A 288,358-nucleotide genomic window follows, 5' to 3' on the forward strand; every position below is an offset into this window, starting at 1 on the left:
GCTATCAAACTGAAAACTTTCAGTTTCCAGTCAGTGTCTCCTTTCTTGAGTAAAATAAAGTTTCCTGATTCTTCAGAACTTATGTGGATCTCATGTGTCTGCATCTCTTAGGTTTACACTTTAAAATCCTAGACCATCTTTTAGGTTTACACTTTAAAATTACTTCCTCTTTCTTCCCAATGGGATTCAGTTTTGTTCCTTGCATGAATGTCTCTATGAATTCAGATTTTCCATGTAGCGGAGTCTGACTTTTAATGTCTATCTTGCCACAAGAAAAAGGAACATTTTCCTCCTTTTTGTAACAAAGAGATATAAGACAATGTTCCTATTTAGGAAATGTAATGATACTATATTCTAGTTTTATTTTCAAGGTAAATGTATAATACATTTGGTTACTATGGAAAATTTTTCATCGGGAACATTTCTTGTCCAAGAGGAGAAGACGAGCCATTCATTACTTGGAAGAGGAAACAATATCAAGGAATACTGGGTATAAATCATGGAGGAATGAGTTTAAAAATCACTGCACAGAAATTTCCAGTAGTCATTATCTTACTGTATGAACATTTCTAGACTAATAGGACGACTGTCATTTTTCATTACTGTAAATGACTGAAATCAGAAGCTGCTCTGAGTCAAGAGATGTGCTATCAAATTTAACAAATTTAATTATTAAAGATTGCCACTATGTTCTTTATGAATCTGTACCTTAAGACAAAAGTTGACATTTATGCAGTATCCCTCTCACTAAAGTTTAGTTGTATGCACCACACCTCTGTTTCTGAGCTATTTAATTAGACTCTCCTTATGAACAGTTGGACTGTTCATAAGTCTGAACAATTAGACTTCCCCTTTTGAAAGAGAAAGAGAAAGAGAAAATTCTAGTATCATTTCTGTTTCCCTAACTATCTAAATTAGTTCACCTTATGCAAAAAATCAGAGAGCCTTGAGGCATGGCTGGATCCTATGAAATATTCTTATTACTCCTTCCTTTTCAGCCTAAGAAAGTAGTTTGCTTTGAAGAATATTTTCCCTCCATGCCTTAACATTAATAAGCTAAAATATATCTGAAGAGACTTAAAGTGAAACACTATAGAATGGAATTGGAAAAGAAGGGAAGATTATTGTGGTTCACTGGGTTTCAGAAGAGAATATAAGTAACAAGGAATTTGAATAAAGTAACTTTTCTTTCAGTGTTAAGGAAAGAAATGGAAGACCAAAGAACTAGGAGAGGAAAGGAGAAATTGTGAAGACAAGACTGAGGACTGTGAAAAGTGGTGATCTGCTGAGGGATGTTTAAGGAGTGGAGAGAAAAACAGTTATTTAATAAAATAATTTAATTTAATTTTTTAGTATAGTCATTTTTCTTTTTCAATAAGACTCTCACCATAGAATTTTATAAGTGGCAAGCACGCATACTAATGCAAATTTAATTTACATTTAAAGTACTTTATTATATTTATTCCTTAAACCTTCTTTTTTTGGTCTATAAAAAAACAGTGTCCCATGGCTGACATATCTAAAAGGTCTTTAAAAAAAGGAATTTATTACATATTTCAAATAACCACATTTCCTGATAGTTCAATGTCACTTCTACACTTCTATAATGATTTCTTTACTCTCTGCACTTAACACAAACATACAAGGAAGATTCAGATAGTTTTAAGGGAACACCATGCAGAAAGAATTCTGGTTTTCCTAGATCTACTATGCTTTCCACAACAAGAATAAATAACTGTTTTAATGCTAAGACTTCTATTTTATCTACCAGACACATCTCTGAACAAAAATGTGAGATATTTTAATTTTTCTTGGCTGTAGTAGCACCAGATATATCCCTGTCTGATATCTTACTATCCACTTTAAGAAAGTGGCCTTGAAGTTTTAAAAATACAAGCTCATATTTATGGTGATATGAGTTTTTATGTAAGCATACTTATTGAAAATATTATGATCAAATTTACCACATACAGCTCATTTTCATGCACAAAATAAGTAGTGAGCTTGTCTTTCTCAATTTACATTTTTCTTTTCTTAGTTCAGGGCAACTGACTAAAATGAGATTAAAATTTCATATAGTGTGTATTTCATGCAACAGAAGCCTGTTCAATATTCATTATTAACTCTGATAGCAAAGGTTGTCATACCACAATATTTGTCTTGTACTAGGGTTTAAAGCCTTCAGCCGTGTATCTATTGTTGGCATATTTTTAATAATTTCTGCTTAAACTAAACAAAATTGTTTCTGCTTTTTGATGCAAGGGTGTATGAAGCCATTGTGACCACTACAATGTTCAGTCATTTGAAAGTAACATACCTGCTACTGAAAATTTTCCTATGAAATTGTAATTCCTATTGCAAGGATTAATGCCATTAATTGACACATAAGTTTCACATGACACATTTTACATTTCTGAAAGTAAAGCTTAAAAGTGAAAGATTAAATACTTAAAGCTATACAATATTTTCAAATGTTTATCATACCAACTTGAAGCAAGAAGTATCTTCCTAGTGCTACTGGAGAATTTCACACAATTGAAAAGAAAAAGAATAACATAGACATAAAGACTCTATTATATGACTTCACAATTTACATCCTACTGAGTAAATCTCAGGAAATTAATATACAAGTCACCTTTTCTTCCCCTTTTTGTTGACATTTTTTAGATGTCTCATAGGTCATATGAAGGACCATCCATTATTCTTGGCATTTATCAGCCATTTGTGGCAGAAGGAGAAAATAATATTTTCATAAAAAGCTTTGCAATGGCCTAGTAATGTATTAGTGAGAAGCTGTTATGTAATATAACCATGCATTGGTGCCTCAATGGAAATATTTGCCACCTATCAAAACCAACTCCAAAAATTTAAATTATTGGGAAAAAAAAGGAGATATGTGTATAAAATAAAAGAAATCTTCATCTGATAAAAGATATGATGAAACAAAGAAAACAGAAGAGAAAAATATAAAACCTTAATAAAAATGGCTAGAAGAAAAATTGAGAAAATACTTCCTCAAACTTATTAAGACATAAATTTGAATTTCTCAGATGCAGAAGAATGACAAAGAATTTACCATGTGCATAGATGATCATGACATAAAAGAACATGCAAGAATTGTAAAAAAAGTCTACCTTTGTAGAAAATTGAACTATTTCAGTAGTTTCTTATGGAGGAGTTATGGAAATTGGCTACTTTGAATTTTTCCTTTACCACCAGAATAGACCTAGTGCTAATCAATAAAGTAAAATACTCAGATTTCCAGGAGCAAATGGTTTTCATCCCAAAGTGTTAAAGGAAGCCAGATACAAAGTTGTTAAATAATAAGACTGGCTTTAATTTACCTTTGGGAATTACATATGAAGAGTAATACATGAGTTAATAAGATTTAGGGACATATGAATATCTGCATACAGTTAGGAGTGAGTTTTACATAACTGTAACTGTTGGAAATTGTGGCAACGAATAAAATTATTAGCTTAAAAATATCAGGAAAAGTCAATGTCTTTTATTTTAAAGGAAGTCACACTGGAAAAATAAATTAGAAATCTTTGAAAGACTTGCTTTAACAGAGTGCACCTTGATTTCCAAAACCTTTTAAGATGATGTTGCAAATCTTTTTATAGAAACTAAGCCATCATGGGATGAATGCAAGATCACAACAGGGATAAAAAGGAAAATGTGTGAAAGATTATTACATTTGAAACTAACAAAAAATTATGCTTTACTGTAAAACTAAATCCTGAATTGAATGTTCTAATAACTTGATAAAAAGGTAAAATTAAAGGTCAATAGATATAATCCTGTGTCAAAAATTAAATTAATTTAAACAAATTGTAAACATTTATAAATTATCTATATAATCTTTAAAAATAAATCTGCAATATCATCATCATAAAATGCAGCCATGTGAAAGGTAAATATCTCACAACTTTCTAATAAAATAAAGGAAAAAATAGTAAACATACGGATGGCACTGAACCTCCAGGACATAAATTTTAAATACGGTATATAGTTCAGGAACCATGATATAATAAAATTGCCTTTAAAAAAGCAGTAACAAGTTGACAAAGAACTGTAGCTACAGAGTAAGTACAGTAAAATGAAAATAAAATAAGTCTCTTTAAGCAGAAAAAAGATGCCATGGATGAAAGATAGTGAGTTATGCAAAATAATGAGTAAAGTAAAATGAAAATATTTGAGAAAACAAGGAAAGAGAACTCATTCTTACTTTGTTATAACACAGGAATTCTTTCTTTTTGACAATACAAAAATTTTTGTTGCCTACTCAAGTTTTCAGGTAGTGAGAGAAGCTAGGCAGGAGTAGGTGACAAAATAACCCCATAAACTTTTTTTCTGAAGCTCCTGTTGGTGGTCACTACTCAAAGATAAAATTACAGAGTTAATGGATCTTTCATCAGAAATAGCACAGCCATTTCTATGTTCTTACAGGCAGGTTTTCTTGTTCTTTGTGAAATATTCAAAATAACTCAAAGTCTGTCATGATGTGTTCCCAACTAATTTCCATTAGGCAGCGTATGCTTTTCTCTCTGATACAGCAGAAAGCCCTTCATTTGATTCTTCCTTATACACTGGACACACCATAGAGGAATTTTTGCTATTACTTTATTTTACCAATAGTATCAGCTGCAGAAGTCCCTTGATGTTTGGCCTAAACTCTTTGTTCAACACAGGCCTGGGTTACCTAATGAAATTCTAGATATCTTTCTGCTGTCATACTAGGGCAATCCTGAGATATTTTAGCATCACTATTATGTTTATCTTATACAGCCATGGGATTCATCAGACTCTTCAAAGGCAGTTTCAGGAAGGCTGAGCTTTGTATTTGTTTTTGTAATTTATCCTTTAAATGTGTCTTGGTGTAATGGTACCAGGCATCAGATGAAGGCATCTGTCAGGCTCTGAAGGACTCTGCCTGTGGTCAGACAGCCTCTCTTTTATGTTTGCCTGTTTGATGAATATCTTTGACTTGCAATATAATACCATCAAAAATAAAATAAAAAGAGAGAGAGAAGAAAAAACCACCAATTTTGTGTTCTTTAATGTTCTGAATTAAACTAATTTTCTATATTTTAAAACCAATGCCAATAAAGCCTGCATGAGTGAGGCAGGCAGCTAGAGGTAGGTAACACAGGTAGTTAGGCTATAGAAAACACAACAAAAATGAAAAATAATCCCTGCAGCTGCTTAATTCTTTGACTACTACAGGTCACAGGCTGCCATTATAGACAAGTGCCAGCATAAATTTTGATAAAAAGAAATTAATAATTTCCATTTTGATTTTTTTTTAACCTGCTAACCAGGTTTTATAATTCAAACAATTTTTCCTTGTTTAAGAGATTTACTAGTTTCCTGATCCTAGTAGTGTAGGTTAGGTGATGCAAGAAAGCATACTCACTACAATGCACTCCTATCTTCTAGATTGGATAAAGTCAAGGAAATTTTTTCCCATTGCTTCAAAGATACCATCTTTATCTTCAGAAATTTAGCCACAATTTTATTTCCTTGGTCCTTTAAAATTCTGAAAATTCCTTTAGATTCATAGTAGGACTTCTTGTTGTTAAGCTGCCATTTTTTTGCTGTCCTTCTCCATTTAAGAAATTGTCTGGCTACCAAATACTGTATGAACTTTAAACTTCCTATCTATGGTGAAACTGTAGGGGGAGGAGGGAGGGGCTATGCAATTTTTTTAAGAATAGATTTATAAAATATGTATTAATTATAAATGAACTTCCTCTGATGAAGTGTAGGTCTGTGGCACTGTGTTAAAATTACTTAGAACTTCTATTAGTAAATTTCCTGGAAGTTAAATATCTGGGTTTACCTTCATCAATTTGCCCTAAGGAATTTAAAGAGATAAAGCATGAATATAACTGTACAGCGTGTAAATATAAGCTCATGTACCTAAAACTGCTCAAGATCAGGAATCTAAGCTAGTCGAAGCAGGGTACATAACCAATCAACATATAAGTGATTAAAACTACCTAAATTAGATGAGAGCAAATTCTGAAAATAGGAAGATCCAGGACTACATTTCACTGATGATTATTTTGCCTCATATCTTTTTAATGTTAAAGGATCATAAACTGCAAAATGTAATATATGAAACATTTTATGCAGAGCTAAACCCCAGAAATTCTGTATGATGTATGTCCAGATTAATAGATTAGAAAGTCATATTCCTTCTCACTGGTGCTCATGCTGTCTCTGGCTCCATGAACCTCTCATTCTTTGCTGCCTAATGGCACATTTGCAGCAATGTGGAGATTGTGTTCTGCGAGTTCCCCTCATCATAGCTGGGGCACCAGCTGCAAGGCTGATGAGCATAGCAAATGTAAAAGTTAAGCATGAGGCTACAGAGAGAGTGTAGCATCATGAATTCACAAAGTAACACTTTTTACAGACCTTGAGCTAAAGGATATTGTGGATCAAGATACCAACGTGATTTATTCCTGCACTTTTTTCCCGGTAAAAGTAATATGCTGTTGTAAAAAGAGGACAAGAGAACTATGTGGATGTTATTAGAAAAGCTGCTATAATATTTAGAATCTTCATTTACGTTTACAATTTTCAAGGAATGGCATCAGCTTTGGGTACCTCCTATTGCCAAACTCCTTCTTCTAAAACTTAATTTTCAAAGATGCAGAGTCCTCTCAGGATAATTTGGGACCTTGTCAAAATGTGATAAAATGATCTGATATAGGAGTAATGTAGGATTTATGTCCTTTAGAGTTTATTAATCAATTTTCAAGTTAACTTCTAAACACTTTTGTTAAAAGGTAATTCCATAAATTTAGTCTTCTCTGACTTAAAAATATTTTTTTTTATTTTCTGTCTACATTTTTTTTTCTTAACTCCTCTAAATGTATTTTTTTCCTGCCCATTCTGACTCTGTAAATAATTATTTCCTCTTTGTTAGCTGCCAATTTTTCCTGACTTCTCTTTGCAGCTAGTGGTTGTAGTTCTTAATTTCACATTTCACTGTGCTTTACAAGAATCCCTTGTAGAGTCTGAATGCCCTTGTTCAACTCTTCATAGTTTCATTGAACACAATTACCAGAGGAAAATTAACATTAACAGCTGGTCTTTTACATATATGAAGTCTTTCTGGCAGGGAAATTAGGCAATGTGTTGTGCAACATGAGTATATGAAGTTATAGTAGGAAGGATGGTACGAAGTAAAAACAAAGCCTTTATGACTGAACAATTAGCAATTCTTTTCTTTTTTGTAGGTCAATATTGCTAATAATTCATTCTCATAAAAATAATTTCACAATGCTTATAATAGGACAAAAGGAAAATTTTAAAGGATGGATGGCTGTAATATAGCAATTTTCAAGACAATGAAAGCAGGACTTCTTGGTTTTGTATGTGTACACATATAGAAAAATAGAGGAATTTGAAGGAAAAGTACTGAGAGAGAAGTACTGAGGAGAAGAAATCTATGAGGTCCAGCTGAAAGGAGAGAGCCATAGGAGATATTGCAACCCATGATAATAAGAATTAGTAAGAAAAATTAAGTTCCCAGAGATTAGGTAGAATGCTACAATAAGAAGAAAATTGGGAAAAGAACGAAAACACGAAATAGTAGCATTTATTAAAAGGAAGAAACTTATCATTTGAATGGGACAGAAAGCTGGAATTGAGAGTAGGATGAAACATGGGTAAAAAAAAGGAGAAAAATACGCATAAAAGAGTAAGCAGTAAGAAAGCACAGATGTCATTTCTTCACAGGTCTGGCATTTTCATATAGTGATTCAAAACTGAATCTTGCACAATAAAGTATTAAATAATTCAATATCTCTGTTTATTAAATAAAACCTCTCCTCCTATAAGAGAATGTTTTTGATTCTATGAACCTTGTTATATTATCTTGTTTATGATCTGAAATACAGTGATCAGGGCTCAAGCCCGTTGTATTTCTTTTGGAAAGCTATATTAACAGGTCAGACAGGTTTGGCCAGGTATTGGCAGAGCAAAAGTTCCATGAATTAATATGATGTAGAATATATGGCTGCTTTTGACAATCTCCTTTTCATCAATTTGGATAATAAATAATTACCCATTGTTTGACTGTATATTACTCAATAGAAATGTTGAGACCATGGGAAAAGTGAGTTATGTGTCAAAGGTTCATTGCACCCAAAGTTATACTCAGCTGAACACAAAAATAATTTCTTGCTTGAATATTTCCGAGCATCTCTTGCAAAAAAGAATTTTGACACTTCAACCCTCATCCAAAATAGGTTAAGATAAATGTTAAAGAGAAGTACATTCTCAGCAAAGTTTCTGCATTTAAGCTGTCCACCATAGAAAGCCTGATATCAGTTATTCAAAATTCGTGCTTATTGGTGCACTCATGTCTAAAGTATTTGTCTCTCTAAGGAGTTTGAAATTATTTAATGGAAATTCTAGTACATGCATTTTTTACACTTCAGGAGTCTCTATTCAAATTTGACTTTTGCAGAATTTTCAACCTATCTGTCATGCATCCCTCTGATATCTTCTTCAACATAGTTTAGTGTATCTTCTCAGAAATCCTGTGCATTTTAAGTATACAGTATGATCCATGTTTCACAGAATGAGGGAATGGATTTAAAAAACAGAACACATGATTCTCCCAAATTACACATGAGAACTGGGAAAACGATTCAATCTCAGTCAATCTGAAATGTCTACCCAGACAGTAGAGTGCAGCTGGATCTCACTCTAAGAAAAATTCAGAACAAATCTGGAATCTGGAAGTAGATCAAAGAAATATGAATTACTTCAAAATCCTATAACAGAAATTTATTTTATACCTCAGGTTAGCATTTTGGACACTAAAATATATGTGATTCAAGAAAACTCTTCAAACACATGTGACTCAAGATAGCTGTTTTGCCTGAAGAGGTATATTTCTTTCCACTGAAAATTAATTTTCTTATTGATCATATTAAACAGCATATAAGAATCACTTGTAGTTCATGATATTCTACTTAAATCACATAGGTCTCTATGTAGACTTCTTTTTCTTTTTGAGGGAAAGAACTTCATTTGTTGTTTCCAATAAAAGATGATCAAAAACCTTAAAACTGAATTTTTAATGATGTTATTTGTCATCCCATTATATTCTTGATAGTCTGACTCAAGGAAAGGATAAATAGCAGATAATAATATTTATCAGAATCTTAAGATTGTTGCCCTTTGGATCTACTCAAGTGAAACTGTATGGGCAAGTTTAAAATATGCAAGCTGAACCCCTAATTGTGTTATCATATTCACTTAAAAGAATCACCTCTGCAACACATAAAAACAGGCATGTTTATTTTTGCACAGTGACATTTTCAATATTCAAATTTCTTAGAAACAATTTGTGTCAAACAAAGGTTAAGAGTTTAACATTGTGCTCTATTGTCTCCACTTGCATTCTATACATACATGTCCAAGATATAACAGAACCATGGTAAAAGCATAACATTCAGTAAACTGCTCTGCAAATATTGCAAAACTTAGGACAGCTTAATTGAATGTATTTACAGCCATATTTTTACATTTTCTTAATGTATTTGTCGTCTTACATTCCAAAACATTGTACACTTATTTTGCTCTGTACTCCTTTTCCATACTAAGTGAACTCATAAGTCAACATCCCAACATATTTCTTCAATTCTGATTTCGTTTTTGACTAAAGCTTCAAAACTTCTGACTGGATCCATTTGATGCAAAAAATCCTATAATACATCTGCAAACAGTTGCATGCTCATATGACAGCACTGGAAAGTTTATATTTGTGATATGCTGTTAACCACACCATTCCTGCTTTAACAATGCTCCTCTTGCATTAAAGACTCAGACATCATTTTCCAGTCTCTTCCTCAAAGCAAGCAGCCATAATCTGATACAAGCTCTTTTGGTATGCAAGGTGAAGACAGAAGCATTTTAGTTAAAGAATGAGCCATCCATTAGCATAAGTCTGCTGACACTTTGTGTTTACTAGACCATTCTAGAAAAATTAGTTTTTATTTCCCCAGTTAATGATGACCTGCAATCTGTTATATCTGTGCATAACTGTTATTTCTATGTCATTTTATTAGCAGCTCTTCCTCTAATTCTAATTTTACAAATAATAATAATGTATGACAATATAAATTATTAAATGTACACTGAAATTAAAAAGGACTTGGAACTTATCTGTTTGGGGTTTTTTTGTTTTTGTTTTTGTTTTTTTTTTTTTTTGTTCGGTTTTTTTTTTTTTTTTTTTTTGTTGCTTTTTAGGAGGGAAGAGGGGAATGATAGCAGTCAAGCAAGTAAAGTTTATTCTTTAAATTCTTTGAACCAAAATCTTGGTTTCATTTCCTTTATAAATTTTTTAAGAACTCTGACTCAGTTTCCTGAAGTCAACTAAACATAACCAAAGATATGTTAAGTACGTGACACAGAAAATGCGTTTATAACAGTTTGTGCATTTTTTAACCTCATTCTAACAGAATCCTGACATGTATTTTTCTGCAAGGTTCCAGACACATAAACATATGTTTCATAAAAATGTCTCATATAAAATATAGCCACAATTTTGAAAAATGGAATAAAAATATAAGCATCTGATTTTAAAGAGCAAAGAATATGGTCTGTGATTTTAGAAGGTGCTAAACATTCACAGTTTATAATGAAATGAACAATTAATCCAGTGTTTTGAACTTTGTGCAGAACTGCACAAAACTATGAACTCCCATTAAAAAAAAAATCACCTACATTAGCTGTACAATGGGTGTTATTTCAAAAGTTGATTTTGATCACATAAAATATATCTCTTTATTGTGTATATACGTAGAGCTGTCAAAGAATATGTAGTATGGTGTATACTACTTGTGAGATAAATGATAACATGGATAAATCTATAAGCAAGTCAAGTGGATTTATAATTACAGATAGGTCATAATATTGGCATTTTTCTACACTTCATTGTTGGTATTTCTACTAATTTAGGTACCTAAATCTGGTTATTCTCATTGGCACCTTTATAGATCAAAAAGGAAAACAGTGTATTTCAAGGAGGTGATTTTTCTGTATGCCTACATTTGGCTGAGATGACCCATCTGATGGGAGATGTCTGCTTTCCTCCAGTTTTTCTCTTCCCACACAAGGGCCTGGAATAATGATGTCCATTGATTACAGCAATTCTGGTTTTATACAATCCTATTTCATGTTCTGAAAGTTTGTGAAGTTTAATTATATAGATATGTCTTGTAGGTTACTGTATTAAATTGCTCCCCTATCCCTCAAATATAGGATATCTAAAAGTTTAGGTAAACAGGAGCTGCAGCTGCAATTTTTGTAACACTTTTTCTCCTTCTAGGTTAACAAAGAGATGTCTTTTTCTACCTTTGCCTGTAATCTGAAAGCTCCAAATTATCCACTTTCTGAATATCATAAGTGTTTGATTTCAGAACAGGGAAATTGTTTTTTGTTCAATGCATATTTGAGCCTTGGAGTTATATTCTAAATTAAATTCCTGTCATATTTATTGGAAATAAATATTTGTGGGGCCAGTTCTTTCTATGCAATTCTCAAAGGGTAGAGATGCATCTTATCCAGCTTAAGTAATTCTGCCTGAACTAGTCATTTTAAGCACTTTTGCAATCAATGGAGAGAAACACATTTTTAAAGTGTGATTTATTTCACCTATTAATGTGATGAATCATGTCCTGGAAATAGTGATTTTTCTACTCTGCCTATAAGAAAATCCTTTGTATGTATAATTTTGATGCGGACATTTGTGCAGTAGAACCCTCTTTATTACAACATGAATATTTATCCATTCAGCCTGCTGCAGCAAGTCTTCTTTCTCTTTCACCATTGAAATGTAACAAATGGCCATTTAAAATTAACTGATATCCTCGAAAAATATACAGATATACAAACAAGAAAAAACCTAAGCCAAATAGTCTGTGTTCACACTATGTCTCTATGTGAGATTTTCCACAATGTGACTGAAATGTGCCCCCCAAACCTTCACAAAATTGCACTCAGAAACATTTTACTGTTAAATAGAAGAAAAACCCCAAAAAGTGTACCTTAGGTAATAGCAACCAATGCTGGTGATTTTTTTTCAATAACTGCTGAGCAAGGGTGATTTACTCCTGACTTGGTTACAGAGCATATTTTTGACTGAAGTGATGCAAAAAAAGATAATTTTCCATATAAAGAGGATCTCTACAGGTTAGCATTTCCCTTACTTGCCAGCATTATAAGTATTGATGGATATCACACCTATTCTCACTCTTTGTATCATTCATTGGGCAACTGAGGGTAATATTTTCAAGCTTAAGCAACCTGAAGTAAAATATTTTTAAATTCAGGCTGTCCCATCATACAGGTGGGTTGTTAGATAATAACTTCAAATAACTAGTGGCACTGGGTGCATATGCATACACATATATATATATATATGGGATAATGGATTCTATTTGCCTACAAAAAGGTATCTAATATCATCTGGGATACTTTAGAGCCCATTCAAACTCCTGTTACCACTCCATAACTTCATTTGTGTCATATGTGCCAGCCCAGTGTGGATGACTTAGATAATTTTGGGCATCTCACGTGGTATCAGGTACTTATGTGGGGGTGACTAAACTGAATGCTCATCTATTTAATGGAAACCTCTCACCTTTGAAACATCATTTCTTCCTGGAGGCCATCAAAGGCAGCCCTCTTACAACACTTTTGTTGGGGACATTAGAAAGAGTTCACTAAAGATGCCACCAGACTTAACACACAGCCTAGGCCACCTGAGCAAAGAAGACTGAACATGAACCTGGTTCACAGAGCTAATTCTGAGCAGTACTAGACTTCTGCAAGAGCGGATTTATTATCATCATTGTTTTAATTTTTGTCCATATTTTAATCATCATGGGAAATCTGGGAAAGTATGGAGTGATAGACGTGTAAGCAGCTTGCACCTCAGCTTTGAATACTTTTGCAACTCTTAGCAGGTGATGAATTTGGCATCTTCGAAGCTGTCTTGTTCCCTGTCACCACAATTCTTACCTGTGCTAGCAATTTTCTTTATGGTTTAATGTCTGACAGCTGTAGTCCTGCATGTGGAAATCAAGCTTATGCTGATATAATGATTTTCAGTGGTTTCTCTGTCCCAGAGTGTACCCAGTCCCCATGAACTATGAAGCAGAACTATAATGAGGGAATTTGCAATGAATTGCAAGGTTATGCCAATTTGAGCAGCTTTACACTGGATTTAGAATAATGCTGAAGAATAATCTGTTTTTAAAGAAATATATCTAGAGTTAATTTAACATATTGAGATTCTGAGCTGGAAGTAAGCCTGCATCGCCTAGTGTATGCTCATTTATTTGATACAGTAAATGCAAAAATTCCAATAATTTGATATTTTAGAATTTAAATGATGGAATCTATTACTGCTATTTGAAAGAAGTTACAAGAGCTTTTATGAAGTCTTTGTGGAAATGCCTTCTCTATTTATTCCTCATGAAATAACTACTGTAAATTCATAGATAACGTAAGTCATAGGTCACATTTCTTTCCTCAGCTCATTGTGGGCAAAATAATAAGGAAAGTTTTCCAGAATGCAAATTCTCTTGTGGAAAAAGTGTATTTCATTCCTAATCACAATTTACAGCTTTTCTGGTTTTTGCTCATGGACATCAAGTCTGAGCCATTAAAACTTGCATATAACTTGCATAGCTCAAATTTCTTTTGTGATTTACTTTTATTGAAATAATTGAAAATGTTTAAGACATAATCATATTTATGGGAATTTATATGGACCTTCTAAACATACTGAAAATATCTGAATAATACATAGAGATAAGATTATAGATATAACAAATATATATTTCTAGATATATTTTAAGTTCTTTTAAAATAATGGTCAATTGATAGCAGGTTTCTTTACAAGAAAATGGTATCCAAGGAAATGATGCTTTGTCTATGCTAAAATCGTTCCCTTACATCAATTAATGTTAGCTTAACAGAGTAAAATTATGAGGCAGGCAACACCCTGAAAGCATCCTAATATTGTCCTAATAATTGGACAAGTTTGATATGAATAAAAATTCTGTTCTCTATGTAAAATGATGTTTTAAAATTTACTTCGGATTTTTAAACAATATCAGTATTTTGATTGCAAGAACATGTATTAAAATAATTATTGAACAATTGTAACTAAAGCCAATGAAATAATATTCATAGCTTATTTGTGACTTTGATAACAATGTAGAACTTTCCTATAAAATTGGATGTTGTGTCAATACTAAAGAGCTCCATTAAAGAATAGGTATTAATTGACATGTTCAGATAAGTTAGATATACAAGGGTTCCAACTTATTAGGAAATATCTACATTTCAAGGAATTTATTCATCGATTTCAGTAAAATTAATGTTTGTTGCAGCTCTGATTTCCCTGTGATTTTCGTACTTTGAAATCAAAGAAATCATGTGAGAGAAAATAAATCATGGTAGATGAACTAGTTCACCTGTTTTTTGAAAAGACAGCGGCTTTCTTAATAAGTAAACTTAACATTGTTTAGCACAATTTAGTGCATCAGAAGTGGTTTTAACTCTTATACATAAGAAAGTATAAGATGGTTTTAATGAACCTCAGAAATCAAGACTACAATTACATAGTACTTGGATTGAAAGACATTTTCTTTAAGGAAAAGGTAAAACTATTATTATTTTTTGTGAAAGCAACCATAATAGTAAAGAAGAAAGATTTAAATTTTTTCATAAATTCTCTTTAGAAGAAACTTGTAACACTTGTATAAATATGAAAGCCAATTTTGATTCTTATTGTGGCTAGATTTTACATAATCAAAATAAAACAAATACAAATTTTATTGTTTCAAAATAAGAGAAGTGAAATAGACTTAAAAAAAATTCACATTGGAATCATTTTGGCAAATTAAAACCAAATTGAAAAAGTAGAAAAGGAAACTGAGAATCAAAAATGAAATGAGAATAAATGGAAGAAAATAATGATCAAGGCACTTTAAACAAATTTGGCACAGAATGAAATTAACAGGAATAATTCAACTTTGAAGATCGGTGTACAGGTAGAGCAATAATATTTCTATTATATATTAATATAATGAAATCAAAAGAAAGTTCTGGGAATAGAATTAAAATTCAATTTCTACATTCTATAGCTATCTCTGTAGGAGTTCTGAATGCCAATATATCTATATTAAATTACAATTATAATTTTAGAATCTTCTTCATTTGGTCTCCAAAACTTGTGCTTATGTGAAGCAAAATCTTTAGAGAGGTAACATTTCTATTCAACAGCTTGTTGTAGTTGGAGAAAAATTCATATGTTTTTCTGTGAAAGACTAATTGCAACTCAAAAGGCAACTGGCTGTGGAAAATTAATGTTGAAGTGTTTTCAGCTGATTCCAAATTAGGACAGAGAAATATTTAAAAGATTTAAATCCATATACTTAGGCTTCAGAATTGCAATTCAACTTACGTCAGTAAACAAGGACCTCCATGCATACTGATGCAGTTAGAAGGAAAGACACACCTTCAAATCAAATGTCTCAAAAGGAAGTTCTACATATTTTTTCATCTCAAATGATTGCAGAGGTTTCCCCTAAGAAAATTCATTTTAGTGTAACCAGAATTCCTTCTCAAAATTGCTAGTGACAGAGGATTGTGAAGTTTTGGCTTTTGCGCCTTAGATTGTTTCCTATAGGATCAGCAAGGCTTTAGAGAAGTATATTTGGTGCCCGTTCCCAGGAGCTGTGCATCCCTGAATAGCAGAATTTCATATTCCAGTAGTGTCCTTAGGTTCTAACTGATTCAGCTGAGCAGACAGAAAGCATCAGCACCAAATCTACTGCCAAATCAAAAGCTCAAACTATCATTACTGGCAGAAATTATCAACCCTAAAGGGAAGCACAGATGACAATAGTATATTTACCACATGAAATTTATTAGATCAAATTGCCTAATTTTCCTTATTACATTTGCATTTATTCTGATTTCCTGACTTGCAGTTATTCTCAGTCGCAAGTGGAAAGTAATAAATTTGCAGCTCTAAGTAGGCAAAATTGTGTATGTACAAGCATCAGAAAGAAATAAAATGTAGGAATTTTCTCTCTTTTGAAATGTTAGAAGAGTCTCTATAGACTGTTCTTGTCATGGTTCATCCATTAACGTGATGCAGCGAAATAAGGGGATCAATTTTCCAGCTTGTCATGAGCTTCCAACATGCAGTAGATGCATTAAACAATGAGGTTAGAGCCCACATGCTTAAATTGAATATGAGATTGAAAAAGAATTAGGTAACTGTTTCTTTGACTCCCATATTTGCAACAAAGCCCCAGTGCAGGCACAGGACTGCTTTATATTATTTGGTTAAACACACAGGCTTCCCTCAAGACTAATTTATAAGATGCATTAATACAGGTAAGGAGGTACAACCTGAAGTTACAAAAAAGTCTACTTTTAGTTTTGTGTTTCTTCCTGCTTTAGAGTCACAGCTGAGTCACTATGAATATCCAGACCATTTGACCTCTTCCTTTCAGTAAAGCCAAACTGCTCATTTAAATAAGAACACCATAACCCATTTGAAGACAAGACTTGAACAGCAAAAAAAATTATATTACTACCCACTTTTCTCTTTTAAAAAACACAATTTAAAATTGATTAAATAAACTTTCATGTTTCTGCAGTTCTCTTGCAGTCATGAAAACTGTTCTCATATTCCTTTCCACTCTTTGTGTAGGTTTCCCATGATTATCCAGTTCTCCAGGACACACTCATGAGAACAATACCTGAACTTACTACTCTACATTCACATGTTTACGCCTACAATACTCTGGGGCTTTTTCCTTGTTCACTGACTGTGAACAGTGTTATGATTTTATAGGGCATAAATACTTAATCTTTGTCACTTCCAAAGTTCTTCAAGTTTGTGATCAACAGTGTATTCACTGTGTAGATCCTTGTTCTTGTGAAGTTATCATTCTCTTTGTCTCGTAGAAAAATAATCATTTCACAGTCAGTAAAATCCTAAGCAGGGCTGACAAAGTCACGGTTGTTTGATGACTACAACACAGGCACCAGCCCTTCCAATATTTAAGGATGCCATCTGCAGAAAAACAGACACAAATTAAGTGAATAGGAAAAAAACATGCAAAAGATTGCCAAACAGGAGCAAGCCATGCAAAGATTGTCAAAGCGCTGAGTCAAAATTATTTTAAAATGGTCAAAGCTAATGGGAGTATAATTTGCTGAAAATAAACAAAACCCACATTATGCTACTATTGTAATTTAAAATTGCTTACTCACACCTGACATCTTTCATTTGAAAGATGTGAGAACAGGAAGCAGGAATTAATTTTAGAGTTGTCATCAATTTTGTGAACAATTGATATGCAAGGGGGTTCTGTATTCTGTAGACTGTGGCTGATGCTTCCACTCTAGTCCTTGAGGCAAGGTGAAAGCTATGAATATACAGAAATGGTTCCAGTATTCCTAAACAGGTTCATGTGTCTTTTAATTCTAAATATTTTTGACAATTTTAAACAGTTTTCAAGACAACACAAGGATTAAAACCTTTAGGGGACTGAATCTCACTGAAACTATCACAGTAGAGTTAGTTTATATGTATGCAACCACAATCTGTAATTGGTGCAACTGTATAAATCACAACATTGTTTACATGTCTTCAAACTACCTGTCCAATCATGTTTATCAATGGTTTTTAATGTGAACTGGTGGTTTTGCAAAAAGAAAATATTCCCAAATTAATTTAGTATCTCCTACAAAACATCACAAAAATGCTCTTCCGAGTAATTCATAGTAGATTAAAAAATATGGCCTTCTGTACTAACTTTAAAGCATTTGTGTCTACATGCAAGCTTGTCAACAGAAGTTCCCCCTTATAGTCATAAAAAGAAGTGGGCATTGTTGAGTATAATATATCTCACCTATTTTAAATGCTTATTTTAAGATCATGATTCTGAAGTATGAACCTTTCTGCACTAGGTTTAAAGAAATCTTGGCTAATGGCTAATTCATACATATAAGTGTGTATATGCATGTGTGTTTGCACATGTGTATATATAAAATAAACTTTACAATTACCTGTGTCCACTCATTAGTTTGAGGGTCATATGCTTCCATAGTGTTCAGGTATGATTGACCATCGTAGCCACCTACTGCATATAATTTGTCACCAAGGAGACAAACACCAACAGCATCTCGAGGCATACTCAGTGGAGCCACCATTGTCCATGTATCAGTTTTTGGGTCATACCTGAGCAAAGAAAAATGAGACTGGGTATGTGCAGAGAAGACAAGCATCAATTCATGTTGATATTCACTTGCATATAGTTCTTTTTTTCCTGGGGGGAAAAAACCAAACCTTTAGTATCCTATCCAAAAGAATTCTTCCTAACATCAAAAAGAAAAAATACAAATTGATTGTGTTGCCAATTCAACCCTGTAGCTGCTGATAAGAAACTTTTGCTTAGAACCTTCTAGAATAAAGTAAGGTATTTGCAGGATAGGGTGTCATAAAGAGATCTGATATATAAAGATATATGACAATAAAGATATGAGCAATATCTGAATGGATGGTTATAGCATTTTATTTATCTGTTATGTATACATTTAAAGTGGGGTATTTCCCATAGCACATCTAAAAGATTAGAAATATTATTTCTAAAATTAAATTCCATTATATTTCAATTTATGAAATTCTACTGTACAAGAGTAAAAATCTCCTTATGTATTCTAATGCTTAACTGCATTACAGTTAGTGTTTCCTCCTGATATTTGCTCAAGTAGATTAAGTAATACTATTTCTTAGACATAATCACAACTGAATTTTTAAAACTGAAGGTAAAAATCCTTTTGTATAATGACAGTAATTTAAAAATTAAATATTTAACCTAGGTTTCCATTTAGATAGTCCTTAACACAGTAAAATTGTTTAATTTCTGAAGTCATTCCATTGTAACTCTTTTGGACATGCAAAAATGAGAAATTATTATTATCATATGAATTATCTTTTGATAGTTTTTTACCAAGGATGTCTGGAGTATTAGGTTACACTGGATATCTTATTTTTAAATGTCAAATATTGCTAAAACAGAATAGTGCATCACACTATAACAGAATTAATTTAATCTGTCCTTAAGCAAGTTTACTATGTAATAGAATCATGGGATCAGTGGAGAAAAGAAGAAGTTTCAGTCTACAAATCCTCTAAAAAGCCTGACTTTATTAGTTTGCTTAAATGTAGTAAGTCATATTATCAATAAGCACCTTGGAGGGATACTGTCTGAAGTCCTACATATCTGAACAAAGAAATATTTTATAAATATATATTATATATATATTAACACAAGCACTGAAACAGCAATGCTAGTGTTTTGCTTGTAATAGCCTTTTGGTTCATAAATCTAACTTTTAAATTGGACAATAATAGAATTGTTTGTGACCTTGTTCATATTGTTCTTGAGACGTAAATACATTTTAAGAAAACAATCTACTTGTGTGCTAGCTGCCAATCCTGGCATTTGGGAGACTTCTCAGAAAATAAAATCTCAAATATCTAGATATATGATAAATGTCTTTCCTAACTTTAGAGGAAAATACTGCAAAATATTGCTTGAATGTGTGGAAGGGAACTGACCATGTAACAAGCCCAAAAAAAAAAAAAAAAAAAAGTTTTTTTTTCAAAGACTGTGTGGGTTTTTCAACAACAGCATCATATGCCTCTAGCTGAAACAGTTTCCCATCCAGTGAAATGCACCAGTGTGCATTGTATCTTCACCTACCTAAAGGTAATAAATGTTTAATAGGCTCCTCCATACACTCCTCTTAAATTACAAGGGCCAAGGTGAGGAGGTGCAAAAGTTAAAGCTGGAAAACAATAAAACTGACATCATCATTTGACCTTTTCTTTTTCCTTCTTCTTCCCATAAACAGGTATGCAAGGCTAAAATGAATCCTTATAACTCAATTCTGTCAATGAAATAGAACTGCACAGGAACTTGTCAGTTTTGCAACTGCCAGGAAAACACCTGAGATTTCTTACATCCTTTTTGCTGCTAAAAAGCAACTCTATATGTCATCTTTATAATAACTAGCTATGCCCCAGGCTGAACAGGGTTATGATAAAAGCTCCTAAACGTGGGAAGAAATCAATTTTGAAATCAAGATGAGACAAGGGGGAAAAAAACTATAGGTCAAATGGCTATGTTTTTAGCATCTGTCAAGTTTTCAGTAACATGTGAGGAAGAAAACCTGCTTTATGAAACCTGCCAAAATATCTTGAAAATTTTATAATTCTTATGAAATAGTTGTTCTGCCTTTAAAAAGGAACAGAAGATTGCACTTTGCCAACTTGTGAAGATGAATGAAATGTAACTATTATTTCAGAATGCTTGAATCTAGACAAAATCCATTCTAAATGAATCAACCTTACAAGGAAGTAAACTGCAATACCTAACTACTATTGAGCAGTACTTAAGCAGTAGCATTAAGAAAACACGTATCTGCTGCCTCCACTATATTTGCACAACTTCAAAAATAAATTTTAAAATATTATGTTTGGTTTGACAGTCTTCCAGGAATAAATTGGTACTGGAATAAAGCACATTCTACCAGTATGCATCAGAAAGACAAAATGACTGATGCAGACTCATTCCTGAAGAAGAACAGAGTTAAAAACCAGGCCGTCAATATTTACAGAAAGAAAAACTTTCAGAGAGATATAAAATTACTCGGATAATAGATCTCCTCATCACTTACTATTCTTTGTTTTCTTAAGATATTGAAAAGCTTTTATTTTTTGGAAGTGATGCATTATTTTGGAATAAAAAAACAGACACACTAAATAACATTCCAGCCATCTTATAACCTAACTAATCACTGTGAGGGCCATGAGAGTTTTTTCACATTTCAGTGGAGTCCACCAGTTAACTCACATCCACTCCATGTAAGTTTATAATCTTTCAAATTTTGGTTTGTTAGTCTCAACTTTTAGACTCAAAGTGAACTATTGATGAACTACATCATCCACTCTTTTTGCTATCAGTGGAAAAAATATCTAGATGAAGGATACCATATATTTTCACTCTAACACTAGTACATAAAACAGCATAAAGAAAGGTCTAGCTGATCTTTGCAGTCTCTCTTGAGAAAGAAAAATGTGATAGAGTATGGTTTGTCATCAACACCAGAAGGATTTTCTTCTCAGAGAATGAAAAATGAAATAAAAGCTCCCTTCTGAGTACCAATAAGCAGAAGTAGTTGAAAATATATCATTAAGACTGCCACTAGTAGTCTTAATAAAAATTTATTTAATTGAAAATTCTTGGTATTGCTCCTTATAAATAGGGGTCCACAAGCATCGTCCCTGTAAGTACAGGCATCAGGGGATTTCCCTGATTAAATGTCCCTCTGTTGCAGATGAGAAGAATTTGGCAATGATGTTTGCTTACATATGGTAGACATAGCAATGGGTCTAAGATTGAGCATAATCATATGGATAACATAAGGAGTTTTAACTTATAATTTTTTCAATTAAATATTGAATACCAAACTGGATTTACCAGAAGAAATAACTGACATTTAATCAAGCCCTTCTGAAAAGAAATAACAAGGTAAATTATCCCAGCTTATATGTTACTCAAGCATACCTACTTTAACTTTTGCAATCTGTGCACTTTTGGAGTGAATATTTTCCCTATTCTATTTTATAGCATTCAGAAACAGGAAAAAAAAATCAAACATTCATGAAAAATTTGAAGAATACCTTTAAACTGAGTGCTTTAATCACTTCATCTGTGCTGCACTGCTCTGCTAGATATACTTGGATTAGTAGAAAATCTACTTGCAAAATTCAAGGTATTGTAAGTGTATGAGGCTTACATCACCACATTAGAAAGTGGAAATTTTGATAAAGGAAGGAATCCATTGTTATGTGAATATCCACCACTTAAACAGTTTTTTATTTCTTATTTGCTTAGCTATGTTTTTGGAGTTAGAAAATATTCTAAATATAATTCAATTTTGTGTTATAAAATTATTTTAAGGGAAAAAATTAACTCTACAATTTTTAGTTTGTGACCCTTCAATGCGTCATATAGTGTCCTAAAGTTACTTAAATGGGATGTGAAAAGAATGGATTTTTGTGTTTGTGGTAATATATAATAGTATAGTAAATAAAAAGGGATTACAATAAGATTCAAAGAGATTGTCTTTCACACACCTTTATAGAATTTTTCAAGTAAGAACGAACTAGACATTTCTAGGGTTAAGAACTGTTTAAACTTGCCATAACTAAGCTAAGAAAATAATGCTACCAGATATTATTTTGTATTTAAAAAATGCATGTACAATTTGGTACCTTTCCACATAGTCCAGCAGCCGAGAGCAGTGATTAGAAGCCGGAGCATCGTGACCTCCAACTGCATAAAGAAAGCCATCACAGGTAGCCACTCCTACGCCTCCTCTTCTCTTGCACATAGGAGCACACATATTCCATTTATTTGTGTGAGGATCATAATATTCCATTGAACTCAAACATGAACTTCCATCCCGACCTCCAACCGAATATAACCTAAGAAAGTCCATGCAAATAAAAATGTTGACAAACAAGAGCTCAGAATTGCAGAATAAATAAAAACAATGAGTAACTGTTTTTTTATCTGACATCAGAAAATAGAAAAAAATAAAATACATTAGGTTTGAAACCATGTGAATCTCATATAGTGGCAAAACCACAGATGTTTTCAATATTATTACCAAACTCATGTGCTACTTAGTATTTTGTCCACCTGAAGAGAAAGGAAGATATTTCTTTCTGCTAATGAATATTTTATTTCTTTCTTTACTGCATATTCAGTCAAGAGCACCACAAATGACATGCAGGTTTTTCTCTGTAGGTTTAAAAATCATGTAAGCAGGGGAGAATATATTTTCATGGGGGCACTGGCATTGCGCCAGCGTCAAACCCTGACACTGCCTAAGCTCACCATCTATGAGATGGAAGTGGAAGTGCAAACTTATATCTGTTAATCCAGACAAGGAAGAAATATGCAGCCCATTTATTATAGTTTCTCTGTGGTTTTGCTCTGCATCAAAATATTAAGAAGCACAAAAAATATAGAAAACAAGATCTAATATTAAACAAGTTCCACATAAAGATCTATCAATGGGAACACATTTTCAGCATGAGTTTTACACTTAGAATATAGTAGAGATCAAATATGAAATGTGTTGCAGAGAGGACTATCACATTATGTTTTAAACATGGATTTTAAAAAAATTACTACCTCAGTTTCAAGGCTCTTGCTTATGCTGAAGAAAATTCTTACCCACACGAAAAGCAACATGTCTATTTTGCAAGACAATGATAACCCCCAACACGGTGTCTTGTTTTTCTTCATCAGAATGTTTTATGAGGGTAGAGTTAGGTTGTAAAGTCATGGACAACTTCTGAAGAGTATTTTAAACTTGAAATTATAAAAAATGTGGTTTAACAAAAATGATGTTGTGTTGGTAAGCATCTGCAGGCAAGAAACTTGTTTCGTTGCTCTTTATAATGGGTCCCAGGAGGAAATAGTTCTGATTGTTCTTTCCACCTAATACCATGCTGTATTCATTCCACATGAACCTTTTTGCAGTCTGTTGCCTTTTATATAGTGCCTGGAGATTAACTAATAGAAACACAGGCTATTTTAAAGTCCAACCACTAAGCAATTTTGGATGTGAGAGCTGTCTCTGTAAAGCAATTACTCGTTTGGAAGCTTTTACTGTCCTAAGCACTCCATGAATTCAGAGCCATTTAAATGTGCATTTACCATTACATTTCATTGCTATGGATGCTGATGAATAAGGAAGTGCTGTACAACCACTAAATATGTCACTGAAGCCTGAGAACATTTTGGTAGTGCCTGACAGACATACCTGTGCTCTGACTAAAGCACCCAGGAGAATCCATACTCCTCTGTGAGAGATACTAAAGCAAATATACTTTTTTTTTTTCCTTTGGATTCAGAACTAACATATTTAACTTTATCTATGAGTATCAGATATGTACAGATGAACTCAACATTAAAGCATCCAATTCTGTTAATCTGTGGATGTCTACAGTGTCCAACTTGCTGTTACACTCAGAGTAGTCATCTGAGCCTAAAGAACAGCACGGAAAATATTTAAACATGTGAGCAAAAGCATTTACATTAATATAAATGTAAATATAAACATTTACATATAGGAGTCTGCAAGGATCTTATCTTTATTTTCAAAGATGGTGACTTGGTTCAGCTACCCATAGACAATGATGAAACATTTTTTGTGACATTTAAGTTATGCTGACATTCTGTCCAGGCTGAGAGATATGGAAAATAGTACAGTACAAAACCCAGCAGAAAAAATCATGACTGCTGGCACCCTGGAGCCAGTAGACAACTACACGTCAATAAGTGAATTGATCCCCAAAAATATAAACCATGATTAAGATTTCTGAGATTGTTGGATATTTGGAAACATAAATACTGAACACCATTTAAAAAAAACAAAGAACCAACACTTCTGCAGACTTGAGTGCAAATAATCTTGTGTAACCCTAGTCAAAATCTCCACCAATTTGGTATTTTTTCTGGCATGAAAAGTTCCTATTTATTCCATCATCTTTCAACTGAAATAAATCAATAAGCTGATATTTGCACACTGAAAGTAAAATATTCTCTCTCATTCCTCTATTCCAATTGTCAGCTAATAATATATAGCTGAAGGCATTCTTGAGTTTCTGGCAAAAAGACAGCAAATGCTGTTCATAAGTAACTGATAAAAGTGATTGGGACCACCTAGTCTGTTGCTAAAATGCTCTCAGCTATTCAGAGCAAAATTCATTTTCAAAATCATATTTTGGAATTAACATTTTAGAGTCTGATTATGTTTCTATTTTTTTTCTCTAAGGAATATTTTTTTTTTTTAATTTTACAAGAGTAAATAAAAATAGTTCAGTCAAGAAAAAGTAGTAACTGTTTAAAGCTCTGGTTGTGGCTGAGCTTGAACAATTCAGTCAGAAATCGCTTCCAGTCTTCAACCAATTTCCAAATCTGTATTCACAAAGGCACAAAATGATTGGGGAACAGCTCTGCAACAAGCATGGAATATTCAGGATACTGAATCAGGAATCTGAGACTTTTGAAACCCTTATAATTAAAGCTATTTAGTAGTCTTACTTCCCCTTTTAGAGCTTAGGGTATTATTTTATTAGATGACTTTAAAATTAAACAATTTTTTCAGCTTTTTCCAGCTTGTCAAAAATTTGTAATATAATTTCTATAGGGAAAAATATCATGTATTTCTCTGAATTAACTGAATTACTCTTCATGGTATATCCCATCAAAACTAGAATTACTATAAAAATAATAATCATATATCCCTCCTTAGAGAGCAAGACCAGCAAGGAAAAGAAAGCATCCAGTACTGATCATTTTTATCTCCACAGTGAAAGTTCTGCCTGTGGAGATATTATAAATTTCTATTCCTAAATAGTCTACATTTCAGCTGATTCAGACACTGTGCATAGATATGAAATTAGGCCAAGCTCAGCCTCTTCTGTCTTTTCAGGGTTTTTTCACTTCTTTTACTAAGATGGAGAGAGATTCCTGAACATTTGTATATATATAACCATACGTATAATTGGCTAGAAAAATGAAGTAGAGGTTTCAAAGTAAGGAAACATTAGGAGAAATCCTGACCAACTGGATCAAAAGCATTTATCTCAGTTCTGTCACTACAAACCTTTGATAACTACTCAGAAAAGACAGTTTTAAATTCAGTTTGACAAGCCAACATCAAAAGACCAGATTGCCTTTGATGTGAGGTGGGTATGGCTTGTGAAACCAGTTGAATCATGCCCTTTCTGCATTTCTTAATGAGGTTTTCCCTTTTAACATTCTTTCGCTCTGAATATCAAAGACCTTATCCAGCCTTTTGCTTAGACCCTTTTGTACCCTTTTCTGGCCTTTCAGTGTGTCTGAAAGAGCAGCAGAGAATTACTCTGGCACAAAAGATGTCTCCTTTGTAGGACTGAGGGTCACAAATAATTTACATCAGTGCTGGACTACTGTATTGCTGAATCAGTCCATACCTGGCCTAGAGAGAGATATTTATCCATGCTGCCTTGATTAAGCCAATGTAGCTCACTGGCAAAAGTTGAGAATACAATAATTTTGTGAATGGAAAGCATTAATGAAGTCTTATTTCTGTGTGTAAATTTGGAAGGTTATTTCATGCATTTGTAATGCAGTAGGGAAGTAAATCAAAAATAGAATTTCATCCCCCAAAAATGGAAAAACCTATAGTTATAGAGTAAGTTCCTGGAATTGAACTCCTACTTAGTAGTAGTAGTAGCAGTAACTACTAATAAGTTAGATGAGGGCCCTCAGAACTTGTTCTAAGGGTTGGTGTTTCTGCCATGAAAGGGGATTTGGAACTCGATGATCTTTGAGTTCCCTTCCAACCCAAGGCCTTCTATGATTCTGTGACATAAAATATTGAGACAAAAACACCCCTTGCATGGATAATATTGTTATGAAAAAGTTTGACTTCCTACACTGGAAATTTTAGTTTCTTAATAGAAAGAACTTGTTTCAAGCAATTTTAACTGTAATCAGAATTATATGGGCTACATTCTTTATACAAGACCATGGACTCAATGTAGATTCCACCAGTTAAAGAACGTTCTTGACTTTATTAGGCTATAAAGTAGGTATGGCTTTTAAAATTTTTAAATTTTAAAATTTTAAATTAATCATTTACTTTTTAAATTAATCATTTACTATGGCATGTGCACGAGGATTTTTATTTACTCTATTATCAAGACACATAGTAAACCTGTCATTAAATAAGAATTTTTAATGAATCCATAGAATTACTTTGCTCTAGACTGAGATAATATTTATGATACTAATTTTCTTTGTGAATTTAATTTTAGATCATAGAGTTGTTTCTTTTTTTTGTCTCAGTCTCCATTTATTTAATGATTTTGACTATAATATTTTAACATATCTACACTTTTTTGTAGTTTCCACAGTTGAGGAAGAATAATTTCAATATGTGTCTCATTTTTCCCATAGTGGGATACAGAATAAAAAGAGTTTGATTTAAACCAGAAGTTAACAAACATCATATTTATAATACAGCAGCAGCATAAAAACTGTCATAAAAGAACATGAAATAACCTCTCAGGATTCAAATTAAGTTATAAAACTATTTATAGGCCAAAGTACATTTAGAGGAAAACGTAGTAAGAACAGAGAAAAAATTTTCAACCAAAAAGATTCTAAGGCTGGTAACTGGTGAGCTAGTCTTTGAAGTATGTTTGTTATTCTTCCCATTCCAAAAGAGTTTCACGAAGTTCATTAATTATAGCTAATAATTTCCCAAGGCAAATTTGAGATACTGTCTGGTCAGGTAGATGATGTAGATGAAAGCAGACATGTGACAGCATGAATTTTTTTGGCAATAAAAAGCACTGCTGTAATTTAGCAGCATGCAAAATATCTGCATCACACTTAATATACTCATTTGCTTGTAGTTAGTGACAATATTGTGGGCAGAAAGCACGCACTTTCAAACATTTTCTTTTCTCCTTACATGACAATAACTATGTATGCCAATCAAGGTATTTTTCTTAGTGTTAATGGATTAGTTAAAGAATAGAAAAGAATGACCAATAAGGCATAAGAGCAAAGAAAACCTCAAGCAACAAAAGCTATGAGAAAAAAATTGGCACTGATGGGAAAGGTAGTAGTTTTGGTCATACTTTCTTGTCTTGTTAGTTTGGCATGAAATTCTGAATTGTTACTTCAGTCTTAAAAGCACAATGAAAGCATATTCATACTTAAATACTTTATTTAGTAATTTTGAGCAGTTCCCTAGTGTTTGCTGAAGTATGAAAATTATCCATGCATTGCAATTTTATGGCTGACTTGCAAAAAAGCCTTAGGTCATTTAGCTTGTGATCTTCACAATGAACAAACCCTTCTCTGTTCAACAAACTCAACCAATAATGCAAGATTTATCTGAAGCTAGTCTACGGAGTCAAAAGAAATTTCATCTTACCCAAATATTAGTTATTAAGAAGTTAATCAAGTTTCAAATTGGAAAAATAGGAAGTTAAGAGTGGAGATGGCTTTGCATTCTATTCTGCTGAGTACAGTAGGTATTTGTCAGCTGTTGTAATGCCTGTTGCCCATAAAGGTGTTTAGTTGAGCATTAAATTAATATTTAGATTTCTTTAATTTCAGTCAGATGTGTATATTTAAATATCCTTCCAGATGACACACATGTGGAAATAAGGAAGTATGTGAATACACATTATAACACACAGGAATAACATATGTACACAGGTCTGTGTGTGTAGTCTAAGTTGAAGCCTACATCTGGTGTGGGAGGATCTCTAGACTGCTCCAACTGCACTGCACAAGGGCTTCCTTCCTGTCCCAGCACACAGGCACCAAGAACCATGTGAGACAGGTTCGGATTCTCATACTCCATCTCCTGCTACAGATAATAATGAAAAGCTAAACTTTAGTCATAATAAACAATATATGATGTTAACACTTTTTGCAGTCTTGACCACAAGAAAGAAAACAGTCATTGCTCACCGGTTTTAAAAAAAAATCTGTGCTTAACTGGGGAAGCTGCACATTTGAAAAATAGGCAGTGGATTTTCCTAGGCATTACCCACACTGCTTCCTACTGTCTAGACTGGCACATATATTAGATTTAAAAGCTTATATTAGATGGAGTGACACCACTGCCTTTTTCTACCATGTATTAGGACTAAGTTAACTCGCTATGTCTGTCTGGCCTGAAGTACCCACGCATGTGTGGGGGGATAGAATGGAAGAAAATAAAGATAGTGCAGAAGGTAATCTCGCCCCTGAAGAGTTGCAGCTGCACTAATTATCAAAGATTAGGAACAGGCCTGGTCTTAACAGGCCACAGCTGTGTCTAACAAGGATGAGTGATATAAAAGAGTGCATTAGGTGAGTGAGGAGAGAGCTGGAGTTTTTTGGCTGTAATACGGAGAAGAAGGATTCAGTGCTGTGAGGAGCCATCTATGAGAAATCACCAACAAGGTATGGAACTTTTGCAATAGCTGTGTCCAAGTTAATTCATACCACACTAGATCATATGCATATTTATGTAGAATTCATAATTCATTACAAAACTTACAGGACAAAAAAAAAAGGAATTATGTAGTAGAGAAAAATGGTTTCTTATTATAAAACCTGAATGACAGACCTAATCACAAGTTACAGTCATTCCACCTGTACAATAGTCAACAGCCAGCTAGTCTGAAAATTTTGCTGTGCAGGTAAGGGTTGAAGAGTGGGGCATCTGAAAGATGTAGTCGAGCAGTAAACAGTCAAAATAGAAATGTGGTCCAAGCATCTAGGACCCTGGCCATAGTATAGCCAGAGAAAATAGGCTCATCAAGTTCCCACTCTGCAAATAAGCAATGTTGTGTCTCCTACCAATGACTTAGTTTCTAAAGGGGAAAGTGTCCTAGCTGCATATGCATCTGCCTTGGACTGTAGAAAAAATAGTGGCTTTACATTAAACATGCGTGATTTCAGTAAAGCTTCATGATTTCTCTTTTCTCTTATAAGAGTGATATAAATTTACTTAGTTTGTATCTTTTTAAGCCTAGCCTAGACCCATAGAAAGAAAAGTAGACCTGTGCAGAGTCTCTCTCTTTACAGGCTGGATGTGAAATAGCAAGTTAAATCTTGTTTGAGAAAGAGAGACTATAATGCACTTTAAATTAAATGGTAGAGTCACTCAGCTGCATGAGATCCCCATGTAGAAAATATGAATTTGTGTGCAAAAGCACAAAAGATCAGACCAGGGCACTGAATTAGTAATAAGCCTTAATGATTCTGCTAAGAGAAAATGCCACAGATAGTTTATTATATGATGCATGAAAGCCAAAGGAGCAGAACTCCTGGAGGAGGCCATAATCAGCCATACAATCAAGTTTTGTAGGTGGTTATATGAATGTAATACGTTCCTAATTCTCTCATGCCCAACACTGAACTACTATTAAGGACTTTGTGGAATTATTAACCTTCGTCTCTCCTAGGTCAGTTCAAAGCAATTATAGTCTTGGTGAGTGACTACCTATAAGATTATTTTGAGAACCTTTCTTGTGCTCACACTAATTTGGTTTGAATTTTGCTACTTTTCTTTAAAATTAAGGTTCATCAGGCTAAACTTTCTGATAGTTAGTTACTTTGTAATAGTGCATAATAATTTTAAGGGACATGTTAAACTAAACTGCTGCTATTTACAGCAGACATAATATTGATCTAAATAACACAAGTTTCTTTCCAGTTGTTCTCATTAAATGGCCTGAACACAAAACATTCCACTGTGCATAAGCCAACATCTCTATTAGGCAGCTTTGTTTCCCTTTCAAAATGAAACAGAATAGCTGGGAAAGCACTGCCAAACCAATAATCTAATTTATGACAATCTAGTACTAAATTAATCCAATTATTGCAAAAGGGGTGGAACTGAATGAATGTAACTGAATATAAACAGATAAATAACTATTAAAAAAATCCCAAAGCTACATAGTTATTAAAGTCTCTCTACCTAACTAGTAAAATTGAAAATGCAACACATTAATTTTCATGAATGTAAAGGGAAAAATAATAAATATGTATATACAAATCCATTTTTTAAAAATAAATATTAGTATATTCTATCGGTATTTAAGCAGAATTAATAGGATGTAGAATCTGATATAAATTCTATCTGTTGCAGTTAAATAAGAGACAAAATTTGACATTACCAATTGATAATAAATAATTACTTAAAGGACACAACCAGAAAAGTGTTGTTTTTTTTTCATGTTGGACTGTATTTCAACAATAATATGAAAAAAAATCAGTGTCTCAGGCAAAAGGGGAAAAAGGACTTTTTTCCAACATAATTGATTGAGAGAGATGAGCCTTGCCAAATAACTCCAATTTTAAACCTGTTGGATTTGATTAAGAGGATCTATGCTTAGGGGTTTTTTCCTGTAAAAGAAAATATCTCTGGGTCAGCTTATGTGTCTTGCCTGTAGTCTTGGCATTTCATTTTCCTGCTGAAGATGACCACCGGTCACAGGCACAGTGGCCTATGGAGGACACCATGCTGGAGTAGGAGGTTATCTCCCCAAGGACTGCAGCCCGTGGAGAGCCCATGATGGAGCAAGGGAAATGTGTGAGGAAGGAGGGCAGAGAGAAGGGTCTGAGAATTATGGTCTGACCACAACCCCCATTTCCATCCCCCTGCACCAGTCAGGGGTGGGGCTATAATGCGATACAAGACAAACTGAGCCTGGGAAAGGGGGGAAGAAAAGTGGCAATTTAAAATTTGGGGTTGCTTCTCATGAGCCAGAATCTATTTTTATTACTAATGAATTGCATTAATTTTCCCCAAGTCAAGCCTATTTTGCCTGTGACACCAAATGGTAAGCAGTCAGATGGATACGGATGGGGAATAATATTTTCTTGCAGCATTTCTCCCTGCTCTTTTACTTTCCTTCAGAGACAACAAACACCTACAAAACTTTACTTTTCCTCAAATAAAAGTAAAATATTATTTAAAAGAATACTTGCACAGTTGTATTTCTAAAAGTTAAGATTAAACAATTCCTTGCTATTTGTCTTCTATCATATACCAATGGTATTCTGTGGTATTTAATAAGAACCACAGCAGCAGGGGGAGAGATCAAGTTCACTATAGAACATATTTGAGTATGTGGCAATCAATAAAGGACAGGACTCCTTTTCCTTGACGCCACAAGATGTTAGCATGAGTTTGAGCTTCTTGCCAGTGTGTGTCAAAGTCATGATTTTTGGCACTGCTGTGATGTTCTACCATTCAAAGTCAGTCTGTGGATGCTATCAACAGCTGAGCATTTTATGCTTTTGCAACATAGATTTACTGATATTCATTAAAGGGATCAAGACTAAAGGGCCAGACTTTCATGGCAGAAAGGTACAGTTACTTCAAAAAATATTGGTAATTTTGAATATACCAGTAGAAACTAAGGAATATTTTTGTAATGCAATCTTTGTGGACATATAATAGGGCAATATAGAAAAACTTCAGTTATGGTAGTGACACAAAAATGTTTAGAATAACACTAATCTGTATGATACAGAGAATGTTTTTGAGGAGTATGTATTCCTGATGAAAGTGTGTAAACTAAATTTCATTTTCACTTAGCACTACACCATTAGCATTAAATATGTATTGAAATTAAAGTAGTGGAAAGCTTTAGTGTTCTTAGGGAATGAGCAGTTCATGTATTAGAATTTCTAATAGAAGGATAATAAATAGCTATGTTATTAGCTATAAATTTGGAAGCATTTACATTTTAAGTTAATGAAAGGATTAGTATTTGTTGGCTTGAAGGTGTTGACTGGATTTTTGTTCTTCTTGAGTTTAAGATCAAGAATTTAAGAAAACCTTGAAATAGTTAAGTGATAATTTCAAAAAGTTTCTGGCAAATATATACCTTTTCACACTTTTTGTTCCTTGGTGCTTCTAACTCATACTGAAGAGTAGTTCTTTTGCTTCAGCACTATCTGCTGACAACCGTAGAATGCTGATCTTATATAGAATAAGTTGCACACTACTTACACACCACTGATGTGAGCCCCGAAGAAGATTCAAATAAGTAATCCCAACTTTTGATTCACTATCTGCATATAAAAAGCACCATTCTCTACCAGTTTTTTTTCAAAATGTAGATTTCCATCCCACATTTAGTATTTTAACAGCCATATCTATTGCTGATCTGAGGAAGTTCATGCACTCTTCCAATATCTGCAACAGGGTTGTTAACAGTAACGAGGCAGAAGGGAGGATGCTGTTTCCATATCAGAAGGAATTACTGACCATATTTTATCCTAGGAAATTCTACAGTCATGGCAAGTCCTACAACACCTATATTTAGCAAAATATGGTTAAAACTGATAAAGACGTCAAGTTAAAAATAATTTTTATATATAGTAAGGATAACACACTCCACTTTTGTGTTACTGTTTGACAATGGGAAACAAGTGAAGATGTAGGAGATGGAGTCTCCAAAGCCTCAGCAAACATTGTTAGTGGTGCCTGGAACTTATTGTTGACTTGGGAAAGCAAAAATATCACTGAAAAGAAAAATTCTCAGATTCCAGTCTTTGGTGTTAGATAAAACCACATAACATTACCCTTTTTATGAACCAATAAACAGGTGTTTAGAACCTGATGAGAGGTTTGTGGACACCATCTTATTGTCCCCATATTACTTTTATTTCATCTCTATTTTCCCAGCTGAATTGCAGCTATTTTGTGCATGTTTCTTTGCCAGCTGTATCAGTTTTGCTGCTTTTCTTTTGTATGGCATGCATTCTTGATAGTCATGGTACGCATTACATAGCCTTTGCAATTTCACTTGGACTGCCTTTGATATGGATGACCAGAATTCCACACACTAACACAACATATTTCCAATATTCATAAAACTTTATGCATTCTTCAGTAGCATTTCCTTTTATTTTCCCGATTTCTTCTTCTGTTCTTTTTCTGTATAACAACATACAAAGCTTTTTTCACCTCTTCTTTTACTTCTTAACATTAATTTTATTCAAACACAAGGCTTGTTAATTCACACATAAACTACTAAATATACTATTTGTGTTGCTTCTTAAGATCATCCAAATTAGCGTGGCCAACATGAATTTGGCCATTTGGCCATCATGTATTCATGCGGCCAACGTGAACCATATGATATGATTCCCTTTGGTGCCACTTGGTTTAGTAATGTAACTAGCTTGCTCCTGCTGTTATGCTCTTTTAACCCAGGACAGATCTGTAAAGAATTCTAGGGATTACTGTGACATCCTAGTTATTGAATAGAGTCCTTTTCTTCTTCAAATCCCTGTACTACTCGCCTTTCATTTCATCTTACGTATTTCTTTCATATGTAGCGCCAGATAAATTGCTCTGTTGAAATTCTGGTAAATAAATTTGTCATGTGTCTTTCTTTTATCTCAAAAAACACCTTTATCTTTTATTAGTTGTTCTAGCTCTCCTTACAACTAAGACATTTAAGAAAATGAATATTGCTTGTGTTCCTCACTGAAGGATAGTAACTGTTATATCCTATTACTCTGGGAAATGTGGAGGTAACAACCAGGTGACCTTTGTGTGGGGAGGGGAAGATATTCCATTAAGCCCTCCTGGGTGAAATAGCGCTGCAACTTCTAAATGTAATAAGGCAACATGAGTATAGAAAAGAGCCCTGGCAAATGGACTAAGTTTAAAATTTAAAAAATCCCAAATTTCAGATAGTTATCTCTAAATTTCTGAGAAATTCAGTAGGATTGTATTGCTTCAATAATTAAATGTTTTTCAAATTAGTTTATGATGTACATGTTGACACAATCCTTTTCCTATTTTAGGAAAGATGTTGATATAAGAATTTCAGTTTAAATTTAAAAATGTATTTCAGTGAAAAAGCATTCATTTCTGTGCATCCTGTTTTGCTGAATTTAGATAGTATTGCTTTCAATTTGTTTGAGCAGCAAAATAATTGATAATTTACTTGCATGTTCTACACAAGTGAGCTTCTGAAACACTTCAATACATCAGGAACTAATAAGAGGTTACTTACAGATCAATCTCCTCACTCAGAGCCTGATGAGATCAGAATATGAAAGCTTGAAGTTTTTTATTTATTTCCATCATAAGCCAATTCATTTTTCTGCTTAAGATTAATTTAAATGGAAAACAAATTCAGCCAACTATAGAGCGATGGAAAATCACAAATGGAATGGTTTCTCACATAAGAACACAATATTTTGTGTTTTAATGTGAGAACACAAGAACTGGCTATACTTTTTCAAGTCTTTTAAGAAACTCACATTTGAAATATTTAGCATCCAGTATCCATTTTATGTAAAGTGCCCAAAGCAGTGTGAGAGATACACATGCAGAATAGTTTGTAGCACTCTCACTTCAACAGGCATCTAATGCATTTCATTTATTTCCTATTTAGTTCACTGCTGAAGAAAGAAATCATAATGAATAACCAAAAATAATTCCTCAGAACTTCCATATTAAAATGGAAAAACTTTTTTCCTTTGCTGAATGTTAAACCCAACATTGTGTTTCTCAATGAGATATCCATTTCCACTATCCTGAGGAATGCAGCACATGTCAGTTGTATGGAAAGGCAATGTAGCAAGAATAGCACTGGGAATTTGAAAGGTTCTTAAATAGGTTTTCAAGTTGCAGTTCTTGGCATATTGGATATTTTTTAAAAATGAGTACTCAGATAAAAAGAATAAAAATCAATGGCACATTTCTACTTGTTGCAGGGAGACTACTACTTTTCAGTTTTCGCTGGTATCCATCCTACCTTGTTTGGACACAAATAACATCTTTTTTTATTTAAAAGTGTTTGATATAAGTCATGAGAAATTCAATTGAGTATCTTTTAACTGGGAAACATTAAATATATGGTCAGCAGTGCAAGAGAAACAAAGCTGGAATATATTTGCATAATCATATGCTGCTCTTCATGACTTTAGATCAAGTTTTCCAGGGTTTTTTCTCTAGATGTTGCTTCTGCTAGTCTGCTGCATGCCTTGTGAACCACCGAAACCAGTTTCTTTCAGAGTAAGAGGGCTATTAAAGCAGCTTTCACCATTTGATCTTCTTTGGAACAATTCAATGCCACCGCAACTTAATAAGGGAAAGCAATGACAATTAAGCTTCATTGGTTTTCAAAAGAAGTGTTTCAATTGTGCAAGTACACCCTACTCACTTGCCATTTAATGCTGCTACTCCAACAGTGCTTCTGGCAATTGACATACTTGCCACAAATGTCCACTGCTGACTTTGAGGGTCCCACCTCTCCACTGTGTTCAAATAACTCCAACCATCATGTCCTCCCACCGCATAAATAGGCCCTTCAAGCACTGTAACTCCTAAAATGAAGGAGAAAGTGAGAGAAGATAAAAATGTGTTTCCTCTGTCAGTAGTAAAAAATAAAAAAGTTTTCCAAAACACAACCAACAAATGAACTTTTATATTCAAAATGAAAATGGAAATACCAATTTGAGATTTGATTAATTAAGAATCAACAGACGGGAATAAAATTAATGCCACTCCACATGGCTCTATGAAAAACAGGTCTTGTCAAACAAATTTCATTTCATTTCTTGAGAGGAGTGTTTGCTTCAGAGAATAACCTGTCAATGATATGATCCTCTTAGCTTTCTCTATTCCCTTTGGTTTCTCATAACATTCTGAACATGAATTAGCTCTTTAGAATAGCAGTAAAGCACACAATAAAGTACGGACTAGATACCTGGTAGATCTCTCACTATTGTCAACCTAAGGGGGATTTCACTGAATGGAATTGCTTCTAGAGGAGTTGAAGTCTGTTTTTTGCACCATTTTTGTCAATCCCATAGAAGAAAATGAACAATTCTTCAGTAGCAGGAAGATTGATGGACTGGTACAGAATCAAAAAAGGCATTTGAAGGCTTGAGCAAGTAATTAGACTGAGAAATTTAAGCTGCTTCCTCAGTTTCATTCTATCAAAAAAGAAAACTAAATAGCCACACACCTTCACAGAAAAATAATGTTGGATATATTATAATAATTTATCGAACATATGAGTATTCTTTTATCTACTGAAAAAAAATTGTAATGTGTGAAAATTGAAGTTGAACATATTTCAATAAGAAACAATTTTTTAACTGTGAACAGTTTGAATCACCCAGTCAAAGGAATTGATGAATTCTCTATCTCACGGTCTCTTCAGTTAAGCTTAGAAGGCTCTAGAAAATAAGTTATAGCTAAGCACCATTTGTTACAAGACAGTGAACTCAGTAATTCCATTCTATGAATCCATGATCCCAAATGAATGTTGCTCTGAAAAATCTCAGGCTAAATCCAGTCCTGCTTCTAAGGCAATGTCTTTTTTATCCTCACTCCATTTCACACAATTTGAACTCATCAAAAAAAGTCAGAAAACAAGAAATCATTAAAGCTGCAGAGAATGGCTTTGTTTTTTTCTTGCAGGAAAGTCTGTCTTTAATTTTCAACCATGTGAAGTCTCCACTTTCTATGTAGGAATGTTTTGTCTTATTTCAGAAAGTTAATTCATTAAAAGCTTATTTTACTTTAAAACTATATTTATCAATGTGAATATGTTTCATGTCAGTGTTCACAGAAAATGTTTCTGCACTTTGGATGTTGATTTTTGTTTGTCAATATTTTTTAACTTAAAAAAGAAAATAATTTAAAAACGCCTACCAACCCTTAGAAAAGTGTTCCTCCAAATGAAAGCTAAACCTTTTCTTTTTCTATAGAACTCATTCTCCAATTGTTTTCATTGCCTTGCCTAGAAATTCTTTCTTTTCAATTACGTGTTCCAGTTATAATTTCTCCAGAATATTAAAGTGGATATTAATCTGAAGTAATGATTCATATAGCTCACTATTTAATCTCAGAACATAACCAGTATGTGGGAAGATGTGACAGCGGTCACATAAAAATTATGGGATTATATGCTAAAATATGTAGTTTGGATGTGATTTTTATTTACTCTAGTATCTAATATTTTAAATATTTTTAAATCCTGAACAATGAGGTTTACATTTTAAAAATATATTTACTATGGCTTGCTATAAAAAACATGGTTCCCCTTAGCTTTTTCATCTATATACTCTTCATTAAATGCAAAGTTAAATAGAAAATCAAGTTATTTTTGGGATAAAAAATGAATCATATTCAAAGGAAGTTCAGAGGGGTAAACGTTTTTATACACATACATGTACACATAATTGGTGTCTAGACAAAAACACAAACCCTCTCACTTTCACACATAAGCAGTGTTATATTATTATGAAGTGAATTTCACAAGGAATCTATGATGCACATAAAAATCACATCTCTTCAGTTTTGAAATTTCCAGCTTTTATTTCCTGAGCTAACTTATTTGCACTTTCACTACGATAGAAAGTGTTTTCCTCAATTACTCTTTTTATCTCATTCAGTATTTAATTATTTTATTTCAAGTCCTTCGTATTTGAGCTTTATTCTCATCTATTTCCTGCTGTAAATTAAGCCATTACAATTATTTAATTCACTTTTTGTAGGAAATTTGATTTCCTCTTAATCAAAATACCATTCTTCCTGCATTTTCATGGAGCTTTATTTTTTTTAATGACAATGAAAATAGATAAGTTCATTGCATTAATGCAATGTTACTTTCTCTCTGCATTTCTTTTGCAAAGAGAGAAAAGTAACATTGAGTAACTGCACTTTATACAGAAAATAGTCTTCAATGGCTTCTCTGTTCTTCTCATCATGACTTTTCTGAGTTTATACAATGCAGATAAAACCCTGTGAGATGCACAGATCCTACTGATTTTTTACCCATTGCAGAAACCAATATACCTCCCTCAGTAGTTTCTGGTGCCCTTTTGTGGAAGCTGCTGCACAAACTGTTGCATCTGCTGGGTTGCATCTCTGTTACCTGTGTTTATACCAACCTATCTATGAAACCCCACATTTGATTCTTATATTTTCTAAGAAGCCAGGCTGGCAGTGTTCTAAACTACACAGAAGTATTTACTTTCCCCATTAGGCAGTGCTTGAATCAAATGTTTCAAAATATTCTAATGAGTAGTAATGATAATGTAATCATCTTGCCCAAGTAAGTATATAAATACATATTTTATATTAGAGGGACTGTGTCTTATATGAAAAATTCAATATTCAAGCATTGAATTCAAGCATTTGGATTCATTCTAAGCTTAGATGCCAGAATGTCTGTGATTTTTATATCACACATATGGACTAAAAGGTATTCCCAAAGGTATTCCTTGTAGCCTCCTTATGCAGGATGGATTGCAGTGCACCTCTTCTCTGACTGAAATTACTGAACACTCCATGATAACAGCTAATGGCAGCACCACAATCAAAATCTTAAGGGACACATTCCCCAAGATCACAAAGCAAAATATTTTCCAGTAAAACTGATGAAGCAAGACTATTCTCTTTTCTGAATGTTCCAGGTCATTTGGTTTAATAGAAGAAAAAAAATTCATAGTAAGTAGTCTGTGTTGAAATGTCAGGGTTCCAATACTATTACCACACTGTAGAATTCCTCCTCCTTAAAGAGCAAAGGTACTGAACTCTATATGACTTTTATTTTTTTTTAATGGTGCAGCCAATTTCTTCTTGGTCTCTTGAGATAAGATTTTTCATCTTTTTGTAGTCAAGATACTGAACAGTGTGTTAGAAGATCAAGAGTTCATTTCAACTTCATGAGACAGGTTTTCATGTTCATTGTATAACCTAGTATACTGATGTCAGAGTACATAATTTTGTTTTCTGTCATCTCTGTCCGCAAAATAATATACATCCACCTATATTTACACTCAGAATGTAGATATTGAAAAATATCTACAGGAATGGGATTTTCCTGTTTATAAATGAGAAAATAACTATTTCCAGCTGACACTTGAACTCTTATTTGTCATTAAGCAAATTGCACAGAAGAATAATGCTGTTGGCTCTTTCAGGAGACTTTGCTAAGAGAAGAGAAAGGACAGAATGCCCTCATACATTTTCCTCCTGTATGTCGTCTTCAACAATTTGGCAAAACCAATTTAAGCCACAAGAAAAGAAAAAATCCTCTTGGATTTAATTTTTCACATGATACTAGTGCTTTGTTGTTTTCTGACAAAAGTAATAAAACATTCAGAAAGGGAGTATTTTACTGTAAGAGAATTACATTAAATAACAAAAGTTATTTATCTGAACAAAGAAACTGAAAATTGGAAGAATCAAATCTTACTTTTTTAATTTGTAGAAAATAATAATTCTGGCACTGAGGGAGTAATTTGTTCTACCCATCTTTTGATGGATTACTTTCATTTAACTGACACAATAGTTTGGCTTTCCTAGTTCTCATAGAGTTGCAGAGCTGAACCATCTATGAATATTCATTTTAAGAAAGGAAGCAACTTATTTTCTTAAGAGCAGATATGTTTTCAGCAATATCTTGAGTAGTTAAGTGCTGTAAGTACAGTGCAGAGAAACCTTAATGTTTTCCTGAACAAAAAAGTACCTGGAAAATAATTCTCCTAAGTATTTTGACCTAGGAATTTATAAAAGCAAACAGTATTCTTTCTAAACTAAATGAGATCTAAAAAATTAATTGTCTAGTTTGCAATGGCAGGCATTTTCCTTTTGATTGCCTTCACAAAGCTATGCAGCACAAAACCCTATTATGCCTAATTAGGTGCTCAATCTGTACAGTTCCAATAGTTCCAATTATTTATACTTGAAGACTGGAATGGGATTTTAAATTGCTTTTCTGTAATGTTGCAAAATAAAGGAGCACTGCCTATAATACTTTTAATTCTGCAGTTCCTTATCTGCCTGATGGACCTAATTTTACAGAAAAAATTTTAAAAATTTTATTTTTTAAAATTAAATACTTATAAATATAGTTTCATACTGATATTTGGTTACAAAATGTCAAAGAAAAATTTTCTGTGGTCCTAGCTTTACTGTGGTCTCTGCATTTGGATATTTGCAGAGATGTTACATTTTAACTGGTAAGGATATACTTGTATCCAACAACTTCAAATAAGGACATTACCTTTCAAGAAGATAACAGACATAAAATATACCATGACATTGAAGGTGAGAAGACAAATCAGTAGTTTGCTATCCAAGTATGAAGTTTGATTAAATAACATCCGGACTTTATTCTACCCTCTTTAGGCTCTGCATTTATTTTATGTCCAGGTAGGAGTGCATTTTTTAACAAACTCCTTTCTCACCCATACCCACAAAAGCATATTTATACAATTTTGTATTAATTGTAATTAATATTGCTGCCTTTTCTTACTCTATTTTTTCTCTTTAAGTCTTAAACCACATTTCTTCCATAGCAGTGGTATCAAAGAAAGTAAAGTCTAATTTGATTTAAAATGTACATCATAAATTAAATGATGAATAAATTCTTGTAATTAGTTCTCAAAGCCATAATATTAACTGACTGAGAAACACAAATACTGTTCTTTGGATGCTGCATATAGGACTGCCATAGGCTAATCTTGGAATTTACTGTGTCATTAATTGGAGAATTGGACCTGACCTACCTTCCTTAGAGAATATTCAGTGACTCAATGTTGAAAATACCTATTCCTATGTAAATTCAAAGTATCAAGGATGGTTTAAAGAATTATAGCAATATCACTGCCCTCTTGGGCCAGAAGATATTACGTTAACTTGCTAATATAATGCAAATTTATAGAAGCAAAGATCTGCCTGTCGACCCTCTGTTTACATTCAGTTTTGTAGATAAGACACTAGGTTCTCAATTCTGCTACACTATTATCCTGAGAACATGACTCAGAAATTATTATGAGTGCTGCTGTTATGATTTGCAACTCTTTAGTGAATTGGGTCATGATCTACTACTTAGTATAGGTACAAAGTACAAAGAAAAGGTACTTAATAACTAAGGGAAAAAATCCCTCTGATGTTCCCCATGATAAGGAGAAAAATCCAAAGCAAAAATATGATATACATGCAAACCAATATTCAAGATTAAATACTTTAAATTGTTCAGCCCTTATTGCAACTCACAGTGAAAGCAGTCATTTTTCCTGAGATTTCACATGGAAAAAATAATAATCTTTTAACTACATGGAGGCATGTAGTACCAGTCAATGTTGCCTAAAATAAAGATTCTCAAACTAATTGCTTAACAGCTGCTTCTGGGGTATAGAAAACATCTGTATCAGAAGATTGCTGTGCTCTGGTAAGCCAGTCTGTTGTGGAACTCTTCCACTCGATGCTTAGTTGGCAATACGTTTTGGTGTTTTTGTTTGTTGTGTTTTCTGGGTTGTGGGGTTTTCTGTGCAAAGAAATCACCCCATAAAGATGGAGAACACACATCTTAACTATAGCATTGCTTTTATGAGGTGCTGATGTACCCAGAAAGATTTACCATTGTGGAAAAATAAGATATTTACAATAGGATCTTGAGTTGAACTTTTATGGGACATGAATCTTTCCCAGCTGACCCCAGCTTTGCCATATCAAAATGATATGATTGATATGATATGATATGATATGGCATCAAAATGATATCAAAATGATACTGTATGGCATCATGCTCTGGAAATCTGGATTGTCACTGCCCAGCTCAGTGGAATTTGGTCAGTATCATATATATGATAGCATGAAGTGCTGTAATATTTTCAGTTGTCTGCATGCTCTAAGAAACTACTATCTGGAAAAGTTTCCTTTATCCAGCTGTTTGGCACTGTAACAAACATTATGCAAAAATATGATTATATAATTCAATAATTCTTTTATTTATAAATATTTGCTCCGCAATATTGGGAAATTAATTAGTCATAAGTAATTACAGTTTTATCATATTAATAGGGTATGACCTAATCTGTTGGTTTCAATGCTAATTCAATTCTCTTCATTTGACTGACATTTCTTTCTTCCTGCCTTTTGTCTCTGGTCTACAGGTTCACATATGCCCTGACATCCAGAATGGAACCTCAGATTCTCATGCATCTGTCTCTGCACCTCCGCACTTTTTAATCTCCACAATATTTTTTTTTTACATACAGAAAACATACAAAAAAAAAAATCTGTATTCATAATGTTGTAAAATTAAAAAAAAATTCCAAACCTAGAAAAAATAACTACTTTTTTTTGTTATGTGTTAATAAAAAATGTAAATTTGCCATTTTTGGCTCTTTAGTAGCCCAGGAATGGTGAAACATAAAAAGAAGAGCTATCATGCAAGATAGCAGAGAAAGAAAAACAAAGATCCCTTTTATCTTCAACATTTTTATAGTTTATTTTACAGCTACCATGAATGGGTGTGTTAAGGCTTTTATTTATATTCCTAGTCTATTTTAATGGTATCTACTCTTCGAGAATGCTTTCTGACACACTGTAACTCCACAGACAAACATGTTTTTATTGGGGCTTAAGCACTTTCTAAAATAACACCATTGCTTAACTTCCATAGCAAAAGGTTTTAAAATGGTGGATGAAAGTTCAGCTCTCACTGACTTCAAAACTATCTTTCAAACTAGGTCTAAAAAAAGGTATCATTCATCATTAAATTTTCAGTGTTGAGTAAGTAATAATCTATCTTATATTATGGTTCTTGAAAGAGGTAAAACTCATATAGTTAATAATTTTGGTACTTTGCTGGGTATCTGATCTACTCTGCTCATGAATCTTACAGCCCACATTTTCCTGGTGGAACTGTTTTAAAAATCTGTTAGTAGCACTGATTCTTCAAAGGTTTTGTTTCCTATCAAAATATTTGACATAAAATAAATTAGAGGTGATTACTTTCCATATTCATCTCATAAAATGCATCGTTAATAGATATAATTTTATTGCAATGACCTGATCATTGTAAATTTATTGTATCAAATATGTGTTACCTATGTGTTTCTCCTTCACTTGTTTCAGTGCAATTCAATACTCATTTTGCTATTATGAATCTATTAAGTTTTCTAGTATCTGATACTTTTTCTGATATTGCACTGCAGGCTTATTTTAAGAAATTATTGAAATTTTACAAATTTATTGTCAGAAATTATTTACTTCACCAAGGGAGAACAATGGGATTAAATAAATCTGCTTTATGTCAATATTTATATAGAGAATTGTGATACAGAATACTATTTTTTTCAACTTACTGCTTTATGAAGGAATAATTTCACGAGAAATTACTAACCTGGAAGCAGTTCCATTGATGCTACATTGTTACTGCTTGCCCTTTAAGACATTATGTACTTCATCACTATCCTAGCTTTATTTAAATAAAAGTGTTCATAAAAATTTACTGTATTTTTTTGTTTAGTTTTTTATCTTCAATAGTTTCTCAAGAATCAATATTTTTCACATGTCTCAAATCATACACACATACAGGCATAAATACCCAATAAAACACCATTGGCTTTCTTTTTTGCATTACCAGATTCTCAGTTTCCAGTCTACTCAATAGTATTTTTTGTACCTTGAGAAGCAGGAACTGTTCCCAAGCCACAAATAATTTTATTCTAAACATGCTATATTTCTTATTCCCATGGAAATCAGATTATGCCATCACAATTGCTCTACTCCATTGTACAATATACCTGCTTAGGCTGCTGAATCCTACACAAATTCTTAGACCTCTAAAACTACAGTTGTATTTACGCTCTGAGCTTTCAAACAATGCAAAATTATTTCATAAACAATAATTCCTTTTGACAATACAAACATTACTTCTAAAGAATTTCACTAATTTTGAATCAATGAAGTATTCAACACTTGAATACTTTTAAAAGTAGATAAAATATTTTCTAAATTATCATTTAGTGATTTAAAAATCATACAGCCTGATAATAAGTAATTTATATGTCTATTTTTTAATATTTTTACATTATTTTTATTACCTATATATATACATGTATTTTTGACTGCTGAGATATACTATGTAGTAAGAATACTGATAATTCAGTTTCTCCCCAGTCTTTCCCTCTATTAGTATTTCTCATTACTCCTTGAAAGTTCCACAGCATCCCTGTATTTTTCCCAAGTAATTTTTTTCCCTTCCCTCTGACTCATGAGCTGGACTCTAGAGCAGAAAGCATGAAAGTTGAGAATCAGGCTGGGTCTCAGAAGCACAGTGGGTGCTCCCTCTTAGTGAAATATAGAAATTTGCCTTCATGCAAACCCACAGTGCAATCTGATATTTGTCAGCACCATCTCAGATATTCTGAGAGTCTTTATCTTGTTGCTCCCTAACTATATGTATTCTCTTTCCACTTCTGAATTTTGAACTTAGTCTTTTAGATATTCATTCCTGCACAAACCAGTTTCATGACAACCACATTATAAGCAAGTATTCACTCAAATTTTAGGCATAAACCTCAGGTCCTTTAAAATGCATTTACATTACATATTTAGTTTTTTCAGAACAATAGGTTGAATCCTAACCCACTGTATAAAGTGAGAATTGGAAATTCTTTAGGTCTTCCGTGACCATTCACTCTGGGTAGAGTGAATTCTATCCACCCTAGGCCTATATCCTGTGTAAATAAATCTAAGGCTTTCTCATCAGATATTAATATTTTTATAGCATTTTCACTCAGAAAATGCAGCTGGCAAGACTCTCTCTTCCAAGAGGGGAGGAGGAAAAATATATGTAACTTGCCTGCACTCTAAGCTGCACAGGATTTTAAGAGGTAATACCACGTCCTGTCAGCCTCCTTCTATGCTGATCATCTTGCAAATAGGTGTTTGACTATGGGTAGTGAGATCAGTATATTTTCAAACCAAAACCTAAAACAGAAGCTTAGACACACTTTATATAGTTCATCAAAAGGACAGTTTTGAACACTTACCAGAAAAGACTGCTGTTCTCCTCTAGTTATACTGGAAGACTAATTTTCTCACTATGGCACTTAAATTGTATCTTTTGTAAAGATAAGTCAAATACCAGTTTTTTCTAGCTTTTTTTTTTTTTTTAATCACAGTTTCACTGGATTTGATAACTAAAATCTTAATTAGTCTATCATTGGTTCATTGGTTCTATATTTCCCTTCTCTCCCCTCTTCCACATAGACTATTAAGTTCAGTATGGAATTTGAAAAAGTGGAGACAGTGTTGCTTCATAAAACTGCTGAATTAATAAACCAGAATCTGTTTTACATTTTTTCACATCTTTGTCCTTTCTTCCTTTGTTCTTTCTTCCTTTCCTACACAGATTTTGATTTGGTCTTCCTGTTTGTCAGGTTTCACCTTTCCCATATTTCATGTTCGCCTTTGACACACCTTTCTGGTATCTTTTTGCTCTTTCATACTCCATTCCGTTTTATGGACTACTCAACAGGGATATTAGAATCACTATTACTTTAAATAATAGTTTTGGATCCCACAGTCTGCCCTTTCTTTTTTGTACTTTAGCGCCACTTATTTCAAACACTGCCATTAAAAGAGCTTTCACTCATCTTCAATTGGCGGCTTTAAAACGGCCTAACATATGACCTCCTACACTATGGACTTACACTCCTACTACAGGGCCTGTCAACTTTTATTTCCTCCTTTCTACATGTATCAACTTCTATACATATGCTTCTTCTGAACATTATATGAATACAGGATAAAGTGAATTGTATTACCTGGTTGTGGCCTTAGTTACAATGGGGTTCATCTGACAATTTTTTTCCTGTATCAACAAAAATACATCCATGTAAAGGATGGGGGCTTATTTCTATCCTGTACACAAAACCCAATTCAAACTGCTCTAGCATTATTACTACATGGATATAACATAACATGGTTTAGAAAAAAAATAATAAAAAAAATTACTTCAGATTTACTTTCATTACAAAAGGCTAAAATAAAAATAAAATAAAATAAAAGTTATTAAAATAACTTTATAAGTTATTACAAAAAATTAAAAAAAAAACCTAATTAAATTCTATTACCTAAGCTTCTTAGGTAATAATATGATTAGTACATAATTCCAGATAAAGAACACCTTTCTAATGCCTCCCAAACAACTGCATTTAATCATCCCAACTTAGACTTCTTTTCTCATTTTACATGTTTTTTGCAAAAAGCCTGAATTACTTCAATATAAAAATTCAAAAATTATTTTATATTAAGAAAAAAAACTCCTCAAATGGTCAAATGCCTAGTTTGATTTTTTTTTCTAGTATTGAAAGCCTACTAGTTTTTCTCCAGTCATAATATCAACATTCCTCAACTTAAACTACAATTTTTTAATTCTGTTGAGCAAAATCATCTGTAAAATTATAGTTCAGAATTATTTTTTTAACTGATTACCAAGTGTTTTCAATCATAGGTTTACCTCTTTTGTCACTGAGACAAATATTTTCTCTATTCAGCATACCCTACTGTTTTATTATTACTTTCCTGTAGTTACAGCTGAAGCCATTGCATTTTTACTGCCCGGTGGACCAGCACTGATTCTGTGAAATTCTCGAACACTGGCAGAGAAGACATGATGTATTTTTGCATTTAAATAGTGTATTTTCTCATGTATTTTCTAATTTACAATTAAATTTAAACTTAGGAAACAGTTTTAAATCAGTGAGAGATTCAGTGTCATGGTGCTATCTGATATAGATTCCCATTTTCTATTGTAAAACTTGTTTGACAGCAAGAGTGCATATGGACATTGCAAGTGTCCAATGACATGAGCGAAGGGCAGGAAGGCATGGTCCTTGTGTGAGGTATTGATAGAATAGTACAACACAGGACTTGCTGACTGCAGCTCAGGGGAATGGACAGGATAACATTGTGTGTTTCAGGAGTCAACACAGGCAGGCAGGCAGACAGAATAACCACAAAACCACTGCTGAAATGAAAAGAGTAAATTTGTTTCCTATTTATTACCTTCCTAACCAGACCATGCCAAAGCAACACCCAGGCAGAGACACACAGGCAGGAGGAACACAATCCCAGCAGGTGGCTGGGCTGCTGCTTGCACCCATTTATCAAGCACCCACTCATGCACAGTTTACCAATGTGCCGGGATCTCCTCTGGGCTTTTTATGACCTCTGTCCCAAAACAGGGAGCTCAAACACGTCCATAAGCCTCCCCAAACACCTATGCTATTTCTAAACAGAAATTTTACTTCTCAAAACAGAGATAAACAGCAGTAGGCATAACATATATATGAGGCTCCCACACTGTTGTTCTCCAGGCCTAGGCATTCCAGGCTGAAAGGTCACTTGAGCAAATATGCCATCTTCCTTGTCATTCTCCCGCTTTTAACACTTTCATCCCCACACGTGTCTGTGGGAGTCTGAGATGTCAATGGGTCAAACATTTGCCCATTTGTAGAGGTGCTAGGGTGCTTTGCTTGACCAGGGTTTGCACCCTATAATGTGCACCCTCCCAAGGGTGAGAAGATGAAATTTTGAGTGGGTGATGGTGAAGCCTCTGGTCCGCATAAATCAGAGGGGGTGACCAGCCACCACTGGAGGCCAACGAGAAGCAGACCTTGTGGAGGCAGGATAGTTCTTTTATCATGCTGCAAACCTAGTTATTGTTACTGGTAGGAATGCTACTAGAGCTTAAAAGTACTGAGTTTTCTATTAAAAGTTGCATAACAAAAAAGAAAAAAGTGATATGTTTAAAAATATTTTTTTCTTACCTAAGCCATGCCTATGCGTTGACATAGGTGGTAACACAGTCCAAGCCTTGGTCTTTGGATTGTAACATTCAACAGTGTTTAATGTCTTTAAACCATCCCGGCCTCCAATGACAAACAGCTTGTCATCGATGACAGCAACACCAAACTGAAGCCTCCTGCCATTCATTACTCCAGCCTGAATCCATATGTTTGTTCTGAGATCATACTTTTCAATAGTTGTAGCTCCTGATGAGACATAAAAGCAGAACTACAAATACCAAAATTATAGATGCATTTTAATTAATGCTTAAGAGAATAGTCTAATGATTAATCTGAAATGTAAGCAATGCTTTATTTTAACATACACATAAGAGTGCTTCACTTTCAAAATTTAAATATCCTACAGAAAAAAAATTCAACATAATTATGAAGCATTACTCTTTGGAACTAACCCTTTGGATTATAATAAAATGTTATAATTCCATGGAAAATAATTCTGTCAGGATTCATTCATTATGTGGAACCAACAAGCAATGAACCAAGTTCAAATAAACATCATGAAAGCAATAGGTTTGTTAAGTGGACTAAAAAAGACATAAATTAAATTTCTATATATGTGTAGCAGAGGAACAATAATGTAGGATACAAATGTATGTATTAAATTCCCTTCCAGTTTTATTAAGCCACAAGACATATTATTCAAATTTTGCATTCAGTTTAGAGAGAGATCTTTTTATCCTATTTTAAAATAAACAGGTGTAAATTCATTAATACTTAGGTTTGAAAGAACAAAATATACAGTTTATTTGATGCAGTTTCTTGGAGGTGGTGCAAGGCATATTATAATGATACATATTCATAAAGTTATAATGTTTTATATGTTGAATCTATTTGTGTTAAAAGCTAGACCTGTAGCACATGAATTCTGTAAAGCTATTTACTTCAATGGAAAAAAGTACAGTTTTAAAGTTTTCTCATTCTGATTTCAGAAAATCGCACTTGTATAACAGCCTGAATTATACTCAGCTACATATTTTCTAATATTGACTAAGTTTGGGTTGCCACAATATTTTATTATAGTACATACTGAGAACTTAACCCAGAAGTTCCTGGAATGCTTAAATTCTGTATATCCTATAAGGTGCCTTGCTAATTTCTAATGATGATGAGGATGATAGAATAATATAATACTAACAATAAAAATGGGAATGAGAATAATGACAAAAATCATCCACACAAAGTGAAATAGGTGTCATTCCTATAAAATCATTACTCTCAGGAACATGAATATAATATATTCTAGACTACAATTCAGGCAAGAAAAGAAGACCTCTTAAATAACAGTAATTATTTTGATGGCAATTACTCTGCAATAGTAACACCCAAAATAGAAAAATCTTTAAACAGAAAGATGGTGGAACAACTGAAAGGTATCATCAGCAGAGATTTTAGGATATCTTTAATTGCAGATTTTTGAGAATTTCTTTTTTATAATATTTAGACTGTGCTTCATTCCCATACATATGGTCAAATATTCACACAGCTTAGACACTAAAAGAGAATAAAGTTCTGCCTTTCCTAGGAAGGAAACTGTGTATTTCTGAAAAAGGAATAGGTTCCTTTTCTTTAGCTCAATTGTTTTGATCTTGAAAGTAAAAAGATTTTCTGCACCTAGGAGAGGAGGCCAAGTCTTGATACCAATAGGATTTTACTAGACAAATTAGTTTAGCTATTTAAGAGTCAAGTCCTCTGCTTTATATATTCATATTGAAATATTGACTTTCATCTATCATGTATTTTATGTCTTGAATATATTTGCATATAATACTCTAGAATGAAAGTACTATTGCAATGCCAAATGTTGACATCACAAATTTGCTCTGCAACAGAATAAAAGCAGGAGCTCTAAAGTATCCAGGGTGCATCAAACACAGCACAAACAAAGCCATTGCTTTATCTTGACAATACCTTTGAGTTACGTTTGCTAAAATCTCCTGTCACTAAGTGGTCTACAAAATATCCATTTTCCCATTTTTTAGGAATCTTAATTCAAAAGGACAGCAATGTCATTCTTAGATTCTCTCACAGCCTTTTCTGCTAATTCTATATTGACAAAAATTTAACTTATGATAAGGCTACTGGAGCTAAGAAATTCATAAACATTAGGGTTTTGGGGAAATTCCTTGGAAATCTGTTTTAACAGTAACTGATTGCATTTTGTGACTTTGCATAGTAGTTCTGTCTTTGTCAGAAGTCTAAGTGGATCATAGAATTGTCAAATTGCAGAATCATTTAGGTTGGAAAAGACTTTTAAAATAATTCACCCTTTAACCCAGCACTGTCAAATCCTCTACTAAACCCCAAGTGCCACATCAACATTTCTTTTAAATACCTCCAGGAATGGGGAATCCATCACTTCCCCGGGCAATTCCAATAACACTTGATAACACTTTCAGTGAAGCAACTTTTCCTCATATCCAATTCTCTGGTGCATTTTGAAACCATTTCCTAATGTCCTATCACTTGTTACTTGGGATAAGAGACTGACACCCACCTTGCTACAACCTCCTTTCAGGATGTTGTAGAGAGTGATAAGCCTTCTTTTTTTTTTTCCCAGGCTAAAGCACCTCACCTCCCTCAAGCACTCCTCACAAGACTTATACCCATACCCCTCACCAGTTCCACTGCCCTTCTCTGGACACACTCTGGGAGCTCAATGTCCTTCTTGCAGTGAGGGACCCAAAACTGGACACAGGATCTGAGGTGAGGCCTCAGCAGTGCTGAGCACAGTGAATTTATAATCAATAGTTACATTGCAGGATGATGAGCCACTCTTTGCTCCCAGATGTGGAAGGAATACAGAGTACCCCTCATGGAACTACCAGAGAGAGGGACAGAACCCTACCTCCACTCACTTTCATCACTTCTAAGGTGAGATCATTATCTAGGTTGTTAAACCATCATGCTGTGGTGCAGTGGAAGAACAGGCACTCACTCGTGTGCTGGCTCCAGTGACTAGCAAAAATTGGTAGCATCACATTGGTAGCTAAGAAAGTCTTCTCCTCTCTATCATAGCTAGTGGATGGCAGTCAACAGAGCCAGGCCATAACAGAAGCAACTTCCAAACTGTGCAAACTCAAAGAAAGGAGCTGTGTTGGTTAATACTGCCAGCCTCAGTCTGTACAGGCTGTGAAAGGATGTCTTAGCAATGTCAGAAATCTGTAGACAAGGACTTTTGTCTAATCCCCATGAAGAAACCAGAGTAATTCTGATTACATGTTTCAGAAAATCAGAAAATCCAATTTCCCATGAACATGAAGATGGTAGGAAGCAATTGGGAAGTGACTGGTATATATATTTATGGAAATTGGATATACAGGCTAATGTGAAGATATGAATAAAATAAATAAAGGAAAAATTCATTATTCATTTTGAGCTGAAGCATATCTGCTGATTATGCAGAGATAGACACATTTTCCAACAAAACAAAACAGATGGAATACCACAGAATAAATAATAAACACATAGATCCAAATAAAAATACAAACTATATTAAAAAGTACATGAAATTATATTTTACAATTTATTCTATTATTGTTTCCTTTACTGATGTATCACTAATGCTTTTTGAGTGGTCTAATGGTAAAGAGGAAATAAATTATTTACTAGACTGTCTTTAAGATAGTGCATATGAAATTGTAAAGATGAAAGAAAAACAAATACACAGAATATTGAAGATTTTATAATAAAAGTACTGCACACCCAGACAATTCCTCTATACACACATAAACTCCTATTTTTCAGATGGACAGAGCTCTAGAACTGACTAATTTCAGGATGTAGCACTGAAGAGAGAGTATATGAAAAAGACATAGTGAAGTGAAGAAGAATTAATTTAATAGCCATTTGCATGATAAAGAAAATTGTGTAGTAAATTAAAAAACTATTCCATAACTGTGGCAGCACAAATAATTTCTGGTAAGAGCATAACAATGTTTCTTGGTGTTCTGGGCACATTTCAACTTTTTTTTTTTTTTTTGCCTAACTTAAATTCTACTTAGGATCCAGCTGGGCATTGGATGAAATTAGTTCTGTGTATTGTGCATATGGGCATTATAAACCCTGATTAATCAAGGTCTATGAAGTAATGAGAGTCCTACAGAGAAAGACAACTTCAGAAATGAAATGCCGTAGATGATCGGGTTAATTTTGCATTAATGTCCAACTGCTGCTGACAATTCCTCTGTGTATGCAGCAGGGATGAAGACAATACTACCACTCCATGTTTCTGATGAAACATTATGGTACTAGCTCTCACAATTTCACCTTTATTTACAGAGCAGTACACCATTTCACTAAATACAAATTTCTATTTCTTTGGTTTTGTAGCCATTTTTAGGCACATGAATGTGTGAAATTGTTTTGGTGAAACCTTTCAAATGATCCTCTAATTATCTTCTCTTAAACTTTATCTATTTCTAAAATTAAGCATATATTAGTTCCTTGCTAATGACTTATAAATCAAGATTTTTGTAGAAACCTTACTGACATTTTCACTTTTTTTTTCATTGTTGATGACTGAAGACTAATAGTACAGCAAGGTCAATGAGTGAAAAAGAATATTTGGATAGCAATATTATTTGCAACTCAGTATTTTAAGTCAAACAAAGAAATACCTAGAAACCTGTCCTTCAAAGATATTTTTAAGCATTTTTGAACAAGCTGACATTGGCTACATGAAGTAATGAAGATTGTCTGAGACTATGATTGTAACATATTTATTTTTGGCTAGGTATAAATGCAGGTCTTTTCATATAAGCAAAGTGAAAATTTCTTCAGAAGCAGATGAAAATGCCAAACATATTCCCCTTGCTCAACTATCTTTGTATTCGGTGTAAACATTTCCACGTAAAATACCTTTTTTTTCTCCCCTTATTGGTAGAATGATTCAGTATTTAAACCCCTGAAGAAGGGTAGGAGTTCTGCATTTATCATCAGAAAAATTCTACTTCTTTTTTTTTCTCTGTTAGACTTTCTGCTGATTTTGCTATTACTAAAGCTGTTGCTGACATGTACTCTGATCATTTTGTTCAAGATTTAGAGATGCTGCTGTGAGTAGGCGCAAAATGATGACCTTGATCTAGTGATCTGCAACATTAAATTTTGAGCTGAAAAGATGGTGACTCAAGTGGAACAAACGTGACCCAAGGAGGTTACTGATGCAGATATCAAGGAGATTATTTTGGTAAAGAAACAGCTACACAGAAAATGGTAGCATAGGGTACCAGTTCATTACTCTATAATAACACTGCTATATATTCCTTTAAGCACTCCAAAAATGTATAACACATACACAAAAAGAATTTCACCTTTTTTTTTTTTTTTTATGAAAACATGTATTAAAATGTCAGAAGTATTTTCCATATAGTGATATTAAATAAAAATCAGCGAACCTCTGGGAATTTTTAATTATTCTATATAAGCTGAATTCTCTAAAACCAATACAAGTTTTTCCCACAAATCTTTATATTTCTGAAAGTATCAGAACTGAGAGCTTTTCAACAGTGATTTTAGGCAATGTTTTTGATGTTATGCACTTTGTTTTACAATATAGTGTTATGTGCTATTACATAAAATATTCATGGTTTATTTCATATTTTTATGTAGTGTAAAACTTACAAAATCTCCTTTTATTAATTATTTATGCCATGCAGTATGATAATCTACCTTTGCTCAGCAACAGATTCAAGCCTCTTCTTTTAAAACAGTTCTGTTCTCAATGAAAATTGTGCAAATAGTGTGTTAACAATAATAACAGAAGTTCCACATGTGGACAAATGCAAATTCTAGGGGAACTACATATTCTGCAGGAGGGGTGTGCACCCACTGGAGCTCTCACCAGTGGGGAGCAGGTGATGGTGACCAACACAAGCTGTGTGTCTGTGTTTGTGTGTCTATGTACATGTGGGTCTCTGACTAGAACCTTCAGGGATTTGGTCACGAAGAACATAAAGTAATTTAAAGATGTAAATTCATACTTTGCAAGTGTCTAGTATTGCAGTTTATCTACTGCATGATTGATACTGATTCTAAGCACATGGTTCATCTGATTGGGAGTTCATTACTTACCATACTAAATCAGTAATCCTCTTTGATCATTTGGTTAAATAATGTGAGCTGAGCAGTTTGGTGCTCAACAGTACCAGTTTCTCATAACCCCCAACCCTCTTTCATTACTTTTCATTATAGATGTAGAGATGCTCATCCACAGTGCTTGGCCCTTAGCTCAGCTCATGGGAGACTCTGTTTTGCAATACTTTCCTCCAAGGTAAACCCACTGCATAGGGTGCTATTCCTAATCTTTACAGGCGTTACCCAGCTAATGCTGATTGGATTCTATATGGCGCCATCTGCAGTTTAAAAAGATAATTGTGTTTATATGGTTTTCCAGTTCAGAATATTAAAAATAAGGTGAAAGCTCTGCTGAAGCTTACTTGGATGTTCTTGTGCTTCACAATAGAGGCTTCTAGAGCATTTCCTAGAATTCAGCAAGGCGATTTGTGAGGTGGCTGAAGGTGCAAGATAGAGCTGGAGGACTACACTGGGAGATGTCTGCATTTTTCAAGCCTTACCCACACTGGCTGTTGAGGGTTCCAGATCTGAACTATTTATAGAGCAAGACTCAGAACTTGTGATGGTTTATTCTAAAGCCAATACCAGTAGAGACAACTATTAATGAAACTTCGGTGATCAGAGTACAGAAATGGGCTACTGTATAGAAAAAGATAAGGTTTCTGATAGTATAGAAGTTCTCTAAGTTATCTATCTGCCAGGCATGTGTCTTCTCTAGCTCACGCACAGAGGTGGGGTTTTTCATGTGTTTTTTTGGGATTGTTTTGATTGCTTGTTTTTGGGTTTTTTTGTTTGTTTTTTGTTTTTTGTTTTGTTTTGTTTTTTTTTTTCAAGTGATAAGGTATCTGCACTGGAAATGCCAGACAATAGAGTAAGTTGCAGGGAAGTAATTAAGAGGAACAGAGGGTTGTTCTTGGGATAATAATCCCTCTTATGAACCCTCAATGCACAACCCCCTTATGCTGTCTGCAACAGTTGTGAGTTCCAGGGCAACAGATTGACAAGGTAAGAAGTTTGTGGGTTTATAAAATGTATCTTGTGTGTAATAACTTTTGGTCTTCTCTGACATTTGAAGCCATGAAGGCTTCAGAAAAAGTCACTTCAGGATTTTCTTTTTGTTTCAAACTATAAATGAATCAGCAGTTTCAGAAGATAATTACACTGAAAAAAAAGCCAGAAATTTAGTGATATAAGTAAGTATTGGAAAAGTACCAGATGGTTTTAAAATATGGATGGGGTTTTTTTGTTTTTTTTTCTTTTGTTTTGTATTCTGAAATGCTCTGCAAATCAGAGTACTTAAACTGCTAATTAGCCTATGAGACTGAATGTTTTGGAACATATTGAAAATCATAGGAGTGAAAAGAAGGAAGTAATCATGCTAATACTTATAAGAACTGGACGAGAAGAGAATTTTAGTGTGATTTATACATTTAATTATCTCATTAGTGATTAGCCAGTGTATTTTACATTCCTCTGGTGAAGTAATTAGCCAGGTTCTACTTTTACTCTACAATTACTTTAACATGTTGCAGAGTCATAGAACTCAGTGAGGCTGGAAGGGACCTCTGGAGGTCATCTCTTCTCTAGGCTGAGCAGTCCCAAATCTCTCAGCCTTTCTTCACAGGAGAGAGGCTCCAGTCCTTTCATCACCTGTCTGAGATGCTCTTAAAGGACTGAGCAGTGTTTCCAGTGAGATCTGACCAGAGTGGGGAGGATGTAAGCGATTTGATGAATGAAAAGAGAAGGGATAGAGGGCGATTTAAACCTCAAATGGTGGTATTTTACGCATCTTTTTTTCCGATAACTACCTAGGAAAAGACTGTTTCCTTATTCTTGACATAGCGCCAGTTCTCAAAGAGATGCAGAGCATTGTCTTAGTAGTGAGGCATGTAAAGTGACCTCTCATGGTACCACCTGCTGGGGGGAAATTCTCTGGGAACATCTCACACCTCTGCAGTGAGTATTGAGGCACATCTTTCTCTCGGTGCCTTAAAGAGAAACCAAAAGCAAGTGAAAACAGGGAAAAAAAATCCCCTCATAACTTCTTTCATAGCAGCATATGCTTTAAAATTCCCATGCAAGGGCTCCCACAGAGCAGACAGTGGATGGAGAGGGTGGCTGCTCTCTACAGCTTCCTCTGCTCCCTAGATCTGTTCCCAGGGATCAAATCTGCAAGTGCGATTTTGCTGTTTCCAAATATCCGAACAATCGTTAGGCAGACGTTTGGGGCATAATGATCCCAGGCACTTTTCTGCCAAGCTGCTCTCCAGCTGGGTGGCTCTCAAATTACACTGGTTCCAGGGGTTGTTCCTATCAGAAACGGACACAGGACTTTGTGCTTCCCCGCATTGAACTTCATGAGGTTACTTCCTGCTGTTTCATTAATTATGGTTTCTCTCTCCAGAATGTTTTGTTGTTAGCTAAATATAAGATAGATAGATAGATAGATAGATAGATAGATGGATGGATGGATGGATGGATGGATGGATAGATAGATAGATAGATAGATAGATAGATAGATAGATAGATGGATGGATGGATGGATGGATGGATGGATAGATAGATAGATAGATAGATAGATAGATAGATAGATAGATAGATAGATAGATAGATAGATAGATATTTCTTGAAACAGTTCATTTTGTTCTCTGTTTATTATTGTGTGAATCAAACTAAAAATCAGACTCTCTTTTAGTTTATCAAGAATATATTCAATAATGAACTCTTGGGCTATATTAAAAAGTATGAATTTCCGCAAAAGATAAACCAATTCTCCCAAAATCCATTGTCTGGTTTTCTCTTTTAAAAAGTAGTGTATTTTTCTTTTCTCCACAGCTAAATTACATCTTTTCTGTTTAAGGAACATACAAGGAAAGGTGAGTTTCAGTGCATATTTGCAATGCAGGCACCGAAAATTTTACTTAGTCATTCTGCATAGCCTGCCTGCCACTTACTCTGGTATTCTAATTTTCTCATGAAAACCCACCACGATGACATTACTATGCTATCTTGATTTCTCCAACAAGAGTATACTTCTCTGTGTTGTTGTTTCTGTTTATATATTCCATTATCATTTTCCTGTTGAGTCTTCCAGAAAGCACGAAAAAGGAAAACAAGTCATTGGTACAATGCTGACCTAAAGCTAATGGAATGTTACTTGTTTATTAGTGCATTTTAGATTTAAGGTAAATTGCTTTCCATTTCCAATGTCTTCCATATCTAACTAGAGAATGTCTAGGAAAACACTGGATTATGCCAACAGACATTTTTATATTTAAAAAAAAAAACCTTTAAATGGGTCAATATTTTGAAAAAATGAATTCCAGAAACTATAAGAAAGAATAGTGAAATATACAACATGGAACTGAGCAAACACAAAATCATAAATTCATTTTGGTTGGAAAAGATTGCCAACCCTTAACCCAGCACTGCTGAGTGAACCATAAAACCTTGTCCCTCTGTGCTGCATCTGCATAGCTTTCTATTACCTCCAGGGATGGAGACTCAACTATTTCACAGGGCAGCCTTTTCCAATGCTTGACAGTTCTTTCACCAGAAAAATTTTTCCTAATATCCAGTCAAAGCCTCTGCGGGTGAAATTTGGTGTAATTACCTCTTGTTGTATTGCTTATTACTAGGGAAATGACACCGACTCCCACCTTGCACAAACTCCTTTCAGGTAGTGGTACAGAGTGATAATATCTCTCCAGAGCATCCTTTCTGCAGCCTAAACAACCCCAGTACCCTTGGCTGCTCCTTCACACTTATCTCAGCAAAATTATTTACTTCTGATGCTTGAAACGCTGCAATTGTTTGCCTGACATAGAACTGCTACTTAAATAGAGCAGACAGGACTTCAGAGAAAAACTGTAGGTGTCTAAATAAAAAGTGGTGTACTGACAGCCGCTTGGAATGTCAGAGGTACAATTTATTTTGGCTTATTGTCCTTCTGAGGTATTTTAAGGCTATGAATACATTCTTTAAGATTCTTTAAGTTAACAAATGTCCTCATGGAAAGCACTGGTGAAAACAAATTAGCACCAAAGGCAGAAGAAACTCGTACAGGGGAGTGGTAATGACATATATGTGATATTATCAATAAAAAGAGTAGGATTACAAGAAGGACCATGAAGTTATCGCTTCTCAGTTCTTTTGTGAACATCTGTTTATGTACTCGGTAACAACAGCACGTTTGTTTATGTTCCTGCTTGACAGGGGCTGCTCCTGGAGTCAGACCAGGGCTGATATATGCACATACATAAGTATACTTACAAAGTATGCATATTTATATTAAAGGTTTCAAAAAGCACATCAGGGAGAAATATTCACTAATAAACACTTTGGACTTTTCTTTCTTTCAAAGGAAAATAGTCTTCATAAGTAGATTTTGCTGTTTGCGTATTATACAAATACAGGACTTTAGGCACCCACATTCTGAAAATTAAGCACAGTTACTGTACGTTGCATATTTAGAATGAAAATGCAAGTAAGATGAAGATAAGGTGTTTACCCAAGATAGTTTTTTGCATCAAATGGATAGATAATGAATGCTGTCAAACGTTTTATGTATGTGAAGACAAAGTGGTTTGTCACAATTTTTACAACTTGCAAAATGCCTTATAACAATCTTGATAAATTTAATTTACTTATTTTTTATGTTGTTTTTTTAAATTTTTAATTCTATTTTTTAACAAATTCCTACTGAACTGAAGAGGAAGAAGGCAGATTCAAGTCACAGACAACTCAGACACATATCTCAAGAAGTTGGAAGAACTAACTAAGAGGAAAAACATGATCTTTCCCTATTTTTGCCCCTTTTTTACTGTATTTACAATAGGTTTTTGAATATTTCTTTCAGCATTTAAAAAAACATGCCTATATGAGAATGAAAAAATATAAATTTAAAATAAAGTTTAAATGAAATCTGTTTTGAGAAATGTTCATGCTAGAAAAAAAATTAAACAAAACATAAAGAAAAATCAAAACTAAACAAGTCTAGAAAAACAAAAACATCTCCAAAATTCACTAGAACAAGAGTAACTTCGTATAGTTATGCTAGATGGCATTCCTGTGAAATAATTATATATATATTTGTCATAAACCACATTTGATAAACTGTAATTGTGAAGCAAAGAGGATTATTGCAATGATGTAAAATACATTAAAGAAAAGGAAAAATATGCAACATGGGTGTATAAGGAAGAATGACTGGAGGCCTCAATTTCATGTTTTAAAGGGTTAATTTTTTTAATATATCTGTGGCAATAGAAGAGATCTTTCTAAAAGGTATCTATACAACAATAAAAGAACTTTTATTATTGCTTGATACAGCTTAATGATGAACATTACCTGTTTACCACCAGGGTACTTTTGGCAGCAGGTTTTATGTCTAGTTATAAGATTAATGAAAAAAAATATATAATATCAGTGCTTCAGTAAATTGACTATTCCATCACTTTTCAAAATGACCTACTACATTTTTATGGAAGAGTTCCTTGCTCATCCAACTTTGCATTACTTTTTCCTTTGAATTTATTTAAAGACTGGATTCAGTAAACAAATAACTAATCTAAGACTTTGAGGAACTAGTCTAGGGCTATTCCAAAAATAATATATACCAGTGTTTTGGATAGTAGTTACTGTAACACCTTTATTTACTTTTCCTACAAGTTCTCCTTTTCCCCTATTATTCTAACTGCTACCTAGAGTGAGACAGGTTAAAACACCTCAGGAGGAATTAATCAGCATTCTGACATCATTACAACACTGTTTGATTACTGACATGAATCTCCACTTGCTGCATATTTTACTGCTCATAATCCATAGCACCATCTAACATAGACCATATACATCATGTTCTACCACTTGGCTTCTGCTCTATATTTGGGTTTCCAGGATGGCTGCAGGAAGTCAGAGCTTAATCATTCCTAAAAATTGCTGTATGTCCACTTCTTGCAATTACTCATTTTTTTCAGTCAATCATCCTCCTCTATTTGTGGACTTCTGTATAATATTACATGATTAAATATGGCTAATCCAATTTAGAGAAGTCAGTGTGATGATATTAATGGGTAAAGTGAATGGAACATTGTCAGCAGCACATACCCACAATCTATTAATGCATCCCATTCCATTAATGCAGACATACTGAGAAAGTGTGTTTCTTATATGTGCCCTTAAATTAAATTAATAAGTAAGAAAAGGTGTGTGGAAAAAGAGATTTAAATTCTTTTAGTTTGTCTAGGAAATTAAAATTACAAATCCATCTAACTTTGATACTTTCCTCTCTATCCATTTAGTACTATGCTGCATTAATTTCTCACATCAGGCAAAATTCCAGTTGCTGTTTGCTGGAGTTTAATTATCACTTCATTTTTATGGAAAGGAAGATAATTATAGAAGAGACTTCAAAACAAACTTAGCATGCTAGGCTACATTTTATGTGATGAGCCATATAACCTTCAAATGCTTTCATAATATTTGCACTTAGCCACTATTTTATATGCTAGTTAATAAATTACTAATTTGTCTAGCTCATCTAATTATTTGCAACGGTTTCACATTTGGTAGCAAACATCAGGAAGTATTAAAAATTCATCATTGTGAATTTCAACCATCCATATCAGTCTTTCAGTGAAGAAAGTTGTGGGAGAAAAAAACAATTGCTAATTCCTTAGGAGAGATAATATAGTATCAGCATCATCTCCCAGCCCAGGCTCACTTTATGAACTCAGTGACTCTTCAAAGCAGGCAAAGAGCACTCAGGTCTCCTGAATGGACCTGTGGAAACAAGATTCATTGGGCATAAAAGCTAGTCAAGAACACAGCAGGATCACAAGAGGGATGAGCTGAACAGATGCAAGCTGAGACAGCACAGCTGCAGAGCCTGGGTTGCTGGGAATACATTTTGCATCAGCTGTAACACAGGCTCCTGCTATGCAGCTGCTCCTCTGCCATACCAGCCCATCCTCAAAGCAGTTTTTATCTGCTGTAAATGTGTAAAAGTCCTGCTAGTTTTCAGTCAGAGATTGCAGCAACAGAGGGCTGAACTCTGCTGCTGTGCGTTTTCTCCTGCTGCTACAGAAATGAACTGCTTCTGCCTGACCTGAATCTGCAAAATAGGCTGTGTCTTGATGTGGTAATGGTTGTTTGCCTCATGCTGTCATCCTAAATATTTCTGCATTTTTATTGAAAAACAGATATTAATAGAAAATGAGAACAAATACAGCTGCACCCAAATTGGATTTATTACTGGGTCATTTCCTACCTGAATCCTTGTGTTTATTGTAATTTGTCATAAGTAAGAGGAAATTTGTATTTTATCATCCAAAGACAATGTTCCCTGTGCATCCCTGACTAACATTTAGCTACACAATTGTTTATAACTGCTAAAAGGACAAAAATAATCTGCAGCTACTTTAAGAATACATATATTAATATGTATTGGTTCCTTCATCAACAATTTCTTATTGTCATAGAATCATTGAACAGTTTGGGATTGAAGGGACCTGCAAACACAAAAGAGCATCTAGTTCCAACCCTTGAGCCACGATATGGATACTTTTCACTGGACCGCATTGCTCAAAGCCTTATCTAGCCTGGCCTTGAACACTTCCAGGCATGGGGCAATTTCTCTGGGCAACATGCACCAGTATCTCGCCACCACCCTCAGTAACCAATTACTTCTTAATGTCTGATCTGAACCTACAATCTCAGTTTAAAGTCATTACCCCTTGTGCTATGACTACACACCCTTGTAAAGCTGTCACCAGCTCTCTTGTTGGCTCCTTTAGGTATTGGAAGGTGGGTTATTATAAGGTCTCCCTGGAGCCCTTTTTTCTCTGTGCTGAAGAGTCCCAGGTCTCTCAGCCTGCCTTCACAGGAGAGGTGCTCCAGCGCTCTGATCAACTTTGTGGCCCTGCTCTAGACTCACTCCAGATGGGGTCATTATGGGATCCCAGAAATAGATTCAATACTCCATGGGGGGCCTCAAGAAAGTGGGGTTGAAGGGCAGAATCACAGTCACCGAGTTGCAGAATAAGCTGAGTTGGAAGGCACCCACAAGGACCATTCAGTCCAACTCCTGGCCCTGCGACACCCCCAAGAGTCACACCATATGCCTGAGAGCATTTTCCAAACACTTTTTGAACTCAGACAGACTTTGTGATGTAACCACCTCCCTAGGGAGGCTCTTCCAGTGCCCAATCACCCTTTGGGTGAAGAATATTTTTCTGATATCTGATCTAAAACTCCCCTGGCACAGCTTCATTCCAAAAGCATGAAGCTGCCTCAACTTGCTTGTCATATTTCTCTTGATGCCACCCATTTATTTTCACACAGGCACAGACGTCATACATCCTAATCACTGGTACAACTTTATGGGAAAAACACATGCAATTTTGCAAACAATATTGTCACAGCTATTTAGTGAAACAACTTCAATAACAGGACCTAGAAAAAGAGTTGTGAAATACTAAGCATAAAATTTTATACCATACATTTTTAAAGTACAGTTTATTTTATATTAGAACTAGTGTTTCTGGAGGTATTGTCTTCAGTCTAAATATGGACGTGAAAATTTAAATGCTGTGGAATTGTTAGTGAATATCACAAAAAAAAATTATAAAGACTTTTTGAGTATATAAAGTTTTAATATAGCTAGCTTTTGGTTCAAATATTTTGTTCCACTCCATTCAAGAAATCAGTGGATTAAATTTACCAGAAATGAAAGCACAACCTATCATCATAACTCTTAATCCAAATAAATAACAACAAAATGCTTTAATAAATTTTTCACTTCTTCCTACTTCTTAGAAAAATAGGGGTAATTTTACCTTTCTTTATCTGTTGACAAACTAGCAATCTAGTTCAAGATAGTTATCTTTTTTCTCTAGAAGACTTACAAATTTCTGCATTGAAGACCCATAAATCATCATTACTATCCCAGACAATTACTTAGGCATCGAATACACTGCATATCAAACTGCCTTTTATCAAAGGTTAAAAAAACTGAGAGAGTTATTTGACTTACAAAGGAAAAACAAATTATAGAAATCTATAACTAAGGCATATTACTACCATTCTACTTTTTTTTTGTTAAATTTCTTTCTGAAAATTATAATAATTTTGAACAAAGAATGAACTCAAAACTCAGTTTCTTTCTCTAAATGTATCATGCTTTTCCTTTAATATCAGTAGTAACAAAATCTTGGCAATATTTCTTGACTGATTTAGACATTCCCCACCAATCTTGGAATAGAAAGTTATGTCACCATTTTCTGACAAAGAAAATATGAATTATAAATCATAAAAAACAAACACCCAATAATACCTTTGTTGTTATCCATTCCTCCAACAGCATAAAGTGTTCCAACTGTAGATTTTCTGGGCTTAGTTCTTGGACTTTGCATGAGAGTTCTTCTTTCTGGTAAAAGATGATATTTCATGGCTTCCAGAATAAGCTTCTGACATTCTAGGTCATCCTTAAAAAGTGCATGATTTTCCAGGTCAGCCAATATCTGTGAATGAAAATAAGTGAATAAAACATCCTAGAAATTCCTAGAAAAGCAATAATATGCAATGAGAAACAAACACAAATGGATGTCACAAGTCTATTTCTTCATTTGAGAACACACAGTTTTGCAGGGTTTTTTTTTTTCTTGGAACACAGAAAATTAAATAGTTGATTTTTAAAGGATTTTAAGGCTAGTGTTTCACCAGCCCTTAAGACTACAGTCTTACCAATCTTTTACTGAAGGCTTTGAAAAAAACTAAATATTGTAGTTGACTTATTTTTAATGGTTTCCAGCACAACACGAAAGAACCCAGAAGGCATCTCTTTGCAGGAGCATCCTTTATTTTTAAAACCAAACAAAAACAATGTTCCCACCTGAAAACCAACAATGCTCGGTTCATATAGGTAAAAGAATATTCTATTGTGATTCCAAAGAAGGAGGCTGCAAGTTGTAAATGTTGTGTTTGATTCACTTGCCTATATGCATGTATCTACCAGCTTTTGAGATGTTGTAAATGACCATGTAAGTTTTCAAGATCCCATAGAATTATGCAATCTGGGTTAACCTCACAACTGACCTAGCTCTGAGCAGGAGTTGGACTGAGCTCTCCTGAGGCCTGCTCCCACCTGAATGATTCTCCGATTCTGTGATCTCACTGATGTCAAGCCAGAAGAGTGCAAAGCTGTCCTGGGGTGACGTTATGATGCTTGTATCCCCATTCATCTGTTCTGTGCCTTTAAGACCGGCTCTGAAGAGTGAAAGTTTTGTTTGGGTTTCTCTTATCAGGGACACAGAGACAGGCAGTACATAGGGCTGTTTTCGCTTTTTGCTTTTCGCTTTTGGCTTTTCTGCTTTGCTTGCTGTCTGCTCTCGCTTTTGCTTTTGCTTCTGCTTATTAGCTAGTTTAGCTAAACAAATTCCTTCCTGGACTGTTTCTCCTCTCCTGTTTCTGTGACCATCTGAACCTGCTCCGGACTGGGACCTGGGAACATCGAAAGTTTGCACCGTTTGGCTGCAGCAGCTGCCCAGCGCCGGAGGGACTGAGAACAGAGCAACCACCCTGTGAAAGAGACTTTCTGCTTTTGTCATCTTCCTCAGAGCAGTGTCATCTGGTATTGTTCATTTTGTGTGCTGGGTGTGCTGTGCCTGTTAAATAAACAGGTTCTTTCCACCTATCTCCAAGGAATTTTTTCCCCGAACCGGTTGGGGGGAGGGGCCGTGTGGGTTTGCTTTCTGGAGGGGCCCTCCTTTGCAGGTTCTCTACCAAATTTGCCCTAAACCAGCACAAAAGCTCATGCAGATTTTGTGCCATATCTGCCGGACCCATATGGGTACATCAGACAACCTAAGACATCCCAATTAGTGCAGGATTTAATTGCATATAACGGCATATCTGTACAGTGCAGTAAATTCCTAGATATCATAGAACATTATCTGGGAGACCAAATAATAGTCAGAGAAGCATCTAAAGGCTAGCAAGCAGAAGAATCTCATTCCAGGAGCGTAAGGATGTCATCCTACAGACATATAGATGCAATCATATGCAAATTGTTTTGCAGTTGCCTAAATAGAGGAAGCTAGATTCCTTTTAAGAGCTCTCAGCTATTTCATCTGGACTTCAATGGCTGCAGAAGAAGCTTGAATGTCCTTTGTCAATCTGTCAGATTTTGGCAGTTAACACATTTTCTGTGACATCTGAAATATTAACAGCTGGCACACGTAGACAGCTGTTGTCTGCTTCTGATTTTAGGCATTAGTCATGAAATGAATTGATGGTTGAAAGAAAGGCAATAGATAGATGTTACAGACCCCAGTATCAACACAGGCTAGGGGATGAACAGCCCCAGAGCAGCCCTGCAGAGAAGGGCTTGGGGGTGCTGGTGGGTGAGAGGCTGGACATGACCCAGCCATGGGCACTCCCAGCCCAGAGAGCCAAACGTGTCCTGGGCTGCATCCAGAGCAGTGTGGGCAGCAGGGACAGGGAGGGGATTCTGCCCCTCTGCTCTGCTCTGATCCCACCTGCAGGGCTGCATCAGCTCTGGGGTCCCAGCACAGGACCTGTTGAAGTAAGTCCAGAGGAGAGCCACCAAGATGTTTAGAGGAATGGAACAGCTCTCCCACGAGGAAAGACTGAGAGAATTGGGATTGTTCAGCCTGGAAAAGTCTTTGGAGTGACTTAATTGCAGCCTTCCAGTACCGGAAGTGAATTTACAGGAATGATGAAGAAAGACTCTTTACAAGAGCATGCAGTGACAGGACTAGGGGGAATGGTTTCAAATTAGAAGGGTAGCTTTAAATTAGACATAAGGAGAATTTTTTTTCTCTGAGGGTGGTGAGGCACTGGAACTGGTTGTCCAGAGAAATTGCGGATGCCACACCCCTGGAGGTGTAAAAATTCAGGAGTTGGGAGGGAGTGGCTTGTGTCCCCTAACTCAGGGGATGCCTCTTAGGGTCCCCACAGAGGCGTTCAAGGCCAGGCTGAATGGGGCTTTGAGCCACCTGATCTAGTGGAAGGTGCACCTGCCCTTGGTAGGGAGGCTGGAACAAGATGATCTGCAAGGGTCCTGACAACACAAACCACTCTATGATTCTATGACAAAGGTTTTTGTGTATTTGTGTGTGCCTGTTCTGGTTATTATTCAATTAATATTACTAAATAAGAATATTAAAAGTATGTTTATAAACAGGCGTGATAGGCATATTTCATAACACTAGGTTATTTTTTATCTCATAATTTAAAGACTTTTGGTATATTCTTTTGTGATTTTTCTTTTCCTTTACAGTGTTCAGCACACTGCTCAGTAGACTAGAAAATCAAAGATCGGAAGACAAATCATGTCCAGATTTTAGGTAGGATGACTGCAAAATGATTTAACACACGTTTAGGACTACAGAACCAAACCGAGTACCCTGTCAACATTAACTAAATAGAATACAGGCACAAGAGAGCTAAGAAATCAAATTACCAGTTTTCTCTGAACAAATTTGAGGTAATATTAAGTTACATAGACTTTCTAATGCTTAATGGAATTAATGAAATTGATGACAGAGGTTTTAATGGCAAGCCTATTATATCTGTCAGGATCAAAGTCCAACAATAATATCAGTGATTTCTTTTTAGACCATTACTCCTTTACCCAGAAATGCTTAGGCTCTTAAAACAAATATTTATCTTTAAAATAGCTTAACTGAGTTGCCAGGTGTTTCAAATGAAGAAGAAATAATCTGTGAACACTGTTCTGTCCCAAAATTCTGAGACTCAATTCTGAGACTTAATTCACCAACCACAAATAAAAGCTGAATCTCTTTTTCTTTCAGGTTAGAAATTCACCTTAAAAATGAATAGAAAATGGAAAAAAACAACAGAAAAAAATTCAAACAAAAATTTAAAATTGGACAGAAACATTTGTTCATGTCCCTTAAAAATAAATTAATCATTCCTTCTATTAAATTTTTTAAAACATGGGCTAAGTTGTGATAAACACTGTATTTCTGAATCTCCTAAAGACTAGAAGTTATGAATAAAAAAAAATTAAATTGAAGCTACTATTTAGAAATCAGAAGTTATATAAAGCTGTTTCGTGTTGTCTAAATTTCAGTAATCTGTGTCAAAGTTTTTCTACTCCATAATTATCTTTCCTGATTATGTCACAACAATCAATATATTTTTATTAAATCAGGATGCACTTGATCGGGAAATTCAGTTAATAAGGATGTTTCCCTGGAAACCATATTATGTTCAGCTTGCTATTCCATGTCTATGACATAATTCATTAAGAGAGAATTGTATCTAATACTAACTGAATATTGCTGGGCTTTGTAATGTGGAAATTCCCAGAGCTGTAGCTTCTCAAAAGACTACAGTATCAGTGCCAGCATAGTTAACTTTACCATTGCTAGAACGTCTCAGACTAGCAATATCCTGAGAATTTTTTGTCACTTTGTGTCATCATGTTTCTCATTTTTTTCCAATTAAAACCTCCAAAAAGTCCTTCCTTAGACATACTTCCAAAGACTTCCAGCTCCATGCCGCAGAGAGCAGGCGTGTTTCAACTCAGTGAAGCACACTCAGTTTGAGATCTGGAGTGTAAAGCATTCAAGAACTGCCAAAAGGAAAATGTCTAATGAGAAAAAAGGAGTAGTTGGGTACTGGTTCAGTGAGCGACTGTGGGTGCACCACAGGACTGCACCGATTGCTGCCTGCCTTGCTCTTACCCTCAGCTGCCTCCTTCCTTCCTTCCTTCCTTCCTTCCTTGGTGAGTAGCTCTGCATTTGTTGCTTCCTGGCAGATCTCCCCCAGCCTCTCTGTTATCCCAGTGATTTCCAGCTATGATTGTGGGAATCTGAATACTTTATTTGAATGACCTTAAGCAAAGTCGCACAAATTCTACATAATCGATCATCTGAGAGATGGAACTGGTCCCTTTCTACCCTGTGTCATCTAAGATGAAATTCAGCCACCACTAGGGAAACAGTTTCCACCTACCTGGAAAGAAAAAGACCACTTTTTTCCTTTACTCCACTCTTGGGAGAGACTATAAGGCATTGGAAGAAGCAAAGAGCTGCCTCACCAAAGATTCTGTAGTGACTTTATACTTCTGAAGAGGCAGAGAACACCCCCTGGTTATTGAGATAAAACTTTCTATCTTGTGAAAAGTGCAAGGCGTGACAATATTCACTCAATCAGGATGACCTAACCTCAGATTCCACCTTGATAGGTGCCTCAGACACAGTAATTGACCAAAAGGGGAGATGATGAAAACACCATCAGATTCCTACCACTAAAATGAAAAACCATGGCTATTTCCTCCAGGACAGATATCAGGGCTATAAAAGTGAACAAATTGAGAAAGTACTCCTTGCGTACCAAAATTAAATACTCAGCACATGCAAAAGTTTTAATCTGTAATCCAAGAGATTGATATTTCTAAAAGAGGGACAGCATCCTTCAAAATTATGCTTTATGTGGTCTTTATCTGCCCATGAGTGTTTATTATGATTTAGAATCTTGAATAGTCCTTAAAAACATATAATTATTCTGTACACCACAGATTAGGATTAAATTTCATACCCAAACATATTAATTTTTTCACAGGCAGAAAGCAACTTCCAGTTGTCTAAAAATTATCCCAGTATCTAGATGCATTTTCTCTCTGAAAAACCCTAAAGAGTTCTGTGCCCTTAGAAACTTACATACCAATGTCACACAGAACAGAGGATTAGAATTATCTTAACAGTATTAATAATTATAACAGAAGAACAAAAAGTTAAAAGTCCTCTAAATGCATTGTGAATAAATGAAATGTGGATTTTCATGGCATATTTCATTTTAAAAAAGGCCACAAGCCTCTTCCTTGATCCAAAATATATCCCAAGTCACTTGACAACCTTGAGTCAGAGAATCACATTACCATATGAAACAAAATCCTGAAGAATTAATGACCTAAAGTTTGCATTTTGAATGTTTTTCAAGAGAGAAGTTAGATTAGCCATCATTGTCCTTTTATGAGTCTTCTTCCACGTACAGATTTGTTACAGCTGGTTATTGTTGATGATCACAGTAATGCTGCTGCTAGGAAAGAATAGAATTCTGAAGTGTAAGGTCATGATTGTTCTTTGTACAGATTAAAATGAAAAGCAAATAAAGGTTTTATATGAGTTTCTGGAACGAATAAAAATGCTGCTTTGAAACTTTCTACAGAAATAGTTGTCAGTATACTTTCAAAGTCTTACCATGCTCAAGCTGCTCAAGATGTTAGGAAATGCTGTGTTTCTATGGACAAAACTCCAATTCGAAGAATTTTTATCTGTCTAAAGCTGCTAGAGGTCATGATTCCTACTTTAAAATATTACCATATGAATACAAGCATTTCTATTGATTAATGTGGTGAAAGGAATAAATTTGCTGACATTTTGTGTTTTCTGACTATAAGATAGTTGAAGGAAATGGCTGTAATGTTATTACAACTGCAAATTTCAATTTAATTAATTGCCATTCTGATTAAAGTTTTATATAAACGTACCCATTTTAAGAAAAATCAGGCTATTTATGTTTCACTGCAAACATGAAAGAAAAAAATAGTCCCCCAAGAAGTGTTACTTCTTTTTTTACATAAGGAATAAACTCTTAGCTAATTCAATTGGATAGCACTTTTTTTGGTATAAAGACTATTGTTTAATGTATTGGAACTTCTTCATTAAAAACCTTTGAATTTATGGGATAGGCATAATAATGACCTAAGCAATTACAGTTGAAAATTTCAGTTGAAAATTTACAGCATGTTTTCTTACCAATTTGATGGTCTTGCCTGGCATGAGGTTATGAAAATTAATCACAGGTACTGGGGAATAGAATTAAAGTATGGTTTGCTTCTTTCAATATCAGATTAATTCTTGCTGTTTCAATATTAACTAAATATTCTGCCTAACATTTATTATTGAAAAGAACAGATTTTAATAAGAGATCATTATGACTGTCTTGACAATGCAAGGTATTAATTTACATGTTTACACTAGAAATGTAAGTGATGGCCAGTAGTAATATTATTAAATATTCAGAAAATTAAAGTAAAAAAAAGTAAAGAAAAGTAAAATCAGCAAGATATTTCAGTCATCAATAATACTTTCAAAAGGAAAAATATACAATAAATCTTATTTTTATACTTACTAAATTAGGTATTCATGAAAAAAATCCTAAGGAAACAGGAGTGAGAAGAGCAGCACATTTGCACCATTTATGTGAGAAAATATTTGGGACTATTTATTAAGCATTAACATTGTTACAATGTTTAAGAATTATACTCAGAGAACAAGAATAAATTTAAAACCTTTAAAAGTTCAGATTAAAATTTTTAATTGCCATCATAAAAATCATCAAAAATTATGGGAAAATTGAGACAGTTCTGTACACAAAAAAAGCCCTTTGCTTTTCATAACAGAAAGTACAACGTCAAAAATTGCATAATTGTGAATTTACTGCAAAGATACATATCACTTTTTCTTTTAAATTACTAATCTTGAAAGTAAAATGCACTGCAGTCATAGAATTTTCTGCGAATTTTTGCATTCTGATGTATTATCAATAATGTCATTTATTATACAGATCCTCATTTGCAATTAGATTTTATATAAAGAAAATGAAAACATTTAAACCATCCCTCAGGCTGCCCTTTAGGTTTTAAACAATGAAAAAACTATAAAATTTGTTAACATTTTTGGGGACTTCTAAACATAGAGAACACAAGGTCTCAAACTGATCCTGTATGTACCTGAAGTTTCAACTCCATTACTATATTCCATTTGATAAATAGGAACCTTTGCAATATTAATAAACAACCTTTTTGTTTTGCTAGAAATTGAATGTATGGAGCTAAATCCAACATAAACATCTGCTTTACTCACTTGACTTGTAATCAGGAGCCCTATACTGAAATTTTTTAAAAGCTTATTTCTAATTTTTCATTTGAGGTTTTGCTAGCTTTTAAAACAGTAATTTCAATATTTAGTCTTAGAAAAAAAATAATGAAAAATATCTGCTATTAATAATACCTCAAATTTATCACATCTCATTTTGTTTTCTACCATCTTTTCTCAGCTCATTGAACATTCTGGATCTCTTTTAAATTCTGTTTTTTCTTATTCATGTTTAATTAATGATTTCAGTAAAGTTTTTTTAGCTCAGAGATTTCCAGGCATTTTTCTGAAGTACAACAAATATTCAGTATATGAAATTCAATATTTGTCTTGCTTATGGACTGAATTATTCATGATGTGTTAGTCAAGCCAGCTGCTCAACCGACTCAGGAAGAAAGACTATACTAAATCCCTGAGATTTCTGTATTCTTAGAAAAAGATTATTTTCTTCTCAGCAATAAGATGCAGCAGACTAAGGATCTTTGGACCAATTCTTCCTAGAAACATGTGGCTAATCATTTCTTTACAAATAATCTACATCAGGATTTACTGCTTAGACACCACAGACTTTCATTAGTCTCAATGCATGTCTGTGATCTCTGCATGCATGCAGGTGATAATATATTGCATAGAGATCAGTCACATAGCAGTAATAATGATTAGTCTCAGACTGGAATTTTGGAAAAAAGATTCAATTGTGTTTTCTCTTTGAAATTCAAATTCTGACATCTACTAAGCTTGCATTTTTGATGACCATAGTCACTGGCTGAGGAAATGTGTTCAGTATTTATTTGATTTACAATTCTTTTTCCCCAACACATTAAATATTATTTCATATTCAGAAGAAATTTTAAACTGGCTTTCTACCCTTCAGTTATAACCAAGTCCTCCCTATTCCTCCCCCACATCAGGGTACAAAATCCAAACCAAAAAATTGAATATAGCATAGTTGAAGTTTGTTTTCCTTAACTTACCATTAGATTACCCTAAGGAATTTACTAGAGAAACAATCAGCCATGTGCACACACATTCCCTGAGGCTGTACATTTGATACAGAAATAAAGAAATTTACTTTTTCCCCCATTCCTCTCAAATCAACTATGTAATGGAATTGGAACATTCACTGGTAGCATCTGTGGCAAGTAATTAAACTGTGGCATTGAAATCACTTTCACAACATTAATTCTTCTCCAAAGCTTATGGTTTAGCAATCTCATGTATTAAAATCTTCAGCATTGTTATCTATAGGTAAACCCATGTTAACTTTTATGACACTGTTAAAATTTTAACTTCATTTATAAATATGCCCACACTTTTTTGGCACAAGTACTGACCTTTGTTGAACTCCTTGTACAACCAGGTCTGTCTTTGAAACTGGTATTAATTTGACCAATTGACTTATCTACTAGATGTATTATTGATTCAAATGTTATTCAGTTTAGGAAAAGAGAAATTGTTTTAAACCCTCCCACCCCAGCTTCTGCCTCCAGTGACATTTTTTAATGACAATTTTATCAACCTATTTCTTTTACAGAGAGGCTGAAATAAGGAGAGCAAAATCTAAGATGCAAGCTTACTACACAATTCTACTGATGCCCAGTTCTACACTTTACTTCATCATTGTATGCTTATTCTCCAGAAAGTTAAGAAAAATATCTTTATTTCAAGATAAATTGCTTCTTAAAGTAAATATTAAGTTTCTAGATAAAGTTAGGTAAGATTAATGTCTTGTAGAGCACCTTGCAGGTTTTCTTCTCTGCTCCTTGAGGAAAAAATTAAGTTCATAATTCTGAAAGTTATGTATATTTTGCCATATTATTAAAATACTACATGAGAAATAAGAAAATGTCAAATTGCATTCAAAAGGTCAAATTTCATTCAAAAGAAAGTGAAACAAAATTAATAAAACCCCAATCAGATTTAAAATAAGAGACAGTATAAAAAACACCCCAACACTAGAAGCAACAAAAAGGTTGGCCTTTGGCAAAATGCTGGCTGGTCTCATTTTGTTTGAAGACAGATGTCTTTAGTTGAAGTTCTTTTGAATTGAATTTTTTTTTTCCTTCTAAAAGTGATAAATACGAGATTAGGTAAAAACATGACAGATGCTAACAAATGGAATATTAAACATTATTCAGTCAATAACAACTAACAGCCCATATTTGAAAATTACTGGCATTTTATTTTTTTACTGTAGTTACCTCTTAACTGCAGTAAGCTGTAGTCTACCAGAATTGATGTAATATTTATAAAATTCTATTATGAGAATAAGTACAAAGAAATGGAACATAAAAGAAGCATTTTTTTTTCCATAAATGATGTTCTCCTGATTAAAATATGATCTTTAATATTAGAAGTAGGCAAAAACGATAAGAAAACATCACAGACAGGGGATTGTATTTAATCACCTTTTCCAGACAGTACATTTAATTTTTAAATGTTACAAATGTTGAATAGGAAGAATTCTTTTAAGATATTCACAATCTCTGAAATGTTGATGACTCAACTAAAAAAAACAGAAAAGGAAATGTGTACTATATTGTGCTTGTCTATTATGCTGAATCAATCTAAAGAATAAGAAAGAAAGCAGAAAAGAACACTACACTACAAAAAATAGGGACTTAACATTATGGAAAGTAAGTCCAATCCATTTCTTAGCCCTCCCTTTTTCCTTCCTTCTTTATTTAAGAGTGACAGATTTCAATGACATCAACAGCAATAATGGTATTTGCTTCTAAAACTACCTGTTAACACTTGCTGAAAGCAGTGACTGATCTTTGTCCTAATCACATTCAATAAGTTATATTTGCATGATCTCTGGAGACATGGTTTATGGAACATCAACAATGAGCAATTCATGAGCCTTGCATAGCACTTCCACTCCCCTGTCCACTTTGGGAAGGGGAGGGCAGAGTGGCATCCAGCCAGGAGCAACCCACGACAATATGATTGTCAATCTGACAGTCAGTAAGAGAGAAAAATATATAAACCTGCCAAAAAATGACTACAGATCATATGACCTTGTAAAAACATAAGCAACAGGCAAAACATGTCTGCTCAAAATGGAAGACATCATTTTATGTGAATGTAACTGTAGTATGAATGCAACTCATTTAAGAATGGTGCTATTTCAAAGGTCAAGGAAAGATATCCTCTTATTTGTATGACCAGAGCTTCTAATTGATTATTTAATATAGTCTAATTTATTCATAAATATGTGTTTTCACATGGACACAGTCTATACATTCTAGTGGGGATATGTATGAAACATACTTTAGAAAATTATTTTTCTAAATATTTCACAACACAGAATAGATTTAAGTGGCACAAGTTTGTATTTTATGACTATTTGAAAATGTGATTTAATTAGTGGAAATCCAGTCTTCCATTGAATAAATTTACCCCAAAATATTTAGCAGTGAACCATAAGCTCAGTATATAATGAGAAACTGAATAAAAAGTCAGGTAAGTTGCCTGTGCGTGATATAGAGAAATAGTATTAAAGAATTACGTTGTCACGTTCTTTTATTTGAACAGCACATTGTGACAGCTTCAAAGCATTTACTGAAACTTTACTGATATTTACCGGTATTTAATAAACTTTACTGATAATAAAATGCATTTGGAAATTAAGGTCACACAAAACTGTGTTCAGCAGTTATCATTTTCACTATTTACAAATGCTAACATGTCATTTATCTACACAAAAAAAAAATCCCAGCCATATTGACAAGAATTTTGGACCATTTTAGAACTATCTAAAAGGAAAAAAAAAATCCTTTGGACTGTATCTTGCACACTGCAATGAAGTATCATCTTTATTCAGGTAAAGTATCAGCTGACAAGCTACGTCCACTGCCCAAGAAGCTGCTATGAAAAAGTAAAAAGCTAGCTTTACTGTATGATCTATATAAGAAAAGTAAAAACACAACAGTTTATCTTGTGTATACTGGCTACACTCAATTAATGTCATTATACAGGCAACTGAAATTTCAAGCCCAAATTTTTATTGCATTGATAACTTAAGAGAGGAATATGGAGATCATCCTAGAAGCTTGTCAGAAATTCATTTGTTGAGGGCTGGGAACTTATTAATTCTTAAGGTAATTAATTTATCTTTGTTTGCTTGATATTAACAGAAATATTTCTTTAAAAATATTGCTTGGCTTAATTGGCTTAAGCCACTTGCACAAAACTAAGCATTTAGCACAAGTTGAGATGCCACAGGGCGTCTTAAGAATACACACAGAGCCAGTAAATATAGTTGTGGATTGTTTCTAGAAAAATTGCTTGGAGCCAGGCAGCATAATAAACCATGGGACTTCTCAAATCAGCACACAGGTTTGCTCCTTTGTGTTGGGAAGTGCACCAGATCTTCATTGCCTATAGTGAGAGGTTAGTAATCTAGCTGATGTGGAGAAGCCTGCACACACAGGTGAACAAGAAACTCACTCATACCTTCAGACTTTTCAGATCCAAGTTATAATCTCCTGGTATGCAATTATTTAGAAATGACTGAAAGAATTTACAAAATGTTGCAGAGGCTGACAAAGTTTACAGACACCCTTAGGATTTACCCCCAACCAGTACGTAGGAACCAACCTTAAAACCTAGAACTCAGGTGTGAGTTCTTATCAGCTACACTTGTTTAGTGACACTGGAGACAGAGAACTGAGGAAGCTTCTCATTTCACACTATCAGTCACTCTGCTCTCAAAGACAAATTTAAAGATTGACTGACATAGAATGATACCCTCAATTTTTGCTAAGCAAAGGAACCTTCAATTGTTTTCTCTAGCTCAATACATGTTGAAAAGGTCAAAACTTAAAGAACCTGACAACTGCTTGGTTAATTGGGTTTTTTTAGTAGCACAAAGAAATACTTCTTTGCCAAATGCCAGCTGAATTGTGGAAGGAATTTACAAGTTTACATAATCATGTCAGTTATCTAAGCTAAGATTTAAAGGGTTTCTACTGAATTATTACATGCAAATTCTTATGCACTTTTAAGATAATGTACAGTCAGATGTAATGTGTGATTCTAAGGGGATTTTAGAGGCTCAGTGCTTCTTACAGTTTACCTACAACATCTCTGTAGAAATAAGAGAGCTCATGTGGATCTGTTCACTTTCTCTCCAGTGGCTTACACGGTATTTAAGTACTTCATTTTATAAGGACTGCATTGTTTCTGCTCCTGGGCAAGAAATCTAATTTAGATACATATAACAGATTCACTGGATCTGAGCCACAGTGTATTTAATACCCAAAGACTATGCATTATCCTACTGATGTGATTTGCAACCCTCTGAAAATGATTTTATTAAAAGTGTTATAGAGGAAAATACAGTAATATTTCTGCTTTATGCTATTTTTTAACTTTCCTAGTTAAACCAGTGATCTACTGTTACAAGCAGATGCAAATAACAGCCTTAAACCCAGTATACCTGTGGAATACTAATTAGCTTTAACTTAAGCATTTCTATAAGGAAATATTTGTACTCTTTTCATCATGCACATCCTCACTCTACAAACACTAAACATCCTCATCTTTACTGTCATGCTATTCTAGATACTCAGTATTATGTTAACTTCTCTTGCTTGCAAATTTCTTCAGCAGCCCAGGTATAATTAGCAACTTCTCACACTCTTAAAAAACACCATAAAAATAATGTTTTGCCCAACAGAAGCTGCACACATTCTTGGCTCATGCTGCAGCATCAACATGAACAGATACATTACACTGTGTACTGACAAAATGCAGAAACCAGGTTTTTGTCTCAGTAAATGAGGTTACATCATTAGTAATCAAAACAGACAGAGGCTCAACTATGCTGCTGCATTGCATTGAATGTTTCACGGTACAGCTTGAGTCAGGGAACAGGTGATTCAAACATAGAATAAATTATTGTCTTTTGGGAAAGATAGAGAGAAAGAAAAGGAGATTTTAGTGTCATAGATATAATCTCTTCTGTGCTATTTGCCTTCATGGTCAGAAGTTAATATTTCAGCTTCACTGGCAGACGAGGTTAGACTTTTGTCTACGCACAATTAGTGAGGATTTAGATGAACTGTTTTGCTCCCTGAGGGGTGGGAATGGCAATCACTATATCACATGTCATCAGAGAACTAGGTAAGAACACCTTCAACTGTTCTAATCATACTTTATTGTATACATCTTTCCACAACATAGGTTTTCACTTCTAAGAAAAGGGTTCCTAACTACATTCTACTATAAAAGAATTAAATAAATTCCTATGTATATTTGCATATCCATGCATATGTGTGTGTGTAGTCAACATTCATGCACTAATAGATGCTGTGTGGCACCAGAAAGCAGCTTGGCAGAACAAGAGCCAGCACTGTGCCCTTGCCTCAGAAGGCAGGTGATATCTGGAGGTGCATTACACAAAGTATTGTCAGTAAGTCAAGGAGAATGATTCTTCCCCAAGAGTGAGCACTGGAGAGGCCAAATCAGGAGAGCTGTGTCCAATGCTAGACTCCTCAGTACAAGAGAGACATGAACATACTGCAGAGAATACAATGAAGGCTCACAAAGATGATGAAGGCACTGGAGCACCTCTCTTATAAAGGAATGTTGAGAGGGCTGGGTCAGCTTATCCCAGAAAAGAGGAGCCTTTGAGAAATCTTATTAGTGTAAGGTTCATAAATACCTGGAGAGAAGGTGCATAAAGGAGAGATGCAGACTTTTTTCAGTGGTGCCTGGAGGATGAGAGTCAATGGGCACAAACTGAAACACAGGAGGCTTCCTCTGAACATCAGGAAACACTTTAGTACTGCTAGGGTGACTGAGCACTGGCAGAATCCTTGGAGTTATTTAAAACTGTTTAGACAGAGTGCTGTGCAAATGGCTCTAGGTTATCTCTGCTTGAGCAGAAGTTTTGGAACAGAGGTTATTCAGAGGTTCTTTCCAACCTCAGGCATTCTGTCTTTTGATTCTGTGATTGTGTATATGTTTATCACATGATGTAAAAAAATACACACACACCCCCCTTTAAATACATTATCTGTAGTGTTTCTGTATTGTTTTACATGTGCTAATTTTGTTAGGGTTTTTTAACATTAATGGGTTTTATTTAAAATGCATTCAAAAATTGAAAATTGAGGACAACAGTGGCACCATTCAGGCAAAAAAGTAGTTTCTTATACTGTTTTGAAGAACTGAAAAAAGTCCCCTTAAATACAGTTTTTGCTTGTTTCTTAATTGGCTTGTTAAGTTGCTCTGTGTAAAAAATGCTATCAAAATTCACAGGAAAAATATTTTATAACCTTGAATTAACAATTCAAAAAATGATCTAAAATACTTCAGCATTAATAAGGTATAAGGATGCCACCACATTTTTACTCTCCCCAAATCCCTTAAGAATAAAAATGAGCATAAATTCTGTTTTCTGTACAGATGAACATTAAATATCTGGAACACCCATTGAAAAGTGTTCTTATTATATTATCTATAAGATTGCCTATTACGTATATTATTACCTATTATAATGTGAAATAAGTTCTTATGTTGGCCAAGCCACCAGTCTTTCTGTTTTGACTTGAAGGAAGAGATAAGAACCATTTTAGTTTCGAAGATGGTTCCAAGAAAATCAAAGAAGCAAAAAAGTTTCTATGGCAACATTGCAGGTTCTATTATTTAATTTTCTGCTTCATGATAGTTTCCTTTCAACAAGTTAACACTGGCTTGCCTTCTCCTAAATTTATCTACTGGATTATGAATTACAATGTTTAACATTGTACTGCTTAAGTCTGACTACATTGCCAATACAGTTACTGCAACTTGAGAGTGAAATGAGGTATCATGGAAACTCAGACTATAAATTTAAACCTTCATTTTAAGTGGATCTCAGTACAATCTTTCCAGTCTGTCAATAACTTCTGTAGTCTTTGACTTCCTCTTTTTAAAGTGAACTTAAAAGTAAGGAATGAAAGTAGTTGTTGTTTTTTTTCCCAAAGGTCCAATGATGAGCTGCTAATTTTGACCTGGCTTCTTTCCAGAGAAATCTTCAGGTAATTTTCAGTGCAATGAAAATGACAGAGGGTGTTATTTGATACATATTTAAGTATAAACCAAAACAGAGGGAAAAAAATCCCAAAACTTTTGGTAATAAAAAAAGTAAAATTTCACTTTCAGTTCCAAATAATTTTTTGTTGAAATTCTGTTATGTCTTAATTCTAATTTTGAAAAAGACCTTACTCTTTTAGCATTACAGTTGATATATTTATGATGCAGTTCTCAATTACAGAGCAGCACCAGTGTATAAGACTCAATTTCTAGATTAAATTGAACAGAAAGTTCAAGAGAATTGCCAGTATTTTACTTTAAAATATTTATTTCTAAATTTCTTAATAAAGAGTTTTTAAACCTTTTTCTTTTCATGTACCCAGCTCCCTAGTCACCTACCTCCTTGCTACATAAATGCAGCTCAGCAATAGCCAAAACGTGTTACCAGCACTGTGTGAGAGACTGAAATAGTTGGTGGCTTAAACATTGCTAAAATCATTGGAGAACTTTTGCCTACTATAGAAAACTGCAAAGATCCAGTTGTTCATCTGTGGCTATCAAAACCCACATCTCCCTAAATATGCCTACTAACTGGAATTTGGACTGTGAGGGGAACTTGAGATGAGATAAAGGGGGCACCCCAGAAGTGATGCTGGAAGAAAGATTGGAATGCTGATGGCTCAAACAATCAGGGACAAGCTGCTGATGTGCAAAGTTACCTCCCAGGTGCAGTGGGAGAGCACACCTGACACCTCAGGCTACAGCTGGTGTTGAACCAGGTAAGGACAGAGGCAAATCCTGGGAGGCCACTGCTGCCTCTTTGTCCTTACTCAAGTGACTCAGCTGTGATAACTCCCCTTTGGGGAAGTACTGGCGCATTCACGTGCAGCCTGAAGGTATCAATCTCTGCTGATGGGCCATAATGGGTCTTAAGGGACTCAAATTCATTGCATTACCTCATCCAGCTGAAATTCCCCACTCCAAGAGAGGTACCTGGGCTTTCCTACCTGAACTGAATATAAACCAAATAGCTTTCCTGTGCTGTGGATTTCATTGGGATTTCCTCCATCACCAAATGGTGATCAAATCTGAAGTTGTCACTTTGACTAAGATGGTGACCATCACTTCAACAGACAGCAAAAATTGCCCCAAAGAAGTCTTACCTTGAGGCCTGTGGGTGGTAAGGTCTTTCTCATCTTATGCCTTCCTTCTCTTTCTTAAACATTTTCTTAAGTGATATTTTTATGCTTTTATATTGCAACTAGTTATATACCTGTTTTTCTGTGCAATCAAATTGTTCTACAATAAAGCCTACATGTGTGTGTTTAAAAACAACAGTTATTCAGAGTTGTTTCACTCCCCAAGGGATCTATTAACAGGATGGGTTACTCTCACCTTCTGTTTCATCAATAAGTGTAAAATACAGCACATTATCAGCTGTCATGAAGAAAGTTCACTCCAGCCAGGCCCAGTACACTAACTGAAAGGAGAACTGAGTGTATGGAATTATGGAAAAGAATTGCTACTTAGTTCTCTGTGAAAAGGAAAAAAAAAAAGGAACTGAAGCATGGAGATCCAAATGACTGCCAGTGGTCAACTAGGTAACTAGGCTGCAGGCTGCTCACTCACTCAAATCAGGGCTTCTGCCAACACTGGATTTAGTGATCTGGTCTAGCTAATTCAGGAAAACCTTCAATGAAGAAGGTCACTTGGCCTTTAAAAAACTGCTGCATTTGTTCACTGCATTCCAAGTGATTCCTCCCCAAGCCAATGTCCAACCTGAACTGTCCATGCTACAAGTTAGTTTGTCTCTTACACTTTGTGATGTGCTCAGGAATGTGGTTCCATGATCTTACCTTCAGGTCTTAAGCTGCTATTAGCTCATTGCTTAGCATCCTTTTCACTCGTTTGAACAAGCCCACTTCTGCTTCTTCTTTCTAGACATACCATCTTGGTAGCCCACCCCTGAATCTTCTCCAATTTGTTCCTATGCCTTTCAAATCATGGGGTACAACATTGGAAACAATTGTGTAGGTGCAGCCTCAGCAGCACCAGGTGTTATGGGAAAAATAACCTCATATTGCCTGGTGACAGAATTTTTTGTGTTGTAAAACAATACTGAGTTTTCTTAATTCATACTGTTGACTCATCTCCTCAGCCTTGTATCTGTATAAATCCCATGTGTTTGGGGTTTTTTATTGTTGGTTTGTTTGTTCTGTTTTGTTGGTTTTTCTGAGAATATTTATTATTCTACCTGTTTTTTCTTAGCATGTTTGAAAATCTGCAGTTACTCCTCTTCAGTTTCACAACTCTGCCCTTCTTGTGAATGTATTGGTCCAATCCTCAAGTTTATTGAGATCACCCTGTGTAAAAGGTTGTCACTAATTTTTTCTGATTCTGAACAGCTTTGTTTTTAAACACACAGTGTGTTCAGAAATTGCAGATTATAAACTGAGAGAGTTTTCACAAGCACACAATAACAATGATGTTCTTGTTGTTATTATGGTCATGGTTACATAATTTTAAAAATACCTGAGGTGGAAGGAGTGGTAATCTGATATAAGCAAGCAGCATACTTAGGTCATTGCATCGCCTCTGCATATCATATTTCACCCACATCATTAAGGCATGGAAAATGGTCTCTTCATCAGGAACATTCACATCATCACTGGCAAGAAGTTTATGGAGTTCTTCAGCAGGTAAAAGTAAAAATTCTTGATTTCTTATAACTTCCATTATATTCTCCTGAGAAAAGAAAAATATTTCAGATTCAGTAATACTGCAAGAAAATTAAAACCATGTTAAAGCTAATAAACCAAAGGATTAGTCAATATCTGCCATACCCAGATATGGGTAATGCTTTACCATAACCTCGCAGCTCATGAGAAAAACAAAACAAATTATTAGAGTTCAACAGCTGTAGTTGCAATTCATATATAAATATATTTCAAAAACAAGATGAGGATTATATGATAATATCATAATTAAAATTGTCAGAATTAGTAAAAGCTATTGTTTGAAATTTTTATAAACTCATTGAGTTTGTATTGTAAGTCTTTACATACTCATAGTATGAGTATGTAATATATATTGTAAGTCTTTACATACTCATACTACATTCTCCAGGATATTTTCACTGTCTTTCTTTCACTATTTCTTAAATAACTTGTCAGTCATGTAGTTGTATTATGAATATCTAGATTTCTGTCTACACATATGACAAGGCTGAGGGGACCATCAACATAATGAATTAAAGATTATTTTTTGACATTGTTCAGAACAGATTTTTAATATCTAGTTATCATGCAAATAAATAGTTTACAGCAATTAAGATCTCACAGTATTGAGAACTATTGTACTGTTGCAGTTTAGGAACTGTACTCCCCAGTTCAGTGCCCCCACTGAGACTCTCCAAACCACTGACACTCTTTTGCTCTCCTGCTCTTCTGCTCACCCTTCCACACTGCAGTGGGCTGGAGAGGAAAATTGGAGGCACAACAGGTAAAGCTCACTGGTTGAGATAGGAACAGTTTGCAGGAAACAGCAATGAGGTAAGGAAACAAGGAGTAACAGGAACCATACTAATGACAGATACAAGAAAGGAAACGATTCCCACAGAGCCACAGCCCTCACACCCACTCCCCCCATCCCCAAGAGACAGCACCAGATGGATCCCTCTGTCGCATTTACTTGAGCAGAAAGAACCCCTTCCCCTTGGAAGAGACCTTTCTCCCCCCTTCCATCAACGACATCAGGTTTTACAGACTAACCTCTGTGTCCTAGTTATGCCTCACTCCTGGCTACTTAAAAAAAAAATTGGACAGAATCAGGACAAATAAAAATAGGAATAACTAAAAACCTTTTTAAAAAACCCTATAAACTATATAAAAAACTAAAAACAAACAAAAAACAACAAACAAACCCCCAAAAAAGCATTGCATTTAGTTGTCTGAATCCTAAGGACTGAATTAAACCCTTCTTGAACTACCTACTCTACATCAACAGGACACAGTAGAATCATAATTCTACAGATATTTTTTCTCAAAATATTTCTTTTAGGGTGTTTTATCTCTATGGAGAAATTGTAAGTGTGTTTTCATATTCTCAATTTATAGACAGAAAGAAACTGAGGTAATTGAAGACTGGAGGTGCAAAAAAAAAAAAAAAAACGAAACTAAATTTTTATGTAAACTGAAAATGTAAAAAGCAGCATTGGGAACATTAAGTTGCAACATCCAATTTATGAAAAATAATAATGAATTTTGTTATGCTGTTTTGGATAGAATTTTTAGGATGAGAAGTGGGAAAGAATGACAAAGCATCAGTCAAGGAGGACTTAAATGTATGAACATCAAAACTGAGTGAAATGGATTATTCCACTGTTACACACTCTAAATTCAGTTTTTAGCATATCAAAATCCAACCAATGTTGCCTGTAATTGCTTGATTGTGTCTCAACCAGGGGAAAGACTGACTGGTCATCAAAACTGAAATAGAAGACATTATGACAAATACAAGAAAATAATGTGCAAGACTTAAAACAATAGAAGTATACTCTGACTCTAGTATGTCACATGCTGTCCTTCCCTGACTTATTCAATAGAAGGAAAGTCTTATTTAATTCTCCAAATTCATACTTTTTGAAATGTACTGTTTAAACATATTTATTAAAAATTAACTGCATATTATTTTATATATGACAGTAGAAATTAATATTGCAGACATAGACATGACAAAATCATGAGATAGAAGTTTCTTGAAATTTGTAATGTAATTACAGATAAAATACATAAGCACAGATAGAATAAATTTGACAAAGTTGAAAATGATGTTTATTATTATAACTGTGAATGGTTTGATATGTACAACTTAACTCAATGTGTTGCTTTTTAACTCAACATATATAGGATGCTGACACAACAGAAAATGAAAGATGTATTTGTGGTCATGACCTATACTAACCATGCTGTTATGCTACCTTAACATAATTGATAATTGGATCAAAATATGACTCAATTATTTTTAAAATTGCTACATTAAATGTCAATAGGTCCCTAAAAATGTAGATTTTTCTGGAATGAGGTTTTAAACCATTACCTAGTGATAAAGTTTAAATTGTGTGTCTAGAACATTTTAGAATGGCTTGGAAATGTAAGGGAACTAGTTTGCAGGGAGGCACTTAACCACAAGCTGGCTTAATTGATTTTAATTAAAAAGTCATAAAACTCACAAGATTTCATTGCACTTCTCAATAAAATGATTTATAAGACAAAGTTTAATTAAGCCTGGTTCAACTGAAAATAAATCTCATTATAAAAAAAAAAAGAAATAACTCTACCTCTTAATGGGAACCAACATCAAACTTTGCAATAGCATATTAATCCAAAGACCTAATACTATAGAGGTGAATTATGATGGTGGAACACATTTCATGAACCCACAGAACTTAATTTATTAAGAATAACATTCCAAGCAGGAGTTTTAACTTCAGAACAATAATTTTAGATTTGATAAGGGTTTCTTTTGGTCATCTTAAATTGTATTTTTTCTGCATACATGCTTAAAGAGAACTTATTCCAGCCTCTGTACTGATTGCAGAATCAAACAAAGTTTTCAGACAAAACATACAAGCTCAAATCGCTTTTTCTAAATATCTGGACTTACATGAATTTCATTCTACGTGGGCATGAGTATATCAGAAAATAAAAATATAGATTATGTTTTATATCTATAATACACCATATATATTATAAATATACCATATGTATTCTTATATATAATATAAATGTAATATATATAATTCTGATTTATATATAGAATCCAGGTTTTTGATCTTCTGAGGTAAAAACTCCCTCCAATTTATTAGCATTTCCTGAACCAACTAATGAATTTTAAATCTTCCTAGATAATGTTTTAACTCCTTCAGGTTAATTTCATCTGGAGCAGCAAAGCATATTTCAATGGCTAGCTGTTCTACCACAATAATTTCTCATATGCTAATTGTGAAAAAATATCCATCTTTTTTTTTTTTTTTTTTACTATGACTAGTCTTTTTTGCACTTTAGGAAATAGCCTTCAACAGAAATATGTGATATCTTTTCAGGATACATTAAATAAATTTTAAATTCTCCTGAGATTAGGATGCAAGATAGGAATTGAGGTACACAGTTATGCAATCACAGATTCAATACAGCTGGAAAAGACTTAAGATCATCCAGTTCAGTCATTAATGTAACACTGGCATCTTTGCCACTAAACTATGTCCCAGGTACTGAATCTAGATGTTTTTTGAATACTTCCAGGGATAGTGATTCCACACTATGATCACCCTTTCAGTGAAGAAATTTCTCCTAATATCCAATGGCATTGTTCCTTGGCACAAGTGGAGGCCATTTCCTCTCATCCTGCTCTGGTGAAGTGCTTTCAGGAATGCCTAGGGCCTCATGAGAAGGTAAACCTTTATTATGGGAACAGGGTACTGAACCTTTAAGCATGCCAAAGATTATGTGACAGAGTTGGATGAGCGTCCAGGACCTGTAATTTTTGACTCTAATACTTTCAGAGGCTTTGTGGATCGGTCTTCACCATCTCATAAGTCTTATAAGATGCACTGGATCTGCTCTGCATGCATCATTCACGTAGCCTTTCCATGTTTTAATTAAGTGGAGTAGTAGATTGCTATTTTTAATTCAGAAAATCTAACTTAGAGTAGAAAGTATGACAGTCTCTGAACCCACCTGGACAAAGCTGTGTCACTTGATTGCTCTTCCACTTTCTAAAAATGACCATGCAGTAAGCACTGCTGTGGGGCTATAGCATTTCAATGGCAGAGCTGCTTCACTTTTAAACCTTTTTAGCAGTACACAAGGTTAGCCTTAAATAAGCATGAAATATTAGAACAGCCGGGCCATGTAAACAAAACATATTGATGTTTAATGGTGATAGGCAAGCGCCCAAGTATCTAGCAGATTGTGCATCATAGGAACATTAAGGCGCTAATAAAATTAAACTATTACCAAATGGAATTTAACACCATATATCTTTATAATGATGACACCAACACAATTAAATTAGATTTTTTTTTAATCTTAACTTGTAATGATTATTATTCCACATGTAATCAAATTATCTTGCAAAAGCTACTTTTCATTGATGGTTATGTCATTGATTTCACTAATCAGCATGTATCAGTTATAATTAAGAACCTGAAAAATGTTAAATCATTTCATTTGTTGACAAAGAATGTCATATTCTGAGAGCGCTATTCAGAACCTGCTGCATCAGAGTTACCAAGTAAAATGCTTAGCTGGTGTTTTGGGTTTGGATGTAGGGGTGTTATTTAAAATGCTTTATATTTTTGTGATGTGGATGCTGTGGCCTTAACAATTAAAAAATTAAAATCACATAAACTCATGCCAAAAAAAAAAAATCCATATACTAGGCTTTCATTTATTTCATACCAAATGTCTATAATATTTTAAGCTCATACTACTTTCAGTTTAGAACTTAAGTTTTCATGAGAATATTTAAATAAATGAATAAATAGTGCATCTGATTTTAATATTAAATCATACTGGCAGTATACCTTCTGAAGTGATAAGACATGAAAGAAAATTTTGATTTTGGTCAATTCCCAAATTATTTCAGTCTGGAATTATTGCTGCTGTGCTACACTGAATTCTCTTGTTCTTATGCCACATTTTCTGTATCACGTGTGTTTCATATAAGACTACACCTCCTTTACAATATTGTGTAACTTCTTCCCTAAGGTGAATGGACTTTTCAGTCCATTATGAACTCCCATTAGACAAAGGACCAGAACTTAGTATGTTTATGGTCTGGCTCTCTAGCCAAATCCCAGATTCCATCTGGAAACCTGAACCTGGGATCCTGAATCTCTAACCAAATCTCGGACTTCATCTGAGAGTGAGCTCCATCTGAGCTATGTAATCCAAAGAGCTATGTTTCTTCCAGCACCAGATGCCAGCCTGGTATCACCACTACAAAAGGGGTATTAAGGCTGAGTTTGTTCAAAGGACAGTGGAAAGATATCTGATGTATCTGTGTAACCTCCTCCTTCAACTCTGCCAGTGGGAAGAGAGATAACCAAGTGCTGCATTTGGGGAGAGGAGACAGCAAGTTAAGGATAGAAGAGACTGTGACTATGGGTGCAATCTCATACAGCATACTGAAATCTTAGTATGAGACTTCTAGATAACTAAGTTAGACTTTCACAATCTAAAAAATTTCTTTTTTACTTGCATCTTTTGATTTAATTAAAAAATTAATAATAGTAGAGTTTAGGGTATGAGGCTGCAGAATTAGCCATATTATAGTCTAATTCATTGTGAATATGAGATGGCATTCTGGGATTTCACACTCTAAGGATAGCTCACAATCAGTTGCTCATAGACATTACCTGATATGCTGGTTTATTATGATAAACTGTCTGAAACTTTCAAGCTATGTCAGAATGATTAACATTTTTTTCCTGTATTAGTGAAGGATATTGTCTCACACCATGCATATATTCTTTTTCACATCCAAGAAGATTCAAGAAGCCTAAACCTGTACACAAAACAGGCACAATTTGCTAGATGGATGAGGACATGTACACATCTTGCTCCCCCTGAACTAAAAAATCTTCCAACACTATCCTGGAAGGTCCTGCATCCTACAAATCCTGGAACTTCTTGGGATTAGGTATTTATGTATGCATGACATTTTCTTCTTACCATGGCATCTAGGAAAACCAACACTCTAGCAGCCTGTAAATCTATAAATCTATTCATTATTAATTACTTCATCCTTTCTTTCTTTCTTTCCTTCTTTCTCTTTCTTTCTTTCTTTCTTTCTTTCTTTCTTTCTTTCTTTCTTTCTTTCTTTCTTTCTTTCTTTCTTTCTTTCTTTCTTTCTTTCTTTCTTTCTTTCTTTCTTTCTTTCTTTCTTTCTTTCTTTCTTTCTTTCTTTCTTTCTTTCTTTCTTTCTTTCTTTCTTTCTTTCTTTCTTTCTTTCTTTCTTTTTCGGGGGTCTTTATAATTGCTTGTTTACCTTTCCAAAATAAAGTTAATAGAATGAGAGAGCACAGCTTGGGGACCGAAAATACCTAAAAATATACTGATAGCAAGAGGCAGATCCATCAGGTCAATGCACTGCTCTGAGGTTGGTGCAAGCAGAAAAACCTAGAGGTTGTAGCCCCCAGGTGATGGGATGATCTACTCAACACTTTTTTTAATTGACATCTGATGAGTCTACTAACACCTTTGGCCCAGTGCCAGGGATTTGACATCAAGTGAAACCTGTTGGGATGAGTGCTGTGACTGGAGTGCCCTGTTGGATGGTTCCAGGCTCTGCAGGAGTGAAAGGCAGAGCAGAAGAGACAGAGTCGTGACACTGTGTGCAACAGAAGGGTTAGAATGTATGGAGCTCACGGCTGGCCATAGCACAGTTGAAAGCCTCTAGGGGAGAATCAAGGGGAAAACAGATACTTCAGATGTCACCACAGGAGTTTATTACAGACCTCCTAGCCAGGATGATGATGCTGATGGATTTTCCTTTGAGAACTTAAGGGACATTTCCAAGTCAACTACCCTAGACTTCAACTTGCCACAACTAACTGGGTGCATCACACAGCTGGTATAACCCAGGCAAGAAGGTTCCTAAAATGCCTGGATGAGAACTTTATGGAACCGGTCCTAGGGAAGCTTACTTGAAAAGATGTCATCTTTGACATCAGACTGATGACCTGTTTCTAGTAGGGGTCCACACAGCTCCATCTTAGGCCATGTGCTCTTCCACTTCTTCAGAAATTACTTGGACACTGGACTGGGAGGGACATTAAGCAAGGTCACAGATGATACAAAACTGGGAGGAGCTCTTGACTCCCTCAAAGGCAGAGAAGCCCTGCAGAGAGACTTTGACAAGTCAGAGGACTGGGCAATCACCAATTGCATGAAGTTCAACAAGAGGAAGTGCCTGTTTCTCGGATGGGGTAACTCTGGATGTACAGACAGACAGACAGGGGAATTAGAAGCTGCAGAGCAGTGACATGGAAAGGACCTGGGGCTCCTGGTCAATGGCAAGTTGAATGTCAGCAGTGCCCTGACAGCCAGGAGGGCAAACCCTGGGGTGCATCAGGCACAGCATTGCCAGCCAGGCAAGGGAGGGGATTGTCCCTCTCTGCTCTGCACTGGGGTGGCCTCACCTCAAGTGCTGATGACAGTTTTGGGCATCACAATATAAGATACTGTAAGCTGTTAGAGAGCATCCAGAGGAGGATAATAATGATGGTGACTGGGGGAAAGGCTGTATGAGGACTGGCTGAGGTCACTTGGTCTGTTCAGCCTGGAGAAGACTGAGAGGAGACATCATTGCAGTTACAACTTCCCCATGAATGGAAGAGGAGGGGCTAGCACTGATGTGGTGCCGGTGACAGGACCTGAAGGAACAGCCAGAAATTGCATTGGGGAGGTTTAGGTTGGAGAGTAGGAAAAGATCCTCCACCTAGATGGTGTTTAGGCAGTGGAACAGGCTCCCCAGGGTAATGGTGAAAACACTAAACCTGACAGAGTTCAAGAAGCTCTTAGGTACATGTTGTGACTCTTGGGAACTGTCCTATGCAGTTGTACTAAATGATCCCTGAGATCCCCTTTCAACTTAACATATTCTATGATTCTGTTCTCTGACTTGAATTGGCCCAGATTGATTTATTTGTCATCAGAAAGGTTCACAGCACAATTTCAAGAAAATAGCAGAAGAGATCAGTACTGTGAATCATCCAGAGACACTTGGGATTTAAAAGGCTGCAAGTAGCAAAAATACAGAATCACAGCGCAAATTGTCACAATGATGCAGTATTGTATAGTCTGGGTACATACTGGTATACTGACTCTGGTGATTGTCTGGTTTTGCTGTTACTTGTCTAAGATTTACCCCTAGCACTTCCCAAGTATGGAAAATACGAGCTGTTTAAATTGTGCTGTTTCCACAGCAGGAATGCAACCCTTCTCACGTAGATAACAGAATGACAATTTTCTGGGTTTAAGTTATAACACTTCAGGAAAGTAGTCACCATGACAATCTCAGTTTCTTACTTTCCTAGCACAACATTTAGTTCTTTCCTACTGTACTGCTTTTGGCTGTGATGGAGCTCATTTTCTTAGCTGATGCAGTGCTGCTTTTTGCACTCAGTATGAGAATAATGTTGATAACGTTGATTTATGGTAATGTTGATTTATGTAAAAGGTGAGCATATTTATGTCCTAATAGAGCCCCTGTCTTGTTTATACTGATTACAGACACAGAAGAGGAAAACAAGGAAAATGGAGGGTAACAAGTCTAACAGGAAACTCACAGAAATTAAATCTGATTAAAATAAAACTGGAAATTGAAAAAAAAATATTCCTTGCTGCTAAAGCATTCAGCTCTGGAACAGATTTCCGGAGGATAGGATGGGAACATGACTGTTAAAACCAGTGTAATAACGTGGGGTACAGTTTACAAAAGGGAAGGTTGGAAAGTCACCCTGTCCAACCTCTCTGGTCAAGCAGGGTTATCCTAGAGCATATTTCACAGGATTTTGTCCATATGTTTCTTAAATATCTCCAATGAGAGAGACTACACGAGCTCTCTGGACAACCTCCTCGAATGTGTGGTCACCTGCACAGTAAGGAAGTTCTTTCTCATATTTAGGGAACTTTTTGCTAATCAATTTCTGTCCATTGCCTCTTGTTCTATTGTTTGACACCATATCATTGACTCTCCCTTATCATATTTATATACATTGATGAGGTTCCTTTTTCAGCTGTCTCTTCCCCAAAGCTGAATAGGCCCAACTCCTCAACCTTTCCTTATAACAGAGATGTTCATCATCTTCAGAGCCCTCTGCTGGACTTGCTCCTGGAGCTCCAGGTGTCTCTTGTAATGAGAAGCCCAGACTGGAAGCAGCACTCCAGTTGTGGCTTCACCAGGGCTGAGTAGAGGAGAAGCGTCTCTTCCCTTGACCTGCCCACAAGGCTCTTCCTAATGCATCCCAGGATTCTGTTGGCCCTCTTGGCCACAAGAGCTCACTGCCAGCTCATGGACAGCTTGTTGTCCATCAGGACCCCCAAGTCCTCTTCATGTCCTGAGAGTTGCTTTCCAGCAGGTCAGTCCCCAGCCTGTACTGGTGCACAGAGTTATTACTATACAGGTGCAGGACCCTGTTTTGCCCTTGATGAATTTCAGACAGTTCCTCTCTCCAGCCTGTCCAGGTGCTTCTGAAGGGCTGCACAGCTCTCTAGAGTGTCAGCAATTCCTTTCAGCTTTGTGTTAAAACAGTTTCTCAAAGCAGGAAGCTGCCTTGGAACCCCTTTCAGTTTTTGTTTCGACCCAGTTATCCTTCTGTTGAGCCTAATAACATCTGATTCACTGAAAATTTCTTCCTATCATCTCAAACATCAACTCAAACACAGGTGGAGATGGATAATTTGCCACTTTCACAGTAACTTTCAGAAGCAATCATTCTGAACATTAAAATGCATGTCTGATACCCCATTTGAACTTGTCTGTCTTCTACTCATACATACTGGTTCTTATTATGAATTTCTCCGTCTGATTTATGAGCCCATTAGCACCAAAACTTAAAAGCCACAAAATAATCTCTTGGGTCTTTAATAACTCAAAGGGGCTGAGTGGTTATGGCCTTGCTTTTACAATTCATTCACAGTCTGTAACTGTTGTAATGTTCAGGAGTGAAAACAGGATACTTAATCATTAGCACTATTCTTTGTGGTAGCACCTAAAAATATACTTGTAATCTCATAATCATCCATTGACCTATTCTGGCCCTACTTAGCCTTGAAATGTGATGGAATACAGCACAAAGCAAGGGTGAAGGGATATGCAAGATCATGTCCATAAAAAAAGCCTCAACTTTAATTAAAGATTAATAAATACAGTAATTAAGATAGTATTTCAAAAGGTAATTGGAATATCAGTCAGGACTGGAGTGATTTTTTTTTGTATTCCTGTTCTTCAGACTTGAATTAAAAACAGGTAGACATTAAAATCAAAATACATTCATGGGTAATTGCAAGATCATACAGAAAAAATGCTTTTCTCTGTGACTCTCCACACCATAAAGGCTTGCAACAATACTGTTTCTTTTACCTTCACTATGCATCTCAAAGCTTATGTATTTTGTGTCATGTCATGTAAATGGTTTCTGGAGAATGTTTCAGTTAAAGTTTTGTTTGAGGAGTGAAATATTTACAAATGGTAGTTTATGTTAGTATTTCCTATACGGTAGTCATTTTAACTGAAACCAAATATTTAAAATATCATATCAGAGACACATGAAAATGTTAACATTTTTAATAATTTATAGTGAATCACTGTATTGAAAATGTATATACCAGCCAAGAGCATTCTAGGAAACAAAAAAAAAAAAAACACTGCAGGGAAAAATAAAGTTAAGGAAAGGCCTGAGTTATGTGCCTGAATCATTCCCTGATATGCTTTCTTTTCTGATGTTGAACTCTGATTCACCTTTCAACCGATCCAGCATAAATTGAAGATTTCCTGAGAATTTTAGAATGGAAAAAGAGAATATATTTCAAATTAAACAAACATCAGGACACAAACATGATTCTGGGAAACAACCACTGAAAGGGTACTGGGAGGGGACTTTCAGCTGAAAGGGGACTTCCAAAGATTTTCGAACTATAAGCAATTTTTAAGAAACTCATATGGTAATCATTTTCTGACAGCACTTACAACCTTCAAGCACATTATTAAATCCAGGATAACGCTCAAGAATCAGTATCATGATACAAATTCAATTAAGATGGGCCCTCTTTTAGATGACTGAAATTTTTGTACTCCACAATGTTTCACAAAATAGAATGATTCACATGAAGATGTCTGACCATTAACAATGAAATTTCCACACTCATTCCAACAAAATGATGGTATATAATGTAAAACAAGCACTGGATTTAAGTGATTGTCAAGATAAAAGGCTGCTGAAAACTTGTCGCATAAGGTTGTTTAATAAAACACTTTAAAAAAACTATTAAATGAATGCTGAAAATATATTAATCTACTGTGTAAATCTCAAAAGACAAATTTCAGACTGAAATTAAATTGTAACACATTTGTCACCCTGCACATAATATTGATTATACTGACAGTTATTCTTGTTTTATTGCTGCTTTGAAAATTACAAATTTGGAGGGAACAGATATTACATTTCACTCTTTCCAGGAGTGTAAGTTAACATCAAATAATCTCATGCTGTCAACTAACTGCAATGCACATTAATTTCTTAGTGTAAGTTCTTTATTTGTAAAGGGAAGGAGACAAAGAGAACTTTATAGCTGTGGTTTGTTGTTGATTTTTAGGAGTTTTTTTCATTAGCCTGTGTTCAAGTTCATAGAAATAAAGAATCATTAAGGTTTGAAAATTCTGTAAAATTATTGAATCTAATCCAGCACCACTAAAACAAATCCCCAAGAGTCATATTCATGCACCTTTTGAACACTTCCAGGCTTGATGATTCCATCACTTACCTGGGTAGCTTATTTCAATGTTTGAGCACTCTTTCAGTGAAGAATGTTTTCCTAATATTTGATGTAAACCTCCCGTTGTGCAACTTGAGGCCACTTTCTCTTGTCCAGGCACTTGTTGCTTTGGAAAGAGATGAACGCCCTCCTCACAGCAACCTCTTTTCAGGTGAGCTGTAGAGTGTGATAAGGTATCCCTGAGCCTCCTTTATTCCAGGAACCCCGCATCTCTGACACTACTCATAAGATTTGTGCTCCAGACCCTTTACCAGCTCCTTCCCTGGACATGCCTCAGGTCCTCAGTGTCCTTCTTGTGGTGAGGGACCCAAAAGTGAGCATGGCATTTAAAGTAGGGCCTCACCAAGTACAGGGGGGCAATCCCTGCCCTGGTCCTGCTGGCCACACTGTTGCTGATACAAGCCAGGATGCCACTGGCTTTCTCAGCCACCTGGGCAGGTACTGGACAATGTTCAGCTGGCTGTTGACCAGCAGGCCCAGGCTCTCTTCTGCTGAGCAGCTTTCCAACCACTCTTCCTCAAGCCAGTAGTGCTGAATGAGATTGTTTTGAATCAAGTGCAGGACCCAGCACAAATAGATACACATTTTTTTTTCTGTAAATAAACAGAAACTATTACATGATTTTTACATTTGAAATTATGCTACCTTAGACAGCAGAATAGAAATGGAAACATTTTTTAAAATGAAGAATTTGAAATGACATGAGGATTTGTTAAATTTGTAGTAATGGATCTTCTGATTCTCTTATGCTTTAGAAGCTACCCATTATATTTAAAATTGTATTTATTCAGATAAACCTATTGATAGCTGATTAAGTCTTGCACAGAATTTAGGTTTCTAGGTGATACACAGTGTTTAAATGCTCATGGGACACAAAAAGGGCTGTATGGGCTTAGAACAAGAGATACATTTGTGACCAGTGACCAAATGTAATTTAGAAAATTATTAGAAGGAGATTAAATGGTGAATATCCTATCTTCTCCATGTATCACAGATTTTGAAATCACAGGTAGTGATTTCCTGTATGAGATGCTTAGAAGGTCTTTGGGATGATTTCTTCAATTTAAGCACATGCCCATAAAAGGCACATATTCATTTTTTGTTGTTGTTTTACTTTTAAACCTGTGGCTCAAATAGAATTGATGAAATCTCCATTCTTGACTTGAGGGAAATAATATCCCATTCTCTCTTTCAAGGTCACTTCTGTCTTAAGTGTCTCTTAAAGTCTCTCCAGTAAAGTTTTTTCTTAGTAAGAAAGATACTGCAAAGCAAACACAACCTTATTTCAGCTAACTTTGAATTTTACTGAAAACTTGGAAGTGTTGATAAACTCTGGAAGTTCTTGCCTCTTCTCAATTTTAGTTAAAAATAAAACCAGACAGCAGGAGATACTATTCTGCAGTTCTGCTTCATTGTACAGCAACATTCTGAAGGAAAACAAATCAAAGTATCTGTATTTTCACACATACACACTTTCTCCAGCAGGTACTGGACAAAACTCTTTAATAAGAAGTACTGAATTATGTAATGCATTTCCAAAATATATTTTGGATTTCTCTTCTTAAAAGGAAGAGGTTTTTACCAAGCATACAATACATAAGGAAGTTGCAGTACATCTCAGCGTGTCCTGATGCATATAACAGATTAAGAATGTTAAAACTTAAGAACATATGTTTAGAACATATGTTATTCAAATGAATTTTAGCTACCAAAATGTTAAAAAAAAGAAAAAGGTGGATTTTAATTCAAGAATTTATTCTACAGAATTCATTAATCTATGCTGATATATATAACATTTGCAATGAGAAAAACACAAGTGTTTAAAAACCAGATTGTGAAATCCTTTTTGCGGATGTACATTGTGATAACTTTAATGAGGAAACCAAAGCAACACACTTCTAAGGTTCACTGCAAATAGCTAAACTACCAGATCTACTTCTGAATAAATTCTTAAGTTAATATATTTTTTAAATTGTTATCAAATCCTAATTAACATACAGTTTATTTTTTCCCTTAGGAATTTCCCAACTCTAGCTCAGATTTTGTCTAAACCTATGCCAAGCTGTTAACAACCATCATACTCTGAACTTCGTATAGGTTTTACAGCTGAACTAAAATGGTTTAAGAGAAAGTTTGGATGACTCTAAAATATGGATCCTCAGAAGAGTAGCAGAGAAGTTTAGCAATACTTTTCGTTCTTGCTCTGTGTGCCAGTACATGGCTCATGTCTTCAGAATCAAAACAATCAGTATGTTCAGTCTCATGAAAAGCACAAGACTGATGGAAAATTGATTGGGTTTGGATACAATCTTGTCACAGGTCCAATTCCAAGTAGAAGGAGATATTTCATAACAGCTAGTGATTTCCACAGTTTTGACAGTTTTTCCTTATGTGAAGTGATAGCATGTACAAGTTGGTATTTTCTAAATATGTAGCATAATTTCTGTGTGAAACACTAATTATTAACTCCATAGTAAGCCCATTGCAGGATACAATCAATTTTACAGTTACACTCCTAGGCTAATAGTTTTTTGCTTTTTGAGCCACAGATATAGCTTTTAGTTCTCTGGCCACAGATTTTTCTGCAGAATGTGCTTAGTTTATAATGTCGTCTGTCTGGAGGTTATTATTTAGTAATAATTTACAAGAATTACCACATTTCTTTTAAATTATCTTGATTTCAATTACATAAGTAGCATGTCCATAATTACGGGTATTATCGATTAAACTGTGTTTTTCATAATTGGAACTTGGTCAGCAATCCCCCAAATATATAAATACACATAGAAATGCACGTGCATATGGGTATGTGCATGTATAAACATACACTTATATAAGATTCCACCACAGGCTCTTGAATCTGATCTGAATCATAGCTCTAATCTCATGAAATTTCTACTGAAAATTGTACACAAATAAGTACATCTGAGTGTTATGTGAATTGCCACAAATAAGTACATCTGAGTGTTAAGTGAAAATTACATTTTCCCTTGATTGCACAGCAGTGAAATATAGGAAATTCAGACTTAAATGCATCAGGTTGACTGATGAAACAGGATGCTCATAGTCTTGTTGAGTCTAGCCTGGAATATTTCCAAGCACAGAGATTCCACAGCCTCTCAGAGAAAACGGCTACAATAAGTATTGCTCTCCCTTTGAAGACGTGTTTTTCTCTTGGAAACTGCAACTTAGGACTGGTACCCAATGTCCCCTCATTGTGCACCTTCAAGAAAAGAATGATTTTATACCATAACCCCTGATAGGGTGCTGAAAAGACCATCTCTCTTAGCTTTCTTCATGAATGCCCTCTCAGCTTCTCTTCATATATTGTGTGCTTCCTGTTTCAGCTTCACAGCCAGTTCAATTTGCTCATCAATTGAAATGCCACCAGCTGAAAATGCATTCCATTTTGGCACCATGAGTAGAGGGGAGTAATGATTTCTTTCAGTCCTCTGGCTAATGCAACTGAGTATATGCTTGGTCTTCATACAGATGCAGCAGACACAAAATATTCTCAGCAGAGAATATTTCAATAATTTCAGTGGAGAGTCCACACATTAAAAACTGATAATGTTGTCTTTAGCTGCATGTCATTCAGATGGTATGTAGACTGTGTGTTGCTCTCCATTCAGTAAACCCAAGACTTGTATAATAACTTTTTAAAAATAAAATCTTAGAGAAAAATTGTTCATGTAAGAATAGACCAAGATAAATCCAAGACATTCTGGTGTGTTTTACATGTGAAGCAAGAACACTGATTAACCTTTAGGAGCCAGAAAATACAAATCATCCTAGATGAAAGCACAAAAAGAACAAACTTCCCCCACCCCTGCAAACAACAGCAAAGCCAATAAACAACATAAGGCATCTGAGATATAATAAAACAGCTTTGACTCAACTTGAATTAATCCATAGAGAACTATAATATTACTACATGCCAACTAAGAGGCCTTCTAAATATGTGGGGAGATGAGGTATCATCACCTTCTCAACACATACTGGCAGTTTAACAAAATGAAAAGGATATATGTCTAAGAAACAGCTTTTAACTTTTAACTAAAGTCTTAAAAACCTAGTTCAATGAATAATACAGAAGAAGGAAATTAGATTACACTACCTTTAGGAAAGTCTTTAATGCAACACAAGTGAAACGATTAATTCTCATTAACCTTTGTATTTTGAAGAAAAGCAATTTCCTTTCCTGCCTGGCTGTGATAGCAGCATCCTCAGGCTTTACTGTATTTTGTTTAACCCTACTGCAAACAGCAGCTACACTGGCTAGATATAAACCTGCTGAAAGGGTTTGAAGGGAGGGATGTTTCTTTAGTTAATGTTACTGGTGCACAGCACTTCACCTTCTAAAAATTATATTACTGTTAAGCACAAAACACTGCTCTTACAACAATAAAAAAATCTGACAGATCTAGACCTATTTAAGACTTTGCACTAGGCCATACTGATCTACCAGCACCACTGTCAAAATTTGGTTTTGTGACACTGCGGATTTAAACAAACACATTTTGCCAATTTACATTTCTTTCTTTTTATTTTATTTAACTAGAATAAACAGAAATCACAATTTAATTCCTTAATTGCAATAGGAAGTGATACATAAAAAACCCAGATGTAGCTTAGTTTTACAAAAGGAAAAGCTTCTCTGCAATTCTCTGCAATCATCAGTACCCAAGAACAGCAGTATTTATGCCAAAGGGTACAATGTGCCTGTCAAACTTTGTATTTAGAAAGATCAATTTAAATCATAAGAATTTTAAAATAACTTCTCAGAATTGACAGGACCTCAAAATGATATTATGAAAATAGGTGAAAAATATTGCTATTTTTAATATCATGTTTTTTCAGTAGGATCTATTTCATAAATCACATCAGATTAATTTCTTGAGCAGCCTTGTCTAGGCAACTCATTGCTAGCAGGGAAGACTATAGAATTCTAACACAGATGTAAAGAAATAAAACATGAAAGACATTGATGGAAATGTGCTGATGAGAGAAGGTTCAGACAGATAAGTTGAGTTTCATAGACATTTTCATAATTAATTTATCAAGATATACTAGACTAATTCACTAATTGCTGAGCTAAAATAAAAATACTGATAAAAAGAAATGTTGTGACCTTCCAAAGAGTAGTTTTAAAATTAATAATTTAATTTAGATTTAGTCACAGAATAAGGTAGTAGAACTTAAGAGTCCTTATTTGTTATTGACTCTGATGATGATAAAGTATTCCAGTGGACACAAAAGCCTAAGCTTTGCTCCAAGACCACAGTTTCCATAAATAATTAGGTAAATGAAAAAAAAATTGAACAGCATTCCAGTATTCCTTTATTTGCAAAGAACCACCTTTAATCTTGCACAGAATACTACACATATCTGATTACATTAACATTTCATTTGGTGCCAATTTAGAAATTAAAATTAAACACTGGGCAATGTAAAAATAAAATGTTTTGCTAGTGCCATCACATTAAAGCAGCACCACCTAGAACAGATCACAGTCTAAAAGATGAGAAAGAAAATTATGAAACACTAGGAAATAAGTTCTTGTTCACATTTATCTATGAAATCTACATTAACATGAACTAGTGAACAGTGTTTTGTCTCTTGCACTCAGTAGCTAAATAAACCTGTATGTCTCCTTCTTAAATGTTTCCCAACCTAGGCACCTCTAATCTCAGCAGGCTAGAAACCTGTCAGATAAAGCTTGCATAATTATAAAGCACATAACATTTGTCATAATGAAAAAAAGAAGATATAGGCTAAATAAAAACAAATGTTAGCCAATGTCTAGAATAAAACAAATCTGAAAGATGTGCAATTATTTTATATATCCCAATAACAAGAGTGTATTGCATAAAGATATATAAGGGACATATAATGGAAATTAAATGGAAATGAAAAGGATATTTTTTATTCTAAGCTTAATCAATGAAGAAAATGTATTATAAATGACAATGTTTATATCTCACTTTTCTTAAATCAATCCATGATAGTTTTCCTATTATGAAAGGAAACCTGCTCCCTAATAAAACAAATAAATGGGCTGAATAAATATTAAATCACTATAGCAAATAAGAAATCACTGCTGACTCAACGAATGAAAATGGAGTAACTATCCTGGTTTATGTGGAACTGTACACACCACTAGAATTTAATGTCTTTGTTTGAAAGGATGACCTTTTCCACTGAAATCTGAAAGCAACAAAAGTAATTTAAATACTTTGGCAGCTTCTTAAGTATCTGGTCTCTGGAGCACAATTCAGGAGCTTTTCTTTGATGTTAAGGACATTTCTACATTTACAAAATTATCTAAACAGTGAAATTTGAACATTGTAGCAATGGGGCTACATCTGGCTGGTGACTGGTTACATATCCCTGATCTGGATGCAGGAGTTTAATGAACTATGAGGAAGGAACAAGTAGTTCTCACTCGTCTCCTTAAATGAGGATGTGGAAAACACATTTTATAGAATCATTATAAAGAATTGTTTCATATTTGATCTTTAAGTAGCTACTGTTACTGTGAGATTGAAAACAGAGGATATTTAAACATCCTTTGGAGAACCTTCTATTTCTCCACTGATGACAGAAGAGGCCTGGAAATCAAGCTTAGACCAGACAACCAAGATTAACATGACCAAATCATGCAAGCTAACTCTGGCTTCTCATTTACATTCTGAATTTTAAAAGGTGAATAATAAGTGGGCACTGGTGTAAGTATGAATTCATGGATGAACTAATATTTTTTTAATTGGGACAAGGCCATTCATTACTGACAATTATCTTTGCAAAGAAAACTGAAAATTAGATGTGGGTTGCATGCATTTTTTATTGTCATGTCATTTATTTAAGCATATTAGAAGTATCAGGAAATTTTGGTGGTCTAATGTTATCTCATTTTCTACAGTGCTTTTCAGCTCCAGATACAAGAGTCTAAGGACATTAACAGAAGCAAAACACAAAAAAAAAGAATCATCATTGTTTCTATTAGTTTAATAATAAGCCAAATTTACCATCTGAATTCTGTAAAAGGATTGAAGTTTTGTTTAAGTGATGCTGCATATTGTACACATTTAACCTGTCTGTACCTTCAGATGGAAAGACAAATTCCCAAGTGTGCAAGAAAAAAAGGAAATTTAAGGTATTCTTAGAGCAAATCCCCTGGATGCATTGTCTTTTTTAAATTCTCCTTAGAAAAATTTTATTGTAAACAAATCTTGTTATTCTTTCTTAAATGGAAAGGAAAATCTTCTGTATTTTCACTGGGATACAATGGTAGCAGATAGAAGTATTGCATGTCATGTAAACTACTAATCATCTGAATTTAAACTTGGGTAGTTGTTAATGTGTAACATGTAAGTAGCTCATTTCTCCAGTATCAGAAATACTGACATTTTACTTATATAAATCAATCCTTCATTCCCTGGATAGCCAGCATCCCTATGGGAATTTACATGAATTCACATATTTCTGTTCAGTTTTTTTAAATTCCATATATTAAATTATTTTTCAAACGAAGATATTTAGTCTATTTAAGTTTATTTAAGACTACATGAGTTATGTGTGCATGTCATACCCACATGACCCTTGACAATGAAGGTTTCAAAAGAATAGTTAGATATTAGGGTAGGCTCCAGAATCACTGGAGCACTGAGGTTAAATTCCTTGCATCTTTCCCCTAGTGGGCGCACTGCAACCAACTGTGACTCTTGTTTACTGAACTATAATGTATTTCTGTGCTGCAACAAATTCTGTATATCTCCTGCAAGAAGTCTCTTCTCTGTGGTGACCAAGGAGAGGACCCAGGGAGTGGTCTGAAGCTGTGTCAGGAGAGGTTCAGGCTGTATTTCAGGAAAAGGTTCTTCCCCCAGAGGGTGGCTGGGCATTGGAACAGCTCCCCAGGGAAGGGGTCGCAGCACCGGCCTGAAGAATTCAAGAGAGTCTTTGGACAGTGCTCTCAGGGACATGGTGTAACTCTTGGGAATGTGCTTTGAAGTCATAGGAGTTGGACTTAATGATTCTTGTGAGTCCCCTCTGACTCAGAATATTCTGGGATGCCCTGAAAAAAATCCACTGCCTCTAAGCTTTAGCTTCCTCCCGAGCTAAGGAATTTCCTATCTTCTCTGTGGATTCCTTGCTTAGCAAAATTTCTATAATGACATTATAAACTTCTAAAATGTTCTCCTTGCTAAGCAACCTGTTAAAGAGAACTTGGCCTTTGTCCCACACAGTTCCCCTTCACTCAGTTTTCAGAATTCACGACAACAAAATGGCAGCCTGCTCCTCTGTTGTACCTTTTTAGCAGGAAAGATCAAGCACTAACAACCAGATCAGCATGACACAGATATTTAGAATTAAAGGCAGGAAAATTAGTTAGGTCATTTATCTAGGGGGTTTTTGTATATCAAATATATTCTGCGTATGCAGTCCACCAATTACTCTGTGACTAAGAATAACTTCTGCTTTATCTCAATTTTATTCAAACATATTCAATCCTGAGATGAAAATACCTAGAGATGGAGAATTCAATGCTTTTCTCTGCATTTATCCCAGTTCGTTCCAGTGTTTAAGCAATCTTGTTGATGGAAAAGTACTTTATTTCCAATTAATCTAAACTGAATTGGCTCTTCCTAAGATTTCTCACATAGATTAAAGAGCTCTTTACTTCTCACTAGTTTCTCCCTGTGGAGATACACTGTCATCAAGAACCGTGTCTTCTTTTCTTTTTAATAAGCTAAAACAGCCTGAGCATTCTAAGATATTTATTGCAAGACATTTTCTCTTGTCCTGTAATCCTATATGTCTCCCCACTTCACACTCTCCAAATGTCAAGTGCTATTTAAAAATGGTAATATGAGAATTATACAATATATTACAAAATCCACCACTGCATCCAGAGATTAGCTTTCGGTTTTTTAAAGACATAAAGACATATATGTGCATGTATTATTAGCATATATTTTGAAGTTTTACCAAGTTTTACCTTGATTTTTATTGTGGTAAATTTCCCTTCAAGAACTTCAGTTTTCATTGAGCAGATCCTGCTCTGGTCTACATGTGGACAACTAGTGTAATTATTATAAGCAAATTCATGTTTCTGTTAATTTTCATGTCATTTATACAATTAGTGGTAGATACACTCACTATCTCACTGTAATTATACTGTTATTTTCTTGATTTAGCAATTAAAATCTAATTTTTTTCCTTGCATTTTTTTAAAAAGAAATAATTAAAATATGTTCTTGGCACTTTATACTGTATGTCTCTATTTTCTGATTTCTAGTTTTTCTGCACTGATTTTTTTCATCATTTATAGGTTCTTAGCTAATTTTTAATTTTTTTTTATGAGTTTGTGTTTGAGGAAATTATTTATTTGATTAGAATCCTCTGTGCAAGCATTTCGCCTCTCTATGGGAATGTAAAATCTCAGTAGTTCTATACCTAATTTTATATTATATCTTTGATTTTAAAGATCTTGATCTCCTCACCATCTTGGTTTTAAGAACTGTTTAGCCAAGTTGACTATTAAATTATAATATTTTTTTACTTTTGCAATCAAGACCGTTAAGTGCTACTCATTTTTTGTTTATCCTTTTTATGTAAAGTCATCACATGAATCAATTTTATCTTTCAGAACAAATGTTTCAATGATGCTCTCATAGCATGAGGTCATGAATTTGCTTTGGCTTAGTAATTATTTGGTAAAGAAACCTGGCAAATACTATCTCTGGAAATGACTGGCTCCTACTTTTATCAGCAATATTTACCTACTACATTTTTTACATCTCCAAATCTTCCATAATGACAATCCCTTGTAAAATCTCTCACTTCTACAACTTGAAAGACAACAGAATTTATTTAAAAGTCTAGTTCTACAGGTCTCTAACAGACACTTTTCACTATTTTATTATTCTTACATTTTTAATTTATCAGAATTTATTTGATAATTGCTAATTCTTATTATTTACCTACCTACCACTCCATTTACCATTACTACTTTTCACTTTCTTCCTTTAATGAATGAGCCATATGGTATCATACGTGTGGAAGAAATTCACAATAATCAGCTTGTTGCTATCTGAATAAAATCCAGTTTCACACATTAAATAAAGACTTCTTCAGTTACCTGTTCTGTCTTAACCTGAGTACATAAATAATTACATATCACTAAGATATTTCTTGTCCCTTACAGTTTCCTGTGCTCTAGCATTCCCCTCTTGGTCCTTCTTATTTAGAGTATAATTTCAAATTCAGACCCTTCATTTTTTTTTTTTCCTAGGGTATGTAACAAACTCACTTGTGGGCACATTAAAAATAATGTTAAAGTAACCAGACTAGGCAATTCTTCATGGCTGGTATTTCTCATGAGTGCCCTGACAATCCTTTTATCTTTGACAGATTTTAGACTGTTCAATTTATTGGAACTGGGTTTTATTTGGGTTTGGGTTTTTTTAATATACTCTCCTTTTTATGCTAGAGGACACCCACATTATAGACAAGCAAAAAACCTCAGAGATTCTCTGAGAATTAATATCAACTTAAGTAATATATATAGCTACTATTAAGATAAATAAAGCATATATTAATAAAATGGTAACTGAAATATTCTTAGTACTGAAAATTGTAAAATTAGCCTCTAGAGGCATATTTTTTAGAGTTTGTTTAGATTTTACATGATCCACCAGGGGGAGTTCTAAGAATGAAATAAAAATATTGACAGCAAACATGAACTCTTGGAAAAAAAGAATTTAAATACCCAATTGCCATGACTTACAATTTCAGTTGAGCATTAAATTTTCAGTCAAGCCTATGACAAGTAATGAGAGTTCAGTAACTATGAATTCATATTGAAGTTGAAAATTCTAGTGTTCCAAGACAATGACTTAGGGGAGAATGAAACACAACTACTTCATATTAAGTCTAATCTTCAGTGGCTTGAGTATTTTTGAGTAATTATTGAAGTAAATTATATTTAACCTTGAGTCAACTGTCAGTCTTTTATTATGGGAACTTCAGCCATACAGAATATCCTTTTAAGTTCTGTTTTTTAACAACATCAGTGTTAAGTGATAGATTTTCCAACTTTTTCATCCCATAGTAATGCCCCAAGAAATATTCACAAAATTCTCTACACCCTGCTCTTAATAATGTTTCCTTATGGAGGACACTCAGATTATGACATATTATTATATGCTCAACCCTGTAAAATACACTGGTAAACAGGTTAACACCAGGTATGATATTAATATGGCAATATTATGAACAAATAATTCCAGGGGTTGCAAGTAAAGAAACAATATAAGGAGAGTCATGAAGGTTTGTGCAATACCCTTAAAAATAGTTGAAACAATCTTAATAGGGTGATTCTAGAAGTTTATGTGTTTGCCAGCTGATATAAACAGACATTAGCTTTAATGACTCTAATGAAATTATGTCTGTTTAAATTACATTATTTTTTGCTACTCAAAATACTTTTTAAAGTGCTAGATGTGATAATGATCTCAAAATCAAGTAAGGCTTTTTCCTTCTAAGAACCAACTGATTCATCTTCTTTTGAAGCATGTTTTAATTTTTGAAGTAATCCAGAAGCAGTCATCTTCAGACAGGCTTTTGGAACTGCAATTCCAAAAGATTAGAAGTTATTTAAAGGAATCACTCAAACAAAGAGGTTTTTTTCTTCTTCTCATCTTTCTTCTCTCCTTTAATTTCTGAGCCATTCATCTTATTCTTTAGAACAGTTGCTCTTTGCTGCTAGGCTGCAAGTACACTGGATGTCACAAAAGTGGGGTTACATACAAGGGGGATCATAAAGTAGTAAAAGAAGCCTGATCATGAAAAAATAAAAAGAATCTCCAGATTCCAAATCCTCATGGGAGTAAGGATTAGCTATAATTGTTAATTGAAAAAAGTCTTCTCTACCTAGGGGAATGCTGAATTGATAGAAGCTTCCCATTCCCTAGAAAATATAAACACTTGCAACAATAATTACTGCTATCATTCCATGTCAGCATTGGTTGCATTTTCAGAATATTTGGGAAACATTTTTATGATTTTTGCAATTATTCTGAAAGCAACATTGATAACACAGGGATGTTTTTGTTATTGCTAAGAAGTGCTTACACAGTATCAAGGTCTTCATAATTAAAATTACATTACATTGAACCTGACAACCATAATTATATATAATATAGCTTATGTGTTATATATGTACATAAATACATATTTACATAATATATATACATACTTATGAATAAACAGCATACCTGAACAGTGAAGCTAACATATATTGTTATAATTTCTCAATATTTACTGCCTTTCCAGCTTAATTTCTAAGGTTTTCATTATGTATTCTCAGTGTGGAACAGAATTACTACTGACAAGTATTGAGGGTATGTCTACTTTAGGTGGAACTCATCATGGATGGAAAGAGAGTAAAGCATGGAAATCAAAGAGGAGGGAAGGAGGCAGGAAAGAAGGAAGGAAAGCAAGCAGCAAGCAGAAAGGACATGAAGGCAGGAAAGCAGGAAGAGAAAGAGGGAGGAGAAGAAAGGGACATAGGGGAGGTGGAAGGAGGAGGGAGAGAGTGGAAGGAACAGAGCAAGTAAGGAAGGAGAGGAGAAGGATGCAGGGAAAGTGAAAGAAAATAATGATATTATGAAAGACAGGGAGAGGCAAAAAAGGAAATTATGTAATTCATTATGTACAGCTATATTTCCAGGCCTAGTTCCCTGCATTTTACATGTTGGTCATATAAAAATCACAACTTACTGCTGCTGCATAGTTTTGTTATTTCTTTTTCAGAACAGGTTGTGAGAAAAAAAACAGATCCAATGTGGCTGATGAGCTTTTCCATAAAGATTTTCATAGAAAACTTTTTATTATTTTTAGATAAAAGTAGATACATATTTGGTTTGAATATTTTATTTATATATATAGGTTTCTTTTGTAGCTATCATGTATTACAATCTCTTTAAAACATCTAAGTCTAAATGAGTTACAAAAATGTAATAGTTTTTAAGTTCTATGTTTCCATTAAGAAAAAAAATGTACTTCTGATGAGAATGTTTTCTAATCAATATGAGATGATCTGTTATTTCTCGGTGCCAAGAAAAAAATTCACCATGAACAGTTGTCAAAGAGGAGGGGGCAGGGAGAAAGAGCACCAGACAGCGTGATGCTGCAAAGTTCTATTTAATAATTGAACCAAAGCAGTGGGTAAGCTGTGTCAGGAAAAACTTCACACTCCCACACACACTGCCCACACACAGCTCCAGCTGCCAAAGCTGGCCCTAAATGTGAGCTGACACCGTGGAGCCTGGGGAAATGCAGTAATTTCTGCAGCTCAGCGTCCCCTCCCCTGCCCTTCTGGTCCCAGCCCCTGTTACTGACAGATGTCACACAGGCCACAAATCAAATCAGTCCATGATGATATGATGTAACTTTCTGGCAGCATCAGGTTTTGCTTTTCTCTTGCTTGCTGACCCACAGCCTGTACCAAGGCTTATCATACTCTGTCTCTGTTAGAGTGAGTTGTATTGTCATTGTGTTGTCAGCTATGGCTCATTGTATCCAGTCACCCAGGTCTTTATTAAGGCAAGGTTGTGATGTTTCCACAACAAAAAAAAAAACTTTCTGAAAGTTTGCAATACCACAAGAATTTTTCTGAATGTGAATAAAATGAAATATTTTATGGAACAGCATATAAAAGGTCTCAGGATGGAGTAACATGCTAATGAAATGGAAAGACCAAAGTCTTGTCTATCAATAAGATTTTTTTTTTCTTTAAATATCAATGGTGTTAAGTGAGAACGTACACTCTTTTGTTCCTCTGCCTCCAGTCTAGGAAGAAACACTTGCGGGTGATATTATTTTCTCAATATCTCTGTATGAAGATTTTCTAACATCTGTCATTATTGTATTGAAGGGATCCTGTACATTGACAGAACACTGTAAAGCCTTATTTTCTTATCCTGCTCCAGAAAAGACCAGTTTTAACCTGTATTCTGAAGTGCTATCTTTTTTTTCCCCCAGTACTGGAAGTATCAAAAAACATAACATTCCTTGAGATTTCATTGATTTTATTTTTGTATGACTGCAAATTCTTTCTTAGTCAACAGAGAAATGAGAGGTCTGCCCTGCATTGTACTGAACACAGTATTGCCAGATAAGATCAGACGGAATATTTTCAAGACATTTTAACAATATAAGCTACTGATGATTTCAGAAAGCAGAGCAATGAACAGGGAAAAGAATCTTGGTGATGGAGTTTCTACAGAGTAAAATTTCTACTGGTCATACACTGTCTGTTTGCTTCAACCATAGTCCAAGGACTAAGATTCTCTATTCTATCACGTCTCATTCCTGTATCTTTCCTTCTTTTGCTTTTCCCACCAGAGTTCCCCATACTAGTATCAGTTCAATCACCCTGTCCAATGTTAGCTCTTTTTCACCTCCCTCCAGCTGCATATTCCAGTTAGACTGTATTCTTAGTTGTCTGAGAATACCATGGAGAGCAATAGTGAGGCTTCTTTCTACCTTAAAGGACCACTTCTCAATGCTAAACTCTTGGGAATAGCAGAGAGAAAATGCACTCAAAGCTTATGTCATGCTTTCTTGGTACCCCTGAACTGGAAATTCAATACATACTATATTTTCAGAAAATTTAGACATCAACTAATTTTCTACACACACAGTCTAAGAACTCATGTAGGGCTTTTATTTACCCATCCTTGAACAGTTTCATGAAAACAAAGAAAGAATGCTTATCCCTAGTACAGAGGCACATCCTTTAACTTTACCAAACGCAGGCAAAAATGCCAGGTATTTGATTCTACACTGCTGTGCAGACTCAAAGGTTTGAATTTACAGCTGCAAAATTCAGCTACCTTCTCATCTTCTTTTTTCCATGAATGGCAAGAAAATCCTTCAATATTCACTGTCTTTGGAGTGCTCTTTTAGCTTGATGTTTGCAGTTCTGTACATACAGGAACAAATTCATGCTGATTTTAGGCATTCACCAAAGCTTGTTAGGTTAAGTCTGCTTGCCCTGAGATATCTCTAAGAGCAGTAGTTTATTGCTGCCTACAGCTCAGTCAGATAAAGCAGGATTTATAATTGATATATTCTTCACTGGAGAGATTGAGATGTAGATCAGCTGACCTCACAGACAATTACTATAAGAAGAAGAAGAGACCTATCGGAGTACCCTTAGTATGCAAATATATGCCTAAAGCATAGAAGGTATTTGTTCAATGGGATATTAGCACTGCTGCTGAATGTACACTTTTCTGGAACTAGAATAAACTTGAAAAACAAATTAAAGCTATAGGAACAGTTGATACATGTGTATAATGTAAAAACATTATTTAGCTGAGAACACTGCTTTTCAGAGCAGCCCTCTCTAGGAATAATATAGAATTCTGCCATACTAACCTTTTTAATATAGCCAAATTGAAGTTCCTGGTGATTGTGAAGCCATCAAATTGTGATTAAAGCACTATAGACTATTTCCTTAACTATTTTCCTGTAGATTTCACAGTATTTTTCTACCAGCAGTTGTCTTTTCTATTTTCTATTCATGATCTTGCTGTCCATATGCTAGTTCTTGAAACACTCTTACCTTCCTCTTCTCCAACTGTGTCTTGATGGAGTGGTACTGTAACGTGCTATGTCACAGCTGTACTCAGGAGAACTTAAAATGAAAGCAGCACACTGAGCTAAGTGCTGATTACTGCTTTCAAACAAGAATCTTAAAAATACTGAAAGTGTGAAAGGCGATCTATAAAGTACAATTTCTCCTCAAAAAATAAAAGAAAAAAGAAATTGGGAGTAGGAGTCATATAATAGCAATAATAGCTTATATTTAAAAAAAAGCTACTGAAATATTTTAAGAAAGTCATCAAGAGAAATAGAAGATCAAATTTCGTGGTTCAATTTAAAGTGGCAAGGATTCTGTCACTCTTGCTTGTGTTTTCACTGCTGCATTTGGCAATTGTTCATTTTTGTGCATCACTAGTATGGCTTTAAAGGGGCAAAATAGAGAAAATTCTGGACCTCAAAAAATATCAGTCAGGCATAAGTGATACTGGATTGTAAGTTCCAAAATGTTTTTCATTTCTTATTTCTGGTAATATTATTTATTTTAATTATTCTTGCGGCTTTGGAGTATTTTCAACTTAATTTTTCTTGTCCAAGGGATGCTAGAGAGAGGAAGGATATTATAAAAACCAACCTTTAAAAAAAGTATCAGAATAACAAAAAATCAGAATTTACCTAGTCAAGTGAAGGGACATGTTTTCTTTAAAATTAGCATTCTATGTAGACCAAGGAAGCATTTTAAATAGAGATATAATTAAAGCTTTTACTCCAAGCTAGTACTCTGAGCATAAGAAACAGAAAATTGGAGAATGTTTTAAAATATCAGTGTGTTATTGTTAACTTGTTGCTAACATGCTACCAATAGCTTACTGCTAATCAAATTCAATTAAATGCTAGCTCCAGGAAACCCATCTGTTGCACATTGCTTGAAAAGTAAAATTAAAAAAAAAAAATCTGAACTTTGGTTTCATGTCATCCCTGGATACATAGCTCAGATCTACCACTAAAAACATACAGGAAATATATTTATTAGACTTACAGAATAATTTTGCTTCAAAGTGACCTCATGTATTCACAGTCCCTGTTCAGTACATGTCTTACCTAGGTCATGTTACTTAGCAACATTTTCAGTCATGTCTTGAATACCTACCAGAACAGATCCCAAAAATTCCAGTGATTGTTACTTTCCTAGCACTTAATCACTCCCAATGTTCTAAAATGATAATCTTAATATCCAATTAAGATTTTCTATATCCTAATTTATGTCTGTTCCCTATTAATCTGCACCCTCAACAACAGTCTGGACCCTTGTCAGCATCTCCCCAGTGGTGTAGATGCAGAGGGCAGTAAGGTCTCCCTCAGTACATCAAGTTCATCAAACCCAGCATCCTCAGACTTCCAGCATCCAACCAGCACAGTGATCTCCCCTGGACTAACTCCATTATATCCATGTCTCTCTTGTACTGAGGAATGCAAAAGGAGACACAACACTTTGTGTTTGGTCTCATGGGTGCCAAATAGGAAGGATCACCTTCTTCAGCTTTCTCACTCTCACTGATACACCCCAGGATGCTGATGGCCTTCTTGCAAAAGGGTACATTGCTGGTTTACTCTAAACTTGGTGTACTTTTCTGCAGGGCTGTTTCCTACACAGTTGCTCCCCAGCCTGTAGCAGCGCATGGGGTTATTTGTCCCTAGATTGCAGGACTTTGCACTTCCCTTTGCTGAACTGCAGGACCAGGCCTTTTAAATACCTTTATTGGTGGTCTGGATGAGGAAATCAAGTGAATCCTGAGTAAGTTTGCAGCAAACAAAATGTTGGGCAGGAGTGTCATCTGCTGAAGGGTAGAAAAGCTCTGTAGAGGGATTGGAAAGGCTGGATTGTTGGGCCAAGGCCAGTGGTGTGAGGCTCAACATGTCAAAGTGCAGGTGTTGCACTCGAGTCACAACAACCCCATGCAACCCTGCAGGCTTGGGGATGAGTGGCCATAACACAAAAAAAGCCAGTGAAGGGTCTGGAACACAAATCCTCTTAGGGTGACTGACTGGGGTTACTGGGGTGGTTTAGCCTGGTGAAAAGAAGGTTCAGGAAAGACTTTATTGTTCTCTGCAACTACTTGAATGGAGGTTGTGTTGAAGTGAGGTTTGGCATCTTCTTCCAGGCAGCTAGAGACAGGAGAAGTGGAGGGAAACTGCTTCAAGTTGCATGAAGGGAGGCTCAGCATACCAGGAAAAATTTCTTCACTGAAAGAGTGCTGAAGCATTGGAACAAGTTCTCCAATAAACTGGTGAAATCACTGTCCCTGGAGATATTAAAAAAATAAGTAGAAGTGGCACTTTGAGATGGTTTAGGGGGTATGGTGTTATTTATTCAAAGGCAGGAGTTCATCTTGGAGGTCATTTTCAACCTTAATGATTCTGTGACTTTAGCCTATTGCTTCAGCATGCCCTCTAAATAGCAGCCTTGTTCTCAAACATATCAATCACCTCCTCCTGCCAGTTTGATGACATCTGCAAACCTGCTGAGAGAGAACTCCATCCTATCAGCTAACAATTACTGAAGTTGCTAGACAGTGCTGGACCCCAAAATTATCCTTGAGGAACTTCACTATTTGCTGGTCACCAGCTGGACTTTTTACTACATACCACAGATCTCTGGGCCTCTCTGTCCAGTCAGCTTTCCATCCATCCATCTCATTGTCTGTTTATCCATATGTCACCAATGTGGTGGTGAAGAGGTCAAAATGGTCAAAACAAAGCACAGCTTGAAGTTAAAAAAAACTGTTATCTGATCAGTATCTATTGAGCAGCATGTGGTCAGCTATGTTAAACAGTAGAAAGAAACCTCACGACCCTGTACATATATGATGTTAATCAGCCAGGGCAGGGTTCAGGCAGGACAGGGTTAGTTGTTGCAGCAGCCAAGAGGAGGGGTAGCAAGGACCTATAGGTTATTCTATATCACCTCATACCATTTTCCGGGGACTTGGGAAACACTCCCTTCCAGGACAGCTAGTGTGGTAGATGAAGCAGTTGAGTATTCCTGCGGGAGAAAGCCATGGTGAACATGTGAATTATTTGCCTCATCCTTGTACACTTTGTAATTTGTACACTATTGTTGCTGCTAGTGTTCCTTTTCCTGTCTCATTGCTGTATCCCATAAATTGTTCTTATCTCAAGCTATGATCTTTACCTTTTGTGCCTCCAGTTCTCCTCTCCAGTCCTGCTGCAGGGGGAGGGGGTGAGAGAAGGGGGAGGGAGTGAGCAGTGCATGGTTTGGAGTGATTTAGTGGGAACACTAAATTGAGGAACACTACTCCTTCCCAAGACTCTAAAGAACTATTATTTTTTAAAATTACAATACTAGAGAGTTTTCTTGCCTCATTTGTTATCTGACTTCAGTTAAAGCTATACTAAAACTAACGCTGAAATAAACTCTGATGTCTGAATGTACAATGATAACTCATTAATGACTCTTCTGACCATTTATCAATATATCAATAATATTTTTCTTAATTTGAATATGGAAAAACATTACAATATTTCAATATGCTTCAGGATAAAATGTTGTAAATAGAAAAGTTTTACATATCACTCCTCCCTCACTCCAGCCCAACAGGTTTTTTTCACCTGTTGTGAAATTTTGTAACCTAGATAATAAACATGACTAATAAAATGATCGCTGAAGCTCTTCGACATAAAAGATCATTAAAAATTTGCATAAGGTATTCACTTCAACTAAATGAAATGGCTTCTCCATCTGCAGTAGAATCAGAATTCTCAGTAAATTAAAGAGCCCATATAGAGTCAGCACATGTCACTGAGATACGTGCTCCTAATTAAGACTGAATAATGTTTGTTGTGCTGGGACTAATGACCCTTGCAGTGCAAAGCACAGAACTGCATCTCTGAGAAGCTAAACCTCTCACCACTTCAAAGGCACTTGCAAGCCTTCTGCATCTCCCAGGCTTGGAACTGTAACATATGTTAGGGTTGTTTATATTGCTAACAGTATGAGTGGGCTACAGACACATCAATCACTTTATTAATCATGTTCTTCTGGTCAAGGAATTTTTACTTATGGCCATTCTTCAGCTCAGTACATCAAAATAATTTGAAGATTTTACAAGTTTATGCTTAGCAATTAATTTTGAAATATGGTGAAATAAAAATAGGGAAGAAACTCTATCATTTCAACTCTCAAACTGCAATTTCAAGAAGCAAAATGATCACAGAGGTTTAAGTGACATTTCCTAAGAGATGAAGCACTGAGAGATTAAATAGCTATATCTATGAGGTATTTCAATTTTCAGTTTGAAGCAATCAGGTTTAAGTAAAATGGCATGATAATGAGATGAAGAATCTGGTACTGTATCTTGTAAGGTAACACTCTCAGTTTCTAAACATTACCTGTACATTGTAACCCAAGCAGAACCATGGCCTTTACTAGGAGAAAGAAAGCATTTGTATTCAAAACCTTACCCAGTATGAGTACTTTTTAAAATAATTTTCCAAGCTTTAAAACCAAACTGCAATTATCTTTTTAGGGAAAAATATGACATACTTTTCCTCTTTCAATATTTACCAATGCACCAAAGTAGTTGTTGTAAGAAGGGCACATGGCACATTAAAGCCACAGTGTTTATTAATCTAGCATGGTCTATTACAAACCTTCACCAATAAACAAGCAATGATTCAAATAAGAGCATATTTGAAAACATTTTCTACTCTAAAAATAATTGCATCACAATGACATGGCCACCACAATTTCAAATTACACTTCACTCTGTTTTCTAGAGACAGATAAGTCCATACAGTATGACTGAAATTTCTGACAATTAGGACAAGCTGATAAATTGAAGACTTTAGAGGTTCACTTCCCTATATATGAAGCCCCTTATAACTAGACTAAAGAACTGTCACTAAAAATGCTTGCTTGAAAAAATCATTTGCTTCAGCTCATTAATATGTTTAATTTTGCTGCTTTTATGGTTTTTTTTTAAAGACATCACACATGCATTTCATTCTACAATCATCTAACTTAACTCTGGCAATAAACTAGGAATTTAAACTTATCAGACATATGGTTCTGCAGATTGAAAGCTTTCAGAAACTGACAAGCTAGTAACAACCCAGATTGCAATTAAGAAGTTCAGAAGCCTTAAATCAAGAGACTTGGGTATTTGTGCTGCCATTTAAATTAGCAGATCCATTAAAAAATAATTTAAAAATATAAAATATCACACCATAAAACACTGGTAGGGCATCTTCATACCTCAGAAATAAACTATATTAAATCTGATGTGCCTAAAAAAGAAACCAATGACAATTTACATTTTTTCTCTTATTAACTTCTACCTTGTAAAGCTTTCATTTAAGATGTTGCCATCCAAGTTCCATTTCTAAAAAGTACAGGGAACACAAACACAGATATCTCCAACATTCATTGTTCACCAAATTTTTATGAAATCTACCTTCCTCTTTTCTTCCACAAATCTCATATTTTTCTATATGGCAAATGTATTTTCTAGGATTTTTCAAATGTTATCTGGTTTTCCTTCACTGCTTTTCTTATCTTCATTTCCTCACTTTCTCCCCTCTTCTATGATCACATTTGCTCTTCCTTGCTTAGATTTTGCATTACAAATAATTAATTTTATATTTGACACTTAAGGCTAAATATCCCAGTAAACACCAGGGATATTATACCTCTGCTCGTGGAAAGGTATATATAACTTTATAGTTAACAAATTTTATTTGTATAGATGGAACATAACTACAAGTCCTATGCAAATAAAATTTGTATTCTTTGTTTTCACAGATTTCATGGTTAGGGAAATAAAAGTTATTCAATGTGACAAAAAACATGTCTGAAATTATATATCTCCTGTCAACAGGATTCCTAAATTAATTGGTCTGGTCTTCAGGAGCTTTTTCTTCTTCAGTATAAAGAAGTTTATGAGCTCAAATGTCTTGCCCTCATAACATGTTATGTGAAAGCTCAAAGCGACTTATATAACAGTGTAATTTAGAGCTTATATCAAGTCTGAGACTAGGCAAGTAGATTTCTTTGAAAAATGAAGACTAAAACACTTATGGAGACTCAATGAAGCAAAATATTTCTTGAAAATTTATTGATTTTCATTAGAATGCTCTTGTAAAGTCAATTGTGACTTTCTACTTAAAAGTAATTGGTAGAGAAAAGTTTTATAACATTTGCCAGCAGGCAGAGAGCTATTGTTTTACTACTTGTTTTTTTCAAATGAATAAATGAATATTTAATTTCAACTATGTAATTAGCTAAGAAGCAAAATTATTCAAAGATTAGATTTAACTTTAGTAATATCTCAAAATTATTACACAATCATATAAGCCATGCCTATAAAACTATTTTTGCAAGATTATTTGAAAAACTTTGTCTTGCTCCCCATTCCTACACCAGTATAGAACTATTGTTTCTTTAAGGTTTTTATCTCAAGGAAACAACTGCACAAGATTCCAGAGTTAAGGCAGTACTTTTACTTCCCATTCATAACAAGCTTTTGCAATAACACTATGGAAGAAGATTCACAGAACAAGAATTTGAGATACACCACTTTGAACTCTTAATAAAAGCACCCCAAAAAGCCTTAAAGAAGGGACCTTGACGTTCTCTGGAAAGCGAGAGAAATATTTTCCATCCCTTTTTTAGCCAGCATTTCCCCTCAAGTCCTCTGCATAAGACTGGAGGAGTTTGTTAACATACTCCCTCTTGTCCTACTTTCTGTTTGCCCTCATCACAGTCTCCACTACTGTCCTGAAGTCTGAAGGAAAAAATAATTCTTTCTGCCACCTCAGAGACTATGCATCTGCTCTTTGCCTGTGCTCCTCACTTTCCTCCCCTTTCTTCATACTCCCAGTCTCTGGTGTTCCTCTATCACACACCTCAGAGTATCTTCCTGGAACGTGTGAGTTTTCCCTGGTTATGTATCCATGCAGAAGAACTAATCACTTTTCTCTTGGGTAGATTCTCTTTGATTGAAAGTGCTGTACTGAAGATAGGCAATAAGGCACTCCTTCCCCACGCAGAACTGGTCTTCCACACATGTTAATACAAAACAGTAAGTCAATTAGATGTGAGCTGACTCACACCCAAATGAAGTAACACAAAGCCCTTGAAAATTTCACACACTATGAAGCTTATCTTTTAGGGTTATGTTTTCACTGGGTCAGAAAAAAATATTGTCATTTCACGGTGATTTATTACAACGACTTGATGAGGGTTCCTCAGGGTGAGAAAGATGGACGAAAATCTTGGTTCATGATCAGAAGGCTGGATTTATTAATATATGATATATAATACATTACGACTATACTAAAAGGAATACAGAGAGAAGTTGCAGAAGCTGCTAAGCATAGCATAGGAAAGAAAAAATAACAAAGTTCTGTGTCCAGGGAATCTGTCCCCGAGCTTGCTCCTGTGATTGGCCCCCAGTTGTAAACACGGAACATGAGCCAATCACAGGTGCACCTGCTACATTCCACATCAGCCGATAACAATTGTTTACATTCTTCTTCTGGGGCCTCAGCTTCCCAGAAGGGATAATCCTAAAAGAAAGGATTTTATGAAAATATGTCTGTGACAGTGATTGTCTGTTTTTCTTGCAAAGAGAAAGCATGACTTGTGCATGCTTGCAAATGCCCTTGAAGATAAATCAGAGCTTGCTTATTAATTACAACTGACTTCCTTTATGATCTGGCATTTTTTTTGTGATTTCCCCATTACACATAATTGAGATTTTAGACCTCAGTATAAAATATTAATAAACCATATACCCAACATCTGAGACACGGCATGGATCTCTGTGAACTTTGTGATACATTAGATGTGTATTAGTCACAAGTCTTCAAATGAACTATAATGAGTAATTTAATTCACCCAAAAACATTTCAATAAGTTATTTTAAAGAATCATAAACAGTTAAAAAATTTTTGAAATAAATTTTTTCTCTATTTTTCTCATGTTCATACAACAAAACAAACTGAAAATATAAAAGTAATATATAAATCTAAGAAATATATTGATAAAAAGGCTGGATTTTTTCAAAACACATCTGTTCAGTCCTAATAAAATTTCATTCAAAAGCAAATCATTTGAATTCTTCTCTGACAGCTTACTTCTCTCTACTGACATACCAAGGTTTACCTGACCAGCTTGGACCTGTAATACAGAGAAATCACAAAACTTGATCCAGAAGTGTAACATGGATATAACTACTTGAACTGTAGTGGTAAAAAAACACAGTTAAACCTGTGAATTGTAATGTGTTATTAGTTATAGAAAAGAGTAAATAAAATAAGGATATAAATGTTAAACAAGAGAAAGAGATTCATTGAAATGTGTTCTATTACTTCAATAATAATTTCAGTGGAGACCTAAAGGAACCATTATTTCTCCTAAATTATATATAATCTACTCTTTATGTAAGCTTAATTTAATGAGCCAGATGTTTTTAATCTTGTCAAACTATGAAAAATCAAATGGCTACCAATATAATTTATTTTCTGAATAAGTAGTATATTTCTGCTTCATTAATTCTGATTAAATTTTTGACATTAATTCCATACCTGTTCTGTCAGATGAAACTAGAAAAATATTAAATATTAGCAGATAAAATTTCCTATTTATAGAAGTTCCTTTCTTAATCTACTTCACAGATGACTAAAAGGATGACTAAAATTCTTGACAAAAAACTCCAAGCCAACTACCCAACAAAACTTCCCTTCATAGTGTTCCCATGCAGAACAATGACAATTACAAAGCTTCCCTAAAGCTAAACTAAAGTGAATAAATAGTATTATAACGATTTACATACACTTTACTATTATCACCTGTATGAGAGCATGCATCTAAATAAGTTATATACCATTCTGACCCAGCAAACAGTGCACCCATCATAGAAGGCCAAATGTCATAACTTCACTGAAGTTCTTAGGAATCACCACCATAATGGTTTTCACTTATGAAATGAAGTTCCATAGAAATATCAAATATAAGACAGAATAATTTCAATCCAATACCTAACACAGTATATTTAGTTTTAGAGGATATATAGGACTCACAAGATTCAAATTTAGATATTCCAAAACTGCCTTACCATGGTGTAGTTGTGAGCCACCTTCATAAGCTCTGTGCACCCTTGTGCATCAGCGAACGCTCGTATTCCCAAGCAGTTGGATGGGTGCAAAAGCTTCATTAGAAAATGGCAGCAAACCTCCACTACTTGGGGGAGCTGGAGAAGGCAGGCAGCTGCTAGAAGGTTTTCAATGGTGTCTTCTTTTAATTCCAGGCAGCCTAAAAAAGAAATATTCATAACAAATTCAAACTTATTTACTTAGTATTTACAAACATACAGTATCAAAATGCATTTTTATAAATACTTGTAGCTCTATATAAATAACTCTAGAGAAAAAGTGAAGAAAAATAGGATTAATCTCCCTGACTGAACACCCCAGAGACCTGGAAATTACAGTATTAGAAATATTGCTTTTTAAACTACTATTAATTCAACTATATAGCAGGCATAAAAAGAGAGACTGTACTGTATCAAATGGAATAGAAGACTTGGAATATCTCGATATCAGCCAGGCTGTGAATGCTTTTTTATTGGGTTTCTTTTCTTACTTTATTGAAATTCATATTAAAATTTGTGTTATCTTCAGTGGCACAGAGAAAACCTCACAGCCATTTACTTCCCTGAAAAGAATGAAATAACTGCTTAGTATAGTATGAATAAACCCATAAATACAACTTCAAAACAAGGTTTAACAACCTTCAAACATTGTGTTGCTTATTCATAATGTGACTTCAGGATTAATGCTATCTGAGCAACATATGGCAGGCTTCTCATAACACATACTTCCTCTAAAATAATTTATATTGGGGAAAAGAACCATTAATTAATACTTATATTGCACTTAATTCTGTAATTTCACAAGTCATTATCTTTACCTTGCAGACTGACACACTTTTTAATAAATAAATGTAAAATAGAATAAAATAAACTGTAAAAAGAATTTATTTTAGGCTGGAATAAGTAACTCATGTTATAATGCTCCCCCCAACCATAATATTAAATTTTATTTTTACATTAGAATCTTATAAATCTCTTACATTAATAACTTAAAAATCTTCAAACTAACGATTACAAGGATATTTTGGAGAACTGAAAAAAAAAGAATAGGAAAATAAAATATGCAAATTTAATACAAATTGTCAAAAAACACTTCTGATTGTATTGTACTGTGCTCAGAGAAAATAATTTCTGACTATTAGAGGATTAAGTGCATATTGATCTTTCTCTTAAAAGTATTATAGTTTAACACCTAGATAAACTTACTCTTTTTCCCACAAAAGCTTTGTATTTGCAGTCACATAAAAAAAATCTAAAAATCTTAATAATTCTATTGCATGGTGCTAAGGAGTTCTAAAATCCTCAATTTCACAACAGCATGCCATTGGAAAGAGAAGATGCTTTATATTGCAATACCAAACACAAAATAAAGTAACATTAACACTGCACATCTGATCTTTTCTCCTTTCGCTAGATCTGGAGCTTTTAATACAAGAGGGAAACTGTGAAGTTATACTTTACTAGATTTATTTATAATACATCCTTTTGCAAAGGTCAGAGCATCAGATCAAGTGCACAGCCTAATTTCAGTGGGTTTCCTCTCCTTATTTTTATTCTTTTATTAATGTCACATGAGGGTTTTCTTTGTGTTATCTAACCTTTTCTCACAATTTCTGTGCACCCCATCTTTACGCAGTGTGGTCAGAAGGCACACTCAGCAGCAGGTCCTTGGCTGACCCACATATTCATCAATGACACTCCCACATTGTGGCATGCCTGCAGGTAATGGCTGGCTCAACGCAAAATTCTGGAAGACACTTCCACTGCGTAAAGTAGAAGTATTGAAAAGATAGTTGTTTTCAGGTTAAAACTGACCATCCTGGTAACAGAAGTAAAAAAAATTAAAAATGTGTAAAGCACCTTTGAAAATAGGATGAACTGAGAAATGGAAACAAAAACAACAACAAAAAAAGGAATTCTAAATCTCCTTTTCTTACATGCTATTTCTTTTTCAACAATGAGCTCAAAAAGTCTCTGGCCCTACAAAACTGATCCAGGTAGCATTTACAAAATTATATAAGTATAGAAAGAATCACTTTCAATATCTTCACATTAGGAGGAAAGGTAACACCCTCATGGTTTGGCCTTTTTATCACTAAAGGCCGCTACCCTTAGGAGAAGATCCCAAAGGAATCAGTTGAAACACATCAATCTATTTGTTTTCAAATTGAGATATTTTCTGTTCACTTTCAGGTACACTAGTCCTGGTACAGCATTAGTGGGGAAACAGTAGGATTAAACTAAGTTTAAATCAATGAAACATATTATCTGGTTTATGAATAAGTTATTTATGCATTTCTTTATGTAACTAACATGGAAATTTTGAAGAAGATTATTCATATTTGTATAGAAGAGTGTGAACACATTTCTGCTTTACACTTTAATAGAGGAAGTAAACATGCAACCACTTCTGGGATATCTAGGGATACGAATATATTATAGCTTTACTTATTTTTAACTAAATTCAGAAATACTAATTTACTACTTAATATATCTATGATAAAAGCTAGAAAAATACACTCAGTATGAGTTTAAAAGTTTTTTTTCTTCATTCTTTTAGCTTCAATGATAAATAAGTTTTTAATCCATCTAAATGTCTTCTAAATCTTGATTATCTTCTTTTTTAAACATCAAGACACCTTCATAAATTTGTTCACAGGGTCTGTATTCCCTTTTTCAGAAGAGTGCTGTGACATTTTATGCAAATTCCTCTGGGATATCAAGTGTTTAGCATGGTCAGAGTTTGAAAAAAGAAAGCTGTTAAGGAGCTTTGTATATAAAATATGAAATCTTCACACAGTTTCATATTGGCAATTAGAAGATCCAAGCATCTATTTAAAAATGTTTAATGGGATATTCAAGGGACATTAATATTACTGCTTCTTCAATTCACCTCCCCCTCATTTTTATGCACTAAAAGCTTGCACAAGTGCCTTAGTCTGAGAAAAACAAATTAACTAGAACTTAAAATCTCCTTTTGTATTACATTATTAAGATGAAAAAATTTGTGGAAAAAACAATCAAAAGGACTTTAATGAATTCTAATTGTTATTCTAAACTATAGCTGCATTTGTGAAAAAATTTTATGTGCATTGCTTATGCAGAAATTAAAATGCTTGTCTTTATCATGCATTCTCATAATGACTACATAAATTTTATTACCTCATTACCAAATGTGAAGCAGAGATAAAATAAGAATTCTCTGATATTCTTGTTCCGTTACTAGACCTTTTCCCAAGTTCGGGGACAGTTATGTCTTGGAGTTGGTTTGTGAGGTTTTGTTTGTTGCTGGTTTTTGTTTTGTTGTTGCTGTTTTGGGGGTTCTGTTTGGGTTTTTTTGTTTGTTTATTTTGGGTTGGTTTCTTTTTCTCTTTTATTCTCTCTCCTACAGTATTGACGATACTTTAGAACTATTTTGGTTTACAGGGAATCACTGCACCTTTGCCCACCTTTGTCTGATGTTAAATAAGGTCAGTTTATATAATAGGAACAGCCTCCCACAAGTATTGACCAACAGATTGGACCTGTGGTGGGACAACTCAGTAGGTACAGGACATTTGCTCTGTGTATAAGCAATGAATTTTAACCTAAATTTGTAACACATCATAATATCATTTTACATCATGTTCACAGTAGTTTTTTTTCTCTTTTGTAATTACATACTTACCCACAAGACTCTTCAACATTCTTAAGAGTGTTGTGTGTACAAGGGAAATAATGGGAAATGTCAAGGAATAAGAAACAAAGGCTAAAACCAATTCCTTGATATCAGGTATTTATCTTCTTAACCTTTCTATTTCATGTGTCTTGACCAGTTGTGTGGAACTTTTGAAATGTTGTTGAGTGAAATTATTTCTGGAGGGTAATCTGTTTGAGGAGCCTAATCCATTTTTAAAATTTAAAAAAAAATATTTTTTAAAAGGCAGTAAATGGTATCAAGATAATATTTATTCATCTTATGCATAGTAGAATAACCGACTACAATAAGAAATTGGTTTCTTGAAAAATCATCTAATTCAATTGAAGACTAGAAAAACCTTATTTAAAAGGTGCTATGCCTCACACACTGCTATAATAAACCTTTCTGCCATTGCTTGCCTTAATCATTCCAAATCTCAGGTACTCTGAGGTAACCACCTGAGCTAATCACCCAAGATCTCCTTTTACAGTTCACGGAGAGAAACAGGAAGCCTTAGAGCTGTTTTCACCTGCTCTGTTTCAGTCATGTACTGCAGAATGAGATGAATCACTCCCTGAATGGCTATTTCTTGATTTCAGATAGAAAATGAGCACCTTCATTTGAGTTACTGAGACACTTCTGATATTCATATTTGTTGATATGAATTCAGTTACTCTGGTCCCAAACACAGCACTGGAATCATTAGAGCCATCAGGTTTCAGGTGATGAAATACTCTTTGAGTTCAATTCTGATGATCACTTCCCTCTGTTATGGTCAATTTCTGATAGTGACATAGTGTGTAAAATCACCTCTTATGTCTATCTGCGATCACCAACCAATGAAGAATGCTATAAAAAGTATCGTCTGTGTAGCAGAACATCTTTTAGTCTCCAGTTTGACCTATGCCTTAAAAGATAAATTCTACATTGTATTGTCTTCCATGCTTATTATAAAGGTGAAGATGTTTTCAGAAAAGAGAACAGAACACCATATATTCACTTAGCAGAGGTTTCTTCTGATCAAATTGTTTCATTTTTTATTAATTATTTTCTGCAGATCACATTCATCATGTACTTGAGGAAGAAGCCACTTTATGGCTAATTGTGCTTATTTAGAATCACAGAATAGTTTGGGTTGGAAGGGACCATAAAGATCATCTATGGGACAACAAATGGGGGTCAGAACAGAGAGCACAGAGGAGCTTAGGGAATGGGTTGTTCTGGCTTTGGTGGGATACAGACCTTGGGAAATGAGATCACAGATATGAAAAAGAACTGGGAAAAGAACTGTATATGTAACTATCAAGGTGTTTGAAATTATGTAGTTTTGTAAGGCAGCCAAGTAATGTGAGCAATAGGCTATCTGCAGTTAGTGGGAAGTTTTTGCTCAAAGCTGTGGCTGCCTGGAGCTGTAACAGTATAAAAGTGCCCTGTGAGAACAATACTGCGACTTCAGTAAACGACTTCAATGACTTCAACTCGAACTTCTTTTTGCTTGGGCTTCGGCTTCTTGCTTGGACTATGTTTTGCACCCCTCCTTTGAAGTCCCGTCCCTCAGTCGCACGGCAATCAATCATCTACTTCCAGCCCTCCTGCCATGGGCAGGGACATGTCCCACTAGACCAGGTTTCCCCAATCCAGCCTGGCCTTGAACACTTCCAGGGTGGGGCATCTCCAGCTTCTCTGGGCAACTTGCTGCAGTATCACACCACCCTCACAGTGAAGAATTTCTTCCTCTTATCTAATTGAAACTTACTGTACTTCAGTTTGAAGCATTTTTTCTGTCTCTATGTGCTCTTATATATATCCCCATTCCACCTCTCTTGTAGGCTCACTTCATTTAAATATTATTATGTATGAAATAATTTCATAAATTATTCCAGAGATATAAATATGCAGCTTGTAAAAAATGAAAAAAAACACCATCACAGTAATATCAGAATTCTTATAAATTAACTAGAGTCACTCTTTTAAAATACTGTACAATTATTTGCACCCTAATGTCATATCTTTTGAGTAAGTGAACTAAACTGGCCTAATCGTGTGACCTTCATCAGTACTGCCAGTCTTCTTTATTTAAATAGCATGGAAAATTACACTATTGCAGAGTGATAAGGAAATGCTAGTAACAAATTAAAAACCTCTTGAGCAGGAAACTTCTTGCAAATATCTGGCTAAAGATCAGAAAACTATATTAACCAAAATAATCCACAACACCTTACCTTTTCATCTCCTGTTCTGAAAAATACCCCTCAAAGCTACAAACCAAAACACCTCTGTTGTATAACTGAAATGTCAATTATTAAAGAAAATTTGTCCACTGACTCATACAGATCAGCTTTTTAGAGAGAGACATTAAAATGTTATTTTCTCCTTATGCCATTCATGTGCCTTAGCTCATTTTATACAGTTGAACTTAGTGACCTGTAAGATGTATATACAAATAACAGGACTAAAAGCAGCAAATCATTTTAGCTGTGAGCCTCATCTTAATAAAACCTTTTTATCAACTGTGAAGAAAGATATGTTAGCACTCTGAGATAAAAAATATGTTTTTCCATTAGTTATAGAAAAATTGTCAAAATATGAACATCATTCTTGGGATTAAATGCTAAATATTACTGGTTTGTACTTGCACAGAGGACCATTATGTAAGCAATTTTTTCACCAGTTATTCAGCTAATATACAGGCATTGCATTTGGAATAAGTATATAAATATGGAATTATGTATATAAATAGAGGAATAAAACCTCACAGTTTAAAACAAAGAAAAAAACAAGCCAAGATAAAAGTTACCTCAAAAAATACATAAATATAAACAGTACTTACTAATTAAATTTCAAACAGCACAAATTTTGCACTCATTCAAAAAATAAGCTGGGAAATGACAAGAATTATTTCAAAAAGCTCATTTAATCTGCAAGGCCTTAGTTTCTCTTAACTGCTTTTAGTCAATGGACTTCAGTACTTATGTTTGTCCAAACTGTATGTTCTGCTCATCATGCTGCACACATCAAAAGGCACTCCAGGAATTTATGCTTGAAAACAAAAGCAAACTTCAGCTTGAGAAGGGGGGGAAGTTTCATTCCACAAGATTTGTACTAAATATTGAGTACTTCTTGGAGAGATACAACCTTTCCATTACATTGAACATGATCAAGATTTAGCTTCTGGTGGGAAAAATAAAAAAAAGAAAAAAGAAAAAAAAAAGTCTCAAGGACAGAGGAGCTCAGCTCTCAGATTTGAAGGAGCAGTATTTTATTCTCCATACCTGATGCTAGCTAGCTCAGAAGCAGGAGCACTCACCTCTGCCAGATAAGCTTCTTAACTTCTCAGGCAATGATCTGGCAGCTTGTGCTACAGCACAGAGCAGCTCAAATCCATGCTTAGAGAACAAAAAGTTACAGAAATGGAGGCATCAATTGCCAAGAAAAGATTTTTGCTTATGAGTCCACCTTACAGCCTAATGAAATCTACTTTTCTTTGGGCTGGCTTGCACTGCTGGAAGATGTGAGCACTCCAGTCACATCCTGTTCTGAGGCTACATTTCATCACAGCTGCTGTCAGATGGGCACAGAGCAGAAAGGCAGTGAAGGTGTTTTTCAATGCAGGAGCAGGAGTAAACACCTGAAAGGTCAGGACCTCTTTCACAAACTATCATTGCAATTTTTCATGATTCTTTTTCTTTTGTTTTGGAACTGGAGATACACAGCTGAGCTCAAGAGCATGGATATGGGTACAAATGTCCAATGTAGGAGGAAACACATTAAAGAGGCAAACCATCCTACAGCAGCCTGTCCAATCACTTCACTGATGCCATTTAAGCAACAGGCTGGCATGTGCCAGATGGCAGCATAGAGGGATGATACTCCATTCAAAGGAACACTCACTTTCCAGCCGTGTCCTGTATTACTGTTCAGTACTTGTTTTAATCTCACTGTGGAGATGAAGAACTTTGAGCCTAGTGAGGGACAGCTTTAAAAATGCACCCTGAAGTGCACCCAGTTTTCTGCTCTTCACCTCCATACTCATTGCTTCCCTGTGTCTGCCTGAATTTATTTTTATTGACTTCTCTGGAATAAGAGATTGCATCAGAGTACGAGGAAACACAGTCACTATCCATCTCTCCATAATATTCTGGATAATTCTGAATACTTAAAATTTATGGATATCCAATTCAGAGCACTTTTCTAAGCCATTATCATATACTTTGCCAAAAGAATGAGACAACAGCTGGTTCCTGGTACATAATTGCCAATTCTGTCCGCTAATGAAGTGTCCTGGGTAAAAGGAAGAATAGCAATTCATTGGAGTGTAGTGTAGAGCTCCAGAAACAAGCAAGGACTTTTTGTTTCAGTGATAGGAATGGAAAATATCTGCTCCAGATGGAAACAGGATCCTCAGAGACTGGCTAAAAAAAATAAATAAATAAAATTGAGAAGGCAGTCAGTCTCCGCAGTTCCTTACGATAAATGGGTCTCTGAAGTCCTTTCCTACAGACCTGAGTTATGTGAAAGGCCACAGTTTGTTTTAGGATCAGAAAAATATTTTGTGAAGGAAGGTATTTTTATCCAAGCAGGCTGATATTCACAGAGGACAGGAGACAACAATCTGAACCTACAGTTACGCTGAGGAATTGTGAATGGTTTGTGCATAGTACACATGAACGGCATAGTTGAGAATTTAATGCAGGTGCATAAATAAGAATCTTATGCAGAACACTATATATGAAAATGTCAATCTGAAATGTAACTGGAACAAAGGTACATATGAACTTTGAAGTGTAGTCAATGTGGAACATCCATGGACAAATAATCTGAATTATGGCTCTACAGATCATGCCATCACTACCACTTCCTAAACTGGAGCAACCCTGATAAAGAAGGCTTCTTTGCATAACTCTCTTTATTGACTCCTGAAAAGTATGACATGTATCATGACAAGTATCTGCTTCTAGACGAGACTTTCACAGGGGACTCTCCATATCCTGAGTTAAGTTTATTCCATTTCTGTGAGCACCTAATATGATATGTGACCATTTTTCTGTACTCTCCATTACACAACAGCTGATAAAGTCCTTCAGATCAATTCATTTACCTTAATTTGTCCTTTTGTCACTCATCCCAGAGTTCCTGGAACAAATGATCTCCCAGCTGAAATGAATGGAAATTAAAGGGCCTATTCTCTGCAAGTGCAAAGCCAACCATCAAACACATGGCAGAGAAAATGCAGTGTGACAGCAGGAGGTGATAGTCTCCTTCAAAAATTGCTACTAAGACATGGTCCACCTTCCCAGGGACCTCTAACAGGATACTACAGAACAAATAACTTGAACAAACTCAACGTGACACAGAGGTAGAGGCAAAGACCTTTACAATATCAGGGTAGCTCCACTTCCCAATGTGATCAATATATACTAGAGAGGAGTAGCCTGAAACACTGTAAAAATGCCACCAGTACCTAAAATCCAGGCGTTATTTGTCTTCGCACGGGGTTTTAATAAAATACCTTACACTGTATCCATTGAGTTAAACTTGTCTGGGACTTCCCTCTAGCACTGAGGCAAAAGGGAATGAAATGGTCTCAGTTTTACTCCAAACACTGTCATCCTCAAACAATGGCAGTCACATTCAAAAAGCATGTTGTAGCGTTGTCCAGTGGCTGTGATAACCCCTGGACTCTCGACACTATTAATTAGCACAAGCCAAAAGTATTGCTGAGTTGTCGTCAATGTTTGTTCACATATACAACTGGCTTTCACCAATTAAAAAATAAAAAAAAGTCCCCAAACCAAACCAAGAAAGAAATCTCCTTGAGATATTTAATTAATATCGTTTCTGTGTTGCAAGAACCTAAGGGTCCTTTTGCTTAAAGGCAAGTTCCTGCTTGCTACATCCCTGCTGTCTGCCCTGTGTGTGTTATTAGCTATAACACTGACAAAGGCACTTGACAGTACTTTAATTAAAGACTCTCCCAAATAAAGTTTAATTAAAAGCTATACTGTAGGGCTTGAACCTCCTCCAAGTATGAAATATTCTCTTTTTTTTTCAGACGTGTATAAATAAATCAAGGATTTTTAGTTTTCTATTGCTTAAATGGATTTTGCTTTTCCAGTTTCATTAACAGTATGAAAGCACCAACCTACTCTTCTGATCACTGTTGGGAATGCATACTAATTAGATGTCCGATGCTAATTAAATTTCCTGATATAGGAAATCTATAGTAACTTCACAGCTCTTTTGTATCTTCAAAGGCTCCCACAGTCACCAATAGCAGAAAAACAAAAGAATATCAATCCATAGTTTCAGTCTTCTCTGAACTATTGAAGCAAAAGTGAAAATAATGAAATCTTGAGTTTTAAGATCAAGAAAGAAGCACTACCTAAGAAAATAAGGTGAAGAAACACTCATCTGTATAACTGCTATACTGAATTCTTAAAAGATCAAAGACTACACATCCATCCATCCCAGAGCAGATGGGAGATCTCAATCACAGATTTTTTTGCTATCAATCATCTTGCTGCTTGAAATATTAACCATACTTTCTGCATAGCCATTGCAGCTGTCTGTGTTGGCTTCCGATTTCCTCAGCTGGCTCTCAAGGAGTAGATATGCAAAAGAGGAAGGTTTGTTTCCTATTAAGTTACAGTTCTGCTATATCACAGACAAAACATACTTTGTCTATTTGAATAAACCCAAAAAAGGCAGCAAAGTGTGAATAGATTAATGAAGTCACATATTTTTTACTGGTCAAATATATGCTTTACAAAAAACAGTGGTAAAGCTGTTTTGATTTATCCTTGTGAGCATATCTATAGAACAAGAAGCATATAATTTTGATGGAGTGTTTTTCTAATAAATTCACATCATCTACATAATTTGAATTATACAAGTCATAATTACATTATAATGTATCTATGTCATTAGAAAACTTTGTGCATATTTCAGATAAAAAAATATGTAGTCACTACATTATTAATTTGTTTACAAAAAATGGAAGTTAAATATATATATATATATATATATATATATATATATATATATATCTAAATCCTAAAACACTTCCAAAACAGCACCAAGACTGACCTAACACAGAGTTTATAGAACATATTTTAACACATGCCAATTTTTTCAGCTTTAATCAAATTCAGCTTTACAAGTACATCAATGACATAACTTTAAAATAACATAATTATTCACATTGAATCTTCACAGAAACTTCAACACCCTTTACTATCTTTAAATCAGTACCATTGGTTGTCAAATTTTCTGTCTTCTTGTTAATACTCTAAGATTGGCAGGTGCCTTCACTCAGCAGCTGCTCTAATCAAGGCTGCACAAGATTTAATGCTCTCCTGGTCACCATGTAATTCTACCTCACAAATTATTTAGAAATCTATTTATATTACACAGAATCACAGAGTAAGCTGAGTTGGAAGGGACCCTCAGGGATCACTGAGTTCAGCTCTAAGCCCTGCACAAGACCAACCCCAAGAGTCACACCATGTGCCTGAGTGCACTGTCCAAACGCTCCTTGAACTCTGTCAGGCTTGATGCTGTGGCCACTTCCCTGGGGAGCCTCTTTCAGCACCCAATCTCCTCTGAGTGAAGGAGATTCAGCCTGAATCTGAGTGAAGGAGATTCAGCCTGAATTCAGATGTCCCCTGAGACATCTGTGGGCCGTTCCCTTGGGTTCTGTACTGGCCACCACAGAGAAGAGATCAGTGTCTGCCTCTCCTCTTCCCCTCAAGAGGAAGCTGAAGACTGCAATGCGGTCTTACCCTCAGTCTTCTCAAGGCTGAACAGACCAGGTGAACTCAGCTGCTCCTCAAGCCCCTTCACAAATCTCATGGCCTTCCTTTGGACACTCTATAATAATTTAATGCCTTTCTTAATATTGTGGTGCCCAAAACCACACACAGGACTCAAGGCGAGGCCGCCCCAGTTCAGAGCAGAGAAGGACAATCCCCTCCCATGCTCAGCTGCTGATGCTGTGCCTGATGCACCCCAGGACTATTTTTCCCTATGTGTCTGGTGTCTCCCTTTTGATGAACTTTAATTCTGATATTTTGCAACCATATTAGATTACATTGGTGGAGGGTCTGGTATCAGTTTATGATATATTCACCTATAATAATGCTTTTCATAGACACATCTATTTTATCCTTCTTAACCTCCAGCTTAATATGTATGATTCACAGGTAAAATTGCAATAATTTCACAAGTTTATGAAAAAATATAAACTTGACTGAATTACAGATAACAAGATGTGGAAACAGTTCCATCTTTTAAATCACATCTAAACATATTTGCACTATAATATTCTTAACTTCTACAGTTTTGCAAACAAGTCCATGTTCAGCTGTGTTTTTTCTGATTTGTTCAGTTGGCCCCAGGGGAAACCTCCTCTATAACAGGGGCAACTATCAGTGGGGTTTTTTTTTAAGCTGCTTGAGTTAAGAAGGCAATGACAGGAAAAAGAAAATGGGAGTAAATAACTGCCCATTTGTCAAAACTATTTTCTATTCCTGAGGTGAAACAATAAAGAGCTAAGCTGGTTACAGACATGAGTTGCTGAAAACTTGTTCACATCTGCAATCAGTACTTGGAATTTGGCAGCCAGATTCTCCAGATATTCTGCCTCAGTCTAGACAGGTGTGTGCTCCCAATTAGACATCAAAAGTCTGAAAGGGAATTTCTGTTGGCTTCTGTGCTTCTGGGTATTGAAACACTGGCTATTTTCTTAAATTTCCACTTGTCCACATCCATGCAGCAAAAGGCTGGTGGTAAATAAGGAATCAGAGTGCAAGCAAGGAGATAAGAAACTATGAATATAGATAAATCATATGAGATGATGGAAACAAAATGGGAAAAAGAAAACGTTTTGCTTTGGCAAGGTCAAGGGAAAACAGAGTGATTAACTGAGAAGCCTAGATTGTATCTAATTTAAATAAACTGAGTAAGTTTGAGACTATTTTCTAGGAATTCACAAATCATATGAGTTGTCACTGAATTCTCCATAGGATTTTTGAATGTCCTTACCCTCTGTGCAAGGCTGGCCACATTAATGATAAGCTGTGTACCTAAGGTATAACCACCATGTGTTAGAGAGACTGCTATTTGGATTTGGCTAAAACTTCCAGGATCAATAGAGACAATTATGTTCCAGTGCTTGCAAGCCTTCCCCAGCCTTGTTTAATTTATTAGCATAATTGCAGCTAGGAAATTTAGATGTCTGCTAAGATATCTGATGCAGAGAAAAGGAATAGAGAAAGAAATAATCCCATACCAACTCCAGGAGATAAGGACAGAAACCAAGAATAAATAAGGATAAACAAGAATAAATCAGGATAAAGAACCTGATGGAAAGAGAAATGCAAGATAGAGTAATCAAAACCAGAATGATCTATGGCATCCCATATATTTAATCTTTTAGCATTTAAAATTGTCTCACGTTTCCCAACCCTCATCACTCTTCTATTGTCATTAAGTGTTTGTGAAACTTGCAAGTGTAAACTTAAAGCATTTTAAAGTTTTATTTGGTCTCCAAAATGAGTTATAAAAAAAGAATAATGCTGTATTACCACTTCAATTGAAAGACATTAGAGATGTTGCTTATCATCTTAAATTCCTAATTCTTCAAGGTGATGTTACAATAGTACATAATGCTGCCATTTCTGAGGCAGTTTGGACTGTGTGACTGTTGAAATGAAAGAATATTACAGATGCAAATTCATATGAAGTAAATTAGAAAACATGCAAATTATACTAGCTGTGGAGCTCTCTTTTCATCCATTTGTGAAGTCTGGCCCTTATTTGTCTTACACCAAAAAGAAACTTTAGTTTTACATGACCCGAGTACATCATACAGCATAGAGAATCAAGGAACATAAAGGAGCTGAAAATTTTAAACATTTTTGATAAGCAGAAGTTTATTTCTTCTACTTTTTCATTGCTTCATCCAGTCTCCAAAGTTCTCAAAGATAACCATGAAGTTCTTAGATAGCTTCATTCATATTGAAAACGTTTATCTTTTTTCCCCTCCCTTTCTTCTGAATCTCCTTCTTTCCCTATCTACACTTACATGCTATCTCTTGCTGTCAACAACAACTCTTTTGCATCTTTTCAGGTGATACATTTTAGTGAAAACTGAGGCAAAAGAACAATTCAGTACTTTAGGATTTCCACAGTTTTCTTTCCAGGGGAACAACACTGTCCCTTCTCTTACCTCCTCTATCTTTAACCTCCGTCCTACAAAACGATTTAACATTACCTGTAGTCTTTTTGCTGTTCTGTGCCAAGGTATTCTTGATTTTGCCCCAGTATTCCTGTGCCATTCATTCACCAAGGAATCAGATTGTATCCTTCCTATTGAACTATTTCATTTCATGGATCCCTAGCTTGAAACCCTCCAGATGATGTGCAAAGCCACAGCTGAAGGGAGTAGGCATTACCCTTTTAACGTATAGAGTACTATCTAAATCACGGTCTTACATTCCTAGAACATTTATTTCTCAAACGTTATTCTCAAAAAGAGTATTTTTAGTTTAAATTATGCTTATTTGCCATTTCTGTTTTCTATTAAGATGGTAAAGCTATTATGTCATAAAACCACCAGAACATATCCTGATTAAATACAAAGCAAACAGTAACTTGTGATTAAATTATAATATGTGTATTTAAAGCAGATTAAAACTGCAGAGTTTGGGGTATCTATTTAAAATTGAATCTAAATCAAATATACAATAGAATCATCATGATAAAATATGGTTAATTTAAACAATATAAGGATGTATTTTAGGAAACAAATAGAACACAGTATATATTTTATACTTATGTGATTCAAGGCAAATATAATAGGGAGTCCCACTCTTTCAATTACCTTATTTTGTAATATTTGCATTCTTTTTTTCAGATTAATGCACTTCATTTAAAATGTGCATAACAAGTTGCTTAAGAAATATAAATCTCAAATCTATAATGCATTAAAATATAAAAACTACTCAGAAGAGAGCTTTGAGTTATTAACTCTGAATTGTGAGTTATTCATAAGTTTACACTTCAAAATAGAGTACCAGCATATGAAGGGAAATGAAAGTGAAAGCATCTGGCTCATAATAAAACCTTTTAAAATATTTGCTTATTCAAACTTCACATTTTTTCTTTCAAATTTTTAATGATTTATGCAATTATTTAAACTGAGATTTGATTTAAAAAGCAATATAAGATTATTCTTTAAAAAATACACCTGTTCCTTCAGTGATCTTACATAATTTGAGTTATGAGGGTATAATACATTCCTTTTAAGTATTTGAAAACCAAGAAAAATTATATATTTTCTTGACTATCCTAATGAACTTGACAAGTCTGAAATATTGAACAGTTTGGAGATAAGAGATAATATTTTGAATTCATCCCTAGAAATGATAAATAAATATTTTTGGATGATTATGTTTAAAAATAAAAACATTTATACAAAAATACAATGGATTGGAAAGTAGCAAACAAAGATATCAACATCTGCCTCTATAGGAAGTATATATATATAATGTATGCACCACAATACCTGTATATGCAAACTGAACAAGGTCCCACAGCGCATTGGGGTCTATGCCTTCCATTTTGATCTCTTCTTGCTTGGCTTCACAAACATCACTTGTAAACATGGCAGCAAAGTAGTCAGAGACAGAACTGAGGACAAGTCTGCAGAAAAAGTAAGAAACTGGTGTAACTTGCTTGGATATATGTATTATAAATGTCACATATTTATAAACTTCTTTAAAAATTATTTTTATAATCATTAATTTAAAAATTCTGTATTTTGCTGCCAACATGCATTAATAATCCTCCTAATATTTTTAATTATTAGGAGGAATATATTATTAATGCATATTGGCAGCAAAATACAGAATGACATTTGATTCTAATTTGGTTTTGCCTCCTGTGATATGAAGCAAATGGTACTTTAGCATATGACTATAAAACAGACATAGAAATTAGCACTCAGTCTTTCTGATAATCTTCCAATCATGCAGATGTCCCAACTGTTAACAAGATAATCTCTCAGTATCAAATCATCAACTTCATATTGGCAGGCTTTTCATAATCCAGAGGTACTCTTCTTTGTTCCTAAAGGATTATTTGTTATAAACTTTAATAAGAGCATGTGACTTCAGACAATCTATATACCTACTAAATATAATCTACTAAACTGTTACTAGATTAACATGCTACTCACTAAAAACATATAATAAAATCACTGTGTAATACAATGCTTTTGTTAACAAACCTGTCCAAGTAAAATATTTTGAAAATACCTACAAAATGTTCATAGCTTGCTGTTTAGGGATCTGATATAGATAAATCAATACCGCTACAGTATCAGATACTACTGGAGCTTTAAGTTAAGGCATTCTTCCAAATACCATCTACTGTGAAATGTTGATTTTGTTAGGACTGAATATCCACAGATGAACTTGAGATAGAAGTGTGGTACAGCTATAGATAGTGTACTATGTACTTCCATAAAGATGGTCACATTTCTGGATTAATTTGAAAACATAATGTACAAACATTTTAATACAAAAACACTACAATCACAAGTGGAGAACTTGGAAACCAAGTGAAAAACAATTAGCCTTTTTGTATATTGTTAGCTAGTTTGCTCAGGGCAAATTATTATTTTAAAAAATAGGGAAGATAAACAAGTTAATTCTTATCAGCCACCATGGTAATTGATTGTCTTTGCTCTCTTAGCTCACCCCGATAGCTAAGTAAATATGACAGCTTGAATTGACTTCGTAATTTTACAGTGCTTTAAGCTGCTATATTTTACCAGCAAGTAGGGCAGACTGAAGACATATATATGATCTTTGCCTCTAAGGATGGGAAATTATTAAATACGTATAGTACTCTTATGACATTTTGTGTTGTGCTCAACTTCAGCAATCATGAATTTTAGAAGGAAACATCCTAATTCACAAACAATTCACATTTATATTTATGTAATGACTAAATGTCAAGGAATGACTACAAAAACATGAACTTAGAAACAGACTTTGGTGCTGCCACTAGAAACTCCTAATTTACTATTTTTTTCATCACTGAAGAACATTTACTTCTACATTTGCTTATTTATTCTATCTTATTTATATATTATTATATTTGTAAATCTCTTCTAGTACTTTTTCTGACCACTTATAAATAAGTGATTGTATTGTTCATTGATGCTTCAATAAAAGCATCACAAAAATCACAGAAAGGAAAAACATGATTTTATATGAGATCAAAATTCTCACAGATATCAGACATGTAATTTAGGTATGTGATGGAGATTTTCATTTGAGACCATTTCATTCATGGAGATTTAATTTAATTTCATTTTGCATTAGCTGTTGCTTCAGATTTACTAGCCATCATTTAAATTCAGCTATGGATATTCAATTTGATCACTTGCCAAAAGAGCAAGGCCAAAACCCTTGGCTGCATCCAAAAAATAAAAAGGAAAAATGACTGAACAGAATTTTTAATACACTAGCTAATGATCACTGAAAATATTTTCAAAAGGTAATATCTTGTATTTTAAATTCACATGATTTATGTTCAGCAGTTAGTTATTATATATTACTCTGTGTGTGTGTGTATATATATATATATATATATATATATATATATATATATATATGGTCAAATTAAAAACAAAAAACCCAAAAAACAACAGAGGTAAGGCAGAAAATAAATAACAGAAGGATTAAATCTCTTTCACAAACTTCTATAAAAATGTGTGATTTTCCACAGTTTGTGTGAGGAAAGTCAAAGATGTTATCTAATGGATTTCATCTGCAATGAATTCAGAATTCCATCTACAAGAGCACACAAGAGTCAGTCCAAAGTGGGAAAAAATAAAAAAAAATAAATGAGACACGTCAGGTCCTCAGCATTACCCATTTTTCTTAGAGGTTTATCCCTACTGGTTTGTACCACCTATCAAAGAAGATGGCTTAAATGAGCAGAAAGGTTCTGTGATGTAGCAGCTCACCTACAGAAGCAAAACAAGCTTTTGAACATTGTGATAAAAAAACAGGATTATTTTTTAAAGTGTCTTATGTTAATCAATATTTAACAGAAATACTGAATCAGCTATTTCATCAACTTACTATAACCAAAAGACAAAGTTTCAAGACACTAACTTTTGCCTTGGGAAGTGCAAGTTGAACTGAAGAAAGGGGAACTTGCTAATTACACTTGATTCTGAAAGGTGACACCTTTTGTAAATCTTTATTGTATTCCAGGGTTGAGATGGAAGATCAAAAGTGAGAAATCAAAGAGATCAATTAATTTGTAATGATCTGCTGCTTTTTGTAGTTCAGAAGACTCCAAACAGCCCTAAATCTTGGTTTAAAAGCATGTTGACCTATTAATCAAGAAAGGTCAGGTGGCTGAGGATGTCACCTTTTCAACTTCGGATCTGGCAGTGAGAATACATAATAAACTCTTTCATCCTTGAGACTCATAGCAGGTAACTCATGGCTTAAAATGAGTTTGTGAACCCAGAAAGATTTTCTCCTGATTAAGAGACATCTTTCTCTTTACAACTAATTTCAGCCTGATCAATTTTGTGGTTTCTTTTGTACGTAACCCATATGACTGATTAGAGTTGTGACCTTTTTTCCCAGGATAGCAGGTTTTATTTTAGTTTATTATAGAATATTTCTTTGCTACTTTCACAAATGTTTTCATATACACTTTTGATAGAGAATTGCCTGACCACTGATGATGCATTTATTAATTAAAAGAAGTAAACAAACCTTGATCCCTTAAAATCTTTAAGAAAACTCTTACAATATTTTACTACCAACTGAGTAGAATATCAGATGTAATTTGCACTAAAAAATCGTAGGCGAGACACTATTTTTTCTCCATGCACATTATGCTAATACACATAGGAACTGAATATTCTCGAGAGCTGAGCCCAGGAGAATCTCATGAGGTTTAACTGGACCAAGTGCAAGGTGCTGCACCTGGGTTAGGGCAACCCCCAGTATCAATCCAGGCTGAGGGATGAATGGACAGAGAGCAGCCCTGCTGAGACTGTCTTGGTGATGCTTCTGGATGAGAGACTGGAATGCACACTCACAGCAGCCCAGAAAGCCAAACATGTTCTGGGCTGCATCAAACCAGCGGGGACCAGCAGGGTGAGGGAGGAGATTCTGCCCCTCTACTCTGCTTTGGTGAGACCCCACTTGGAGTACTGCTTACATTTACAAAGATTCTAGGGAAAAAATTATATATTTGGAATTTTTCCACACTACATTTTAATTTTCATTGACCTTTTGTCAGATGGCGTTGTGAAAGTATGTGTATATATATATGTATCTACAGACATATATATGCATTCATAAGTATTACTTATTTTAAAAAGCTGCATAAGTATTACTTATTTTAAGTTCTGAGTTCTGAAAGCAATAAAATCTCACATTCAATAAATACTGGTATAATTCACAGCATAGGAAGGACATCAACCTCTTAGAGTGAGTCACCAAAATGGTTAGAGGGATGGAGCATCTCTCCCATAGGAAAAGATTGAGGGAATTTGGCTTTTTCAGCCTAGAAAAGAGAAGATTTAGGGATTACTTAATTGCTGCCTTTCAGTACCTGAAGGAGCCTTTAAAGAAAGTGGAGAGGGACTCTTTATATGGTCATGCAGTGATAGGACAAGGGAGAATGGTTTCAGAGTAAAAGAGTAGGCTCTTTCACCCTTCAAAGTCCATTTCAGTTACTGCACCTTTTTCCAGTCCATAAAGTAATAGCATTAGTATTCTGGCTTAATACAGTAATAAAATATGTCTAGCTGGAAAGGACCTTTAAGGCTCCTAAAACAAAAATAAAGCGTATGATTAAGCCCATGATTAGATGCTCCTTGAACTCTTACCACTTCCCTGGGAGGACTGTTGGAACAACTTACCATCCTTCTGCTGAAGAACCTTTTTCTAATATCCAATCTGAACTTCCCCTGACTTCAATCCATTTCCTTGGATCCTGTCCCTGGTCACCAGACAGATGAGATCACCACCTCACCTTCTGCTGCTCCCCTCAAGGAAGCTGTAGACTGAGGTCATCCCTCAGCCTTCTTTTCTGTAGGATGAATGAGCCCAGTGACCTCAGCTGCTCTCCTTATCCATTTTTCCTTCAAAACCTTTCACCACCTTGGATGCCCTCCTCTGGACACATTCCAACAGTGTGATATCCGTATATTGTGGCTCCCAGAACTGCACACAACACTCAAGGTGTACCAGCACAGAGCAGAGAGAGGCACTCACCCCTTGATGGGCTGGTGATGTTGTGCCTGGTGCTTCCCAGGGCATGGTTGGCCCTTTGCTGCCAGGGCACTGCTGACTCTCATTCAACTTACCAGCAACCCAAACCCTTGTTTCAAGATTATCAATCAAGGTTAAAATTTAAAGCTCATCTAAATTGCCTTGCTGCTCCTCTGATAGCAGGAATTTTTGCTGTTGTTGTTGTTCTTTCCCAACTATATTACTTGAATGAATTATTTTTAAACTCACAGACAGTGGGTTGTGTTAAACAACTCTGTTCAGATGAGTTCAGATGATACAGGAAGTTCCTCAAACCTTACAGATATCTGGGAATAACATAGAGCTGCTGTACTGCTTTTAGTCTGTGTTTTCCACATGGATCTGTTACTGACTAGTGACAGAAAACAGGTCTTCAGACTATTATGTGCATCTTCAGACTAATGGGCATTTTTCCTCTTTCACTCCCTGCTTCTAGACTTTCCTTCCTTCTCTGCCCGGTTCTCCTTTCTTTTCTGCCTAGTTCTTTATTCTTTCATCTTGCCTTTCAGCTAAACTTTCTCCATTAATGTTTTCCTCATTTTACTACTACTGTTTTTTTAACTTTGTACCTCTGCAGTAGCACTCAAGATGCATTGAAAAAAGTTGGTACCATCCAGAGCAGTGAAACAGACAACGCTAACTACATTTTGTTGAAGGAGTAATATTAAATTTGTCTTCACATGTCATTCAGATACTAGTAGAAATATTTGGGTAACCTTACTAAAGTATTTCTTTGTTGCATATGTTATTGGTAATTTTCCAATAGTTCTGTACTACCTTTTCTGCCATGGTGGGAGTCTCCCATGATCCTTTTCTTGATTATTGGAAAGAAAAACTTTATTTTTTGATATTAAGAGAAAACAGAAGATTTTTAGTGGTATTTCTCATTATACACTCAACTATACCTGACTATATTATAACAACAACGAAAGTAGATTTCTTGTTTTTTCAACAAGTGCAATGGAAGTCAGAACTGTAAGCTGAGTATGTAACTCCCCTTCTACATCTTCTTTGCATTTTCTGGTTTTATTGAATTTTCTGTTTTATTGAATCGAGTCTCTGTTATATGGTAGTGTTTTAATTGGATAGGGGCAGGTGGATTTTAGCCTTATATAACATTTGTTCTTCTTTTGTTTCCCTTCAGCATAGAGTTCCTATCTTGTTTTGTGCAGCATTATTAGTCAAAACATCATAATAAACTACAGTCTTAGTTTAGAGATGCTCTAACATTTCTGCAGTCCTAGATGGAAGTTTTAATGAACTTTCCAGCAAAAATATTAAGATCCATCTATCATTTGCAGTGACTTTAGCTCTTTTCTTCCCAGGACTTTTGATGCTTCTTCAGCAGCTGTAGAACACCGCATTTCAAGCACAGGTATCTAAAACCAGTGCAATTAATGTAAATTGCCTTCACTCAAGACCACTAAATCATTGATGGCAAACACATACTTAATTTTATGTTGACCCATGTGATTATTACTTGATTAACAATTTTCATTTACTCTGATAGTGCCACTATATTTCTGAACAATATTTACTTCCTAAATGCACAACAGAAGTACATGGAAAATGAAAGCAGAGATGAATGATGCAGGAGAAATATAGAAACATTGCGTCAATGTAAAAAAATTGAATTAGAGAGGCCCAAAGGTCAGGCTCAGATGAAGACAGCAAGGGATTTGATAGTAAAGAAGAGTTTCTGTAAATACCTTGGAAGCAAATGCAAAACTTTTGAAAGATTTTGTGCACTGCTCAAAAAAGCTTTATTTGGCACAGTCTTTTGTTTATTATGTTTGGAGGACAAGTTTAAAGTGAAATACCGGAGTAAGCTCTACAATATTACTGAAGGACCACTCTCTCCTATCTGTAATGGGTCATGACAATTGCATGAGGTTTCTAAGGACTGGAAAAGTCAATTTTCATGTAAATCCCTAAGAAGAAGGATGTAGCTACACATAGACTTGTTTGCCTCACCAAGATCATGGAGCAAATTTGCCTGGATGACACATCCTGCACCACTGAAAACAGTGAGGATAATAAAAACTGGAACAGGTTAACAAGAGAAGAACGTCCACAAGAGATGATAATTAAAAATTAACTATGTATGACCTCAATGGTCTAACCTTGCAGTTGACCCTGCTTTGAGCAGGGAAAGTTGAATCTGTAATTTCTAGGATTTTAATGACTACAGTAAAAGAAGCAGCTCACTGTGCTTATCCAGATACACCTGTCTAAACAAATATAGAATAAACACTACCAAAACTTTTCCAGTTATTTGAGATTTGGAATTTTGACTGCAGACCACAGAGAAGTAGAAAATTACATGTAAAGGTGTCTAAAGGTTTATTAGAAAGTCTAAATAGGATTAGGGGTATTATTTCATGGTTAGTCTTCTTATTAGGGCATGTTTTCAGCTCAGGATTTATATACACTGTAGAATTGAAATGACAAATGTGAAATTAAATTTACTGCTAAAAGGTATGCATCCAAACTTGAAAAGCGGAATTAAAAATAGGGGATATGAAAGAAGCTAATTTACAAAACCCTATTATTTAAATATGAATGAAGTTTCTGTCTGGTTTTACGTCTTAGCATTTGGAAAATAACTTTGGCTCTCCAGTCTTATATGTTGCATTTTTTTTCTTTTACTCACTATTGTAGGAGTTGAAATATGGACTATTCAGCTTCTTTATTTAACAGGAATAGTCTCTGTGTCCATATTCACTCAGGGCAAAAGGAACTTTGTAAGGTCCAAGTTGTTAAGATGCCCTTAGAGTATTCCTCTGCACGAAGTTAACTTGTGAGTTCAGAAATGCACTGGCTGTTTTTCTGACTTCCTGCTGGGAAACCATAATCCTGCTCTGAATTTAGTATCTCACCAGAGAAATCAGGATGCAAGCAGGAAATAGATTACTTTTGGTTTGCAGCCTTATGCAGAGTTCAGATGTAAAAATACTTGCTCACCTGGAAATTCTGAATTATTCTCTGCGTTTTAATCTAAACTCTAGGACCATATTTTTATTTTCATGCATTAAATGAAAACCTATTTCTGAGATGAAAATCCCAATGAAGAAGAACTATTTTAAGTTTAATTTTTATCCAAAACCAAGTTTCATAAATACTAGCTGTTTCAATACCAGATAATCTTACAGAATTTTCGAAATTAAAGTGTTCAAGAATTTTTATCCCAATAATTATAATTAAAAGTAAATAAGAATTTTTTAGTTCATTGAAAGGCACAGGTCATAGGAAGAAAGTATTCAGTATTCTATTCTAAGTGTCTGAGAGAATGTACAACAGACTTATCACAGGGTCAGGATCTTAAGCTAGAAATGATTCAGTTCAGTGTAGCTGTACAGCACCCCATTTCAGAAATTCACATTCTCTTCACATAAGAATAGCATCACAGCTATTGTGAGAATTGTTAGTCATACTCACCCATCAGTTTGCTAGTTGAGTGCTACTTGAACTTTTGAAAGCTGTACAAAAAACCCTCACCTTCAAAGTCCCAGCCTTCAAACTGACCTTTTCCAGCCACTTACAGTTGTGTTTAAAGAAAGAGGAAATAATCGTATGGGGCAACAGGAAACACTGCTCTAAGAAATACACATACCCAAATCATTAGCTTTTGTAATTTCAGTTCTTTATGCCTATCTCCTACCTGTGTGCAGGTATCTTGCGGTCCCCAGCAATCAGGATAACATCACAGAGCTGCTGCTGCTTCAGGTAGCTCTCCATTTTCCTGAAGGTTTGCTCTGCGTGGTGAACAGCCTGGTAGAATTCCTCGGAGCTGCAGGAATCCATGTCACAGTGGGGTGGCAAGGGGTGGCTGGCTCCTGACAGTCTGCAAACAACAAGAGAAACTCCAGGTTGGCAAGATGTGACCAAGTGTTGACTCCATCACAGCTTCTAGAACCTGACACATGCAAATCAATGCATCCTTTCCCTGTTCTCATCACTGGAAGTACAAGATAGAAAAATCTTACTGCATTGGGAGAGAAATGGAAAAGGCAATCTTATCTTTCCACTGATTGTCAGCAGTTCAAATTTCTCTCAAATTTCTAGTTCACTTTCTCAAATTCACATTCATTTTGCTCCCCTTGGGGAAGAAAAATAAAACTCTAATTGACTTAATTTGTAATGAATCCTGATTACTTTCCCAATGAAGAATTACATACTTAATTTTAATAAAAATATTTATTAATAAAAACTGAATTTAGCCTGCAAAGATAGCGATGTCTACATTTAAAAAGAAAAAAAACAAAAACCAAAGAATAAACAGGATAAAAATGTTTTGTTTTGTTTTTCATTATATAGACATCTATTCCTAGTTTGAAGTTATTCAGTTCAGTGTTGCAGTAGAAACTCAAAGTGTCAGGAAGCACTAGTCCTTGAGGAAATTATGAAACTATGATAGAATTTTGAAAGAGTTCTCAACATAGATGATACCTTCTCTTTTACAAATATGTAATGAGATGGATTTAAATGAAAGCCTTAAGATTATATGTATGACTTCTAGTGCTGAAAATGAAGGATTTCACAGATGAAGCTAATTTTTTATTCTTCAATAGATATATACAAAAGATTTCCATAATCAATAGAAGAGCAATAGACAACTTATCATAGTCCAGCATATGAAACAATATTATAAATTAATTCAAAACAATCTCATTTTATATATTCTATTGAAATAGAAATATTAAAGAGCACATAAAAACATTTATTATTTACAACAATAATACAACAGTTTCCTTACTCAAGGTTTGAATTCAGTAGGTATTACACTAAAAAAAAATTATATTGAAAGATGTGTAAGGAAATGCAGTCTGCATTCCTGGTGCAGGGAAAAAAATTGAAAAGTCCATAAAAATAATCTTAAACATCAGAATGAAATGCAGCTATAAAAATATAAATAACAAAAAAACCCCTACATTCTTGAGACATGCTAGTGATTTGCTTCTGAATGATGTTTTGTACATAGTGTCCCACATAGTCTCCTACAGTCACTGCACAGGGCTCAGCAGGTTTAAGGAGGAAGGGCTGATCCATCTTTCCAGCATAGGAATCACTAGGCTTCATGGCACTCCTTTAAAGTAGCTGGAATCCTGCATAATTGAAGGTGACATGCAGGTAATTTCCCAGGGAACCAGCACAGCTGCTTCTGTATCTCACTCCCCCATCACCTATTCTACGCCATGTACAGGTACTAACTTAACAGAATCAGTTATGATTTAAAATTAAGTATAGTGAAGTTAACTTCACTTAAAATTCATTTAAAATAAGTAAACTAACTTTTGTAACATTAAGTTGGATAGCAAAAAATTATCAGTTGGTTTAAATTAGTCGATATTTTTATTTTTACACTGCAAAGGTTTTCATATACCTGAGCCTGTATATAGGAAACTGAACTGGCAAAATGTTACTAAATGTGATTTCTCAACAGAAGCAGTTACAAAATGATGATTTAGAAAGAACCATTTGCCTAATTCTGTTACAGGTAATATTGTTATACTGTCAAGTACTTAATGCCAGATATTTCCTCCTGGATAAAACAAACACATTCATTCTGTGAGTGACGTAATTTGCATATGTATTCCTATCCAATCTGGATTCCAACCATGTTGATCAGATATCCAAGTTTATTTTCATATCTTTGGTTGATCAACTGATGCTTTCCCACAAAATTACTGACAGACCTAAGCTCATTAGAATGGGCAGTGGGCAGATATTTCAACTAATTTTTTTTCTTTTTCTTTTCCATTTTATGTTTGTAACCATACATAGATTTCTTTAGTTTTATTGCTGGAGAACTAGAATGTAAAATAATTTACAAGAAATAAATTAATGCCTAATAAATGAGGTTGAAGGGTTTAAACAGACATGTTTCTTCCTCTCCTTTAGAGAATTTAGAAGTGACAACAGCAGTTCTGAGAAAGGAAAGTAACAGGAAAGAGCAGATCTTAATGGGTTCATACTGTTTGTTAGTTCAGGAGGTAGAGCTAGGTCAGCTTAAATTTGAACAGATAGGATACTAGTCCTGAATATTTTTGTCTATTTAAAATGCTGTCTTTCCCAGGTCAGAAGAAGATAACTATCCTGACTGAATTTATGCTGGTCCTGTGAACTAAGATTGCACTGTTATAAGCTTAGTCTATTTTGTTCTTGAATTGCTAGGCAGTGTTTGCCACAAATTTTGCTTTTTCCTGCTAGCCACTTATAAGCAACACTTTCTACCCACTAACTCAGTGTTTCTGTCACTTTGCCAGTCAATAAATGCTCAAAAGCAAGCCACCAAAAACTAAAGCATATTTTAAATATTATCATGAAAAATAGCAAGCAATAAGCTTGGTAGAAGACAATAAGTTAATCTTCTATTTATTTTCTAAGAAAGTCCAGATAAAAAGCCTGCTACTTATCCTATTCAGGAGCTATCTCTGTTTAATTATAAATGCTCTGTCTGCATAATCAATGCTTTAAATTCAGATAGCAACTTGTTAAAGTAGGAATTAGTTAAAGCAAATACCATTTATAACCAATTATCAGCTTGTGAAAGGCATATAAAGGGGCTCCGGGCCAATTAGCAATATGAAAATCACATTGTCACTTTGTATATATTGCTCTTGTTTAGGTGCAGGGCAATCAAACCACATATGGAGTGAGAGGCTTTGTGATTGCATTCAGCAGCAATTCCAACACAAATTTGACTGAAATTTTCCTAAATCTTTCAAAACCCGTTTTAGCATTTGTGTACCCCAAAATCCTGAAATCTGTGAACTGGACGGACTCCAGTTTTTCAATAATCTTCCTCAGCTGGCAAGTGCAAAGCCTGAACTCAGTGTGGAAATTTCAAACATTTGGGAGTTGTCCAGCCTAAAACACTTTAATGACTTAGTTAATAGCACAAAAATAAGGAAATCAAACCTTTCTCAAGGTTACAGTAATGCTACTGAAGGGTGACTGCAGTATAAGAATACTAAAAGGTTCACAGAAATTATCAACATTGCAAATAACCAATATTGTTAAAAGGTTTTTTTTAATGAAATGGCAAACCAGCGTGCATATTGCATAATAATAAAAAAATTTTAAAAATCCACCTTAGCAAATTTGTACAGACTATTTTCACTGCTAAGAACAGTGTCCTGCTCTTAAAAGAGAAATTATTAAAGAGCCTGAAGGTGTAGAGAAAAATCCAGTCTTTGAGCCATCACAGATATTTAAACAGTGTAAGCAGAAATAAAAAACTAGAAAATCAAAAACATCTGACTCCAAAATGGTCCTCTTTTACAAGAAAATAACCACTGATTTGAAGAATGCAGAAATGAAAACCTTTAAGCTAAAGTAATGTCAAGGATTTAAAGAGAAAATGCCAAGGAAAAAAGAACTTCACACAGAGATTTAGCTGCCTATACCTTTCTTGTTAAGCAATTAGTAAAACCAGTAGTTAAACCATATCCTGAACAAAAGAACAACAAGAAATAGAGAATTTATATTACTTGAAATTATACCACATTTCTCTGTGTAAACAGAGGCTTAAATTTAGAAATATTTCCATTCTGGAAATTATATTCATAGAGGTGCAGAAAACAACAGATTCATATCACTGTGTATAGCAGAAAACTTTACAGATTACTTAGGTATTTTAAATACTCAATTTGAATACTTTTTTTCTTCATTCCACTGAAGGCCCTGGCCCCAAATAAAGCACTCTTTAACCAGAAAATGTTGTATAATTTCATCATTACTGGAATATTAAACCCTGTTGTATTTAGCAGTTTTTTTTCAGTTTTCGCTTATGCAGGATTGATCACACAAACTTATCCAGAACCTGTTCAGTTTAATTTAGTGTATATTATTGGGTACATATCCAAAATGCATAGTCAAGAAACAAAATATATCCAGCTCTTCAGTGAAAGAAACATTGATTTGCTATTTATAACTTGCAAAGCCAGAAGAAGTATTCCATATGTAAGAGTGAAAAAAAATAAACTTCACACAATTCATTCTCTAAAAATTATTTATTGAATGCTTAAAAATCAATAGCCTGTGGAATTGCACCATCTAAGATGGACTGTCAGAAGTCATGGCTCTCATTAGTGATCACTTGCAAAAAGGCAAGAGGGAGTTTCACAAAGACTTTAAGATTTCTTAGTGCAACAGCAAGGCTAAAGTTCTGTTTGTGAATAAAAGCTATTCTTTTAGTTCTGCTACCAGCAAACACATCTACAACTAAAGACTCTGCCCAGAGTTTCAGCAGGTAGAAGTGCCAGATAAAAAAATAATTAGAATATCAAACAGGACTTTTTAATTTTACCAGATTCACTCAGAGAAGAATTGGTCCTGTCTCAGAGATCCATTCTCTATGGAAAATAATAAAAAAATTAAAGAATCCAGTGAATATTATAAACTCATTCTATAGATAAACCTGCATAATGTATACTTTACAATGGTATCTCCTCCTAAAGGCAATTTGTGAATCAAGATACTTGTAACTCATTCTTTGAACACCATAAGGCAAAAGACAGTCATAGGACACCTGTGTGCCCAGCAAAATTGCAGCTGAATCCTCTTCTGTTCTGTATTTCTGTACCTCCTAAGAGTATTACCAGACACAAGAAACAAAATACTAAGTACCAGTTTATTGTGTGATCCTGGACAAATTGTTTGAGGAGCTCTTCAGAAACATGGGAAGGACAATGAGAAGGGACTACTGTACCACATCAAACTGCTTCTATGGAGAAGAAAGAGTTCCCTTGTGTAGGAGCTGTATGGGATTTTATTAGTGTGGGTGGGGTACAGGGGTGGCTTCTGTAAGCAGCTACTAGAACTTCTTACATGCCCAGCAAAGCCAATTCCAGGCAAATTTAAGATGGAAGTGCTGCTGGCCAAGGCTGGGCAAATCAGAAACAACAGTGACACCTGCAGCCAGTGCAGAAGGAGGGGGAGAAGGTGCTCCAGGCTCTGGAGCTGAGGTTCCCCTGCAGCCCGTGGTGCAGACCATGGAGAGGCAGCTGCGCCCCTGCAGCCCATGGAGGTTCATGGGGATGCTGCCCATGGAAGAGCCCAACACCACAGCAGCTGGATGCCTGAGAGGAGGCTGTGAACTTGTGGGAGCCCTGTGGCACTGGCAGGGACCTGCAGGCCTGTGGAGAGATGAGCCCAAGCTGGAGCAGATTTCGTTTCATAGGATTTGTGACCTTCTGGGGGACCCACGCTGGAGCAGCCCATGCCTGAAGGGCTGCAGCCTGTGAGTCACCTGCTTGCAGCAGCTCTTGGAGAGCCACTGTCTGTGGGATGGACTTATGGTGGGGAATTGCATGGAGAACTCTCTCCAGGGAAGGGAGAATCAGTTCAAAATACTCTCAGTCAGCTTTTTTCTGATCCTCCACCAGATAATGATCTAACTTAAGCTACAAGCATAGACCTCTCTATTGCCAGTGGTGATTAACCAAAACATAAAAATTCCATAGCCTCCTGAAATATCAGGGTTTTTACATTTCAGTTCTTTTTAAAATGTCTTAATTTTGCCTTTTTTTGTTGCAAAAATAAAAATTCAAATACAATTAATAATTAATAAATTACTAAAAAATTTAATTGTTCTGAAAGCAATTACTTACAGAATTCAGTAATATTGATGACAAATGCTTTAACTTCCCTCAGTCTTCCCCCATTTTTTCCAGGTTTTATTATTTTTATTGATGAAATGAGTTTGTTCCATGTCCTATGCCTTAAGAACCACTTAAACTGTTAGGATGATTGGTTCATTCTTTAAGTATTCAATTGATCCTTTATCTCTGAATACTTTTTCCATCTTTTATCCTCCACAGTCTTCTAAGCAACTACTTCAAGCTTCCTATTTCCTCTTCTCTTTCTCCACAGTCCAGTGCCCAGTGTTAAAAATAGCATAAGCCTTTGCACACCTCTACTAGTACTCCTACCAATATTGAGCTCTTCTTTCTGTCAATATTACTTTCAGCATCTCTCTCCAATAGTTACAGCTCCCAGCAATTTAGGGACTAAATGGGCTCGGCAGTCCAACACAGCTTAGACTGATATTCAAAAAATGGAATTTCTAAATAAAGACAGAGTGAGCATCAACAATTATCAATAGGATTATTTCAAACTTTCAAAAAATTAAAATATCATAATATAATACTTGCAGAAAAATTAAGTATATGTAAAATTTGAAGTTTGTTGGTTTGGCAGTTTTAAATTAAGTCAAAGTTTCAGGGGTTGGGATGAGGGGGCTTTTTTCCTTTTTTCCACATTGTAATACTTTTATTTGACAAGGTAAAAAAGTTTCATTTTGATATTGTTTTACATTACAACTACAAACTGTCTTTAAAGATATACCAAAATACTTATCTCGTAAGGATAGCTTTAATCAATTTTATTCACTTAAGAATTTTCAGGAAAAAATAATGCACAAAAGTACTCTGATATGGAAGCTTCCAACTGAAAATTTACAGGTCTGTGCTACTAATGGAGATATTCACTTTCCAATTTATGTATTCTGAGAGGTAAAATGAAAGATAGCTCAGACAGAAATGGTGCCATTACTGAGAAAATATCCATTTTATATAACCTTTCCAGTTAAAAAAAATGTTAGCAACTGTTCTGCTGAAGTTATGCAAAATTCCCCAAAGATGATTTGAGCAAAGAGCAAGTTTGTGGAACTGACTTAATTTAGTTTCACATATGATAATTGATTCAATTTGGTCTTTTAAGATTAATTTTGTATTTTGGAGGAGGTTTTTGTTTGCTTCATATGAGTGTGTGTGTGTTTTTGGTTTAATTCAGAATTTCAGATCTCATTTTAACAGCATTTGAGACACCTAATTTATGACTCTAAAGATCACTCAAAAATCACCATCGCAAGCGGAAAACCAGTTAACTTGGAGATATTTATTTAATTTACTAAAAATCAGAACAGAGGGATAATGAGAAATAAAACATATCTTTAAACACCTTCTCCAATAACTCGCTTTTTCTGGGTTTAACTTCACTCACAGTTTCTCTGCTTTCTCCCCCTCAGAAGCACAGGGAGATGGGGAATGGGGGTTGCAGTAAGTCATCGCACTTTGCCACTCCTTCTTCCTCAGGGGGAGGACTCCTTACACAGAATTCACAAAATCACAGAATGACTGAGTTGGAAGAGACCTTCAAGATCATCAAGTCCAACCCATGACCTAACGCTCAACTAAACCATGGCACCAAGTCCCACATCCAGTCTTTTTTAAACACACCCCGGGATGGTGACTCAACCACCTCCATGGGTAGAAAATTTCAGAAATTTATCACCCTTTCTGTAAAAACTTTTTCCTAATACCCAACCTATATTTCCCTTGATGAAGCTTGAGACTGTGTCCTCTGGTTCTGTCAACTGCTGCCTGGAGAAAGAGACCAACCCCACCTGACTACAGCCACCTTTCAGGAAGTTGTAGAGGGTGATGAGGTCACATTCTTGCCCTGCTCTGGCCTGAGGTCCACTGTGGGATCTCAGCACCTCAGGACTGATGTGCCGAGTCACCAAGACCACCCTTGGGGGGCTCGGGAGTCCTGGAATGTTGCCAGAAGTGTCTGGTGGCTGGACTTTGATCCTGCACCGGAGACGACACCTGTATGAGGATAGGAGGATTTCACTGGGTGTATGGTGAAGAGATAAGTTAATTAGAGTGAAACACAGGGTTTAAGATTTCTGTACAGGGGGGTCTAAAGAAGTAAGATGGAGGAATTGGGGCGTGTCCTCTTCTTCTTCTTGGCCTCCATCTTCTGTGGTGATGTTGGCACTTTGGGATTGGTTATTACTAAAAGTGCACTGGTCAATAAGGGCAAAAGGTATTGGGGAAAAATGATAAATATTGTATACGTAACTTTGAGTATAAAGATAAGTGACCGCCCCGGGGGCTCTCAGTGTGCTCATGGCTGGCTGCTGTGCAGACCTCTGTTGGGCTGAGAGAAAATCTTTTAGATAAACAACTAATAAACACCGAGACCGAGAAAAAACCTGAAGCCTCTTCTCGTCCTTTGGAGCGCAGGCTGTCCAAGGCCACCCCGGGCCTTTCCAGGTCATTTAAACAGACGAGAAACCGACAGTCCACCACCAGCAGCAGGTGGATTTCTGCTGCATCATGGACCTCCATGTATTGCACCACACACTGCAGGGGAATCCCAACTCCAGGGCCTGGAGAACATCCTCCTCCCACACCTGCACTGACCTTGGCATCTGCAGGGCTGTTTCTCTCACAGGTTCTCACTTTTTATTTTTTTTCCCTGAAAACCCAAAATATCTAAATCATGACTAAAAAATTATAAATACAAAAAATATCCTAAGCTAAAAATGTATTTAAAAGTTTGACTGATAGCTGAGTTGCCACACAGGATCTAAGACATTGAATATTTTGTTCTATTTTGTTCTGTTCTGTACAACATCCACCAATCAAAGGAATATTTTATTTTTTTAATACTTTTTCAAATCCATTGCTTCTTATAGTGTCTTTGAAAAGTAACTAAGATCTCATAGTGTTTCTCTCACCATGTAAAGATACAATTTACTGTAGTGTAGCACAGCAGAAAATTCATACCTAAAACCATTCTCACGCTTCCTGAAACTCATTTCAACACAAAGATGATCATTTTATAAACTCTATTTCAAGTTCCAAGCACTTCCTAAAATCCAGAGAAAAGTGTTGAAGGAAAGCTGATTTTTTAAGGTTCATCCTACTGGCTGTGCCAGGCACCTGACAGGTATAGTAATAATGGTACCACTACAAACCTCTGTCACAAGTTAGCAGCCATCACACTTCCTTGACAAATCACACTTTCTGCCCTCCGCCCCATATCTTCAACCTATTCTGCCTCTAAATAGTCTTGCTACGCAACAGAAAAAGATGCTGGTTGGACTGCTCTCCCACACACAGCTAATGCTGCATCCACTGCTTTTTCAGCTTTGCATGCCCAAATAGAGGGAGCAGTTTGTTCCAGCTGTTCCTGGAAAACCAATGATTAACTCAAACAGAGTTCTCCTAGCTACACACAGTCACATTTTAATGACTGGGAAACATACTGATATATTTTACACATTCACATTGCTGACAGAACTTTCTATTATATTGGATCTTGCTGAATGAATTTCTTTTTTGTATCCTGAAGAATACAGGAAACAGAGAGCCTACAAGTATAAAAGCCCTGCAAACAGATACCAGATGCATATAAACTTACACTAGTGAAAAGTTACAGGTCTGTACAACTAATGGGGACATTTCCTTTCCAATTTAGGTATTCTGAGAGGGAAAATGAAGGGCAGCCCAGGAAGAAATGGTTCAATTACTGAGAAAATCCATTTTCTATAACTCTTCCAGTTGAAAAAGGTTTTAGCAACTGTTTTGCTTGTGCTATGCAAAATTCCCCAAACATGCTTTTAGTAAAATGCAAGTTCAGTAAAAGGCATTTTGTTTCCTGAAAGGAGGGAACACATTCTTCCTGAAAACACAACACAGAAAAAAACTACACAGGAAACCATAATTTTTAAATACATACACTCAAGAACAATAAAGAACAATCAAGAAGCACAACCACCTTTTCTGAATGTGCTGACAGTAATATTTCTCTGTTTCTAGCTCAAGACTCAAGCAAGGCTGCTTCATCAGAGTACCACCCAGATGCTCTGCTTTCCTTCCCTCTTTCCTTTTATTACCATAGCAGTAGACAAAATTCCTGCTGAAAGAAAACAACTTTGCTTTAGACCAGGAATAACTTTTTTTTAGAAGTAAGGTACTTCTTTAGATAGGCACTCTTTCTCCATTATTCCCCAATCCCATCAAAATCATTGCCCTCATTCACCATGATCAGTTAATGAAGATTTTGACTCTAAGTTGAAATAATAAATAAATAAAACTGCACCACTGCAAAAATGAAATCCCTTATATTTGTGAGACCATTTGCTTCTCATTTAAAAAAACCCCAAAACCAAAAGTTGATTTATTGTCTTCCAAGCCTCTTATGCTCCTATGGCAAATAAATACATAGAACAGAAAAGCGTCCAGGCAGTATCCATCACAGGCATCAAGTAGCCACAATGCATTCATGCATATTTTAATTACTCAGTTGTTAATATAATGGGAATATATCAGCTCCATTATGAAGACAGACTGACACCATAAAACTTTTTTAACACTCTGGTTAAATATTTTTTAGCATTTTATGATTCCCCATTTCTACCAACCAAAAGTTGAATGAAAAGAATTATTAGGACTCGGAAATTCAAAACTTAATTTAACTTAACCTCAAATTCCCTACAGAAGTGGAAGTCCTCCCAGTGGGAGTTATCATCTGGAAAGTTTGAGACAAATGGTAAGACTGTTGTACAGGAGGCTAATATTACTGCCCTGAGCAGTTAAATGCCTGACAAGCAGAGGAAGAAAACCAAGAAGTAGGTGCCATAGTGAAAATGAGAAAATTTTCTTTCCTTTCTTAATAGCTCAAAAAATTAAAGGAAATGTATTGTATACCACTATGCACTATCAGCTGAGTAGAGCTAGCAAAACCACAGGCTTCACTCCCTCACAAAGCACAGACTTTCAGTTTCCTCAATGCCCAGTTGTTGAAACATCTTATTCCAGATGACAAACTGCACTTAGCCTTTGTGGTTTACCTAACAAAGTAGTTCTCCTACATCATTCAAGTATCACCACCCAGCATTTATGGAAATACTTCCAAAGAGAATGAGATTTTTACAAACATACACACTAAAAACCCAGAAACTGATGAAGCCAACACTACACACAAGAGAGTTTTCTAATATACTATGGAGGAAAACTCCCATATCTTTCAGGGAGCTCTGGGTATAATTCCATAACCAGCTGCTATCAGTACTGTGGATTCTTCAAGAACTGCCACTTTAAGACTACATAAAATCAGTGCCAGTGCCACTGACATAGAAGCTCTCTTCTATTCCATGCTACTCAGAATAATCCAACTTCAGATTATAAAAGAGACTTGATTTACTAGTGAGACACCTAAAATAGAGCTGCTTTTGCTTCCTTCTGCAACAGTGCCCTGTCTTCTGAATGGATGGCCTGAATTGTGCCTAAGAGAAATGCTGGTGTCTTGTGTTAACTATCCAGACATGATTAATGGCCATTTCTATATGAATAAATGAAGTAAATTAGCTGACACAGTTATTCAGAGTGGGCACAAAAACATACAAGGATGCATATCTCTTTTTTATTAAGAGACATTTTCTTCCAACATTTAGTTTGTGACATAGTGACTTTATATAAACAGAAGTTATATATGTGAGTGATAGCAATGACATTCAAAAAAGGATAAACAAGTGTTTTATGAATATTGAGCTTAGGACACATTTCAATAAAATTTCATTGTGCTATTATTTTATGTGCTGATATTCCACAGCATAGGTAGCATGTCAGAGCTTAAAACACATTATAACTGAGATGGAAATCACATCATAGACCACTGGAGGCTGAATCTTTAAAACTCCCAGATGAAAATTCTAGTTCAGTTAAGTACTGCACTTGGTGAGGTGGGAGATCACAACACACCTGCCCTTCAGTAAACTATGAATGATTCAGCCCATGTCCTGTTGCAAGACAAGCTTTTATAGAGCTTGCAGCATTCAGTGGGAAACAGCATACAAACTCTTCCTGCTATTTATTACAGATCTGTCAAGTGTCATATATCTTTTGGCGGCTCTCTCAAATTTCACAGCACCTGTAAATCAGTGAGAAAGGTATGTCTGAAATACAGAAATAAATTGTAGGTGATTTTGCCCTGCTGTTTTGAAGTGTCAGTACATTTCTTTGCTAATCTTGAAAACACCAATTAAAATTGACAATTTGGTGAACCCTGTCTAAGATGAACTTGATGGTTTCAGTTTCTACACTGCAGGATCACTAAAACTGAATTTAACTCGCAAGCAATTAAATTCTGCATATTTCATAATAGCTACCACTCATTAACCCAGCACAAACCCAAGCTGTGTTCTTCATCCTATGATCAATAAGAAAAAGGTCTAATGAATTTTTCATATGCATGCATGGTGTTACAAACACCTAGCCATTAATACTGCTTTTGTCTACTGCAGTGTTTGTAAAATTACTATCTAGAGAGGCTCAAATCCAGCAATAAGAGTGATATGCTAGACTGAAGCAAATAGAAAGGTAAGTACACATACATCCGCATTAAATACAGCCCTTAATTTGAAAACTTGTAGGTATGAAACCTCCAGTCAAAGCCTCACAATTATGTACAGCTACAGAGAGCTACAGAGCAGCCTGTGGCATAATTAATGATTACCTCACAGAACTGAAAAAAAAAAAACAGTGTTATGTTTTTCCCAGATTACTGATTAGAATTTTTTTAAATGCAAAGTGTGACACAAGCAGTAAAACAAAACTTAGAATTGTGATTTTATTTTCATTAAAGCAAAGGTATTTCTTTGTATCTCTCTGCCTTTTGCTTAACTTTTCTTGAAAGATGAGGTAGCTGAAATACTTTTACTCTCTCCTTCAGAGATCAGTCTGTAAAACCCAAAGTAAGACCTTTCCCTGGAGAAGGAATCAAGAGCAGAGCATTAGTGCTCTCAGATACACCACATATTTAATTGTAAATAGCACAAAGAAGCCAGACCTTAGTGATCAGGAATTTTGCACTTTTTTTCTCATATCTTTGGAGAGATACAGATATGAGACAGTTCTGCCTGCTAGTCTGACACAAGTGGAGGTACTTCCAGCCATACATGAAAAAAAAAGCAAGCTATAAAAAAAGGTGTATCTTTTTTTTTCACCTGCCCTAAATTAACTAGTTTATGAGGACTTGAAGTGCAATGGCTTTTATGGATCTCTATTGAAGTGAAGGGAGACGACCATCCGATTGATGAGCATCAACTCAGATTTATTGATCAAATCAGTCACCTTTTATAACAGTGTTAATTAACTTCATGCATATTGCAAAATTCGAGCTCACGATAGGTTACAGAGAAAACTCTAACTCCTCCTTTTGTTTACAATACCCGTGGTTTGTTTATTGAAACCAAGATTAGTGTTCTCACTGTGATATGAAAAGTTCTCAAAACCTTCATATCTGTTCCCAGAGCAGCCAAGGACAGAATGTTTACCTGTTATGAGAAGACTGTCTGAGAACCTTGTTGTTTATAAAAAATGTGCCTGAGAACCTACTTATTTACAGAATCAAGCCTGGGAACTGCTGCTTTACAGCTGCCTTTTACTTTTCCATCAACTGTATACCTTCATGGCCTCTTTCTTTAAGCCATGTTTGAACCAGGCTCTCCACAGATCTCCATTTTGTGGTACTTAGCCTTTTCTATTAAGCATTTAAGGAACCCAAGAATCTTTTTTCACCATGGGTACCCATCCTTAGGCCTTTCAGTACTGAACATTGCAGCAACAGTCTCCTTTGGAAGCTGAGCTACAGTGATGACAAAAGGAATGTCTAGATTTCTGAATAAGCAATGTCTACATTTCTACCTACATTCTATATAATGTAACACTGGTATAAGTGAAAAGGAGTGTCCAGGAGCATTGTGTAACAACACTGATTACTGTGTATGCTTCCCATTTTTTCTTAGGCTATTACATCACAATTGTTTTGAGGCCATTCTCTTTCTTTTTCTTTCCCATTTTATATTTAGATAGAGAACAAGAGAAACAAACTGCAGGTCATATACATAGAGATTAAACCTATTCACATCTTTTGTGAATCTTCTGTCACATCTACTGTCTCAGAACAGCTTTAAAGCATGATAGCAATGATTATTTGGTATTTTTCCCTTAATCCATATGGAATATCCATGAACTTGTCAAGTGCTTTAAAAATACCCACTTGTGTTACAAAATATGTAATCCCCTAATTTATCAGGTCTACACAATTGTAAGCATTCAATCCTAACTAGCTTCAGTGAACCCCACGCTATTTCAAAATTAAGAACTACTGACTAGAATAAGATTAATTTTAATTAGGCTCATTATAAACCAGGCTAATTTGTACTGCATCTCAAAAAGTGTCTGCCTAGTCAAGTCTCAAGTCTATTTGGTTTTTTTCTTGCATGAACTCACTTTTGCTTTCTGAATATGTGCTTTCAAATGTCAAGCTAATTTTAGTACATATGGAATACTTTTCAGGGCCTTCCGTTCCCTGACTATCTGAATCAAACTTCATCTATGTAGAATAGTGTAGCTGTGAATTACAGTACTAATCAAATTGTAGTTAAGACCTGTGACTGATAGGTTTTTTATACTTCTTTCTATAACTTTGGGATAAAATAAAATTCTAGCTCAAATATACTTGAAAAGACAAAAAATTAAAGTTCATACCATTCGTAAAGAATTAAAAATATTACATTTTTAAGAATCCCTACAACCTCAATTAAGTTACCAAGCAGCACCAAGATATGAATGACAAAGTCAAATTTGGAACAATTTTTCAAACGTCCGAGAGCATTCTTAAATCAACTAAATAGTTTTATTATGGGATATTCATTCAACACAATTAATGTGATATCCATGGGATCCAGTACCTCTGGAAATACACTTAAAAATGACTAGTGATTGTACAATATGACTTTACTTAGTTCTATAGTCATACAACTTATTGAAGGAAAACATCTGAAACTATGCAAAAATATATTTGAATTATAACTCAATGTTCTCTTCACCATAATACAAGGTAATAAAATACATTGCATTGATACCTCTATTATAAAAACATTATATTGCTATAAATATTAAAATGTTACAAAATATAGCAGTACATTTGAATACTATAACTTAATAGTCTTTCTTGAGCAATCTAATATTCAGAAGAAATGAGAAGATTAATATAAAAACAGAACAAAAATGTAATCAACCCACTTTAAAAATGTCTGTAACACTGTTTATGTCTGTACCCAAGATTAGAAAGATTTTCACTGATTTGTCATTCTTTGGATGAAATGCAAATACAATAGAACACACCGGAGTGCCTTAAAATTAATAAGTGCAAACTTCAATTATTTTTTAAACTAGAAAGAATCTAGACATTACCCAAATTCAGTAATAAATGACATATTAAAGCCTATTTAGATGAAAGTAGTCCTACTTAAACAAAAAAAGGTCTAAGATTTAGTGCTGTTCCTTCATATGACTCAGAAGATAAAGAAAGTCCTGCCTACTGCAAGGAGCATATTTCTTAGGCTTCAGAGTTGAACAAAGTACTACCAATGTCCCTCTGGGATTAAACAACCAAAGATCATGAAGATTGTAATCAAGTAGGTACCACATTCTTTTAGATTCCTATTTAGAATGTTGTGGGGTTTTTTACTACATCAGTTCAAATGGAAGTTATGTCTATAAATACATATATGTATATATACAGTCTTCAGCTGAGTTTTCTAGTACATTTTCAAAATTGTCAAATTAAATGAAATCAAAACAAATTTAAAATATTAAAATAAACTAAATATCCAAAAAGTGAAAAGCTGCTGTTGCACAAAGACATATAGATTTACATAAAATTTGCTTTTTCAACAAATCAAATTCAGTAATACATAGAACAAAACATGGAGGCTCAACAAATATTCTTCTTCAACCACTTGAAATCCAGTCAAACTACAGACATACTAGTATAATTATAGTGAATCAATTACAATTATTTACATCGGTGCAACAAAACCAGTCTTATTTCATGTCTAACCTCACCATGTTTCATGTAGAGCCCAACTGAATGTGCTAGCACAGGGTATCTCTGAGAAACCTTTTTGCCTGTAAGGTTATTGGGACTGTTCACTTCCATCCTCAAATTTGAACAGCCCTAGGGCAATCTCATGTCAGCAAAAGGGACGTGGTAGGTTTATCTCCTCAGGGTTTGCTGCTGTGTGTGTGGCAAAACTCTTGCTACCAGAGCATTCCTCCATATCAGAAGTCTGAGGGGGAGGGAAGAAATAAATTAATATGAAATTCCGCCCTTAGGATTAAATCAAATAATAAAATTAATAAAAATTAATAAAATAAATAAAATTATAAAAATTAAATAAAATTTAAAAAATAAAATTAAAGAATCAGACCAGAACCCCCATCTATAAGTAATTGTTTGCATCTGAAGCATTTTAAATAGCTCTATGATTTGTACTGACTGCCTAGTCCTGTGCACTGCCCTGGCAGGTTCATTATTTATTCAATTCCACAGCTAATATTCATTAGCTATAAAACACATTATCTGCTGCCATATCCATTTATTTGCTTGAGATTATTTTGCTGAAAAGCCCTTTCCAGTCATGACTGAATGTTGCCATATTTTTGGCAGCTGTAAGACAAAAGAGAAGGCATTAATGCTGTAATTACTAGCCTACCTCTAAGAATGATCATAGATATGACAATTTTTCACTATTGAAACTGATGAGCAGTTTACAAAATGCACATTTCAAGAGCCTTAATTGTGAAATTCATTTCATTTAGTTGTCACTTAAAAAACTAACTTGTATAAAAAGGTTTTATAAGTGGAACACATCAAACTATCATACACATGCTTAAGGGCAGAATGTGACAACTTGGCAATGTTATGGCTCAGTCTCTTGGCCAGAGATGTCTGTAGGCTATGAGAGCTTTGCTGACAGCTTTCTTCCTGTACCTGAGCAACTTGCATTCACAAACTTAGCAGACAAATCAATCTTTGTAACCATGACCCACGTCCTATTAGGAATGCTGTAAAACAAACACAAAGGTATCTGCCAATCTTATTGTGAAGCAAAGATAAATTGTCTACCACTGGACACCATGGAATATTTTCTTTTAACAGGAACTAATGTTAACTATAATTACTTTAACAATAATTGCTTGATTATGCATTTTTTTTCATGGTTTATCAAAAAAGACACTGACAGCTCTAGTTTAAAGTCAAGAAAGTTTACTCCACATGAGTAAATTCCCAACAAAACTTTTTTGCGGTTTTTATTAGTAGAGAGGACCTTTAACTTCTCATTAATGAAAGATTAAGGCAGCACACTTGTATTTTTTATGTATGTTATGGTGGAGTACAAATTCTTTATTTCCAAATTACTTTGACAAACCTAATATTCATTATCATCACATTTTAATGGCCAGAAACTAAAACAAGAGCTACTATTAAACAGAGCAACAAACCAGGATATCTTCTCTGTAGACTGTGTGGCCATAATAGAGCAGTTACTAATAAATGTTTGTTAGAAAATTGCAATCATGCATACTATATATTATGAAATTAGGTAAAATTGTGTATGAGACTGGCTCTTATTAACTAAACACACCTGCTAATGATTTTGATGGCTGCCAAGATTTGCTGTGATGGAGAATTCAATTTAAAATATTGATGTGCGCAAGCCCACTAATTTTTGGGCTTCTCAGCTGTTGTATTTGGGCATCTGTCAAGGATGCATTATGCTATTGGCAGGCACAGATTTCCAGGATTCATATTTCATTGAAACTTTTCCAGTACGCTTGACATGATCTCTTTTTCTCACTGTCAAAAAGAGCGATTCATTCATCCTATAATGATATGAAATCTCTCAATCACAACATGAAATTGCAACAGATCGTAAAATACCAGTCATTCTTTCTGGACAGACCTTTCTGATTTAAAACGCCACCACTGACAAGGCATCAACAGAAGTTATTTCAAAGGTACAAGCAACGCTGGGAGGAAAAAGCCCAACAAAACAGAACAAATGAACCAACTCTGAGTTTTCTTCCAAAACTCTGCTTATTCCAGATTTTTCTAGTCGTGCATGTATGGAAGAATCCCATCCCTAAAACATCACCAGAATATCTAAACACTCAAAGAGCCTAACTTCCCATCATTATATGCTGCCTCTTTAAAAAATTCTTGAAACGACATTTCATTATCACTTTTCTTGCTTTCATTATAGTATGCTCACCTTCCTTAGGCAATTAATGATGACTTTATGATTATGGGTTTAATTTAACACAAATTCATTAGCAAATTATATATGTGCATGGCTAGCACAAGTATATAATTAAAAAATTTCATGCACAATATCATTCTATTTACAATAAAAGACAGTAAAAGGTTATTGGTTTGTGTTTTATTTATTCACTTTTTTTCCTTGGCAGTATCTTTTCTGATGATTTAAAACCACTGGGTTTAATACAAATTAAGAAAAATCAATTTAGTACATAATTCCTCAAGCAATTCAGATTATAAAAATATTTAGGAAATCATTTAACACATTCGTTTATTTAGCAAGTTGATTATACATGACAGAACTCCTAATTCTTCGGAAAACCTTCTGCACTGTTGCTGAAATGCAAAATAAGTTTAAACTAACATTGAACTCAAAGGTGTACCCATTCCATATTCTTGTGTTACAAATCACACATCACAAATTTACCTTAATACCAAAATGCTTTCATTGAAGTGCTTGTCAATTCCAATGCTGTGCTGTTATCTTTAGGATACAACTGAAATATCTGAAAACACTTTTGTTCTAATAGGAATTCTGAATGGTGGAATGCACACTGCTGTGTCACCTTAAGCTCACTCCCCACCACAACCTGCTCCCTCAGTGGGATGCAGAGGAGGATCAGAAAAAGGTAAAACATGTGGGTTGAGATAAGAACAGTTTAATAATTCCAATTAAGCTATGATTATCAATAATTATAACAATCATTAAAAGAAAAGAGAGAGTACAACAAAACCCAGGAGAAAGAAGTTCAGAAATACAGCTTCTGGATGTCTCCACCACGCAAGCTCAGACACCCCAACTGCCCAGTTTCTGGCACCTGGATGTACCACAGTCAAAGGCCACTCTGCTTGCTGGCACAGCCCTGCATTCTTTATCTCACACCACAAAGAACCTTGATTTTGTTCACCAATTCAAAGTGTTTTAAGGCAAGACACATTAAAAGTTACAGAAAAAACATGCCAACAGCAATTATTGGAAAAACAACCACAAGAGTGCTTCTCTCTCAGGTAAAAACACAGTAATCCTCAGGCTAAGAAAGATTTCCTCACATGAGGATCATATAAGCCTCTTCAAGCAGTAAAGGACAAGAAATGCAAGTATAGCATTAAAAGTTTTCTTACAGTCCTTCAGTGGTAACCTGAGACACAGAAATTGGAGGGTACATTTCCTTAAAAGAAAAGTAAAACCTAGCCTTTTACCTTTCATTTTCCACAGTCCATAAAAACTACTGAATGGAGAGAGGGAACAGACCATTCAGGCATCTGATGTGCCAGAACATTTTCTCTTCAGGGTTTTCCTTTGACTTTAATCTATTAGGCATTTATATATTTTGTGCAAAATACATTTTTTATGTGTGAGTTTTCATATTTATATGTGCATATGATCAAACATACAGACATATACATGCACAAAGAGCTTTGGCATGTCACATTTAGCTTTTAGTTTAACACAAAAAATAATCAGTGCAATTCAAAAGAAGGAGTGAAAGCAAAATTGTATAAAGCACTGTTAGCAGTATTACTGAGCTACACATGTAGGAGGAATTCAATAAGGTCAGGAATAATCTGTGAAGTTTCAAGTGGCTCACTGTGAAGTTCATCTATTTCAAATGCATTTTGCACAATAATTATGACTGTAGCTGTCAGATCAGACCATGGCTTTTCGACCTCCTCCAGCCTGGATAGCTTTAATTAGTGATTCTTAACAATGCTTTGAAAGGAAAAAAACCCCCAAACTTCCAAGGATGCATTGTGACCTGACTGCATTGTAAGCTGCATCATCTGTCTATTAAATTCCAGGTACAGTTCAAGATGGTATTATGGGTCTCAAGGACTGTATGGTTAAGACATTAGTTCTCAGAAGATACCAGTAATGCACTGTACATCAGTTCAGCCAAGTAACGTTAATGAACTCATGGTAGCATTATCTTGATTGGATTTTATGTCAAACTACTCTCAATCACAGATTTTAGCTCACCTAATTTTGAAAAGTGAAAAAATAAATTTCTTACAATGCCTTTTCATATGTGATACATTTGGGAAAGGCATAAATATGCAAACAACTGACTGCTTTAGAGTTCTTGCATTCAGAATGAAAACAGATTAAGAGATTAACACTAATGTAGCACATTATGACTTTATATGACCCTTCATACTAATTTACTCTTCCTAACCTAATATTTCTATTAAACTCAAATATTATCTAGATAAAGTGTGCACATTCAACATCATTTTTCTTTAAAAAAATGCTATCACTACTAACTGGATTTTAGTATTGGAGAAGCTGTGTCATCGATACATGAAGACGTATTTGAAAAAATCCTGGCCAATAAAAAAATGATGCAATAAATGCCAGAATTAACCAGATCATGTTTGTAGCTTAGGAAAAGGCTATATTTTCTGTAAATACCGTAATGTAGGCAACCAAACAAAAAAAATTCAATAGCTTCATAAATATTAGTAAACAAAATATATCAGAAACTGTGCCTTGGAATAATTAAAACTTAGAGTCCTAAAATTAATTAGGTTGGAAAAGACCCTTAGGATCATTTAGTAGATTTCTTCTTTGCTTTCCATCATGGCTTGGAGGTGAGAAGCAACAGGGTTTAGTATTTTGACAGCAGGATGGATCATATTTTGAAAGTTCTTGGAGGATTTTTTACAGAAATAAAAAGGATTTGTCTCAATTATCATGTCATGTATTCTTGAAAGCCTGTGTGTTCAAACATACCAGCGATTATTCTGGGCTACAGACAAACTAGCTTCAAAGCCCACAAGCAACTAGCTTAAGTACATTAAACCAAGGAGCCAATTTAAAGAACAATAATATAAATAATGTGTGGAAAATAACATTCAAAAAAATCAAAGCATTCAAATGATATTAAAAGGCTTAATGTATTTAGGTAAAAATAGCCATACACTTGAATGTTCACACATCTTTACAAGCAGTCTGTCATTCTTCACCCAGAGAGCTTATCCAAGAAAGAAAGGGGAAAAGAGAATGGAATGCTAGTTATTAGCAAAGGGAAAGGAAGGACTCCTAACTTCTCAGAGTTTGTAACACTAATCTTTCTAGTAAGGTTTTCCTTTACAGTCCAACATGCACTTTTCACTGTCATTGCTTACTCAATGGCATATGTGTACTTTACATCTAGATTTGTGGAATAATTTTAAATAGAGCAACAAATAATAGATTTTTGTATAACTATAGCATCAACACACAGAGCAGCAAATATAGCAGGACACATTTGCAACTTCTGGTATACATAAAGTTTTATACTATAATGAAGTAAATTTTACTTTTTAAATTAATTTATTTTGTATCCTTGGAAAAAGATTTTACTTGATTTTAAAAAGATTATACAGTTAATCTATTTAAAGGTTTTGGCATGAAAAAACAATTATACACCAAACATTTCTACTCTCAGATGAAATAGATACGCATTTAAATGCTGGTAGCTCTTATAATAAAAATTTAATTGGAAATACAAGCTACTGTTGCTAAAGAAACAAAAGACAATTTAAAAACTCAACTAAAATCTCATCCTTATCCTTCCCAATTAAAAATAAACCCCAAACCTGCCTATCATTAAAAGGCTCTTATTGTCCTAACAATGTTTTGATAACATACACATATTAATCATCGTATACCCTTACATACCTAACCATCAACTATTCTACTCTTGGAACCAAATGGAACAGAAGAGCAAATTTATATAATGTTTTAAAATGACCTTTACACCTTAATTCAATTCCAGCTCTCATTGATAAATTACTAACTCCAAATTATTTTACTGTAGAGTTTTAAACCCTTTAAACCTGAGACACAAAGCCAGAGCCAATATAGCCTTCCCATCAAGCTCTATTATGCTGCCTAAAAGGGTACTAATTCACAGCTGAAACATCTTACATTAAATGACCCCAATGAACTTAACAGCTGTTTGTTGCCAAGCCCTGCCAATGGCTGAAACAAACATGAGTTTACCCTTTATCTTTACTTCTGGAAATACCATCTCAGCAGAGACTCACCTCTTGTATAAATTCTGCAAATGTGTGCAACTGAAGGGCTGCCCTCACCTGTAAAAGAGATCTCACAGATTTTAAAACCAAGAGAGCAGATACTGTATACTTGCATCAGTTCATCCTTGGTTGACCAAAGAGGGTTAAGCTGATAATAAAATAATGCCAGGTAAAATCTGTTGCAGGATGAACAAAACTAAAAGGATTTGAACCTAAGTTATAGTTCATTACACTCATAGATGTAATGAGATGTTGGTTGTCTTCTTAATGCAAAAGCTCCCATACCTTCTCAGTGATTTCTCATGTGCATCTCCTCGCAGCACTGACTCCTTCTCCACAGCACAGCCAACAAACCCCAACTCTCTCCTCACCCAGCTACCCCACTCTTTTGTAGCACTTGTCTTCTTATTGCACACAGCTGTGGCCTTCCAAGGGCAGGCCTGTTCCTAATCTTTGGTGATTAGCACAGCTGCAACTCCTCAGGTGTGAGACGACCTTCTGCACTATTCTCTTACATTCTATCCCTCCATAATGAGATGCTAACAGGATGCTTATTACTTCCAGAAATGAAACTGATAAGTGCACCTACAGGTAGAGTTGTAGAAGACAGAAAAAGTTGTTTGCTTCATAACAAGTTCAGATAATCAGAGGTTGGAGCACCTAACTGAGCCAGCATAGAATACCAGGAAAAGAAACAAGATTGAATTTCCTTATGCTGTAGGATTGGAAAAGACAGTCATAGAGCATAAAAGAGACACCCTCACAACTACAACTAGTATAAATATAAAACAGAGATGAAGAGACACATACCCATTCTGGACTTACTAATCATAGAATCACTTAGTTTGGAAAAGACCTTTAACATTATTCAGTCCACTTATTCAGAGTAACAGTCTGTAATGGCTCAGGGTAAGAGGAATCTCCTCAGACAGAAGGAGACATGGGTCTAATGCCCAGAACTGTGAGTTCTGTGTCTGCCAGCCCAGGAAAGCCTGTTGTTCATGTGATTAGACACTATTCTCTACTGGAAGCCTCTCTAGACAACACAGACGACTGACATTGATTGTTACATCATGTAACAACTGAAACGTTATTTATGACTCAAGAGAAGACCATGTAGAAGGAATTTAATTTAGGAACTTGATATGTTCTTAAGCTTGAAACAAGTATTTTACATAAGTGGTATTACATCTCTCTGAATAAAAATGAGACAACGTTTCTTCTTCTATGGAATGATATTATATTGCTGTGCATTCATAGTTCTGACATTTGATACATGGACAAAAAGCCAAAAGCCTTTTCGGTGCACTTCACAATACTTTTGCTCACTATATGTTTCCAAATCATAGCCACTTGAAATAGAGTCACCACAAATTCTGCTTCTTAAACATGAAATTGTTACTAAACTGCATTTTCACAACTCTGCCTTTTGAATTAATCTTGAGATTTTAATGTATACAATGCCAAGTTAAATGTTGGCTGAGGAAAAAAAATAATTACAATAACTTGTCATTTTGGGATGTTCATTATAAGACCAAGGACCACAAACAGTGTGCTTTCCCCAGCCTCTCCACACTGCTTTTAAGCTTTGTAGAAATAATGACTTCACCATCAACTGACTGAGTTATTCTCCCCAAGCTTTTAATGTGTTTTTAAAAGATTTGTCCTTACCACACACATTTTATATATATTCATAAGATATATATTCTAAAGGATTCAAACTGGCATTCATAATTAATCTCTGAAAGCTATTCAAGCTGTTCTGTACCATCTTGTCAATAGCAAACACAACTTTGACAGAAACAATTAATCCAACTCCTTTTACAAATGTTGGAAAGACAGTTATTGTTTAATATACTGCACATATTTAAATATACTTTAATCCTTCTAATCATAATCACTTTTTTCCCCAATTATTTTTCTTCAAAGCTATCTGCCCTTCCGTAGATATGTCTTTAGTATTCACTTTTCAGCTTAACTAAATCACCTCACTATTTTTCCCTTTCTTTAAAACCATTTCACATTACCTGCTTACCACTTAGAATTAACCATTTTAAAACCTTAAGATTCCTTGGCAGAATGCAACCAATTGAAAGTTCTGTTTTAATACATAAGTGGACACTCTAAACAGAAAACTATGCTTTAGCATAAATGTTGAATGACACAGCTTAAAATAACTGTATCTCCTCTCTTCATGATCTTTATACATGTCTGATTTTATGCCTTTATAAAGCACTCTTACTCAGATCAAGAAACACTGCCCTTTGGAGAAAGTCAGGTTTGAGCAGTGTTCCCCATTGATTGAAATGTGTCTTCTTAGATTAAAAATAGGTTTTTAAACCAAAACAATAAACCAAAAATACCTTTTTAAAAAAAAAAAAAAGTTAATCCCTGAACAAAAACAGACAATTTAAATGATGAAAATGAGTTATAAATAGTCTACCTTTGCAAGCATTGATCTTAATCCAAGTACATTACTTTATTCCTCAAGAATCTGCCCCACTGCGAATATCCTTCCAGTATCTTTTGGTTGATTTCTTATTGCTCTCTCTTGTTTCCCCAATATGACTAAAGAAGAAGTTTATGTGTCATCAGTTTTTTTCTTCTCTTTCTTTCATTTGTTTAGGGCAAACATTAATTAGACAAATGCATGTAATACACAGACAAAAAGCAGGTCAATGTACAGCACTTAAAAATTATGTATCCTTTATATTAAACCACAGACTTCATTTTCACTTTTGCCACTTTTATTGTGTCATATTTGAAGATTTTAGTTTGCTGATTTGTTTATATGTTGGAAAGAATAATGAAAAGAATATTTGCTGAAAAGAATAACAAAAGAAACATATTTAAAATATTACTAATTGTAATTTAAACATAACTTTATGGTGAGAAGACACCTTTGGCTGCACAAATAATTTCCTCAGTGTTAAGTCTTTTATCAGAATAATTAGCATTTTCACTGGTAATCCATACAAATCACAATGCTACCATTTCTATTATTAACCCCTAGAAATGTTCCAGGCCAGGTTGAAGGGGCTCTGAGCAACCCAGAAGGTGGAAGGTGCTCCTGCTTATGGCAGGGGGGTTGGAACCAAAGTGTCCTTAAGTTCCCTTCTATCCCAAATCATTCCATGATTCTGTGATCCCATGAACCTATGGATTCAGGTTCTTCCTGTGTTTAAAACAAGTTTTATCAGATCAGCTGTAGAAGAAACAAGAATGCCTAAATGTGTCTACACATCAGCATTCATAGCTGTATCCTAAGAAAATCCTCTGATATGAAAAGAGCAATATATCAGACAGATTTCTTCTAATTCTTAAACAACTATTCTTTTGCAGTAATTTTTTTGCCTCTCTTATTTTTAATTTTTAGGTTATAGGAAAGCTTACCAAAATGTAAAGAGTTTACAAACAAAGTTGTAGAATTATATATTTTGCAATATTTGGCAAATAAAAAAAGAAATTTCAATGAGTTTAATATCGCATGTTATTAGAATAATACTACCCTTCAAGCCTAATATAAAGAAAAATGAGGATATCTTTATATTATATATTTATATCTTATTATATCTTTATATTGTATCTTTTATATATAATATCTTTATATAATGTATTCTATATAATTTTATATATATCTTTATATCTTATTATATCTTTATATCATATCTTCATGTGGAAGCTTTGAGATTAAGTAACTTGTCTGCAAAATTACATTGAAGGCATGAAGTAAAGCCAAAATCTAATCTTAAATCTCCTGCACATTAATACAATGTTTCAACAACAGAATCATCCTTTCTTTTCATTTAAATCTTGTATTTCACAAAGTTAGTGATAACCAAGTAAGAACAAAAAAGCCTAGCTAAATATTTTTCTAGAATCACTGAAGTAAAATCCTTTACAGTGGATTGATACCCATGCTTTTCATTAGAAAAATGGTCTCTCAGTTAAGGTATAATGAGAATCAGAGATAAGTACAAATTAAATTCTATTTTTTCTTCTGTCCCTTTCCACATTCCACTGTTTCTCTGGAGACAAAGTAGAACTGGATAATATTAATAAACCTTAGAGGCCATACTCCCCTTTAAGGGAGTCTACATAAGAAATTCCTGGCTTCCTCTATAAAAGACTGTAGCTCAACAGTGACAATGCAAATATGGAGCAGGGGGAGTTGGAGGGGAAAAAAAGAGCATGTACTCTTTTCACACTTAATACAATTTATTTGATTGGAGATACTACTTCCTTTCAATATACATGGAATTCGTTGGCATCCGAAACTCAAACCAAAACAACTGAAATGTTGCCACAATATGCAAAGAAAATAATAAATGGAAAAAACCCCACACTTATTTCCAAATATATATTAATCTACAGCTTCTTTATTTATTGTGAACATTTTTCAGGAGTTTCCAAGATGACTGAGACCCGCCTCCTTGATTATGTCTCCTTGAATGCTTTCTAGAGTCCAAACTGTTACTAATGTCCCTGGAAGAAACATTTTACTGAGTCAGAGGTACAGTAAGCTGTCGTTAAATGCATATTTACCAACATGCCTGAGAGCAACAGACAGCAAGAGCCCCAGAATACAGGAAGATGAATGCAGTCATACACATGGGAACACATTACATGATGCAGAAGGGAATGATGCAGCAGCTTAGTACTGAATCCCCCACAGCCATCTGGAAAAACTCATGAGAACTCAATTGAGTTCAGTAGAAACACACACATACTTCACGTGAGTAATATTCCTACATATTTTGCTTGCTCAGAAAGGATTCAGGATTTACAAGATAACTCAAATACCAGTTCTGAAATCCAGAAAGTCAGAAATCACATGGTGATGCTTTTGCTTTACAAAGACTAGGGTACACAAGAAATGCATTCCTGTGTACAAATACTTGGGTCATGATCAAATTCTTTGTAAATCCTCTCTTCTGGTCAAGAAAATATTACTTGGCTTATTAATTTTCTTTAATGCATAATTATCAGATCATTCTTCCTTTTTTTCTCTAAAGCTTTTTGCTATTTTTTGTTTGTTTTTCAGACCCATTGTCTCTCTAAAATGCATACCAGTATAGCATGTGGAGCTCTTGTAATGTCATTATCATTGCCATATATTTTCTTAATTAATCTTTTTTTCTTTTTGCATTCAAAATTTGTTGATCCTCTCTTTACATTTTTTTTATCATCCAGGATGCTATTTCCTATCATAGGACTATATTTTTATATTCTTAGCAGATATCCATTGGTACCTTGAAATAGCTTGTATTCAAAAGATTCCCTTTGCGTTATTCCATTACTAGCATGGATGCTGACCATACTACTAGTAATTATTATGTAAGATTATATAATTTCAGAATCATCTGCAGATTGCATCAATAAATTTATATATTATCTTTAAAATAATTATATATTTATGCATGTTGACAGCATAAAGTCTAGAGCAGAGAAAATTAATGAACTCAATGCGAGTCGCACTTCATTTATCTGGTAAAGAAACCTCCATGTCCAACTACTTTCTTTTAAATTAGAATCTTATGAAAGACTAATATAAAACCTTACAGGTGCCAAAATGTATTATTAGTGTGTTACAAAACTGTATCCATTTTTTTCTTTTGAAGAAAGATAATTTGAGTTGATAAAACTTATCTTTCATTAAGCTCTTTTGTTTTGAATTACTTAATTCATAGTGCATATGGCATCAACTTCTCTAACATTTTCATAGGATTAAAATGGGACTAGTTTGTCAGAAACATTTAGCTGGCCTTTTGAACTATTAGAAGAAACAAACTTTTCCTTAGACATCGACGTATGCTCCAACATTCTTTTTGGCTTTTTTAAATAATAATTCAAGGATTTGATGAAGAATTTAACTTTTAATAAACATATTGTTACTATGTATGCTATCTATTATGTACTCTTAATAGTTCAATATTAACATCTCACAAATTAAAACCAGATCATTTAGCATTTCAACGAAAGAAAATTTACAAATGCACCATATCAGGCATATGATTGCTGTATTTTCAGTACACCCTGCCTACCAGGTTCTGATGTCAGCAAAGTAAATTTCTTCCTAATATTGAAAATATTGTTCTCTTTGTTTCTTAGTCCTGCTCAGAATTTTTCATGGATATGTTTAACCTGCTTTATATGCCTGTATATATATCTTGACTGCATATTTGTAATGTCTCAAACTAGGTCTAAATTGAAGGACCCACAAGCACCTTATGACTGTTTCCATGTGGGAATAAAAACTGGAAGGCAGCACTCTTCCTTCTAACGCCTGCAGAAACTGATGGTCCTATAGGCTTGGTTGAAGTTTTCTGAGTTATTGCTGATTTTGCAGGCATGTGGGAATATAGTTCATATTTAAAATAATGAGAGGAAATGGATTCAGAAGTAAAACTCCACTGCTGTCTATACTGTAGCTTCATCTCCAAGTCTTCCTCTGACCTTGTCTCCTTTTAGTCTTGATCCCTGGAAGCACCCTGCCTGTGGTTCCTTGTTTGCTGTGTTGGGGTTAGCAACAGACTGAGTGACAAGCCCCGGTCTCTGTGTGTTGTGCTCAGATCCTTTAGGGCTGTACCCCATCATTGTCCATGTTGTGGTCACCCTCTGCTCACTGCTCCCCCTCCCTATGGAGCAGTCCTTGACCTCCCCTCTCCCAAAAATATGAGATACACTTTTGCAGTAAAACCATTTGAGGACCCAGTCTTGAAATTAAGGAAGGTGAAAATTTTAAGGTAATCCATTGGTTGTATTCTGTTTGAATTAAAAGGCAGTTCTACAAAAATATTCTGTAAATTTTATCTTTTTCTTCCCATTCTACTTCCCCCCCATTCTTTTGCCTTTTTACAGGGAACTCCATGAACCTAAATTATGCTTTGACCATGAGAAATCACTACTTTTAGTAAAATGGCAACAGAAAGCTGGAGCTTGTTTCCAGACCTTGTTTACTGCATGTCCTGAGAGCTTGTTCTCATTACTTTACTATATGAAAATTTCAGTTGTGGGGATTGGAAAGGGAATAGATATGAAGATGGCCTTTTGGGAGAATTTTTCATATTTCTGAGGGAGAGGGATGAAAGACTCTGCAGTAATGAGTTTGATGAGGACAAGCAGCAGCATAAATTACTTATTACTGTCTACATTTGTTAATATGAGCTAGCTATAAAATTATTATCTCTTTTAAAACAAAACTGCATTTATGCTACATGAAACTCAGTTTCTGGTTGGCATGTGCATTCTTAACTAGTGGCAATCATCCAACATAGATCTAACAACAGCGAGAGCAAAAATACAGGATTGCTTAGCTGCAATTGATTTTTTTTCAGAAAAAAACCAAACCTTTAAGCTTCTGTGAAATTCATTGCTGACTACATAAAACTATATGGACTGTCATTTCCTTCTGATAGATTTGGCCACAGTTAAGCATTAGCTGCAATAGCCTACTTACCAGTGGCCAAAATAACAATAAATATAAGAGCTTTGAAGTACTGGTTCATCAAGTTCTGTTATGGCAGGAATCATGCTGAATCCTGGAAAAATATGCTGAACTGAGAAAACAGATGATCCACAGATTGATTGTTTACTTTGCTATCTAGCTGTATCTTAAAAAAGTATAAATCTATATGCTTCTTAAAGGATTGCTTCTTGCAAAGATTAAAGCATTAAAAAAAAACAACACACAAATAAGAACACTCTAATAAAGCTGAAACATATAAATAAATAAGAAAAGATAAGTACAAAAATTGTTTACTCTTGAAAAATAAGTTTTATCATCACTGTCTGTATGGAATGAGAGAGCAGATGAGCAGAGGAATTTATTTACTGCCACAATTGCAGCAGAAGTTTTTCACTGTGTAGTAAATAACTTTGTCAGAATACACTGAACTCCTAAAGAAAAAAACCCATCTAATTTGAGGTTTCCTTTTTCCTTCTTTTTGAAAAATTCATTACAGTGCAGACCTCATCCAGATGTAGACAGCAACTTTTGCCAAGAAGGTTTGCACTGCACTTGCACTGCACAAATATCTCGTGTGTGTACACATACACACATGCATGTGTGCAGAACTGCACCTTAAATTGGAAAAGAGGATAGTCTTATGACTACAATTTCTGAGGGAGAATTAATTTTCTCTTCTTGAGCTTTGATGTGGAAGTATCTTAACTTGGCAATTATAATACCACATTTTTTGCTACCAATTTTTCCCTTTCCAGCTATTGCCAGTGTCTGGGGTCCTGCTCAGTAAGGTGAGCTATTGCTCCTTTTCCTGCAGTTAATGGCAAGTGCATGTAGAAACCTTGAGTTACTGAAGAGGACAACTGAGTGGCTGCATGCAATCCTTAGACACAGACAGGCAGACAGGGAGAAAGGTGAGCCTGTAGGACAGATGCTGACCTATCAGAAGGGATGATGTCTCATAAAAAATGACAGCTGTGAGTTTGACACCTGTGGATAACTTGTGAAATGTTCACAGCACCAAATTACTGAACTAGCACATAGTGTGACTTGAGAATTAGAGATGAGAAAAGACACACCAGCAGGAGACTGCTATTGTGGTCTCAAAAGAAGCTACAGTAAGAGACTAATTTGTTCTGCCAATCTCGTTTCCTTATTTTCTCACATGCAATACTGCTGCAGTGCATTTCTTTGTATAATGATACTGTCAGTAAGCAGAACAATTCTGAATTGACCTGAGATTACTCAGGAGATGTACATGCACATTAGCCGTGCACCAGGAGGTGCCACTTCAGAGCTGCACCACTCACAGTGTCCTTGGACAGCAGGTCATGAAGGCTAATGGAAGGCACAGGAAGAGTAAACAAGTCATAGCAGGTTGCTTAGGAGACCTGGCATCAGCATCCTGGGGAAGGCTGAGCACTGTGTGTCTCTCAGATAGCACGGGTATCCACACAGCATTTGTGCACACACATCACTTAGGAACACAAGGCAGATTAGTTCAACTGCACAGTAAATAGTCTGATAAATTCAGAACATGGGTGGCAGGGGTGACACTCTTGTTCCTGGTCTTCCTGGTGCACTCTGTAAATTACATGAGGGTGCATTCCTCAGAGTGAGTCAGAGGGGCTCTTCTGAACAGTGCTCATCATTTGGATGCATTTGGCCACGCAAGATACATGAGAAATGCTCATTATATAAACTGTAATGGGAAGATATATGATTCTGATATAGTGAACAAAAAACTAAAATAAAAGTGATTTAAATTTTTTTTTTTGTTAATTTACATTTGCCTAGTAAGAATTACACAAACCTAGAAAATTGCTAAAAGATATCTGGATAATTCTCAAAACTCAAAACTGCTTAGTGAATGAGATTTAGAGGTATCTGTAATAATGGTTTTCAGTGTTTATATCTCAGGATAAACATGTTCCCAAAAGACAGTAAATTTTTGGTCATCTGACAAAAATTTCAATTCTTCGCCACAGACAGTAAAAATGTGGGATAGCTTATCACTGTTGCAAGATAAATATGTTACTGCAAATTACCTTGAATTTGTTGTGGGATATACATACTTGTGATTAATAAAACAGTACCCATGGGTAATTTGCTTGAGTGTGTGAGATTTGTGTTTCAAAATCTAGATTTCTCCTTTTTTTTTTCTTTTTTCCTTCCAAATGGTTTAAAATCAATGGAAGATCAGACTTCTATATTTGAAATATTTTTTAATCTCTTTTGTCTTTCACCTGCATATTGTAATAATTTTTATTTTATTATTCAAGCTATTAGAATAATGGATGAAACTAGATTCTGAACATAACTGTAATAAATGTCCTTTTAGATAACAAGAAGTTTTTAATAACTATCCTGTGATTGATTTTTAAGCAGTTGAACACTTACCAGAGGCAGATTACACCTACATCATATATCGATAGTTCATTTATCAGTTAGCTTAAGTGCCAAAATCTTTCCTGGGTTTTAATTAATTGAGAAAGTCAATCTAACAAAGAGATTGGTTAGACATGATTTATTCAAATACTGGTGATAGGAAGATAGGTTTTATCTCTTGATCACAATCTTATAAGATCAGTGTTTATTTGTTGAGAATAAAAGTACCTCAGTGAAATTCTGTCTATGTGCTCCATGTGTCTTAAGCCTATACAATGATCCCCTCTTGATTTGTTATAAATCCATCACCTTTTTGCTGCTTTCAAACTCCTGAAATAAGAGACATTTCTTTCAAGCAAAATAGTCAATGATTATCCCATTAAATAAACCTTTGCAGTAGAGTGTCTCTTGAAAGTGAAAGAGTCTACAAAAATTGTTCCCTAGATTTGAAATTTCAAGGCAACTGAAGTGAATATATATCATGAATAACTTCGGAATGCAGGGATCAGTTTAAGTGAAGAACACTAAATGGAAAGATGTGATATATGAATCTTAAATATTTTTAGTAAGTTTTTTTTTCTTTTCATGACCACAATTAACAACTTTTATTCCTGTATTGGAACATTGTTTTTTCAATACTCTAGTTGTGCTATGTCATCATAAATCACAGTATGATGTGGCTCATGTGGGATTTTTTTTCCAGAAAATAAACTGCAGTAGTCAAAACCAAATTACAGTACAGTCTATCTTCTCTTTGAGACGTTGGGCTCTTTTGTTTATTTTTAATATTAGAAACAAAAGCTGCTGTATGTGTATATTAAGTAACAAATGAGTATTTTGTAACATGTCAATTATCACCCTATTATGCTGTTTTAAAATTGAGAAATTAGTAAAATGTGTAATATTACATGTGGAATTATGAAATTATCCTTTCTGTAGTACACTTGTTCACCAAGTAAACACAAAACAAATCTGCATATTTAAAATTATTACTTCTTACTGACAAAAGTCTTAATGCCTTGACTGTGGCACTCTTTATGTTATATCAGCACAACTGCCACATTCCAGAATCTTGAAGCAATCTAAGGGGCTCTCACATGTCTTGTCTGGTCTTCAGATGGCATCAGATAAAGAACAGTCTCCTCTAGATCCAGTGTAGTTCCTGTCAACCCCATTGAACATACCTCAGACATCTTAAGGCATGTCAAATGGCACTAGATATCTACCCAGAGGGAACTGAACTCAGCTGTTAGTGGAGCTTAGAGGAGTATTCATCTGGACATTTACTGACATTTCCTTTAGTAAGGATATTATGAGGTCTCTGAATGCATTATTTCACTTTTCTTTTAACAACGTGTGCTTAATTGCTTGACCACATTCAAATGTCTACATCACAGGAAGTGAAGTAAAGTAAAATGACTGGCTTTTCCAATTCTGTTTGGCTCAGTGGTTAGAAGTTGCAAGTAAAATTTTATTGTTCCTGAAAAGACAGTAAAAAGATTTAAAATTGCATAAAGAAGGAACTGGAGCAGGCATTGTTTTGACTGTTAAATGCAAACCAAACTGTTATTTTATTAATATTTCTTGAGTTTAATAATTACATTGCTACTGCTCATTCTTTATAATATATTTAATAAAATTAGAAGAATCCAACAGCATTTCTGTGGATAAGTACATACATCCAGCTATGCAACAGGAATTATAAATAATGAAATATAAGCTCTGAGCTTTGAATTTGTGTAAAGCCTGCAAAAACGAATTCCTGACTTCACTAACTTCGGACACTGCTTAAGGCTCAAAAACCCGGATAGGGTAGTCAATGGACAAATATTCTCCTAACTGCTCACACGTCGTGAATGTTCTTTAAGACATTCTGTTGAAGCTGAAAGGGTCCCACCAAAGCTGCTAGGTGGGAGTACCACAGCTGTCATCCTCAGCAGTTATTTGTATATAGCTGGTAGACGGTGGCAAACAAACCATCAGCTGTCTTGTATCACAAGCACATGACAATATTATAATTTCCCATGTGTCACTTCATGGGAGTGATAAACAAATGAGTATTTCTGAACTATATTCTCTGTGTCAGAATCGTAAAGTGCATTCTCCTGCTCTAAAAAAAAATCTCTTGAAATAAAAGAATAGTGATAAAAATTTAAGCATTTTATTCTCTTCAATGAAATCTTAGCAACGCTATTCCAGAAGTGTCTGAGTAGAGATGTTTGAAGAGACTTAGGTGGATCAATGCCTGACTGGCATGTTGACATTTAGCTGCCTAAGTACAACTGTGTGCAATTCTAGCTTAATGCCTAAGGATAACAAGCATAGCTACAAATTTTATTCTGAGGGAGTATCTGTAATAGCTGATTGATAGATTGATCAACAATCCTTAAGGCAAACAACACGGTAAAATGGAAGGGAGAGTTCATTCGCTTCAATCTATGCATAAAAAATTTTAAGACATTAATGGACAGCCCTAATTCAAGGATTTCCAATATGTGTCAGTTTAGGTTTACTTTGGATTTATTAACTCAGTAACATTTAAGTGTTCACAGGCCTGCTGTTCAGTTTAGAAATACTTTTTTTTTTGCCAGTCCATTGTTAAACAAGAATTAACCATCGCAACATTTCAGTACCTCTCCAAAGAGTGCCTTTTTAGAGTGTTGTTCCTTGGAATGCTTTACTTATGCTCGTGAATGAGGACATCAATTTGCTTTTATATTCTCCTTCCTGTTTATGTTAGGCACACTGACTCAGTTTATCCTGGTAATATGCTAAGAAAAAGCATCTTAATGGATGACAGCTTTGCAGTATTGAACCCGTATGCATGCAGAGCACTCTCAATTAAATGTGGCTGACACACCAAATTTGTTTAGTTCAATTAGTAGAAACATACATGGTTGTTTCTGAGTTTCTAAAAACATTTTTCAAAATGGCATTTGAAATTGCAACAATCAGTGACAGTAACAGTCTCATTAAAGGGCAGGAGATTTACGGTCTTAGAATGTAAAAATCTATACCTATTTGGATTTTTGTCTGTAATAAAAACAAAGCTGTTTCTAAGATATTGAATTCTATTTGCATCTTCCTTTAATGTTCATGTCATAGGCTCATGTGAAGGTAGAACATAGGAAAGATGTCAAGAGAAGACTACAAGAAATTTAATTCCACAGCAAATCTAATTTTATAGAATAATATTGGACTCATGAAAGTATGAATCTATGCTTCCTTCAAGCTGGATTCCACATTTCATGGCCTAATACTGACCTGAGAGCAATTGTTTAGAGCAAATAGACTAGGAGGTGTCAGCTGGGAGCAATTTCTCAGTCTCCCCTGACCTCCATAGAGACTGATTCCATACCTTTTACAGCACGACCATATGTTCCCTTATTTTTTTCTTGCCTCCCTTTGAAAGAGTCACAAAGCTGAAGGTCATAATGAGGAGAGGCTCCATTTATCACACTGAGTTAGCTGTTGTAATGGACTGAAAGTGTGCTAGATTACCCAGAAATAGTTTTCTTTTTTCTAGTATCACTATGGCAAGTTCTTGTATTCCTCACTTTTATGCCTCAGCCAGATGCCTAAAGCCAGGCTTAGGCAAGGCTAAGGGCCATTATGGGCTCTTTCGTGAACAGTGGGGAGATAAACAGGAGGCAAACATCTTTTGCTCTCACTTCCCTATTTAGAAGTATGGAGAAAACCAACAATGCTTTTGGTCCTTGAACTCACACCCACACACACACACACACACACACACACACACACACACACACAGACACACATTTTACCTTAGTTATTGACAACACTGATAACTTTAAACAGCTGTACATATTTTATAGAATAAGGACTCCAACTGGTACCTTTATGAGACCTTTCTGGTGACTCCTTATTCTGGTTTTGTTTACAAGGCATTCTGAACTTCAGTAGCTATGTAAAAAGTTAAACTCTCAATTATTTTTTCCCTTCTTTAACTCTACTGTTGTGTTAAGCTTCTATGAAGGCAGAGGACTAGCTTCTCAATTCTGTTTGGTTCAGTAGTCAAAAGCTGCAAATAAAATTTTCAAGAATGAAAACATTATCGCTGTTTTGTAATAATGTTATTTAGAAGGAATCATAGATCCTTCAGTGTTAGTTTTTTCCTATGTATTGAAGAGCAAGTGTAATGAAGATACTGTTCAGGAAAGATCTCATTAAGGAAAGCAAATACATTCTTATTTAAATTTCTCCAGTTAATATAGAATCAATAATATAATTAAGAACAATTTTAAAACTTGAACTATCATAGAGGTAGCATAATGTTTTTTAGATTAAAGTCAAGATGATACTTTCAATAGCATTGCAGGGCTGGCATAAGTTTATACAATAGTATCTTCCTGAGAGTCAAAACAATTGGCATGTTATTTCCAAATATTTTTATTTATTATTTAATGTAAATCACAATTATTAAAAAGGTCATAGATTCTTATTGATATAAATATTTTAAAGTATTTTCATATATTCTGTAAAACATATTGATATCAAGTACTGCACAACAACAAAAACCCCACATTTTCTAATATTTTATATATATATCTTATTCTTAAAATAAAATTTTAACACACTGAATTTATTTTAAAATAACAACACATGCTCTATTTTGAAATAACTAAGGCTTTCTAGAGATGAGATCTTCATTCAAAGTCTATGAGGCTCATGGGAATTTTTGCACTGAATGTCATAGTCTTTTATCAATTATAGAAATAATTTAGAGTACTATTGTACTGCGTAGTTTTAAAAACTATTTTTCACTTAAACTGATTTGTTTTCTTCTAGTTATGCATCAGGGGATATGCTTGAACTTTTCTGGTACTCTCTTCAGGACAGGATGGGGTTATTTAAATTCCCCTTCCTCAGTCTTTCAGCCCTCTATGGTGGGGAGGAATGATTGTTAGTGTCCAGAAGTGAATGGTTCCTGTAACAACATCCAAGCCTATTTCCCATAGAGAGTTGCCACTGAACAAAAAGATATATTTTGACCATAGAGACACATATGTATGTGTGTATCTATATGCACACATATGTGTATATAACCAACCCAGAAAAATATTTATGTTAACAAGATTTGCCTGTGCTTCATGTTATCTGTCTGCTGTAAGTTACTTTGAATTTTTCCTAGTAGATGCATTTAAAAGTGAGCAGGAAATGAGGTGTGATTACATAATTCCCTAATTATGCTTTTAATCTAACTTATTAAATTTATTAAGACCTTTATAATCCTTTAGTCAGCACAAATATTTTTTAAAACCCTTTAAAGAATAAAGACAGTCTTTCACAAATGATTCAGAGACATGCTCAAACTTTCCTAAATAAGGAAATAAAATTACAATGTAGGTGACTGCATTTTATTGAAGAATTATTTTTGACTTCTATTTGCCTAAAATTTTCACAGGAAAATTTTGGGTACAGAATTCATTAGCAGCATAATTCACCATCATATTTCAAGTTCTTGTAATTCTGCAATTTTATATATTTGTGTACAAACATAGACATGGAAAGTTTAATAAACAAACTACTTGAACTGATTTCTTTAAAATGGAGAAAGTCTTTCTCATACTATTTTTCTGCATTATCTGAATACTTCCAGAATACTCAATAGGTAAAATGGTTATATAGTAGTATTGATCAGAATTCCAGCAGTAAAGCAGATTACTTTCTGCTAAGTAACTTAGAAGTTAAATAAATAAAAACCAACCAACCAAAAGTCCCAGAACCCAGAGAGTTTAAACACCCAACCTAGCCAGGAAGAGGCATGCAAATGTTCTGATGTATGTCCTGGCCTTGGACTCTCTCCTGAACTTTGACCTTTATCTCAGGCCATTGTATACTTCAGTAGAACTTTCATGCAGAGAATAACCAAATGCTGAGGACATTTAAAAAACATTTAAATGACTCCTGTTTTCCTTTCTTCTGCTCTTCCTTCCCAAAGATGCTTTTTTATATATGAGAAATGTAATGAGGAAGCTAATCCTTTTCCCAAATAAAGGGTGAAACTTGAGTAGCTCAAATGAGCTTCACTGAGCATCAAAAGATCTCCGTGTGAGATGCCACATTATCTCCTTGTACTCACAAAGCCAGAAGGCTCTTTGCTGAGCTTTAAAAAGTCATTACTAAACATCTGATAACAGAAATTAAATATAATTCATTTCATAATTATGCATTTCTACAAAAAATTAATATTTGGATTAACTTTTTTATTAAAAATTAAGTATTTATCTCTAACTTGGCCTTGCATACTGAAAAATTATAGAAAATGATAGCAAAAAAGAGGAAATAAATTATTCCTTCCCATTCTATTTTTCTGTTATAATGAACTCATATTTTTGATGCATTTTTCAAAAAGCTTGACAGAATGACAGCTCTAAAATCGAACAATCTTTTAGCTTCGTATTCTTAGATGCCTCTTTGCCTGTTGCTTTTTTTTTTTTTTTGAGACTCTCTTGAAATGAAGATGATAGCTCTAGCAAAGAACAAGAAATGGATAGCAGAAATATTGCAGTATCACACACTGAAAGAGTGAATCATACCTGGAAGGAAGCTGCATAAAAATATGCAACTTTCAAGGGTTTAAAAATATGAAAAGCCCTATGCTTCATTCAGTTTTGTTTTGTTTTTTTTATGTATCTTTTCTAATTTGCTATTTACAATAGAGTTCAGTCACAGAGGGACCCGTGTAGGTTCTCTGACCAGATGTCTTCTTTTCACTGGAAACAAAATTTGACAAGTAGTCACAAAATGAAATTGCTAAAGAAAAGGGTTTATGAAATAGAAAACAATAAATTGTCTGAATAATTTGCTGTTCATCCACAAATCTTCTGTGAAATATACAGCAATCTGCTGTGGTTAAAGCCATTTCTTATATCAGACAAATGTCATCAGAACAATGGGCAGAACCTATTAGTGTGACATGAACTGCAAGAAAACGTCTAGACATTGTCTCTATTACAAGGAAATTAGTATAAAAATAAAATAAGAATCATGATTCATGTACACATGAATACATAAGTTACAGTTTCAAACTGGGTTACAAGGAAGAAACCCTGAGCTTACAAGATTTAGTATGTAAAGGGATCAGCAATTATATGAACATGATATGGACAATATATTCTTTTTTTCAATAAAACTGAGGTTAAGTCATCCCCTCAGCACCTTTGAAAGAACCTATCCTGTTTTAAAGGAAGAAGAAGATCTTTAATGAATTAATGATCAGCTAAAAGATAGGAATTGAGAAGAATTTAAACAAAGGGTCATTTTTCATCCTGAAGAGATATACACAGAAACATCCCTGAATAATCTGTGTGCTGGGTTTGTTGTTAATTATTTACCCAAGAAAAAATGAGTATATCAAATATTTTATTTGAATTATTAAAGATAATCACATCTAACCAGATCATAGAGGCATAAGAAAGATCTCATGCTTCTAAATGACTGAGCAATACATTTGAACATTACCAAAAGTAGATTAAATTCAGTGTTGAAAACTGCAGAATTAAGGAGACTGGGGAACAATTGCTACAGATGGGAAGCAATAAGCTCTAAATTGGCTAAAATTTGGCTATTACCACTTAGACAATAACTCTGGATTAATTGTCAATAATTTTGTTTTCTTAATAAATATAGAATACCATTTGATCCTCTTTCCTTATGTTAATATATGCTTAGCAGCCACTTACTAAGTCAGATGTAGGAATCTTTGATCTGGCAGCGAGTTTTTGTCTTTAACTTCTCAAAAAGTTGATATGACAGTAATTTAACTTTAATCCTCTTTTAGCATTCTCATAATAAAGACCATTCTTTTCTTACTATTTTGAAATACAGGCAGTTTCATTTTGAGAGATTTTCACTATATTTATTCTGTGGGAATGGAAAATTCATCTGCTTGTGTATGTGTCTATATGTGATCTAGAATGCATAATGTACCACCACAGCCATTTTATTTAAAATAAATATTTCTTAGAACCATGTTTAAATCAGATACCATACATTTAAGATGATAGGACACAGGCACCTTGGTGAGCATCTTATACCTGTCAGGTATTGGTAATGTCTCTAATGTCCACGCTTTTCAGATGTAAAATGAAGAGTCAATTTTACATCATTTTATTGAACCAAACCTTCTCAAAGTCCCCATGGAAATTTGCATGCAATGTAATTGGGAACAAAACCTGATAAAAGAAAAACTAGTACACAGAATCTGCACAAGGTTTCAGAAATCTGGGAAACTTTTGCCTCCACAGAAAATGCACAGTAGAGACTTTATGAATACTCTTAAAGAAGAAGACAATTCATTTTTGTCTGATTTACTTCTGGTTAAAAATTGGTAGGCTAGTTCCTGCAGAGGCTGTACTCCAATTCCTCAGTACAGCACAGTACATACTGCAGCCATTACATGGACTTAATAGCAAAGACTGACTTGAGTCATTTGTCATGACCAGCAATTTTATTATGTTTGCAGTTTGCAAAGTAGTATTTTCATAGGGCTATGACAGCAATACTGCTCAATGCTGAGGAATGAGAAGAAAAAACAGGAGGAAAAAAGGGTGAGAGAAAAGAAGAAGAAAAGCTAATTTGAAAAGCTGTTTCCTTTATTCTGAATAAAACTCTCCTTCACATTAATGCTTGTCACAACTTGTGTAGTCAGTGATAAGGTGACCCATATTTGACAGTGCTGTAAACTACAGAGCAACTGGGGCATGGAAAGGAAGAAAAGAAATGACAGCTCAAAACAAAATGTCCCTCATTTCAGTCCTTGAAGCTATTTCTGAGTTGAGGATAGGAAACACAAAAACATTGGATACCCATCAATCATACTAGTTAGCCAATAATTTATTAATATAGTGCCACCACATATAGCTTTAAGCAACCTACTTGTGACTGGAAGAACTTGCCATAAATGGAGTACCCCATCCAGCTGTGATCAAATACTCTTGATCTCAGGCATGATTCTTTAGGTGGACTTTCTTAAATTCTGTTGCTGTCATTCATTACTTCTGTTTCTAATTTTAGAGGAACCAATGAAGCCAAGCAAAATGATATAGTCAGTCAGAACTGAAAATCCAAATGCTACTGTTTAACTCCTACAATAAAATGGGGCCTGCAGACTTCAATCTGAAATACATATCAATCATTTCCCGCTTATTTGTTTTCCTTTAATATACTTTCTGAAGGATAAAGCTTTTGCCAATGTTTACTTCAAAATGAACTTTTCCCTCAGTGATGATATTTTTAATTGACATCAGAACCAGACATACTCAAAACACAAAGGCTTGCAAACATTTCATATGCTTCCCTGCTTGGTATTAATAAAGTAACCTTTTCCAAAGGTTATAACTAACCTTTTGGTGGAATTTTTTTCTCAAATAAATGAAGGTTGACATTGAAGCTAGTTCTTACAACATGAAATATTCACAATTACTTCGTTGCTTTTCTCTTTGTGCAGAAGAACCCCTTTCAAAACATTCTTATTCAGCATCTTCTGCTATCTATAAAAATTTTATATCTGAGTTAAAGTTTTATAAGGCTTAAGGTTATGAAATATTAAGACAAGAGTTGAGCTTGTGATAATTTCTGTTTAAAAGACAGCAAATGTATCTACTAGAAAGTAAAAAAATACAGATTTTTTGCATTGCTGCTTTATGGATATGCTTTTCTGATACTCCTTTCTCATGGGCTATTTATTTTTGGTCAATGCATAACAGAAAAAAAGAAAAAGCAAAATAACCATTGGGATCAAATAAAATTAAATTGTTACAAATTTTCTTTCAAAACTTTCAATTATTTTGTCTTGGCTAATCTCAAAATTTGATCAGGAACTACTAGTCACCGGACATCAAAAAGATCTTATTCAATACCAGTAGCACTGTCAATAGCTCAGGAGCTCAGTAAAGTTGAGACTGAATCTGAATAAATTCTGTTTGAATTCAAAAATTTTCATCCAGCATCTCTGAACAGTATCTCTGTATGAAATTCTTATATCCAGCTCTTCAGCACATTTGAAAATAATTCGAATAGATGGTTCAGCAGATGGTTCAGTAATGTTAAAAAGTTGCAGGTTTTCTTCTCTACAGGTGAAAAATATGTGCTTTGGACTGAAAATTGCAACACTTTCAATTGCAAGAGTAATATCACTTCATAAATTTTCATTTTGCATTTGTCTTTCTAATTTGCAAAATTTTCCTTATAAAGTAGTTTATATAATTTTCTTTAGCAGCACTGTGCAATTCTTGTTTTGTATCTCTTTAGAACCTTATGAGTTACTAATGTACTACCTTTTTATCCTAATGTCTTCTTATATAGAGTATTAGATGTAATTTGAAGTAACTCCATCTATATATGAAAGAGAGCAGCTAAAAATTTTTCTTTATTTCTACCTTTAAAGGAATATTTATTCTCCTTTCATTCATTCTTTTTATCATTTCAGGTTAAGATGATCAAGCTTGGGCTGCCTTCCCAGAAACTTAAGCTCATTAGAAGAGTAAAATTCAGATTCTGCCTTGCCCCAGTTTATTCTTCGTTATTCTAATCATGGACAATCTTTATGGAAATGTAGAATGGGTAGTACAGAAATTTAAGCACTTCTTAAGCACAATCCAATCCATACTACCATAGATATCTGATGTATGTCAGCTGAGCCATGGCTTAAAGTATGTATTTTTCTCCACTTTCTATAGAATATAGGAAGATACATCAAAATGTGTAATCTAAATTTAAACAGCTAAAATGCATTGAAATACTCTACCTCAATAATGATCTCACTCAAGAACTGTGATCCTGCTTCCCTCTCATCACACAGAGGACTCATCTCGTGCAGAATATGCACATCTTCTTTTTTAAGACAAGCTATATTCAAATACCAAGTACATTATGTTGACTAGATGACTATGGAACTAGGTGTCTTTCTATTAGATGAGTAAAATTAAATTGAAGAAACTAATGTATCACCTGAAAAACCTGAAAGGCTGAAAGAGATTCACCAAAGCTTAGAGTTTTAGCAAAGAAAATTTGGAAAAGTCATTAAATTTTTTTTGACCTAGTAATCCAATACACGAAAGTAAGAGTAAGAAAAGTTACAGTAGTTGGAGGAGGTTTACTAAAAATCTAGTTCCTTTGATTTGTATGCCATTTCTCCTAATTTTTCTAATTATAAACCCTAAGTAATGTTGCTTTTATCTCAGAAATTAGTTTCCAATACAATGTGGAGAATTAAAATTAAATGCCATTTGAAAAGGTCATAAAGTAGGGACAATGCATAGCATGTGACAAAAAGCTTAGCAGAAGAATAATACTGCTTTTTTTTTTGCCCCTATTATGCTTTTAGCAAATATATTATTTCCTATCAATAAGATCGCTATGGCTCATTTCCTTTTGACACTACATCTTACTGAGTAGCTATCAGCAGTAATGGAAAATAAGACTGAAATATTATGCTGAGAGTAAATTATAAACTTTAATATAAGACTAATTTAGCATATTAGACTATTTAGCATATTTTCGTCAAAAGGCATGAAGTAGCGTGAAGTTCATCCATCTAAAACTTATTACTGTTATTGAAACCGTTATCCAGTCTCAATCATATAGCAAGTCTATATAAACATAGGAGACTCTAAAATCCAAAAGATTACTTAAGCCAGAGAACTGTTCACAGGGAAGAACTTATGTGCTCAGAAAAAAGTATGCAATTTAAAAACTTTCATGTGGTTGCCAAACTCCCCAAAATATGATCTGTGACCATATGTGATCCGCGAGAATTAATAATAAAATATATTTTCCTTATTCATCCATTAAATTTGAAATCTTCTCTTGAACCATTTGATGAGATTTTGAGATAAATAATTTTCCATAATTCTAGCAATACAATCAGAACATTGATGATTTCATGAACCAGAATGCAAAAACCACAAAACAAAAATCCTTATCAGCTCAATCCAACATATAATTTGAATAATTTAGCACCAGTTCTTGTCATACTCTTTAGGCTTTTTAACTATCTAATTATGATCTGTGATTTTTTTTTTCCTAATGAGACTGGGATTTTTTTTTCATGTGCCATATAGGAAGTTTCAGTAACTCTGAAAATCTTAATTATTTATTTTAATCAATAAATGATATCAGTGGAACAACACCTTCCCACCATTTTTTATAAAACAGTATTTTATCACAAAAATATTTTCATGGAAAAGTCATGTTAATCCCTGCTTTGTGTAAAGAAAAGAAGCATCAGATTTTTTTTGACTGACCCTTCCATTCACAGTGAATTGAATTAGAACAGAATGATCAAATTTTACACACAAGGATTATTTATTCCTACTTTTAATACACTTTGGCTTCCATTAATTTTCAAACAAGCCAAAAGAAATTTGCTACATGGACCATTCTAGTATAGTCATTTAGTGCAATCAGACATTCTTATATGAATAAGCATGAGACAAAGGAAATTAGGGATTAGAAGACAAAGGTTATGGCAAAAATATTCACAACCTTGCAAGATTTTCTGAAATACCACATAGCAAAGACAAGGCATGCAATACATTTACATGAATAGTCATTAGGAATACCTGGTTTTGATAGATAATTTATTTTTAAATTATGTCAGCTTTAGATTGAGTTTTGATATCCTTAAAATTGTCTACTGTACATGACATAAAGTTTGTGTTTATTTGGTGCACATTTTTAGACATTTTTAGACAAAGCTCTGTTCCTGAAGAGAAAAACTGTTACAAAAGTGGAAAGAGAGTAATTACATCTGCTCCTTACTCTGATATGATGCTAGATTTTGTTTTCCAACAGAATGATTGCCTTTTATGGTAATGGAAAGGAATCTTAGATAAATTAAACTTCACCTGCACACAAAAGGGAATTGCATTTCTCTGTGTTCCATCACACTCTCCTCCAATGTAGTGGGTTTTTTCAAAAGATAAAAAAGCCAGTATTACTATCTGTGTATTCTCCAGGAAATTTTGGACTAAATAATGAAAAATATATATTTAAAAAATCAATAAAAATCAGTGAGGAAAGTGAGATCCATCTACTTGTTATTTCAATATGCTCAAACATACAGAGAGAAAAGTTTCATTACAGTGCTGTGGCCCTGACAGCAAAGTTTGCAATAGATAGTCAAAACATGACATTTGCAAAGAGAGGTAGGAACACTTCCAGAAATTAGCATTTTTCTGATTTGTCTTACTATATTTAAATATCAAATATCTATATTCATTATATCACAGAAGCATACAACTGTATATATGCTGAAATATGTAGACTTCTCACCATCTAAAATGACTTTTAAAAAGATGTTGACATTTTTCTGAGCAATTTAGGCCATAATCATACTTTATTGAAAACTTTTAGCAGACAATGCATACACTAGAGAGTGAATCTATCATCTGCTTGTAGCAGAATGCACAGACCATCTGTTGGATTGGGTTGGTTTTTTCGACTTCTGTTTTCATATGCTAACATAAAAAGTCATGCTAAGTAAAGATCCTGAAGTATACTGAGCTTTTCCTACAGTACAATAATCATGGGTGGCTCTGTTTAGACTACACAAAAAGCCAAGAGGGAAAAACAAAAACAAGCCCCTGAAGAGAGATGTTATTTGACTTCACCTTGCAAAATAACATATGCCTAGACACATCTCTGTGGTAAAAGAACACTTAGATTGTGGGGGGGGGGAAGAAAAAAAGGGTACTTTACAAATTTCATTTAAGATTAATTGATCTCACAATATTTTTTAGGTTTTTGTATCTTTTTTTTTTAACTGTTCTCTTTTCAAAATGTTTTTGCATCATCCCTAAAGGAATTAATTTCAACAGCAGACCAAAGATTTAAGAAACATCTGTATTAAGAATCATTTCTTAATTGCCAAAATTTGGAAAGAAACCTTCCAATGAATTTCTCCTTCTGAAGTAAGCCTCTTATATTAGGATTCATAAGATAACTCACATTCCTTCCTTTCCTAGCTACTCACTGCCTCTTTTTTGCTACATTTCCAGTCACCACTACAAAGGAAATGGGACACTTCAGACAGAAATCTCCCTTATTAGACAACCATGTTTCATTCTATGCATTACACTCTTAATATTGTGTACTCTTTTATTATGAGAGGATTAAGAGTCTTACACATAAAAAGGTCTTATTTCAACTCTCAGTTTTAGTAATGTTTGAAGCCTGTCACGAAAACAGTATCACCTGAAGAAAAATCAACTTTTCAACTTTCAGCTTTCATGGTGGTGAGAGAAATGGCACTAGCCGTTACTTAGAGAACCATACAAAATGGTTTTAAGTTTTTATTTAGTATCTAATTCATTATCTGGAAGCAAGAAACTTCATTATATTTTCCACAATATTTTTAAGATAACGTAATGAAAAATCTGACATAGAGTGGGATAGTTAGGGTGGATAACGACAAAGCTTGTGCGCAGAAAGGAACACATTAAATTTCACACAGTTAAAGAGTTACAGTTTGATGAACTAAATACAAAAGTTTTCATTATGTACTTAGGCTTCTTTTTTATGAGTACTGTGGATAAATTTATTTTACTGTAACATTTACTTGATGGAGATTTAGGATCTTGCCTTTAAGGACTCAGACTCAAAATCGCTAGTTTCAGTTCATAAATTTCCCCATGCAATTAATTTATTTTTGCTTCAGTGTTCTGTCTTAGAAAACAAACAGAAAAAAAAAAACACAGTAAAGAAATACACAAAACAAATCACCCACAAATAATAGTACTGGCATTCACTTTCAATAAGTGGAATTTCTTTAAACATTAAGCTTTTTAAGATATCAGTCTGTGCATTATGTTAAATACTAGGGGGGACTGATTTTGGTTATGCATAGTCATGAGATTTGGCACACCACAGTACTCCAGCACAAGAGCAAATCAGATGAACTCATAAAACTTAAAGAGAGGATGTACTTAAATTCTAAAATATATATTCAATGACTGTTGTAAAAAGTGAATGATAAAATACTTTGAGTCCTCATACAAAAGTTTAGATTTTTTTTTAATCTGTGTCAGTATCTGCAGGCAACATTTTCATAGAAAGATACTTAGTGACAGTTTGTGAGATATTATTGAATGTTCTTCTTTCTTCAAGGCAAAAAGATTGTCATGTCTAAACATGTCACAGTTGACAGAAGTTTTTCTAGTTTTCTATAATCTTATAATCCAAGATATTAAAGAGTCCACACCACTAGCAGTAAAACTGTTTTGTATTTAAGAAATACAGCAATATTTCTTTCCTGTGATAATCTTTTCTCGGTACAACATGTTTTCTAAAATGATAGTAACTTTTTTTACCTGGAATTTCTTCAAAAAATCCAAGCATTCCTTGATTGTTCTGGACAATACAGTAGAGCTGAGGCTGTACCCAAACAGATCAGAAAATAGAAATTCATTTTTTCACAGGCTATGTGTCTGTTCATGTGCTCCTATGATTAAATTTTAGCAGTTGTATGGAATACTCGATTCATATTTTACTTGCTTTGTACTAAGTGCAACACTTCTGCAGAATGCTATCTAGATATTTGATCCTACTTCACATCTCTGCTGATTATGGTTGTGACAGGATAGCAAGTTGCACTATTCCATATTCATTTTCTCAGAGGTCTTTTACTTTTTTCAAGATTATTGCGTGTATTTTAATTCTCTCCTATAACATATGGGTGAATCATTTAAAAATATTTTCATTTTTATTTTTAAAAAGCATATGCTTTACTTCATTATTTAGTCCTTACTGAATTAAATGAAAGTACTGGGTGCAAAAGAAACATCGAATTCCTACTGATACAACTACTGTTCCTAATTTTGCATGTCAAGGCTTTCCTCTTCAATCCCTTTTATAGCAGTTTTCATAAATTCCATTTAAATCTCCAATGAACAGTGTAGAGAAGCATTCACTTTCATCTAAATTTCTATCCCCTCAAAGATTATTACTTTTCAAACAAAAGTCATTAATCTTCTAAATTAAAATACCAGAGTCAAGATACGCAAAAACTTAACTCAGGAGGGTGAATTATCATCAAATATGTTGGTGAAGGCATTGTTGATTAACAAACAATTATTAATTGAATTTTGCTATTAAAAAACAACTTCTTAGATGTGACTGTAGTTTGAAGTCCTTATATTTATCAATAGAAGACTAAAAATAGTTTAAAAAACTGTTCCCACTAACTAATAATATGGAATTGTTTATTTTATATTGTTTACTTTCTCTCTTCCCTTCCTTCTCCTTTTTCCTTCCCTATTTTTGATGTCTCGTTTACTTTGGAGTTACTCTTACTATTGCTGCTTTGAAGGGGTATTTTTGTTCTGAACTTCAGATAATTGATATAAAATGTGATTATCTTTGTGGTTAATAGCAAAAATTATGATGAAACAACTGACAGAAGAGAATTCAATAAATAAATAGAGCATAAATAAGAGCCACCAGACATTACACACAGAAGGTTTGCATTTAGCATGATGATTATCATTACAAAACTCTATAACAGAAATAACTTTATGAATTTAATCTTTTGGACATGCATAAACTATTATCATTTGACTTCATGAACAAAATTATAGCAATGCACGTGGAAATTAGTAGTGGATGGAGGTACACCAATATTACATATTACAATTTATAAGTAGAGAAATAACAAGGAATATGAGAAAAAAAGCAGTGAACCAGATTGGCCTGAAGGCTTGGACAGGTGATGCACCTGACAGGCCTATGAAATGAGGCAGTAGGCAATCAGAAGTCCATCCAGAAGTTGAGTACCTGAAGTGCCATATATTCCTGCAAACACATATGCAGTGGTTTTTATAAGGTTTCCTCCATCCTTGCTGAAGGTAAAAATAACTTCTACACTCTGAAAGAACCTATTCCCAGCTAGAATATAAAATAATCTCAGAAACCATAGTTTCAAAGAAAAACAAAGAGCACAACAGAATTTGGCATGAAGTATGTATCCTGCACTTTTTTCTCCTTACATAATTCAACACTATTTTTAAGTATGGATCACTTAAAACATCGAAGAATCTCTAGAAATAATTAGGAGGCCAAATAGTATTCAGTCCTAGGACTTTATTCAGCAAAGATGCTGCATGTGATTATACCCATTCAGATTCAAGGATCTTTTGTGATTTTTAAAATTTAATTTGGTTTTGTTTTCCTCTATGAGTTTGCACAAAGCAAACCTATGTAGCAGCAAAAAGACACCAAGGTCAAAACAGTGCTGTTTTTTCCGTATGGTAAGAGTGGGAGGAAGGATGAAAACAGATGACAGGAAAATACAAATGTTACAAAAGGTTGAATATTTTAATGTTGATGAAATATAGTCAAACAGAAAATTTGACTGATACAGTTAAAAAAGGAATGAACTGCAGATGATGTGTTCCATGAACTTAACCCAGCTACATATTAAAGAATAAGAAAATCATTGCTTATTAAATCCATAAAATCAATCCTATGTGATAAAGATTGTTGATTAAGATTAAAAAAATAATTTTTAAATTTTGAAAACGACATTTCCATCTCTCAAATTTTGAGATAACGGCAAACACTAAAATATAAAAGCTCTTATTTTCAATTTTACATAATCTTACATGTTTTATTTCTAACATTCCATTTTAATATAATAAGTTGAAGTCCAAACTTTGGAACACACACAACATTTAACCAAGTCTTAATTCTCTCCATGCTTTTCTGTTGGCTCATTTCTGAGAATTAAACACCCATAAATTATTTTCCATTTTATCTCATTAATTAAAGTCAATATTTTCCATGAGTCAAGAACAGATGAAATTCCACATAAAGTAGTCAAAATGGAAATCAAGAGATAAGATGTGCCTGAGCAAGTGAAAGAATGGACTGAGGGTGCTAATTGATAGGAAAGGTCTGTGTGACAGCCAAAATGTGGCAGGGAGAGATGGAGTAAAGGATTGAAGAGTAAAGAAATAGGAGATATGATTACAAATGTGCTTTGGAAAACCAGGCTACTCGTGACAATCCCCTCTGATGCTTTGAATATATATCATTAGGACTACAGAACTGTAACACTGACCTAAACTGACAGTAATCCTCAGCACAGCCAGTACAAATATTCAAGACTTCAGCTGGAAATAGAAGATATGGAAAGAACAATGCGACAAACTTGAAGCATGTATTGAAACTTCCAGCTAAATTTTAACATGAATTTTGGAGAAACTTACTTTCTTTTATTTTGAAGAAAAAAGTTTTCACGTAAAAGATTATTTTAAAAGTATAAATGATGATAATGTTTCAACCCAATATTACAGTTAAAAGTAACATTTTCAAAAATTTAGAAATAAAAGATTTAAATTACTAATAGAAAAACATCTAAACCAAGTTATAACCTTAACTTACACTCTTACTAAAATGTCATAATAGTTTAGTATTTTGGATCTATGTTCATCTCAAATTATTGGTAAGTTATGACTTTTTGAAATAAAAATCAGAAAATTTACATACTGATGAAATTAAATTTTTGGTAAAGTTGAAGTTTGGGGATTTGGGTTGCATCAGTTCTCAACTTTTTACAAGATAAATTTCCTTTTTGAAACTTTTAATAACATCTAGTTCTTTCCTTAGTGCCAATAGTTTACTTTAGATCATCGGTTCTGTATTCTAAAAAATTGTTCTAACAACACCAGGAAACTTGTATGCTAGAAAATTCTGCCAAAACATCACAGCATAACATTTAAGGAGTAATTTTCACCTAAAAAATACAAGCTTGAGATACAGAAAGAAAGAGCAAATTCTTAAAATGCTTCCAACAGGGTACAAAAAAAATGTGTCACAAGGATAAGAAGAAGCTGCTGGAAAGCAATGATTATGTGTTAAGAGTATGTTTATCTGTATGTATCAGCAGCATTCTTATGAATTTAACAGATTCCAACAATATGCTCTATTTTTTTCCATGTACAATATTTAAATGAACCTCAGTGTTCACAAAAATGTTATATAGGAATCAACTCTAATTTATTTCTTAAGAACAATATAAATAATACACATATATGCACTTTTATATATGTAAATCTTATCATGTTTATATTAAGAGAGAAATACAGATGATACATATTTATTCGAGCATATATAGACTTATATAGGTCCCTACTGTTATTATTCCAGAAATTATTTTGTCGAGGGAAAAAATTACATTCAACCCAACAGTATTTCTGCAGACTTATTTACAATGATTCACCATCAATTGGATTTTAAAGATGGCTATTGTCTGTTCTTTCTTTTACTTTGACTATGAAAAGGTTGAAAAGCATTTCCCTTTTGCAATGTTCTTTGATGTTACCCTTAAGAGGTCCATAGTTTTAGAGATATTTCACTCATTCAGTCACTCCCTGTGCAACTGATATTTTCACTGCCAAATCCTTCTTTAATGCTGCATTTTTTAAAAATATTCCTGCAAAACAGTGCAACTTAGTCCAGAGGAAAAAACAATGGTTGGTTTTGTCAATGTTGAAAGTACTTGGGTAACAACAACCAAAAAACTGGTCAAGTCCTTTGCTTCCTGGTATGTTTAATGGGCTCATGTTCTCTAGCAGCATCCATACTTTTTTTGAGATGAGTGATATGCTTCTTACTAACACTGTGAGAATATAATAATTCAATAATTCTATCCATTTATTCTATCTTTTTAGAACAGCTTGAATTTGCAATGCAGACTTCAAATGGTGTTCTTTTTACCAAATTTAATTGAACATTAAACATTTAAATCAAATATTTGAACCTGAATTGGCCACTTTAGACTATTGTTACACTCAATGAAGAGAAATAGGGACATCTGAAAGATAATTCACCTTCTTCAAAAATGTGCATCTAAGATAAAGATGAGATGAGATAACATAAAGCCCCATCATGGACTGAACGAGTTACTCAAACGAAAGTGTCTTGCTAACCCATTAAACACAGCAAATACCACCATCAGCTTGGCAGCCAGTGATAAAAAACTCAGAGAACAAGGTAAAATGGGGAGCTGAGGCAAAAATATAGGAATGGGAATTCTATTAGGATTTTCTTTAAAAATGGCTAAGGAGATAAGGGAAAATTATACTGAAATTCAAAGATTGCAAAATACTTAGGGAGAAACAGAAGAATGAGAGGTCCAAGAAGCTGTTAATGAACTAGAGGAAATCTGACTTCAGTTTTGGAAGCATCCAGGACAAGGTACAGGCAAGACTGGACAGAAAGTAACCTGGTTAGTAAATCAATGAAGCAGATGGTAAGAGAAGTTGGTAAAACCAAGTAATGATTTCTGGGTAAGGAACCTAGGACTTGAAGAAGGCAGTTGGGAATCCTTTGAGACCATGGAAAGCAGGAAAAAAATAAGCAAGAATAAAGTAGAGGACAATACATATTCAATTAAAAAAAAAACACAAAAAAAGCAAAACGAATGTAACAAAAGACAGTAAGTTCCAGAGCAGCAGGAAGAAAGATATATGAGTCTGCTTTTCACAAAAATTCCAAATGCAGTGGAAGACTCTAAAGCCTTATAATATCTTCCGCTGTGGAAGTCCTCAATATTCCGGCAGAGAAAGTACACAACCTCCATTGTAATTACCAACAAAAAATTAAGAACTTTCTTCTGATGTCAGTTATTCTATCAGTTCAAGTGGCAATAGGATACACAGTGAATCCTCAGGCTTCAGTTCTGTATTCAAGTGATGGACGAAAGAAGTGCCAGTACATGAAGTGACTTGTGTGCTCTTCTGCTTCTTAAAAACCAAACCAAAAACAAACAGCCAAGCTTTAGAAATGCTGTTCTACAAGTACCAAAGCCAGTTTTTAAAGTTAGGAAATTCTAGACCCAGATTCTCTTTGTAACTTATCTAATTCCATACATGTATATATATATATATATATATATATATATATACAGTCTTCAGCTATGTGATCTTGCACTATTTTTATCACCTGATTCTTCTACATCCCATGCACGGAGCATAGATCCTCTGAGAATGAATAAGAACTTTGGAGGAGAAAGGTCTGTGGCCTGTGTTGTGTAGCAACCCTGATTCTTTTGTTGTGAAAGTTAAAAGTATAAATATAAAAGCCTACAAGTTATATAACCATTTCTAGAAGTTTCATAATAAAGTTGAAAAACTGGCTCATGACAAAAACAAGTGGATTATCCTCTTCTGATTCCATAACCTAGAAATGCAGAATCGTGTGATCTATATTCCACCCCAATAATTAAATTACCTTCTTAATAAAGCAGTTTACATGAGATAATACAAAAAACATAAGCAGATATTAATTTGATTTCTTTAGGATCTAATTTTAGGATCTGGTTATCACAGGAGAAGGAAGGTGTGGTTCAAATAGGGATAACACCTCAGAAAGGCCACATGATCAGTTGTGAGAGCTCACAGGGTAGACTAAGGCACAGGAAGGTATCTTGATTCTCCTCTTCTTGTAAGCTCAGGTACCAAGATGAAAGCTGTAAACAGGAAGCTCCATTTACTTAGAAACCAGGGACCAGAATCTTCTCCTAAGACTAGATAAAGTTACAGCAGTACATGAAATAGTCAAGTAGCATATTTTATGACAGTTTTATCTACATTTTCTAAAATGGACAAAATATTTTCTCATTAAATTAGAAAGCTGCATCAGGAATGTTGCTCGTCCTAATAGGTTTCAAATTCATAACTCTCTACAGCAGCATGCCAACCACAAGATTGTAGGTTGCTAGGAGAAAAGGAAGAAGACTTGGAAGTGGAGACTGATGGGCAAAAGCATCAAAATGCAGGATTTCTGGGCTCAGAGCAGAAAAATACAAAAGAAATGCTTATACAAAAGCTTTGATCATAAAGTTTAACCATGCACATTTTTATGTTCCTGATTCTACACTGATCACAGTAATTTAACTTAAATAAATAGTTTTGACCACAGAGACATGCAAACTAAATTTCTCAGTTAATGTTTGAATTAGAAAATTATTCTCTCACTTATTAACCTTTTGGATTCCCATTAATACTGAATTTTTTACTTCCCATTGACAAAACTTGACAGAAACACAGTAAAATACCTTCCTCATTACTTTTCCAGTGACTCAACATTTGAGCATGAAACTCTGTTGTGTGAGGAAGGCACAGTATTCAGCCCTTTTGCTTCTTTCTTTACAGTACACTATTAGAAAGTATTGAATGGTGGGAGGATTTGCCATCTTCTTTCAGAAGCTGTATTTTTGAGTTCTTGTATGTTTTATGAAAGACTTCTGCATTGTCAGTGCTTGCTTTACGTGGGTTAGGCATATCTGGCATATTCTTCTTGGAAGTGTCTCTTAAACCAAATGTTAATTGAATTCTGTGTTCTCCACTCCTCTCACACACAAACAGAGGAGTCTGGGACTGGTTTGCAGATGGGCTCATCATTTATGGGTGCAGTTGAGAACAGAGAAATTAGTGGGAGAAAAGTGCTATATGTTCTGAAACCAATCAATTCAATTTTTTTTTTTTAACTTTTATCTCTCTTGCCCCTCCTCTGTAGAATAGGGCTGTTGTAAAAATAAACCTGTTACTAGTTTGTGAGGAACATATTGAGTGTAGTGGTGAACAGTGCCAAGGGCTCATGAGGAATTATATCTTCATAGGATTTGAATAGTGTGAGGTAAGGAAAACATGCTACCACCCATTCAGGAAGGAGGGGCTAAAATACTAACTCTTTTCCTATTAAGCGAATCCCATTCACGTTGAGGGTTGATTGACAAGTCACCTGAAAAGAGCCATTGTGAGCATGTAAAATCTCCATTATAAACCTTGAGGCTTTGATGGATGCATCACAAATCTTTGCACTGGTCTTTTCAAAGCATTTTGAGGCTGATTTGTAAATTTTAATTAAAAATTCATATTATAGATTTTTTTTTCCTACTGGTTTTGTCTCAGGAAATGAAGAGCAAAAAAAAGAATATTTAAATACCCACTGCATCTATTGACAATTTTGTCATGCCAGGTCTAAACCAATTTGATATGCATGTTTCAAGCAATTGGACCATGTTCTAACACTAATTGTTAACTGTAAAACATTTTTTTTCTTTTTACAGATACAATATAGAAAGTAGAACAATTAGATAAGTACTTTATAACATGCTCTATCTAACCCTTCAGTCTTCTCAATGCCAGTAGGACTATCCACATTTATTCCTTACTTATGTATAGATAAACTGTACAATTTTAATGACAGGATGTTCTTCAGAAACATGCAGAAAAACCCAAATTAGCAAAGTAGAATGTATTTATTATTACACAACCATATTCTCTCATTAAATAAATCCCACAATATCTAACAGAACATTAAAACCAAGAATTCAAGATTGTCCAGCTTTGTGTTTAGCTTAGATGTAGAAACAGTAACTAAAACTCCACTGAAAAACAAATCCAGCTGAGCTGAAAAAGGATACCAGTACAAAATTCACGTACCAAGCTGAGGAGACTAAGTGAGAAAAAAAATTAATACAAAGAAACTAACAAACAAAAAACCCAAACAAGAATCCAACCAACACTATTTTGGAGATACAATCATACTAAGTAGGCACTAAAAATAAAAAACAAAAAGCAATTTTCACTTCTATATATATGTCAATAGCAGAAAAAACATTTACAAAAAGACTTATGTCTACAGAATGAGTGAGACATAACTTTCCAGGGCATTAGAAGATTGTTGGATCAAAGAACTTTCAAGCACAGAACTGTCATTTTTGCAGCACTTGACCACCTCTTGACATAACATACAAAGTTCCTAGAGGGAAATGAAAGGTTCTTTAATAAGAAAGAGAAAGTCAAGTCTTAGACCCTAAAACTATCTTAAACACTTTCATACTTTAAAAGGTGGCATTTTCATCAATAATGAAATCACATCTCCTGAAGCAGTTATTTTAAATCTGAACAAATTTGAGCATATTTCTTCAACAGGATTATGAGCTACTGATGACTAGATGTGTTGTTTCAGTAACAATGAATGAAGAACATAAAATGGATTATGAAAATCGAGAGCAGTAATCAGATACATAGTGTCACAGAGTACATACATTCTATCAAGTAAAATCTTATGTACAAATCAAGTGGTGCCACTCAGTAAATTTCGGTTAGTATGCAGATCTCTACAGAATCTCAGATCAGTGACACACCTAAATGAAAAGTCCATAGAATGAAATTACATTTGTAATAGTTTTTAACCTCTCCCATTCCCTCTTAAAAAACCTTGAAGATATAATTTTAGGGTTGGTGTCTTACCTGTCTTTGTAGCGTATCTGATAATTTGAATTGAATCCTAGGATAAGCACCTTCTTGTTGCTCAGAACAACTTCCAGTGTTCTTAAAAACTTCAGTATTGCTTTTGCTTTAAAAATATACTGTTACCCACTTAGCAGCTATTTCACATGTTTAAATTACGTATCTCCTATGAAATCAACTATGCTAACAGACAAAACAATAAGAGATTCAAGGAGAGAATATATGCTTTAGAGTTCTCTGAAAAGGTGTAACATACTCAAAGTTACACACCCATATGTTTATCTACAGCTGTACTAATCCAAACATAAGCACAGTGCTCTCCCTTCATGTCATAAAATATTTAATACTATATATTTAACTTTTAATATGAAAATAAGAACAACAAAACAAATAATTTATCTTATTTCTTTTCATATTTAGAAACTGAACAGCACATTTCTCTCCATAGGGAAAAAAAAAAAAAAAAACCAAGGGAAATGAAAATGAAGTAATCTTAACTGTGGGGAGGCAGGAGCAAGCAGAGTTAAAGTAATGACTCATTTTACGCTTAGGACTATCTGTATCAGAGCTTTTCTGAAAGCTCTCTGTCAGCTGCATTTCCTTCTTCAAAAGATTTTAATTTCTGTTTCAGCTGGGCATGAGGAGGGCAGGGAATGGGAAGGAAAAGCAATTCAACATTAACGCATTTGTGTGAAACGCAAGAATCTGGATGTGTCTTTCTTGCTCTTACATTCTCTCATGTGTCACTCAGTTGATAACTCATAAAATTCTTTCAAGTCTTATTTTTCTCTGAGGTAGGCTGCAACACCGCCGAGTTTCAAGAAAGTGGACGCTTTTACTTGCGAGCTTTCACCTGTCATCCCAGTACCCAGCACAACACCACCTCCCGCTAGCGTTTTAATAAACTTCTGAGAAAGTTGGGGAGAGACGGTCCCCAGCGCGGAGCGCCGGCTTTGAGAGGAGCTTGTTCTCGGGCAGGGGCAGCCCAGGTGCAGGGGCGGAGGTGCGGACAGGGACAGGGACAGGGACAGGGACAGGGACAGGTCAGGGGCAGCCACAGGCCAGGAGCAGGGGCACGGCCAGGGGCAGGCCAAGGGCAGCATCCCTGGTCCGCGGCACCTTGACCGTGAGGCTGGCCGGTCTCCCCCGGGACCCTGGGCAGCCCCCCAGCCGCCCTTCCCTCCGCCTCCAAACCCCCCCAGTTCAAACTGTAGGACTCGTCCCGCTCCCAGCCCCGCACCCTCCCGCACCAAGGCCAGCACACCGGCCCGGCTGCGCCCCCGCCCCGGGGCCGCACAGCCCCGCGATGAGCCCCGCGATGTCCCGCGGACCCGGGCGCGCAGGTGGCGCCGGAGCTGCCCTACCTGTGCCCGCCTCCGTCACCTGTTGCCCGGCTGCCTCCATCGGCGCAGCCCCCCGGCGCCTCCTCCCGCTCCGCCGGCGCCAGGGGCTTCTCGGGCTCGCGGGCCACCTCCATCCCGCCGGGCACCGCCTCCTCCTCCTCCTCCTCCAGGGACTCCACGTAGAAGACGGTGCGGGGCGGCGGCGGTCCCGGGCCGTGCCCCGCGGCCGGCCGGCCGCCGGCGGGCAGCAGCGTCCCGTTGGGCGGGCTGGCCGTGGTGGCCGCCGAGGAGGAGGCGGAGGAGGCGGATTTCTTCCAGAAGACGCCGTTGCCTCTCTCCTGGCTCTTCAGCAGGCGGCTCTGGCTCGGTCCCCAGTGTTCGAAGCTGCTGTCGGGCGGCAGGCAGCCTCCCCCCGCCGGGCCGCCCGCCGGCGAGGGGTGGCTGAACAGTTTCCAGCGGAGGCGCAGGATGTGCTTCACGTCGAAGTCTTTCCTGCCGGAGCCGGACATGGTGCCGCGGCGGGCGGGGGACGGGCGCGGGCTGAGGCGGGACTCACGGCGGCCAGGCAGGGCCCGGCGGCGGCAGCGGCGGCAGCGGCAGCGGAGGCTCCTCCGGGCAGCGCTGGGCTTGTAGGGCGAGGGGTGGCAGCCGCCGGGCGGAGAGAGATGCGCGCACACACCGTGCGGAGAGAGAGGGAGGATGATGGAGCGATGCACAGAGCCAAGAGGAGGTAGAGATACCCAGCAGGAAAGGGAGAAAGACAGAGGGCGAGATGCCCAGAGCTGACGAGGACTGCACGGTGATCAGTGGAAAGGGGAGGAGAGAGAGGCAGAATTGAGAGACATCTCTCAGGGGAGACGGACACTTGAGGGGGAAGAGCGGGTGAGGGAGGCTGCTAGGACGCGCTAATCTGATTAACGGGAGAGCGAGCTAGAGCCCGGAGAGGAGCGGCGGCGGCGGCAGCCACAGCGGGAGGCAGGTGGCACCTCCTCGGTCTCTCAGAGCTCCGTGACCGAGTGCAGGCGGAGAGGAAAAAGTCACCTGGAAGCCTCTCTCCACCTCCCGCCTTCCTATCCCGTTTCTCTGGGGAGTCCCATGCCTGCCGTTATCTGGGATGGCAAAGCCTGAGAGCTGGCACAGGAAGAAATCGGGGCTTCTTTATATGCACTGTACGTAGGAGGGGAAAAAAAAAAAAATCCCGCCCGTGAGGCTGTCAAGGTCCTCAGTATACAATTTTCCGTCTATCTCCGCGCCTCTCACCAAGCCGCCCCCTCCCTTGCATGTGACGCAGATGTGCTCTGGGGCCGTCAGTGAGAGGAGACAGAGGGAAAAGGAGATGCTGCAAGCTTCGTCGTGCAAGTAAGTCGGCAGGTCACCAACTGCCCCTCACAGCCTCCTCCTCCTCTCCCTCCACCTTGGTATTTTGGTTCTGAGACAGCTGTATATTACTGGGAGCAAAATAAAGTACAACAGCAAATGTATCAGCAGCAGTAAACACAAAAATGTGAGTGATAGGAGTACTGACTTAATAGACTGCATGGAGACTGGGTGAGGTTGCAGGTTAACAATGTATTCTGCAGGCTCCATTCATTAGCCTGTTGGCTCATTGTTGCTGTACCAGTGGAAAACATTGGCTGCAGGTACAGTGTGTCAAACAGAAATAGCACGACGCATCTGCTTCTTACCTTTCATACCTGCTCTTAATGCAGTCTGACAGCGCTAAACCCAAGGGAGATTCCTTTCACAACATAAGAGATCTCCTTAGGAACATCTGCCCACTTGGGAGGGGTGTCACAGAGTACACTGCATCGGGGACATAATTACAGAATTAAAAGCTTTATGGTGCAATGTAGGAGAGGGATATGGCAGCAAAATTGCATATTGTCACCTGGCTCATAAACTCCACACATGAGAAGGTGGTGGCAATAAGATGATACACAGAACACCTGCAATTCACCTGTACCTTACTAAGTAATCTTCTAGAAGAAGATTTATCCCTAGGAAAATGATGAAACATTGTATTTTCAACCAGGAACCTTTGCATTGGCCAGCTTTACCCATGCACTCATGAGCTCTCTAAAGTTTGTTGTTCTAACTCTCTGAAATCAAGAAATAAGGTTGAAGGAGTTATTTCCCTCAAGCTGGAATGTTTTAACTCCTAATTCATAAAGTATTATAGCTTGAAAATTCCTCCAGGGAAGCAAAAAAATCAAACACAAATTAAAAATTTTATTACTGTTATATTTACTTGATGACTGAAGTATATTACTGTTTTGTTTAGTTTGTCAGTGGAGTAGTGCTTCTGGATAAAAACCAATATTAGGGTTTGTGTTCAACACTGATAAAGTGTTGGATTTAACAGTACCAGAATTCAGGGCACAAAGTCCTACTTTCAAGGGAAGAAAAATTGCCACTGTGCATTTTAAATATTGATCTATGCCACAACAGCTGGACTGAAAACTCCCTGGTGCCTCAACTTTTTTCTCAGTTTTCAGTGATAAAAAAAAAAAGACAAAAACTATTCTAAATCAAACAGAAGACACAGTTCATTTTTATCCAGGAAGTGATCTGAGTATGTGCTGCTTAGGAGAGCAGTGGGAAGAAATGCCTAGAAATCTTCATCTAGAATAGGACAGATGAAACTTCAATAATTTGAGAGTCTAGAAATGCATGTCTTATAATGAAATATATGAAATCATCTATAGGGTATACTGACTATACTTGGTGTCTAGTTATATGCTCTAAAATATGGGGGTGTTTTTATAAAATACTTAATCAAGTAATAAATAGATAGATAGAATGCTATCTCCTCTGTGTTTAATACCTCTTAAATGATTAGGCCTATTCGGATATTCTGATTTGAGGAGAATTGCATCATTTCTTGCCATGTTATAAATCTTATTAATTTTTAAATCTGCATTAATATTTAAATTGATAATTTGATGTGAACCACTGATAAGTTAGATATTCTATCTTTACTTCACCTAAATAGATAAATATAAAAGACGGTACATTCCAAAAAACTATATTATCTAAATATGCTTCAGAGGTCACTCAATGAATATATATTATAGTCCAAACCAAGAAAGTGATTTAGGTTTTTTATCACCTGTCCATGTAGTACAAGCTATCAAGCAATTACAAGGAAAAAGGTAGAAAATTCTTTAGATTATTTGTTATTCATGTTTTTATTTCAGTTATGTCAGTAACTGAAATTAAGTCTTGAATTTTTTTAATAAATAAAAAATGGGCTCTTCAATATATCATGTACAGGCATTGACATACTTAACATTACTTGAACCTTTCATATTTTGGTACATAAATAATTTTTTGCAGTAAGAGATACATTGATTTGGCATTTATGCCAGCTTTTTTTCCTACGCGAAGATGTATGAACACTTAAGTATCATAAAATGAAATCTGGAAAACTGTCTTGATTATCTTAGTTCATATCATGATCACAATTATTTTATCAATTTACAGAAAACAAGAGCTACCCCCCAAAAAAAGCTATATTGAAGATGCAGTCATTGTCAGTATTTATAGTTAATTATTAAATTTCCGAGCATGAAGTAGAAGAATTAAACAGGCTGGTTTAGTTAGGTTTTCACAGAATCTTATCTTCATATTTCCCAGTGAATGCTTTTGACATATGCCGGGGAGGCAAAGAACATATTCTGGATTACCACATGAGAGAAAAACAAAATACATTTGAGTTTCAGTTGAAACATCTGGTACATAAAAAATATCAACTTAACTTTCTAATTTGTCTAGGCCTGCTTCTCCATCAAGAAGAAGAAAAAATAGTTCTCCTACTGGAGTTCTCGGGACCTTACTCATAGGAATTACATTAAAATAATTAGCTTACTAGTCAAATATGTCTTAGTCTACTGATATAAGATTGACATAGATATATGAACAGAACTATGAAATTATACTTGTTTTTTAGGTTGTCAAAGGGAAACATTTTTATGTCTTGCAGCCTTCCGTCCATATCTTACATGTTCCATGAAATATAGCCAAAAAAATAATGATCACAGGTAAACTTTCCTGTCTGTTGGTTGCACACTGTGTATCTCATTGTATTTTTGTTTATTAAACAGCATTTCTCAACTTCCACCCTTGATGTAGTTTCCCTGGATTATTCATTGCCACTTGAATCTTGAATAACTTTACAGACTTTGCTTGAAAGTATTCAAGGCTCTTTTTTCTTTATCTATTAGTCAGGCAAACAGATGAAAGTGGTTAATCTTTATGTTCCTGTTATGAGTCAGATTCCTGACACTTTCTCTTTGTGTTTTTGCCTTTCTAATGCTCTTCAAATGAAATAAATTCACATAGTCATGTCCCTAAGGAAGTCTCATGCTCATGTTTTATAGGAAAAATGGCCTAGGGATATATATCCTTTTAATAAATCTTTCAAGTAGTAAAAAGCACTTCCAAAGAAAAAAAGCTTGAAGCAGGTATCCAAATGAGTAAGGTTTTATTAACCCTCTTTTTCCTTCTTTCCATTGCAAAGGTTTCGAGTACTGTTTATTTTTAGGCGCATGATTTATGTCGAGCTATTTGCATGTTGTATCCCAGGGAGAACTGGTGGATTAGAACTGAAGTTGGGTTTCAGTTGGTTGTTGATTGATAAGACAAGCAACAGAGGAGCCATCATGCAAAGAAACCCCTTAGGGTTAAGAGTAGTCTTAGTTTATGTGAGTCTCTGCATTACAGAAAGTCAAAACATGCAGCAAGTGAGTCTGAGAGTGATGAGCTTATATGTGTACTGGGGAATGGCAGTTACTAATAGGAGAAGGGATATACCTCTCAGCAAACTATAAGGATAAGTCATAATTTTGTTACTGAATTTTTTCCTGTCACATAATTTAATCCAGAAGACGCTAAATTTTAATGAGAATAAGCACAAAACCAAAAAAGCAAACAAACAAAAAAACCCCCAAAAAACAAAAACAAGAAAAAACAAGCAAAAATAAAAAAGAGAGCACTGTGCTTTGGGTAAGGATGATACTAGAATGAATAGTTTTACAACAATTCTCACTTTAATGTGGGAGTTCTCACACAAATGAATGAACATGCACTTCGGCTATAAAGATGCTTATTTGGTGGGTGGTTAATTACACATTCAGAAGCTAGAGAGTGTTAAAAAGATGCTGTGAAACAGAATTACAGAATACTCAAGCTAAAGAAAGTGGAGAAAGAAATTGATGGGATGGGAGATCCATTGAGAGATCTGTTACCCTGTTCTTCTAAGATCTTCTAAGCCTTCTGATGTTTACTTTCTTGTGATGAACTTGCTCATGTGCTTTCCTCTAAATAATTATAATTTTGCATTCTTTTCTGAAAGAGGAGAAATTTGATGGACTATTGGTTTGTCCAGTGTCATTGGAGAGGTGGCACTGTCCCCCTCCAATCCACTGTCACTTTTGAAAATCTATAAATGTTGAAGTGAGAAATTAAACATCCTTCTTTTTACCTTGGAGATTCCAGTGTCCATGTTGTTTTATTTCATGTCCTACAGCAACAGAGATCAAAACTCAGTGCAGAATATGTCAGTGTGCTAAGTGATTCAAGCAAATAAGTAATGCTTTAGAATTATTATTTAGACTTTTGGTGTGTATAAAGCCTTTGAACAATTTTTTATGATATGTAGATATATTCTGAATCTATTTTGGTAAGTAAACTGAGAAACCCTGGGAATAGATGGTAGTTGGGAGAAATTAAACTCTTATGTTGTTTATAATGCATACACATAATGCAATGCTATTCCTCTGAGTCAAGTTGCTGAGTTGATTTTCCTCCCATAATAGTATGCAAAGTCATATTTAAAATACTATAGATATGCCTACACTTATTTACTATCATTGTTTTCTAATGGCAATAAAGGAATAACAAAACCAGACAAAAAGCAAACCAGAGGTGATTCATTTGTCAGTACTTATGTATGTTTTTTTGTAGTGAGTTTTCAACTGAGATTGAAATTTTGAGAATGATTTTGCCTTCAATAAGTTGAACAGTCAAATGGTGTGATTTCTCAAAATTAAAAGTGAGCTAGCGCAGCACGGGCTAGGTTTTTGAAAGTGTGGTGACATGACCAATGGCACTTATTTCAGGGTTTTAAAATATTTCTCCACAGTTGTTTATGAGTGTCTCCCTAGTAATGCCAGATTAAAAAATGATATATGAATTACCCCTAGTGGTGACTTGAACAAATACATTTTATTTGGCATTGCAGGAGCCTAGAAGAGCAGTTGCTTATCTTATATAAGCTTGAGGGACAGCAATTTCTTAATCCATTTCACCAGGATCACAAGCAGTTGTATAAACACACCCTAAAGCAGTTTTTAAATGGTCAGAGAATTACATTTAAGAAGTGCAAATGCTACAGGATTTGTTGTGGGTAGATTTACAAGTAAACTAAGGCTAGAGAAAATGAAATTATGACTGTAATTATTTTCAAAAAGTAGAGAAGTTAAAGAATGTTCAAGTTCTTAAAATCCTAAATCATTTTCCACAGTTCCTCTGGTTGTAGCAGTTGTCAGTTCTCTTGTGAAATATTTTTTACCCACAGTTCCCAAGATGCCTATTAATCACCCTTATTTGAAGAAAATGTCATGTCTTCTGCACTAAGTTATGGTCAAGAGAAACAGCTGAACTCCACCTACTACAGGTTTGGCAGAGCACACACCTGTCTGCTCCTATGCCACACTCCACCCAATATCCTTAGACCTTTTGAGGCCAGTCATCCATACCTCTTGCTGATCCACAGAGACAATATTACTATATATTTTAAGTGCTAGAATATATTGTAGAAATCACTATGTTGTTTTGTTTTAATCTAAAACTAACACTTCTAGTGGTGTTTTTATGAATGACATCCATCTCTGGTGATGCAAAGAAAATAGGGTGTTTTTTCTTTGCTAGATTCAATAATAGTTGCTGTCATTTTTCTATGATTCAGAATCTTCTTAGAACCAATTTGCTTTCATGTTCTGTTCAAAAAATATGCAGCTTCCTGCTGATCTTTTATTCAATGTTTATTTGTAATCTGAATTGAAAATTTTCAAATATATGTTGGCAAATCACAGTAATAGAGACACCAATGGTTTGCAACATAGTCTCTATAAAAAGGGAACTGCTAAAATTTTGTAACTACACATGTAGTAGTAAATTATATTGGACTTAATTAAATTAAACAGAGCCAATGAAACCGGCATAAGGTGGTCAATACTGATAAGGCATCACAGTTTTAAATTGTTTTCGGTTGTACAAACCAGCATCTTTCAATCTCATTCAGAAGTTAGCAAAATTCAGGAACATACTCAGTAGGCACTTTGAATAGAGCTAGAATTTTGGAGGAAAGGAGCATTTAGCCATATGGAGGTAAATGGTGCCATGCCATTTGGCCTGGGTCCAGTGGCTGAACAGAGCAGAGAACAGACACAGGGACATTTTGTTTACTGTTCTGGACATGACCTTACAATGGTTATATTTCAGCTTACAGGTTCTTTTATAGTTAAAAAAATTATGATTTTGGTGTAATTTTACCATTGAAAACCTTTTATGAGATATTTTGTAAGGATCTTTTATGAACAGGTTGTTTTAAAAGAAGCTTTCGACATTTTTTTAGTAAGTCTGACTTATGATTTTATTTGTTATGTTATAGGAAAATATAACATACACACACTAACAGAAGAAGCATTTCTCTATTTCCCCCATTCTCATGGTATGTAAGATCCCGAACAGAGGTATATTGTTTCACTTGACTTATTATTTTGCATCAAACTTTTAGTTCCTTATCCTTCCTGTATTTTCTTATCTCAGTAGACAGATTCCCAGACTCTGAAAAATTGTATATTTCCAGATTAGTAAGCTACTGGCTTTTTCACCACGATATTAAACTTTCTAGTTGCAGTAGAGATATTTGTTGCTTGTATCAAGTGCCTTGTTGCCACATGAATAAGAGTAGTTTAAAGTTTTATATTGCCTTAGATATTTTTTTCTGTTGTTTTCAAGGAATATTGGATGTCTGGACAACTTCTGACTTCATGCTCTTTCTGGGAATCCTAACAAGAAAATACACATGTAGTTATGCTCTTGAGGATCTCTGACTGCAATTTTAATTTTAAAGTAACTTTAATGACAATGAAATCTTTATTTACAATGCATTTCATTCTTTCACATCTCCTATCACAATCAGATAATGCATTAAAAAGAAGCGAGCAAGAAGTTACACTTTTTTTTCAGAAATATATTATTTCTTTAAAAGAATTCTTCAGCACTGAATATAAGGCAATAAAATAAACTCTTGTCACTTCTGTCCTTCCTTTTGAAAAGGAAAGATGGGGCTTTGTTTATGATTATGTGTAGAAAGGGTCTTTTGATTGTTTACATTCAGTGCCTGACCAAATTAAAAAATATTTGAGAATGGTTTTTTTTAATCTGCCTATTCACACTTTCTTTTGAACTGTGTGTCCCAAAGTGTATACTGTTGGGCCTTTTTCCCTTGGAAAAAAATTGCTATTTGATTCAGATTAGAGTATTGCAATTGTTTGAACAACTTGATAGTTTTCCATCCAAATGTCATGACACTTACAGTAATAACTGTTAACATAACAATTTAATATCAAAAATTGCTTGAAAATTCCTGGCTCTAGGTTCATAGTACAAAAGCAGAAAGATTTGATTCTATGGTTAAGGACATTCTAAATTTTTTTTACATTAGTTTATATATAAAGTTTCACAAAATTGTAATTACTTCTGTTTGCAGAATTGTTTTCCTATTGTGTTTTCTCTGATTTTACCTAACAAAATATGCCATATTTTTAATCCCTTGCTCACAGATTTTTTTAGAGGTAGAATGTTGTGAGAACTTAAAGAATGCAGTTGCATTTCTCAAAACACTGTTTTGAAGAAAGTTCCTGTAAGATAAGCCACCACATCAGGAACTTGAGATAAGCACAAGTGGCAAAACAGGAAGGCCTTAATTCCACGTCTAACAAAGGTGAAGACTTGCAAGTAGCACAGCAGAGTGTGCAGACTATGGGAACTTGAGATAAGACTCATCCAGACAAAAAAAAAAAATTATATGGTCACAAACTGTGGGGAAGGATACACATGCCAACCCAGGTTGTGGGAGTGGCATTTCTGCCTTGTGGACACCTGGGACATGGACTGTACAGAAGTATTTTTGTACAGAGAATGACTCTGGGACTCCCCCACAGAAGACCAGGGTGAAGAAGGACTAGCAGGATGCCACAAAAAAATATGTGGTGGTGATATCTTTCTGCTTAATCTCTCTCTTACTTTCCTTTTATCCCCTTCTCCTCTCAAATTTCCCCTCAAAGTTGAGTGATTTGTAACCAACAGATATTTTTCTGATTTTTAAAAAAATGCTTTTAATGCAAAGTCAATCTTTTTTTCCATTTTATTCCAGTAGGTTTTAGCAGTTCCATAAGATTACATATAAATTAAATTTAAATGTAAAACCAAGGCAAAACTTTGTTTGTAGCTGCACATGTGTAAATAAGGACTGAAATATTTTTTCATTATTTTGTTCTAATCTGAGTTTGGCAGTTTGATTGCTACAACATATAACAAATAAGAAGGCATAATTAACCAAGAAGGTCACTAATTAGGATACTGCGATGATCAGAACATATGTTACCTGTCCAGTAGAATTTATATGGGCACTACAAAGCACTGCTACCTAGAAAACCTACAATGAGAAAGCTTATTATTTCTGATAATCTAAAGAAGGGGACTGAAGAAAATACCAAGTAATAGAATAATTATCGTAAACTTTTGGGCAATTTTCTTATTTGCCCCAAATATTCATATGTGCAGTTTGACTGTCAGGATGTAGTTTTTAACTGAGGACAATGGCTATCTTTCCTATTCTTTTAAGCTAAAAATGGATTATTGTCAGCAAACATTCCATTTGCAGTTGTTTTGGAAGATAAACAACTTCAGTTTCTCAACTCTCTTTGAATTTTAGTATGGTCTCCAAAGCCTAGACCAGTCTGAAGTCTGAAAATTAAATAATGTACTCTATTTTCTGTAATAAAATTATAAATGTAATAAACAGTATTTAAGGAAAGACAAATACATATGCAAACATGCACAACATTTTTTCGTGTACTACTGCGTTCAATGAATAACATCCAAGTACATTTTCCCTACCATTTATATTCTTACCTTGCGGCAGATTTTCTTTACTGTAATTTTCTAGGCCATTTAAGAAAATAGTACAAGGCACTGTCTGAAATACCCTAGTATTTCAAACATACTAATGAGATGAGGTATCTGGTTGAGTGAAATTTGTTAGGCCATAATGTACTGGTCGACAGTAAACACCTTTTGATATTCCATATTTTTATACTAACATATTCTTCCTCAATGGGACCCAGTTTGCTAGGGAAATTTTCCTTTCCTTTTTTTAAAAAATATTGGTTTTCTCTTTTCTAATACTTTGGAAGATCATTTATTCTCTTTCCTTAGTTACTTTTCTAAATCCCCTGTAGAAAAGTTCACCAACTTGATGAAATTTCATCATTTAAACCTAAGTAACTTTTTTCCTTATTTTGTCTTAGTGTGATGTCCATTAATTCCTAATCTCCTTAATGAAAGCTGAAGCAGAAATGTAGACACTTCATCCTTCCCAGCATCAGTGTTTGGTGCCCCTTAAGTAATGACTCAGCTCTTTCTTGCTTACCCTTTTGCTTTTGATAAACTGACAGTAGGTATTCCCTCCCTTGCCATGGCTATCTTGGCTGCTGTTAACTTACTGAAGACAGGGAAATTATCAGTAGCCCAGTGACCAAATGGAGAAAGGCTGCTGACACCTTGCCATTTTAATGAAAAATTATTCTTGAAGATGACTAGTGACAGATTTCCAAAAAGGAGCCAGAAGTAATTTAGCAGTTAAGCATTGCAGACAAACAGTCTAAATTGGAGAGAAATGGATTTGACAGGTGGACTGTTAGGTGAATGAGGAGTCAGTTGGAAAGTTGCATCCAGAGAGAAGTGGTCAATGACTTGGGGTCCCTGTGGACATCAGAGAAGAGTGGTGTCCCTCAAGAGTCCATACTGGAACTAGTGCTATTTAATACATTCATCAGTGATGTAGGCAGTGAGATCAGTTTCACCCCCAGAAAATTTGCAGAGGACACTAAGCTGAGGGGTGCTGTTGACACACCTGAAGGAGGAAATGCCATCCAGAGGAACCATTGACAAATGGGCCTGTGGGAATGTTGTAAGGTTCAATAAGATCAAGTGCAAGGTGCTGCAGCTGGGTCAGGTGAATCCCCAGTATCAGTGAGGGCTGGGGTGAACTGATGGAGAGCAGCCCTGATGAGAAGGACTTGGTGGTGGTGGTGGATGAGAGATGAGAAATGAACCAACAACATCCACTTAGACCAGGAAGCTATGGATACCCTGGTCTGCATCAAAGGCAAGTCAAGAGAGGCGATTCTGTCTTCTACTCCTCTCTGGTGAGACCCCACCTGGAGTGCTGCATCCAGCTCTGCAGTCTCCGGTACAGGAAAAACTTTGACCCATCGGAGCGAATCCAGAGGTCTGCCTCTGGATGCAAGAGGAGAGCCAAGATGATTAGAGGGATGGAGCATCTCTCTTACAAGGAAGGGCTGGCAGAACTTAGTTTGTTCAGCCTGGAAGAGAGAAGAATTCAAGGTGACCTAATTGGGGTCTTCCAGCGCCAGAACTGAGCCTAGAAGAAAAATGGAGGGAGACATTTTGCAAGAGCATGTAGTGACAAGACAAGGAGGGAATGGGTTCAAACTGAAATAGGGAAGGTTTATTTAGATATTAAAAAAAAAAACCAAATTGCTGAGAAGGTGGCAAAGCACTAGAGCAGATTGGCCAGAGATGTTGTGAATGCTCTATTTTTGGAAGTGTGGATGGAGCTCTGAGCAACTTGGTGTAACTAAATGTTCCCCGCCCATGGCAAGGGGATTAGAAAAAGATCATCTATTCCAACCAAAACCATTCTATGGTTCTCTGTGGATTTCAGGTTCAATAGTTATCTGAAAATTGTATTCAGATTATTAATATTGGTATACTTTATAATTTTTTAAAGGCATTACTCATCCTCCAAAAATTAAATAAATTTCTCAGTGTTAAATATGCTTTTTTTTTATTAATGAATATATATTTTTGTATTTTTAATGATAGCTGATCACTGATATCTGAGTCACAAAGCACCTAACATTTAATCATAAATTAAATCTCTTTGTTAAGTAGATTGTATGACATTCTCAAATAAACTAGCTTTTATGCCTCTTGATATGTATTTAATAAAATGTGTATCAAAATCAAAATTGAATTTTAGATCTATTTTAAACTTTGTTGAACACCACTTATCTCTTGGCAACAGAAAAACACATTCCTTTTAATTGGGAATTTATGTGAAATACTGTCCTGATTAAATCTAAACTACTATTCATTAACATTTGGCAGTAAACAATTCTTGGAAAATATCTCAATATAGCATCCATTTTTATTACCCTAAATTGTATGGGAAGTAATAGTATGTTGTATTTGCCTCGTGTTTTCCATCTCAATAAAATTGGTAATCAAAGCACTGAGGACACAAAAAAGAAATTTTATAAGCCTTAGTACTACAGCTACATCAGGTGTGCAGATCCAGCAAGTTTTAAGGTTAAAATACCATCTTAGTTACATCTAGAGTATATATAAAGGCATCATATGGTTGAAAATATTAAGAGTCCTGATGACCAGGAAACCTAATGACAATAGAAATATAAAATAACAGTTAAGAAAAGGATTTACCTGAAAGTGTTGTCCACAGGATTTGAGGTAGATCTAGATGGATATAAGTTAGGCATCTTCATGAAAGAGTTTCAGAGCTGAAAGGCCCACCATATGTTTTTGACCAAATTACAGTAGACCTAATGGTGCAATATTTTTTTTTAACTGTCAAAAACTGTCTAGGCTATTTCCTTTAGTAAGAATACAAATGCAAAGCACAAAATAGGATGGAATATGCTGAAAGAAATGAAAAGTCATTATTTACATTTAAGCCCATGTCTTTTTTGATTGATTCTGGGTTTTCCCAAAAATTTTTTTTTTATTTCCAGAAATGTAGGCTGGAGTGTTTCACAAGGCACTTCTGCAAGGAGAAGAATTTATTTGTGAAGCATTGCCTGTTTCTGAGTTCCAAAGTCACTGCCACCATTCCTAGGCTCATCCATGTCTCCATCAGTTGACTGTAGAGTGCTGTTGGGGCTGTAACTTCCATGGCGTCTTAACAACAGAAGGGACTATTTCAAAGATACATTTTAAAATGTCTCTGAATGTCAGAGTTGCTAAACTATGACAATTTTAATGAATATGATTCATGTTAATTTGGAAAAAGAAACCAATAATGGACAGCTAAGTGAGGGCTTTGCCTACATATTTAAAACTGAAACCATACCAGATTATACAGAGTTTTCTTTTTTAAATCTGCCTGCATATAAACTCTTCCTTCTGTATCTCTTAAAATAATTAAATAGCATCCTATCATTTGGTCACATAGCAATCCTTTTTTAATCTGGCCTCTACTGTATTTTAAATACTTCATGGTTTGATAAGTTTGCTTTTATATTGAATGCACTATAGTGCTATAGAACAAAATCCTTATTGGAATCCATAATGTTACAAATTAAGGATAAATCTATACAAACTGAGATGGGAGCTTTCATTTCTTTAGATCCATATTTAATTGTTTCTAATCAAGAAAAGAAATTATCATTACTGCAGTAGACTTCTGCTGCTTCCTTTTGAAAGTTTCTGTTTTTCCTGCTTGGAGTTCATCACGTGTTGCTCCTTATGTGGAGGTATAAATCTAAGATAAATGAAGTGAAAATATTTTCGTTTAATAAGAAATTATGAAAAAGTCATTTTGCTAAGAAAGTATAGGATATAGAGATGGATGAGCAGAAGGATGGCACAATTAAGTTCTGTTGAAATTTATTTGATAATAAAGGTAATGTATATTTAGTCTTCTTGAAGCAATGGATTCTCTAACATGTAGCACTTGATTCTCAGCTCAGTAAATTACATTTTTTGCGGTTTATTCCATATTTTGTTAAAAGTAGGCAGTGAATATTTGAAGGTATTCTTTTGATCATGAAGGCTCCATGAAAAAAACAAACTGAATAAGGAATTTACAAATACTTCTGAAAAGAATTGTGTTTCTTCTCCCTAGTGTGTTTCATGTACTTAAGTTTTATAGCTTTCTTGCTGACACCATTTAAGAGAGTTGCAGTCCAGCAATGTTGTATATGTGTCCATGCATTGCCAACTATTAAGGTGAGTAGGTGCCATTTAATTGCAATAAATTCAAGATACTAATTCAAGTTCTTCCTCAGGTACAGGAAACCAAGTGTTTCAGCTCTCAGGCAAAGTCTTCCTGACTTTGCAGTTTAATCCATCCCATGCGTGTGCACAGTCTCTGTTGTCTACCTTTTACTTTTTTCCATTCTCCATTTTTTGCAAGTCAAAAAAGAAGCATTATGGTACTATTGAAAGTAAAACTTGGTAATTGTGCTTGGATGAATCCTAAACTATGAATACTAACAATTAAAAAAAATAAGAAAAGTATTGCTTTGATCTCACAAAATAATTAAATGTTGATATCATATTTCCAGTGGATACAGTATTCTTATTTCAAATTACATCTGCAGCTGAAAGATCCAAAATATGAATTGCATGAACTGTATGGAAATGTTTGTGTCAAATTTTTGTTCTTGGTAGAAGTGATGGGCAGATGTGGATGTTGTCAGGAACAAGACCTCACGTGGAGACACTGTTGGTTGGGTTTTCCAAGTGTGCTCCTCTAAGGTGTCTTTCCTGCAGGGCTGACTCCTGTGTTATGCTCAGAGGAACAGGTTTTGTCTACAGTCCTGATTTAGGCTGCAATGGTCAAGTGCAAGACTGCCCAGAAAGTACATCCAGGCAGCACGAATTTCAACATTAACATACCTTATTACTTCTTTTCCTTTATCTTGACTCTCTTTGTCACCTACTTTTCTATGTCCCAATCTCGTCATAATTGATCTCAATTACTTCTTCCCTATTGATCCTTGTTTTGCTGGATCCTTATCCCAATTGTTTACTTCTGTGACCATTCCTCACGTTGCCTGAGCCTCAGTGTAGGTCATTGCTAACGTGGTTGCCTTGTCACTGCTTGCCAGTGAGAAACTGCCATCCTGAAGGTCCCAAGTTATCCCTCCAATTAGCTGTGAAATTTGGCCATTTCTTGGATAATTCTGCATTAACCACCTCTGCATCCATGCCATGCCTCATGGTGCTCTCTGTAATTTATTTCAGCTCCTCATACTGTTATCTGTCACATCCAGCCATTTCCCATGCCGTGCTGTGTCCAGCTCAGTTAACTTTATCTCAGGGCACGGTTATAGCCAACAGCATAGTCATGGGCTTGCAGCCCTAACAAGATTCCATCCTTTATGTAAGTTCACAGCTGTTTAAAGCCAATCTTCATGTTCATGGACACTTAGGTACAGACTTTTTACTGTACTCTTAACACAGGCAACTAAGGGGACTAAAATGCCAATGATAGAAGTTCAAATTTTTATGGCACAGATAGAGATAAATGCCCATCACTTTTGTGCCCCTCTTCCTAACATCCCTGTGGTCAGTTAACTTTTCCAGTAATACTACTAAAAATATTTGGCATTGAGAGATGTCAGATAACTATTAGAACCATCTGGATTTGATTCCTTTTCTCAGCCTTCCATAAAATTTTACTTCTATGCTATTACCATATTTATACTACATCACTTTATGTCACGTTTTACTAGTTGCTTGTTTCTTTATCAACTTTGACATCATCTTCTCACTGAAATTATCCATACTGTAAAAACATGCTTTAACATCTCTTATTAGGGGAAAAAAAAATCTCTTCCAGACTTTTAGTGTAAATGATCCTTACAAAGTTTGAACAAGGAAAAAAGTTACAAAGCTGTGGCTTAGAATTTGGCAGTCCATTGTATTTATGTTTTCTGTATGAAGATTTGTCATCAAGTATGAGAATGAAAGATTTTAGCTAATTAAAAAAATATTCTACATTTGTGAACACTGCAAACAATATGATATTTCATTGTGTTAAAATGTTATTAAAAGCAAACTGTGATTTAAGAAGATAATTAAAAAATGCACTCAATGTCAATTTTGCTTTCAGAGGTATTGATTATTCCTTCAGTGCTCTTCATTTTAGCTATAAAGAAAATTACCACCAATTGCTGGAGTTTTACTTTGAAAACTTAAAATTATTATCGCTATTTTAGATAAGTATTGCATTTTATTATTTATTTATGAAATAAAATGTAGCTGAAACATACCTATTAGTTATTACAATTTTGTACACTAAACTCCACAATATATTTTTATATTTTCCTAGTGTGGAAATAGACCATCAGTGAATCTGGTTTTCTGTACACATATTGTCTGGAACTTGACCCTTTTCTGCGTGTGTCTAACAATTAAAGTGGTTTTGAGTTTACTGCTAACAAACAGAGAAAATGCAAAGTTTATAATCTCTAGTTCCCCTGAACTGTCTTCAGATCCTTTTTCAGGTATAGTTTAGGTTTTAAGGCAGATTTTAAATGATAATTCTGTGGCCAGAAGACAGAAATTGGTAAGAACATAGGATAGAGGAAGCTTAAGGTCATGCAAGTTGCAAACGAGTTCCAGACTGCACACACTAAAAATCTATTGTGCTCAGATATCACATGTGGTTTTGAAAGTTAAATCTGTGCTTTGCATTATAGTCAATGATTTGGCACCATCAGTTGCCTTGCCATCCAAAGTGACATGACAGATATAACACAGTTCCTGTGTCCTCCTTCTCTCCTTCAAATTACAGCTGTGTGAGGCACTTAAAGACGTCTTCTACTGATGATTTTTTTTTAATATTTGTCATATTTCATTTACTAGTGCCTATTTGTTAGGAATTTTTTCACATAGTGTTTTAGCTATTTTTTGCTATGGTATATTCAAACCTTGTAGAAGTATCTGATTTGCCTGTACATTGTGTTCTGTTTAAACAACAGAAATTCTTTAATGCTGTATTAGCTCTTAACCAAGTGTATTATATGGACAGATAGAAATATGATGTCTGAGTCTCAGATGTGCTTGAAAGTTGGATGGCACCACAGCCACTATGTTCTCTTGTCAGTACTTTCTTACTTGTAATTTAATAAACTGTTTATTTGGATTTATATAGATGCTAGAAAGAATAACTGGTCAAAAAACTCAAATTCAATGAAGTTAGTGTCCAACAGAAATGACTGAAGCACAGATTAACCTCATTAGACTTCCATGTCATATTATTCCTCCTTGATAGAAAGCTACCTGTGTGGATAAAAGTCTAACTTGGTAATGTGCCCTGCAGAGCATCATGTATGGAATAGTTTTGGCCAAGTGAGATTGAGAAGTAAAAGTCTTCTGTGACTGAAAAGTGATGCTACACAAATGGCCATATAAATGATGAAATAAAAAATGGTTAAGAAGGGAAATTAAAACCAAAACAAAATAAAAAATATGCAAATAAACCTTCTCCTGCACTTGATTTGGCAATTGTTGTGTTCCTTCTGCTGCTCTAAAGGCTTTTTGATCTTCATGCGCTTTTTGGCAATAGTATTTTGGCAACATGATGGAAGGAACTGGAAGAAACTAAGGTGTCAGAAGACATGACAGAGGAAAGATTTTCATTAAACATATGTCTTCTGTTAGAGTTGGGCATAAGTTCACTGATAAAGATCTACAGAATATTTCTTCCTCCTCTTTTATTGTAATTTGTATGGTTTAATTTGCATTTTAAAAAATCTATGCAGAAGGTTTTGGAAGTATTTTTCAGGATTTCATTTTCATTGAAAACAGAGAATCATGGTTTGTAATGTGTTAGCCTGCAATTAATAAGATAACTCAAAATCATAAAAAACCACAGAACTATGGAGGTTTTTTTTTTAATTCTTGTTTGAGCTGCCCAAATAGCTGCTTGTATAGAAATTTGAATCAATAACAAAACAAAATAAAAATAATATATTTCTCCGTGATACAAACATCTCCCATTATGATCCTCAGATATAATTTATCCAGAACTGTACAGTCCAGAAAATTCCAGACTGCCTTCTGAGTTGTCTAAGAGCTCAAATCATTTTTTTTTGCTCCCATCTAGATAAGTCATATTTGTTAGGTATCTCTGCTCGCTTTCACCAGACCACTTGGGCAGAAAAGGAATAATTTTTGCTTGATTATTTGGTTTGATTTCTGTTTGTTTGCTTACTTTTGCAGAAGCAATTATAGCTGTGTACTCCAAAATACATCAATTCAATTTCATGACAAAAACTAGTTCAATTATATTAAAAGCAAAATCTCTTCTCTTGTAGTTCCAAAATTGTTTCATGTAATTACTCTCAATATATTTTGTTTATGAATTGCTCATTTGGAAACAGTAAAAAAGATATTATTTTCAAAGTGTTGCTATAACAAACGTGTTTCCAGCATGATTAACATTCTACATTAATAGAAAGAAACAAACAGTGAAAGCGTTGTAAGAAATTAATTTGAGTTTAAATTTGGAAAGGAATTTAGGCACTGCAGCATGTTATTGTTCCTCATTTTTAACTCTATTTTGAAGATATGTTCATTGTAGACTGAAATCCCGGTCAATTTTGATGGACTATTAGCTTCCTAAATGAAGTGACATATTGGAGACTGAGTAGAGTGCTGAATGATGAGCCAATAGTCAGCCAGCAGTGAGAGGTGTCTGTTCAGTGCCATTCTCTTCAGACAATACCATGCCCCAGGGAGGCTGTTTTCTCCATGCATGATTAACAGTCCTTCTTCTGAAGACACAGAGCACATCAAGAACAGTTTTGTTTCCCTTTCAAGAGAAGTTTATTTTGATATAGTAGCTGTAGATTGAGTTTTAAACATACTTTTTTCTGGTGGGTTTAGTTTTGTTTGGGTATGTTTGTTTGTCATATGCCCTCTCCTCCAGTCAATAGATGTTGTGTAATAAATATGCAATTTGAAAAGAGAAATTTAAAATATTTCTTTGTCTTGACAAAAAGAGGCAAGCATACATATTCTACTGAATGATCGCATCTATCCACATATAAATTAATTCTGTCCTTCGTTGCATCTTATTTGTTTGGTATAAGTGTTATAAAAATGTAGTTCTCTTCCTGCACTTGAAAATGTATTTATTTAGACAGGTTTACTTTGCAATCCATATATCAATATACTTTTAGACAAAATATCATGTGGTTTTGCTAAAAATTCATGGGATTCTTTATGCAATCTGTTTTGTTCTTGTTTATTTATGCATGTGCCATATCTTCTCTCACAATCCTTTTGATTTCAGATAAATCCGTTGCAGAGCCCTTTCCAGAAAAGATTCTGCTGTGAGAACTGACCCCTTATGTCAATTTAATAGATTTAGGTACACACAATCAAGTAATTTGAAAATATTTACCATTTAATAAGCAGATTGGACATTGTAACTTTTGAATGGAGAAGTCTATATAACAGAATTGTGGTCAATATTTTTATATAACCTGAGAACAAGAAAAACATGTAGAACAGTTCTCAAAGGTTAAAATTATGCTTAATTTCTTCTTGATTGCAATATGCTCAGTATTTCACCTATAATTAATCTCTTTCTTTACATCCAGCTCTCCAAGAACTTACTAGAAATTGTTCTTACAACTGTTAGTTTTCTATTTGAACCAGTTAACCCATTTTAGGTCAAATGATTTTTTTCTTAGTGAAGTAATTGGAGTGTCTACTTGACCTATTGTTGAGTTCTGAAATCAAAATAGGCTGATAGTTTATTTAGCTATGTCTACAAAATAATACCAAAAACATTCTGGGGCAAAATGTCTTTTATCTAGTGCCCCTAAATGCAAGATGAGTGCTTACAAGGTGTGCACATGACCCTGACAGATTTAAGGTTCTTGAATTTTGTTGCTCCTGAGAAGAATCAGTAATATAGAATTATACATTATTTTAATGATTATTTATCCAAAGAGTGTTCAGCACTGCAACACAAAATGAATTTAAGATACTTCATCTGCTGTTGGAATGTATCTACAGCTTCTGTAATGAAAATAATTAGGGCTATCTTTCCACAATGTGAAAGCTTTTCATTTCCTTTTCAGTGGTATTTTAATTCTTAAAAACTTCTTGGAAACTGAAAAGAATTTTTTTTTAAATTTTTAATGCTACTGATACATGTTATCAAGATAAATTTATGTTCATTACAACATATGAACAAAAATAATATTGATTACCTTTGGTAGATGGAAGTTATTAAATAGTGAAATTATTAACCTCTGACATGAATGAGAGCTAAATGTGAATGTTATATTTCAAAGGGCACTGTAAGTTCACTTGTTGAACTTAATAGCTCATTACCTAAGGAATATTGGGCTAGTTATTCTTACCAAGAACTACACATAAATAGATGCAATATGAAACATGAAAAAATTAATACCTAGCATAAATCATCGCTATATTGGAACAAGATTACTGGAGAATAACTCAAGCCCACTATCCCTACAGTAATTCACATTCAATAAAACAATGTAATATTCATAAATTGGATTTCTAAGTTACAAGAGATTCAAAGAAAACAGGAGCTCTGATAATGATGTTGGTTGACTATCTTGCTCATTTAATTACAATGCAGCAATAATTTATCATAAGATTAATAAAATATGACAACTGGTGTGTTTTTTCTGGTGGCACTGCTGGTTCTGCAAATGCAATATCTTATTTGAATTTTATACTATGTTGCCCTTAATTGTGTTCTTGTAACCATAAACAGCATTTGTGTGTTATAATTAATCCTGATAAAAAAACATCCACATTAGATTATAGTTAGATAATTTTAATTACATAGATATATTTTCTCTGCATTGCAGTGACAGAGATAAGTCCCTTGTTATGTTCTCATCCATTCACATCTTCTGATATAGAACACACTTTGATTTATGCTTCCCAAAATCTACTGTGGAAATTAGCTACGGCGTGCAGCCTTAGAAGTCTTGCTTGCATACAGATTTGACTATTACAAGTTGATGCATGATCCATGTATCCAGGATGGAAAATAGTTGTTTTCTGGAAACCTTTCTGAAGTAGTAACTGCATGAGTAACTGATCGACGCAACCTGAAACAAATGCTTCCCCTGAAATCTGATTACAGGCATGACACATTGGGATACTTTGCAGTCTTAATTTGGAGTTTATAAATTTGGCTTTGCCCAAACCCAAAATCTGGATTTGGCATGTAGTGTCAAAAAATATATTTCTATCCCTTTTTGACTGTAAATCACTAGTATCACTGTGCTTTGTTTATGTACAGGTTAGCAGGGAGTCCATTTTGATCCACTTGCAGAACCAATCTCTTTAACCTCGAAGTTGTGTACTGAATCCAATGTCTTCTGAATGGCCATACAGAAGTGTCAAACCACACTGAACAAAGTTTGCCACGTTTGTCCCTCATAAACTGTAATAAACACTCTCAAAAAATATTATCAGTACAGTACTAGTAAAGTAAACCACAATAATAGTGCAGCAGTTGAAAAGCTGAGAGAAATTAAAAATTTAGCATTCATTTAGCCCTCCCATTTCAGAATTTCAAAGTCATATCAATGTTGAGAGGGTATAGGAGTTATTTTCACACTGGTGGTATGTCTTCTAATACATTTAGTATTATTTTTCTTATTGCATAAAAGCACCACTTCAAAAGAAGTAGTTTTCTTCTTCAAAAGAAGAAACCCAAAGAATTCACCTGCTTTAGCCCAACATCTTTTAATGTAATCTCTAAGGCCTTTTCTAGGAAGTCTGGGATCTTCCTTTTACCCTGTTGATGTAAAGTGTGGAGTGAACAAAGCTGTTTGATGGCCTGGGCTACTCCTCTGGCTGCAAGAAATTAGATGTAATGATTAAATGATTAAATTAGATGTAAAGATTAAATGTAAAATAGAAAAAAGGTAACAGTTTATCTCCCAGAAGTTATGTAAAATTCAAAAAGCCACAAGTCTTGCCAATGGCTTGGAAATAACACTGCAATCATACTTTTTTATGTCTGTGGGATGCATGTGCTGGTTTTCTTAAAGGTTCCCAAGGAGGTCACCCCAAGGTACTTCTGTGGAAATTCAGAGCTAGGAAGGCACATAGTGAGTTTAGATGAAATATTCACAGCACTTGTGAATCATAAGGTTTGTACATATTTTAAAATCTAGATTCACTAGATAGTTATCCATAGCCTGTAGTAAATGGGAACAGTATGCCTGCATATAACAATTTGAGACCTGTGACATAGCCATGGTTCATAAAACATGATTCTGCTAGAAGTGGTTGTGGCTGGACAAAAATCAGTAACTCAAAAGAACCAGAGGCAGCCAGGTGGAGAACACAGGCTGACAAACTCTGCTGTACATTTCAAGTGCTCGAAAGAGCTTCTGCTCAAGATATCTCTTTGATTGTACCTGTTGAGTTCCAGTTACTTGCAGATCTTTATTTCTGTCACAGACATTTTCTAAGTGTCTCTTTCTTCCCAGGGTAGTATTTTTTTTTTGTGTATTTTTTGAAGGGACATAAGATGTAACTTTCTGAGAAATTATAATAGAAAAAGCCCAGAAAGGTTGAAATTAAGTGAAAATTACGTTAAAGTCATTATTTCTAAGGATTCCTTTATTCTGTAAAAAATCATATTGACTGGACTATAAATCAGGCAGGTACTCTTCTCTTTCTTATAACTGGAATTAATATTCTCAGAACATATATATATATATATATATATATATAAAATAAATTGTTATCTCTTCTTTATATATTCCAGCATTATTCACTGAACTATTATTATTCAGGGAACCTTATTGGCAAAGTAGTTGCCAAAGTGGTTTCTTTTTTTTAAGCTCTGACAAAAGCAGTAAAAGGGACTATGTTTTCAGTGAAATATGCAGAAAGTATAAATTTATTATGAATCATCCAAATAGTGTCATTTTGGGCCTTATCTGCAAGTCAAAATTATCTGAAAATTTGATAAAGGATCTGCTTGTGTATTCAGTTTTCTAACAATAGAAAGAAATAATAGGAAATTCCAGAAATTTAAATTTGCAGATTCCACTAAGTTTTGTTTTGCATATACATACATACTTACCTTCTTAGAAATATTAAAATTATAATGATTTACATCAGTATTGTACAGCTGGAAATGACTGCATGATCAAGAGCACTATAGAACTGAATCCCTATCTCTTTTACTAATATATTTTTGCAGGCTGTACATAGTTACGTTGATTTCTAAGCATTTTCAAGTACTCTGCTTTTGTTTAACAGAAGTCTTTCAACTCTCAATGAGTTTTCATATCCTCCTTGATAGTTCTTAAAAACAAATTTCCATTTTTAGGTATGGTGTTCTATATAATGAAAAGTTTGATTTTAATAATTGAGAGCAGATGCAGATATTACTGAAAATAAGAATACATTTTCTTGATATAATTGCCTCTTTTTTTCCCTCTTTATTAATATTAATGGTGTTAATAATGTATTAGTAGTAGAAGACCAAAATCTATTTCAACAAAACTTGGAACACTTCCCTAAATTTTGTAGGACTATATGCAATAAAGCTGTCTAAGAAATGATGCAGTTTCTAGGTAAATCTGTTTTTTGAAAAATGTAATCTTGAAATTTACATTAAATAAAAATTATTTTCTTTTCTTTGTATTTCATTATCATTATTTCAACCTCATTCCTCTTATATATATTATTTCTAAAAATAATTAGTGACTAAGGAAGGAATGTATCTCTGAGGCTGTCAAAAACTGGATAAACTTCTCCTTGGTGCAAGTATCTAGTTTTCTATAATTCCAAAGACTGCAAAGTTTCATGAAGAATTGTACTTCCTGTATTTTCATTTATGATTATAAATATAATATGTAAATTTTTCCCCTTGGCTTTTATTTATCTTTTCAGAGTACTTATATTTAAAATTAGTCCTCTGCATCATTGTGCTAGATTTGCATACCACTTATCTGATTTTAGAAGATGTATTCCCCACTGACTTAGAGTGGTTTTGTGAAGTAAAGACCTCTTTCTGCCAGAACTTTTACAGTAATTTATGTTTTAAAATGTAAGAATGTATTGTTATTTTAAGGAGACCTATGTCACATTTAGAGTAAAAGATAGAAGAGAATTAGGAAAGCTGTAGTATTGTATTATGCCTGAATGTAGTTTCTTTTGTGATTCTATCAGATATCCCTGCTACAATTTACTACTTAATGATCTTAAATGTGGTTTCTAACCTAAAGGGATCTATGGGCCTCTGATTGTGTGTGAATCCATAAGCATACGTGTAGATATATACACATTAAAACATTAAAGAAGCATATAATTAGTGGTGAATTTTTACATTAACTAGTTTTCAGTTTTAATATTTATCTGAAAATGCTTGATTCTTTTTAAGTAAGCCTTTTGCATTAGCAGAAAAATTTATGAAGCACTGGCTGAGAAGCATAGCTACTCAAATCTCTGCTCATCTCTAGGCATTGTTTGTTCTCAAGTAGTAAAAGGATGAGTGATAAGAATGACAGTTCTGTAGGACTAGTCAGGCTAGTAAGGATGGGGTCCTTATTCAAGAACTTTTGGAGGTCTGAGCTTTAAATATGTGACAGCTGTCTGTATGGCTCCAGGGTGCAGTCATTTAGAATTTACATAAGCATTGTAAATTTTGCAGTAAATGAGCTTCCATACTGATACTCCAGAAATGGTCTTCATTTGTAATTAAATCGAGTGTTGAAAATTTGCTATAGAAATGCAGTTTAATTTGAATAATTAAATGGTGCTTGAAAAATAAACCAATTAACAAAATCTCAGAATATCTTTTTCTAAATTCTTTCTGTAAAATTTCATGTTATGTATAGGTTAGCAAAAGAATAAAAAATAAATAACAAGGAGGAAAAGAGTTAAGATCTTTTTTATTCTCTGATATGTCCTTCAATGTATTCTTCATGTTTGTAAGAAAATACTAAAATTGGTCTGGAATTATTTTAAATTATCTATTATAATTAACAAAATACAGGTGGGGGACTGAAATTTTCCTCTTTTCTGCATAAAATGGATATATATGTTTAGCTTCTAATGTCCGTGATCAAGAATGGAGTCAAAATAATTATTTCAACTTAATGTTTTTGGCCAAATTTAAGAGCTGCTCTCATTTAAAATCAATAATAATGTTTCCAGGTTAACACTGTACTCATTTAATATACTGAGTCCCCAGGGGTAGGGGACATTTACATGGCAGCTCTTGAGTGATTTCACTTGCTAATTCTGCCAGTAAAATCAGATGATCTCCCAAATGGGGAGAACTAATTAAAAATTAGATGTCTTCCTGACTTTTTCACTTAGAGTAAAACCCCAGAACTAGAATGTCACAGTCATTCTGTAGGGGGGATTTGTCAAATCTCTTTTCTTTAGGGCTGGTGAGCTTCTGGAAATGTAAAATTAACATCTTCAATTCATAGTTTAAATCTTCATGATATAAATAAGGGTTTTGCACAAAGATGAAGAAAAGTCCATGTGCTCATGTGTCTTAAGACTCTCTAGGAAACAGGTAAGCCAGAAAGACAGGAATCAGAGAGAAAATCACTGTAAAACTGCTTCACACAGAACACTTCCATTTTTCTTTAATAGACAGACATCTTTATACAATGCATATGAAGCTGCATCTGACAGTAAGGGTTTCTTGAACTTTTTGGCAGGTGCAGAATATTTGTTGACTGTTTAATTTTTATACATAATGTCTGTAGAAGGTGGCCTTCAATGCTAAGAAGGCATTTTATATTTCTTGGTTTTGTTCATTATCATGGCCTCAAGCTAATTCATACATCAAGTCCCAGCTGGAATCTAAATAAATGTAAAAAGAACCTGTCAGCCATTTACAGCTTCTCTAAGCCAAACATCAAAAAGTAAAGAAAAACAGGTATCATGATAGAAGAAAACCAACCATTAAGAGCAAGAAAGGGCACTTTTGAGGATTTCACATCCTGCTTGCTTTATTTTAATTTTTTTTTTAGTTTGATGTTGACAAAATTATAAGCAAGAAATTCATAAAAAGGTGGTTATGTATACTAAAACATAAATATTATACCAAGAATCTATTAAGTATCTTGCTCCAATTAAATCCCAATAAGAATTTTTCCCTTTTCCTTTTTTTGTCTTGCTTTCAAAATGCATATATACAAAAACCATCTAATCTGCTTGATAAGTTAAAAATGTCATTTAGCACTACACTTGTCCAGCTCAACCTTATCCCTGAAAAACAGCCAAAACATTTCTCTTAACGATTTGCAAAATAGTAACATTAACAATATAAAGCCTTCTGTCTTGACTTTAGCTCTGGCTGCTAATACTTTGCTCTAAAGCACCTTTTTGGAGTGACTGAAGAGGTGAAAAATTGTTGCTTTAAGGAAAGTTATGTGCTTGGAAGAAAAAGAGAAAAAATCCCACAACCCAATGTCACGGACATATTTTATGAAAAAATCCTTCCGTTAGGATCTTTTCTCCTGAGAAGCCGAGATGCCTCAGAAACGAAATGTAAACAGTAATTATCTGCTGCTGTGGAATGCAACAGGTGCATCGTTGATTGGTCTCATGTGGTTTTTTTTTAATTAATGGCCAATCACAGTCCAGCTGTCTCAGACTATCTGATCAGTCATAAGATTTTATCATTCCTTTCTTTTCTTTTCCTTGCTAGTCTTCTGATGAAATCCTTCTTCTATTATTTTTGTAAAGTTTTAATATATCATTTTACTTTAATATAATATATATCATAAAATAATAAATCAGCCTTCTGAAACATGGAGTCAAGATTCTCATCTCTTCCCTTGTCGAGGTTGCCTGCAAATTCCACACCCAATCCTTTTCAGATAAGTAACTAGCTTACAGGTGAATAAAAACTGTAAACCTGCCTTCTACAAGGAAAAAGTCAGTATTTCACATATAGTAGAAACAATGAAAATCATCATCCACTAAAAAGTCTTAAATCTTCGCAGCAAAGTATGAGATTGAGCTCTGAAAGAAGTGAGGAGGGAAAGAAAGGAAAAAGAGAGGAAGATCTGACATTAATGTTCGTGTATTGGACCTAGGTGGCAGGTTTGGGTAGCTGGGAGCCGCCAGGTGCTCTGAAGAGAGGAGATCCTGAGGGTTCAGTAGGTGCTGTTGTAAATATCCCCTTGCACCCCAAACTGCAGCCAGGCAGGGGAGCCCTGTGTGCTCTGGCTCACGTGCATTCAGGAAAGAGAGAGAGCCACGAGACACCCTGGGGAGGGACACTTTGGGAGGTGTATTTGAGAGATAGATGAGGAAATGTGCTGCAGAGAGTCGGCTGGGGAGAACATGGGGATAGGCTCTAGCGGAGGGAGACAGGTGGGACTGTCCCCTGCAGAGACATGGCGGGAGGCTGTACAGGGTGCTGGTGAAGACACACGGGAACACAGACCCTGGTGAAAGAGAGATTCCTGGGGTGAGATTCGAGGAGAGGGCCCAACACAGGATTGATAGGCCTGCAGAGAAAGGCACGGAGGTGACAGCCACAGGAGCCCACAGCCCAGCTCCCTGGTCACACACCACCCAGCTGTGACTGCTGCTCTGACCCATCTGACCTTCCTCCCAGCCTACCCCTTGAGACAGCAGCGCTATGTAACTCTTAAAAGTGCACGTGTCTGAAATTAGAATGGCTTTTATCTGCCAATGTCATCTCAAACAGGGAAGTTCAGATTTGATTCCATAACTCTGTTGACAACGTGGCTTTTTACTACCAGATACCATGTAGGTATCAGCATCTCCATCAGTGTCATATAACTCCTGAAAGGAAGAAAAAACAGCCCAATTACCAAAACAAAACACACAGGGGTGTATATTCAATAATTTGGTCATGATTTGAAAGGGATTTTTTTGAGCAGCCCTATTCTCAGTGTGTAATTCTATCCCTTCACATTTAGAAATCTGACTGGAAAGAAGAGTGCAAAGAAAAAGCCTGAAAAATCATATCAACAAATTGCAAATTTCTTTCACTCCAATACAGATATTTATCAAAAAAATCTCAAAATGGCATTCAAAATTACTCTTAGAATAACAAAATGCAAAATAATTAACATATGCTGTCCAACTGAAGTATTTTAATATGAGTCATTACAGGGAAGTTGATTAATATTTCTTTTGACACTAGTCCATAGCTAAAGGCATGCCAGGGTAACCCAGGGGAAAAAAAGTTACATGTGTTCTTTAATTTACTAGTGTCCTATGTATCTGAAGTATTTGATTTTATGGGCTCTTTTAGGCTATATAACCTTTTACAGAACTTTCATTTTACTTCAGTGGTAATAGAATAGGATAGAAAACCAGCACGTCCTACCTAAAATATTTTTGTAGAAAATAGATTATTATTTTGATTTTTAAACTGCAATTATACATAAACCCTAATAACTACATTAGTTATTTTTATTTTTAAAAATTAATCATGTGTTACAGAACTGCCTCTTTTTTTATACATTAATATTTGAAATAATGTAAATGCATTTGCCAGCTTTACTCAAAAACAGCAGAAAGCATTTATGAATATTTCACAAAAATATTTTGTTAAAGAGAATTCATATTAATTTTAAGTTCTTATGAGTATTTGGTGAAACAGACTATATGATTTAGAAAAATAAATTTAATACCTTCATAAGCATCATTTTGCTCCAGTGAGAACTCTAGTTCTAGAGCATTCTTGACATTTTAAGTTTATTCCAGCAAGTGCTAAGGACATGACTACCAACACTCATAAATTGCTTTTGAAAATTAGAAAAGTGATGAATAGCAACAAATGGATGCCCGCTCATCCATTTTTAAACATTTCATATCTTGACTTTTCTGAAATAATTTTTAACACAGGCCCCAGGCTGAATAACAGCACAGAAGGATGTTTCTTCTTTATCAGTTATGTATTAAAAGAGTCTGCCTGCAAAACTGATTTTATTTGCCAGCTCTCAGCTATTCCATATCAGACACTATCATGGACTGCTGCTTTACCCCATAAAAAGGTTAGTGGAATAGATGTCAAGGCAGCAGTCAGGATACTGTGTTCTTTAAACACTCTGTAGTCTGTTTATCCTAGCAGGGTTATTCTTGAAGGGACTCTCTGCTTGATCTCATATTTATCAAATCCATTAGGAAGGATTACACTGAATCTATCCTGTGTAAACTTCCGAGTCTGCATGAATGAGAACAGAGATGAATTCAAATGTGACTTTTTAACTCATGCTCTGTAGCTTGTAATTGTAAAATTAGTGGAGGAAGTGGCTTAGGATCATAGTTCTGTATCCTCGGGCAGAGTAGTGAAAGAAATGAGTGGAAGCCATATGCTTCTTAGAAGTGCTGTCTAATAGATGCAACACTGGGAGAGGCAGTGCGGGAATTGAAAAGAGAATAAGGTTACATTTAGGGAAGATACTATTCCTATTATTTTTAGACTTTCAGTTTTATATTTGCTAACATTTATTATTTCTTTATTGTTTCATATTATTAAAATAGAAAAAATATCAGTCAATGCTTCTTCTTTTTGAACTCTGTCTACTGTTATTTCTTTGGAGACATCATTAATACATAACAAGACCTGAATATTATATAAGGGAATAATGAAATGAACATCCAAAATACAGTAATATAAATGGGGCAAAATTTCATGAGGTCATGTGTATAGGAACTTATAGAGTCAGTTTCTACTAGATTAGCTGAAAGCTACCCAGTAGAATATTACTTCCCTGACCATGACTGTACTCTGCCAAATTAATACAGATAAGGTAAAAATTAAGGGAAAGTGTAAAAAGTGCCCTGCTACTCCCAGTAGATATCAGAATTATTATACAAAGGTTTAGAAAAGGGAATAGAATAGAATAGAATAGAATAGAATAGAATAGAATAGAATAGAATAGAATAGAATAGAATAGAAAACCCTATTTCAGTTGAAAGGTCTCTTCAACAGTTATTCCGTCCAAGTCCCTGACTGCTACTACTGAACAAAAGTTATTAAGTGCTTCTTAAATGCTGACACTTGGAGCATCAATCACCTCTCTAGGAAGCCTGTCCCAGTGTTTGACCACTTCTTGGTAAAGAAATGCTTCCTATCACCAGATACTAAGGAGAACAGCCCAGCACCTCTCTCTCCCTCTCCTCATGAAACCATACAGAGCAATAAGGTCACCCCTCATCCTCCTTTTCTCTGAACTATACAGGAAAAGTCCTCAGCAGCTCCTCGGAGGAAATTCTTTCCAGTTCTTCTGGATGCATTGGACTACCTTGGCACTGTGTGGCCCAGAAGTGCACAGAGCACCCCAGAGTGAGGCTGCAGCAGAGCTGAATGCAGGATGATAGATATCCACCTCTTTTGGCTGACTGGCTATGCTTTGCCTGATGCACCCCAGGATGCATTTTGTCATCCTGGCTGCCAGGGCACACTGCTGACTCCTATTGAGCCTGCTGTTAATTAGCCCCCCAGATCCCTTTATGCAGGGTTGCTTTCAAGCCCATCTTCTTCCTAATATATACTTGCGCCCAGAGACAGATGACTTGACTGGAGACTATAAAAGTTATGCTAAGGAGTAGCAGTTACAGGGCTACTAGCACTTAAAATTGATAAAATGAAGCTGGAAAAGTCAGTACTAAAAGGTAGAGCATAAAAATAAGAGTTATTAAAGGTAGGGGATAAATGTTGGTGCAAAAACAAATGGGTATGAAATGACTATGAATAAAGTTAACACCCAAATTTGAACTTTCAGATAGCAGACTTGCTGAGACAAAAAAAAATGGCCTATTTTATATTAGCACTTATTTCAGTGTAAAAAGATCATCTTGAGTGCCTTCACATGGCACATGCAGGACAACCAGCTGATCACACTAAGGCCTCATGGCTTTATGAATGGCAACCTGACCAATATGATCACTTTGGACAAGGTGACCAATAGCAACATGGTAGGCAAGGGCTGTCTGGACACAGTGACCCAGACCTCTTGTTGGTATGCAGGTATGACTATAGGTCAATAATTACTCCATAGATGTTGTGGTGCATGTTTTTGATTGTAATTTGGTCCTAGTAGTCAGTTTTATAACCCTGCCCTATTTTGAATTGTTATAGCATATTTTACTACCAATGGATTGTTCCTTTCCCCCAATGTTGTTTGTTTTGCCCTAGTTGTCCATCTCCCCAAGGACCTGTCCTTTTGTTCCCTGTTCCTCCTCCCACTGAATGGCAATCCCTTCCCATGCCTGCCCCTTTCTCTAGAAACTTCCCTATCAATTTTGTATCCTTCAAAGTCCTATTGGTTTGTTTAAGTTGTTCTCCTCCCCTGTAATTCCCTATTGGTTTAGATGTATTCCCTGTCTTGTGTTCCACCCCAGTTCCTCCCAATTGGTTAAAGATTGTATCCTCCCTGGGACCTCCACCATTTATAATTTGGTGTATGCCTTTGGTTCAGCATCTTTCTTTCCCTGACCGTCTAGGGAATAAATGCCTCTGGAAAACATAGAGAAGACCTCTCCCTGTTCCTTGTCCCTACCCCCAGCACAGTCCTATCCCGTACACAGTCCACCTGTGCCATAGGGGAGCTGTGCCCTACAGTCACACCCCGGATTCGACGGCTTTCTGGGAGCAGCCCACTCTTGCTGGCAGTGCCGGGAGCTAGGCGGGCTGAGGAAATCTGTCACAGACATCTTTTCATAAAAATCCTTTCTTTAGGATTTTTCCCCTCTCTGAGAAGTTGTGGCCTCAGCAACAAATGTAAACAATGGTTATCTGCTGCGGTGGAATGCAACAGGTGGATCCGTGATTGGTCTCGTGTGGATGTTTGGATTTACTGACCACTCACGGCAGAGCTGTTCTCGCTTTCTGCCAGGACACAGAACTTTGTTATTCATTCCTTTTCTATTCTTAGCTTAGCAAGCTTCTGAGAATTTTTCTCTCTGTTTCTTTTTAGTATAGTTATAATGTAATATATATCATAAAATAATAAATAAGCCTTCTGAACATGAGGTCAACATTCTCGTCTCTCTCTCCACCCTGAAAAACCCTTGCAAGCCCTGTAACAGAAATCCAGCACCACAGTGTATAAATAGTGCGCAGCTCAGGACCCATTGAGCTTTCCTGCACAACCATGGGCTGCACACCAGGATCTCCCCTTTAGTCAAGATGGCTCTCAAGGTTGCCGTGTGAGGCTGAGAGATTCCTTGCCACCATAGATTCTTGGTAAGAGATTTGTAGCATGCTGAACATTGAAATCTTAGCTGAGTTTCATAAAGGAATGACCTTGCACGTCTAATCCTTTAGATATATGCCATTGAACAAAATAAGGATTTAAGCCAGCCATATCTAGATCACTCTCTGAGAAGGAATTTAAAAAGCAAAAGATTTCTTCCAAAGCCTCTTGAACTTAATTAGAGGGTCTTGCTGATAGTTTTATCTGACCTTATATAGTAATCAAACGTACCTTGTCATTAACATCAAATATTGTTAAACTTTTGTCTCATTTGTTGTTAAAGTTGTTGAACTCACTGTTTTATATCAATAAAGTATATTGCTGTTTTGCTCTTATGAGTGAAGTTTATCACTCTGTCTGTGAGAACCCCTCACTACAAGAAAGGCACTGATGTGCTAAAGCTGATTCAGAGAAGGACAACAGAGCTGGTGAAGTGGCTGGAGTGAAATGAGGAGCATTTAAAGGAATTTCAGTTGTTTCACCTGGAGAAAAGGAGATACAGGGGACACCTTATTGCCATCTACAGCTATCTAAAAGGAGAATCTGGTGAGGTGGAGGTCAGTCTTTTCTCCCAAATAACAATAGATAACAAGGTGAAATTACCTGAAGTTCCATTAGGAGAAATTCAAATTGAATATGAGGAAATATTTCTGCACCAAAAGTATTGTCAAGCATTGAAACGGGATGCCCAGGGAAGTGGTTGAGTCACCAGTCCTGGTGGTGTGTAAAAGATGTGTGGCTGTGGTGCTTAGGGACATGATTTAGTGGTGAACTTGGCAGTACTGTAAGTGGTCAGGCTTTAATCTTAAAGAGCTTTTCCACCTAAAGAATTTTATGATTCTAAGTATAAAACTGTACTTAGATGCCTTAAGACAACTGAAAGTAACAATTTATTGCTGATAAAAGTTTTATGGTTTTTTTTCAATGACAGAAAGAAAAGACCAAGATACAGTGGAAATCAATCACTCAAAAAATCTAAAGCACAAACAAAAAACCAAGATAAAGGAAAACAACCAAACCAAACAAAATTAAGTTTACGTTTGTATTTTGCTTGTATTTTTTATCTGAATGGTGAAACAAGTCTGCTAATCATAGAGATAAAAATATGAAATTTCTCATGAAGGATAAGGTTACATCATAACAAACATAGAGTTTGTGTTAGTTGAAGCTATTATTTCAGAAACTCAATTCTATTCTTACTCCATGGAATAAATTAAAGGAGATAAAAAAAGCAATATACTAGGATGGCAATCTACATTTTGGTATTTGATACCTGCATGCAACTTTGCTGGAAAAGTTTGGGAGGAAATTTGCCTGTGCTATGTGATTACTATTAAATTTTCTAATTCCGTGTGGGCTTTATTTGCACAACTATATAAGAGGCTTAGTAATACAACACACCAGTAACCTTAGATAATTTATACATTATTGAAGTCCTACTGTAAAATATTGTCTGTAACAAGCTCATCTGTGTATTTATTAATATGCACTATGGATATCATTAATTATATTACCAACAATTTATGTTTCAGAAGTTGAAATAGCTTTATCTCATGTGCCATACCTTCATGGGATACTTTATTTACATACTTAATACTTCAGAGAACTTACATTAAAAATTATTTCATTTTTTAAATCATATGAGTGAGAAAAATTGTCTAGTAAAAAATAAAATAGAAAGCTAAAAAGAATAAGTCTCTCATTCTCAGAAAGAATGATAAAAATAAGGAAAAATTGAATGGTCACTCTAAAATATAATCAGCAAATACAAATATTAAAAAAATTGGTGTCAGAGAAATAAAGTGTGAACACTTTTACATCAGTGCTTAACTATTGCACAGAAAAGGAGTAAGAAGAAAGAGGCAGAAAAAGAGGGAGGAAAAGAGAGAAACAAAAGAAAAGGGAGATAATGAAAAAAGAAAAAAAGAAATAGAACAGACTGAGTATTTAGATCCTTGCATTGAGTAACATGGGGAATTTCAAACAAGATGGTCAGTCTCTGGGCACTAGTTGCCCCAGCAGCCTCACCTGCATTCTCCAGCAGCGCCTCCACCCCTGCTCTGCTGCCTGCATCAGGTGCTGTGGGACTGGCTCTGTCCATGACTGCCCACGGCCTCTGCCAGGTCACCCGGGGCTCCAGCTCAGCTCAGGGAGCAGCCCTGCTCTACGCTGCTCCCCGACATACATGGCCACATGACCAGGATGTGTACAACCCAGTCCTTTAATCACACGTGAAACATCTCCTGCTTGTCCTCGGTACGCACAAGAGATTGTCGCATGTGACCATTTCTGTATCTGTGCCACACGACAGTAACTGTTTACAGGGGTCTTAATTACTCAAAGGATGGTCACTTCTGTACAGGAACCATTTGGGGTTTCTGAAAAGGTCAGGTTTTTCACCCCAGGTGTTAGTCAATTCTTTGCACATACACACTGGTACAGATGACGTATTTCACCTGGGAAAATCTTAGGGACAGTTGGAAGTTCTGACCTGGAGAGGTCCTCTGCAAATTAGTCAATGGCTTTTTTTAGGAAGATGACTAAGATTTCAATAATAAACTTCTCTCCTGTCAGTCCATTATCTCAACTGTGCAGATAGCTTCACAGGGAATTTCTGGACCACACCAGGAACTAATGACTTAAGTGCATTGGGTGTGCACAAAAGCTCAGAACTCATACCCTGTTATACAGTAATCATAGCTGAAAAACAAATTTGAGTCTAACTTGCAAATTATATTTCATACCTTTCACAAACAAGAAAGAAACTAACAAATGAAGTCTTCTGCTGATGCTGCGAGATGAGCAGAATGATAACAGTTTAATTGCTATCATCCGAATATATCATATATATAACTGAATATATCTCCTCATTGTAGCTAAAAACAAGATTGGATATACTGAAAAATAGGAGGAACACCTACCTGCCTTGAGGGTTGCAGGCCTGCAGTGATAAATCTTGCTTTGACCGAAAGCTGAAGTAACATTTTGTTGAGAACAGGCCTCTCAAATAAATCTCCTGGTTCCCTGTTGCAGGGCATCCTCAGTCATCCTCATTAGCATAAAACTTGACATAAAATTACACTAATAGAATTTGTAGTTGCCCATCTTTAAAAAAGACCCCTAAGCCCTGCAATCCATTGAGTTATTACCACCTCTACTGATTTACAATGGCAATATGCACAGTAATGATTTTATTTTAAGCAGAAATCATTTGAAGTACATTATTCAGCAACATGAATTCAATCATATAAATATTTAAAGATGGGCATTTATTATAGGTATGAGTTAATGAGCATAGTATAATTAAGGAGCTTTTGTTTAATTACATATTTAGATGCTAGACAATATCTTGCTTCCCAACTGAACTCCTGAAACGTACGCACAATTTTAATTTTAGACTTTGAAGCACTTCTCCCAAAAGATTAATTTTAAATGTCAGTGTTCCAGACTCTAGCCAAATTCAGCAAATGAAAATGTGATAATAAGGAATGTGATGGCTGTACAGCATCTATAATGCATTAATTGACACCACCTTATAACATTTCTTACATGCAATATCTAAGTAGGACTCAGAGACTTTGTAGTTCCTCTCAGTTGCCGATTGTTAAACTCATAATGATTCTTATCCCTGTTATTTTTTCCCCATGATTCTTTTCCTTGAAGGTTCCATAGTACATCAAGCATATTTTTGTGATCCTGCAAAGTACTCTTCTCATATTCATTGTAGGAAATTTGGGAGAGACTGCAAGGTGATGCTTTGGCTCACAATGACCACTTCTGCTTCTACATTAGTTTCTGTTGGGCGGTGATGCAGTTGTCTAAAAATAGAGATCTCAGTTTAGGCTAGTTGTTTTTCAAAACTGCATTTAATCATGAGATAGCTGCATAAAGGCAGACATCCTACTTCCCTATTTACACAGTGGAAGATGTTATGGATAGACAGCCTTCAGCTAGAGTGGTTCAGGTAACTCAGCTTTATCAAGTTGACAATACAAAACATGAAGGAAAAGTTCTGCAGGGCATCACACTAAAACCTCCTCCTCCTACTAATTCCCTCCATATTTCTGCTCAGTCTTGCTACTTCTTCAAATCCATCATTACCTTGCTTTTCAATAACCACAAACATGGGAGGTTTATTTTTCCTTTTCTGCTAGCAAGACGTCTTGCTCCTAACCCCAGATGAGCTATCTAGAAAGAAGAAGATTCAATTTTCAAGGACATAAAAAGCTTTTGTCTCTCTAAGACAGTTCTGAGAGAAGAGTCACAGCTTCTAGTCTTACAGAAGCAGAAAGTTTGCAAAGCCCAGCACACCTGGACACCACAGTTCCCATCTGTCACAGCCAAAACCAATTAACTAGATCATGCAGATACCACATATGTTCAGCCAATAAATATTGCAGTTGTTATATGTAGTACAGTGTTGTTGATTATTTACATGCTTAACTTCTTGCTCTAAGAGTCCACAGATGCTGGCAGCTGAAAATTGCTCTGTCACTGTGTAACATGTAGGATGGCAGTGTTTTCACACTTTGCCCTGTAGGGTGGAAGAGGACCTATAATAGAAGACTGACTGGATGAGAGGGGCTAACTAGGGATAGCTGGGATTGCCAAAGAAAAACAGACAAAAGAAGTTCTGAGTGGGCCTGGGAAGATACACAGGCACAGTTTCCTCTTTCTTCACTGTCATCACATTGTATACAGGATAAGATTATAGGAGTCAGAAGTACTGCATGCAATAAATGCCTTCACTGAGAGCACATATTGGAAGAATTCAGAACTAACAGATTTCTACAAGGGCATAATCTCTTCACTGACTTGACAGCAATGCCTGATCTTTGCTCTAGTGGTGTCAGCATTCATCTGATCAGGTAAACTGCTCAAGTTCCATGGATAATCAGTGATATGGACCAAGGTCCCAGTGGCACAGCATTGTGGATGGCTGCCTACAAGCCACAAGAAACCAGCACTTATTCATCTAGCCTAAGCAGGAAATGTTTGCTTCAGGTGGTCAGCACCATGAGTCATTCATTATCAGCCCAAGTTTACATGAGTTCACTTTTTCTTCCAGCAAAACCAGTCAAAATATATAGTAACACGAGTTGCAGGTTTAGTTAAATAGACAGAGAAGTCTGAGGCCCACACACAGGACTAGGAAATCAAACTGTCATTGACATAAATCCCAATTTATGCCTTTTCTTTCAGTAGCTGTTAGTAATTAAGCCTATATTCCTCCAACATGTGGAATACCTAAGGAATAAGAAAAGAAAAAAAAAGGTTTTAGGAGAGATTTAATATTTCTATAGATTTATCCTCCTGCTCACAATCCTTTCCACACCATTAGTCCAAATTTTTGGAGTCTTTCAGTTGAAGAGTATTGTGTCTTGTTCTGATCACTGCCTTGAATTGCCAAATTCAATAATGTACAATATAAAAAAGGAGAAAATTTCAAAATAAATTTCCTTACACTATTAGTGTGTACACCAAAAGGACATTTGAGATAAGAACCTTAGGAGTCACCAAATGAGAGAGAAGTTTTTGAAGCTGGATGGGAGCTCTCTGTGCTTTATAACTGTTCATTCAAGGATCCATTCCCATGCCTGTAAAAAGCTGTACTTCAAGGCATTAAGGCTGTAATTGAATGTGTAGGGGAGCTACATATGGCCATTATCAAAAGGCAGTCAAAGACAGGTACAACATTTTATATTTGTTTGGAAGCAGCTGATTTTACACTGTCTTGGGTAGGTTATTTCTGTTGGTTCTGTTGCTAGATTCCAGATGTAAGTATGCATCAGCGTAAAGAGATTATTTGATAATATTCTATAGCACAATACAGTATCTCTATCCAGATATATGTGCTTGAAGGAAATTTGTGCAGGATTTTCTACTAATTCAGCCTTTGATACAATAATTCAAATTAAAAAAAGTTAAAAGTGTCTTTAATTTCCAGCCTATGGTAAGTACCCAAGACTGTGTTGTAGAGAAATTCTGTTTTCCAGAACTTGAAAAAAAACAAAAAAACAAAAACAAAAAAAACCCCCAACAAAACAACCTAAAAACAACCAAAAAAACCTACCAAAACTGGACAGCATTAAAAATTAGCACATTATTATCTCTCAAAAATTTCCTTCCTAAAAAGCATGCAGTAGTAAGTAAATAGCTAACCAGGAAGTTTGAGGGAAGAGTGGGTGGATTTTTACATTTAGATCCTTCAGTCTACAACTGACATGTCACAAATCCTTTTCTCCCTCACTTTTTTTTTTTTTTTTTGTTAATTCATTCATTCCTGGCATCATCTTAAACTGCAGAGATGCCCAGACCTCAATGGCATCTTTGCTCTTCTATTAATAATCAGTGAACAAATGAAAAGGCATGAAAAAATTCACAAAAATAAGTTTAATAAATGGATCCCTTTATGTGCTGATTTTTCTTTCAGATATCTCTCCTCTTCCCTGATTATCTGTTTTTCCTTTGTAAAGCCTTTTGCCAATCTGTACGCAGGGACTGATGCCAGAGGAAGGTTGCTAAGCAACTTCAAATGAAAATCATAGAGTGGACTATCAGGCATTTCTAATGAAGCCTTCTTGAGCCATACCTCAGTCTTCACACCCCACGAGTAAGCCTGGGATTATGAACTGGTGTAACTGATAGGAAGTGGTTTCCAATTAGTATACCCGAGTGTACAGAGAGGCAGCATGCCAGAAGGAAAGTTATTAATGAGAACAAGAGACACACACTTAATATTCAAGGGCATCAGACTGAGAAATCATGGAATGACCAGCTAGAGAGGTTTATTGGATGCACAGTTGTGCAGGCTGCCTAAGCTTCAAGTAAAGTAAATGGAGTGGGAAACAACATCAAGTGTGAAGCCTTTGGTTGCATCTACATTATTAAATAAAGCTCCTGGAAATGCTCCTGGACACTATTTCATATTGTCTGTTGGAATGCTCCCTGAAAAGCTTTGTCATTCACAGTCTCCTAAAGCATTTCTTAGGACTATGGATGACCCCAAAAAGCACTGTGGAGGTATTCATGATGTCCTGCAACATAAGGGAGTTTAATAGTTTAATAGTATGAATGCAGTTGCCTTCAGTAATAGACAAAACTCCAGTTCATAATAAATTGTTAGCATATGCTGAGCCTGTAAGGATTCAGCTGTGCTTTTTCAACCTTGACAAATTTCTTGATCTCTGGATCCTGGTACTTTACCCAAATGTTCTGATTTGCATTTTTATACTTTTTTATATGACATTCAAAAACTTTTGATCAAAAGTAGAACCTGTAGTTTTCTGAGAATAATTTTCTGACTACAAGTGATACATATATGCAGTTTACCAGACTGTCTATATCTGCTGCTTTACAATATAAAAATGGTTATTTGAATAATTCACCACCTGAATTTCAATTATTGAAAAAGTCTGATTACTCAGTTCTATTATTCTGTGTACTTCCTTTTCTTTGCCATGTTACTTTGGCAATTACAAGCATGCACAATGGCTATTGTGTTCCCGTGGTGAGACATCAAATGTGCAGGCTCTTATAATTTTGTCACTGATTAAATAATACATAATCCCTGCAGGAAACGTGCAGGATGTCTCTCATTGTCACTGCTTCTGTTTAGTTTCCTTACTCTTTTAAATCTTTCCCTGTCTTCCTACTCACATTCTGAGTAACCAATTTCTGATTTTCTTTCCTATCTGGCTTTACCAAGCTTTCCCAGAATTGGATGTTTTTTAATTAAGCCATGTGAAGTGAAATAATTGTAACAGGAAGAGTGCTAAATTCAAAAAACTAATATATTTTGGTGGGTTTATTCACTGAAGAGATAAAAGATGTGTCTTCAAATCTTCCTATGTGAAGAATATCTTGTGAATATCTTGAAAAATATCTGTGTGCAGGTATTTTGCACACAGGTAATGCTCTAGTCATTGCTTTGGCAAATTTTACAGAACTGCAGCATTTTGCAGCTTACAGGGAGGGGTTTCTAGGCCTTGAGAGTTGGGCTTTGGCTCACCTACCTTTAGATGTCTGAAATTCATCTGGGTTTAGGTATCCTAAACAGTCAATAAAAATACAAACACCTGCACAGAACAGGAGGTGAGATTCATCTTACCATGTATCTTTAAAAGAGTTATATGTGTGTGAAACAGATTCTAGTCAGAATTCTGTTCAGTAGAGTCAATATAGCTTAGAGAGTTGATAATTTTATTCTGTAGTATATATCCACAGAGGCTGAAGGGCTGTCCATGCTCCAGTGCCCAGCAGTCTTCTCAATTATTCCAATTCCATCCTTGAGTTGAATCCTAGCAGAAAAAAGTTTTCTCAAGGTGATCTTTACCAAAAGAATCAATGTAAGGTGGAATGTATCAATTACTTTTCTACCAATTTAATGTAAAGGCATTCTAAAGATTAAATACATTTGCTTAGGTGAGAGAAATACTCTTTGTAGATGGCGTGAATTGGCCAGTATTGACAGCAGAAAGAAGGAAAAAAGTACACAAATAAATGTGCCAAAACCAGTGACAAATATTTGCATTATATAGTAAGATGAATCTGAAATATAGATATAGAGTGCATAATTATGTTTTACGTTCACATTTAAAATATGAAAGGGGATAAGATTATGACATAAAGAATTAATGGCTTTTAGTTAGAGTATTTCTTTAGAGACATGTACCCTGTGAATGCGTGTTTAGCCACATATTAGCTTCCTGTCAGCAATTTTTGCATTTTTTAATAGTGTTTGCAATCTATAATTTAATACTTTTTGGATTTTTTTTTTTTTTTGTTAATATTTGAATAAGCCTTTTTTTTTGGAACAATGTTATTGGAACATTTCCAAAAATGGTTCAATTGGCGGCTTTGTCATTTGTACAATATTATAAAGCATTTATGGTGTTGTCTATAGAAGACAAACCCACTAAATAAAAGAGTATTCCCATTATACTTCTCCACTATTTCTCCCACCATTGATCAAAGACAATTTTGTATTATTTCCAGAATCCCAGAACATACTCATAATTTATCAAACAGAGCTTCTCATCAGACTTTTAAGAGCAACATGCTCATATGTTTATTTCTGCCATCTTGCTTGAAGGGCACTTACCCCACTATTAGAATCTAGACTTGAAATAAATGCATCTCCTCATCTACCATCTAGTTCTTTTTCCTGGTGAATTAATTTGTAATGCTGTGATACTGATTGTTACAGATTATGGTTTCCAGTATTGTTCAGAAAAGTCAAAATATTTAGGAAAAAAAAATGCCACATTCACAAAGCAATGCAAAGAATTCTGCTGTAAATAAATCGTTAGTCCCAAGTATTTAGAAACCAAGGTGTACAATTACTTGGTCACATCTGAAACCTTGTTTTGTGTTGCTTTCTAGACACTAACTTCTATCAAAACTGTTGTAAATTTTATATGCTTCCCAAATCAAAACCTAAAACTGATAAAAACCTCATAAGGTTAATTAACATTATAAGTAATAAATATATCTTAAGTTAGAAAAACAAAATAAAACCAAGGAAAAAAAAACCCAAACCACAAACCAAAGAAAACGAAATCTTAAAACTCAAACTCACAAACAAAACACCAAACGAAACAGTTTATTCAGCTGCCAATTCTTCACTTACCTTCCACAATGTAAAGGTAGCTCTTGGCAGTTTAAGGAGTAGAAAGTATCCAAGTCTATTTGAAACCATATTGCATCTGAAAATATTTTGGCCCGAATATTGTTTGTAGTATGATTTTCTGTTCTAAGTAAGTAGCAGCACCTTCTGTAGTTGTATGAGCTGTAATTTAAAATATATATATATGTCTCTGTACCTTATTGTACAAATCAGGTCAGTTTCTTTCAATTTATTTCATTTATATTCATTTTTTTAATAGACTTTTCCTCCCCTCCAAATTTCACTACTATATTTTGGCAATAACTTTTAAAACATATCACTGAAGAAGCCATCCTCACAATCAATTCCTAGCAATCTACTTTTGAAAAGTGGAGAACTTAATTTTCACTGAGTCTAAATATCCAAGATTGAATAACCAAATTTTCCCACAGAAAGTCGTTTTTAAAGGGCAACATAAGGGCATCATTGAGAACAATATTTATTCTACATAATTCATAGGATGTATTAGATATTGTGATATACATTTTACTGTTTCTGATGAAAACATTTTAGATTTTCCAAAGGAGAAGGGAAGAAGGATGATGGGAAAACCACCTACCTTTAAGCAATTGATAGGCAATTTAGTCACTACTTAGTGCCTCTGCAGTCTGTAGAATAAGTTCTTCATATTCTAAAAGAAAACAGAAGAAACAAAAAGATCCGGAGAAGGTTATTTAAATATATGTGCTCATAGTCACTACTTAAATTAAGCTTCCAGCTCAGTAGATTTCTGCCAGATGAGGACAAAGAATTGTAACGTGCAGCAGCTCAGCCTCTGTCTGTTCACTTCGGTATCAGCCTTTTAACAAATCATAATTTCTACCTGAATTTATAATGCATGCTTTGCATAGATGCTGCATATGCTGTATTTGCATATTTATAATAATGGCTATTTTCTTATTTTTACAAGCTCGAAATTATGGGCAGGGCACTATATATTCTCAACATATTTTTTTCACACCAAATTACTTTAAATTATACTATGGTTCATATGTTTTAGAAACTTGCAAGTACTAATCCAGATGGCCTTGTAGGAACTTTGATACACTGCTGGTGGTTTAAGTGCTTCCTGTGAGAACTGCTGTAGTTAAACTAAGTGCAAGGAAAGGTATTATTTTCAGCTTTTGTGATAGTATTTATACTTGGCCGAAGCACTGCAATATGATCTTGAAAAAGTATACATAACATATTTGCACTATTACATTTTAATTAAAACCAGCTTGCAATTTCTTTTATTACTCATATAATTTCTATTATGATTGATGTCCTGATTTTCAAGAGGGTAAATTTGTGATTTGTCCATTCAAAACTATGTGTCTGTAATTTAATTAAGTGTGTATTTATTACATAGCTCTTACAAACAAAGCCTCTATTGGACATTTTTATGGGTCTGAGGAATCAATAGATATCTACTTCACTGTAGTGATTATGTTTCCAATATCAACCTCCAGAAATTTAACAAATGAACAAACAATCAAGTTCTTTCTTCAGTTGATATATGTTTGATCAAAGCATGTTTTTACTAATATCACTTAAGAATTTTTTCAGTTCATCAAACCAAGTCATGGTAAGATATTCAGTTGGTAATTTTGGAATGGGCTTCTCACCATTGTTATTGCCTACATTCCCCTTCCCACAAGTCTCTTGAAAAGGAAATGAGCTTAGGTAAATTTCCATAGTAAATATCTTATTAGCAATCAAAATCTCTAGAAACAATTATTATTATATGAAATTTAACTATGTTTTTATAAGAATGATATTTTAAAAAATATAGACTGTGATAAAGGAAAATCCATTTTTGAGGCTATACCTGCACTTTACCTATACTGATTGGTATTACCTAGACAACCCAAAAATAATTGTGGTAGCTGATATTTGGAAAGCAAGGTGTTGGCTTTAATGAGTGTTTTTTCATATTTTAATGAATCCGGAGTTAAATAATTGAAAAAATTAAACATAGAGAGATTTCTTGAAAAAAATCATTTAATAAAAACTGCATGCCTTAAGTGTATGCTAAGCATAGCATTAATATCTTCCTGCAAAATATGATCTGTCATTGATGTAATTATTCTTTAGTTGCCATAATACTTTGAAAAAAATTTGTATGTAAGCAACCTAAGTTAGACTAAATGCTTCACATGAAGATGTAGTTAGGACAGTTTTTACCAAATATTAAATTGATTTTATTACCTTCAGATTTAGGAAGAATGCCCCTTGACTTTGAAAACCAAAACCTATTGAAAAGAAAAAAGATAGTCCCCTTCTTTGAGACCCAAAATCACACATCTGTTTGCAGGAGAAGAGTTGTATCTGTGTGTGTGAATGGGAAGTTTACTGACCAAACAAAACAGACCCAATATTTAGTAACCAACATATAGTAAGTGTGGATGCATATAATTTTCTGATCTTTATTTACCTTTTTTTTCAAAGGTAAATTTGTTTTTAAAGATTTTCCAGTTAGTTGAAAAACTCTTCTATGTTTGTTTGAGACTAGAAATATCCATAAATCCTACTGTGTAAGAGCAATCCTTCATACCACATGATGAATATTTAGAATATTATATTTTCATATGCATAAATCAGTTTGCTTGTTTTGAAAGTATTTTTGTTATCCAGAGAAGTAATTTCAATTGGTATTTTCCAGAAAGTGTAAAAATTGAGATCATAATCGGTATTGCAGAAATGTAAAAATATCTTTAAACTGTCTATTCCATAATTTCAATTTTACAGGTTTGAATTTTCAATATGGAACTGTAATTCTCACTTTAAAATCACTTTTAAATGCTCTGTCTTCACACAATTTTATTATTTATCCATTTTTATGTTTCAAAATGATATTTAGGGAAGAGTCATTTAGTGTAAATACTTCACACTTTGCAAATTGACATCAAAGTTGAGAAGAAGGAAGGCAGTAAGTGGTGGAAGGAAGGAGGTGTCGGAAGGAAGTGTCGGAAGGAAGTGTCGGAAGTGTCGGAAGGAAGTGGCGGAAGGAAGGAAGGAAGTGTCGGAAGGAAGGAAGTGTCGGAAGGAAGGAAGGAAGTGGCGGAAGGAAGTGGCGGAAGGAAGTGGCGGAAGGAAGTGGCGGAAGGAAGGAAGTGGCGGAAGGAAGGAAGTGGCGGAAGGAAGTGGCGGAAGGAAGGAAGGAAGTGGCGGAAGGAAGGAAGTGGCGGAAGGAAGGAAGTGGCGGAAGGAAGGAAGGAAGGAAGGAAGGAAGGAAGGAAGGAAGGAAGGAAGGAAGGAAGGAAGGAAGGAAGGAAGGAAGGAAGGAAGGAAGTGGCGGAAGGAAGGAAGTGGCGGAAGGAAGTGGCGGAAGGAAGTGGCGGAAGGAAGTGGCGGAAGGAAGGAAGGAAGGAAGGAAGGAAGGAAGGAAGGAAGGAAGGAAGGAAGTGGCGGAAGGAAGTGGCGGAAGGAAGTGGCGGAAGTGGCGGAAGTGGCGGAAGTGGCGGAAGGAAGGAAGGAAGGAAGGAAGGAAGGAAGGAAGGAAGTGGCAGAAGGAAGTGGCGGAAGGAAGTGGCGGAAGGAAGGAAGTGGCGGAAGGAAGGAAGTGGCGGAAGGAAGGAAGTGGCGGAAGGAAGGAAGTGGCGGAAGGAAGTGGCGGAAGGAAGTGGCGGAAGGAAGTGGCGGAAGGAAGGAAGTGGCGGAAGGAAGGAAGTGGCGGAAGGAAGGAAGTGGCGGAAGGAAGGAAGTGGCGGAAGGAAGTGGCGGAAGGAAGGAAGGAAGGAAGGAAGTGGCGGAAGGAAGGAAGTGGCGGAAGGAAGGAAGGAAGTGGCGGAAGGAAGGAAGGAAGTGGCGGAAGGAAGTGGCGGAAGGAAGTGGCGGAAGGAAGTGGCGGAAGGAAGGAAGGAAGTGGCGGAAGGAAGTGGCGGAAGGAAGTGGCGGAAGGAAGTGGCGGAAGGAAGTGGCGGAAGGAAGGAAGGAAGGAAGGAAGGAAGGAAGGAAGGAAGGAAGGAAGGAAGTGGCGGAAGGAAGTGGCGGAAGGAAGTGGCGGAAGGAAGTGGCGGAAGGAAGTGGCGGAAGGAAGTGGCGGAAGGAAGTGGCGGAAGGAAGGAAGGAAGGAAGGAAGGAAGGAAGGAAGGAAGGAAGGAAGGAAGGAAGGAAGGAAGGAAGGAAGGAAGGAAGGAAGTGGCAGAAGGAAGGAAGTGGCGGAAGGAAGGAAGGAAGTGGCGGAAGGAAGGAAGGAAGTGGCGGAAGGAAGGAAGGAAGTGGCGGAAGGAAGTGGCGGAAGGAAGTGGCGGAAGGAAGTGGCGGAAGGAAGGAAGGAAGGAAGGAAGGAAGGAAGTGGTGGAAGGAAGGAAGGAAGTGGCGGAAGGAAGGAAGGAAGGAAGGAAGGAAGGAAGGAAGGAAGGAAGGAAGGAAGGAAGGAAGGAAGGAAGGAAGGAAGGAAGGAAGTGGCGGAAGGAAGGAAGGAAGGAAGTGGCGGAAGGAAGGAAGTGGCGGAAGGAAGGAAGGAAGTGGCGGAAGGAAGGAAGTGGCGGAAGGAAGGAAGTGGCGGAAGGAAGTGTCGGAAGGAAGTGGCGGAAGGAAGGAAGGAAGTGGCGGAAGGAAGTGGCGGAAGGAAGTGGCGGAAGGAAGTGGCGGAAGGAAGTGGCGGAAGGAAGTGGCGGAAGGAAGTGGCGGAAGGAAGGAAGGAAGGAAGGAAGGAAGGAAGGAAGGAAGGAAGGAAGGAAGGAAGGAAGGAAGGGAGGAAAGGAAGGATGGAAGCAAATCTTAAAAATTATAAAACTCATGTATGAATGATATTTCGGTTCTAAGACTGTTACTAGAAATAATAATGCTAAATTGAACATATATGTGAGACCAAGACAGTTAAACTCATTGGATGGTGGTTTCTCAGAATCAATACTGTTATTTCTGTCTTAAACTATTTACTGCTACTGCACAGAATGAATATTATCATAGAATAATAGAATGGTTTGGGTTGGAAGAGACCTTAAAATTCACCTAAATCCACCCCCGTTTCATTGGCAGGGACACCTTCCACTAGACTGCTTTAAGCTCAAAGACCCATTTGACCTGGCCTTGAACACTTCCAGGAATGGGTCACCTTCGACGCGTTCAAGTGTCTCACAGCCCTCCTGGCAGGGAATTTCTTCCCAATATCCAAACTAAGCATACACTTTTCAGGTTTTAAAGCCATTAACATTTTTCCTATCACTATATGCCTGAGTGTAGCTCATCTCCCTCCTTCTTTTAGGCTGTCATCAGATACTGGAGGGCTGCTATAACATTTCCCCAGAGTCTACCCTTCTCCAGGTTAAGTAGATGCCTGGAGGACTCTGGCTTGATTACAGACACACTGTGCTACACTGAGGGCTCAGACCATTATTCTTACTAGATTTTTTGTGTGATAGTCAGCTGCTGTTTATTGTTCTTCGTTGTAGTGCAGGTAATTGCAGTTGATTGCTTTAATAAAGACACACTTGAAATTATAAGAGTTAAGCTTTAAAGCAGAAGGAATCCTAAACCTGTGGTCAGTTACCCCACCCCATTTATTTATTGTAAATGACATTCCTTGAACCAAAGCCAAGTGATATATACTACTTAAGACAGATGTTATACTTGCTTACTAGAATATGTTGTTATGGTTATAGAACAATGCCCCAAACATTAAGAACAACTGATTACATCATGAAGTAATGAAGTGCTTTGGTTTTAAAGTAAAATGCATTTTACAGAAATGAGTTTGGAGACAGCACAGTAAGATCTCAGGAATTGAGTGCCAGCTTAGTTCTCTGGTTCAGAGACAAGTGAAGCAATTCAGGAGTGTCCTCCTGTGAAAATAGTTTATAGATCCTTCTGCACAACAGTTAACAACCAGCATCAGAAAGGTGTGCAAATAAAATACTAGCCACTACAAGTTTGCCATCCATGAGTGGTAGGGCAACTCAGACTCATAGCAGTGGTTTTGCTGTTGTGCCTGCTAGAATAGACAGAAAAGAATGAGGAAAAATATTTTTTTCTAAATCGTTTGTTTTAGTATTGGTACAAAGACTATTTTCCTGCCCTCGGGAGACAGCAAAAACTATTAACAACTGAAATGCTTCCGAATTGTAAATGATCTGAATCACGAATATTTATTTTCAAATAAAATTTAAAATGTAAGTCATAACTATAAAACAGATAGAGATATTTAAAGATGAATGTACTATACATACTAAAATATTCCCACAGATAACTATTGTATCCTAAGCCTGTTTAAAAGTCTAGAGTTCCTAGTAAAAAACTTGTACACAGCTGAGGTACCTCAATGATACTCTCTTTCAAGATTAATTATACTCTTCATTCTCACCACCTCTACCAATTGATTTCTGTAAGTCCTTAGAAAACAGTCATTTTATTTTTTTAGTTGTATAAAAAAATTACAGTGACAAGAGTTATTTGCACTCCCAATTTTCTATTGGGAGCCTTAAGAACTTTATATTGAATTTTATTTAATATAAAACTAAATTTTAAAGGGGAGCAGGGATAATGGGAGCCTGAAGCTAAAGTATTTAGGCTTCTAATTCTTATATTGTCTTCTTACTTACCTATGACAATAACTGGAAAGAGAATAGATTAGAGTTAGCAACTCTAATTTGTTTGATATTTGCACATACTCTCTGACTAAAGAAGAAGTCAAGGGTGGTTTTCTCGTCCTGCCTTCACAAGCTGCAGCTTCCTTCCAGGCACATCCACCTGCGGTGGCATGGAGCCCTCCGCGGGCTGCAGTGTAGGTATGTTTTCCTCCACAGGTCTCCAGGGACTGCTGGGAGACAACCTGCTTCACTATGATGTCCTCCAGGGACTGCAGGGCATTCTCTGCTCTGTCAGCTGGAGCACCTCCTCCTCCTTCTTGTCTCACCTTAGTATCACAGAGCTGCTTCTCATACTCTTTTTTTCCTCACTTGCCTATTCCTATCTTTTGTACTTTTTAAAATATATTTTCACTGAGACTGATGGGCTCAGTTGCAAAAAAATGTCTTGCTAGAAAATTACATGCTATACAAAACCATGATTTTGCAGAAAAGAACAGTGGAAGTACAAATATACTGCTAAAGAAACAGAAAATTGACAGTGCTTCATTGTAATAGGTCCCCTCATTTTGCCTTCTTTCTCCTTAAGATCAGGAAAGAATACTGGGCATATGAAAGTGTTGTTTTGAGGAGAAGATTTTTTTAGGATTATAGGATGTGTCTTCAAATTTCTCTTGAGAAAAGGCACTTTGTCTTATGTGATAAATATCATTACCCAGTATATGCTACAGAATATCACTAGTGACAAATTCTGACCAACAATACAGATCAAAATCTGGGGAGACCAAGCAATATACCTTGAGTGGTCAGGACAGAACCATAGAGTCATAGAATCAGCTGAATAGGAGGAGGCCCATCAGGATCACCAAGCCCAGCTTCTGGCCCTGCATGGGACCATCCTCAAGAATCACAGCATAGGCCTGAGAGCAGTGTCCAAAAGCTTCTTGAACTCAGACAGGCGTGATGCTGTGACCACCACCTGGAGGGAGTCTTCCAGTGCCTGCCTATCTTCTGGATAAAAAACTTTTTCCTGATATCCAACCTAATCCTCCTCTAATTCATCTGCATTCCATTTCCTTGAGTCCTGTCCTTGTAGACCTCATATGAATACTTTCTAATACCTTATTGTCTTTTTTTGTTGTGGCGCCAGAACCTGCCCCCAGCAATCAAGGTGAGGCCGCCCCAGAGCAGAGCAGAGCAGAGCAGAGTAGATCAGGACAATTCCTTCCCTTGCCCAGCTGGTGATGCTGTGCCTGATGCACCCCAGGACAGGCTTGGCCCTCCTGGCTGCCGGGGCACTGCTGACACATTCAGCTTGCCACTGGCCAGGACCCTGGGTCCTTTTCTGCAGTGCTTCTCTCCAGCCTCTTGCTCCCTAGTCTATACACGCACCAGGATTGCCCTGTCCCAGGTGCTGAATCCAGCACTTGCCCTTGTTCAAGTTCATATGGTTGGTGGTTGCCCATCTCTTATTTGTCAAGATCTCTCTGCAGGGTCTCTCTGCCCTCAAGGGAGCTGGTTGACAGCTCCTCACAATTTAGTGTCTTTGGCAAACTTACTTAATATTCCTTCAAGTCCCACACCAGGTTGTTAAAAGATGTTGGAGAGAACTGGCCCAAGGATGGTACTGCCTGGCCACTAAAATTAGTGCTTCACGCTTCTTCTCTTTCCTTGGTGCAGAAATTATAACAAACGTCTTCTTATTAGTTTCTTTTATACCCATGGAGATATCTTTGGTTATGTTCATGCTTTTTATCCCAAAGCAGCTGACATGACATTTACACACACAGCAACAGCACACTTTTCCTGCTGTTACTAGACTTAACAATTTTGCAATCTGTGAATCAGTGACCTTTGCAACTAAATTCAGACCTTCAGCATGTCTCATAAAAATAGTAAAATGTCTTCAGAAGAAGAGAAAACTTTGCTGCATACTCTGTAAGACTACAGAATATGTGATAATGAGTTAGCATCACAATAATTTAAGCACAGACCCTTTATTTTAACAGGGAAAAAATTAAAATAAGAGCCATTTTACACAGCAACATATCTGAGAAATGAAAAGACTAAGATCTTCCAAACTGTTCCCTGCAGTATAAATGTACTTGTAAGAATACAGAATATAAAATATGTGGTTTTGAAAAAGTGTATCCTTGCTAGGCTAAATTGGATCTCATCCTGTAGATGAAAGATCAGGGAGCTCAAAGTGGAGATAGGGAGACATGTCCAGATAACAAGACACAGCAAAGCATTTTTAAAGATAATTAAGGATTCAGGTGGACTGGGCCCTTGGGTTAAATCTGCCACACTCATTCAGTTTGGGGGACTAAATTGTGAAGGAGTGTTAAACCATATCTGTTGCTGTATAAAGTAAAAGAGAGCATCAAAATTGTATGGTTAGTGTGAACACTCACTCTCTATTGTAAAACACTTAATAGGATATTAAATAGTCTTAGTAACAAAATGAAATAAAGCCATTATACCATCTTGGCATGGGAAAATATGTTAAATTTTTTTTTTCCTTATGCTTTCTTCTTTTTTTTTTTTTTTCTCACACAACATGTGAATCATAATTTTGACCATTTTGGAATGCTTTCAACAGATGAACCTAGCATAGTAATTTTATTACAGGCTCTTGCCCTTACATGCTTCATTACAGTTTTGCAATATGCTCCACAGTCATTAGAGTTTTTTGTCTCTTTTCCCAGAGACAATTTTTAAAGGACTACTTAACCCCTATAAATCATATTTTCTCTGGTTTCTCAAAGCTTTTTGAGAAAGTTGTTTTTTTGTTTTTTTTTTTTTTTTTTTTTTTATATTGCAGAATTCCTAATGGCTTAAAACTTTAAGGCCCACTACAAGCAGAAGTTAAAAATTCATCGTATTGTAAAGAGACTGTTAAAGCTAATGAACTGCCAGTCTTGGTATTTGTGTGTTCCTAAATCCTTTCAATTTCAAGGTTTTCTTCCTGAATCCTCAGTTTAATTAGAAAGCATTGCGTTTATAAAACAGACCCATTTCAATTGCTTCTGCAAATTCACCTTTATTTTACATGATTGTACTTAAAGAAATCTTGTTTCATTCATACACTAAAAGTATAGATTTGACATCACATGTGACCCTTTCATCTGTCTGAACTGTATTTCATTGTGTGAATTTCTCAATTGTGTGAATTTCAGTTGCTTCAAATAAGGACAGATTCTTTTCAATTCACATAGCATGTTATCTGAAGATCTCCCGCCTGCTTTCTTCACTTGCTTTAATGGGAAGTCAAGGGAAATACATTCTGAATGTTATCTTTTATAGTCTACTTTTACCTACCAGTGTGCCTATAGCTACTAGAACCAATTTCAGCTTGAAAGAACATATCAGAAAATCTATTTACTAAAATGGCCAAAAAGAATGCATAACATTTAGAATTTAAAAAAAAATACATTGGAGTAGTATCATTCTAGAGAATGCCATGTATCTACGAAAAGTACAAGAAATTTATATTATCAAATGCACTTAAAAATCACCATTTTGCCTTTATTTTTTGTTTTTTTTGTTTGAAAGCTCTGGCACTTATCTGATTCCATTTTGAGCTGGTTCAGCTCATTTATCTGGTAGGAAAGCAGTTAAAAACAAGCAGAAAAATCTATGGAGAACAGGATGCCACTTCTCCCATATGTAGTAAAGTGTTAGGTCAGCCTTCTGTGTTGTAGAAATATGTCTTTCATATATGCAAATCAGTGCATAGCACTATCTTATTTAAATTTTCTCATTGCTACTGAATACCTGAATCATCAAGATAGTTTAAAACCAAACAACACCCAGCTCTCTATGATACTCCCCAAACTATTGCAATGGAATAACTTTATCAGGTGAAGAGTTTGCTATGAAAAACCCGAACATTATGTCAAGAATGTTTTGCTATGGATTACCATTGTTTGGGACCGTCTATCCCTTACCCTACCATGTAGGTATATGAAAAAATTAAGTAGCCACACGGCTTTTACAGCTGTTCTTGTATTTTTGGGTAGTAAGTATTTAGGGTAGTAAACAAAACTGGTGAGTTTTACTATTGACTTTATTGCTGTTTCACTTTGAATTAACTGCTTTGCCTTTCAGCTTACCCATCAGTATAATGAGAAGATCTTCCTTCGTGCCTGAAAGATATTTAATTAATGCCTGTGATGTCATGGATTTAGAAATGAATAACATTGTGATTAAAAGGAAGTACTGACATGCCACAAGGTAGCTGTAGTGATCTGTGTTTCCTCCTCAGCTTCTCTGTGGTTGTAGAATTTTAATTAGCAGTTCCAAAAATTTGTCTTAGCATAGTCTGGTGACATATCTCAATAGAGCAGGATGTGCAACTTAGAAAATTATCACTTTGGTTGGAAAAGACCTTTAAGAACATTGAGTCTAAATATAATTAGCAAATATATATACAAATTAGCCATAAATAAATGTTTTACTGTTTGAAGGGAACACATGGTTTATCTGGTAAGCTTTGCAAGTATTTGTGTCATCACAAGCACACATATCCAATGCATTAGATGGGAATATAATAAGAAACCTGTGTGAATAAATAGAATGATTCTCAGGATAGGATATTTGCATGATTAGTCCTTCTTCCTGACTTCTTGAAATGAATTATTTTTATAAAGTAATGATTGGAATTGTTACTCTTTTGGAAGTTCTTAGTGTATTACTCACATTTTTGGCATATAAATGCCAAATGGGTTCATTCACATGGTTTTTCAGATAAAGATCAAGATTTAGTGTTGCTTAAGTGGGAGGCAGAAATACTTAAATTCTCCAGCCTCCTTCTTAGTACCTAATTTATATTAGAAAATCAGTACACAATCTTGTCCCTTAAGGTCCAGCTGTCAACCAGCTGAGCTGGCTCAGTTTATACCAACAGGGTGACATTAATAGGGTTGACGTGATGCACACAGAAGCCCTCAGCGTGCGTTTATAACAGACAGTAATTCCATGCTGTTGGACAATCCCAGAGCTGACTTTGGATCACCAGAAAAGTAGAACTATAGAGATTTAATGGAGAGGTCTCTGGAGAAGGTGGCCTGAAAAAACTAGCAGAAATCCCATCTGTGTGTTTGTACAAATAATTTAAATGCCATTTACAGAAAAAGACCTTCAAATTTATCCAGCTTTTTCTGCAGATTATTTGTAAACTATATGCATTACATGGAGAGTTTCACTGAGCGTCTGAAATATGATTCACTGAGCTGGGTTTAAGTGGACTGAATCAGGGTTGGGAAGCAGTGAAATAAAGGTTTTCAGAAATACCTGACATCAAAGGCCTGCTGAAATTTATGTATTTTTTATGTCCAGATGTTTTTAAAAATAATGACTGACCATTTAGCTACCTAATATTTTTAATCTGAAGTAGGAAAAAACTTAAACCGTAAGAGAAAACTCATCTTTTATAGCTTTAATCTTTTTCTTAGTTTATTTCCAATTCATTTATACAAATAATATTATTAGGCAATGAGAACTCATGCTGTATAAAAATATTAATGCTATACTTCCAAGTTAAGACTATTTTTTTCCTGGAACTGTTTAAAAAAAAAAAGCCTATTTGGATTCTCTCTTCCTCACACTCAATATTATATGAAAATAATTTAAATATTATATTTTGACCTTACATGGTGCAATTATATCCAGAAATTCAAGGCTCTATTTTTAAATTGTTTACATAGTTTTCTGGCTATTCTAACTTCACGTAACCATTCTTTTCAGATATATATTTTTTCAATAAGGCATCACAGGGGTCTGTGAGAAGTTTTACTGTGAAGGACAACTAACATGGCAAATACACATGACATATTCGACATATTTCACTTCAGAAAGTTACAGTATGCTTAGACGGAATGAAATATGAAATAAATAAATTAAACACAACATTTGTAAATCTTGGAAATCTCTTACCTTAACTTTGAGTCAGTGTGCAGACTGTAGACATGCAAATGTGAAGTCCATGGAATAGAGCAGAAGGTGTGTTGTGCAGAAGGGGTACAGAAGATTGCTCTGAAGGGTGATGCAAGCAAGATTGCATCCTATGAAGATAGAATTTGCTTCTGCTGGTGAAAACATAAAAAATTTGTGCCAGCAGCCAAGTTTTCTTGAGACATTTGACCTGTACATTCTTGAGGGCTTGCAGATGTGATTGAATTTGTCCTTTGATCTTTTTTTCTTTTTAATGTGTATGGCCTGATCTTGTATTGTGTACTGTACTATATTGTTTTATAAACAGACATATTTCAACTGTTGGAAAGCAGTAGTTCAAAGTTAGGTTACAATTATAAATTGGCTGTCAAAATAATTAATTTTCTGGTTTAAGCAAAATATCGATAGAAAATTAAATCCACTCCTATGATACAGATCCATTTTGAATTTACAGGGTAATTTGCATTAGTGGTTGTACTGCATGTGCAATAAATATGACTTGCTTGGTTTCTAATGATGATAATAGTCCTCTTTGTATTACTATAAGAATTGAATCTACCATCATTATTTTCCTATTATTATTGTGCTGTAAAGGAAAAATTGTTTTGCATTAACCAAGGAGTTAAGTGCAGGTATTAAGCATCATGCTTGCAGGTAGTCCTCAATTCTGAAAATACCTCTCAGAAGCTGCATCAAATGGGAAAGCTAGACAGATGGCAGAATGCAGAACCTGCCATTTAGGATTGAGTACAAAATAAAACCCAAGGAATTCTTCATGGATGCTGCATAAGTACAAAGACACCATTAATTAAGTTTGAAAAATAGTCAGTGTTAAACTTGTTAGATGAATAAAAACTATGCTAATCAAGAGATTACAGTGCCAAGTATGCTACAAGGCATTTTAGTAATTAATATAATTTCCAGCATGAAAAAACACTATTTTTAATTTAGATTGTTTTCAAGTGCGCAACAGTTTGAAAATAATGCTTTTATTTTTCTATTTATAATAACTGTGTATCATTATAAGAGATACTGTAAACAGGTTTTTGAAAACAATGTTATTTTAAAGGTTAATTAAATTCATAAATACTTCACATGAAAAAATTTGATCCCCTGTTAATCCTGAAGACTTTTAAAGGCAAATGTCTTTGTTGCATTCTCTTCTCACTAGTACAGGGGCTCTGTCTTACGTGCATTCTAATACTTTTTTATGTTCCTCATGCATGGCCTAGATAGCCTTGCCTCCATTACCATCATGATTTCCATATCAAGTGATGAGAATTCCTGTTCATGATTGGTGAAATTAAGTGCCATAACATTAATGTAAAGTCCATTTCAATTTTTTTTCAAAGGGAATCTCCTCCTTCCTAAAGAAAACCATTGGCCATAGCAAACCTACTCAGTTTCTCAGGAAGTGAAATAATATACCTGTGCTGTACAATTTCCTCAATTTTTTTTCACCAACTGAAGAAAACTGCTGCTTTCTTTTTCTTATATCATCTTAGACTTACTTTAAGTTATAAACTTCTTTTGAATTTCTATTTATACCTAATTACTTTAACAGTTTGCTATAGCATATGTATTAATAAAGGCCATTTGTACAATTAAGAAAACATAAAGGTGCAACAATATTTTATCTTATACAAAATTTGAAAAAACCCAACTATTAAAACTTATTTCAGCAAATAATGTCTGTAAGACTGTTCCAGGAGGTTTTGTCCAGAACAATGTGCAGTTCTTCCCAATTATATTTTCCCCTCTGATTACTTTGTGCACAAGTATTTTTACACAGTCTTCTAATGGTGGCATGTTACTACTGGGGTAGAGTATTGCCCTGCCATCATTGGAATTGACTCGATTGAAGTTGTGTTCAAATTTGCTGATGGGACAAGGTTTTTTTGCTGAACACATTTTAGCAAGCAAAAGAGCCTCTTAGTCTTTAGATGCCATGAGTCCCAGAAAAAGATTAATGAGGTGATGATGTGCCTTGTGTTCTGAAGAGAGATCAAAAACTTATTTCTGGAGTCACCCCCCTCTTGGTACAGAAAATGCACAGAGGGGTTTGAAGCAGCACTTTTACCCTCTTTGCGTTCACTAGTAAATCTGAGGCAGGACTTGCCCCAAAAATACTGTTTTTATGCAACTGTTAACCAGACAATATCTCTGGGAAAATTTGCAGTGGCAGAAAGCAAGCCCTTCCTGGGAAATCTACTGAAATTGTTCAGAAGTTATTCATTGTTGCTAAACTCTGCTGTCTAGCTGCCAGATATGTTTGGGAACCATGTTGACATAAGCAATCTACTGATGCTGCACTATTGAGTAAACATAGATATTTTCCATAGGTGTCATGGAAAAATATTTCTATTGGTAAAAATGAGTTTAATATAAAAAATAAGAGCATGGTAGGAAAAAAAAATACATCAATGGGATGAAGATGCCTAGAATTCTTATTTTTAAGTTACACAGAGTGAATATTTTCTAAATTAGGTTGAATTATCCTACTTGTATCCTACTATTAACTTATTAAGAAGTAGGATACATTCCACATATCTGGTGCACAAGATCATGTTTCCAACTTATTAAAAACATACTAATAAAAGAAAAATTTTCTGCCTTGTGGAAAAGTAGCCCATTAGTAATCTTATCAAAGGTAGGATTATATCAGTATTCTTACAACACGTAGTAGTACTGTGAAAAGCCTTTTGGCATGTATTTAACTGCAGGAAACTTGAGAAAGCAGAAGAGTGTCTTTCCCTGCTGTAAGCTGTACTTCCTATTTGCAATTGCTGCTTAAACATTGTCTAAAGAAAACTTGTCAAAATAAGAATATTGTATATAAGCAATATAAACACTGATTCAGTTCCAGCCAATTTTAACTAGAAAGTATGAGACACATGCTCTAGTTGAATATTCCAATGCATAGATGGAGTATACTATCACTAATGAATGTGATGGGAACTCTGGATAAAGGAGAAAATGCAGATGAATTTCAGGGAAGGAAGATATTGGAGAGCTAACTGCAGTCCCTCAACTTTACAAGAAATTAAGTCCAGTAATCCCAACCAGAAAGATATATAACTCCATTTTGAAATGAGTTGCCTTTATTGTCCTCTCTTCTTCCTGTATGAAGGAAGAGTGTTTTGAATCAATCTTCAAAATGATATGGTAAAGACCTTAGATGCCTCCACTTTTTTTCCCCCCCCCTCAGAAACAGCCATCTCAAAGCCCTTTAAGAGCTGATTTTTTCCTTTAAGGTGCCATGTTTTAAAATAGCATCTTCTCATTTAACAGGGTATTCCAAATATCATTTACAAGTTTAGACTAAAAGTAACACTCTTCCTAGTAATCTTTCCTTTTTTACAGCACAGTGCTAACATGGGCAGCGAAGAAGAGAACAGACTGCAGCTCTTTCTGGAACATCTTGAACAAATGCCCTTGCTTATGTTCTAATCATTCACTTCACCAAAATAGCTAACGATGAAGAAAAGGTTGTGAAGCATTACTAGTAGTATCATATGGCAATGTGTGGGTGTGATTTATCAAGTAGCATTTGTATCACATAGATTTGTATCACCCTTAACTTGGCAAACAGCAAGTTAAGGGTTTCTTCAGCTCTCAGACTGATGTTAAATGTCAGTAATTTAATAAAAAGATAACGAGAAAGATATTTTTTGACTCAGTGAACATGAAACTAAATTACACCCCTACCATGGACATCTGAATATTATGAATGGACAGTGTCTGATTTAGAAAAAAGTAAAGAATTATCACGGTTTCAAGAAACATATTACCTTAAACAGTTTGCTGATGGAACATAGCCTAGTCATTGGTTGAAATGAAGCAGACAGACAAGACATGTGAAATAATTTTTTTGTAGCTCAAACATTTATTTTCTAAGATATTGCACAGTAGATAAGGGTGTGTAACTTGCTACACTTCCCTGAGGAATCATCATCCAAGGGGATTTTCTCCTGCATCTTTGAAAATGCGCCTACCTTTTCCACAATACCTTTACAGCAGCATTGTTAGGCCTGATCAGCTGGCATGGACGGTGAATTATCAGCAGCAAAGCTACTGGCCAGAGTAATTTGCTTAAATGGATTTTGATCTACAAGATATTTTTGAAGATCTGCTTCAGCCCTGTTTGTCAAACATAGCCTTTAAATAGTGCTTAACAATTTCTCAGGCTGTGGATCACATGAAAAAGTATTTTCTGGTGTCTGTACTGGGCCATATGCTCTTTATTCTCTCCCTCAACTTCTCCATCACCTCTCATCTGTTTCACATGAGCTATGTTCAAGGTCCACAGGATACTTTTCACAGGATCTTGAGGCTGGTGCAGTAAGAATGATGAATATATCACACCTGGAATGACTTTAATATTTGGATAAAACATATTGTCCAGACAAATCCAATGAGAATGAGTTCCCCCTATCCCCCAAAAAACCTTCACTAGTACTAGTGTTCTACATAAACCATATTTTAGTCTGAAATGAAAACTTTTTCTGATAGTGTCTGAGAGATTTTTATGGCACAGATATTTGAAATATGCAATTTTGAATATGAGAGGAAAAAGGAAATTGCAAGAAGTTTTAATTTTAAATTCCATGCACTTTTTCAAAAAGTGTCAAGCTCAAATGCCCATCAACATATTTTAGTAGTCTGCAAGTTATTGATAATATAAAATGTGTTTAAAATCAAAATAGTTTCAGATATTTCCTCAAATTTTATATGCCTAGATTTATTATTTTTGACATACATTAGATAAAAGGCAGAAATTTTTTACTGGTGAAACACTGGAACAGGTTGCCCAGAGAAGTTACAGATGTCCCATCCCTGAAAGGGTTCATGGTCAGGTTGGATGGGGCTTTGAGCAGCCACAAATGAGACTCTTGATGGAAGAGAAACAAAGTTTGAATATAAAAGAAACACAGATTTTACTGCTGGTGTAAAAAAAGTAGGCACATTTTCAAAGTTGTATGAAATTGCATTTATCTGCGATTTTCACTACTGTAACAGAAAGGTTATTAAAAACTATGCAGAAGATATCAAATTTTAAAATAGATAAGAATTACAACATGAAATGCAAGGGATGGATTTCAACATGAGACTATCAAAGAGAAAATATCTGTATTTCAACACTTCATCATGTTAGAATATCATGAAGTGATAAAGAAGAATGCAAAATATCGTTCAGGATATTATTTACTGTCATTCAGCCTGGCCATTAGTACTAATTGTTGTTTTAACTAATGTAGATATACCACACATCCTTTCCATTCACTGAAAAATTACTGTTTACCATGAATAAGCAATAAGGATCAAATTTTATTGAAACCATTTTAAAAATGTGAAGTGTTTCATTGTAAATGATCTGTGATGTAAATACTTATTCCACCTTAGTGAGGGACAAATAAATTCTTCCATATCATAATGGTTTACATTTGTATAAACTAAGCCTTTACTCTGAAAATATGTAATATATTTTTTTTTCTATTTGTAGAAGAAAATATTCATAGAAATACAGCATGTGAGAATTAAGTAATTTTAAATAAACAAATCAAATGAAAATATTCTGCAAATAATGTTAAATAAAAAGCTGTGTTTTAAATATGATGTAGATACTAAACAGAATTTTTGTACCAGATATTTTAATGACTGTACCAGATATTTTGCACAGGAAGAGATGTGCTTAGCATTTCAGTCTTTTCCAAGGTGTTAATGATCTGCTACGCTGATCTCTGTGTATTGCCTGGGTGTGTGTGGAAGGGGGTGCATGGGAAGGGGAGTGTGGATGTTTGCTTAACTATTGAATTATTTGAAAGTAACTGTATTCAGACACTTGAGGATAATAAATTAGTGCTTTTATTATTGTTTTGCGCAGAAAGTTTATTGCACTAAGGACTTCTAACAACTTAAATAAAAGCTGGTCAGTTCAATATCCCCAAATCACTTTGTCTTCGTGGGAAATTAGCAGAATCAGTCCTAGAGTGAATGGAATCATTCCTGTTCACGTTAATAGGCATCACTTCTCCTCTCACGTTATTTTGGATTAATTTGGCATATTGATACATGTCATTAAGCAATTATAAAAGCTCCATATTTTTGCTTCCAGAAATCCAAGACCCATTGAAGAGAAAGTGGGGTTTATCCAATTAAGGGAGAAGTCTGCATCATAGCTAGTTGTTCTCAGCTTTTGTTTATAGTTAATGAAAGAAAACAGGCAGTTGCAATGTGTGATTCTTCTGAATTAAGGTATCTACTTAAGATGAGATAAACCACAGCCTAAAAAATTCCTGCTACTCTGTATTGATTATATATAAATCCTTGTATCAATACATCAAAGAGACAAGCAGACTGCCTGTGCCTGAAGTCAGATGAGAAGTTGAAGGCTTTTCACTAATTACTATGCTTTGGAATAAGCTATTTGCTTTCTCCGAGCAGAAATTCCTTCGGATTCTTTATAATATCTGTTTTTCTATTGTTTTTATCTTAGTTTGGATAAAAAAAACCCAAACAACAAAAAAAGCCATCTTGCTCACCTATTTCGACTCAAAGTCTTTTTACATTAAGGTGATCTGAATTTTAAAAATGTGGTCTTTCCTTTCCCCTTCTTCATCTACCAAATATGCAATTTTACTATTTTTAAATTATCTTCTCTTTGAAAGAAATTATATATGCATATTGGAAATCCATTTCACTGTTATTACTGCGTACTTTGTATCATATATGAAATGCTAGGGATCATGCAGATTGAAATACCTTAAAAGTAATGAATCCAGTATTGCATTTGTTTTTCTTTTTAAAATGAAGCTATATTTTAATAACAATTCTATAAATTCATTCAGATCTAAATATATATACCACACATTTATAAATGCAATTCTTTTAATTACTAACATATCATACATTTTTTTAATTGAGACTAGCATTAGTTTCAAATTAAATGCATAATAAAAAGAATTTGCCTATAAATTCTTTATTAACACTCCTTAATTGGATATTTTAAACTGATATTTTTAAGCTGTTACTGGAAAAGAGAAGGCTGGGGTAAAAAGATCAGTGTATTTAAATATCTGAAGCAGGAGCAGTGTAAACAGGATGGATCCGGGGTTTTTTCAGCAGCACCCAGTGACAGGACCAGATGAAACACAGGAGGTTCTCTCTGAACAACAGAAAACCCTTCTATACTGCAAAATTTTTATCTTCTTGATTTCTATTCATATTCTGAATAGTTCTATGAAAAGAGTATTTATTAATATCAGTAGGAGCCCTGTATGCAGGGCAGCTGGAGAATGTACCATTAAGGACTGCAGTGCAGATTGGAGAAAGGAATTTCATCACTTGTTAAGGTCTACACTGCAGCATTTCTCATCATTTAAAAGAAAATTTAATGCGAAATTATTTTACTCTTGTCCTGATTTTCGTCATTGTCTAATTTTTATCAGTGCATTCAATTTAGCCCTTTCTCTCCACAGTTTCATTTTTCTTGCACTCTTCTAATCATCAACTTTTTTCTGTTCTCTATCACAGACCAAAACTTCAGACCAATAAATAGTGGTCAATCATCTTTGATCACACTTGAAAAAAACACTTAAAGCTCTTCTATTTCACTGAGTCTCTTAAATCTCGTGTCTAAATTTTTTATATATTTTACTGCACTAGCTAGTCATATTTTTGGATTATGGTATAGCCTTAATTATATAGTAATATAAAAATGCATGTTATCTATTCTGATGAAATTTAAAAATGTTGTTGAGAAGAAAAATGTTAAAATAAACTGTATGTAATAAACTGCTCAAACGAGAAAAACAACCTGTGCATCATCCTAGTCTATTTAAAGCTAATTTCGTATTGTTAACTGAGGAAATGAGAAAAAAATTCTAATTTTATCATCATATTAAGGGTTTAATATAATGATAATTTGTAAATTAGAGCAAAATTTGGCACTAAAAAGCATCAGAGCAGCAGAGAGAGAATGAGAAGTGAACCTGTCAGAAAAAAAGAAAATATTTAAATAAGGGACTCATAAGTTAAAAGCTCCAACTTATGTAATTACATTACATTCATAGCTGTTAAGAGTGCAAAAGAAATTAAAACATAATTAAGGAAATTTAAGTCTTTAAAAAAAGTGGGGTCTGTATTTCATAAGTCTTCTGTAAGAGAGAATTAAAAAGAGCCTTTAGAATGGTGTGAGATCTTTGGAAGGTGTTTAGAATCTCAGTAAATTGTGTTATAGTAGTAATCTGAGACCCCAAACTGAGAGGAAGACTGTTAAGAATCTGGTTTAAAGTTAGAGAATGTATTTCATTTTTTCTAAGATGAAAAATTATATCAAATCTTCATCATACATCCCAAAGAAAAAATTAAACAGAAAGAGATCTCACAGCAAAAACACACCTAAACAGCCACAAATATCTTTAAGAAAAAATTTGTTTTGAAAAAACCCACAAAGAAGGATTGCAACTATGAAAGAAGATATAAAATATAAACAAATGAAGAGCTCTCATGGGTAAATGCTGAAGTTGTAGCTTAATCTAATGACATTGTTTTAGACAGAAGTAGAATTCTTAGATTCATAAAATGGATCCTTGCAAAATAGATAAGGAAATGTCAAAAACTATGTTAAAGTTGTAGAAGAAAGAAAGGATTATTTGAGCATAAGTAGAGTTCAGATGATACAGGGAGGAAATTATTCTGTCTCAAAATACTAAAAATTGTAGAATAAATGTGCCAAAACACAATTAAGAAGTTTATGCTTCCCAGACAGGGATTCTCAGTAGGAATTAGTGAGGAAATGACTGATCATGGTGAAGTGCTCAGAATCTATAGTTTTATTGCAGTACCTAAAACATATGTACATTTCTTACAAATATTTATTAAACTTGCCGCAAAGAACATTTTATATTCAAATAGAGCTTCTGAGGAAAATAAACCATTGTCTTTTCTCTTCATTTTTTGTCTCTCTGTATCTTTGAAAGCAGAAGCAAAATGTAAGCACTTTGGATATAAAATATTTTTTAAAAAGACTTGATTTTGGTTTTGCTGTTTATGAGCCAATTAAGTGTTATTTTTTTAATTAAAGAAAAAAGTGCTACTTAAAATATCAAGGCAGATTAAGAATTCTGATTAGGTAAAATCTTTTCAGAAGCTTATATTGTCTAATATTAATCAAACTGCATAATATGAAATATACTTTTAATGCAAGAAAAAAATTATAAACTGGAGACTAGAAAAAGTCTCCAGTTGATGAGAGACTTTGATGAGTGTAGACAGTTCTGGATAGATGCATTGTGTTATATTGTGTAAGTCCTCTGAACCAACTTGGCATAAATTAGCTTGATTCCAGTAGCCAAATAAATATTAGCATGAGCAGGTCAATATATTTGAGGTCACAGGCTTTACCTGCTGCAGATTTTCAGATGCTCATCCTGCTGGCACAACAAAGCAGCCAAACATAGGAAGCCATGTCTAGAATACAATATTTTAACAAATCTAAGCCTAAGTTAACATTCCTTGCCTCGTAGCAAAGCCTGTCAGCCTGAATACAATGGCAGTGTCGTTATTTTTAGCAAATGCATAGCACTACTTCTAGCAATTCATGAAGACGTTTTTGTCAAATACAGTTTATGTCATTCATTCTTGCTTATAGGCAACATTAATGAGCAGCAGGCTGATGCAAAGCATCTAAACAGGATAATATGCATTCATGTAACATTTTTTTTCATATCATGAACAATACTAAGTCTTCAGAAGAATCACACTGAATTAGATAATATCAATCTAAAGTAAACTGAGCCAATTAAATTATGAAAAGTGTGAAGTTATGGGGCAAATCAATAGCAGAAAAAATTAGAGCTTAGGAACTTTGAATTTGAATAAACCATCCTTCAGCATCAGTGGAGGTGGTTCTGTAGAATGATTTTATGAAATCTCTTTACTGTGAAGATTGTGAGACACTGTAACATGTTGCCCAGAAAAGTTGCAGATGCCCCATTTCTAGGAGTCTTCCAGGCCACATTGGATGGGGCTTTGAGCAACCAGGCCTGGTGGAAAGTTTTCCAGACATGAAAGAAGGGTTGGAACTAGGTGACCTTAAGGTGTCCCTTCCAACCCAAACCCTTCTGTGATTCTATGGATCATTTTGCAAGAGAAGACGATGTTTTACAATTATTGAAATAAGAGAAAGGTCTGTTAGGTAGAATAATTTCACTTTAAAGGTCAAACACAAGGACAGAAGGCAATCTCTCAACAGAAAAGAAAGGTTATTGAATAATAATGTTGTGAATACAAAGTACTAGTTCTGTTATAATGGCAGCTATATCAGAGCAGTAGATGAGGCATGGAAAAGGACGCTATAGAGTCTGAACAGAAGAATATTTAGCAGTTTCCAACAACATAGAAAAACATATGCTTTTCCAAGGTGACCCCAGGATCCATGGCAACATGAGCAGTTCAGTCTCTATGTGATTTGTTTCTATATGGATAGAAGATGACATGAGCATATCTGCCACATTTAGGGTCTTGAGAGGACAGATCTCAGCTTTCAGGGTTGCAGCCCGTATAGAGACAATAACACAACGCATAGAGATCTGGTGTGTGTGGTGTTGATTTGGTCTTCTGTGAACACCCCATGCATTCAAAGACCCATTCAAAGACCTTGGGCCTGATCATTGACACAGACTGCAAAGCAAAAGAACCTTTTCTCTCATTTGGCATACCCTCCACCATGCAGGGAAAGATTATTGCATATTTACAACATTTTCACTTCTTCATGGTTTTCCTGCTAGCAAAGATTTTGGCAACTAGTTTCGATAAAGGCCACACATCCATTCTAAACCTGTTATTTTCAGTAAGTAGTAACAATAGCATCATAGGATCAGTAACTGGTCTGGTTGTAAGGGACCTTTAAAAGTCATCTAGTCCTGTGCCCCTGCAGCGAATAGGGACATCTTCAAGTAGATCAGGTTGCTCAAAAGCCCTGTCCATGCTGAACGTTTCCAGGGATGGGGCATCTACCACCTCTCTGAGAAAACTGTTCTAGTGTTTTACTTCTTTAATTAAAAAAAAAAAAAAATTCCTTATACCTAATCTGATTCTATGCTCTTTTAGTTCAAAATCATTATCCCGTGGCCTATCACTACAGGCCCTGCTAAAATAGTCTGTCCCTGTTTTTCTGACAGGCACCATTTTAATATTGAAAGGCTGCAATGAGATCTCCCTAAAACCTTCTGTTTTCCAGGCTGAACAACCCCAGCTGTCTCAGCCTCTCCTCACAGGAGAGGTGTTCCTCTGATCATTCTTGGGGTCCTCCTCTAGACACACTCCAAGAGGCCCAAGAGGCCTTTCCTGTATTGAGGACTCATGGGCTGGATATAACAAAGTAGAGCCTTGTAGGAGCGGAGTAGAGCCCTGCTTACTTCCTTTGAGCTGCTAGTCACACATCCTTTTAACAGTATTACACTGTTGCTTTGCAGTTGCTATAAAACTAGAGAAATCTTGTGGCTTTTTTATTAAGAAGATTTGCGTTACTATCTATTTCTACTTTCTTTAAAATTATATTTTACATAATTAGTTAAAAAAGAGTCACTGAGTTTGTATTTGAAATTCTTATTGAGCTGCATAGAATTGTTAATTTATTAGATTTTTTTTCACTAAAGAAGAGCAGAAATCTGGATGCAGAGGATGAATTCACCCATCACAATGGTACAAGACACAAAATAAATCCCCAATAGATTTTTCAGGACTCAGTCCCCAGTAGATGCTTCAGGACTCAATTGTTCAAGCAAAATTAATTAAGGTTTATTTGCATAAGCTAACCAAAATCACAAACACCTGGAAAATTATTTTTCAACACATATATTATACATTAAATTATGTATCTTATATTTAAACAGTAAATACTTTTAAAGTTATTGTTAAAGTAAGACAGAAGGCAGATTTTAAAAGTGATTGACAGCCAAAACCCATACATCTGGAAGAAATATATGTTCATTTGTTCATTATTTTGCAAAATTTGCTGCTGGTGTAATTTTGTTTATTATTTTCTTTTTTTTGACGTTTTGATTATAAGATATATATATAATTTTATTTAATTAAATATTCTCCTTCACATAGTTTCTTTGCTACTCAAACCAAATTCAATTCTTCCCCTCAGACACAGCTCAAATATATTTTAACTTGGCTTTAAGAAAAACAAGTAGTTGATTTTGAATGTGTCAAAAAGGAAAGAGATTTTTTTCCCCTTTGCATCAGCTCTAAAATGTAGTCATTCATTATGCATACTATAAATATAAAAGTGGAACCCAGCAGTAGTAGGGACAGAATTAAGTGGCAGTGTGCCGTGTGTGGTTCTGTTTTTAGCTGCATTCATATTGATTACATATAATTTTTATAGCAGACCTCTTTTAACTATATAGGTGAAGATGGCAATTAGGTGTCTGCTGTTTTTCGTTTGTTGCTATGAGATATCCAGGAATTCTTTCCATTCACTTACCCTTTTATCTTTCAGATTAAATGCTAAACATTTCCAATTCATTCCACAGCACTTGAAAAGTGCATGTGATCTTTTGTGGGCTTTTCCCTAGTAGTTTACAATATATTTAAAAATGTGCTCATATGAATGACAGTTAAAAAAAACTATTTTGGAAATGGTTGGTGAAAGACATTTTTGCCCCTAGATAATGCAGAACCAGTAGTACAATATCACAGTTCTTAGATAAACTGATTAGTAAGCTTTATACCTTACTCATGATGAGGACAGAGCCAGAGGAGAATCATGTCTACTTGCGTGTGTTCTATTTCGAGCTGAATCTCTATTACTTGTGTCCTCATTGAAATTAGCCAGTACAAGTATTTTTAATTGTCACTTGTGTTCATCAAGTCCATTTTTATTGTCAGCTCAGGTGTCAGACCCATCTTAGAGATTTTCAAGATCCTGTGTGTCAAATTTGCACATATAACCTACACTCCTTGTTTGAAGCAGTGTAACTTACAAAATAAAGCCACAAAAACATAAAATACTGAGGGAAAGATAGTTAAGACCTTTTTTAAGAAATTCAGATAATAGTAGCATTTTCAGTTCAGCTGGAAAATATGTTTATTTGTGTGCATGTTTTTGTGTGCATGCACTCCGCGAAACTTACAATAACAATTATTTATTTCTACACTATCTATACCAAAAAAATAAAAATTCAAAGTAGTGCTGAAACAAACAAGTATCTCATACAAATATGGATGGGGGAAAAAAAAAAAGGCTTAGGTCTGTGAAGTCCACTAGGAGAATTTTTTTTCTAATTTAACAGGGAAACACCCAAATATTGAATCATATGTGTTACAGAGAATTTTAGAGCATGTGAAATCATGCTTTGTTTCCTAATAGCAAAGATCTCTTGGAATTCTCTGCAGCTTTTGTTATGAAGATTTTTTTCAAATATGTGAAGAAATGTTGATTTCAATGCCTCAGTCAGAACTGTGACTGTAAGCATGCATATATATTGTTCCTAGCTCGGTCCCTCTGGGTGTTTTAGTCATTTGTCTCAGCAAATAAAAGAGACACTGTTAGGGATATTCTGAGCTCAAAATCTCTCCTTTTTCATAATATAATCTATGCAAAAATATTCTCTAGATATAAATTTTGGACTTCAGATTTTTTCATATTGCTGGTGGTGAATTTCTAATCTACTGAAAATACTGTACTTTAAGGCTAAGCATCTGTTTCTTCTGATATATTTGTATGTTTTGTCATTGATATCAAGACTGGATAGCTAACATGCATAGGTTTTCATGGAAAAAGGTGAAAATCCTGAATGCTTTCTTTCCCTCAGTCTTTATTAGTGAGACCAGTCTGGGGATCCCAGGTCACAAAATCCAAGGGGAGAAGTGCTGGAGCAAAGAAGGTATACTCTTGCTGGAAGATGATTTTTCCCTGATATCCATTCTAAATCTCTCCTGATACAATTTGAGGCTATCTCTCCTCTAAACCTCTTTTTTTTTTTTTTTTTTTTTTTTTTTTTTTTTTTTTCAGGCTGAACAGCACCATCTCTCTCAGCTGCTCTCTTAAGGCTTGTGCTCCACATCCTTCATCACCTTTGTTACCCTTCTCTGGACACACGCCAGCATCACAATATTCATCTTCTGTTGAGGGTCCCAAAACTGAACACATCGCTTGAGGTGTTCCTCAAGACCTCAAATGTACTCTGCTAATTCCTGCTGGCAATACCATTGCTGTTGCAGGCCAGGATTCCATTTGCCTTCCTGTCAACCTGGGTATATGCTGGCTCATGTTCAGCAGCTCTCCGCCAGTCCCCCCCAGTCCCTTTTCTTCTGGGCAGCTTTCCAGCCGCTCTTCCCCAGGTCTTGCAAAGGGTTTTTGTGACCAAATTGCAGGACACAGCACTTTGCCTCATTGAATGCCATGCAATTGGCCTCAGCAAACTGATCCAGCCTGTCTAGATCCCTCTGTAGTGTCTTCCTACCCTACAGCAGATCAACATTCATGCCCAACCCTGTGTCATCTGCAAATTGACAAGAGAGTGCACCTGATCCTCTCTTCCAGGCCATTGATAAATGTATTAAACAGGACTGGACTCAGTAATGTTTGCTTTTCTCATTAAAATGGCAAGGAGGATTCCCTGAAAATGAAATCAAGGTCTAACATCCAGTGCTCTAAATGACAGGTATACCTGTAGTTTTGTAAGAAGTTCCTCAGTAAAAATATGCCTTTTTTTAATTTGATACTATGCCTTGGCATGTTGTGTTTCACAGAGTTTGATGTAAAGTACTGAGAAGTTGTTTTTGTAACTAGTAGGCAGCTGGAAGCAGACAAGGAAAACAGTGGGCTACTGTCAACACATTAATTTATCCTGGTTAGTGACACCTTAACAAGACAGCAAGTAAACAAAAAAAAAAAAATTCAAACATAAGAACTGGTCAAATAAAAGCATTACCAAAGCACTGTGAACCATAACAGAAGGGCTAATGTCTTGCGTGTATTTGTCTCCCAGCAAGTTTGTGCTAATGATGCATCTATTCTGAATTGTGTATTATTTTGTGTTTTACAGTAGTTCCATAGAAGCTTGTGCAAGGCTCATGATGAGAAATGGGCAGTGAACAAGTACAGCCAACAGGTTAACAGACAGACAACTGAAAACAGGAACCAGTTCTTTAATGTGAACAGTAGGAATTTGAAAAAATACATAAAGAAATAAAAAACTCAAAAGCGAAGGAAAAGGTCTAAGCCAGTAACAAGACATGAATATATACACACAACAAGAGATTGCATCAATTTAAAACTAGTGAACTCACCAGAGACAAAACTAATTGTAGAATAAGTAAAACCCTGAAAAAGTCTGCACATAAATTTCACATATCTCTATGGGGATAAATTTAGGGCCAGGTTCTAAAACCATATTTAAAAGGTCAGAGGCAGCATAAATAGCTATCGTCTCTTCCTCTGACTTCATCCTTACGTTCTTGTTTTATTAGTTCCCTCTTGGCTCTTCTAACCTTGACGTGAATCATGATATAAGGCAAAAGAAATGTTTTTGTCTTTGTATCTCCTACCATTGCTTGTTTCCCTGGAGGTAAAGGAAACAAAGTAACTTTTTCAGGAGATATTGGAAAGTAAAGAATTCAAAAAAGCCACTCACTATTTTTACTGATGTAGAATAGAAGGAACATGGAACATAAGGAACCATCTCTCAAATCAGTGTAACTGCTGTTGGCAAGTCAGCTAAATCTGGGTAAGAGCTTATAACTGTCCTCTAACTAGCCTTAGCACATGGATCAAAGAATGTGTAGGCTTATATAAAAATCTGCCTACTAGTCCTGAAAATATCTACTTTGGGATTCCCTCTTGCAGGATCATATTACAGCTCAATAAAATCTTTTCTCATAGAATTATAGTTAACTGTCTTTGTACTGTAGAGCCTCTTCCTTATGTTAAGCCCATTGTCAGTTTTGCTGATGGTCTGATTCTATTCCTCCACAACTTTTGGAATTTTTACCCAGTCATACAGTGTTTAGGTTTTCAGATCTGATGCACAAATATCTTGACAGGGAAGGACATGAAATGAATTCCCATTCCACTAAATTACTGCAGCAGTGCAAGGGCACTCTGAATTTCTCCTCATATTTTGATATAACAGATCATGCTCAATTAACTGTAAAATGCAATAAAAGAAGAATTTTTTTTTCCCCAAAGGATACACATTAGGTTAATTTGCTGCATTAAACCATTGCTTGTGAAATGCAAACTAATAGAAACACCTGATGCTGAGAATGATGCAGCGGATCTTCTTCTGCTTTTAGGCCAGTAACAATTTTCAAAGATGGCAAAAAATCCATGATACAGCTTACTCACACCTGTTAAATAAGATGTCAAAATTGAAATTCTCCTGAAATCTCAGATTCTGGCCTTTCATCAAGTTTCTCTGGTTATTTCCTGGAACAATAATAAATGCGTCCTTAGCACCTATCACATCCTTGGCTATGGGACTTCCTCACTCTTGGAAAATTTTCATGGCCTGAACTTGATCTAATTAGTTGGATTTGTCAGGTCAAAAGAAACTGGTTAAAGGGTTTTTTTTGCAAAAATCAAAACACAATGAGGATGTGTATTCAGATTGCTTTTTATCCAGTAATACTGATTCAGATATCATTTCAGTGGGAAAAAAAAAAACCCAAAAGGGCTTTGAAAATTCTATGTTTTGGAAAATTTGTGCTGAACTCTCTTGTCTGCTTGCAGATGGTGATGTCATCCACACTACTCTGATTAGGCCATCACATTGGCCTTGCTGGGGCAGCTATGAATGTTTCTTTCAACACCCAGCTATCATTCCAATATTTTCAGAATTATGCCCTTTATGCTGAGTTGATGTTTTCTTTATTATGCTTAATGTCATTCTGTCATCATGCAGTATCTCTGGAAGGTAGGGCTGTTAGCATATATGACTGTTTTAAATTAGTGTTGAAATGGTGAAAATCTACATAATTTTGATCCTAAATGTTACTAAGGATTCCTTAGACAAATTAGGGTCTCCCTCTGCATGATGAATGAGGCAAACAATAGATGGCAAATCACAGAATCACAGAAACACTTACGCTGGAAAACACCTGTAAGATCATTGACTCCAACCATTGGCCTGACACTGCCAAGTCCATCACTAAATCATACAACTGGCCTCATCCTACAGATCCAGGCCGTCCATATCCCTCTGTAGTGCCTTCCTTTCCCAAAGTGGAACACTCTTACCCAGCTTCATGTCATCTGCAAAATAACTAAGTGTGCATTCCATCTCCTCTCCTAGACCATTGACAAAGCCATTAATCAGGGCTGGTCTCAGTACTGAGCCCTGGGAAGCGCCAGTTGTGACCAGCCACCAGCTGGATGTATCTCCATTCACCACCACTCTCTCAGCCCAGCTGTCCATCCAGTTCTTTACCCAACAATAAGCACACCTGACCAAGCTATCAGCAGCCAGGTTCTCCAGAAGCATGCCATGAGAGATGGTGTTGAGAGCTTTACTAATGTCCAGGTAAAAATCCACAAACTCAGGTGATGGTCTCAGGACAGTAAAAAAAAACAGGGGATCATAAAGAAATTTTTTTACATATTAAATACATATATAGCTCTGTAGTTTATTGACTGTCAGGACAATTCCAGATACTGTATAATACCAGAAAACCATGGCTTCTTAAACTTCATGGACACTTAGTCATCTGACTAGGCTTTTTAGCTGGCACATAATTAACTTGGGGTTTCTAAAACTTCCACTGTAACCAGTCTTCTTTTCTGAGATGGCAATAGAAAAAAGGAAATCTTGAGTTTTGGGGGTCTCAGAACCTCAGAGATATCAATATCTGTTTTGAAAGTGAAACTGAGATTTCCATCAGAACTGTTTTTCAGAGTAATTAGATTCTTGGCTCCTTTCCATGAATGACTGGATTATCACACCTTTGCCTGTTTAGACTTCTGGCCCTGAACTTAACGTCGAGTCAGCTTGTGCTGTGGTTCCCCCAGTCTGACAAACCATGAAATCTCTGTAACATGGAACCTGCTTGCAGCAATATCCTGTATGTAGCAGAAAATATTTTAGTTAACATAAGAAAGCTGAAAGTGATGCCCCTTATCACTGCAGAGAGGAAGAAAATTCTTCCAATCTCTGTATTACGTTGCTTGAATAAAATTAGTAATGTTTAATCACTTTCTATTTGCATTGAAAGAGACACGTATAAAGAGATAATTCACATGTTACTTTTATCATCAGCTAAATTTTTCTTGATTTTCTAATGAAAGCGAAATAAGTCTTCACAAAAGATTTTACAGTTTTTTCCCTGTTAATTTTAATAATCTTGCACATTGCTTTAACAAATGTTGTTGTTTTGAACAAAAATTATAAAACACAATTTCATATCATTTAATGCAAGGTCCACAGTAATGAAAAGCTAGTAATAAGAAAATGTAATATCTCTGCACCAGGAGCACCTACAGAAAATTTAGTTTAGCGTATCATCTCCTTATGCCTAAGGTAACACCCGTTTTGCCTTGCAATTACCATATAAACAAAATTACATAGTATTCTAGAAAGGCTTAAAATTCCAGTCAGAAAATAGTTGTGAGCCTTAGAACAGATTTGTGAAACCTTCAGGTGATCTACAGCATTAGATGGACTGTGATGACAGGCTTGCAGTTGGGACCATGTGTCCTTCTGTCCCATAGATGTCAGTTTTTCATGAGGCTGCAAAAAACAAAGTAAATCTTGCCTTTAATCTTGCATAAGATGTTTCCTGTCAAATGAGCTCCCTTTATCAATACACCCTGAGGTAGAATGCTCTGTTAAAAAATGGGATAGCTCTGTAGGACACCACAGTAAAAAAGAACATACGCAACCTAGAAAGAATTTTAGAAAGACAATATAATGGTTGTCACATCTGACTTTTTTTTCTTACACTCTCGGTGAATTACACAGACTGCCACAGAACTCAGCTGCTGGTTTGACACAAGCAGTTCATCCTAAGTTGTTCAAAAGACTTTTTCTATCTTTTCTTGCAAAAGCAACTTCAAAGCTACTCTTCTGCCTGTACTGGTTTGGCAGTCTTCTCAAAGTTACTTTTTACCACTCTGTTACTGAATGCAAAGAGCGCTTTGTTGAATTGAATATATGCTATTTTCTTTTCCCTTCACATTAAAAACTTCCTGTAAAAGGAAGCCATTTAAGGGCAAGATTTCAGAAGACCAGGCTTACCTGCTTGTCATTTTGAGGGGACATTTAGGTTTTTGCAAAGTAAAGGCAAAGCATGGACTCTTGGTTCTGCCACTACTTTAATCCATAATTTACAACTTCTGCTTGTCATTCTTGAATGACACTCGAAAAGTCAAGAATGACATTCAAATTTCTTCTTACTCTCTTCACCCAATATCATCTCCAAAATTCCTTTTTTTCAATGTTTCTGTGGGGTTTTTGTGATAAAATGATGTCAATTTGAGGTTTTTCCCAAGTGTTAACACAGTTGTTTCACACATAGCAACACTGTTGCAAAGCAGTTTTTGACCCAAACTCTGACTTTTGCCACAATCCAGAACAAAATAAATCAATTATTTATGTCAATATACATATATACTTTGTATATGTTTTAAGTCAGAAGTTAACTAGTTGATCTCTGTGTAGTTATGCTGCCCCTACTAAGGATTTCTATTTTTCCCACAGTCCAGTGTGATCACTGGAAGACCACTCATGTATACTGAAATGGGTGAATTTCCAGACTTTTTAGTCCAGTCATAGTCTGACAAATATTTATGCATCTTAACCTATAAACATTCTTGATACATTTTGTCTGCCAGTTTAACCCTCATAGAGAACAGCTGAGCACTATTTTTCCGTTATTAATTTGCCAATAACATAATATTAACTTTTATTAAAAAGGTAACATTTTTTGCAGGGGTAATGTTTATTTATTTATTTAATAATGTATTTTTTCACACTAACATAGCAGATGTTATAGAGGGTTCATAACTTCCCAGACACATTCCTGTTTTTATCTATTCTCTTTTGTAAGTGCAAATGAGTTGATATGTATTCCTCTCATCCTTTTTTGTTTGTATCACATTTATTTGGGTTTTTTTTGACTGCAAGACATACCCATATATCTTAAAAAGAAAAGTTCTATTGATATCCAGCAAGTATTTCATGGGCCTCAGTGATTTAAAATAACACTTGTGGACTTATGGGAAAAGAAGATATGCTTGTGACTTCTTCTAGTCTACCTACTATCTGTCAGAGATATAGAAGAGTAGTGAATACAGTTTGGGGACTGGGAATGGGAGACAAAAAGGTAGGATAAAGTTAGAAGAATCACCTGGAAGGACCTATTAGCAATAGTATTGCCAAAGTAACCAGCAGGATGTCAACCTGCTTTGCCATAACAGCTCCTTTAACTCCTCTGAAAACAACTCTTGGATAAAGATAAAAACTGGGAAGCATATATTCAGTTCTGCCTCTCCTAGGTATCTAACCTATGTTAATATTTATGAGGCATGAATTGGAATGCACAGAGTAACTTAAAATTCTCCTGATTTCAGAAAGTGCTGTGACTGTTCATCACTTTCGACTGAGCCCTTTGCACCTTCACTGTTTAATATGTTAATTTTATTAAAATATCTTTAGTGTATTAGTCTTTATTCAACATTGCACTAACATATCAATTTAAATAATTTTATGATTATATAGCATATTTCTTCCTTCAGATATTAACTCATAAACTTTGATATTTTGTTGACATTCACAAATAGCAACTCTGAATTGCAAATCTCACTCTAATAAAAGGTGAATTAGACCAGAATTTTGAACTACTTTTGGTATAAGATTTAAATTAGTTCAATTTCACAAAAGAGGAAATTTTCATTTTTTGCATTAGCATCTACCTTGTACTTCAGTTTATGGCGAAACTAAAGTTTCGTCATAAACTTTATGATGCAACTAGTGTTGCATATAAGTCTTAAAGGTATTCCAAGAGGCATTTTTTTCCTAGTTGCTTGGTTTAAGACAAATTTTAAGAGGTGGTCAGTCCAATATGAGTTACCTCTTCTTAGTTTTAACCAATTCCTTTCCACAAAAAATAAATTATGTCCAGCAATTTTGGCCAAGCAGGTCAACATCTTTATGCTCTTATGGCTAAGCAGGTCAACAGCCTAATGGGTTACTTTGGCAATATTATTGCTAACTGGTTCAGGAGGGGGATCCTTTCCTGGGGAGACACATTTCAACTGCCAGACCTAGCTTTGAACTCTCAAACACAACAGAGATATGAATATTGCTGTGAAAGGCCACAAAGTTGAATAGGGGCTGAACCACCTGTTGGTACAAAGAGATGCTGAATGTGCTGGGACTACTCAAGGTGGAGAAGAGAAGACAGAAGAAAACTTATTAGTATTTATAACTGATAAAGAAGATGGAGACATACTCCTCTCAGTTGTTTTCAGTAAATACAGAAGAGACAGTGGACAGAAACTGAAATATAAGAAATTCCATCTGAACATAAAAAAAACATTTTGTTTCTGAGAGTGCCCAACAGGTTGCTCAGAAAGTCTTTTCAGTCTCTGTCTGTGGAGGCATTCAAGACCATACTGCATACAATCATGGGCAACCTACTCTAGTTGGTGCAATTTTAGCAGGATATTTGGACTAGACAGTCTCAAGAGACCCTTCTAATCTCAACTTTTTTGTGGGTCTATATTTATATCTAGTTTATTCAGAACACTATGAATTTCACACCACACAGTAGCAAGATTTCTAGTGCTAATATCTGCAACAGTGGCTTTTGGGAACCAGCTTTACTGTGATTGTTGGTTTGTGGGGTTTTTCTCCCCTTTACTTCATAAACAGTACTTGTCCATCTGCCTTCAACTAATAGTGGCAGTTTGTTTTAAATTTCAGTGGAGCATGCCTTCATGTTCATTTGCTGTTTAACAGCCTCCACAATGAAATAGTTGTAAAAAAGTGCCCTCTCAAAAAAATCTGTCATATAACACAAAGATTATTTTGTCTGATATCCTTTAAGGGAAAATAAATAAATGGTAAGCCAGGATAATATGTTTAATTCATTAACTTTTTGGAAACTAGATATTTGTCCAAATGCCTTTTTATTGTTTTTCAAAGGATTTGGTAAGTTTGTACACTGTCAAATGGAAAAGAGATTCTGCAGGCAGCAAGCTCTGTCTTATGTGCAATCTGTCAGGCACTGAATTATAGTTATAAATAGCTTGCTATGCTTTTGTGTACTATAGATTGCCAAAGTTTTGAATTTGCTCAGTGTCATGGAGAAGGAGCACAGATTATAGATTAAAATCCCTGAAGGAAGAAACAGTTTTTGAGAGGAGGAGAACACAGTAGACAGGAAACTGGTAAAGATACATTGAAAAAATGAACACAAATTTAAAGCTTATACAAGAGCAGTGAAAACTTTGCACCCTTTTCTTCCAGTGATGAAGCACAAACTTTACTACTAAATCAGCATTTTTCAGTCATCCCTCCTTAATTTCTATATTTCTTTGAAGAATGATTTGGTAAATATATTTGAGCAGTAGCCTTCACAGTGGCTGATTTGTGTAGCTTCACGTCTTCCATAATGACATTCATTACTTATTTTATTAATAATAATTAATGACTGCTATTAAAAGGCATGCTATACTTTGGATTTTAACCATTTAACCATTCCTCCCCCTTTTTTTTCCTCACATATAAAAGATCTCAAACTTTCAAACACTGTTACATCTTTCACTAATTTATTCATCATTTTTGTAATGTCTACTTTCACTGTATACAGATGTAATATTCATTAATAGATATTAAAAATCTATTACTATTACTAAGGTAGTAATTCCTTACTGCTAATTTTGTCTCTGTTATAACATAATACCTTTTGACCTTTTGTGTGCTTACCTTTTCAATATATATATTTGGAGTACAGAGTGGGGTTTTGGTTGGTTGTAACAGTTGGGACTTGAAGTGATGCACCTTGCTCCATGTCCATTAGCAGACTGTACTATCCTGATGCAGCTGATGTTACCATGTGGAACAGGCCAGGAATCTGCTAATGTTTTCCCTCTCTGGCTCATTGCTAGACCTGAAAGTCTGAATCAATGTCAAAAAGTTTGCTTTGAAACTGGAACACTTCAACATGTCTTGATTATTTGTTTTTCAACAGCAATTACTATCACAGTTTGAACTCACAGAGATGGCATCCTGACACGGGACTCATTGGATGTCAGTGGAAAGGCTCCATTGATTTTTGCTGACCCATTGTGAAAGAACTGCAATAACTATTCCAAAACTTATTTTGATCTGGTTTGTCCATGAAAATCACAATTGAATGAAGTTAGTAAATACATATTACTCAAGCTGAATATCTTTACACATATATATATATAGAGAGAGAACACAAATAAACTAACACACACATACATATGTAAATATTTCTATACACCTACTCATGTTATGTCTGAGATTTAAGAATCACTGTGACAATTGTCTGATTCACTTGGCTTCTTTTAAATACTTGAATGAATTTTGTTAGGAGCACAGTTTGAAAGTTACTGCTATTATTAGGAAGTTCATATACACAGCTGTTAGCCTTTGAAAAATATATCCCAAATAACCTGTATACACAATGATGATGCCTTATAAATAGCACTGAGGCCTGTGGTCCTTGTTTATTCTTAATTACTAAGATGGAGGATACCATTATTGAGAACAAAGAAATTCAGAATTAAGCAGAACTACTCTTTTAACCTGGATTCCTTCATTCAAGACTATGTTTTCATGCTGCTTGTCCATCTTAAAAGACGGGGAATCTAATCCCTTCCCACTGCTGACTATCCTGGTTTTCATTTTCCTTTCATCCTTCTCACACATTTATCAGGATGTTTTGCTTATTTTCAGCCCCTTATGCTAATCTTATTTTTTTTTGATTTGCAGCCCCTTATACCAATCTTATTTTTTTATGTTCTCTGTCTGCCATATCTGCTACTTCTGTCACTGTTTGCAAGTTTTATTATGCCTCCCAGAGAAAATGGCACACTTTTTTGTCCCTTGGTTGGTCAAACTATTCATACCCTGAAGTACAATGTGTGTGCATATGTATTGATCAGCAGTCTTGAAAATATTTATTTATTAACATTGGTTATCACAAATATTTTCATTGGATGCCTGTCACAAATGGCAGGAGGTTTGGCAAAGGCACCTTCTGCTATACTCAGGACATTAAGGAAAAGTTTAAACTCTCTGGTCAAAGTCCTTCTGGAAAGTTCGCTCTTTCCTCAGAGCATTGATTTTTAACAGCAGTTCACTGAAGAACTTTTTTTACTTTCAACTTATTATAACCAATTTTAGATTATTTGGCTATCCAATGATGCCTATTTTATTAAACAGGAAGAATTCAAAGAATTCCAAATCTGCTCCAAAGGGCAATTTCACCCATTTGCTGCACCGTCTTATTTGCAAAGCTTCTTGGTTTGTGTACTTAAAATTATTTTTAAACAGCATTAAAAAATATTGCTAGCATCAATAGCTTGTTCTCACTGTATTCACATTTGGAGCTCACCGGTGCTTCATACATCTTATGCTATGCTGTTGTCATTATATTGCAAAGGTTCCATATTTTTGTCTCCTTACTGCAAGAGTTTCATACCTCCTTGATGTTTCTTGTAGGCAGCTCCTCAAAGAACTGACTCTTCCTTGTTCTCACAGTAGCCAACCAACTCCTCTGTCCTGTCCATCCCTCCCTCCCCACCAGCCAATTCACTCTTTTATAGCACTCTTCTTCTTAGTGGTTACAGCTGTCGCCTGTTAAAGTCCTAATCTTTAATAATTAGCTCAGCTGCCACTCCCTAGGGGTAAGATTACTTTCTCTATTGCTCTATTACCTTTATTTTCTTATATTCTATCCCCCTACACTATGTAAATTCATTTCCTAAGTAACTTGTAAAGACTGAACTGAACTGAACTGAACTGAACTGAACTGAACTGAACTGAATAGCCACTGCAGATAAGGTAAAGCAGGGTGTGGCAAACATGCAGTCTAAATTGAAGCAGAAAAAGAAACCAGACATGAGTTGCGATACTATGTGATGCTAAATACAGCACATGGGCAGGACACTTTAAAGAACATGGAGAAACAGAAAGCCAGAAGCTAGAATGTCACAGTATGGCAGTGGTTACTTTTATATTCGCAAATAAATTCAGTGCCTACAGACAGAAGCTGTAACTTGCCTTTATCTCAAAATGTCACTGGCCCAATTTAGTCCAATCACAGAGTTACTGCAGAAGACCTGAGCATTGACACTTTTCACAGTTTCTAACAAAACAGCTGAACTAGGTTTTTTCTTGTTTTGTTTTGTTTTGTTTTGTTTTGTTTGAATATCATTCCACTGTCAGTAAACAAAAATGCTATCATCTCCTCAGAGAAATTTAGTAGCTGTCATAATGTCAATGGAAATGAATCTGTATTGATTTATATTCAGACTTGCAGCCAGATGTACACAAAGTCAGCATCTAAACTGATTCTGTTTGGTCCTCCATTTCTTTTTTACATGAGTAGTGTTCCCACACCACTGTACAGCACTGCTCCCTTAACATGGGACATTTCAAGGTTGAATGTGAGGAAGTGTATACTTATTTTAACTTTTACACTGCAAGTTCATTCTACTATTGACAGGAAATTTAGAGAAAACAAATGCCCACTGTGGCTGATGAGTGATTTCTGTAATCTTCATAAAACTTGGCACTCTCAGCAATTTAAGTCACTGTCTTATTTCTTATTATCTATATGTAAGTAATTGCAAATCAGGACTATAGATTTTTTATTCACTAATACTCTACGAAATTGTATGTAATGTAAGTTCCTCAATCAGATTTGCTGCCTCTTAATTTGTTTTTGTTATATTCTTTCCTAAATATCCATTGTTGACTATTGTCAGGCTTTTGTGCCAGATAATTTTTTGGTCTCTTCCTATACAGACATTTTTATGTTCCCTAAATACTCAGAATTTTCTTGCATGGATTAAAAATTTAGTAGTTTTCACATTCTACTATACACATACCAAACACTTGCAGAACTTCTACAAATGTCAAGAAACTTAAATTAATAAATTATTATAAATCATTGATAGCCAGAGAATTTTTTCCTACAGAAAATCATAGTAGGGTACTTTTTTGACAAATTCTTTTCCCTATTATTTTGTGCTAGTTTATTCCATGAAGTTAAAATCCTCATCAATTAGTGGAATAGTGATAGGAAGGAAAAGCTGTAAACTCATGAATAAAGGAGAACTTCTCCCTATCTTTACCCTATTAAGGTGTTTTTTATCAACTCAATGTGGAATGCTTAATGCTTTTTCTTAAAAGTGCTGTGCAAGCATTGTGTAAATAGTTTTCTTTGAGGCTGCCAACTAACAGCCTTTATTTGTGACTTTATTGTTAGTAACCAAAATATATTGCCCCACTGCTATAACACAAAGTAAACTTTAAGTTTATTACTTCAACACATTAATTAATTTATTAAATATTAATGATAAAAAAACTTTCAAGGCATGTTATATACAGCTTCAGCATTGTTAATGTGTTATTGCCCCATTTATCAGCAGCTATGCATAAGATGTACAAAGCAATATAACTGGTTGATGAGGTATGTTCATACCATATGTTGTTAATCTAGTTAATGGAATAACAAATACATAGTTGAGTCTATTAGATGTCTGACTTAACAATATAAATATATGTTAAAATACTTTATCTTCAGACAGGATGATTACACTGTCTATTTGATCTCAGGTAAGGAGTAGAGCATGAATAAAAATCTTTCTAGAGTTATAATTATGCCAGTTTCAGTTTACTGTGCAAAATTTTAACTGAGGAAGCATCTATACTTTAACAAATACATAGATATATATTTTTCTTTTAAGAAATATATTATAAAGTTATAGGAAAAGTAACTAAACCTTTAAAATCATTTACATCTCTTTGCACATTTAATTTTATTTAACCCCTTTAAATTTTCTTCTTTGTCTTCCATTTATTGTGCTGCATCAATATGAATTCTCATCTACCTCTTATGTACTGAAAAACATGTAATATAATATCAATCTTCTGAGATAAATATTTACTTAAATGTCAGTTTTGGAAGTTGAAATTTGCTTTTCTAACTTCAGTATGTGATGGTTATTGACCGAGACCTTGGAGGTTGAAAATTTAAAAATTGATTCATTCTTTTGTTCATAATACTTCTTGCACAATTCTTAAACCCTGTCATTTATTTTCCTTTATCAGTATTGTCTCTAATTAATTTTAAAAGTGACATATTTATGAAGCAATGATTTATATATTAACATCTTCTATTTAACATACCTTCAAATAATTTCCTTTGTTTTCTTAATAATTTAACCTATAGGCAGTAAATTCTAATACATGGAAAATGTGATGTTTAAGATTTCAGATTGCAGATATCCTTTTGAAAGCTCCTGTAAAACTTTAATTAATTTAAGCAAGTAAACCATTCAAAGGGAATAATAAAACTAATGCTGTAAATATTTAAAGGATAATTCCTTGTCTCTACACATTCCAATTAATTAGTTCTGCCTATCTTGTTTTCTACTGGAATGTTGCATGTATTTGTAATGTGACAAATTTATTACTCCTATTTTATTTGCATTCTGCAATGAAATAAAAATAAAAAACAAAATGTGGGTATGTATTTGTAAAAGCATTGGTTTTCTTTTCCTAAAATACATTGTCTATAATTTTAGATTCTTTTACTTTATTTGGAATATTACTCATTCTTCAATATCATTCTGTATGAGTGGTAGAATTTTATGTTGCTAATACTACATTTTATGACATATTTCCAAACAGATACATTAAACTCTCCCCCACTCTTGCATCTGTGAAAGTATCAACAGTCATGAAAAGGAGAGTTAGTGAAAACATGGCTTTGAATGTTTTAGGAGGGGTGTTACTTCCAAAAGGAGTATTAATGTTGTGTGAAAGCTCCTGTAGTGGCAGATTCACATTTCAATTCCATAATTTTTTTTTTTTGAAACTTCACAGAGAGTGGAGACCAAATTTAATATCAACAAGAGGTCAATTCCCGAATAATCCATTTTAGTCTACCTTATAAATATTATGCTTTGTTGCATATTTTATCAAATATATTTTTTCAAGTCACATGGGGAAATGAGAATGTGGAGAATCCCTGAAAGGCCTTGCAACTTTTACGCGAATAGATTTTCAAGAAAATCATCATTTTCATTTCAAATACATCTGGGACAGTCATTATGGTGGTGTCAACCTGTTGGAGTTTTTGTTGCTGGGAAAAGTTGTACGAAAGGACTGGGTTTTACATTGACCAGTTACTGAATAAAATGCGTGATTACATTTGAAGTGCAACTTGGGTTTCCTTGTTCTAGCAGACTACTTATAAAACTAGCTTGCACACTCAAGCTCTCTCCTTTTCTCTGTTTTTGTTTCTTCCCTATTTTCTTGGCTTCTTTGCTATTCTATACACAATTTTAAAACTTTTTTCCCAACTAAAATTGTTTCATAGTCTGATAATTATGATACAGTTTTTACAAGGAATTTTTAAAATCTTTGTTGAAGTTAAGAAAGTTAAGGACTTAGGTATTTTTCTTCCGTTATGAATATTTGAATGACAGTGTTAAATAAAGACCAATTCTTAATTTTTATTTTGAAAACAGGTAGATAATTCCCATACAGTAATACATTTTGTGGACCAATATTTGCCATTATGATGTAAGTTGTCACTTCTTAACAATTTAGCTTCTATAACTATGTTGACAATAATTTCTGTGAAGATCCTAGGGAGAAATAAGGAGAAATTTACTCAGCCAGTGTCTGCATGTGTATCAGAAGATCCTTAGATACCTGAGGAATTTTCCCATGAAAGGATTCAGTTATGGAAGAGATAATTATCCCAGAGTTTTACATTCTTCTTAAACACTACTTAAGGAACTTAAATCCCATGTCCATTCAGATTGAAATGCATCTCTAAGAGGATTCACTATCACAGGATGAATTAGGGTGGAAGAGGTCTGCAGGGGTCATCAGGTCCAACACCACTGCTTAAACCAGGATACCTAGAGTCTATTGCCCAGGATCATATCTGGGCATTCTTTTAATGTTTTCAAAGGTCCAGACTCCTCAACCTTTCTGGGCAGTCTGTGCCATGGTTCATTGCCCTCACATTAAAAAATCACTTCCTCATGTTCAGAGGCAGTCTCCTGTATTTCAGTGTGTGCCCACTGCCTTGTGTCTTTGCACTGAGCATTATTTAAGACTCCGGTTCTCTCCTTTTTGCACTGTTCCTTCAGGTAAGTACGTGTGCTGCGATGTAGATAAATGTCAAAAACCTCCCTGAAGCCCAGGTAGACAATATTCCTTTCAACTAGCAGGCAAGTTGATTCCTCATAGGAGTTTAAAAAGTTGTCAGACATGAATTTCCCCTGGTGAATCCATGCTGACTGCATTATTTTTTCCTCCTTAATTTGTCTGGCAATGTTTTTCAGGAATAGCTGCTCCATAAACTTCTGGGGATAAAAATGAGGCAAGCAGGGTGGCTTGTACTTTTCTGAGTCCTCCTAGTTGCCTTTCATGGAGTTGGTTGACATTTGCTTTTATCCATTCTTTGGGCACTTTTCTCAGTTACCATGATACATCAAACATTATTAAGAGTGGCCTCAGAATAACATCTTCTGGCACTCTTGGGACTTGTGGATCCATCTCAACAGGGCCTATGGACTTAATGGAATACTTATGAATTCAGTGACTATACCCATAAAATTTGCATGGGATAATAGGACATATTAACAGGTACCTGAAGAGTGAGTGAAAAGCTATGGAAGCAGTCCAACAGGACAAAGAATAGAGTTCCCTCTTAAGACAAAGCATCCTACTATGGAGCTGAGCAGCCATAGATCCAGGTAGCCTTCCCCTCTGAGAGGACCCAGAAGACATTATTTTACCTTATCCAGGAATAAAATGTATTGACCATTCACTTGCAATATAAAAAATTAAATTATTTCAGCAATTAGTCTCCTAACTAGACAATAATGTACTGGCTGGGTATTCCCCTAGCAGATGAGGGCACCTGCTTGATGTCTCTTATGCATATAGGCTATTCTAATTAGTTATTTGAGTGAGGATTACTGGTCTTTGAACTTTCTTTCTGATTAATGTTGAATATTCACTGAAGCAAGGACCTGAACATGAAAATTTCATTTCCAATCAGTGCACTCTATCATCCATGGCTGCAATGCCATTGTTTCTCACCGAGTCAATAATTTATTACTACAAAATGGAACAGCTCCAAGAGGAAAGATAAAGGCTGGATAATATTCTGTCTTGGTAAAGCTATTTATCTCAAACAAAGTGACCAACTTCTAATCACTCACAGGCCTGAAGCTACAAGGAGGGGGAGATGGACCAGGTTTCCTTCCACTGCTATTTTCTTTGTCACCTCTGTGTTCAGTGCAGGTATGAAGACATTCAAAAGGATAGCTTTGATGAATTAAAAAAATTCAGTCTAAAAGAATAATAATTTTTTTAGCAAGCAGAAGGAAAAATAGCAAATAATATTTCATATTCCTCTGAAATTAATGATTTTTTTTAATTGAAATGTGTTAATACTGTTCCCACAGAGTAATCCTCAGACTCTTCCTGTCAGAGCTGTCACTAGTCAACTATTCTCCTATCTGCCTTTAAGTAGTTGAATGTTCTGGTCTAAAAGTAGCACTTTCTATGTAGTCATGCTCTTAGTTTCCAGTGTCATCTTGAATCCAAACACCCTCCTTTGAAGTACCATTGGTTCTTTGGTCAACTAAGAAAAAAAAATGTGTTCCATCCATGCTTACTAATTTAAAATATTAGGGCGTCGTGTCCCTAAACAATTCTCTGTAGTTTAACACTGCTTATAATTGCCATGTTTCTTCAACTCACTTGTAAGTAATTTATGAGTTAGGTTATTGTGAGAATTGCTTAGTTTGAAGATGATTAAAAAGGGTATGGGGATGTTCTTGTGGCTCTGGTATGAGGATACTTTTCAAATCCATACAAACTTCCTGCAAATCCAAAAACCTGTATATATAGTGAGCTACATAAGAAATAATGGAACAAGTTATTATTTAAATTTTCTAATGGCTAAAAGACATTATAAAAGTCCTTAGCAAGTCTTCAGAGCCTCTAACTAAGAAAGCTTTGCAGAACAGGAATGCCACTCTGCTTCTGCTGGAGTAGAAAATCGACATGTAAAGGAAGAATGAAGTTAAATGTGTTTCAGAAGGGAACCAGTGAAGGTGAATATAAATTATTTTAATCAAGAGATGTTTCCAGAATCTCTTCTTTTCTACCTGAATAACCTAATTGTTTGAATATATTTTACAATCTGATAGTATATTTTTCCCAGGTAGAAGATTTTGTTGCCATGTAAATGAGATAAAATATGTATTTATTTATTTACTAATTTCCTACTGTAACAGCAAGCTTTTCAGCATCTTCCTGTCCAGCAAAAAGCTTTTGAATGTTGTTTTTGGAGTTCTTAATTTGAGGAGATGTGTGGATTGACAACAGCAGATAGAGGTGAAATGAAGATGTCCAGTGTCTTGATGGAGGGTGTGTTTGGAAACTGGGATTTAGACAGCATTAATAAGATGAGAAATTTAACTTTTCAGCAGCTAATTTATATAGAAGAATGGTTCTACACTTATATTACTTAAGTAGTTTGTATATTCTTCTTTATAAATTTCTAAGAAATCAGAAATAATATGAATTATGAAGCAAATTAGACATGATAAAAGATATCAGAAGTCCTAAAGATTGGAGGCTTGTCTCCTTCTTATGCACAGATTTTTGATGCACTGAACTGATGCTGCAGTGCAGCACAACCAACTACTATTTCTGCAATAGATGATTAGAAAAGAATAACCTTGTAGATACAAAGTAATCAACATGTTTCTTCAAGAAATAGAATTTGAACAGTGGAAATAATAACTTAATGCAGCCTGTTGAACTGTGGAAGGGAATATAATTGCTAGTTACAGGATATTTTTAAAAATTTCTGAAAATATACCATATTACATAAAATATAAAGATATTTTTGCCATCCTTTGTATAACCACATTAGTTTCATCTGTTCCAACTTCCTTGTAATTTTCAAAGTCCCCTGCTAAATTTAAGGCAGTATCAGGACATATATATGTGAGGTGGATGAAGTGTCAAGGTGAACAGTACCCTATTCTGTCAAAGTCAGATATGTCACACTCTGCAAAGTATTTATGACACCAAGATCTGATTAGCACAGCACTGAAACCTAAGGTACAAGCCATAAAAAGTGTCAGTTGACACTAAAAAAAGCTCTCTGCTGAACAAATTGGGCCATAGTGAACATAGTTGTGCAATATATGCTTATGGACCCCATTTTCTTAATTTTCATTCTTTCCCAAGGCTGTCTTTTCTTTGTGGCTGCATCTTCTCTCAAACTCCCATAACTTTTAGAGGCATAAATGCTAGCTGAGATGATTAGTCTTACAAGATCAATAGAAAGTAGATGGATCTGTAATTTGCTATGTATTCCCCATTGTTCTGCCACTACATGAGTTTGGAAAAAGTTCCGGTTTAGGATTCTTGTAGACCCCCATTGGATACTTGAAGAGTGCTGTAAGTTCTCAGTGCCTTCTCTTCTCCAGGCTGAACAGACCCAACTCTCTCAGCCTACCTTCACAGAAGAGGTGTTCTAGACCTCTGATCATCCTTGTGGCCTCCTCTGTTGCGGCAAGTTCACCTCTTTCATGTCTTGGGATTCCCAGACCATGGCAGTTCAGTTTAGACAACCCACTTGAGTCTATCCCTTTCTTATTTTCCGTGTGGAGTACTCAAGTATTCAAAGAGGTTTATGGGAATCACAGTTTATGCAAACTTAATCATCTGCATTGTAAATTCTACTGCTGGAACTGAGCAGTTACATTTCACAATTTTGAGCATCGTATAACTGAAGTCTTTTGGTTGAATGCCTGCCTAGCTCTGTTAGTTTAAAATGCAACTGCACCACAGAATGCTAATGCTGCAAAGAAAAAGTATTTTAAAAACAACAAACAAGTCAATATGAATTCATAAAGCAAAATGACACTTCAACACAATACATCATTTAATAAAAGTAATTGTTTTAATTACCACACAGTATAGAAATATAACTTAAATGAGAAAAATATATTAAAAGTGATATGTTATAAATGATAAATCATAAATCATAAGGGAACTCATAAACCAATTGCCAAACTCAGAGAGAAATGTCAATGAATTAATATATACTTGTGATGTCTTAAACTCATAAATACAAAACTAGATTCTTCCTTAAAGAAAAAAAAAAGATATTTTTCCTGTGGTGATGTATATTAGCTGATTCTTTACAACCCTACTATTTATTTTGTATAATAGTTCTATTTTCTTCAAATTTTTAAGAGCACTACCTGCATACTAATAAAGTAGTCTGCTTCTTCTATTGCAAAGTTTTACTCTATCTTGATTAATAATCACTACATTGTAGTGATTATTCTGTGATATTT

General features: G+C 35.0%; 1 protein-coding gene and 2 long non-coding RNA genes across 5 annotated transcripts; all 3 read right to left on the reverse strand.

Moving 5' to 3' along the window:
• Window positions 1-17,074: 17,074 nt before the first annotated feature.
• Window positions 17,075-200,754, reverse strand: KLHL1 (kelch like family member 1). 2 transcript variants are annotated; one of them, XM_058825131.1, is made up of 11 exons: window positions 200,267-200,754; window positions 142,438-142,620; window positions 133,988-134,124; window positions 118,707-118,903; window positions 81,929-82,141; window positions 63,775-63,961; window positions 48,333-48,557; window positions 35,906-36,068; window positions 22,409-22,621; window positions 18,133-18,304; window positions 17,075-17,134 (listed from the first exon to the last, which is right to left on the reverse strand). In XM_058825131.1, exons 1-11 carry the CDS (start codon window positions 200,752-200,754, stop codon window positions 17,075-17,077), a joined length of 2,238 nt encoding a protein of 745 aa, XP_058681114.1. The 2 variants fall into 2 exon arrangements, with proteins under 2 accessions (XP_058681114.1, XP_058681115.1); XM_058825132.1 differs by lacking the exon at window positions 142,438-142,620.
• LOC131572152 (uncharacterized) lies at window positions 157,253-165,120 on the reverse strand. Of its 2 annotated transcripts, XR_009276001.1 has the most exons (4): window positions 165,051-165,120; window positions 164,775-164,822; window positions 159,417-159,490; window positions 157,253-158,712 (listed from the first exon to the last, which is right to left on the reverse strand). It is a non-coding gene; the product is annotated as an uncharacterized LOC131572152 (long non-coding RNA). The 2 variants fall into 2 exon arrangements; XR_009276002.1 differs by lacking the exon at window positions 159,417-159,490.
• A 71,562-nt stretch (window positions 200,755-272,316) lies between the features above and the next one.
• LOC131554788 (uncharacterized) lies at window positions 272,317-278,056 on the reverse strand. Its single transcript, XR_009274428.1, has 3 exons — window positions 277,965-278,056; window positions 277,674-277,865; window positions 272,317-273,473 (listed from the first exon to the last, which is right to left on the reverse strand). It is a non-coding gene; the product is annotated as an uncharacterized LOC131554788 (long non-coding RNA).
• Window positions 278,057-288,358: the final 10,302 nt, after the last annotated feature.

This window comes from Ammospiza caudacuta, chromosome 2 (assembly GCF_027887145.1).
Source record: "Ammospiza caudacuta isolate bAmmCau1 chromosome 2, bAmmCau1.pri, whole genome shotgun sequence".
Taxonomy (NCBI): Eukaryota; Metazoa; Chordata; class Aves; order Passeriformes; family Passerellidae; genus Ammospiza; species Ammospiza caudacuta.

What these genes read in the sequence shown, in the direction of transcription:
- KLHL1 (XM_058825131.1), bottom strand. Translation starts at nt 200,754, where the DNA reads ATGTCCGGCTCCGGCAGGAAAGACTTCGACGTGAAGCACATCCTGCGC. An exon ending in AACGCATAGGCATGGCTTAG is followed by an intron (nt 36,069 to 48,332) that starts GTAAGAAAAAAA and finishes CCTTCATTTTAG; the next exon opens with GAGTTACAGTGCTTGAAGGG. An exon ending in CTGCTGGACTATGTGGAAAG is followed by an intron (nt 18,305 to 22,408) that starts GTACCAAATTGT and finishes TTCTTTGCTCAG; the next exon opens with GTATGACCCAAAAACTGATA.